Source organism: Podarcis filfolensis (assembly GCF_964270895.1).
Source record: "Podarcis filfolensis genome assembly, chromosome: 15".
In the NCBI taxonomy this organism is placed as follows: domain Eukaryota; kingdom Metazoa; phylum Chordata; class Lepidosauria; order Squamata; family Lacertidae; genus Podarcis; species Podarcis filfolensis.
The window spans coordinates 14135362-14409558 of NC_139618.1; the positions used below are offsets into that span (position 1 = coordinate 14135362).

Here is a 274197-nt window from a genome sequence, read left to right on the forward strand (position 1 = left end):
ATGATTTATTAAACCACAGTTTATCAAACCCATCCCCAAACTCAGAGCATTGCATATTGTAAATGAGAGCTGAGTTAAAAAGAGCGGGGAGGTAGGTTCTTTTCTTTTGTGTGTGTTTTCTTTGGAGGAGGGGCCAACTACGATGCAGTTAAATCTTATGTTTTTGCTGCTCTGCAATTTCAAGAACAACTCTCAGCACCCTTAACTAAAAACAGCTCCCAGAATTGTTGGGGGGGTGGGGTGGAGGGAGCCATGACTGTTTAAAAGGGATGCGGGTGGAGCTGTGGTCTAAACCACCAAGCCTCTTGGGCTAGCCAATCGGAAGGTCAGCGGTTCAGATCCCCACGAAAGAGTGAGCTCCCGTTGCTCTGCCCCAGCTCCTGCCAACCTAGCAGTTTGAAAGCACGCCAGTGCAAGTAGATCAATAGGTACCGCTGTGGCGGGAAGGTAAACGGTGTTTCAGTACGCTCTGGTTTCCATCACGGTGTTCCGTTGTGCCAGAAGCGGTTTAGTCATGCTGGCCACGCTGTCTGTGGACAAACGCCGGCTTCCTCAGCCTGAAAGTAAGATGAGCGCCGCAACCTCATAGTCACCTTACCTGGACTTAACCATCCAGGGGTCCTTTACCTTTTTTTTTTTTTTTACCTTTAAAAGGGTAGCATAGTGCTTGAAATGAATGGTGGTTATTGATTGCTTAAAGACCAGATAGGGTGGCTTATTTTATTATGTATACGTATGTTGTTGTTATATATTTGAAATAATTTAATGATAGGTAGATAGGTAGATGATAGATAGATAGAGATAGATAGATAGATAGATAGATAGATAGATAGATAGATAGATAGATAGATGATAGATAGATATAGATAGATAGATAAACAGAAATGTAGGATGTGAATGTGAGCCTAACACAGGTCCTGGAAGGTAGCTGAATTCTCCAAATGAAACTCAATAAATTTTGCAATATCCCATAGGTTGGGAGGCGAGCACTTAGCATTCACTTGGAAGCCTTCCCCTTCCAGGCTGGGAGGGGTGGGGGAACTTTGTCATGCTTCTGTTAATTTTGTCAAGAGGCTCCTAATGGGCTATTTCCCTGTTCAATGAATTGTTCTTGGGTTGCGTTTCCACCCTTAATTCCTTGACATTGAGCACTCGGTGTGAATCTTAAACGGAGAAACCTCCAAAACTGGGCTGGCGTGCTCGGAATGAGCTGTTTGCTTTCTTCCAATTGTTGCCATTAATAAAACATTACATTAAATCAAGGCTGGGGGAGGGGGAGGGGATCTATAATTGGGACCATCCATCAAACTTCTAATAGGGAAGCACTCCTGTTCATCAGCCAAATGGAACCATCAAAGTAACTCCGGGGAGGAGGGACAGAGGGATGGAGGAGGCTGGCCCACCGGGCATCCTGAGCTGGGATTGGCTGTTGAGCCTTCTATCTAGGGCTCCTGCGGCCATGTGATTATGTTTTGTGGATGCTGAGGTCACCAGGATGGGACAGAGGCCAGGTGTATCTTGGAAAGATGACAATCCTGCCGGGAGACTGGGAGCGGGGCTTAATGAGGGAAGGAGAGCCATGAACGAGCAGAGCACATTAATTAATTAATTGCTGAAGAGGACTGAGCATTCGAGGAGTAGATTTGCCATATGTTCCTCACTACATCTCAAGCTTAGTGGAGCTGGCTTCGACATAATGTTTTCCTCCAGAGAGACATCCCGGGGAAATAGGCTTAATTTCTAAAGTGGAAACTGCTGAGGTATGTGGTCTTGCATTTGACATGCTACCCCTCCTGAATCCCAACATAAGAACATAAGAAAATCTTGATGGGTCAGGCTAATGGTCTACCTGGCCCAGCATCCTGTTCTCACAGTGGCTGACCAGATGCCCTAAAGCAGCCTTTCTCAACCTGCGGGTCCCCAGATGTTGTTGAAGTACAACTCCTATCACCCCTAGCTAGCAAGGCCAGAGCTCAGGGATGATGGGAGTTGTAGTCCAACAACATCTGGAGACCCACAGGTTGAGAACCACTGCCCTAAAGGGAGACCCTAAAGCAGGCCCCAAACCCAAGAACTGCCTTCCAGTACTTTCCAGCAACTGCAGACCCTCCAAGTGTCCCTGTTTTCCAGGGACAGAAGTCTTCCCAGTTTCTGATTTGATCCGGAATGTCCTGTTTTTCCTTAGGACATCCCTATTTTCGTCAGAGAAATGTTGGAGGGTATGGAGTTATGCAACTCCTGAGCTAAGGCGATACAGTCATACCTTAGATCCCGAATGCCTTGGTACTCGGGCCTTTTGGCTCCCGAACGCCACATACCCAGAAGTGAGTATTCCGGTTTGCGAACGTTCTTTGGAACCCGAACGTCCGATGGGGCTTCCGTGTCTTCCGATTGGCTGCAGGAGCATCGTGCCAAAGCTTCCTATGCACCATACCTGTAAAGTGTTAGGAGCTTGTCCTACACTCGAGTAGGACCCTGGCAGAGACACATGCCCGACTGGCATGTTCTCTCCCTCCTGGTCAATCGTTTCTTCAGCCCGAACATCACAGCAACCAATGCCAGCAGACATCTGCACACTTAGGGATCCGCAGAGCCTTCGCAGCTTGCGTAACAGAACCCCAGCAACTCAGCATTTTGGCTAATCTACTTTATTTACATATAAATACACACGGAGCACTGCAACATGGCTCCCTCTCTCTCTAGCATCAGACAGCAAAAAGAATGAACAAAGGACAATAGTCCCACTTCACGGAACACAGTAACACAAACATCCTGTCTCCGTCACTTCCCACTCTGTGGAGTCAAAACATATACCGTCATGTGAAAGACAACAATCCCATGACTGCAATCATGGAGCAGGAATTCTAACATAAAGCACCTTCCCCAAAGAATCCTGGGAACCGTGGTTTGTCCCCCAGCAGAACTACAACTCCCAGCACCCTAAACAAACTACATTTCAGGGGATTATTTGCAGGGATGGGAGAAGTGCTTTAACAGTACAGAGCCCAGCACACACTGAAAATAGATGGATCCATCCCTCCATCCCTAGCTTGGGCGGCAATCAGCAGCCTCCCATTTCCCATGGAAAGAAGCACTAAACAACAAGCAAAGCAATGAATAATCTCCCATCGTGCCAAAGGATAATATTTCATTAAGAATAAAGAGGTTTGTATTATTTTGGTATCGTGTCTCTGGCATTAAGGAAAGCAAAGCAAAGGTAATTGGGTGCAGCCATCGCCAGCTGAACATAAATCAACGTCAGAGCAGAAAGAGGCGAAGAGGGTGTGATTGCTCTTCCGAATCTGGGCCTGCCGTCTCCGTGAAACAGAGGCAGGAGTAAATGACAGGGAAGGAACGTTCAAGCTTCTTAAAATATGAATCCATCGCTGTGTGATTGCAAGGGAGGGTATTGCCTTAATGATATAAGTAGCTGGTAATAAAGGACTCCCCTCTTCAACATGTCAGCGCATTCACTTAGTTACATTGCAGGAATCAAAAATGGAAAAAGGCCTATTAATAGCGGATGAGTCGGAAGAACGCTTTGCCGGTGGAGAGGATGGAGGAAAACAGACGCTTCCCAGCTCCTCAAAGCTTAGCCCGAGGTGACCATCTGACAGAGGGGACATCTCAGCATTCAGTTCCATAAATAACATTGGAAACAATCCTACATAGTAACACAGAGAACACAGCCTTGTCCTGAGTCAGATCGTTGGTCCGTCTAGTTCAGTGTTATCTACACTGACTGGCAGCAGCTCTCCAAGGTTTTAGACATGGAGTCTTTCCCAGCCATGCCCAGAGATCCTGGGGATTGAGCCTGCAAAGCAGATGCCCTACTGGTGACCTATGGCTATCACCCTGTGTCCTGTGTCCAGGGCAGCTGTCTACCAGCTCCACCTGGTACGCAGGCTGAGACCCTATCTGCCCGCAGACTGTCTCTCCAGAGTGGTGCATGATCTGATTATCTCTCACTTGGACTACTGCAATGCGCTCTATGTGGGGCTACCTTTGAAGGTGACCTGGAAACTACAACTAATCCAGAATGTGGCAGCTAGACTGGTGACTGGGAGCGGCCACCGAGACCATATAACACCAGTCCTGAAAGACCTACATTGGCTCCCAGTATGTTTCTGAGCACAATTTAAAGTGTTGGTGCTGACCTTTAAAGCCCTAAACAGCCTTGGTCAAGTATATCTGAAGGAGCTTCTCCATCCCCATTGTTCTACATGGACACTGAGGTCCAGTGCCGAGTGCCTTCTGGCAGTTCCATCACTGTGAGAAGCCAAATTACAGGGAACCAGGCAGAGGGCCTTCTCAGTAGTGGCACCCACCCTGTGGAACACCCTCCCACCAGATGTTTAAGAGAACAACAACTACCAGACTTTTAGAAGACATCTGAAGACAGCCCTGTTTAGGGAAGCTTTTAATGTTTGATGCGTTACTGCATTTTAATATTTTGTTGGAAGCTGCCTAGACTTCCTGGGGAAACCCATCCAGATGGGCGGAGTATAAATATGTTGTTGTTGTTGTTGTTATCACCACCACCAACTGTTCGTAGTCTTAGAGGGCAGCACTGATGTAGTTGCCACCATGTAAACCTGGTGGAATGGAGACAACTGGTGGAGCACAGCTTGTCAACTTGCTTGCCTTCTTCCAGGTGTGCTTCCATGAGCCTATGTCCTTCTTAAAATGTGGCACCCATTGTATGCATCCCAGACTTCTATCAGGATGCACATGTTCAGCCCCACTTTTTCACCCAGAATGCTTACCTACGTCAATTGACTCTACATTCATAAAAAAAGTTGTCTTGCACTGAATTGTCCCATTGACCCATCCTGCTCAGTCTCATAGAATATAAAATTGTAGAGTTGGAAAGGATCCCTGAGGATCATCTAGTCCAACTCCCTGCAATGCAGGAATCTCAATTAAAGCATCCATGACAGATGGCCGCCCAACCTTTGCTTAATAACCTCCAAGGAAGGAGAGTTAACTACCTCTCATGGGAGTCTGTTCCACCGTCAGAAAATTCTTCTGATGTATAGTCGAAATCTCCTTTCTTGTAACTTGAAGCCATTGGTACGCGTCCTAGCCTTGGGAGCAGGAGTGACTGGAAGAAATTCCTAGGAGTTTATCTCAGTGAAGACCTTACTTGGAAAATAAATACAACCCAGGTGGTTAAGAAAGCCCAACAGAGACTCCATCTCCTCAGAGTATTGCGGAAGACCGATGTCAATCAACATTTGATGATCTCCTTCTACCGGTCAACAATAGAAAGTGTCCTTTCATACTGCATCACGGTGTGGTATGCTGGTTTGACATCAACTGATAGGAAGTGCCTACAGAGGGTAGTGAATACAGCACAAGATATTATGGGCTGTCCTGTGAATCCGCTGGATGAAATAGTGCAAGAACATTGCCTCAGGAGAGTGAGGAAAATTTTCGGGGATGATTCACACTCTGGCCAGCACTTTCTTTTTTTTAAAAAAATTAATTTTTATTAATTTACAACAAAAACACACAATAATTTCACATCCGATTTTTCACAAAGTATTTCTTTTCTGGACTTCCTTCAGCTTTTCCGTAAATCATTCATAGTCATTATTTAAGTTACGCATTCCTTAGGTTTGTATTGTCATTATTTGAGCCTTTCTTTTTCTATTCCCTTTTAACAAGTGGCCAGCACTTTCTTGATCTCCTGCCCTCAGTCAGAAGATATAGAAGCATGATTAGTCGCACCAACAGGGTAAAGAACTGCTTCTATCCGTGGGCTGTTAGGCTGCTGAATGAAAAGATAACAACAGGGCAACTGACTTTCGGGTTTGGTGGGTGTGCGTCAGTAAACAAGGGGAATTAAGACAAAGAGAGCTGAGTGGTGGGTGCTCGTGTAATCTCACTGTATACAAGTTATAATAAAGTATTTCAATGTCAATTCAATTTCAGACAAGGTATTCTCCTAGCCCTAGAGGTGCCACAATGAATTGAACTTGGGCCCTTCAGCATGCAAAGCAGATGCTCTAACCACTGAGCTACAGCCCTTAAAACGCAAGAGCATTTATTTTAAACAATCTATTTACAAACACACATGAGCAGATGAAGCTGAGTCAAACTATTGGTCTATCTAACTCAATATTGCGTGTACTGATTGGCAGTGGCTCTCCAATATTTCGGGCAGGAGTCTCTCCCAGGCGCACCTGGAGACGCTGGGGATTGAACCTGGAATCTTCTGGGTCTCTACACTTCTATGTAGCTGGCAGTTAATTCCTGCTGACTCCTCACCTCAGTTCTGGCTCCCTAACCCTAACAAATGGCCCCTTTCCGCCACCCGAGCACTCCCGTTATCTAAGCTCCTAAGATTAATTACCTGCACTTAATCTCATCGGAGAGCACTTAGAAATGGCCACACAGTAGAAAGGTTTCCGCTGTGTGGATAATTAATGGGAGCCATTTGCTTCCCCCCAAAAGGTGATAATTTTGTCACTCACATGCTCTAGCAGGCAGTCAGCTCGCTCCAAAAATAGGGCAGGTGACAGGATGCGATTTCCAACACAGTCGGGGCTATTGACAGCACCATATAAAAGGTGAGCAGGTCTTTTCAGATGACCCAGAGCTACTCAGCATAGTTACCTAACAAATGCATTTATTTGCTCCATGCATAGTCTTCTGTGCATATTTAAAATGAAATAAAAAATGCAAAAAAAAAAAAATATTTCTCCTTCCTAATTCTCTCAAGCACCACTCTCTTGGCCTCCTGAAATATTTCCCAGCCCAGGCCAGGACAGTTGATCTCTGTGCTACTGGTGGTGGCAAAAGAGCAGGGTTCCTGTGTGTTTTGTGTGGCCTAGAAACATTGACATGATGGCAGTGGCAAGCCTGTCGCCCCTCATTGGGAATGTCTCACTCAGTGGTGACCTGATGCCATCTCCACTCCTCTGGGGTTGAGCTGCTGAGAGGAGGCAGCAGCTGAGACATCTAGTATGTAAGGATAGCTCAGTTGGTTAGAGTGTGGTGCTGATAATTCCAAAGCTGCAGGTTTGATCCCCATATGGGACTGCTGCATATTCCTACATTGCAGGGGGTTAGCCTAGATCGGGGGCCCCCAAATTAAGGCCCACAGGTCAGATAAGGCCCAAGGGACTTGTTTATCCTGCCTGCGGCACACCCTGCCGCCCGCTGCCGCCGCCCGCTCTGACCGGCGCTGTGCTGCTGCCCACTTCTGGGTCAGAGGAGCACCGGAAATAGCTTGTGTGCATACACAAGCATTATTTGTGCAGGCGCAAGTGTTATTTCCAGTGCACATCCGGGTCGGAGGAGGCCCGTGCACAAGCTATTTCCAGTGCTCCTCCAACCTGGAAATGCATCGGAAATAGCTTGTGCATACATGTATGGGCACACGCTCCCCCGCCCTCCGGCCCTCCACACGATTGGCACTGGAGACACCAGCCCAAGGCGCAGTAAGTTTGCTGACCCCTGGCCTCGATGATCCCCAGAGTCCCTTCCAGCTCTATACTTATATGATTCTGTAAGAACATAAGAAGAGCCTGCAGGATCAGGCCAGTGGCCCATCTCATCCAGCGTCCTGTCCTCACAGTGGCCAGCCAGATGCCTTTGGGAAACCCACAAGCAGGATTTGAGCATAAGAGCATTCTCCCCTCCTGTGGCTTCCAGCAACTGGTATTCAGAAGCATTGCACTGTATAGTCTTCTCCTCCATGAATTTGACTCATCCCTTCAAAGCCATCTAGGTTGGTAGCCATCACTGCCTCCTGTGGGAGGGAGTTCCATAGTTTAACTCTGCTCTGTGTGAAGAAGGACTTTCTTTTATCTGTCCTGAATCTTCCCACATTTGCATTATGGGATGTCCATGAGTTCTAATGTTATGAGAGAGGGAGGAAAACATTTCTCTATCCACTTTATCTCTTGAAATTTTAATCTGGCCCCTCTTATTAAATTATTTGTGACACCTGACCCATGATAGCTTTGGAGTTGAGTGGGGCAATCCATAAAGTGCAAGATTCATCTGTCCCTGTCACCTCTTTTCATTGCCTACATGTATGGACAATATTAACCAACAGACGCCCCAAATTCCACAGGAAGTCTAACGCCTAACCCTGATTGCTGTTGTCTGTCTGCTGTCAGATGTCAACCATCACTGCCTGTCGGTTGTCAAACATTGTCAAAAGCTGACGGATGCACGCCAGATTCAGATTGTTGCTGAAAAGTCTTCATATGTCAGATCCTGATGCTGAGGGCTACAGATTGGCTAAAATGGCAGATACCAAGAGAATACTGGAAACAGCCACAACTCAGTTGCTGGACGTAAAAAGTCAAAGTGATCAATTATTTCCAACTGTAAGTCTTATTGGGAAGGGTTGAGAGAGCTGGGTATGTTTAGCCTGGAGAAGAAAAGACTGAGAGGTGATATGAGAACTATCTTCAAAGATTTGAAGAGCTGCCACATGGAGGATGGAACAAGTTTGTTTTCTGCTGCTCCAGATGGGAGGATCTGAACCGATGGATTCAAATTACGGTACAAGAAATGAGATTTCAACTCAACAGTAGGAATAAAACTATCTTAGGGTCACAGCTGTTCAGTGGACTTCTTTGGAAGATGGTGGACTCTCAGTCACTGGAGATTTTTCAACAGAAGTTGGATAGCCATCTGCCAGGGATTCTTCAGTTGCACTTCCTGCATTGCATGTGATTGAACTAGATCATTGAAACAAACTTGGGTCTCCAGCTGTTTTTGGACTACAGTTCCCATCATCCCTGACCACTGGTCCTGCTAGCTTGGAATTGTAGGGTTGGAAGGGACCCTGAGGATCACCTAGTCCAAACCCCTGCAATTCAGGAATATGCAATTGCTTCATACGGGCATTCGACCTGCAACCCTGGCATTAACAGCACTACACTCTAACCAAACTGAGCTATCCAGTTCTCTGAAGGCTGACTCTCTTGCTCTCCTGCAGGGATGCCTCTTATGCAGCAGACAAAGCTTATTCCCAGGCTGTGGGCCACCCAGCCCTGAGACGCTCCTGGTGTTTCAAGCTGAGCTATAGGGATGACGACCCAATGAATAAAACATGTTCCTGAGAACCTCAATTTTCCAGTGACTGAGCCCAAGCCCTCGATAGCCATCTGCCATTCCTCTCTGGTGGCTTCAGCTAACTCCCCCAGAATGGAGACACTAAGCCACTCAAAAATGCTTTGGGGGGGGTGAGGGATGAGGGAGTGGGGAGGAATGAAGGAAAACAGGCACTCCTAAAAGACATCCCCACAAACCTCCAAGCAAGTATGAACTTTCTCCTATGCATTTATCTTTCTCCCAATGGTGGAACTAGCCTTCAAAGTCCTTTTCTCAGAAGCTGTCCCAGCGGCTTAGCAATGCAGAGCACAAAGGGAGAGAAATTGCTTTTGAAGTCCGGGGAGCTCTTTGTGGGTCTGTTTGCAAAGCTTTTGAAGTGAGCGGTATTTTTAGTGGCAGAGGAAGTGATGGAGCCAGGAGAAAGGGACCTGGAGATGGAGGTCTGCGATCAAATGTGAGATGGAGAATTCTGGAAGATGCAGCCCGGAGATGATCTGATTGTTGCTAGTGCTTTTGCCAAAGTTTGTATGTAGGCAATGCTTGGCTGAGTTACAAAAACGTCTCATTTCCCCCACCAAAATTATTTTTCAGCGTGGATTGTAAACTGGGGTTTACGCCTGCGTTTGAAGCAGAAACTGCTTTGGTTGCCCTGCATTACTGTTCTTATTTTTTATTATTAATTTTATTTATATCCTTTCCTCCCAGGAGCTCAAGGCGACTTACATGGTTCTCCCTCTCTTCATTCAGTCCTCACATCAACCCTGGGAGCGGCAGCTCGGCAGCAGTGGGAGGGCCCTTAAGCTAGAGTGGTACCTCAGGTTAAGAACAGTTTCAGGTTAAGAATGGACCTCCAGAACGAATTAAGTTCTTAACCCGAGGTACCACTGTAAAATAAAATCAGGATTAAAGGGTTTTCTCGATGTAGTGGAGGGCGTGTGTGGTGGCACTTGCCCTTCTTCTGAAAGGAAATGTTCTGTGTCAGAGACAGGGACAAAAATGTGCAGTCGAGGAGGGTGAGTTTGGGGAGGAGTGAGAAATGTCCCTGTTTTGGAGATGCAGTGAGACTGAGGGTACGTTCTATCATATGTGGTGGACTTGTAAAAGGGTAAAAGAGTATTGCGAAATAATTTATAATGAATTGGGGGGGGGAATGTTTTAAAGTACTCCCCCCCCCCCCAAAAAAAAAACAGAGTCCTTTTTGTTGGGGATAATTCAGATGGAAATTCCCAGGTGTCAAAAAAGGTTGTTTATGTATGCCACCACTGTGGCCCATGTTTTGTTAGCTCAAAAAGGGAAAACAAGCGAGGTCCCAACCAAAGAAGAATGGCAACTTAAACTGATGGAATATGCACAGTTTGCGGACTTAACAAATAGAATAAGAGAACAAGAAGAACATATGTTTAAAGAAGATTGGAAGAATGTTTATTGAATATATTGGGGGGGGACTGTGTACATATACAGTGGTACCTCTTAATTAAGTACTTAATTCATTCCGGAGGTCCGTTCTTAACCTGAAACTGTTCTTAACCTGAAGCACCACTTTAGCTAATGGGGCCTCCCACTGCCACCACGCGATTTCTGTTCTCATCCTGAAGCAAAGTTCTTAACCCGAGGTACTATTTCTAGGTTAGCGGAGTCTGTAACCTGAAGCGTATGTAACCTGAAGTGTATGTAACCCGAGGTACCGCTGTACTTGAAAACACTGGCAGCATTAAGATGAATTCAACAGTGTAAATAAGTTTTGATGGATGCAGCAATGGAATACTGAATGGCTTAGTTTATATAAAATATGCAGGGATTCATGTTATGGAAAACAAACCATGGAAAGAAAAGAAGGGAAATCATTGATATTTTAAGGTTGTTTAAATGAATATTCTAAAATGTAAAACAGAAAATTTAATAAAAATTATATATAAAAAAGAGAAATGTCCCTATTTTCATCTGAGGAACATTGGAGGGCATGCTTTCTATGTATGGTGTAAATGTGGCACAGATTTCTCCAGAGGTATTGGTGCCCTTAGTTACCCACTCTCGTTTCTGAAGAGTACTGATGCGTTCAGATTTCCCCATTGTTCTTTTCTTCCCATCGCCAAATGTTCTAGCGGAGCAACATATGCTCAGGTTGACACAGCTATCAGTTCCTTCCTATACCCCTCCCCCTACTTTCTGTTAACAATAGATGCTTGTGTACATTGATAGATGCTGCAAAAAGTGGTGGAGGGGGAGGGCGTGATAAGGAAAGCTATCTGCAGGGAATCATATGCATGAGATTGTACAAAGACTCAAATGAGCTGAAGGAACAGGATGCCTGCTCTGGCAAACAGCGCGTGCCCTAATTACAAAATCGGTTTTAGGAGTTCTCTCGTTGACTCTGAATTCAAGAGCAGTGGATCTCAGGGCAGAGCAAACCCAGAGGGAAATAAAGGAACAGGGTGATGGAAATTCATTCCATCCCTAACAGCACAGCTTAATTAACATGAGGAGGGTTTTTTTTTAAAAGATGCCTTGCTGGATCAAGCCAAAGGCCCATCTACTCCTGCAATGCTCTCTACATGAAACTGCCTTTGAAAAGTGTTCAGAAATGCCAACTGGCTCAAAGAATTGCAGCCAGACTGTTGACCAGGAATGCAGACCCTCCAAGTGTCCCGATTTTCCAGGGAGAGTCCCAGTTTCTGATTTGATCCTGAAATGTCCTACTCTGCCTTAAAGGTAAAGGTAAAGGGACCCCTGACCATTAGGTCCAGTCGTGGCCGACTCTAGGGTTGTGGCGCTCATCTTGTTTTATTGGCCGAGGGAGCCGGCATACAGCTTCTGGGTCACGTGGCCAGCATGACTAAGCCACTTCTGGCAAACCAAAACAGTGCACGGAAGCGCCATTTACCTTCCTGCCGGAGTGGTACCTATTTATCTACTTGCACTTTGATGTGCTTTCGAACTGAGAGGTTGGCAGGAGCAGGGGCTGAGCAACAGGAGTTCACCCCGTCATGGGGATTTGAACCACCGACCTTCTGATTGGCAAGTCCTAGGCTCTGTGGTTTAACCTACAGTGCCACCCGCATCCCTCTGCCTTAGGACGTCCTTATTTTCATTGGAGAAAAGTTGGAGGGTATGGAGTTATGTGACCCCTTAGCCAAGGAGGTATAAATTATAAAATTTTTATTATTATTATTAAATGAAAATAGGGACGCCCTCCAACATTTCTCCAATGAAAATAGGAACATCCTAAGGAAAAGCGGGACATTCCGAGATCAAATCAGAAACTTGGACAGCTTCTGTAAATTTGGGACTGTCTCTGGAAAATAGGGACACGTGTAGAATTTGTCATGGTGCTTTAAATGTGTGGACTAGCTTAAGGCTTATCTGCCCCTTACCTTTTGCCTCATGCTTTCCAGGCGCAGGGTCTGTGTCTGAGCACTGTTTCTTTTCCACCCCAGATCGTTCCCCATGAAAGCCCGCTCTTTAAAGCTGAAGCACAACAAACAGCAATTAGGGTTTTCCATGGACTGTTGTTTGCTCCGATTCAGTGGTGAAGAATGAGATTTTTTGCAGGGAAAGCTCCAGAGCAAAGACACGAGTAATCTGACATGGAGCTTTTAAGCACGGACGGTGCCTGGAAAGCACAAAGGAAAGGTATGTGTGGATAAACCCTAAGTTCCTTTATCTGCAGTGAAACATGCAGTCATGTTGGTCAGCACTGGAAACTTTCCAGGTCATTTAAAACATGGGAAGTGTTGTGTCCCTGATCTCACTGGGTGACATAACGCCCTGGCTGTGACACTTCCTTTTTTAACCAGCCAATTAAAAAGTCCAAAGCAGATTTTATTTATTTTATTTTATTTTTTGTCATTTGGCTAATATTGAAGGGTTCACCTGCAGAGAAACAGTTAGAAATAGAAAAAATAACCTGTGGAAGCACATTTGTTTTTATGATCAACACATTCCCTGTCCAAGAAAATTTTACCTTCTGCCATCTGTCGGGATCTATTTCAGTTTCTTGCTAAAGCTTATTAGGCTTAAAACTAAAAAAGGTTTGCCAATACTGGTGGTCTTGCCCACCTTTTACACTTTCCTCTAAATTCTCCAGATGTTTTGCAATGAGCAGGAACTTCCAAATCCCCATTTAAATTTTATACAAAAAAATAAAATGTCCCTAAAACTACACCCAGGCAGTGGTGCAATTGTTAAGTTTGCTGGACTCTAGGAGACTACAATCAAGTTGCCCTTTTCTGAACCTTTCTAATGGTTTCCCCTTAAAAATCTGCCGGGAAACAGGGTGGGATGGAACTGGGATGGGTCCAGGCAACTCCAGGCCACTTGCCAGTTCTCTGCCTGCCCTACCCAACAAGGTCCTTGTGATGTTAATAACGAGAGAGATGAGCTCCACATAGGCAACCTTGAGCTCCCCAGAGGAAAGGTGGGATATACATTTAAGAATAAGCAAATCAAAGCATTAAAATCCATGAAAACTCTCCTCTGTGAAATGCATGCGTATTAGTTAAACTACGGAACTCCCTCCCACAAGAGGCAGTGAGGGCCACCAACCTAGATGACTTTCAAGGCGGGTTGGAGAAAACCATGGAGTATTTGGCTATCAGTGTCTACCAGCCACAATGGCTGCGCTTTGACTTCACAGTCAGAGGCAGCGATGCCTCTGAATACCAGTTGCAGGAAACCACAAGAGGGGAGAGGGCTGATGGGCTCAGATCCTGCTTGTGGGTTTCCCCTTGGGCATCTGGCTGTGAGAAAAAGGATGCCGGACTCAGTGGGCCGCTGGCCTGATCCAGCAAGCTCTTCTTATGTCCTTATGTTAGAACTGCATTAGATTCATGGGATAGTAATAATAGTAATAATAATAATATTAATAATAATAATAATAATAATAATAATAATAATAATAATAATAATAATTATAGGTGAGCCTCCCCAGCCACTCTGGGTGGCTTTCAACAAAATATTGCACTACAGTAATGCATCAAACACTAAAAGCTTCCCTAAACATGGGAATGTTGCATTGGGTGAAGGTGCAAGCTTTTGGAAATCGGCGGGTGCCTTGCAATGCAGTCTTTGCTGCCTGCGCATCTTGGAGAGCCCTGGGTGGGTGGGAGCACAATTATTACGGGATCAAAACTTTTCTTTCTCGATAAGTTCCGAGGTAATCGACAATGAAGGAGGGAGGAAGCCGTGCCCAGGCGTCCGTGGATGACGGCATCCTCAGCTTGGCCGCCTTCTGCCAGGGAGAGAATGTCAAGCTCCGGTTATCACGTTAGCCTGTTGCCTGTTGTCAGTCAGCTTTGGGGAGGAGAGAATATATCTCCCCCTTCCAGGCAGATTTCTGACAAGCAGGAGCTAATGGAGGAGTTTTCTGCACACAGGGGTTACGCCAATTTAACAGCATCAATTTGCAGAGTGATTGAGGAGAAACCGGCTCACATTTTCCAATCAGAAGCTTCTGACACAGGAGGAGCCTGGCTTCACTTCGCTTTCCTCTCTGTCCACTCAGCTCATGTGTATGTCCTTCTCAATATAACAAGGGCTGCAAATTTTAATGGGTTTAATGTAATGCTTAATCAGCTAAAGTCAATGCCATCTTGTTCTGATGGGGCTATCTCTCTCTCTCTCTCTACACACACACACATTGTTACTGCCACCCCAGTCTCTAAGCAGCAAGAGACTCCAGGAGTTCCTGCTCTTATCCAGTGTTTGGTTCCTTTGGAATGAATGTCAACAGAGACAATGGTGTCTTTAGAATAAAGGGTTTCATTTGCATATACAGCACAATCACATCTTATGTGCATTTAAAAAAAATAATAATTATACTTTTCAAGTTTATACATTTCACTAATTTTATACATTTCATTGATTTTACAATCATTTTGACATTTCAAAACTTGACTTCCTTTCCCTCCTTCTTTGTTTAGTCATTTAGTCGTGTCCGACTCTTCGTGACCCCATGGACCAGAGCACGGCAGGCACTCCTGTCTTCCACTGCCTCCCACAGTTTTCCCTCCTTCTGCTGTTCCTTAAATTTATTTTTAATATCTTCTGCAAATCCAAATCAACCTAATTTGCTCATTTGTTCATCTTCTTTAAATATATACTCTTATGTGAAACTGCAGGTTGTTACAATAATCCTGCCGGTGTTCTTATCTGTTTACAATTTATATGTAAATAGTCCATAAACCATTTCCATTCTTTTATAAAAAGTTTGTTATCTTGATTTCTTATTCTTCCGGTAAGTTTCACCATTTCTGCATATTCCATAAGTTTTCGTATCCGTTCTTCCTTTGCTGGGACTTCTGTTTCTTTCCATTTTGGGGCAAGTAACATTCTTGCTGCTGTAGTCGCATACATGAATAAATTTTTATACAATTTAGGTAGTTCTTTCCCTATAAATTTCTATACAATTTAGGTAGTTCTTTCCCTATAATTCCCAAAACATCTTATGTGCATCTAACATTCACGATTTCAACCATACATGGTTGAAGGCCAGCTACTTGAAATTGTGTGTGTTAAATCCAAGCAAGGTGGAGAGTTTAAAAGTCTCTTTTTGCACTAGGTCCACTTGGGTTACCTAGTGTGAAAAGTGGCTTTAAGCTCTCCACCTTGCAAGGCCCATTTTGTGGGAATGTTCAGGGAGGCAAGAGAGGAAATATTGTTTAATAATATCCTTCCTAATTTGCACTAGCAAATTCTGCAACTTAGCAGAATTTTAACATTCCCCTTTTAAATGCACAGTGGTTAGCTTGTTGTAAGCTCGTTTGAGCTTCTCAATAAGAGATTCCTGGTAATTCCCTTTTCTCCCACTTATTAAAAGAATAGACATGACACAATCTTGTGTAAAAAGTATAGAAGTAGTTTACTCACATTCATTCATTTCACAGATGGATCCCTGAAGGCAGACTTAGGTTACAAAAGTATATACACGTGGAATCTATCCCATAAGGAGATAGTTCCTTTGTCCCTTGTTGGCTGATAGCCAACAGGGCACCTCTAGATGAAGAGCTTTTGCTTCTTCAAGGAATGGAGTCAAAGAAAAAGATAGGGCTTTGTTCCTGGTCCTTTTGTCACCTAGACAGGTAAGGTCACACCCATCTCTGGTCACATGTAGAGGAAGTTTGTCCCAGCCCAGGAGGAAACAGGAAGTTTTCTACTGGCTGGACCAAACATCCCTCCTCATGTCCACTCTAGGAATGTTGTACTTGACTGCTATGTGTTTCACATCCCACACATGTAGGCTCTGGGCGTGCTGGGGTCCAACAAGCTTATTTTCTCCTCCTCCGGAAGGAATGATCCAAACCAGAGGATTCCAATGGCAAGAAAGAAGATTATGACTAAAGCACAGGGAGAACTTTCTGAAAGTTAAGAGCTGTTTGGCAGTGGAACTGCCTACCTCAGAATGTGGTGGACTCTCCTTCACTGGAGGTTTTCCAACAGAGGTTGGATGGCCCCATCTGTCTTGGATTCTTCATCCATGCTTCCTGCATTGCAGCGAGTTGGACTAGGTCACCCTTGGGATCCCTTCTGACTCTACACTTCTATGATTCTATCAGTCTAGGTCTACTCTGTGTGTGAAAGAAGGAACAGGAAGCCACCCAGAGCCTCTCTGCTCATACACACACCACCCTGCCCCCCGGTCACATTCTTGATGCAAAGAAGCTATTAGTACTAGGACATTTGTTCCTTCTCCCCCTGTTTTTTTCTTTTATTTATTACCCATCGGCTATTGCAATTATACATCCATAACAGGCATTTAATATGCTGCCTAACTAATCTGGAAAGGGCTGTGCTGCAAATTCTAACATAAATTAAGCAGTCCCATAAATCACCCCCTACATAGCTTTGATGCAGTGCATGAAGGCTCTCAAAAGTTCTCTCTCTCTCAATGGCAAACATTTCCTTTGCAGCCTCTGAGAAGATCCTGCTCAGCAGTCACACAGAGGGTGAGCAGGGACAGAAGCAAAAAGAGGGCCACTTCAGCTGAGGTTTTCCCTCTTAGAAACCTTGGTGCCTTGGGAACAGCTTACCTGTAGGGTTGCTTTGTCCCTTATATCCCATATTGGACTTCTCAAATACAGATAGAAGAGAGACCTGCTGGATCAGGCCAATGGATCAAGCCAGCATCCTGTTCTCACAGGTGCCAACCAGATGCACCAAGGTGAAACCCCCAAGCCCAAGAGCATTCTCCCCTCTTGTGGTTTCCAGCAACTGGCATTCAGAAGCATTAATAACTCTGGCCAAGGAAACAGAGCATGGCAGTAAGGACTAACAGCCATTAAAAGCCTTATTCTCCATGCATTTTTCCAGAGTTGGGGGTTGGGGGGAGGCCAGGCCATCCAAGTTGGTTGCCATCACTGCCTCCTGAGGGTGCGAGTTCCATAATTTCAACTATCGCTGCATAAAGGCTCACTTTCTTCTGCCTGTCCCTAATTTTCCAACATCCAGCTTCATTGAATGCTCATGAATTCTAGTCTCACGAGAGAGGAAAAACTTGTCTCTATCTGCTTTCTCCATGCCACGCATAATTTTTATAAAATTCTATTATGTCACCTCTTAACTCGCCTTTTCTCTAATCTAAAAAGCCCCAAATGTGGCACCCTTTCCTTCGTCCCCAATTCACCACCTGGAATCTCCAGGAGTTTCTCCTCCTTAAAGACAAATGGTTGCAATTTTCCCAGCAGCCTCTGGGCCACAGAGAGGGAGGCAAAATTGTTAGTGAGAGAATGGGCAGCTGCTCCCATCTCTCTCTCTCTCTCTCTCTCTCTCTCTCTCTCTCTCTCTCTCTCCACAATAAAAAACTAATGTGACTGTAGATCATAGTGGCATTATGCAAAGTACCGTTTGCATAATCATTATGCAAATCAGGGCAGATAACCAGCTTAAGCCAGACTCAAGTTGCTTTTTCAAGTGCCTCTGTCTCTCCAAGGCAGTGCAGGATCCTTGCAGAACAATTGCTCCCAAAAAGGCTCATTAACCCACACACCCATCTGCTTGCACCTTGAGCTCGTCTTTCAGAGTTCCTCCTTGGGGGGAAGTTTGCACATAAGGCTGAGTGAAAGTGCCTCTCCTCAGATCCCTTTGGCAGAGATAGCATCTCTACAACCATCTCTTTCTTCCTGGCTGCATTGCCCCACCCCCAATCCCAAAAGTTAGGCCGCAATCACATCACACACTCCAAGCACTAGGGTACCACTCTAAACCGCCAAGGCTTCTCCCAAAGAATTCTGGGGTTCATTGAGGATGCTGAAAGCTGTTAGGAGAACCCTTGTTCCCATCCCAGATCTACAATTCCCAAAGCTCCCTGTGAAGAGGGATTGACTGTTAAACCACTATACTAGAGGTGGGAATCCCAGAAACCCAGATCAGGGCTGAACATCTTAGAGAAAGAAAGAAGGTGGTCAAGGGCAATGGAGGGGTGATGCCATAGAACCACATAGCTAAGGGGGACCGAGTTCCAGAGAGCTAAGATCATAAGAAGCGTCTGCTGGATCAGGCCAATGGCCCATTTAGTCCAGCATCCTGTTCTCACAGTGGCCAACCAGATGCCTGTGGGAAACCTGCAAACAGGATCTGAGCACAAGAGCCCTCTCCCCTCCTGTGGCTTCCAGTGACTGGCATTCAGGAGCATTGCTGCTTCCAACTGTGGAGGCAGAGCGTAGTGATTGTGGCTGGTAGCCATTGAGAACCAAGTGTCTCCATGCATTATGGTTTTTGGAGGGCTTGTTTATCTTTTGCAGGTGCATAGTGATGACCACAAGCCCTGGTCTACCTTGGCTGGCAGTGGCTCTCCAAGGTTTAATGCTGCTGGAGATCTTCTTTTGATGAATCAAACCCAGCCAGGGGGCATCTGTTCAACCAATGAGCTGCTGCATCTCTTCGTTTCATTTCTGAATCACATCGCATAAAGCATCCCAAAGCCATTTAGCAATAAGAAACATACAGAAAAACAATTCGGAGTCCAACACAGAGTCTAAGTAAAAGACCCTTGTGTCTTGTACGAAAGTGCATTTCAAGTGTCCAAATGCTTGGCAATTCTGTCTTTAATAGTGATTCCCACTATTTCTAAAAGGCACCTCTAAGACAGGAGAAGCTCACTGCACAGAATTGTGTATGGATTCTCATATAGAGTTTGTTTTTCGCAAGGGAAGCAAAAGAGGGGGAAAGGATTGGTATGAGACTTGAGGGGGTGAGAAATAGAGAGAAGCTGAAATTTACCGTTTTTTGTCCTTTTCTAATGCCAGGTATATTTTGGAGGGAAGAAAATGGAAGCATCATTCCCTTTTCCACATATCCACAATTCAAGATAGACTTGTGCCTTCCCCCTCCTACTGAGTGTCTTTTACTCACCTTTCAGAACGGAGTTGAAATATCTGGCATTAAAAGAAAATGATGCCTCATTATCTCCTCCTGACCTGGTTTATATTCACCAACAAAAAAATGTGCATTTTAATTGATTGAGTTTTTGATCGTGCAAAAACCATGATGAAAAATGAACCGACCCACTCCTGCAATAAACATTTTTCTCTGGAAGTCCATTGAGTCTTATTTTGTCTTATATGTGAACTTGGAAAGGGAGCAGTGAGAGTCAATAGGATTTAATAATGTGAAAGAGATGGATGGATTAAGAATTTGAGGGGGGGTAGAATGGTTGAGAGTTAGAAGAAGAAAGAATAACAGTTTTTTAACAAAACAAAAAAATCAGATTTCTCCTAGTGGGAAATGGATTTCTTCTGTTTTTTCCATCAATAATTTTTAGATGCAGTGGGTGATTGCCATCCCCCAGAAAACATGGGACTTCTTAAAGAGACATTATAAAGTTATTCCTAAAGTTTATCGGAATCTCGATCTTGTCATTTCAATCCATCGGTTCAGGTCCTATCCTTTGGAGCTGCAGAAAGCAAACTTGCTCATCTTCCACATGACAGCCATCCAGATATTTGAAGGTGGCAGTCATATCTCCTCTCGGTCTCCTCTTTTCCAGGCTAAACATACCCAGCTCCCTCAACCTTTGCCCGTAAGGCATGGTTTCCAGATCCTTGATCACCTTGGTCACCCTCCACTATCCATGTTCCAGCTGTCAATATCCTTCTTAATCTGTGGTACCCAGAACTGGACACCGTATTCCAGGTATGGTCTGTCCAAGGCAGAATAGAGTGGTACCATTAATTCCTTTCATCTGGACACTGTTATTCTGTTCATGTAGCCTAGAATATTTCCCACCATTTTAGGGGCAGGTGGCTTAGACACCTTGAAATGAAGGCACGGACTTTAGTCATGTTCATTCATTTCAATGGGTCTTTTCTGAGCAGGGCTGGCATGGGATACAACCCAACTCATTCCTGCGAGACTTGGCAAGGATGGCCATCAACCGAGATGGCTTTAAAAGAGGATTGGACAAATTCATGGAGGAAAGGACTATCAAAGGCCACTCATTGGCCATGACAGTTATTCTCTGCAGCAATGCTTCTGAAGGTCAGCTCCTGGAAACTGCAGGAGGGGAGAAGTCTCTTGGGCTCCGGTCCTGCTTGCTGGTTTCCTACAGGCATCTGGTTGGCCGCAGTGAGAAGAAGGTACTGTACTAGATGGGCCATCGGCCTGATTCAGCAGGATCTTCTTGCTTTCTGCCCATGACTCCTCCAGCACATTATGCAACATTACTAGGGCTGAAACAGATATACTTGAACCTAGAATTTTCAAGCATCTCATGTCATACCTGTATCTCTCTTTTGTGCATCTGAATCAGTTCAGCAGCCCCTTTTTGTGATATTCAACCTTCTGAATCTTTACCACCTCCGCCACCACCTCTCCCACCACATTCAGAGGCTGGGTTTTGTTATCTAATGTGTTCGCTGCCTACTTGAACATTTTAGCTTGTGTAACAAAAGAGGTTGCTTATGGAACAATCTGACGAATTGTCTGCTAGATCAGAGCTTCCAGCCTAGTGCAAATCCCTAATAGCCATGGATCCAGACGGCCCAGTTATCAGGTGTTTTGGACAACCATCGAGCAAATAATGGGCTTTCTGTCATAAGCTGATAACCATGGGGGTGGGTGGCGGGGGCACTTCTGTTTCCAGATTCAGGATCTTCATGAAACCAGAACTATTATTGCTCTGCAAAAAGAAATCCAATTAGCATTCGGCAGCCTAACTTCTGCTCATTACCACATGTGAGATAAGAGGCCAAGGAGCTGTTCCTCTAATGCATTTCGCAGCCGAAACTGCCCACACATACTGTATTTCAAAAATAAATATGTAGGTGAGAAAAGAGCCACGTGCTGATGAAAGGAATCTAAGGTCACGGTATTTCGACCAGGTTGAATGAGCAGTAGCTTGTGGGTAGCTGGCCTTGAGAGCTGGGAGGTCTGTAGGCTTATGGAGGACTCTTGGGGTCATGCAGATGGACCACAACTGCCATCACCTAGACGCTCATCAGGCCTGAACTGGCAGTGATGGACCAGCAATTTGACCTTGGGGTCATGGTGGATAGCTCAACGAAGTTGTTACCCCTGGCTGCAGAAGCTGGGGAAAAGGTAAATTCCATGTTGGGGTCATTAGGAAAGGAATTGAAATTAAAACTGCCAATATAATAAAAATCCATGGTGCAACTGCACTTGGAATACTGCAAACAGTTCTGGTGGCCCCACCTCAAAAAGAATATTTACAGTTGGAAAAGGTTCAAAAAAGGGGAACTGCAATGGTCAAGTAATGCCCCTATGAGGAAATGTTGCAGCATTTGGGTCTTTTTAGTTTAGAGAAAAGGCAAAGAAGGGTCTGTCCCCACTTCTCTTGTCCCATGCCTAGAAGGTGTGAGTCCAAGCAGTCATGCAGTCATGGAGCAGTCATGGAGGTCATGCAGGTCAATTCTGTGTCCAGGGCGGCTGTCTACCAGCTCCATCTGGTACGCAGGCTGAGATCCTACCGGCCCACAGACTGTCTTGCCAGAGTGGTGCATGTGCTAGTTATCTCCCGCTTGGACTACTGCAGTGCGCTCTACTTGGGGCTACTTTTGAAGCTGACTCAGAAACTACAACTAATCCAGAATGTGGCAGTCAGACTGGTGACTGGGAGTGGCCACCAAGACCATATAACACCAGTCCGGAAAGACCTACATTGGCTTCCAGTTTCCGAGCACAATTCAAAGTGTTGGTGATATCCTTTAAAGCCCTAAATGGCCTAGGCCCAGTATACCTGAAGGAGCGCCTCCACCCCCATCGTTCAGCCCGGACACTGAGGTCCAGCGCCAAGGGCCTTCTGGCAGTTCCCTCACTGCGATAAGTGAAGTTACAGGAAACCAGGCAGAGGGCCTTCTTGGTAGTGGTGCCTGCCCTGTAGAACACCCTCCCATCAGATGTCCAGGAAATAAACAACTATCTATCTTTTAGAAGACATCTGAAGACAGCCCTGTTTAGAGACGTTTTTAGTGTCTGATGTTTTATCATGTTTTTAATATTCTGTTGGGAGCCAGCCAGAGTGGCTGGGGAAACCCAGCTAGATGGGCGGGGTATAAATAACAAAATTGTTGTTGTTGTTGTTGTTTTCTGCTTGTTTCATGCTTTCTAGGCCAGGGTCGGAGTGATTTTCCACAGAAAACCCAGGTAAAAAGTGGGTTTTTCCAGCATGGAAAGCGGAAGTGTGGACAAGCCTTAAGAGGTGGCATGATAGATTTTTAATTTTTTTTAAGGGGGTGTGGAATAGAGGAAGTGGTTGGAGAAAAGGCTTTCTCCCTCTCTCATTAAACTAGACATCACGGACCTCCAATGAAGCGGAATGTTGGAAGATTCAGGACAGAGAAAAGATTTCTTCATGCAGCGCATAGTTAAACTATGGAACTCCCTCTGAAAGGAGTTAGTGATGGCCACGGATTTGGATGGTTTAAAAGAGGAATGGAGAAATTCGTGAAGGATAAGACTATCAATGACTACTTAGCCATGACGACTGTGCTCTGCTTCCATGGTCAGAGGCTGTAATTCCATGGAAACAGACCCTTAGTTAGCGCTTGGAAGCCCTGGAGTTTCTCCCCCAAGCCGTCCACCTGCCATCTAGAGGGGGTCATCAAGCGTAGAGGCTTTAGGTCAAACCTGGAGGCCTGGCAAGTTCACCCCATGTTTAATCATCAGACCAGGTTTGGGGGGGCTGCCTGCTATTGTGGGGCTACACCTGCTATGCTCCTCAACTGTCCCGTTTAAATTGGGTTATTCTGTTTCGGGTGCTGCAATCTCATGTGCATCATGTGACTCGCCCGGGAGCACGGCCCCGGAATATGTGTGTCCTGCTTTTCCCCGGCAACATGTTGAACGGTATGCATCCGCACCTGCCCCTTTGTCTCCCCATAATCCCTTTCTCGAATCCGTGAGCCTGCCCTTTACTGGGAGCAGAGACGCAGGAGGCTTTTGGAGGTCACCCCTTTGCACGGAGTGGCTCGATACAGCTGCATTCAGCAGAAACAAAGGCACCACCAGAAAGATCAGCCGGGTCTGCCTCTAACCCGGCCCTCCCTGATGCAGTAATTGTGAGCCCCCAGCTGGAGCCTGCCCAAAGATCAGCAGCCGGCAGAGACATGGAGGGGTGGGGTGGGGGACGGCTGTGAGGAAATGGGGAGGCAAAATCCTGATAATTGTGGGCGATCAAGGCCTTTTAACCAGGCCATAAATCAATGGCAGCTGCTGAGACAATGGGAGACAGCATTGATTTTCCATTTGCAGGCCTTGGGGATGGAGAGAGGCATTCTGGCGGGCAGACTCCTGTTTGCAGAGCGGGCTTGGCTGCCTGCTTGCTGGCATGAGGACCATCGGGGGAGAGGGGGAGAGGGTTCAGCACATCTCAGCGACAGCCCTGGAGGGACGCAGGCGGAGGCTGACCAGAGGCCTTGATCATTGGCCTTGAGCTTGCAGTGGTGCAGCTCAATATCTGGGTGGTCTCCAGCGGTGGTTCTATGCTGGCAGAAGGGCTGCCACAATATAAGAACCTAAGAAGTGCCTGCAGGAACTCAGTCCAGCATCCTGTGCTCACAGGGGCTGACCAGGTGCATGCGGGAAACCAGCAAGCAGGACCTGAGTGCAGGAGCCCACTCACCTCCTGCACTCTCCATCCACTAGTATTCAGAAACATTACTGCCTCTGACCACGGAGACAGAACATAGCCATCAGGACTAGTAGCCACTAGCGTTGCCCCATGTCCCTAGAAAAACAAGACCACCCTGTTTTGGGACAAAAGCTTCCTCTGTCACTTTTGGACTTCAAACAGGATGCATTTCCCCACGTATTCGATGTTGGCCAGCCCAAAATAGTTGCTGCATTGAATCATAGAATCATAGAGTTGGAAGAGACCACAAGGGCCATCGAGTCCAACCCCCTGCCAAGCAGGAAACACCATCAGAGCACTCCTGACATATGGTTGTCAAGCCTCTGCTTAAAGACCTCCAAAGAAGGAGACTCCACCACACTCCTTGGCAGCAAATTCCACTGTCGAACAGCTCTTACTGTCAGGAAGTTCTTCCTAATGTTTAGGTGGAATCTTCTTTCTTGTAGTTTGGATCCATTGCTCCGTGTCCGCTTCTCTGGAGCAGCAGAAAACAACCTTTCTCCCTCCTCTATGTGACATCCTTTTATATATTTGAACATGGCTATCATATCACCCCTTAACCTCCTCTTCTCCAGGCTAAACATGCCCAGCTCCCTTAGCCGTTCCTCATAAGGCATCGTTTCCAGGCCTTTGACCATTTTGGTTGCCCTCCTCTGGACACGTTCCAGTTTGTCAGTGTCCTTCTTGAACTGTGGTGCCCAGAACTGGACACAGTACTCCAGGTGAGGTCTGACCAGAGCAGAATACAGTGGCACTATTACTTCCCTTGATCTAGATGCTATACTCCTATTGATGCAGCCCAGAATTGCATTGGCTTTTTTAGCTGCCGCGTCACACTGTTCATGTCAAGTTTGTGGTCCACCAAGACTCCTAGATCCTTTTCACATGTACTGCTCTCAAGCCAGGTGTCACCCATCTTGTATTTGTGCCTCTCATTTTTTTTGCCCAAGTGCAGTACTTTACATTTCTCCCTGTTAAAATTCATCTTGTTTGTTTTGGCCCAGTTCTCTAATCTGTCAAGGTCGTTTTGAAGTGTGATCCTGTCCTCTGGGGTGTTAGCCACCCCTCCCAGTTTGGTGTCATCTGCAAATTTGATCAGGATGCCCTTGAGTCCATCATCCAAGTCGTTGATAAAGATGTTGAATAAGACCGGGCCCAAGACAGAACCCTGTGGCACCCCACTGGTCACTCTTCTAGCATTGCTGTCGGTGCAGCTGATGAGCCCGGCCCAGGACGAGCGACAATAGAGAGAAGGATGAAGGAGTGACTTCCTCTCCTTCCGTCACCCCCTCCTTCCTTCCCTCTCTCTGGTGCTCCTCCTCAGCCACCATCCACTGGTGTAGCATAGGTCCGCCGCAGCTTGCCCCCCTCCATCACCCCAACCGGACCTCTCCTTCTCCCTCCTCCCTCCTCCCTCCTCTACCTCCGTGTTTGAGTCTCTTCCACTGCCAGCATGGGTGAGAAGCTTGAGCTGTGGCTCAAGTTGCCCACGGGATCCAGCCATCTACCCCTGTCTCCTGCCCGTCTACGTGAGTCAAGGGGAACAGCTAGACTGGTGACTGGGAGCGGCCACCGAGACCATATAACGCCGGTCCTGAAAGACCTGCATTGGCTCCCAGTACGTTTCCGAGCACAATTCAAAGTGTTAGTGCTGACCTTGAAAGCCCTCGATGGCCTCAACCCAATATACCTGAAGGAGCATCTTCACCCCCATCATTCAGCTCCAAGGGTCTTCTGGAGGTTCCCTCGTAGCAAGAAGTGAAGTTACAGGGAACCAGGCAGAGGGCCTTCTCGGTAGTGGCACCCGCCCTGTGGAACGCCCTCCCATCAGATGTCAAGGAAATAAACAACTATCTGACTTTTAGAAGACATCTGAAGGCAACCCTGTTTAGGGAAGTTTTTAATGTTTGGTGTTTTATCATGTTTTTAATATTCTGTTGGGAGCTGCCCAGAGTGGCTGGGGAAAATGGCAGCCAAGTTTAAGAAACTGTGCTTCTCATGGTGAGCCTCTCACTGCCACCCAAGAAATGTTGGAGGGCAGTCTGGGGCTGATGGGAGTTGTGGTCCAATAGGCACTAGAGGGCAGCAGCTTTGCCAAGGCTGAGCTAGGCAATGGAGAAGACGGCATCTCTACCACCTCTTAGAGAGGCTAGCCATTTCCTTATGCATCCTTCGGCATTTTCTGGAACGCATCCATTCATCAAGGAAATGGACCGGCGTCCCTTCCTGGCTTGGCTGGAACTCAATATTTGAGCTGCTGAGTGAGGAACGGGCGCTGGGCACTCAAGATAATGATGTCAGGAAGTTCTGCAGAGGCAAAGGCTGTTCTGCAGAGGCAAAGGCTCCGGCTACACCTGTTTGAATTAAGCATCTCTAATGAGAGGGGGACAGAGCATGTTCCGCATGCATGCACAAATAATTCTGTTCTGCATACATGCATTCATAATCCGCTTCCTGCATTTTTCTGAGGATTTAGAACAGGGGTAGGCACGCGGTAGGATTTAGAACAAGGGACGCGGGTGGCGCTGTGGGTTAAACCACAGAGCCTAGGACTTGCAGATCAGAAGGTCGGAGGTTCGAATCCCTGCGACGGGGTGAGCTCCCGTTGCTCGGTCCCTGCTCCTGCCAACCTAGCAGTTCAAAAGCATGTCAAAGTGCAAGTAGATAAATAGGTACCACTCCGGCAGGAAGATAAATGGCGTTTCCGTGTGCTGCTCTGGTTCGCCAGAAGCGGCTTAGTCATGCTGGCCACATGACCCAGAAGCTGTACGCCGGCTCCCTTAGCCAATAAAGTGAGATGAGCACCGCAACCCCAGAGTCAGCCACGACTGGACCTAATGGTCAGGGGTTCCTTTACCTTTACTTTAGGCAACCTAAGGCCCAAGGGCCAGATGTGGCCCAATTGCCTTCTTGATTCCAGCCCGTGGACGGTCCGGGATTCAGCGCGTTTTTTAACGAGTAGAATGTGTCCTTTTATTTAAAATGCACCTCTGGGTTATTTGTGGGGCATAGGAATTCATTCATTTTTTTCCCCTTCAAAATATAGTCCATCCCACCACATGGTCTGAGGGATGGTGGACCAGCCCATGGCTGAAAAAGGTTGCTGACCCTTGATTTAGAATATGCACACACAAAAACAGCATTTACCTATGCACAGCAACCCATTTTTTAATGCATTTGGACACAAAATACATTTTTAAATACATTATCTCTTGCGGTGTGCATTTCTAAACCTATTTCATCCAAAAAAAATATTCATTTTGTGATGCATTTTGACACATCTTTTGAGCCAAGAACTCTCTTGCAAAGCGCGGCAGAGTTTACTCCATAGGACAACTGCACTTTGGTCTAGGAGAGATTTGCTTTATTCAGCTCATATTTGTCTGTAGCCAGTTAAGTCCTACTGAAAGTGCACCCATTGAAATTAATGGATATGGCTAACTGAGATTAACTGGGATCCATTAATTTCAATGGGTCTACACCAAGCAGGACTTGGTTGGCTACCACCCGTGAGGAATAAAATTCTAAGAATATTGTCATTTCATTGCGGGATCGAAAACTTCTCAGTTGCCAAGCCTTTTAATGGATTTGCATTCTTTCTGGAGTCTAGTTCCACTGTTTGCTTCTCTGCCAATTCCGTTGTCTCTATCTGTGGGGCCTGTGTTGGCTTTTCCCTTTTAAAACAAAGAACTGTCACCATCTCGCTGTGAGAACAGCAATCATGTAGGCGATGCAGGTTTCAGAATAGGTATTCAAACCCTTTAAGTATGGGTTTGGGTGACAATTTCCCAGGGTTATCCACAGACAAGAGGGGTTTATTTTTGGAAGTCGGAAAAGTAAATTCATGCTTAACTGAATTCTCTGAAGAATGCGATCGGAAGGAGCAATCTCCTAAACCCACGCCTTCTCACCCCACCCCACCCCAGCTTATCCCTCCAGCCCCCTATCTTACCCACTGTCAAAATTGAGAGGCAGTGTGGCATAGTAGTTAGAGTGCTGGATCAGGACCTGGGAAAGACCAGGGTTCAAATCTATACCTAGCCATAAAGCTCAATGGGTGACTTTGGGCCTATCATTGCCTTTCAGCCTAGCCTACCTCACAGGGTTGTTGTGAGGATAAAACAAGGATGGGGAGAAGAACTATTTACACTATGTTGGAGCTCCTTGGAGGAAAAGCTGTAATATAAATACAATGAATGAATGAATGAATTTTTCATCTCCCCAAGCTCTCTGTCCATGTGGTCTTTAACCCTTGTCATAGCATTCCAGATTTCATGCAATCTTCTCCCAGACTCTTCAAAAATAAACAAAGCATGTTATTTTATTGTCTGAGGGTTGGATCCAGACCAGGACCATTTTCAAGGGTTCAGAAGAATGTGTGATAGACTCGTCATGTCAAGAAAATGGAAATCAGATAAACCAGCTAACATTCTGCAAAGGTGTAAAAAATGTATGGTAGATGAGCATTGGGGGGGGGATTATGTATTATGAAAGAAATATTGACTGATATGCACCAGACATATGGATTGGAAAAAGCAGAATCTGTTAATTATCAGAATGTAACATTCTAGGACAATGAACAGCCTTGTCGCTTTTAAAATCTCATACCCTGCTTAAAGTATAATACCAACCAAGCAAAGCTAAGAATTGTCCACGACACTCTTCTAAAACCATAACTGCCTTTGTATGAATGCACATTATGAAATTATATTTCATGTTTACATATATCGATAATACATTGTGGGTCTTTTGCAATGATTTCATATTTGCATTTTTTAAAAAAACGAGAAAAGAATGCATGGAGCTTGTGCAGAGGAGGGCGACCAAGGTGATGAAGGGTCTGGAAACCAAGCCTGATGAGGAACAGTTGAGGGAAATGGGTATGTTTAGCCTGGAGAAGAGAAGACTGGTGATAAGATAGCCATCTTCAAATACCCAAAGGGTCATCACACACGGGAAATGAAGCCAGCTTGTTTTCTGAAGCTCCAGCAGGGAACATTCTGCTTTAACTCAGGGGCATGCTCTAATGGGTAGGCAAACTAAGGCCCGGGGGCCGGATCCAGCCCAATCGCCTTCTAAATCCGGCTGGGAATCAGCATGTTTTTACATGAGTAGAATGTGTCCTTTTATTTAAAATGCATCTCTGGGTTATTTGTGGGGCATAGGAATTCGTTCATTTTTTCCCTTCAAAATATGGTCTGGCCCCCCACAAGGTCTGAGGGACAGTGGACCAGCCCCCTGCTGAAAACGTTTGCTGACCCCTGCTCTAAACACAAGTAAGCTTGGACCCATCCTTGATTAGAATCAGAGAATTGTGGTGTTAGAAGGGACCCTGAAGACCATCTTGTCCAACCCTCTGCAATGCAGGAACCTGCAGCTTTCCCATATGGGGATCAAACCTGCAACCTTGGTGTTATCAGTACCATGCTCTAACCAACTGAGCTATCCGGTTGTCTTTAAACATGTCTGTGCATCACTTTTAAGGGGCAGAAAGTCCATGTATCCAAGATCAGGCTGCTCTATGGAGCAATTGCAAGAAGGATGTCTCCGACCCAATGAGCTTGCAATCTACAGTTTGCTCCTCTTCAGCTGCTCAGCATCCTCCAGAATGCTCTGACCCCTCAAGGATGGTTTCTCCGCCCACCTGCACATACACACTATTTCCTCGCACCACTGAGAGGCTCCAAGTGAGTCAAATCTCTGTCATGCGGCTGGCAAAGAGAACCGAGGTTTAGTACCTGAGCGGCATAAGGAAATTAGTAAATGGAAGGATTAAATGGATGTAAATTGGAGACACTTCCCAATATGAAGTATGATTTCTTTCTCCCCCTGCCCCGCTAAAAAGTACTTATTCCTCCCGCAATATAACTGTCAGAGAGAGCTTAATTCATTACCGTTTGAACAGCACGGAGGTTCTGTAAATTTGGAGTTCAATTTAATTTTCTCCTGGGAGGGGGACGACGTTCGCTAAAAAGGCCTGCTTTTTAAAAAGAGAGGTGTTGGGAGACATGTAGGCAGGGAGACAGCGGCACGCACAGATTGTGCAAAATTGCAAAGCACTTTCCTTCCTTCTGCGTGCTGCAGTTCTGTTTCCCTGTAAGAAAGGCACTTTGCAGGTGCTCAGGGAAAGAAACCCGGCTCTGTATGATTCTTGCACCTACAGACCCGTGAGTCTGAATTGGTACTGGGCTAAACTCCTGTTTGCTCAGCTTGGCCATTATGAATGTCGCTGGGGCGCACTTATGATATGATACGATACAATACAATATGATAATCTTTATTCTCAGGCGGCTAGTCCTAGTCTTTATAACCCTGTAGAAGCTGAAAGAGATCATTTCTGGGGTGTGCACTATCCTGCGCTATCTCTGCAGCTTTCTTATGGCACCTGGAAGCATAGATTTGATCCAAGATGGGAAGAGCGCACCCATTATTCCCTCTGCAGTCGTTACAACCCTGAACTTGGGGGAAAGTGAGGAATCTCCTGCTGCAGCAGAAGAGCAGAAGAGATGGAGAGACAGGCAAAAGCGTCGGTGGCTGTCAAAGGGTTCCATCACCACCACCACCATCGTCGTCGTCGTCATTTTTCCCCCATTGCATTTATACCCCAGCTTTTTCTCCCAAAAGCTGAAAGTGGCATACATTGTTCTCCTCTTCATCAAATCCCCATAACAACCCTGTGAGGTAGGTTAGGTTCAGAGACAGTGACTGGCCCAAGGTCACCCAGTGAGCTTCATGCACTTAGGCAGGAAAACCAGCCGCACAAATATAAGATGGAGGACACCTGGCTTGCCAGCAGTACATGTTTCACAAGTTTCACATGAGTCAACAGTGTGATGCAGCAGCAAAAAAAGCTAATGCTATTTTAAACTGCATCACTAGACACTAGACATATGGTGTCCAGATTTGATACATATAAAAGTAGGGCTGGCATATGTCCGCGATATCCCAGAATCAAGCTGACTATCAGTGCCTGGGCAGAAATCGAAAAAATGTCTGCTGTTTTTGCTCTTTTTTTGCAAAAAAAATTATTAAAAAGTAATTAAACCCTAATGGAGTTAAATAAATAAATAAAACATTTTAAATCTATTAAAACAAAGATAATAAAAACTATTAAAAACCCTTAAAAAAAATCCAGTCAGCTGCCAAAGGCCTGTCAGAATGAAACAGTCTTCATCTGCTGACAAAAGGGCAGCAAGGAGGGAGCCAGTCTGGCTTCTCTAGGGAGGGAGGTCCAAAGCCTGGGAGCAGCCACCGAGAAGGCCCTCTCCCAAACCCTACCAGACTGGCCTATGAGGGCAGAAGGACTGAGAGAGGAGCCTCCCCGGACAATCCCAGAGCCTGGGCAGGTTCATATAGGAGAATATGGTCCTTCAGATAGTCTGGGGCTAAGCCGTATAGGGCTTTATAGGTCATAACCAGCCATATATCTAAACTATCTTCCCACAATAGTCTCCTTCTTCCAGTTGTAGCTCATGAGAATTGCGCATACCACCACCACCTCCTCTCCAGAAGATCTCTCTCTCAAAGAATCCATACTTTTTTTGTATATTATGCCTTGGGTAGAATGTTCTAATTTTCATGACTAATTCCTTTTTCCCCCTTTTTCTTTTTCAGCTTGCTGGCCCTACACTTAAATTAGCCAGAGGTCAGGAGAGCTATTTCTTCAGCTGTGAAAAGCCTCGCTGGTAATTTTCTCTTATTTCTTTTCTTTCTTTCTTTTTTCAAATAAACTCTCTTAACGGGTGCTGTGGGCAATGCTTTGTAGGAAAACACATCCTAATAGGCGTAATTGAATGCACCACAGACAGCCTGAAACAAATGAGGAGGAGAACGAGGGAAGAAGATCTGCACACAAAACACACTCGCATGGACACAAGCGCATTTCGACAGAGGCCAGTCTTCAGTTGCAGCTACATTTGAGGTGGACAGAAATGTCTCAGTCATTTTTGTCAGCTTCCCAAAAAATGCTTTGGGATGTGTGTATGTATCCCCACCCCAACCAGCCTAGCTTGTGGTGTTGGTGGGAATGTATTTTTATTTATCGAGCAAATTTATATCCGATGTGTTAATGGAAGACCTCAAAGGGATCCTCAGTCTTTCCAAAATGCATGGATTATGTTCAAATACATCATATTGTATGTTAAAAAGGTAAAGGTAAAGGACCCCTGACAGTTAAGTCCAGTCACAAACGACTCTGGGGTTGCGGTGCTCATCTTGCTTTACAGGCTGACAGAGCTGGTTTTGTCGGCAGATAGTTTTTCAGGGTCATGTGGCCAGCATGACTGAGCCGCTTCTGGCGAAACCAGAGCAGCGCATGGAAACACCATTTACCTTCCCGCCAGAGGGTACCGATTTATCTACTTGCATTTTTGGCGTGCTTTCGAACAGCTTGGTTGGCAGGAGCAGGGACCGAGCAATGGGAGCTCATCCCGTCACAGGGATTCGAACTGCCGACCTTCTGATCGGCAAGCCCAAGATGCTCAGTAGTTTAGACCACAGTGCCACCCGCGTCCCTCATATTGTATGTTATCTACACCTATTTCCTTCTCTCTTCCATCTTCAGATGGAAGATGGCGCAAGCTTGTTTTTCCTCCTTCGCCAGAGTGCAGGACCCAAACCAACAAAGTCAAACGAGAAGATAGGAGATTCCGACTCAACATTAGGAAGAGCTTTCAGATGGTGAGAGCTGGCTGACAGAGGAAGAGACTTCCTTGGAAGGTGGTGGACTGGACTGCTGCATTTGAAGTTTGATGGCTGTCTGTCAGGGATTCTTTGACCACAATTCATTTATTGCAGGGGATTGTACTAGATGATCCTTGGGGTCCCTTCCAACTTTACAATTCTATGATGATAATGATGATGATGATGATGATGATGATGATTTATTTATACCCCACCCATCTGGCTGGGTTTCCCCAGCCACTCTGGGCGGCTTCCAACAAAAGATTTAAAATACATTAAAACATCAGTCATTAAAAACTTCCCTAAACTTCAGATGTCTTCTAAATATCATATAGTTGTTTATTTATTTGACCTCTGATGGGATGGTGTTCCACAGGGTGGGTGCCACCACCGAGAAGGCCTTCTGCCTGGTTCCCTGTAACCTCACTTCTCACAGTGAGGGAACCGCCAGAAGGCCCTCGAAGCTGGACCTCAGTGTCCCGGCTGAACGATGGGGGTGGAGACGCTCCTTCAGGTATACTCTGCTGATTTAGTGACTAATCCTTCCCCAAACCTACAACATACAGCTGAAGGATGCAGCTCTTTATCCTGTCTTTAGACATTGGAGGTGTCTGTTTTTAAGACTCACCTTGTTTCTGTGATTGATTTCTACTTTTCATATTGGGCTTTAATGTTGCAACCTGCAACTTAGAGTGAAGGTTGGGCAAATAATAATAAAGAATAATGCAATAAATATATTCTGTTTATAGCAAATATTCTATTTATATCTTAAGTCTTCTCCATGGCGGTGGGCAAACAGCCTGGATATCGTATCCTCTGCTGTTGATAGCTAGCTTGGAAGTGAGTGGCTATCGGTGTCAGAGGGGCTGGCGGAAATCCCACACTCCTCCGTCATTTGCTAGAATAGTTACACAGAGGGATAGCTTAGTTTCTAGAGCATTAGATTCTTGATCTCATGGCTGTTGGTTTGAGCCCCATCTTGGGCAAAAGATTCCTGCCTCCAGGGGGTTGGACTAGATGACCCTCGTGGTCCCTTCCAGCTCTATGAACCTGTGATTCTGAGAGTCCATGCAAGAGAAGCTATCATGCAACTGGAGCTACCGTTCCATCTTCCAGCAGTGCATGAGCGGTTTGAGCATTATCGGCTGCCTGAGGCAAAAGGCAATCCGTTGCCGTCAAAGCTCACTCAGAACTCCCAAATCCCATGCAGAAATCCATTAAAAACAGATCCCCGCTCCATCCCTATTCTTTGCATATGTGGGCACCGTCTAGGCAAAACGGTGGGCGGGAGGATGGGGGGAGAGATAGAGAAGCCCATGGACGCAAGAGCGAAAAATGAAATATACGTAGCATCTTATTAGCAAAGGACATCTGAGCCTCTAATTAAAATTTGCCTAATGACCCAGCTTCTTCGTCATTTTCACTATCGCAGACATTAATTTGCAGTGACAAGTACTTAGGCAAAGGCAAAATTAATTCCTCTTTTGGAAAAAAAAGGGGGAAGGAAGCATTAAAGGGGCTCCGCATCCATTTCACATTTGGCTGGGGGGGAGATTTGCAGCGAGAATGAGGAGTTTGATGTTGTGGAAAGGGGCCCCTGGCTTATCCTTGAAGTCCTGCTACACCCAGACCGTGAAAATCCTGCTATAGCAGCATGGCTAGGATGAGACGGGGACGAGGAAGGGCTTGAGGTCATTGGTAAGGAGGAGAGGGGAAGTGGATTCAGCTTGCAATTAAAAGTGAACTTTTGTGCGGCAGGAATATGCGCCTTTAACATGTACAATCTTGGGTGCAGCCACATTTGGAGTACGCATTTGGTTATCTCACCTCAAAAGGGATATTCTAGAATTTGGAAAGGTTCAGAAAAGGGCAACCAAATTGATCAAATGAGAGGAGCAACTCCCCTGCGAAGAATGGTTGCAGTGCTTGGGGCTTTAGAGAAAAGGTGAGTAAAGAGGCGACAGGATAGAAGTTTAAAAAACAATGCATGGCATAGAGCAGAGTTCAGCAAGGCTTTGTCAGGAGCTCGTCTTACACTCGAGTAGGACCCTGGCAGAGACACATGCCCAACTAGCATGTTCCCTCCTTCCTGGTCGATCGTTCGGGAGCTTCAAAAGCTTTCTTCAGCCCGAACATCACAGTGACCAATGCCAACAGACACCGGCACACTTAGGGATCCACAGAGTCTTTGCAGCTTGCGTAACAGACCTCAGCAACTCAGCATTTTGGCTAATCTACTTTATTTACATATAAACACACATGGAGCACTGCAACATAGCTCCCTCTCTCTCTAGCATCAGACAGCAAAGAGAAAGAGCAAAGGACAATAGTCCCACTTCACGGAACACAGTAACACAAACATCCTGTCTCCGTCAGTTCCCACTCTGTGGAATCAAAACATACACCATCATGTGATAGACAAAAATTCCATGACTGCAATCATGGAGCAGGAATTCTAACAGGCTTACTGGGCATGGGCCAGATCACCCCCGCAGAGATCCTCCGTGGGCTGAGCCGGCGCAGCGCGACGCCAGAAATCGCTTCTGCACAGGCGCGACTTCCAGCATCTGGGCATGCGCAGAAGCGATTTCCGGCACCACGGACTTGCACAGATGCAATTTCTGGCATCTGGGCATGCACAGAAGTGATTTCCGAAGCTGCAGAAGAGAGTCCCCATGCTGTGCTGTGCCGGTTTAGCACAACGTGCGGGGACTCACCGAGTGGGTGGCTTGGTTTGGGGGCAGCTCATGGGCCGGTTAAGCAACCCTCATGGGCTGCTTCCCGCCCATGGGCCTTAGGCTGCTGACCTCTGGCATAGAGAAAGTAGATAGAGGAAAGTTTTTCTCCCTCTCTCATAACTCTAGAAGTTGTGGACATCCAATGAAGCTGAATGTTGGGAGATTCAGGACAGGTGAAAGGAAGCCCTTCTTCATCCAGCACATAGTTAAACTATGGAACTCCCTCCCACAGGAAGCAGTGAGGGCCACCAACTTGGATGGCTTTAAAAAGAGGATTGGAGAAATTCATGGAGGAGAGGAGAACTATTTATGGTCCTGGTCCTGTTGGCTCTGCTCTGCCTCCACAATCAGAGGCAGCGATGCTTCTGAATACCAGTTGCTGGAAACCACAGGAAGGGAGAGGGCTCTTGTGCTTGGAAACTGTTTGAGGGTTTCCCACAGGCATCTGGTTGGCCACTGGGAGAACAGGATGCTGGACTAGATGAGCCAGGGGCCTGATGCAGGAGGCTCATCTTATGTTCTTAAGAAGAAATGCTTGGTCATATGGTCCCTACCGTTTATTCCAAGGCATGGATTTTGCGAAAGTATATTTAGGTAGTCAGATGGTCTTTCTGCATCGTCATTGTTTTTAATTTGGCATGTCTGTGTGTGCACTGAAATTTACAAATTTCTCCTGGAAAGCAGCAGGAGGCGTAACTTTCTCTTGTTTGTGCCTTTCATTCCTATCAAGTATCAAGAAGCGCTTTGAAGGAGCTGGTGGTGCCTGCCCTGCCCATTTTAAACCGGCCAGGATTTCGGCCATCGCTTCTGGGTCTCTCGCACAATCCTGGCTCATTAAAGGACTCTTTTGCTTGGGTCTGACGGCTGCTCCCTCTGACTCTTCCCTGAACCAGAAGCAAAAGTTAGCAACTTGAACCAGCTCAGTCAAGTAGAGATTGAGGTTCTGAATGTTGGGATTCTCAATCTCAGGGTTGTGGGTTCAAGACCCACATTAGGCAAAAGTTTGCTGCATTGCAGGGGGCTGGACTAGATGATCCTCGGGACCCCTTCCAACTCTACAATTCTATGATTCTATGAACCTCTCTCTGGGCAATGGCACAAGTCCCCAGAATGTCCCTGTCAACCTGTGCTAAGCCAGTAATCAGCGCCATCCTGCCAAAAGAAGTGGCTCAGATAATTCAATCACCCAAGGGTCCCAATTTCTTCCACCATGGCTGGAGGCAGCAGTGCTTCTGAACACCAGTCCCTGGAAGCCACAGAAGGGAAGAGGGCTCTTGCACTCAGATCCTGACTACCCAGTTGGCCACTGTGGGGATAGGATGCTAGACTAGATGGGTTGATTCAGCAGGTCCTTCTTAGGTTCTTACGAATATAATGGCTTTTGCTGGATTCAAGCAGGAATCTGAATTTGATGATGTAGCCTGTGCTTTTGTTCATGTTTACGGCTTATTGCAACAGCCTTCTTTGAACGCTCCGTGCATCATCCCCGAAAGCAGTGGCCAAGCCGGGGCTGGCGGAGAGAGATCAGTACATTATTAATGTTTATTTACAGAGGTCTTTGCAGGGAGCAGGCTGGGAGAAACTCATAATCATCTTGGATGCTTTCCCCTCTGAAATGGGAAGACACTCAAAACATCAATAAGTGAGCACACTGTACATACAGACGCACTCTCTTGCATTACACAGATCGACCCTCGCTGACTTCTGTCGCTGAGCACTAGCAGCGCATGGTAAACATCTTTGTCCTCGTTCAGCAAAGCACTGGCCTCTTATTAACACGTGTGAAAATGGGAATCTGGAAGGGGGAAATACCGTGAACCATCCCTCAGACCTGGGTAGGGGGTACGGCTCATTTGCTTGGCAAGAGATGTGGAGCTCCCTTACCTTGCTCAGACCGAGTCAATGAACAAGTTGCGTTAGAGATGGGGAAGAAATCCCCTCACGTCACATTTTAATAAACACCCTATGGAATCATAAGGTGGCAGGGATCCCAAGGGTCATTGAGAGAGACAGTGTGGTGTAGTGGTTAAGAGTGGTGGACTCGTAGTCTGGTGAACTGGGTTCGCTTCCCTGCTCCTCCACATGCAGCTGCTGGGTGACCTTGGGCCAGTCACACTTCTTTGAAGTCTCTCAGCCCCACTCACCTCACAGAGTGTTTTTTGTGGGGGAGGAAGGGAAAGGAGATTGTTAGCCGCTTTGGGACTCCTTTGGGTAGTGATAAAGCAGGATATCAAATCCAAGCTACTACTACTACTACTCTTCTTCTTCTTCTTCTTCTTCTTCTTCTTCTTCTTCTTCTTCTTCTTCTTCTTTCCAACCCCCTGCAGTGCAGGAATCACAGCTAAGGAATCCCTGGCGGATGGCCACCCAACCTCTGTTTTCAAGGAAGGAGAGTCCACCACCTTCTCAGGGAGTCCATTCCACGGTCAAACAGCTCTTACCATCGGAAAGTTCTTTCTAACATTTAGGCAGAATCTCTTTGCTTGTAACTTGAATCCATTGGTTCGGGTTCTCCCCTCCGGAGCCAGCAAAAAACAATCTTGCTCCATATTCCATGTGACAGCCCTTCAGGTGTTTGAAGATGGCTCTCACATCACCTCTCAGTCTTCTCTTCAGGATAAACATGGGCAGCTCCTTCAGTGATTCCTCCTAAGGCATGGGTAGGCAAACTAAGGCCCGGGGGCCAGATCTGCCCCAATCGCCTTCTAAATCTGGCCAAAGGACAGTCCGGGAATCAGCGTGTTTTGACATGAGTAGAATGTGTGCTTTTATTTAAAATGCATCTCTGGGTTATTTGTGGGGCATAGGAATTCATCCCCCCCCAAAAAAAAAATAGTCCGGCCCCCCACAAGGTCTGAGGGACAGTGGACCGGCCCCCTGCTGAAAAAGTTTGTTAACCCCTATCTAAGGCTTGGTTTCCTTTGTCTGCACACCTTCCAGCTTGTCAATATCCTTCTTAAACCATGGTGCCCAGAAATGGATAGTGTACTGGATTTATCTTTTACATTATATTGTAAGTCACTTTAAGGGGGGGGGGAGTGACTAATGTAAGTCCAATTAATTATAATAATCCTAATCCCCATTTGCACTTCCAAAATGTAAACACAGCTATCCTTCAAAATGCACACAAAAGCTCTACAAAAACCTGTATATTCTTAGAGAAGTTTGCACAAAAATGCATATTAGCAAAACCTGGCTCAGGTTCTCCCGCACTGGCTGGCAGAAGCTCTCTGGAGTTCTCAGCAGGCAGTCTTCCCCAGCCCCCTACCTGGAAATGCTATTGATGCGTGAACCAGGGTCCGCCAGCATTCAAAACAAATGCTCTACCATTGAGCTACCAACTATCCCCTAACATAGGAAGCTGCCATATTGCAGAGTTGGATCATTGGGGACATCTAGCTCACTGTTGTCCACACGGACTGGCAGTGGCTTGTCAGGGTTCCAGGCAGAGTCTTTCCCAACTCCCTACCTGTAGGTGCCAGGGATTGAACCTCAAACCTTCTGCATGCAAACCCAGATGCTCCACCACTGAGTTAGGTTAGCACCTTCCTTCATCATCTCTCTTGATTACCTGTGATTCCTGCATTGCAGGGGGTCAGACTAGATGACCCTTGGAACCCATTCTAGGTCTACAATTCTATTATTCTACAGTGGTACCTTGGTTTATGAACTTAGTCCGCTCCGGAATACCGTTCTTAAACCAAAACATTCCTAAACCAAGGCGTGCTTTTCCATAGCAGCGGGGGACTCAATTTACAAATGAAACACACTCAATAGGAAGCGAAACATGTTCTTATTCCAAAGCAAAGTTCACAAACCAAAGCACCTACTTCTAGGTTTGCAGCGTTCTTAATCCAAGTTGTTCATAAACTAAGCTGTCCTTAAACCAAGGTACCACTGTATGACTGTCCCCAATGTTTTCTTTTTGTCTTCCCTTCTTTCCTTTTTCTTCTGACCGTCCAATCCGCCAATGCCCTGGACTCAGCCTGGCTCACCTTTGGCCCAGGTGAACCCTCCTCAGGTCGTATCAGTATACCGTATCTGGGTGTATTTCACTGGTTGTCTGCCTGGAAAAGCACATAAATCCTACCAGCGATGAAAGAGGACCACAAAAAGATTGATAAAGATTATGCAAAATACGTCCTGGTTCCTTTCTCCCTCCCTCGTCTGCCTGTGCAAATTACCCCATTATTCTCTTCCCTTAGGATTCCTGATTGTCCTTATTTCTTCTTTTGAGCTAAAACCATCCATGCATTAAATTAGTTCTCGTCTTCAAAATAGCTTGATTGCCTCCTCCCAACTCCGGCTAATACAGGCTTCCCAGAGAGCATCAGGAAATAAAATTGGGGGATAAGGCAGGGGACCTGGGAGCAATGCAAGAGGGGGAAAGGGAATCCCACTGCGAGAAAAATCAGTTCTGAAGAACAAGCCTCGCTTGGGTGAGGGATGGGAAAGGAAGTTGATTCAGTTCGAATTTATCAATTTTCTGAAGCAATGCAGGAACTGAGATGGGCATGTGGTACCCAGAATGGGAACAGCACTCCCAGTTTCCCCTTTTCATAGAATCGCAGAATTGTAGAGTTGGAAGGGATCCCCAAGGATCATCTAGTCTGACCCCCTGCAGTGTGGGAATCACAGCTAAATAAGTCCTGGCAGATGGCCATCCAACCTCTGCTTTAAAACCTCCAGTGAAGGAGAGTCTGAAACCTTCTGAGGTGTTCCACTGCCAAACAGTGGCCTCTTGGAGGAACCCACTGAGAGGGGAGTCATTGTTTCAGCACCATGGAGAGCTCCCAGGGAGAAACTGTATGAGAGCCACTAAACAGTGTTTACCCCCCAGAAAATTCTTCCTAAGCTTTTTTTGGAGTCTCCTTTCCCTGTGGTTTTGTCTGGCCTGATTTGGCAACCCTGACAGGTGCTCAGCCCCACAGCTCCTAGCAAAGCCCCAACAGCCCCTTTCCCTCCTGAGCATTCGCTTGTGATGAAGAAATTATCAGTCAATCACTGCTAACTCTTTGAAAGCAATCCACTTGAAAGTCTGCCACGGTTCCCCATTTACTTTTGTAGCTCAATCGACTGTGGGGCCCCTTTACACAGAGCAAAATCACAGCTCCCCTGCTGCAAGTTGCTTGCAATCCAGATGCCAGCAGCGGCGGGTAACACAGCAGGGGGAGAAAGAAAGGAGAAGGCCATGGAAATGGAGGGCAAATGTGCACAAATGCATTTATCCCCATTTAGATATTTAATCGGTCATGAAAATATTTCCTCGCTTAATCACACCCATTTGATACACTGCGGCCCTGGGTGGTGTGCATATCCGAGAGCGTCCTCCCCACCCCAGGAATTCCTCTTTTTTAAACTGGACGGGAGCTTGTTTGCCGACTGCGACATAAGGAAATGTGTGGGTGTGTTCCTCGTGGGGGCAAGGGCAATCTGGTGGGGTGTTGTCGCTGTTCCGCCACCCCCAGAATAGGAGCAAGTCTGCAAGGTGGGCGGACGCACAGCACAGATGTGTTTTTGTGACAAGTCGGGTGCTTGCATTGACAGGATTTTGCTGATGATGGAGAGAGGCCAGAAAAACTCTCAAATAAGGGGTGGGGGTATTCATAATGCTAACCTCAAAAAAGATGCTGCCTCGCCTCAAAAATGATGTTGTCGAGTTGGAAAAGGTTCAGAAAAAGGCAAGCAAAATGATCAAGGATTAACGGCCCTGTGAAGTTGGGTTGCAGCATTTGAGGATTTTTAGTTTAGAGAAAAGGCAAGAGGAGAGATGATGATGATGATGATGATGATGATGATGATGATGATGATGATTACTACTACTACTACTACTACTACTACTAATCACCATAGCTGTCAACATTTCCCTTTTTTTAAGGGAAATTCCCTTATTCCAAATAGGATTCCTTGCAAGAAAAGGGAAAAGTTGACAGCTATGCTAATCACCCATCATCCGAAAGACACAGGGTGGTTTATAGTATAAAAATACATCACATAACAGCAACAACAAAAGACACATTGAAAAGGTCATAGGTTGTTTAATCAGTCCCAATTTTATAAAATTATGTGTGGCATGGAGAAGGTGGATGGAGGAAAGTTTTTCTCCCTCTCTCTTACCACCAGAACTCATAGAGACCCAATAGAGTCTCATAGTTCATAGTTCAGCTCATAGTCAGTCTGTGGAACTGACTTCCACATGAGGCACTGATGGCCACCACCTCAACTGGCTTTAAAAGAAGATGAGGCCGATTCATGGAAGAGAGGGCTACCAAGGGCTACTAGCCATAGTGGCTATGCTGTGCCACCAGAGGCATTAACCACAGGCCTGAGAGTTGATGGCGTTCTTCAGCTCATCAAGGGAGGAATGGACATCTAGCTCTTCTCGGTGTAGCAAGCATCTTTTTGCACGGCACATGCTTGCAATGAGCCTCGCTCTTTGCAGTGATAACAAGCTCCATGCCCTTTATGCCGGCCTCAGACCAGGCAGGGATCTGTTGCTCTCTTTTGCCAAAGGAAGACGTAGCTGTGTTGTAGATCGCCTCTTTGATATGGTTCCACCTAGCTTTGACGCTGTCTCTGGGGCAGCTCAGTAGAGCTTGTTCATCTGCAAAGCACTTCTTTTTAAGCAATCCACAAGTTGGTATAAACCTTTGGGACAGGTCTTTAGGGTTGCTGTTTTTAGAGAATTTGCAAATGCAGTAAAACTCCACCATTCTCTTGCAAAGGTGATTTGTTCCTCTTGCCAGTCTCAATTTGAGAGTTGGTCTTTTCATAAGGGAAATAAGTCACCCTGTCTTGAATCATTCACATTCATACTTTTTAAGTCCTTGTGGCTATAGCCATCCATACGGCCACTAAGAGAAATCCAATTAGTGGTTTATCCACCAATATGGATTTAAATACAGATTCATTATTGCAAGCTCTGCAGACTTCGTGGCATGCCAACGACTGGTCCTTCTTATCTCGTTAAATGCTTGCTCTCCCAAATTTGCCATTTTTAGGCATGTCCACCACAAGTGCCTATAGCTGCCTCTGTCCCCACACCCTTGCCAGCACAGAGGTCAAGTATGTTTATGCATAGATGAAAGTTTAACTGGGGCTAAATGCCATTTCTGCATTATCTTCAACCAATTTTTTTTGCTGTATATGCTGGAACCCTCTTTGTACCTGATATGAAGTTGTTTTCCACTTTAACAATCAGCCATTCATTTCACCTTTGACTGGTTCTTACCAGTTTTGTGGTCCCATGGCATTCTTGTGTACGTGACAATGGCCTCACTAATAGTGGACTTAACAGTACTTGCACCTCACCTTCAAGGCCTTCCAGCTGATGCTGTTGAGAGCAGCTGCAGACTGCAGTGAGAGGAAATGGGAGAGCTCTACCCCTCCCCCCCAAGGCATAGATAAAGGTAAAGGGACCCCTGACCATTAGGTCCAGTCATGGCTGACTCTGGGGTTGCAGCGCTCATCTCGCTTTATTGGCCGAGGGAGCCAGCGTACAGCTTCCGGGTCATGTGGCCAGCATGACTAAGCCACTTCTGGCGAACCAGCGCAGCGCATGGAAACGCCATTTACCTTCCCACCGGAGTGGTACCTATTTATCTACTTGCACTTTGAGGTGCTTTCGAACTGCTAGGTGGGCAGGAGCAGGGACCGAGCAACGGGAGCTCACCCCATCGTGGGGATTCAAACTGCAAGTCCTAGGCTCTGTGGTTTAACCCACAGCGCCACCCGCGTCCCTTTCATGAGGCATAGTGTGCTTCAAAGTTTTGGTCTCTTGGAGGAATCTGCTGAGCAGGTAGTCATTGTTTCAGCACCACGGAGAGCTCCCAGGGAGAAACTGTATGAAAGCCAATAAACCAGACAAGAATGAGGCACCGCTGACAGGTGGTTACCTAGAGCAGATCGGTGGAGGTGATCTGCTCTTAACTTTTTTTGTTCTATTTTTATTTCATAGAAATTATGCGCTGCTTGATTGTAAGAACAAAAGCATAAAAACCTCAAAGGGGTTTACAAAAGAGAGGAAACAATTATCACCAAGGAAAATGAACAACAATAATTTAAGACCTTCAAAAAGTTAAAATAACAATAGACTAAAAGCAGATTAAAACTTGCATCAACTTTCTAAACATCTGGGGAGACTTGTATAAACAAAAATGTTTTTAGTACTTGCCAAAAAGAGTAGAGTGAAGGCACCTGCCTGATATCAATAGGCAAGACGTTGCAAAGCATGGGTGATGCCACAGCCCCTCTAAAGGAGCAAGTACATACCTTGGGGGTACTCCTGGATCCATCACTGGCTTATGTGATCCTCGGTGGCACAGAGTGCCTTCCACCAGCTTGGCTTGGTGCCTAGCTGCACCCCTATCTGGACAGGGACGGCCTAACTTCTCTTGCCTGTGCTCTGATAACCTCTAGCTTAGATTACTGTGATGCATTAGATGTGGGGCTTCCCTCAAAGGGTGATCCAGAAACTGCAGCTGGTGCAGAATTCAACAGACAGGTTTCTCACCAGGGCAAGATGGTCTGACCGCACAACGCCCATCCTTGCCTGACTGTGCTGACTAGCAATTAGTTTTCGGGCACAATTCAAAGTGCCAACTGCTGACTTAATACCTTCCTGATGTTTCATTTCAACACAGCTGACCAAGCTGCAGTCACTGTCAGGTGTCCCCCAGCAGTCAGCAGCTTTTCCTGGGAGCTGGCTGCTAATTCCGAACCCATTGGAGCACATTTAGCTATTCCAGACATTACAGGGAGGGTTTTCCCCAACCCCCTTGTTTCATAACCCTCCGAAAGGTTCCACACGTCGGCAAGTTTTCCGGTTTGTTTTCTTTTATTTTGCTGGGGCTGCTGCTTTTACGAAGCTACTCTCAATAATTTAGCATCATCGAGCTTTCTTTCTTTCTTTCTTTCTTTTTGCTGAGGCTGTCGTCTGATCCTCCTTCCATGAGATTAATCCCAGCCAGGTATTAATCATTTGTTTATTATCCCACCTTTTTCTCCAAGGAGCTCAAGGTGGTATGGGTGGTTCTCTCCTCTCCTTATTTAATCCCCACAACAACCCTGTGAGGTAGGTTAGGCTGAGAGGCAGTAGGCTGGTACTGATAACACCAAGATTGCAGGTTCGATTCCTGTATTGGACATGCTGCATATTCCTGCATTTCAGATCCTCAGGGTCCCTTCCAGCTCTAAAATTCTATGATTCTATGACTTACCACCAAGTCACCCAGTGAGCTTCATTCATGGCTAAATGGTCATTCAAACCCTTCTCTCTCCCAGGCCATAGTTTGATACTCTAACCACTACACCAGACTGTCTGTCGACAGGTAAGGAACCCTGTGGGTGTGGCAAACACAGCTTCCATACAAGGGCAATGTAGTATCACTCAACTTTCTGGTTTCAGAAGCAGGTGTCTGGGCAGTAGTGAAGATGGGTTATTTTTAGACTGAGGGTCAGCAACCTACAGTCCACGGGCCTAATCAGTCCTCTTCATTTGGCCCATAAAACTGTCTTGGCCAACACACAACTGCCTATTCTACACCTGATATAATTCAATGTCTGAGCCAAAAGAGGGTTTGCTTACAGCACTGATGTCGGGCTCCTGTCCCAGTACACAAAGACAGCGACTTTTACGTGAAAGCAAGGAGGAGATATTTATTCAAGCTAATAGCACACTGCAGGCTCAACACAAGGCCCAGGAGCATAGTTAAACTATGGAACTCACTCCCACAGGAGACAGGGATGGCACCCAACTGGGTGTTGGACAAAGTCATGGAAGAGGAGGTGGCCATTGATGGCTACTAGCCACAATGGCTGTGCTCTGCCCCCATGATTGAACCTGGGACCTTCTGCATGCCAAGCAGGTGGTCTGTCCACTGAGTAATGGGCCTTCCCATAATTTAAGCATTTGTAATATAAGATGCTATGTTGTGCTGAGTCAGACTTACTGGTCTATTGAGCTCAGTAGTGTCCACACTGACTCAGCAACTTGCCAGGGTTTCAGGCAGAGAATGTTCCCAGCCTTAGCTGGAGATTGAAACTGGGACATTCTGCATGTAAGGCAGCTGTTCCATCACCGATCCTTCCCCCATATCATTTTGCTTACTTCCAAAATGTGTCAAGTCCTCCTTGCAGCATTTGGGCCAGAGCCCTTTTTTCCTCACTTAATGGCGCCCCTGTGTACAAACATCATCATCTACCCCTCCAATCCTAACCCATAAACCTTGAGTCCAGTGTGTATGTGCTTCACACAGCCATAGCAAGTCTTGCTAGTTTGCGGTGTGTTTTTTTTAAGTTCTGGATGGTCAGGAAGCCGAGACCAATTTAGGATCTTTTGGTCCAAATTCAGGTTCATGGTTAAATTCAGCTTTCGCAGTTGAAATTTTGCATTGGGGATCTTGGATGGTGAAACAGGGATATATCTGCCCAAGTCTCAAATGTTTTTGAACATTTGCTTTCAGCCCCTCTCTTTTGACAGATGGAGATATGGCTGCCCCACACCTTTCCTTTTCACTAGGGGGCAGCATCTTGGTCAGTCTGCTTGACAGGGCTTGGAAGCAAGGGTGGCCTCTCTGTGAGATAAAAAAGGGTGATTTTATTGCATGCGCCTTCTTTTAATTAAAAATAAAATGTATCCACTAAAATATCATTAATTACTAATGACACCATTAGAAACAGAGAATGAGAGGAGTTTGCCCTCTAGCAGTTTTAGGCGTTGTAAAGAGTGTCAGTGAAGAGAAACTGTGATGGTACAGGGCAGGGGGGTCATATCTTGAGTTAAGCTTTCATCCTTTTCCTCCACACCTTGCCAGTTTGGGGTGGCATGTAGTGGGGGGGGTATTAGCTACCAAAATGATTTTGGGAGGGAGGGCAGCTCAGTTTCACCATCCAGAGTCCGGAAGAAAATTGTGCAAGGCATGGACAAAGCGGACAGAGGAAGTTTTTCCTTCTCATAACACTAGAACTCCTGGGCATGCAGTGAAGCTGAATATTGGGCGATTCAGGACAGAGAAAACAATGGACTTCTTCTTCACACAAGGCACAGTGGCCACCAACCTGGATGACTTGAAAAGAGGAAAAGACAAATTCACAGAGGAGAGGGCTAGCAATGGCTATTTGCCACAATGGCTCTGCTCAGCATTCAGAGGCAGGAATACTTCTGAATTGCACTTTCTGGAAACCTCAGGAGGGGAGAGGTCTCTTGGGCTTGGGTCCTCCTTGTTGGTTTCCATTAAGGGCAACAGGATGCTAGATGATCCCTTCAAACTCGGGGCCCCTTCAAACTCTACAGTTCTATGATACTTTGAACCTCTTTCTGGGCCATGGCACCAAGTCCCCAGAATTTCCCTGCCAACCTGTGCTAAGAGCCAATGTGGTGTAGAGGTTAAGAGCGGTGGACTCATAATCTGGTGAGCTGGGTTCGGTTCCTCGCTCCTTCACATGCAGCTGCTGGGTGACCTTGGGCCAGTCACACTTCTCTGAAGTCTCTCAGCCCCACTCACCTCACAGAGTGTTTGTTGTGGGGGAGGAAGGGAAAGGAGAATGTTAGCCGCTTTGAGACTCCTTAGGGATAAAGCAGGATATCAAATCCAAACTCTTCTTCTTCTCTTCTTCTTCTTCTAAGCCGGTAATCAGCGCCATCCTGCCAAAAGAAGTGGCTCAGATAATTCAGTCACTCAAGGCTCCCAATTCCTTCCATCATGGCTGGAGGCAGCAATGCTTCTGAACACCAGTCCCTGGAAGCCACAGAAGGGAAGAGGGCTCTTGCGCTCAGATCCTGACTATCCAGTTGGCCACTGTGAGGATAGGATGCTAGACTAGATGGGCCTTTGGCCTGATCCAGCAGGCTCTTCTTAGGTTCTTATGCTCACATCCTCCTCGAAATTTTTCTTCCTGGCTGGGATGTGTCCCTGAATTCTGCTCGTGCTTCCTGCTTGCCTGTATGGAGGACAGAGTGCAGGGAGCTGGTATAGAAACTAGTCTACTGAGCAAAGGTAAAAGGAACATTCCTTGCTCTGCCCACTTTTGCCCTGCCCATCACTGCAGACCCTCCAGGTGTCCCTATTTTCCATGGACAGTCCCGGATTTACAGAAGCCATCCCAGTTTCTAATTTGATCCCAGAATGTCCCACTTAGGATGTCCCTGTTTTCATCGGAGAAATGCTAGAGGGTATGGAGTTAAGCAACACACACACACACACACACCCCAAGCCAAGGAGATAAGTACAGAAAACATCTGAAGGCAGCCCTGTATAAGGAACTTTAAAAAAAAATATTAATGCTTTATTATGTTTTTATATACCGTATTGGACTGAATATAAGCCTCACTTTTTCCAATTTCCAACTGTGAAAAGTTAAAGTGCGGCTTAAATTCGGAACCTTACAAAAATCGGCTTTTACAATATCGCTGCTGAAACAGACGCACGGTAAAACGGAATGGGTGTGCCTGCCTGCAGAATTTTAAGGGAGCGGCTTATATTCAAGTATTGTCTTCTTTTTTCCCCTTGAATTTTAAAGGTGCAGCTTATATTCGGGTGCGGCTTATATTCGGGTCAATATGGTATGTTGGGAGCCACCCAGAGTGGCTGGGGCAACCCAGTCAGATGGGTGGGGCACAAATAATTTTATTATTATTATTATTATTATTATTATTATTATTATTATTATTATTATTATTATTGCTTTTTCAGGGGGTACTCAAGGCTACATAAAACTGGCACCTCTATTTTTTTGTTAAAAAGCACTTACTGTAACTTACTGTAATGATGAGTACCGGGACATCCCTATTTTCATCAGGAAAATGTTGGAGGGTATGTCACTGTCATATGTCCCTTGGGAGGTTGCCCATGTGAGAATGTGGCCCCCGGTCCAAAAATGTCGCCTCCCATCTCTGCTCTGAAGACAGGGGTGTGCGCGGCAGAGCCCAAGGCCGCCAGTAGGTGGTGCTGTTTGCTTTGAGGCCCAGGAAGACCTCATGCCTTGAGCTGGATGCCAAATGGCAGCCAGTGCCCGTTTTCTGGAAGCGCCGTCACCCAGAGGCAGCTTCCCACTCCTGACCAGGCCAGTTGTGGTAATTAAGATCCTGTGTCACTGAATGCCACCATGCCTTGGCACCGATCCAGCCAGCGTAATTATTCCGGCCTGCCCCGCACGCCTTCCTCGCAGCTGCTATTCTTATTTATGAGTTTATATTTAGCCCAGTAATGAGTCTAACATACGGTACATAATGGGGAGGACATGGAAACAAGGAGGAGAGACGGAAAAACAAGAAGCAGGAAGCAGGAGCTCTCCTGGCTGGATGCTCGCTTCCCCCGGGGCCCCCGTCTTGAGGAGGAGGAGGGCGGACGAAGAACAAGCTGGAGCATCCTCCAGCAATTAAGGGGAAATTGCTAATCACCAGGTCAGAAAAACCCATTAATTAGCCCCTGCAGGTTGCAGAAAAGATGGGTTTGGGTTCCCCCTCCCAACAGCATTGGAGATGCACCTGCGGCAAGCTTTTCCGCATTAGTATGGGATGGAGAGGAGCTTTGGAGAGTTTGCCACCAGAAGTCCACGTTCTGCTAACTCCCAGATTGGATTGTCACAATGCTCTCTGTGTGGGGCTGCCCTCGAAGACGACTCGGAAAATTCAATTGACACCAAACGTAGCAGCCGTATTACTGGCTGGGTTCCTTTTAGTGGCAAAGGAGGGGGGAATCCCTCTGCAGTTTGGTGGTTCTCCTGGATTCAACACCCCCAGTGACTAGCAGTGCCTTTTTCCGGTCCACCTGGTTCTCCAGATACAGCCCTTTTGGACAGAGGTGGCTTGGCTACTGTACTCGATGCTCTAGTAACTTCTACACTGGACAACCATAACACGCTCTATGTAAGGCTGTCCTTTAAGATGGGTCAGAAACATCCAAAATACAGCAGCCCGGTTACTGGCTGGGATTCCTTTCAGATCTCACAACACCCCTGTTTTAAAACACCTGCTCTGGTTGCCTGTTCAATTCAAGGTGCTCACATTGGCATTTAAATCTTTAAATGACTCAGGCCTTCAGTACCTGAAAAGGCTATGCATGTCTGTTATGTACTAAGCTTGGATCTTAGAACAATAGGCAAGTAGGATCCGAGAATGCAACAACTGATTGGCTTGCAGGAAAAGACCAATCAGACTCCAGGAGGAAGTTAATCAGCCTATTAGGCTGGTAGGATCGTAGAATGCAACAACTGATTGGCTTGCAGGAAAAGACCAATCAGGCTCCAGGAGGGAAGAAGAATCAGCCAGTCAGACGGGACTCATTGTGTAAATAATGTATATAAAAGCCTGAGGTTTGGGGGACAATTCAATCACCGTTTTACAAGCTGCAATAAAGAGCATGAAATCACTACAGGACTCTATTTCAATGTTATTCCCTACAGACTTTCTTGGGAGCTGAGCCTGGTTCCTCCTCCTCTCTCAGATGAATTTGTCCCATCCTCTTTTAAAGCAATCCAGGTTGTTGGCCATCACTGCCTCCTGAGGAAGGGAGTTCCATAGTTTAACTAAGAGCTGTGTGAAGAAGTGAAATCCTTTTAACGCCTACCCTGTGGCCAGTCCCAGCTTGCCACTGGTCCGACGCATCTTGGACCAGCTGCGATTTCCAGACGGCCTCCAATGGCCGTGCACCCCCCGGGAAGCCTTAGCTCCTCTTCCTGATCTAACTTGCAAGGGTTAACCTTGGCAGGGCAGGTTCCCCTCTCAGCTGGGCAATTGCTGCTTCCACCAGCTGAGAATCTTACACTGCTCTTCCACAGTTTAAAAAAAGAACTAAATCACCCTAAATCTCCCCGAAAGAGCTTTAAGTCGTAATTCGCCGCTAAGCGGCCGTGATTGGGCTTAGGGTGGAAGCATTTGACGTTGGCGGCCGGGCAAGAGGATTGAGGATGCGCCGCTTGGGGAACGAGCTGGAGTCTGGGAGCACTATCACTTCCAGTCATCTAGACATCTCCTCCCACAAATCAATCGATTGAATCCATTTATATCTCCCACCTCTTTCCTCCTGGGAGCTGGTACATACTTCTCTTCCTCATTTTATTCTCACAACAACCCTGTGAGGCAGGTTAAGCTGGGAGGCGGCGCTTTTTGCTGCCGCATCGCAGTGTTGACTCATGCTGAGCTTGTGCCCTGCTGAGACCCCTAGAACCCTTTTCACATGTACTACTAGCAAGCCAGGTGCCTCCCCTACACTTGTGCATGTGCTTATTCTTGCTAAGTGAAGAAACCTTACATTTGATCCTACTGAAATGCATTCCGTGAGTTTGGGCTAGTTCTCCAATCTGTTAAGTTCCTCTCAAATCTGAATGTGTAGAAAACTCTCTACTCCCACCAAATCCTGCAATTTGGCTTTTGTGAACAGGATGCTGGCCTGGTCCAGCCAGTCTTCTTATGTTCTTCTATTCTTAGCTCAATGTAGGCTCTAACCAGAGTTGCCACCTGTCCCTAGAAAAACGTGATTGTCATCCTCCCCTTTTTTTTGAGAAAAAGCATCCCCTGTCCTGTTTGGACTTCAAATGGGACACCTTTCCCACCCGAATTTTAGCTCCTCCTCCTTGAAACTGAGGAGGCAGAGGGTGGGAGGAGGATGATGAGAGCCTGAGCAGGAGTTTGTGAGCGAGAGTTATTGCAGGGCGCAGGCAGAGGATGGAGTGAGCCCGGGAGAAGGCGTTTGAAGGTGTTTGAGGCAAGGGGGGTCGCGGAGAGAGGGGGATGTTGCAGTGCACGGGTCTGCTATGGTGGAGTCTCGGGTTTTGTGTGAGCAAGTGAGGGGGGTGTTGGGGAGTGAGAGGGTGAGTTTCAGGGGCCTGATCCGGTGCAGGAGAGAGAGATTTGCAGCGGCAGAGGGGGTGGAGATGGGTTGGACCTGGAGAGTGAGAGCGGAGGCGTTGCACGACCCTGGTGGAGAAGGGGAAGAAAGAGGGTTTTTGCTTGGGCAGAAGTGGGTTTGTGTCAAACCAATTAGCATTTCAAAGCCCAGCTAAACATGCAAAATGCAGTATTTTTCTTACGGTTGTAAATCATAGGGCTTTTGTTGTTTTCTTCATCAAATAAAACCACTGTAGACCCTAAGTGCCATTGTAATGGATTGCTTGGAAGTCATTTCTGCGCCGGGCAAAGTAATTTTTAGCCCCCCAATTCTCCCCCCCCAACGTGCCCCATATTTTCCCCGACCAAAGGCAGCACCCCTAGCTCTAACCGAATGGTGGGTAGGAAGTGAAGTGTTGGTGGGTTCCCATGAGGCAATACACAGTGATAACAGCATTGAACTAACAGAACTGGACAACAGGGACAAAGCAACTGCTTATATACATTTCTGAAGGCCTGGGCCACTCCCACTCCCAACGTGATTGGCTGTCTAAACTTCCAAGCTGTGAATCACGACTCAGAGTTTAAGGGCCAATGGCAGAGGCCCAAATCCTGAAATGTTCTGTGACTGGATATCATGTATTGAATCAGAACACAGGGGCTCAGAATCCTTAGTCCAGTCTCAAGCTCAGGCAAACACAGACCACTGAATACATAACACCAAGCGCCTGGGACAAGATGATGCCGAACCCTCTGTCCCCTCCCTCCTCTTGCAAGACCTCCCCTCACAAGAGCCCTGACAAGAAGGTGGCCCTCTGCCCTCCTCACCCCTCTCTGGGCCATGCACTGCTGGGCAATGTCGCCGCATACCCAGTGTGCCCAGAATGAGTCTCAGCCCAGAAGCACTTACAGCAGAAGCAACAGCAAAGGGAACGTGCCATTTTTAGTCGCCCAGACTTATCCTTAGCAATCAGAGGCTGATTGCTCTCCTTTCCTTGTGAACATCCCGCCAGGAGGCATTTATGTAACTTGCCGGCAATTATTAAGTTTTGTGAACCTGCTCCGGTGGGTGGCTGAGTGAAATCATTTAAGAAGCTGGTCGTTAGCCGCTGAATGTCACTGGGCCGCAGATCCCTCCGCATTACAATTCTCAAGCCTAGGAAAAAGGCAGTAAAATCCCCCAAAAGGTCAGGTGCTGGAGGAGGGAGGGGAGGGAGGGGAATAATTTCAGGCACAGCAGCCTGGGGAAGCCCCAGCCCAGCTGATTGCTCAAGGAAGCCCCTGATGAGTGCTATTACCCGATATCGGACTGTGTGCATAGTCAGTTGGGTCTAAATGGGGATCCCACAGCAGGGACCAAGAGAAACAAGTGCCAGTGGTTTTGCCCTCTGACAATGGCATACAGGGCACAGGCAAAATATGCATTTTCTTACTGAGACCTCCGGATATAGGGTGGTATATAAATTAAATACATGCATACATACATACATATTTAGCCACCCAGAGTGGCTGGGGCAACTCAGGCAGATGGGCGGAGTACAAAAAATAAATTATTATTATTATTATTATTATTATTATTATTATTATTATCATCTACCTGCAAATTTATAATCTGTAACTGTGGGGATGGGGGGTGAACGCAGCAAGGCAGAGTATGACAAATAAGGATAAAATCATCAAAGGACCCATAGAACATCATTAAAACATCAACATACCCTCCAACACTTTGAAGCCAAAATCTGGAACGCCATTTTCCCAGATGCCATCTTCCTGGTGTTTTGTTTTGTTTTTTATCATGAGAGCACAGTGGACATTTTGGCTGTCATGATCTCACTTGATTTCACTCTGAGGTCCCTCCCCCAAAAAGCGCTTTGGGGGGGCACTGTGTGAGATCATTTTTGAGGGGAAATAGCCCCAAACCCTTGTATGTGAGGCCTTTAAAAAGCCCCAGCTCCTCCTCAGTCACCCCACAAGATCATTCTGTCCCCTGAGAGTTCACAAGAGCCTGACAGGAACCACTCTCAGGCAAAATTGCCCTGTGCACAGTACCGTCAGCAAAAAGCAAAGAAATCTACGTGGGGCTTGCAGACTCTCTCTGCAGGGCAAAGTTTGTAGGTGAGAAGTGTGTGCCCATTCTGATGCCAACCTGGTTAGCTTTTCCTCCCTGAGTGCAAACTCTTTATCCCAAGCCTTCTCCTCGTGACGGCCTCTCTTTGCAAATGATTAAACAAAATAAGGCGTCTTTCTAATTAGATGTTTGCCTCGTACCTGTCGTAGCTCCTCGTTACCTTCTTCGCCATCTTATGTGTTACTTTGTGTCCTACATAATATTACTGGCACAGAAACACTTTTCCCTTCCCCGTGAGATAATTGCTGTCAGACCTCCTTAATATCATGTTTTTACAACCTGCCGGCTAGATCATTTGCTACACCGTTGCCTTGGTGGAATTCTCATTTACAGACCGCAGTTAGGTGGGCTGTTTGGAGATGGTTTATTACACCGGGATCACAGCGGTGCACTTTTGAGTTGAACTAGGACCCGGCTTCTGAGGGGAAAAGGAAAATTGCCTTGCTATTTGCTCGGTATTAATAAGGCCATAATATAAACAAAGGCTGCTGGATCAGGCCAATGGCCCGTCTAGTCCAGCATCCTGTTCTCACAGGGGTTGACCACATGCTTTTTCTGGGAAACCCAAAAGCAGGAGTTTACACTCCCCTTCTGTGGTATCCAGCAACTGGTGCAGTGGTACCTCGGGTTACATATGCTTCAGGTTACATACGCTTCAGGTTACAGGCTCCGCTAACCCAGAAATAGTGCTTCAGGTTAAGAACTTTGCTTCAGGATGAGAACAGAAATTGTGCTCCGGCGGCGCGGCAGCAGCAGGAGGCCCCATTAGCTAAAGTGGTGCTTCAGGTTATGAACAGTTTCAGGTTAAGTACGGACCTCCAGAATGAATTAAGTACTTAACCCGAGGTATCACTGTATTCAGAAGCATCACTACCTCTGACTGCGGAGGCAGAGATCCTAGCCTCCATCCTAGCTGTGCTAGCAGCCATTGATAGCCTTCCACAAACCTCTCCAATCCTCTTTTCAAGCCATCCAGGTTGGTGGCCCTCACTGCATCCTGTGGGAGGGAGTTCCACAGTTTAACCAAGTGTTTCCTTTTATGAGTCCTGAACCCAGTGTATGTGTTTTTTCAGCCAGAACGGACCAGAACACAGTTCCGGTACCTCTTGGATGGGCACCACTGTGGGTCAGTGCTACCCCCACCTGTTTCTTGCCTTTTCTGAGAAGCCCAAAATGAACATTTCAAGTCAAAACAGAAACTGATCAGCATGTGCAAATCTACCCTTTTTAAAAGATCTATGACTCCACCTAGCTCCTAGACGCTCCTAGCCACGATTGGTCAAGCTATGGGGCGGGGCCAATTTGTATTTTCTTTTCTTCCATCCATCTCCTGTGTAGTGAAGGCAGGTTTGCTTTCGAGCCAGGCCTCTAACCATTGTGCGCGCACACGCACACACACAGGTTTGTACAAGGGCCCTTCCAAGCTGCCCTAGCTATCCGCCTGAATCTAAGAGAATGAGGGAGATGGGGGCACATTTATTTGACTTGCACCAAAACCAGGGGTAACCCCCAAACCAGCTAGGGAAGCTGCCTGGTGTGGTTTTTACCACCTCCACAGGCAGTGAATGCAGTGTTGTTAAACCGGCATCTGTTCAGGACTGCCCAGCAATTTACAGTAACAACTTCCGGCACCTATTTTTCTTCGGGGAAAGCACTGCATGAACCTTCCTGCATTCAGTTTCATCGGATGTCCATGAGTTCTAGTCTTATGAGAGAGTGAGGAGAAAACATTTCCTCTACCCTCTCTCTCTACGCCATGTATCATTTTATAAACTTCTGTCATGTCGTTTCTTTCTCACTTTCCCCCTAACCTTTAAAGTCCCAAATGCTGCAGCATATTGTGGGTATGTGTTTGGTTTCCCTTTCCTTTCTTTTTTTTTAAAAAGAAACAAAAGCAATTTTTTAAACATAAGCTTTGACTAGCCCCCACTTAAGAGGCTTTGTGGTGAAAATTATTTATAGAGATTAATGGCTAATGTGTGCTCTGCCTCCGGGAATTGACTCACCATATGGCGGTGCTTCTTTCCAAATGTCTTCTCCCACCCTCTCTCCTTGGATTTCCTTGGCTTTTCCCCACCCACCGCTCTCCGGGAGCTGGCAACTCCAGCCATGCTCCTCCTGCACACAGTCAGCTGTGGCCAGTGTCCACTGAAGCTGGTAGGGTGGAAGGCAGGGAGCCCAGCAGTAGGTGGCGCCATTGCCAACGACAGATAGGGCCTGATCTCATGCAGGCAGAGCCAAGCAAATCCTGCTCCCTGTGGAGTTATCCTAGGGCAACAGTGAGTGTAGAGTCACCCACTGGCTGGATGTAAGGCAGATAGGGGGCTGGCTGAGGGCGGACTGTTGTGATGCGGCATTTGGACTAGTGATGCGGCAAAGCCTTATGGACTAGCACCTTTTGCTCACAATTTGCTGAGCTCGTTTTCTCTCTCTCACACACACACACATACACCTGCTCATCCAACCTCTGAAATCCACAGCATAAAAATAAAAGCTGGCAAAATGACTGAGCGGCTATTCCAGGTGCCGAAAAGGCAGACCAGGAAGGGAGGGCATGGGATGCGAGAGTTGCCATGGCGATTTCCAGTAACGAGCTATTTATGCTTTCAAGAGAGGGGCGTTTCGCTCCGTGCCTCTAAAGTGACGGAGGACTTAGACGCAGCAGCGCCAGAGCAGAGGGCGAACTCTCGCATTATGTTGATCTGAAGGGGATGGTGGTTTTATTCACAGTGAGAGGAAGTACAGAGAGGAGGGCGGACTGTTTTAAATGGATTTATATTCAGAATTTGATGGTTTTGATGCGACTGAGGTGCGCCTGCATCGGAGCACTTCTTGCATCAAGCAACCACCTATGTCCAAGCTGTTTGTGCACAGTCCTTATCTTTTTTATAAAAAAAAAGGGCTGACCAAATATATGTAGAAAATTATAATATTATGGTGATTATTATATCATAGAATTGTAGAGTTGCAAGGGTTCCAAAGGCGCCTCTGCAAAGATGCAGGAATCACAGCTAAATAATTCCTGAAATCCAACCTCTGCTTAAAACCCTCCAGCAAAGGAGAGTCCACAATCTTCTGAGGAAGTCCATTCCACGGACAACCAGCTCTGACCAGCCTAGATAGCTCCACTGGTTAGAGCGTGGTGCCGATAATAGCAAGATTGCAGGTTCGATGCCCATATGGGACAGCATCAGTTTCCTGCATTGCAGGGGGTTGGACTAAGATGACTGTTATGTACCGTATTTTTCGTCCTATAGGGTGCACCGGCCCATAGGACACACCTCGTTTTTTTGGGGGGGGAAATGAATAAAAAAAATATTTCCCCCTCCCAGCCGCGGCTGCCACCCCAAGCCTTGCGCACACCCGCCCGAAGCTCAGGGCACCCTCTGGAGGGCTCCCCGTGCTTCGGGCTGCAGGCTGCTGCCCGCAAGCCTTGTGAGCCCGCGGGAACTCCCACTGGGCTTGCAAGGCTTGCGGATAGCTTCCTGAAGCCTGGAGAGCGAGAGGGGTCGGTACGCACCGATGCCTCTCTCTCTCCAGGCTTCAGCGAAAGCCTGCATTCGCCCCATAGGACGCACACACATTTCCCCTTCATTTTTGGAGGGGAAAAAGTGTGTCCTATGGGGCGAAAAATACGGTACTAAGCTTGGATCCAATAGGCAAGTAGGATCCTAGAATGCAACAACTGATTGGCCTGCAGGAAAAGACCAATCAGGCTCCAGGAGGAAGTTAATCAGCCTATTAGGCTGGTAGGATCCTAGAATGCAACAACTGATTGGCCTGCAGGAAAAGACCAATCAGGCTCCAGGAGAGAAGCAGAATCAGCCAGTCAGATGGGACTCATTGTGTAAATAATGTATATAAAAGCCTGAGGTTTGGGGGGCAATTTAATCACTGTTTTACAAGCTGCAATCAAGAGCATGAAATCACTCTGAGTATATTTCAATGACCCACCACAGGATATCTTCCATCTCTACAGTTCTAGGATTCTATGACCATCGGAAAAATTTCCTGGTGTTTATCATCATCATTCTTTACCGCCCTCTCACCTTAAGGTCCCAGTGTTGGCTGCAACGCTCATCAGAAGCTGTATAATGAAAGTGCCAGATGTGCCTCTTTGTGGACGGAGCCCCACAGCATAGGAGCCTCCATAGAGAAGGTCCTCTCCTGGGCCACCCCAATAGTGAGCTTCTTGGTGGAGGAACAGCCAAGAGAGCACCCACCACCAACCTTAGCACCCAAGAGGAATGTAAGAATATTGGAAACTGCCATATAGAGAGTCTGATCTGTTGATCCATCTAGCCTAGTGATGTCTACACTGACTAACAGCTGCTCTCCAGAGTTCCAGGCAAAGAACATTCCCAGTCTTACCTGGAGATGCCATTGGGGGTTGAATCCTGGACCTTCTTTGTGCAGAGTAGGTGCTGCTCTACCGCTAAGCTATGGCTCTTCCTGATATGGATTATATGCATAGCATGTATAAAAGAGTCAATCGCTGTGCAATGCTATATTTCTGCAGATTGGTTTTAAACACATCCATGCATAAGGATTTTGGATACAGTTATATGCATTTATGCGCTGGTTACTTTAGGAAACCTGGAGTGTAAAGGCATGCAGTATTCATATATATGCGTGATCATGCGTAAAATAAGGTATAAAATATTGCATTACTTAGCGGGACCAAGGAAAAACCTCGCTTCTTGTTGAGATCAAGGAGTGAGGTAGGACTATTTTTAAAAAATATATGTGGGAATAAACTTGACATTGAGATTTCAGGGTGGTAGTGGACTCTCCTTCATTTTCAAGCTGAGGTTGGGTGGCCATCTGTCACGGATCCTTTGGCTGTGGTTCCTGCATTTGCACGGGGTTGGGATAGATGGCCTTTGGGGTACCTCCCAACTTGACAGTTCTGTGACTTTCAGAAAATTCTGTCCCAAATTGCTGTGACTGATGTGCCTATGTCACTGATTGGTACCCACAGCACAGGTGAAAGATGGGCACAGACAGGGGCTCCACTCAGCAACCAGGCCACAGCTTTCGAACCAATCTCAAGGGACGTCCCCCAGAGAGAGCATTACAGTAGTCCAGCTACTGAGGTTACCAATGCATGAATCATGGTGGCTGAGCTGTCCCTGTCAAGGAGAGGGTGTAGCTGGCACAGAAACCTAAGTTAGGAAGGGCTATTCTTCACCACAAAGAGGTTAGCTGGTGACAAAGATGGATCTAGTGTCGGATTTATGTATAAGCTAAACAAGCTATAGCTTAGGGCCCCACTCACTTGGGGGCCCCCAAAAACTGGATGTACATTTCCAAAATATAAAATAAAAAACAAATAAAATAAAACCTACATACAGCAACAGTGTTTGGTGTTGTGTAGGCTCCTATGATGTAAGTAATGGGCCCCGCCTTCTAGCCTGCTCCCTAAAATATCCCTGGTTTGCTCATTTCTATATATAGGGTGCCTACATTCTGCATGGACTGGTTGCATGGCAACATGTGCAAATGGCTTTAGATACCTATTTGGTCCAAAAATTACCATATAGCATATATTCAACACAAAAAACAGTGACAATTTGTTGTTGTCAAAGGACAGTTGGACATATAAAGGGCCCCATTACCTTCAGCAGCTTAGGGCCTCATCAAACCTAAATGCGGCCCTGAAGCACCCCCCAAAACAGCGTACCTGCTCCTCCAGAGGGAGCGTGACCCAGTGCAGAACTGGGAAACTTGCCAAGCCTTGGACCTGTTGTAAACCAGGAAGCAAACGGGAAAAACATGGGATATGATGGATCCGTGCTTTAATGGGATTCAGGAGCTGATTTGGATGGCAAACAAGGCCTTGATTCACCGCCTTCCACTCTGCATCTCAAAACAGCCCGCATCAAGTTGCTGACCAGAAATTAATCAAGAGACAAATCAGCCAATGGTCCCGCTGAATAACGGTAGGGACCAATTCTAATCAATAACGGCCAATTTTCATCAGCAGCATGGAGATTTAAAGTACATGCTTGTTTATCTTTGTGGCTCCTTTGATTTTTTGTGGTGAAACGTGGGTGATTCCTTCTCTCTCAATCAATGCTCAGTTCTCCCAGACCGCTTCTCTGGTATCTAAAAAAAGAAAAGAAAGAAAACGCCAAAATTGAAGATTCAGTTGTGTACCTGTTGGTTCCAGTGCAAACAACTAATTAACCAATTAGTCAGTTAAAGGTAGCTGATGGATCCATTAGAAACACTTTGCTCAGCTGAGAGACCAAGCACGTTTTTAACTCCCGACTGCATCGCTATTTTCTGTATGGTCAAGGGGTGGGTGAAGAAGGCATGCCTTCGGCCAGCAGAGGGCAGTGTTGAGACTAACAGGGGAAAATGCGTTTGGTGGTTTCCCACCAAACTCCCAAGCTTGGAAGAGGGATTGATGGCGAAACCACTCTGGGAATTGTAGATCTGGGAGGGGAATCAGGGTCTCTCTTGTTAAAACTCCCAGCACCCATAACAGACTACAGCTCCCAGGATTCTTTTGGGGTAGCCATGGTTGCTGAAAGTGGAATCATAGTGGTTTAACAGTTGAGACAGCTCAGTTAGTAGAGAGTGAGATTCTTAATCTCAGAGTTGTGTGTTGCAGGGGTTGGACTAGATGATCCTCATGGTCCCTTCCAACTCTGTGTTTCTATGAAATGTGTTGTGTGAACCTGGCTTCCGTCTTGCCAGGTTCCCCTTCCTATTGTTTTCAAATGTTGTATTATGGATTTGGGATGCGGGTGGCGCTGTGGGTTAAACCACAGAGCCTAGGACTTGCTGATCAGAAGGTCGGTGGTTCGAATCCCTGCGACGGGGTGAGCTCCCGTTGCTTGGTCCCTGCTCCTGCCAACCTAGCAGTTCGAAAGCATGTCATGTGCAAGTAGATAAATAAGGACCGCTCCGGCGGGAAGGTAAACGGCGTTTCTGTGCACTGCTCTGGTTCGCCAGAAGCGGCTTAGTCATGCTGGCCACATGACCCGTAAGCTGTACGCCAGCTCCCTCGGCCAATAAAGCGAGATGAGCTCCGCAACCCCAGAGTTGGCCATGACTGGACCTAATAGTCAGGGGTCCCCTTTACCTTTACCTTTATGATGGATTTAGAGATCTGAATTGCAGCCATGTTTTAGGTGGGTGTTTATCATTCCTCCTGTTTGGCTCCAAACCTTTTCAAATTTGAGTAGAAACATTAATTTGGAGCACATACATTTATAGTTCTTTTCGCTCTTGCGCTTCGGAGCAACTTCCAGCAAGTCTGTTCAAGCACCCTCCGTATGCGAGGGCATAATACACACTTATGACACCTTAAAGACTGACAGATTTATTGTGGCAAAACGCATTCGTGGATTGGATCCCACTTCATGAAATGGGCTCGGGTCCACAAAAGCATCAACCATAATAAATCTGTTACTCTCCTCGGCTCCACAAGTCTATTCATTGCCTTCAGAGCACAGCTGAGCCAATATTTCTCCAATAGGCATCTTCCCCCCACCCCCCAAAAACATTTATGAGATGTTTCCTTTTCTCACACGCCCCTGGGGGGGGAAAGGCCACTTTGCAGAATTCCCCCGAATATTCACTGATGATTTCGTGATGGCTTTTTCTCACTCACACGACTCCAGCATAACACTAGGTCAGCTCTGTCTATCTCATTTATATCCCAGCTTTTTCTCAAAGCAGCTCTGATGTGGCATAGCACATGGTTCTCCTCCTCCTCCTCATTCAGTTCCCACAACAACCCTGTGAAGTAGGCTAGACCGACTGGCCCAAGGTCACCCAGTGAACTTCATGGCCGAGTGGGGATTTGAACCCTGGTCTGCCAGATCCCAGTACAGCACTCTAACCACTACACTGCACTGACCCTCATTGAGAATGTAGGGATTTGCACCCCAATAAACATTTGGAGTTTTCCCAGTAGTGATGTATGGAAGTGAGAGCTGATCGCCGAAGAATTGATGCTTTTGAATTCTGGTGCTGGAGGAGACTCTTGAGAGTCCCATGGACTGCAAGAAGATCAAACCTATCCATTCTGAAGGAAATCAGCCCTGAGTGCTCACTGGAAGGACAGATCATGAAGCTGAGGCTCCAATACTTTGGCCACCTCATGAGAAGAGAAGACTCCCTGAAAAGACCCTGATGTTGGGAAAGATGGAGGGCACAAGGAGAAGGGGGCAACAGAGGACGAGATGGTTGGACAGTGTTCTCGAAGCTACCAGCATGAGTTTGACCAAACTGCGGGAGGCAGTGGAAGACAGGAGTGCCTGACGTGCTCTGGTCCATGGGGTCACAAAGAGTCGGACACGACTAAACGACTAAACAACAACAAAACATTTGGAGTATTTTCCCTCCTCCACGCCTGGAGACATTTGTTGAAAGTCCCCGGCCCAGCCCCAATTTCTCTGCATACAAGTAGCATGGAGAGTTCTGCGGACTTAACGGGGATATGGGGAAAATGGAACCAGTGATGGAGAAAATGAGAGAGGAGCTTCTCATTTCATGGAGGATAAGGCTAGCAATAGCTACTAACACCAGAACTCATAGACATTCAATAAAGCCGAATGTTGGAAGATTCAGGAACGGTGAACTCTTCATGCAACGCACTGTTAAACTATGGAACTCGCTTCCCCAGGAGGCAGGGATGGCCAGGGACCTGAATGACTCTAAAGGAGAGTTGCACAAATTAATGAAAAACAAAGCTATCAATGACTACGAGCCATGATGGCTAGGCTCTACCTCCACATTTGGTAGTAATAAGCCTCTGGGTGCCAGTTGCTGCTGTTGCACTCAGATCCTGCCTTCTAAGTTAAAATACTGCAATGAGTTATCCATAGGGCTGCCTCTGAAGACGGTTCAGAAACTTCAGCTGGTGCAGAATTCAGCTGACATGATACTGACTGGGGCTAGATGGTTTGAGCACGTCATGCCAGTCCTGGCCCGATTGCACTGGCTGCCAATTAGCTGGCCCAATTCAAAGTACTGGTTTTGACCTATAAAGTGTTCTGCCCAGACACTGAGGTCCAGCACCAAGGGCCTTCTAGCGGTTCCCTCCCTGCAAGAAGCCACGTTACAGGGAACCAGGCAGAGGGCGTTTTTGGTAGTGGCGCCCGCCCTGTGGAACGCCCTCCCATCAGATATCAAAGAGAAGAACAACTACCAGACTTTTAGAAGACATCTGAAGGCAGCTTTTAATGTTTGATGCATTACTGTATTTTAATATTTTGTTGGAAGCTGCCCAGTGTGACTGGGGGAACCCAGCCAGATGGGCGGGGTATAAATAATAAATAATAATAATAATTATTATTATTATTATTATTATTATTAGCAGGCTCAGGGCCACAACACCTCAAGGACCACCTCTTCCCCCGATGAACTGACCCGGACCCTGCGATCGTCATCTGACCCCCTTTTTTGTGTGCTTCCGCCATGAGAAGTCTGGAGGGCAGCGAAATGAGAACAGGCCTTTGCTGTGGTGGCTCCCTGCTTGTAGAATGCTCTCCCCAGGGAGGCTCGCCTTGTGCACTCATTACATGTGTTTAGGTGCCAGGCAAAAACATTCCTCTTCTCCCAGGCCTTTGGCTAATTAAACAAGCTATGGCATTTTAAACTGGGTGTACAGGTATTGTTTTCGTTTGTTACCAGGGCCGTCTTACCCATTAGGGTTAGCTGAGAACATCGCCCCCCGCCCCTTCCGTCAAGGAAAAAGGTGGAGGGGAGTTCATTCAGATTTGGGGCAGTGGAAGGGGAAAGCTGGGGGGGCACATTACCATTAGGACTCAGTTCGGAGATAAGGATGGACCCAAGAGCGTGCTCTCCATGCAGTTAGTGGTTAAAAACAAACAAACACCAACAAAAAGTCCTTTAAAGTGAGGAGATTTCACCCCTCCCATATCCAAGAATCTGCTGATGTTCTCTGCTGATTCTCCAGAGAGGAGGGGGTGGTTTCTGCTCTCTACTTATTCCGCTCAAGCCTCGCATCAAAGAGAGAGAGAGAGACTGAGTGTTAGAGAGAGATCGTGTGTATAGATAAGGTTGCTGCTAAGAGCAGCTGCAGACACTCAGTGCAGTTCAGCATTTTTGTTTAGACCTCATTTAGCTCTGTACATAGTTGTGTATTATAGTTGTAGAAAGAATAAAAGAAGATATTCTACAGAGCTGCTCTCCGAGTCGTTTATGCTCTGCTATACTCTGCTGTGCGACGACTGTCTACTTGTTGGAGTGAATCCGGTGCTCACAACTCTAAGCTGTGAGTCCACAGCACTTTGACCTGTTCCTGTGCAGAAGGTGGTCTCTGGAAGTGCTACCCAGCTCGCCTAGCCCAGTCGGGCTGAAGTGTATGAGTCCAGTTTGTGGCACTGGCTCAAGGGCGATGCTGACATAAAGACGGGGGTGGGTTTTAAGGTCCTATTAGATTAGGGCTTACTCTCAGGTAAGTGCAGTTAGGGCTGCAGCCTTTGTGACCCAAGTTTTGGGTCCTTTTTAGGTTCAGGATTTAATTGCTTTACACCCACCCCCACAATATTTGTAAACGTCAGCTTTGTACTTAAACACAAATTGGCCGGGAACGTCATTCTCTGTGTCTTTATCAATTTATTTAAATAACAAACAACTGGTGATTGCCTTAACTTTTTGACATGTGGTGATTTGAATCATGAGGATGAATTAGAAGAACCGCTGAGTCTTGAATGAGTCTTGCTTTGGAATCGAGGACTTCATTAGATTTTCTTCTGCCTTTTCATTTTATTTTGTTCTGGGAAATGGGGGGGCGGGCGTGCTGGAAGGATCTTTGCACCACAGCGCCGGATATACTTAAGACGGCCCTGTTTGTCACTATGGTGTGTATTTCTGTGTTTTTATATCATTAACTGCCCTGTGACCCTCGGATGAAGGGCTGTATAGAAATTTAATGAATAATAAATACACGGGTAGACAAACAGCTTGTCTTCGCCCTGTACCTGTTTGTCCAATTTCCCTGTGCTGTCAGATTAAAAGGTCTCAGCCAAGGTAATGCCCTGCAGATGCTAAGTTCCCCCAGCATCCCTGCATCTGTCCCTCTCTCATTTGTCTGAGAAATAAGCGGATTAACCTGGCGATTTTTTCTTTGTTGCAAAGATCTAATAGGGAACCTCTGATGATGAAACGGTGACCCCCAAGTCCCCTTATCGTGATGAAATTAGTTGAAGAGTATCAAAAGGTGTTATCCCACTGAATACCAGCTTTTGTGGACAAACACGGGCTGCATTTAGGCCTAAGAACCTAAAAAGAGCCTGCTGGGTCAGGCCGATGGCTCATCTTGTCCCACATCCTGTTGTCACAGTGGCCTTTGCTGGGAAGCCTGTTAGAATTCCTGCTCCATGATTGCAGTCATGGGATTTTTGTCTGTCACATGACGGTGTATGTTTTGACTCCGCAGAGTGGGAAGTGACGGAGACAGGATGTTTGTGTTACTGTGTTCCGTGAAGTGGGACTATTGTCCTTTGTTCTTTTTCTCTTTGCTGTCTGATGCTAGAAAGAGAGGGAGCCATGTTGCAGTGCTCCGTGTGTGTTTATATGTTAATAAAGTAGATTAGCCAAAATGCTGAGTTGCTGAGGTCTGTTACGCATGAACTGCGCAAACTCTGCGGATTCCTAAGTGTGCCAGTGTCGCTGTGATGTTCGGGCAGAAGAAAGCTTTTGAAGCTCCCGAACGAAAGACCGGGAGGGAGGGAACATGCCAGTCGGGCATGTGTCTCTGCCAGTGTCCTACTCGAGTGTAGGCTGAACTCCTGACAAAGCCCACATGCAGGACGTGAGTTCAAGAGCCCTCTCCCCTCCTGTGGTTTCCAGCAACTGGTATTCAGAACCATTGCTGCCTCTGACCATCAAGGCAAAGCAAGGCCATCGCGGCTAGTAGCCATTAAGAGACTTCATGAACTTGTCCAATCCTTGTTTACAGCCATCAAAATCAGCAACCATCGCTGCCTCCTGTGGGAAGAAATTCCATAATTTAACAATGCACAGCGTGAAGAAAGGGGATTGCCTTTGAAGATGGTTCAGGGACTTCAGCTGGCACAGAATTCAGTGGCTCCCCAGAACAAGATGGTCTGAGCAGTGTCGTGCAACAAATTTGTTTGGAGGGGGACAGTTAGGGCCAGAGGCACCAGCTTGTGAGGGTGATGGGGGAGCCAACATTGCATGTGTGATGTCTCGACATCCTGATGTCTCATGTGTGTGAGCATGTTGCCCTCTTCCCTAAGCCAGGCAGAAGCTTCCCAGGCTTTGGGAATGAGGCACCAGGGGGAGATTTCGGGGACTAGCCTAGTCCCCCTAGTCCACTGACCGCATGCCACTGGTCTGAGCACATAGATAGCACCAATCCTGGCCCGATTGCACTGAACATAAGAGGATGCTGGATCAGGCCACTGGCCCATCTAGTTTAATATCCTCTTCTCATGGCTGAGTGGGTCTCCCCAACTCCTAACCAAACACACTAACTACTACACCACGCTGTCTCTCTGTCGCGTTAAGACATACAGTGGTACCTTGGTTGTCGAACTTAATCCATACCAGGAGCCCGTTCGACTCCCAGAACCATTTGAAAACCAAGGCGCAGCTTCCGGTTGCCTGCAGAAGCTTCCTGCACTCAGTCGGAAGCCGTGTTGGACGTTCGGCTTCCAAAAAATGTTCGCAAACCGGAACACTGACTTCTGAGTTTGTGGCTTTTGAGAGCCGATTTGTTCAGGAGCCAAGTCGTTTGAGAAACAAGGTACGACTGTATAGAAGACACTTTCTGAGTCTGAGCTGAATGCCGCCCCGAATCATTCATCAGCCCTGGCATGAAGTCTGACGCCCCAGCTGCTTCAGAAGGTTAAAGCTGCTCCTTAGCATTCTGTGGCTACCGTTGCATCTCTTCTGTGAAGGGGTATTGATAAAGAAGATCAGGGATTTGCCTCTGGCTTTTGTGGGCATTTACGATGGGAGATTAACAGCCCCTGGTGCCTTCCAGCACCTGTTAAATGGGATATTGATGGTTGGCCCTAATTGTCTGGCTGGATGCAGGGCCCTCCAATGTCTCCTAAACATCAGACGGTATTCTCATCCCTTTGCCCGACAGCGGGTCATAACTCACTCCCAAGTTATTGCCACTTGCGCGATGCAATTGCCCATAAACAAGGAAGCCTTAAACCAATTCCATTAAGGAACAGCTCACCTTCAGGAGGCTGCCGCGGCTGCCCTTCCCGTTTGCTGCCCATTAATTGGGGGCCATCAGCCCAACAGCTGCCGGAAATGGTCTCCCGGGGCTCTCCGTTGCCAAAGCCCATCTGGTAGGGGAACGATTGGCCAGCAAGTTTGGGCTGCAGCCAATCAGGGGCTGGGGAAGCGAAGCATTCTGGGAAGACTCTTCCTTCTGCCTGCCATGTGATGAATGCTGATGGGATGCAGGTTGGCAGGTCCTTCTCTCTCACCCTCTCTCAATTACCTCTAATGCATTTTTTTTCAATCCTAATTTGCTTTCCGTTGGAACCTTTTCCTTTATGTGAACATTTAAGATTTTCAAGAGCAATCCATTTTTCATTCTTACTTTCAGCACATAACTGTACAGTGTGTGTGTGTGTGTGTGTGTGTGTGTGTGTGTGTGTAAGTGTAAGATAAAGGCAGAAGAATTTGCAGGTAGCTTGGGAATTTTGAGAGCAAAGGGGAAATGTGTCAGGATCCAACCCTGGCCTGACCACAAACCTGAGGTCTCCTCAGAGGATGAGCAAATGGAGCAGGACACACACACGCACACACACACACACACACACACACACACACACACCATGTCATAGAATTGTAGGGCTGGAAGGTACTGGTTGCCAGAAAATATATAGGTACAAAAGGAGAATTCCTGGATGCCAAGATCCAGGTTTGGGACAAGTAATCCTTGGTGAGACAACCCCAGCAGAGATTTAAAATCACAAAACATGCAGTGGAAATATAGGCTGTTAGACCTTTAAAATATGCCCCTTATATGAGTTCCAAATGTCCCCTTAAAAGGTTTCTTTCATAAATTTGCCACTTCCCCCAGAAAAGAAAAAGACCACACATTGGGTAAGTTCAAGTTTGTTTGTTTACTTACAAACTCTCCACAAAGTTTAGAGTCATATGCTTTTCCATACAACATTCAGAAATATTGCCCAGACAGTAAAACTTGGTGAAAATTCCTATTGGTATATGACACCGTTGCTACGTCCCATAGCTGCTCCCCCACCAGCAGTATAGGAACTCAAGAGTGGCTTGTGAGAGCCATGTGGTCTGAATTGGAGCAACCAGCTCAGACCTCCTCACAGACTGAGGGCTGAACAAAGTTCCTCCCAAGGTGAGGGGAAGTGGACGTACCAGCTAAGCATGCCATGACTATGGTCTTAACTCCTTATTGTATTGATTTGACTTAAGCATTTTGGTTATATGAGGCTGGTTATCCCACAGAAGGATCCTCAGTTGGTCATCTAGTACAACCCTCTGCATTGCAGGAATCACAGCTAAAGAATCATGGGAGGTGGCCATCTGTTCCATGTCTAAAAACCTGCAATGGAGGAGAGTCCACCACCTTCCAAGGGAGACTATTCCACTGTTGAATGGCTCTTGCCCTCAGAAAGTTATTTCTGATGTTTGGTTGGAATCCCCTTTCTTGACATGTAAATTTTTATCTCACATCCATCCACACACATCAATTAAAAAGAACAGAAGCTGCATTTGCAGGTTGTGGAAGCAGAAGGGGGTGAAATTTGACGAAATTCTCTGAAATGGGTTGAATGTGGGGGTCTATTTTGTGTGCTTACCTTACTTTTGAGGTGACCAATTAGTTTTGTGCCTTCCTTTCATCCACTGGTGATCTGTGAAGGATAGTGTCCAACTTTTACCTTCTAGTTAAGTACCTGATTTAGGCTAAATGGGGATTAACTGCCATGAGTGGACGAGCAGGCATTTCCACTGCATTCTGATTTTATCAGAATTGCCTTTGGTTACTTGCACACCGCTTAGAGGCGATTACAACCAAGGGGTATAGAAATTGTCAGACTATCAAGAAACAAACAGAAGGAAAATCTCCTGCACAAGCATGACAGCATAAAACACACTGTCATAGCAAAACACTGCTGAGGTTTCTATGTGTGATATATATAAATAATATTTCTTCATGTGTTTATATTTATTTAGACAGCTTCTGTCCTATGTTTGGGCTGAAGGATGTTCAAGGCAGTTTACACTAGATTGCTATTGCACACACAAGCCTCAAACCCACATGACCCATCAGTCCCAAGTCTCCAAGTAATCAATAGTAGATGCAGTCTGCATTCTTGCTTTCCCCTCCCCTCAGCTGCTATTTGCAAAGGAAGGGAAATGAAGGAACATCCATCTTACATCTGGAAGCTGCCTTGGACTTAGTGGGACCATTGGTCTGTCTAGCTCAGAGCTGCTGCCAGTCAGTGTGGACTGTATTGAGCTACATGGTTTGACTTGGTGCAAATTGCAGGATTAGATTGGATGGATCCACAAGGGCATTTCACAGAATTATAGAGTTGGAAGGTATCTCCAAGGGTCATTTAGTCCAACTTCCTGACTGGCAAGAATCACAGCTAATGGAGCCCTGACAGGTGGCCATCCAAACTCAGCTTAAAAACCTCCAATGCAGGTGAGTCCACCGCCTTCCGAGGGTGCCAGTTCCACTGTAGAATGACTCTTACCATCAGAAGGTTCTCCCAAACATTTAGTCAGAATCTCCTTCCTTGTCATTTGAATCCACTAGTTCAGGTCCTGCCCTGAAAACAAGCTTCCTCCATCTTCCAAGCCCTTCAGATCTTTGGAGATGGAAGCCATTTCTTGTGCTCTTTTCTCCAATCTGAAGGCCCTAACCAGATATTGATATTTTCCTTACCACTGTGCTCAGACCTTAAAATAGTTAGAGCTAGCCTAGACTGGTATTGGTCAGGAATGGGGACAGACACCACAGCTCGTTGCTACCCTGGGCTACTTTGGGACGAAAGCAGAGATATAAATGTAATCAATCTATTGACTGCCTTCAGGGCTGTCATCTTGAATGAAATATTGGGTGGGGAGAGGAGTAATATCTGCCCTGCCATGACACGGTGCGTGAACATCATTTGAATGGCAATGCCCAACAACTTGGGGGGCGCCCCCTCAAATATTTTATAGGGGGCCAAAGACCCCACAGCCCCTAGGAATTGGCTCCTATTATTGCCTTTCCTCTCCAAGCCTTGCACCTTTTACTCTTTTGTTACTTCCTAGCATCCACCAGTACCATCTGCCTGCAATAGTGAATCTCGCCACATGTTTTGGCAAGCAAATAGGTGAGCAATGGTTTTCACAACTGAGGGCTCCGTATCCCAGCCTTCACTTCCCCTGTCTCCCTTTTCTCCCATCTCAAATCTCCATGCAGTGGCAAATGCAACTCCCTTGTTTAAAACACACACACACACACACACAACAGAGACAGAAGGGATTCCTGGAGTTTCTTTATTGCAGCAAGACCAATTAAAAAGCAATTTGTCAACACATCATTCAGAATCGTGCAACAAAGAAGGGGGTTGGAGAGCACATGGTTTGATTTAAGATTAAATCATTCCTAATCCAGTGTGTTGTGGGGAGGCGGTTGCATCCTGGCTTCTTTCAGGCTCTTCTGTTTCAGTGTGTGACATGTTGGATCAGTGGCAAAGGGGATTCCTCGGGATCCCATGGGGTTGTTTGTGCCTTTTCCCTGCTTTATTGCAACACAGCCTGGGAAAGATCCTTCAGCACCTTGGACAGGGAAAAATGTGGTCAAAGGCAGTCCTTCCCTTTGAAATCAAACTGGGACCAAATTGTATGCCAGCCCTCGTTCCCTTTAACCAATTAATATTATGCTTAAAACACAGTTTGGTAGAACTTCACACACACCAAGGTAAGAATGAGTTCCTCAGGCTTGGGACTCATTCGATTTGTGGGTGGGGAAGAGACTTAGGCAGCAGGTTGCAAGGCAATAAATAGTTTTCTCACTTTTCACAGGAGACTTAGTTTATGGTTAACTAAAATTCAACAAAGCCTCTCTTACACCCTCATAAAAAATGCTGTTGCTGTTGTTAACATTCGTTTATTAATGGCAAGTGAGTGGTCCCCGGTCACCAGGTGAGCTTCCTGGCTGAGTGGGGACTTGAACCCTGGTCTCCCAGGTCCTAGTCAGGTGACTGAACCATTACACCAGAATTTGCATTTTGCATACAGTAGAAACCTTCCCTGAGGTGTAACCCAGCCATTGACAGAATACCAATTGCTTAACTGCAGAAATCACTTCATTATATTTTTGTTTTTTTAGGATTTGTAAAGACGGTTGAGATGATTTTATTGGTTTTCAGAACTTGCGTTTTCATGTTGGATCTTGTACTCCGCTTCAGTCTGTAAGTTTGTGGAATAATAATGATGGCAGGTAACTGGGAACTGTGATGCAGAGGACTTTGCTTAAGGGGTGGTGCAGAAACATTGTAAATAAAATCCAGGGAGAAGTGTTCGTGTGCAAAGAAATTCAGGAACCTTCCCAGTTATCACTCTGACCTTCCTTTCACCCCAACCCCCCAAATATATTGTTCCCCTGTTACATCTGTCATATACCCAAAAGAAGAACAAAAGCAGGGCCTGCTGCACCAGGCAGATGACCTGTCTAGTCCAGCATCCTGATCTCACAGTGGCCGACCAGATGCTCCAATGGGAGGTCCGTCTTGCTGTGAGTCCTGCTCCATGCCTCGCAAGCCCTTCCCACCTGGCCTGGGAGAGAATGAATGAATGAATGAATGAATCTATATTTGCGTCAGCCATCGGCCATAGGAACAAAACAGCATTGCAATATACAAAGAACAGAAATAAAAAGTCGATTATATAAAACACACTTTAGGGTCCTGAATCAGCAGTCAAATAGTGGACCTTATTCTGATTGCCCCAGCTAAAAACCTTGCAACCTTTGCTGTCATCTGCTCCTCCTGATCTGCCAGGAGAAAGGACTCTGTGGCAGTGGTTGGGAGACCCGGAATGGACGACAAGAGAGGGGTGATAATCTCTCTTTTTTTTTTTTTTTAAATATTTTTATTTTTCCATATAAACACAATACAACAAACATAAACATACAAAAACAAAAACAAAACAAAAAACATGTATCATTTCATATCCTAATTTCATATCCTATCTTCCCCGACTTCGAGAGGGGTGATAATCTCATTCCTGGGAGAGGAGTGCCTGCCTGACTCCAGCTCCAAAAGCTGAGCTTGCTGAACAGACACTTGGGTTGGGGTATTGTTTAGAGGGGGTTGTTGCTGCTATTGATATTAATTTTTGTACCTTGATTTATTTGTTTATTTTAATGATTTTTATTGAGTTTACATTTTATTGTAATCACAATCCATTACATAATTCCATAACCCAAGGCATTCCTCAGACTGAGCATCGACCTCCTCCAATCCTCTTCTTTAGCTTTCTTAGATATTCACTTACCAAAAAAAGATGTAAATTTGTTTATGTATGCCACAACGGCAGCAAGGATTCTTTTGGCTCAGAAATGGAAGCAGCAGGAACTTCCAGCATTGGAGGAATGGCAGACTAAGATGATCGAATACGCAGAATTGGCAAAGTTGACGGGGAAGATCCGAAATCAGCACGACAAACTGTTTCAAAAGGACTGGAGCAAATTTATACTTTATATGAAAGAATATTATTATTAATGTGGAAATTGAACAATTGGGTTCTGATGTTTTATTTGTTGTTCGTGACTACTTTTGTTACGTTGTACTTATGTATTTTATTCATGTTGTTAGCGGCTTGTGCATGGTTTGAATTGTGGGAAAGCAGCATACAAATAAGTGTATGTCCCAAGCAGGATTTGAGCACTGAGCCCTCTCCTCTCCTGTACTTTCCAGCAACTGGTATTCAGAAGCATTGCTGCCTCCAGCTGTGGAAGCAGAGCAGAGCCGTCATGGCTAGTCTCCAACAATAGCCATATTCTCCTCCATGAATTTGTCCAATCCTCTTTTAAAGCCGTCCAAGTTGGTGGCCATCACTGCCTCCTGTGGGAGAGAGTTCCAGAGTTTAACTCTGCGCTGCAGGAAGGAGTGCTTCCTTTTGTCTGCCCCAAATCTTCCAAGAAGCTGTCTGTGCTCCTCGACAATTCCTTTGGGGCCTTTGAGATTGTTCCGTGGGAAGCTTCGCGTTCTCTAGAATCTGCCCACCTGGCTTTACCCAGCGCAATTTCTGCGATCGCTTCGTAATTGTCTGACCCATTTCACTGCTGTCCTCCTTTGTCAGCTCCCGCCATCTCAGTCCATTTAGAAGCATTTCATCAGCATTGTCTAACAAATGGCCTACATTCTGCCGAGTAGCGCTGTGCTCCCGGGAGACCTCCATCAAAACTTCACTATTTCCTCTTAAGCTAATTTCCTCTATGCTGCTTAACTCTTTGAAGCTCTCCCTTCTCCTTTGATGACTGCTGCTTCCTCAACCACAGGTACTGCTTCTTTTATATGCCTGTTGTCTTTGTCCATGGAGTTTTCTTGGCGGCGATACTGGAGTGGCTTGCCGGTTCCTGCTCCACGTTTGGTCAAAACTCTCCACCATGACCTGTCCATCTTGGGTGCCTTGCTTGGCATAGTTCATAGCTTCTCTGAGTTATTCAAGCCCCTTCGCCACGGCAAGGCAGTGATCCATGAAGGGGAATAAAAGAAAGACAGATCCTGAAGCTGAGGCTCCAATACTTTGGCCACCTCATGAGAAGAGAAGACTCCCTGGAAAAGACCCTGATGTTGGGAAACTTGGAGGGCACAAGGAGAAGGGGACGACAGAGGACGAAATGGCTGGACAGAAGCTACCAGTTTGACCAAACTGCGGGAGGCAGTGGAAGACAGGAGTGCCTGGCGTGCTCTGATCCATGGGGTCATGAAGAGTCGGACATGACTAAACAACTAAACAACAACAACTGCTTCTTTACCACATTGCTCCAGACCCTCCAAGTGCCCCTATTTTCCAGGGACAGTCCTGGATTTACTGAAGCCATCCTGGTTTCTGATTTGATTTGATCCTGGAATGTCCCGCTTCTTCTTAGGACATCCCTGTTTTCATTGGAGAAATGTTGGAGTTATGTGACCCCAGGAAGCCCAGGAAATAAGTAACTATACAACCTTTAGAAGACATCTGAAGGCAGCCCTGTATAGGGAAGTTTTTTCAGATGGGTGGGGAATAATAATAATAATAATAATAATACACCCCTATTTTCAATGGAGAAATGTTGGGTGGTATGTTGCTCTCCTGTAGGCCAGCCGGAGTCCTCTGCAAGGCCTTGCCAGGGATGAGGTCAGTGCTTGCATTGTAACAGCACCGTTCCATCTTTAAGGGCTCTTGATCCAGGTGGGCTCTAATGGACAGGTGGCCAGTGAGCCACAGAAACCGCACATAGGCTGGGACATGGACATTGTGAAGAACAGCCTCGATCCGCCCCACCAGTTCTCCAAGCCAGTCTGTCACATGACTCCTGCCACCTCTTCAAATGCAAAAAAAAGATTACTTAAGATACCTACCTGAGAGGCATGAGGTACCTGAGCAACTGACTCTGGCCTCCCATTGGCCAGAAAGAGCCAGGGGTCACTCCTCCCAGGTGAGGGGAGAGATGCTTCGAAAACTGGGCTGCCCTTTCAGCACTGTTTGTTCTTCCCACCATCAGGGATCCTGACAAGACTTTCTATGAAGCTGACTAGACTTAAGTGTAGAATGGTTTTTTGTTGTTTTTTCCTGTAATACTGAATTTATTCCTTGTTTCCTGAATTGTTGGGTTTTTTGTCATTTTTGAATTTTGAATGTTCTCTACGTTGTATGTTTGGTATTTCCAATGCTGTGTATTAGGATGTTTTGAATGTGAGCTGTAAGGCGCTTTGGGTGCAGCTCATTGTGGGAAAGCAGCATATAAGTGAACTCAATCCATCAATCAGCCATGACACTGGAGTGGGGGAGGTGCTGTGGTCTAAACCACTGAGCCACTTGGGCTTGCCGATCAGGAGGTCGGCAGTTCGAATCCGCGTGACAGTGGCAAGCTCCCGCTGCTCTGTGCCAGCTCCTGCCAACTGTATGGAAAATGCATCAGGAAGACAAAATGTATCAAGGAGTTAAGTGGTCTGACACAGAGCCCTTCCTGCCTCTGTTCCTCTCCCTCTCCCTCGCTCTTGTTAAGTTTTTTGATGGTTTGAGAACAGTTTTTAATGTCCTGAGACTGTTGGGAGGAGGTGAAGCCCCACACACAGTTGTCTTAATCAGTTGTGGAGAATAATGCCGGGGACCTTCTTGGATGCTGGACATTGTTTTGAGAAAGTGAGGCATTGGGAGGGGGTGGCTAATGGATGATCTGCAAGACACACAGGCTATCTATAAAATCGGACTGTTTGGGCAGAGTTTCATTGAAGCTTGTGCATGGAGTGATCGGCCACAGGGCCGTGCAAACTGAGGCTACCTGGGGGCTTCCAAGTGGCAGATTGAAGTGCTTGCTTGGTATGTATACATTGCTTGCTATTTCAGAATAAAATCTTTAATCTTCTCACTCACTTGTGTATTTAGTATTGCTTCTGAACCTCATTTTAAAAGGACCACCTTGCCTTTGGCAAGACACCAACCTAGCAGTCTGAAAGCACACCAGCGCGAGTAGATAAATAGGTATCACTGCAGCGGGAAGGTAAGCGGCGTTTCCATGCGCTCTGGCACTCGTCACATTGTGCCAGAAGCAGTTTAGTCATGCCGGCCACACGACCCGGAATGCTGGCTGCAGATAAACGCCAACTCCCTCGGCCTGAAAAACAAGATGAGCGCTGCACCCCGTAATCACCTTTGCCTGGACTTAACCGTCCAGGGGTCCTTTACCTTTACCTTTTTGCTTTCATTCCTCAGCTTGTGCACTGAGACTTGGCAGAGGCCATATGGACTGTCCGCCTCTGAGGCATGGAGGCTGAGTGCCAGTTGTAAAAGAGACAGGCTGGGGCCAAGCCAGAATTGTGGCACAGTAGCAACCTCGTTCTCTTTCCCTGCTCCCCAAGGCATCTCAGGAAACACTGTGATGCTTCCTTAAGTGCAGATCTACGTTGCCATCGTAGAAGAACAGAGCAGCTGAATACTAGCAGGGCTCACGGAAGGCCTTTTAACTGACACTTCCACTTAGATCTCCGCCTCCTCCCCATCACTGCCAAGGGACAGATACTTTTACGATGTCTTCGGCCTCTGAATATCATTTATTAAACCTCCGACTGAGGCAGAATCTTCCGTCTAAGAAGAAATACTTAGAGCCCTAAAAGAAAAAGAAAAAAAACATAATGGAAATACTGATTAGAAACATTTGGAAGCTAACAGGGGGTAGATTCTCCTTCCCCCTCTCTCTGAAACTTTAATCTCTCTGGTGGTCTTTTTCTGCTTAAAGCAATTTGTCTTAGAGCGGAGAGATTGCCTCTCAGCTCTCCCCAAACTCTTAAGTCATGTCAAGTTAGCATTTCCAGCATGTTGTAACAGCATTTCAAAGGAGAGCCGGTGCGGTGCAATGGGTGGCATGTCAGACTAGGACCTGGGAGACCAGGGTTCGAATTCCCACTTGGCGATGAAGCTCACTGAGTGACCGTGGGGGCCAGTCCTTTCCTCTGGCCCTACCTACCTCACAGGGCTGTTGTGTGAATTAGGGGAGGAGGGGAGGACCAAGTACACCAGCTTGAGCCCCTTGGTAGGGGGAAAGGTGGGGTATAAATAAAATAAAAGCGAAAGGAGCTAATCCTCAGATCAGAATATGGTTCACCACTGTATGGTGACTGTGTTGTTAAATAAGCTGCAAAGGACCACCAGGCAGCCACAAAGCCCTATAGGCCCCACTTCCCCTCCGAGAACCCATAGTTGGTGGGTCAATTTCTCTAACGCAACTATAAATAAGGCTTTTTAAAACCAGTTCATAACAGAGAACATAGAAGGTCCTTCCAGTCTTGAGCCGCAACTAAACAGATAGTCAAGGTAAAGGGACCCCTGACCATTAGGTCCAGTCGTGACCGACTCTGGGGTTGCGGAGCTCATCTCGCTTTATTGGCTGAGGGAGTTGGCGTACAGCTTCTGGGTCATGTTGCCAGCTTGACTAAGCCACTTCTGGCGAACCAGAGCAGCACGCGGAAACGCCATTTACCTTCCCGCCGGAGTGGTACCTATTTATCTACTTGCACTTTGATGTGCTTTCAAACTGCGAGGTTGGCAGGAGCAGAGACTGAGCAATGGGAGCTCACCCCGTCGCGGGGATTGAAACCACCGACCTTCTGATCAGCAAGTCCTAGGCTCTGTGGTTTAACCCACAGCGCCACCCACATCCCTAACTAAACAGGTAGCTGATGGGAAATGAGTTATCAGTATCTTGTTCTGTTAATTGGAGTTACTTCCTACAAACATGGAAAATTAACACAACCTGTGTTCTTTGGCCTAGAAACAGTCCCCAAATTTGTTGACATGCACACAATCCTGCCACATATGGCCTTGAGATTATGTGGAGATTGGAAAAAAGAGGTTTCAGACTCCTTTAGGATAAGCAGAGAGGGTCCTGAAACTGAGCGCATTCATTCCACACCCCTATGTGTATACAATTTCAATATTGTCAAATCACCAGGTTCTCTGTCAAGCAACAGCCCTGTGAGATAGGATGGCTGTTGGTTTGTTTAAGGCCATACATTTCAGAGGTACGCCTGTTTCACTGAAAAGCAAACGATGCCTCTGTTCCCCCAAACAATGGGGAATCTGTCTTCAAGCCAACATTGAGTTCCCTTTGTTGGGCAGAAAGACAGGGAGTCAGTTTTCACGGCAACGAATGAAAACTGCTTCCCAACTTAAAAAACAAACAGGATAGAAACAAGCTCGTTCTGGCCATGGGGTGCAAGCCAGGGACTCCCAGGGGCCACGAGCGCAGACGGCTCCGTCTTGAATTTGCAATAAACCAGAATAAAAGATTGGACACTTTTTTCTGTTTTAGCTCCTCTCATGTCTTATTTATGATTCTATTGAAGGGGGGGAATACGTGGAGAGAATAATGCAGAGCTTGGCATGATAAAGAAAGAATTAAGCAGGAGAAGAAATTCTGGGAAGTAGAGAAAGGGAAATAGGAGACTTCAGGGGCTTGGGAAGAGAGAGAGCACCACACAGGTCTTCAACAATTGCTGGATCCGGTGTGAAGCCATGTGAGGTTCATAGGCAATCTCACTGCTGAAAGAGAAGCTGTGAGCATCAGAATGTTGACAAAGAGCACACGTTGGCTCTTTTTCAATGGCTCCATATACACCCAAATTATCGATGGAAACCAGAAGCTAAAAACAAGTTGACCTACAAATCTCAAAATATAAATAAAATCACCTGCTAAAAATTATGCATTATACAATTAAGCTGAATATTAAAATGCATGACAACTATACAAATCTGGGTAAGGTAAAGGTAAAGGGACCCCTGACCATTAGGTCCAGTCGTGGCTGACTCTGGGGTTGCGGCACTCATCTCGCTTTATTGGCCGAGTGAGCCGGCGTACAGCTTCCAGGTCATGTGGCCAGCATGACTAAGCCACTTCTGGTGAACCAGAGCAGCGCACGGAAACGCAGTTTACCTTCCCGTCAGAGCAGTAACTATTTATCTACTTGCACTTTGACGTGTTTTCGAACTGCTAGGTTGGCAGGAGCAGGGACCGAGCCACAGGAGCTCACCCCGTTGCGGGGATACAAACTGCTGACCTTCTGATCGACAAGTCCTGGGCCCTGTGGTTTAACCCACCATACAAATCTGGGTAGGCTTGGGCAAAATGGATCCCTCCATCCCTGATGAAACTGAGCACATTCATCGCACAGGGTTGGGCTAGATGACCCTTGGGTCCCCATTCAACTCTGCAGTGTTATGACTCTAAAAACTGTGTAACACTCTCTCCATTTGCATCTGGGGACAGGAAATGTTCCCTTTTTCCCTCACTCAAGGTTCAGGTGGCTCCACAGAAAATCATATGTGGGCCCGCTGCCAGAACTGCATTAGGGATTGCGTTCCAGTGGCACGTGGGACAAACCCCGACACTGATCATGGCTTGCACATCGACACTCATTTCATTTAGTCGGGGGGGGGGGCTGTGGGTGGGATTTGGCTCCCTGCTCCCTGAGATTCAGAGTCACTTAGATGCAAGAGGCAAGACTACCTAATTCAATTAGGGTCCTAATGATTTCAGAGCTACTGCCAAGGAAAGCTATCTGCACTGATGGGCTGTCAGGTATGCAGGATGATAAAAGGAGCATCATACGAGGAAGAGACGGTCTATTTGGAGGGATGGGACTTGGGCACAGCCTCCTTTTCATGGAGAGTTCAAGAACCAGTCTCCAGTGGCAAAGCTGAATCCAATACAGTGGTACCTCGGGTTACAGATGCTACAGGTTGCAGACTCCGCTAACCCAGAAATAGTACCTCGGGTTAAGAACTTTGCTTCAGGATGTGAACAGAAATCGTGCAGCTGCAGCGGGAGGCCACATTAGCTAAAGTGGTACCTCAGGTTAAGATCAGTTTCAGGTTAAGAACGGACCTCCGGAACGAATTAAGTTCTTAACCCAAGGTACCACTGTAATCCGTGAAGCAAGGAGGAAGTCCCACTGTGCAGAGGATCCTTGCTGGATCAGGGCACGGGTGGCACTGTAGTCTAAACCACTGAGCCTCTTGGGCTTGCCGATCAGAAGGTTGGCAGTTCAAATCCCCAAGATGGAATGAGCACCTGTTGCTCTGTCCCAGCTCCTGCCAATGTAGCAGTTCGAAAGCACGCCAGTGCAAGTAGATAAATAGGTACAGCTGTGGCGGGAAGGTAAACAGAGTTCCTGTGCACTCTGGTTTCTGTCACGGTGTTCTGTTGTGCCAGAAGCAGTTTGGTCATGTTGGCCAAATGACTCAGAAAGCTGTCTGTGGATAAATGCTGGCTCCCTCGGCCTGAAAGCGAGATGAGAGCCACAACCCCATAGACTCCTTTGACTGGACTTAATTGTCCAGGGGTCCTTTACCATTTACCTTTACCCAGGGGCATAGGAAGGAGGGGGGGTTGCCCCAGGTGTCATCCCTGAGGGGGTGACAAAACGGCACACCACGGGAGGCAGCACTTACCGCAGGGCCTAACCTGCAGTGTGCCCAAGCCACACGTCTCTCCTGGGAGTGATGCTGTGACTCAGCGCCCTGCGCTTCCCAAAACAGCAGCATGGGGCTTGTGTCCGCCAGGCAGACTCTGTGGGCAGCTCGCCCCTCCCCTGTGGGTGGATCACCCCACCACTCTGGGTGCCAGAGCAGCTAGCTACACCCCTGCCTTTCATAGCTGTCAATGTTTCCCTTTTTTTAAGGGAAATTCCCTTATTCCGAATAGGATTCCTCGCAAGAAAAGGGAAAAGTTGACAGCTATGCTGCCTTTACCTTGCTGGATCATAGACCTTTCAAGTGTCCCTATTTTCCAGGGACAGTCCTGGATTTACAGAAGCCCTCCCAGTTTAAAATTTGATCCCAGAAAGTCATGCTTTTCCTTAGAATGTCCCTATTTTCATCAGGGAATTGTTGGAGGATATGGAGCTATGAGACCCCCCTGAGCGAAGGAGATGAGTAACTATACAACCTTTAGAAGACATCTGAAAACAGCCTTGTATAGGGAAGTTTTTTTAAATGTTTAATGTTTTATTATATCTGTTGGAAGTTGCCCATAGTGGCTGGGGCCACCCAGTCAGATGGGTGGAGTATAAATGTTGTTGTTGTTGTTGAATAGGATGTCCCTGTTTTCATCAGAAAAATGTTGGAGGGCCTGGGATCAGACCAAGAGCCACCTAGTACAGCATCCTGTTCTCACAGTGGACAGCCAGGTGCTTGTGGCAAACCTTAAAGGAGGACTCAGGCCCAGTAGTCTTGTCCCCTCCTGTGGCTTCCAGCAAATAGCATTCAGGAGCATTGCTTCCTCTGACCACGAAGGCAAAGCACAGCTTTCATTGCTGGCAGCCATTGGTAGCCTTACCCTTAAGGCAAGGCACGAGGCCAGAAAAAACACAACACACACTGATATCTTAAGGGTGTAAAATGAGTATTTTAAATTGTAAAACAGAAAATCTAATGAAAATTATACATAATAATAAAAAAAAGAGTGAGGTCCCAACCAAAGAAGAATGGCAACTTAAGTTGACAGAATATGCACAACTCGCAGGCCTAACATATAGAATAAGAGAACAAGAAGAACATACTTTTAAAGAAGATTGGCAAACGTTTATTGAATATATGGGAAATAATTGTGCACAGCTGAAAATGCTGGCAGCATTAAGATAAATTCAACAGTGTAAATAAGTGTTGATGGATGCAATAATGGAATGCTGAATGGTATAGTTTTTGTAAAATATGCAGGGATTTATAATATGTAAAATGAACCATGGAAAGAGAAGAAGGGAAGTCATTGGTATCTTAAGGATGTAAAATGAGTATTTTAAATTGTAAAACAGAAAAAAGCGTGTGTGTGTGTGTGTGTGTGTGTGTGTGTGAATGAAAAAACAACAATCAGAAGCAGGGAAGGTATTCAGATGCACTTAGGCAGGTCTGGAGCAGATGGACTCTGGAAGGACGGAGAGCCCTGGGATGACTCAGCAGAAACCTTCAGAAGGGAAAGCTCCGTCAAGAAGCTCAAAGGTCGGCAATTCAGCTGGGATTTACCGCAATCAGCGTTGCAAGGGGGCAGTGAGCCAAGACAAGCTGCCACAGCCGGGGAGCAATGGAGCATCCCCTGTCTTGTACTGCTACGCTTGTCACTCAAGTGGCGGTCAGGTGGAGAGACGTTAACAGGGGGTCTCCTGCACCTGAGATTGTGCAGCGACACAGAAAAGAGAATTTCTGGGGTCTGCTGCCTTGCTCACCTCTGCAGCACAATTCTGCAGCCTGGAAAAGAATTCTCCTGCGGTTCCCGCCTGCTCCCAGTCAATGAACGGAAGAAGAGGTATAATATCAAAAGGGAGAGTAAATTTTGCTGGAAAATCCCATAGGTGGGTTGCAGGGGTTTTGCTATATGTCTATTATTTTTGTCTTGGATGGTGGGTTATGTACTTTTCCTTCATTTAACAAATCGTCTCCCATCACCATCTGTAGTGTGGAACAGTGGTTAGAGGGCCCGGCTAGGGCCTGGGAGGCCTGGGTTCAAATGCCTTACTTGGCCTTGAAGCTCACTAGATGATCTTGGGAGTCAGTCCCTGCCTCTTCTGCTTAACGTACCTCAGAGGGTTGATGCAAAGATGAAATTTGGAGGGCAAAGACCACACACACCACCTGGAGCTCCTTGGGGGAGAAAAGTGGGATAGGAATGTAATAATAAAATTAAAAATAAAACTCCCCTGTGGTGTGAACTATGCAGCCTACGCGGATTCTCACACTTCAGTTTAAACTTTGGAGAGGATTTAATAAGGTGTCTTTCCCCGTGAGGGTTTCACAGGTCAGGCAGCGTGGGCAGACGGGGATGCAGGCAAGCCATCCAAGTTAGAGGCCATTATTGTCTCCTGTGAGAGGGAGTTTCACAGTTTATCCTTGCGTGAAGGACTTTATTTTCTCTGTCCTGAATCTCCCAAAATTACGTTTTTACATTATTATTTCATAGCATTTATTGTAAAAAACTTCAAAGCGATTTTTAAAAAGACTAAAACAACAGGATTACTAGTACAGTCATACCTTGGATATCAAACACCTTGGCTCCTGAACAAATCAGCTCCCGAATGATTGAAACCTGGAAGTGAGTGTTCCGGTTTTCAAATGATTTTCGGAAGTTGAATGGCCGGCACGGCTTCCACAGCTGTGCCTTGGTTTTCGAACAGTTCCGGGAGTCAAACGGACTCCCAGAACACATTCTGTTCAAGAACCAAGGTACGACTGTAAAATAAAAACAATTTAAAAGAGTTCAAAAATTTAAGAGCAGCAATGAACTAAGAATACATCGGTATTCTAAATACCTGCCTTGTTAAACAATAATGTTTTTCACAAGTGCCGAAAGAGAACAGCGAAGGCTGCTGCCTGGTGTCAATATGCAGGGAGTTCCAAAGTGCAGGTGCTGCCACACTAAAAGATCGATTTCTTATAAATACGGAATGGGTATGATGTGGCACCCATAACAGTGCGAGTTCTGTAGATCAAAGGGGTGGAGTGGGCATATATGGGGTAAGACAATCTTCCAGCATCCCATCCTGGATAGCTCAGTTGGTTAGACTGTGGTGCTGATAACACCAAGGTTGCAAGTTTGATCCCCGTACGGGACAGCTGCATATTCCTGCATTGCAGGGGGTTGGACTAGATGATCCTCAGCGTCCCTTCCAACGCTACAATTCTATGACGTTCAGCTTCATAGGATGTCCATGAGTTCTAGCATCATGAAGCTTCTTGCCTTTATGCTATACTTATGGGTGTCCCAATTTGCGGCTTTTGGAGTTCAATGGCCAGGTCTAGAGGCGGATGTTCTTCTGTGCCATCCAGGGAATATCCTTGTGCTAAGCAGAGTTTGCAGCAAGATAACGGCAGGTTTAACTCTGAGCCGTTTTGAAGCGAGAGAGAAAGTAGCTCTCCTTTCTCCAGGACTATCTAATTGCAACTCAACCGCCATTACCTTCTGCCCCCGGTGGAATATAGTCTTTCAGATTCCTTTTGATGCAAACTCAGCTCTTCCAGCCACTTAGTGGAAAATTGCAGGCAGGCCGTAGTCACTGGCTGGTAATTTCCATGCTGAAAGGAGGGTCCAGAGAACAAAGTGTCCCCTGGGAATACAGCTGTTGGCTGTTCCCGCTGGCCACGGCTGGGCATTGCTGCCTCATATTGAATCCAGCCATTGTTCTATCAAGTCCCTGCTGTCTCTTCAGATTATAAATAGCTTCAAAGCTTTTGCAAACTTGTTGCTCAAAGAGAGGGCAGGGGATGGGGCCTGGGACCATCTTCATCCCATGAAGAAGACGAAGAAGAGTTTGGATTTGATATCCCGCTTTATCACTACCCGAAGGAGTCTCAAAGCGGCTCACAATCTCCTTTCCCTTCCTCCCCCACAACAAACACCCTGTGAGGTGAGTGGGGCTGAGAGACTTCAGAGAAGTGTGACTGGCCCAAGGTCACCCAGCAGCTGCATGTGGAGGAGCGGGGAAGCGAACCCAGTTCACCAGATTACGAGTCCACTGCTCTTAACCACTACACCACACTGGCTCTTGTTTCCAGGTAGGGTGAGAAGGTGCGCCCCCTGCTGACTGCTCAAGAGTGCCCAGGTAAGTGGCATTACCTGATATCAGGCCGTGTGCAAAGTCAATTGGCTATAAATACGGACCCCTCAGCAAGGACCGAGAGAAACAAATCCTGGTGGTTTTGCCCTTTATCAACAGAAGGCAAAGCACAGCAAAATCTGCAGTTTTTCCCCTATTACATAGAGTTGTCGAGTTGGAAGATACCCTAAGAGTCATCTAGTCCAACCCCCTGTAATGCAGGAATCTCAACTAAAGCATCCATGACAGGTGACCATCCAACCTCTGCTTATAAACCTCCAAGGAAGGAGAGTCCACCACCTTCTTAGAGAGTCCATTCCACTGTCGAATGGCTCTTACGATCAGAAAGTTATTGTCAGGAACTGGGCAGATGAGGAAGAATGGAATGAGATGCTTTCCCTGGGGAGTATCCCAGAACCTGTACCCTCCCCCCCAAACCAGGTGTCTGCTGGGTATAGCAGAACAGAGAGCTCAGAGGCAGCTGTCACGTACTAGCCACCATCGGAGGCAGGAGGAGGAGGAGGCGGCAGATAAATAGGGAAGTAACGGCAAAGGGGGTGGAGCTTCTCTCGGGTCAACGTTAGGCATTACGGTGCATCTTGACTTTGTCTTTGTAAATTGTATTAATACAGTGGTACCTTGGGTTAAGTACTTAATTCATTCTGGAGGTACGTTCTTAACCTGAAACCGTTCTTAACCTGAGGTACCACTTTAGCTAATGAGGCCTCCCACTGCCACCATACCGCCACCACACGATATCTGTTCTCATCCTGAAGCAAAGTTCTTAACCCGAGGTACTATTTCTGGGTTAGCAGAGTCTGTAACCTGAAGTGTCTGTAACCCGAGGTACTACTGTAAACAGAACTGAAAAAGCTTGCTGTTTCTCTGTCTCACTGCCTGCCTGAGAATCAGCCAGCAGCTGCCGACAACACCCTGACAGTTATTCCTGACGTTTAGTCGGAATCGCCTTTCTTGTAAATTGAAGCTGTTGGCTCAGGTCCTACCCTCCACAGCAGGAGAAAACAATCTAGTTCCAACTTCCATGTAACAGCCCTTTAGTTATTTGAAAATGGCTATCATATCTCAGTCTCTTCTTTTCCAGGCTAAACATACCCAACTCCCTCAAACGTTCCTCATCAGGCTTGGTTTCCATGAACATCTTGGTTGCCCTCCTCTACAAGCGGTCCAGCTTGTCAATATCATTCTTAAATTGTGGTGCCCAGAACAGGCCTGAACAATGCAGAATAGAGCAGTACTGCATCACACTGTTGATTCGTGTTAAGCTTGTGGCCCCTTAGATCCTTTTCACATGTACTACTGGCAAGCCAGGTGTCCCCCATCTTATATTTGTGCAGTAAGTGTAAAATCTTACATTTGTCCCCGTTGAAATTCATTTTGTTTTGGCCCAGTTCTCCAGTCTGTTAAAGTCATATTGAATCCCAGTTCTGCCTTCTGTGGAATTAGCTACCCCTCCCACTTTGGTGTCATCTGCAAATTTGATAAATTTCCCCTCAATTTCTTCATTCCAACATTCATAGAATCATAGCACCAGGCCTGTAGGTAGACTCTGAGCAAGGACTCTCATAGGCCCTTCGTCTGAGGAGGCTAACGCCTTCAACAGTGCACTGGGCACAGCAGGCAGGAGACCACGGAACATAGGAAAGGGGTCTGACTTCAGGTTGGACAACTGACCCAGTTTGGACAACTCTCCTCAAGGAAGTATATCCTAGGGATGTATCCTCTGGGCAGAGGCTTAGAGAGGCCAAGTTTGCTTTCAACCCCTCTCTGAACAAATTACTCTCTTGGAGCTGTCCGTGGTCCTGCAGCTCATAACCTCCCTTGCACTGTAGGTTATGGGCTGCAGAACCACGGAGAGCTCCAGCCGCACAACAATAAAATTTGTGGACATCCAGTGACGCTGAATGTTGGAAGACTTGGGGCAGATAAAAGAAAGTACTTCTTTATGCAGCACATGGTTGAACTATGGAACTCACTCCCACAGGAGGCAATGATGGCCACCAACGTAGGTGGCTTTAAAAGAAGATTGAGCAAATTCATAGAGGAGACGGCTATCGTTGGCTACTAACCATGAGTATGGCTATGCTCTGCCTCCATTGTTGGAGGCAGCAATTGAAACGACAGGAGGGGAGAGGGCTCTTGTGCTCGAATCCTGCTTGCAGGTTCCACACAGGCAACTTCCTGGCTACTGTGAAACCAGGATGCTGGACTAGATGGGCCACTGGCCTGATCCAGTAGGCTTCTGTTACGTTATATTCTTAGGAACTGGAACCAGGACCAGATCTAACTGATTCTTTAGTTGTGCTCCCTCCATTGCAGGATGCTGGGCTAGATGACAACTGGGATCCCTTGCAACTCAACAATTCTGTGATTCTATAGCAAGGTTGTGCTCTCTGTGCAGGTGTCTGAGAAACTGCTACAGATGCCCATCAGGCCAAGTGAGCCTGCCGTTTTATTGCCCAGGGATGGGAAGTCAAATGGAGGCTGATCAGCAAAATGTCAATGTCGTGAATGTTCATAACAAAGCAGGGCATAATGATTCCTGATTGAAATTACTTCTAGTCTTCTTTCTCCCTCACTCAGCAAATCCATTGTAGGGACGTCTCAGCTGAACTTTCCCTGTTAGAAGTAAAGAGCTGTCTTGCTCTTCCCTGGCAAGGAACAGAAACCTGCCCTCCAGAAATTGAACAAGCAAAGTCTTTTTCCTAGCATAGAGAGAAAACGAGGAGGGAAAGTGGATTTTATTTCATTGCAATGTCTGAATTTTGATGAATGCGGTTCTGTGCAAAATGGTTTTAGGGAGTGACTGTGGTTAAAACTACCCCTCCCTTTTCATTATCCCCTTGCTTAATTTTTTATAAGGTTTTTCACCCTTGCTTTAACTCTCCGTCCACTGCAGACAGAGAAGCAAAGTATAAGGGTAATCAATAACAGCATCAACTGCAATAGGAATAATGTTTCATCTGCTAAAAGTCTTTGCAGGGTTTTTTCAGGGGTTCAAAATAAAAAACACACATTTGAAGAGGGTGTAGGAACAGAAAGGACAATGTGTCCCAACCTCCAAGTAGCAGAAGCTGATGTGACTAAGGTCAGTCATTTTCCCACCAAAGGGTTTTAGATTCATCAATTTGGCTCTCCACTCCTGTCCTGCTGTGATCCAGCGTGGGATAACAGCCTAAATCTCTCTAAATTGCTTATCAAAGACTCGGAGGTAAATCAATGGATTTAAATGGGGTTGCTGAGTAGAAGTTCCAGGCAAGATGACAGCAAGGAGAATGAAGAAGCTTGAGAAACTATCACCATCCAGCCCCCAAAGTGGACTCTTCTCCCCGCCCCCACTCAACTGCCACCATATTGCCCTGAGAGGAAGGGAGAAGAAACAGGAATAGGTTTTGCTAAACAAACACTTGTCTTTTCTTTTTTTTAAGTGATGCTTGTAATAATCTTCTGTAAAATGCTTTGGGAGGTCTGCCTTAAAAGTAGCATATAAATACGGCAAGTCAGTAATAAATAAACAGGGCTAAAGAAAAACATGAGGGCTAAAGAAAATTAAAACATGAGGGCTAAAGATATGAGTGGTGCTATGGTCTAAACCACCGAGCCTCTTGGGCTTGCCGATCGGAAGGTCGGCGGTTCGAATCTCCACAATGGGGTGAGCTCCCGTGGCTCAGTCCCTGCTCCTGCCAACCCAGCAGTTTGAAAGCACGTCAGAGTGCAAGTACGGTAGATAAATAGGTACCGCTCCGGTGGGAAGGTAAACGGCGTTTCCGTACGCTGCTCTGGTTCGCCAGAAGCGGCTTAGTCATGCTGGCCACATGACCTGGAAGCTGTCTGTGGACGAACGCCGGCTCCCTCAGCCAGTAAAGCGAGATGAGCGCCGCAACCCCAGAGTCGGCCACGACTGGACTTAATGGTCAGGGGTCCCTTTACCTTTACCTTTAAAGAAAAACTTGGTTCAAGAGGAAACTGACTGCATGCACAAATGTGATCTGTTGCACCCTGGTTTGGCATAAGCACCCAGGAAGCTGCCTTATTTAGAGTCCACAGGAAGGGAGAGGGCTCTTGTGCTCGAATCCTGCTTGTAGGTTTTCCACAGGCATCTGGCTGGCCACTGTGAGAAGAGGATGCTGGACTAGATGGGCCATTGGCCTGATCCAGCAGGCTCTTCTTATGTTCTTAAAAATAGCTTGCTGGATCAGGCCAATGGCCCATCTAGTCCAGCAGTCTTGTCTCAGATGCCTGTGGGAAACCTGTAAGCAGGAGCCAAGCACCAGTGCAGTGGAACATGGCTGCCACTATCTCAATGTGTGCATTAAATGTGTGCCTGCTGTCTGTCACTCCCAACCTTCTAGCTTTAAGCATCAAGACACTAGCCACAAACCCACATTTTTTTGCTTTATATCACACACACACAGAGAGAGAGAGAGAGAGAGAGAGAGAGAGAGAGAGAGAGAGAGAGAGAGCCTGGCAATTGGCCCAGAGCCCCCCAAAGTCAGCCAGGGCAGTATTCTGTTCTGGTTGGCTGGCAACTTGTGTCTTCTTGCCCCCATTCCTGCTGCAAATCAATGCGCCCCTGTCTTATCGATTCTACAGGCCAACAGGCTCAGGCAACCTCCCGAGCCAGAAGTACGAACTTCCTTCCTTCCCTTTTAATTTGTTCATTACACTGAGAGATTATGATTGCTGATTAGCTCATCTTCAATCAGACTCACTGCCAGGCTGTGACCATGGAAATGCTAACGCCATTAAGTGAAGATGTCCGATGGGCAGCCAAGCCCTCCTTCCTCTGCCATATATCCCTGGGTCCTGAGAGCAAGACCATTATTAGGCAGCAAAGTCTCAGGCGGACCTTTCAGTCCAAACCTACCAGTCTCCTTGGAGCCAGGGTTGGAGGAATGAGAGATGACTCTGTCTGGGCTGAGGAAATTACCACCCCAGAGAGAGATCTCGGGCAGAGTGATCTCCACACCAGAGGAAAACAACAAGTTTCAAGTCTGCAGCAAGGAAAGCTGGACTCTGCAGAGTTTTGCATTGGGGAGGGAAGGGTCATTTGGCACCAGTTTCTGTCCCATTCCCTACTTGACCACAGCAATCTCTCCAGCTGTGACAAGGGTGCGGAACCTCTATCCCAAAGGCCAAATGTGACCCACTCACTAGGCCTCCCCATTTGGCTCACAAGGCTTTTTTCAAGAAGCCCCACCGATCCACCCCACACCTGGTGACACGCAGTCCAGCTTCATTCCTTGACTGAGGAACTATCGAGGCTGTCAGTGGCTACCAGTCATGATGGCTCTGCTCTGCACCCACAGTTGGAGGCAGCCATGCTTCTGAATGGAAAAACACAGGAGGGGAGAGGGCTGCTCTTGCACTCGGGTCCTCTTGCGGTTTCCCACAGGCATCTGGTTGGCCACTGTGAGAACAGGAAGCTGGAATAGATGGTCCTCCTTTGGCCTGATCCAGCAGGCTCTTCTGGTGGTCCTCTGTGATGGCCACAGGAGGTCATGACAGAAATAGTGTGGTATAGTGGTTAGAGTGTTGGACTATGACCTGGGAGAGACCAGGGTTCAAATCCCTGCTCAGCCATGAAGCTCACTGCTGAAATGGCTAAAATGGCCAGAAGAGTCAGAAATCAGGAAGACCAAAATTTTAATAAGGAATGGGGGGAATTGATAACTTATCTTAAAGACCATTGTAAACAGTTAAAATCCTTAGTAGGATTGCAATATCACTTGTAGTTTAAGGTTGAATTCTGGACATAACAGAAGAGGTAAAGGATTTGGAGTATCATAAAAGACGCGGAAGGAAATGATTAATAATAGGACCCACAAAGGGGAGGGTGGAAGTCCAGGAGATTCCTTGGAATCTTGCTTTTATGATTTATGTTTGATATACCTCTGTAAAATTTTAATTTGAAAAAACAAATAAATAAATTTGTAAAAAAAAGAAAGAAGCAGCATCTCTCTGGGTGGCCTTGGGCTCCTCTGTGTGTAGAATAAGGGTTGCAATATAACTGTGATAGACAGCCCTTTATTATCTTCCTCCTCCTCCTCCTCCTCCTCCTCCTCCTTCATTTTCTTCCTCTTGCTTTGTTTTCTTTCTTCTTCTCTAGATTAGCTGGGCTTTTTTGTATTTTATGTTGAAAACTTTTAATGAAATGGATTATAAGAGAGGTGGGTCTAAATTAGGGTCACCAGAGGTCCCCAGTTCCCGGGGACAGTCCCTGGATTTGCAAATCTCTCCCTGGGAAATGTGGCAGCGGCAGCCTCAGCAGCCTGGAGCCAGCCTGGTAGCACAGTTGGCTCTGGCTGACTTCAGGAGCTGCTCACTGCTCACTGCTCACTGCCGCCACCACTGCTGAGGGGGAACCAGGGACGTCCGGCGGTACAGATCTCCTGCCCCCTTCTCCCTTTGTTTTGACAGATGGGGGGGCTCAGGAGTCACGGGCGGGCGGCCATTACCCAGGAGAGGCTCAAAGCATGTGGTTTCTCTGCCAGGCAAGGTGCAAAGCCCTTCTTTCGCACCCTGTGAAACATAAATGCGCAGAGTTTTTTAAAAACTGGGCAACAGCCGCCCACCCGTGAGTCCCAAGCCTCCCCTGATCAGTCAAAACAAAGGGGGAAGGGGGCAAGAGATCGGGGGAGGCTCGGGAGTTATGCTTCACAGGGTGTGAAAGAAGGGCTTTGCACCTTTATACAATATGCATGTGTGTTTGGGCCCAGGGTCTTTTGCCTCACCGTTCCCACTACTAACTCCCTGTTGCTACTCAGCTTCAAAAAAAAAAGTGTCCCCAGATTCATTGAAAAAAAATATGATAACCATAATCTAAATGCAATAATTGGAATGCATCAAAACAGAAAGGATCTTGCAGAAACCCAAACAAAGGGGGGAGCGTGGCCAGTGTTGTCCCACCGGTTGCAGAGCTTCAGGGACGCTGCAGCAAGTGCCACAACTATAAAGTCCAACAGAAGGCATGAGGTGGGGGGTGCGCGTCGGATTTTGGCACCGCACAGGGCACCACTGAAATGTGAGATGCCAAGGTCCACCACTGACCTGAGGCTCAGAGTAACAATTTCCCTAGTTCCACGTCCCTCACCAAGCTGTTCCCTTTTTATGCAATTTAGGACCGGATGTTGGGAAAGAAGACTGATTGTGTCTCTCAAATCCGCTGAAAGTGCAGACCTCAAAACGAAGACCCTCGACGAGATCGCCTGACTGCTCCGCCGGCTCAGGGCTCCTTTCACCCGCGACGAGGGGAGAGTGTGGCTGCCTCTCTAATTGGTCCTTGCCTGCTGCGTCAGTCTCCATTTCCTCTCCACCTCATCTCCTTCCATCTCCGGAGACCGGACGCTAACGAGACGGGACAAGCCTGACGAAACGGTTTCGATGCAAATTAACCAACGAGCCTGCTGGCGTGGAACATCTCTGGACGGGGCCTGATCCACCTCGGAAGCTGCCTTACAAAGCCGCTGCTCCGTCTTGCTCCGTGTCGTCCACACTGGCCAGCAACAGTTCTCCAGGATTTCGAGCCCTACTTGGAAATACCACTGGGAATTAGAAGACTGGGGCCTCCTGAATGGAAAGCAGGTGCCATTCAGGTTGGCAGCCATCACTGCCTCTTGTGGGAGGGAGTTCCATAGTTTAATAACATGCTGCATGAAAAAGGTCCTTCCTTTCATCTGCCCTGAATCTTCCAACATTCAGCTCCATGAGACGTCCCAGAGTTCTAGTGCTAGGAGAGAGGGGAGTTAAAATTTCCATTTTCCGCATGCATGCCATGCATAATTTTATAAACTTCTACCATATATACCATATATTCTATCCTATATATACCAGCTGCACTGGCTCCCGGTGGAGTACAGGATCAGGTTTAAGGTGCTGGTTTTAACATTTAAAGCCCTTTACAGCCTAGGACCCTCGTACCTACGGGACCGCCTCTCCTGGTATGTCCCACAGAGGACCTTACGGTCTTCAAATAAAAACATCTTGGAGGTCCCGGGCCACAGGGAGGTTAGGCTGGTCTCAACCAGAGCCAGGACTTTTTTGGCTGTGGCCCCGATCTGGTGGAACGCTCTTTTGCAAGAGACCAGGGCCCTGCAGGACTTGACATCTTTCCGCAGGGCCTGCAAGACAGAGCTGTTCCACCAGGCCTTTGGCCAAGGCACAGTCTGACCCCCTCCTTTGGTAATCCTCATAGAACTCTAGCCCAATGGTTGCCATTAATTTGATTCTGAATTGATTTTAGAATGAATTGATTTTTGAATGTATTTCAATTAATTGATTGTGATTTTATGTAAACTGTGTTACTTTTACTGTTGTTAGCCGCTCTGAGCCCGGCTTCAGCTGGGGAGGGCGGGATATAAATAAAATTTTGTTATTATTATGTCTCTCCTTGTCACCTTTCCTCTATAAGCTAAAAAGCTCCAAATGCTGCAAGCTCTCTTCAAAGAGGAACTGCTCCATCACTTTGATCATTTCATGGAATCAAAGAGCTGGAAGAGACCCTGAGGATCATCTAGTCCAACCCCCTGCAATGCAGGAATATGCAGCTGTCCCATATGGGGATTGAACCTGCAACCTTGGTATTATTAGCACCATGCTCGAACCAACTGAGCTACCCAGGCATGCTATATTTTGCTTGCCCTTTTCTGATCTACCCTGAGCTATAACTCCACTCCACAGGTCTTGTCCATTATGGGATACATTTCCCCCCCCCCCATTTTTTTTCAACTCTTTCCCAGGCTTATTCATATACACTTACAGTAGTGCCATAAAATAAAATAATAAATGTGTGTGGGAGTCTTTTAGCAACCTGAGAATTTCAAATTGGATTGCCTGATATATTCTTAAAGGTGGGCATCTCTTTTATGCTTTGTTATGGCCGACGACTGGAAGAAATCAAGCACACTGAAGTTAATAAGCATTTTAATAAAAGATGTTACCTTAATAAATGTGGTTTATTTCACTGTGATAAACATGGTACAATGCTCTCACAAGCATGCAGGGGGAGAGAGAGAGAGAGAGAGAGAGAGAGAGAGAAGCATATTAAATTTAAATACAATATTCTTATCAAATGCTAGCTGAGTCAGATGCTATAACTGCATGTTCCAGAGATCAACAGAAGGAAAAGTTTGCAATAAACAGAATGGCTTGATCCCACCTGGAAATCTTTGCTATAGTTACTGGAATATAAAGGAGAGGCGTATTTGTTTTTAATTCAATAGGCAAGTGGTGCACAATACTGTATTTGCTTTGGTTTTTTTGGGAAACATTAAGAAGCTGCTGCAGACTGAGTCAGACCATTGATCCATCATTGTTGACTGGCAGAGGCTCTTCAGGCCAGTGGCATAGCGTCGGTTGCTGGAGCCCGGGGCAGGCACACACACACATACACCAGGTGGGGGGATTGACAGCCCAGCCCTTGCCTCCAGAGTGACCCCACCCCCACCAGAGCAGAGCAGGGTCATGCTGAGCCGCCTGCCCACCCATGCAAGCAGGAGCCCTGCTGGCCGAGGTAGCCCTTGGTGGGCAGAGAGAGGGGAGCACCAGGCCATGCCATGCTGGAGGTGCCTGTGGGGGGGGGGCACCTGGTTAGTGCATGCTCAAAAATTGTGCATCCGAGACCATAGCACCCCTGCTCCAGGCTTCCGCATGCAAAGCAGAGGCTCTGCTGCTAAACTAAGATTCTAGTCCTCATGCACCCAACTCAAGGGCTGAAATAGGGCTGGCCTTAAACTGAGCCAGCCCTACCTGGAAGAAAAAGAAGAATTGATATCCCACCTTTCACTCCCCTTAAGGAGTCTCAAAGCAGCTAACAGTCTCCTTTCCCTTCCTCCCCCACAACAAACACTCTGTGAGGTGAGTGGGGCTGAGAGACTTCAGAGAAGTGTGACTGGCCAAAGGTCACCCAGCAGCTGCATGTGGAGGAGCGGAGACACGAACCCAGTTCACCAGATTATGAGACTACCGCTCTTAACCACTACACCACGCTGGCTCTCCCACCTGGAGAGGCCAGTGGGAACTGAACATGAGACCTTCTGTGTGAAAAGCAGATGCTCTATCACTGAGCTACAGCCCTTCCCAAAGGGCCTTTGCTTCTGATTTGCTATTTGACCTTTATTAATTGCAAACGACATGCCTCTCGGCAGGGCCAGCCCAAGACATTTTGCTGCCTCGGGCAAAGGAAAGGATGGCGCTCCCTTTCTCATTCCGAATACAGAAGCCGGCTGTACCCACAACTGACTGTGGCTTCAACATTTCTGAAGGGAAAGGGATCGCTGGTCCACCTGAGAACATCAGGCCAGAGCAGGTTATGTAACAGATACAGCTTTGTCCTCCAACAGAGGAAGACCCAGGATGCGTAGAAGAAACACACACACACACAGAGAGAGAGAGAGAGAGAGAGAGAGAGAGAGAGAGAGAGAGGCATCTTGTCATGCCTCAGTCAAGGGATTCCTCTTCATAGGAGGAATGGGAGGCCCTGGTCTTACACCAGGTCCTGGGGCAGGTTCTGGGAATGAGGAGCAAGGGGCCAGGATCCTGCAATGAAGGCCAAGGACTCTGTCTGCATCCAGAGTGAGTTCAGACTCCGACGGCTGTGTTTTGGTTCTCCATTTTGGACAGAGCAAATTTTGCATATTCATCTTTAAAGACTCAGCCCCCAAATACACAAGAGGTTGCCTTCTTTCCAACAGACCCTCTGAGGTGCTGAGATCAGCAGAGGGGGCTCTCTTGGCAGTTCCTTCACCCTCAGAGACTTGGGAGCTGGCAGCCCAGGAGGGAGAGGGCCTTCTCTGTGGCAGCCCCTAAACTGTGGGAAATTGTTTCCACAGCGGTGTATCTGGCTTCATTATGCTTCTGCCAGAGGGTGATGAACACACATTCTCTTTAGCCCTGGCTTTTGACCCTTGAGGTGTGTATTTTAAGTATCCACTTGATTTCTTTGTGGTTGGAAGTTGTTTTAAACGGTTTTTAATATTGCAATTTAATGTTGTCACCAGTCCTGGGACCTTAGGGTGAAAAGTGGGTAATTTATGAATTAACCAATTGTTGCTATTACTATTTTTACATATTAGGGTTGTGCCAGAAATTCATGCCATGTCCTTCCACCTCCATCAATTGACAAGACAGGAAGTTGCATTAGCACATTTCAGGAACCACCTAATTTTTGTGATCGTAAGTTGTTCTAAACTGTTTTCGATATTGTCTTTTAATGTTGTGATCCACCCTATAACCTGCCCTGGGACCTTATTAGGGTGAAGGGCATGTGATTATTATTAATAATAAATAAATACATGCAAACTATATCAGATTTCTCCCCCACCTCTAGCGGATTCACCCAGTCAGGCTGTGCTCCGAAAAACCCTAATTCTGGGTGGGAGTTAGTAAGCAAAGACTTCTGTGGTATTTTAAAGAGGAGTTTTCAGGATTCTACCCTGCACTCCAAAGGGAGGTTCTAGATTTAGCTGTGAATCCTGCATTGGGGGGTTGGGCCAGATGACCCTTGGGATCCTATGGTTTTATGAGTCTGTGTGTTCATCCACTGTATTCCCCCCCCCCCCTTCCCAAGCCTCCCAAGGATGCTGGCTTTTAAGAGCACCATCAGAAGACAAAACCGGGAAGCATCCTCAGGCTTGCGAGCAGCTAGTTAAAATCCAAGGCTGTTAAGATCTACAACGGCACTCCAGAACCTCTCCTTGCCTCTCCCTCCACTCGTCCTCAGGCAAAATTCGCCATCAGCTTGACATTACAGTGAAGTCTACTTACCCAATTAGACGCAGAGCACTTCCCCTCTGAGCAGGGCTGAGCCGGCATGAGTTTTTCAGGCTTATTTTTTAACAGATGCTGCATTTATCTGGAAGCATCGAGAGCAAAGGAGAGCAGGTCAGGAAAGGGGATGTTTGTAGAGAAATACAAAGGAAAGCTATTAAAGCCCGTCTTCGGGACAGGGAGGCCGGCTGCTAGTCATCAACCGCTTCTTCTTCGCTCCAATTCATACGTGACCAATTTGGCACAACTGGCCAAGCTACCCCCAGATCCCTGCTCTGTGGACTCTGGCTCCACAATGCATGTGGCAAGTTGTGAAAGGGCTACTGGCCTTGGATTGCCTATTTTTGTCTTTACTGTCGGAGCCAATCGGCCTCTGAAAACCAGTTTCTGGGGATGGTGAATGAGGAGAGAGCCCTGTTGCACTCAGGTCCTGCTTGCAGAGGCATCTGGTTGCCCACACTGAGAAGAGGATGATAGACTTGATGGTCTGCTTTGTGCCTGATCTTTGTTGTTGTTGTTGTTTAGTCGTTTAGTCGTGTCCGACTCTTGTTACCCCATGGACCAGAGCACGCCAGGCCCTCCTGTCTTCCACTGCCTCTTGCAGTTTGGTCAAACTCATGCTGGTAGCTTCGAGAACACTGTCCAGCCATCTCGTCCTCTGTCGTCCCCTTCTCCTTGTGCCCTCCATCTTTCCCAACATCAGGGTCTTTTCCAGGGAGTCTTCTCTTCTCATGAGGTGGCCAAAGTATTGGAGCCTCAGCTTCAGGATCTGTCCTTCCAGTGACCACTCAGGGCTGATTTCCTTAAGAATTGATAGGTTTGATCTTCTTGCAGTCCATGAGACTCTCAAGAGTCTCCTCCAGCACCATAATTCAAAAGCATCAATTCTTTGGCGATCAGCCTTCTTTATGGTCCAGCTCTCACTTCCGTGCCTGATCTAGCAGGGCTTTAAAAAAACTTTATTGTATTCAACCTCTCTGGGGAGAAATTTGATTCTGTTCACATCTAAAGGCGAACTTGCCTAATTCGTGATTTCTGAAACGAGATGCAAACTGAAACAGCACCACTCTCTAAAATTCGCACTGAATTCTGCATTGCGGTTCTCCAGCCAAGCGCGAAAATGCATCTGCTGTTGCAAACTGTGAAATCAGGTGTGCAGAAATGCTTTGCAATTGGGAACTTGCTGTGCAAAAATGTGTATCTTGGACAACATGGCCTAGGGGAGAAAAAAGTGTGTGAGAGAAGAAATCCAAACTAAACCGCGGGTGGATTTTCACGAGGACCAATTTCTTCAAAACGAACAGAAACAAATTGCAAGCTGATTTGGGCATGTGGAGAATCAGACTGTAGAAAAGAGAAAGTGAGCAACACCCAAATTGACATTTTTCTCCATCCCTGCTTTCCTGCCCCTCTAGCCAATTCCTTCCTGGAGCCAATCGCAGGATAAGGAGGGAACATGCAAGCATGGAGGAGATGGGTCTGCATGGTCATGCGCTTGATTGACAAGGAAAAATCGATCCAGCCAAGGGACACTAAATCAATGGTGGCGTTGTTTGTGGAAGAGGTAGCAATAGACAGCTGAGCGAGTGGATTAATAGAAAGCAGGTTTGTTTACCAGACAGCTATGCCATCACCTGCGATGCCCTCAGGGAAGGAAGGAGCTGCAGAGATGTTTGTTGTTGTTCCTAAAACGATTGTCACAAATTTCTGCTGGGAAAGGGTTCCTCAGCCATTCCACCGAGCGATGGCTCCTGCATTCCTGTGTGAGCCTCCTGCTCTCCAGTTAACAGCAGTACATGGGGAACGGATCTAGGGGTCCAAGCGAACCACAAGCTGAACATGAGCCAACAGGGTGATGCAGCAGCAAAAAAAGCTAATGCTATTTTAGGCAACATCCACAGAAGTATATTGCCCAGATCAAGGGAAGTCATAGTACCCCTCTATTCTGTCTTGGTGATTCCTATAATAATTAATAATAATAATTTATTATTTATAATTTATTATTATTATTATTATTATTATTATTATTATTATTATTATTATATAAATATAATAATATATTATAATAATAATAATAATAATAATAATAATAATAATAATAATAATAATATAATATTCCCCACCCATCTGGCTGGGCTTCCCCAGCCATTCTGGGCAGCTTCCAACAAAATATTAAAATACAGTAATGCATCAAACATTAAAAGCTTCCCTAAACAGGGCTGCCTTCAGATGTCTTCTAAAAGTCTGGTAGTTGTTGTTCTCTTTGACATCTGGTGGGAGGGCATTCCACAGGGTGGGTGCCACTACTGAGAAGGCCCTCTGCCTGGTTCCCTGTAACTTGGCTTCTCGCAGTGAGGGAACTGCCAGAAGGCCCTCGGTGCTGGACCTCAGTGTCCAGGTAGAACAATGGAGGTGGAGATGCTCCTTCAGATATACTGGACCGAGGCCAGTTCTGGGCTCCACAGTTGAAAAAGGATATTGACAAACGGGAGGAAGTGTAGAGAAAGATGATTATGAGGAATGGTTGAGGGAATTGGGCGCATTTAGCCCGGAGAAGGGAAGACTGAGATACCCATCTTCAAATATCTGAAGGGGTGTTGTCACATGGAAAACGTAGCCAGATTGTTTTCTGCTTCTCTGAGGGGCAGGACCTGAACCAATGTGTGCAAATGACGAGAAAGAATTCTGACTGAACCTTAGGAAGAACTTTCGGACAGTAAGAGCCATTCAAAAGCAGGACGGACTGCCTCTGAAGGTGGTGAACTGTCCTTTGTTTTTTAAACTGAGATCGGGTGGTCATCTGTCAGGGCTTCTTCAGCCGTGATTCCTGCATTGTATTTTTTTAAAAAAAATATTTTTTATTAACTGGCCAATCACATCAAATTAAATCACATCACATAAATTCCAAATTACAAACCCAAATTTTTAAATTTTGTTGGGGGAACCCATACTTCAAGATCCAAAGGATTGTAGAACGAGGTGACCCTTGAGGTCCCTTCCAGCTCAACAATTTTATGATGTTATATCAGTAGAAGGAAAGGATGGAAACTGAGTTTCTGAAACAGCAGTACAGCAAGATCGAAATTAGGCACTTTTTGTCATTTAACTGCTACGTTACAGTAAATATATCTAAGCTCTCCAGTACGGCTGAATCAATACTTGTGGCTGATAAATGGGGGGGGTGCTCTGAAGTAGGGAGGCAGTTTGCCCCCAGCAGCCCCTCCCTGGAGCTGACCCTTCCACCCTTCTTCCTCCAGCATCATGACCCCTTTCCGTTTGCTGTCAGTCCTGAGCCACCCAGATCCTTTTGCCCATCTCTGAGCTCCGCCCCAGGCTAGGACCAGGAGATCCAACGCATGCCTGATGCTCCCTGGAGGATGCTGGGTCCATAAACCGATGATTGGATTGCACCTCGACCCACAACGTTGCCTTTTCATCTGCGACAGTCACTGCGGCTGTAATATTCTTCATTTGCTAAGTAACTCTGGGTCCTTTTCAAGACTTGCGGGGGGGGGGATGACTTCAGTGTGAGGGACAATTACTCTTGCTCCCGTGTAATGGCTTCGACATGACAGAGGCCAGGTGGGTCGGCCTTTTGCATTGAGGCCTGCCATATTAGATGGATGTCTCCTTCAGAACAGAAAAGAGAAGAGATCCATAAGAGCTAATATTATTTACCTCGAATCAATGGGCAATCCAGCAGCTGCTTGTTCAGCAGCTCAAACTGGCCTGTTCCGACTACAGAGTGCTTAACCCTGCTCTAATTGGATTTATGGCAGTCATCTCGAGTCCTCTAAGCTTGTTATTGTTGTTTCTAGGAGGTCAGAGGGCAGGAGGGAGAACCCAATAGGGATTTTAAAAAAAAAATCATAGAATTGTAGAGTTGGAAGGTACCCTGAGGGTCATCTAGTCCAACCCCCTACAATGCAGGAGGGGAATATACGAGGATCGAACCTGCAACTGTGGCATTATCAGCACCATGTACAGTCATACCTCATGTTACGTCCGCTTCATGTTACATTCTTTCAGGTTATGTCCCATGGCGAGCTGGAAGTACCAGAAAGGGTTACTTCCGGGTTTCGCTGCTTGCGCATGCGCAGAAGCGCAAAATGACATCACACGCATGTGCAGAGGCAGCGAATTGCAACCCACACGTGCACAGACGCACCACTGTGAGTTGCACTCTTTTCATGTTGTGAACGGGCCTCCAGAACGGATCCCGTTCGCAACCAGAGGTACCACTGTATATAAATATACATTTCTACACCGCTATTCATGAAAAGGCTATCAGAGCAGTCTGCAACAATTGTACATTCAAAAAAACATACCATAAAAACCATATTTTAAAAAGTTAAAATCAGAAAGCACCTGACTACTGTGGAAGGGCATATCCTCAATTGCCTGTTCTCAGGGGCTGGACTGAGGAGGAATGGTAGGGACCACCCCCTCCCCCTTCTCCTGAACCTTTACGAGAACAGGAGCACAGGATAGATTTAGAACAATGGTTTGCAGAAGGGCATAGTTCAGAGGCTGCAGAGGGCAGAAGCTGGGAAATATTGGAAGAGGAGCAGGAGGAGGAAGAAGAAGCGCAAGGGTGCAGACTCAGTGTCTTTGGAAAGCATTCCTGATCCCACCCCCCTCTCCCAGGACCTGGCAGGCGTTGTGGGTTGTAGAACAGAGAGCTCAGAAGCAGAAAGTTCAGATTAGCCGGTGCAGGGGTGATGTAGAATAGGAACAACGTAGGGGGGTGGGACTTTACTTGGAGCAACGCCATTATATAGAGACTGCATTCCTTTGTCTCTCGCTGCGATTATTGAATGAACTAATTAGTAAGAACCCTTCTTTGTTTTTCTCTGCTTCTTTGCTGCCACCGTGGGAGGGAAGCCTGACACCTGCATAAGTAGGGTGGCCATATTCGAAAGAGCAAAAACCCATCCTGCATCTCTGTTGTTCACCCCCTCCCTGCCACTGACCCCTTCCTCATCTGCCTGCTTGCTCCTTCCCTTCCCTCCCCTCTCTTGCCCTGGCTGTCTTTGGCTCAGAAGATGCAGCGTCTGCAGACGATGGAAGGCTGAACAGCCCCAGGAAGTCCATGTAAGGCCTGGCAGGTGCCGGAAACATACAAGGCCAAGCGCAGGCCCCACCCCACACCCAATTTATTTATTTTTTTAAACCCCAAACTCAGACACTTTATGTAAAATGCAGAAATCTGCTCCTATGGGCACGCTGGCCCCCCAAAAGAGGATATGTCCGGGAAATCCCAAACATATGGCTACCCCATGCATAAGCCTGGTGGAATAGAAAAGTTTTCTGCAGGCATTTAAAAGCTGAGGAGGAAGGTCCCTGCTGAATCTCTAGTGTCAGAGAGTTCCACAGGTCTGGGTCAATGACACCAAAGACTTGGTTACTTCTTGTTGTCCAATGAGCTTCTAAGACTGTGACTAACCAAGAAGCCAGATCTGTTGGGGGCATCAGTGCTGTGAGCCCCTCCATCCTATGCTCAATTGTACATATGTGATATGGGAGAGGCAGGAGGAATAAGCTCTTAAGGGACTGGGAGAGGAAATGCAACCTCCCAGGTGAGATCTAGGCGGGATTGCCATTTTCTGTGGATTAAAAACTACCATTGGACAGAAAGATTTGTATCTGTGCACTGCTTTTGTTTTTCCCCTGTAGCTGAATTTCTTTTTATTTTTATGTCGTTGTTGTTGTAACAATCTGTTTTTTATTATGTATTTTATTATGTGTTGCATATATTTTTTCTTATTATAATTTTATGCATATAACTGTTTTGGTTCTTACCTTGTGTAGAGTTTTGTGTACTGATATTATGTCTCGATATTAATGGATTGCAAATCCTTGCCAGCCACTTTATCGCAATAAGCTGTGTCCACAGCGGCTTACATTAAACATTCAAAACATCAAAATCCAGAACATTGGAAATACAAATATACAAAATACAGAACGTGCCAGTAAATTCAAAAGTGACAAAAATAAACCATTTGGCAATATTGGTATACTTGCCTGCCATCTTTTGATGAGGGGCATGAGGGATCCCACCTTCGTCGCCTGTGAAATATACTCGGAGTCGAGAGTGGATTTCATGTTCTTTATTCAGCTCATAGTGATGAGGAGGAATGGAAGTTCCCCCAGAATGTCTGCTTTATATACATTATTTACAGAATGGGCCCCACGTGATTGGCTAATTCCGGGATTCTCCTGTAGGCCAATCAGGTTGCGGATTCACTTCCACCTGGAGCTGGATTGAGTGGCTCCTGTGGACCAATCAGACTGCTGCATTCTGGGTCCTATTGTTCTAGGACCAATCAGACTGCTGCATTCTGAATCCTATTGTTCTAGGACCAATCAGACTGCTGCATTCTGAATCCTATTGTTCTAGGACCAATCAGTCTGCTGCATTTTGGATCCTATTCAACTCAGTACATAACAGGGCAGTGTATAAATTACATAAACGAAGCGGAAAAGGATGCATGTATAAAGAAAGGCACAGATCCTAATGGCACCACAGTCTCTGCTGGCCTTCATTCCACCGAAATAAAACTCTGAGTTTCTGCCTGGAACCCCTGGCGTCTCCCTAGCACTCTGGAGACTGGGGTGGGGTGCGAAAGCACTGTCGGCGGGGGGCGGGGGAGGCCTGTGCGCTCAACATATGCTGGAGAAGTGGAGACTGTGGTCCTCATTCTCCCACTCTGAAACAACACCCGCTGAGTCTGTATGTCTGAAGCGCAGACATTAAACAGCCCCTGCATCCAATCGATGGATTGCTAATTAGCGTCTGGAAATAGCTCCGCGCAGCAGGAGGCTCTCGCCAAACAGAAGGGTATGAAAAGACTCCGTTTAGGCATGAGGAATAGCAACCTGCCTTGGAAATGGTGCCAAGGAGCTCACTGCAGTGGAGACAGAGGCTGGGCCAGAGTGGCCCACCAATCGCCACTGGTGCCAGGCAAGGTGCTCAGCTACAGCAGAGCCATCCCTTATGTTTAAAGCACCTCCAAAGTCCTGGTCACCTTCATTCAAAAAGGAAATTGTAGAGTTCAAGAAGGTCCAGAAAACGGCAGCTGAAATAATCAAGGAGATGGAGGAGTAGTAGTATTAACAACAACCACCACCACCATAGTACCCCGCCCATCTGACTAGGTTGCCCCAGCCATTCTGGAGAGCTTCCAGGATACACAAAAACTTAATACAGTGGTACCTCGGGTTACATACGCTTCAGGTTACATACGCTTCAGGTTACACACTCCGCTAACCCAGAAATATTACCTCAGTTTAAGAACTTTGCTTCAGGATAAGAACAGAAATTGTGCTCCGGCGGAGCGGCAGCAACAGGAGGCCCCATTAGCTAAAGTGGTGCTTCAGGTTAAGAACAGTTTCAGGTTAAGAATGGACCTCCGGAACGAATTAAGTACTTAACCCGAGGTACCACTGTAAAGCATTAAACATTAAAAACTTCCCTATACAGGACTGCCTTCATCCCTGACTACCCTATGAGGGAAAGTTGTAGAGTCTAGGACTTTTTAACTTAATAAATCACTTCCTAATTCTTTATTATGTGAATCCATATTACTGTGTTGAAATGTATTTAATTAAACTAATTCTGGCTTGTCTTCCAATTGTTGTTTTGTTGCTTTATTAATTTCTCAGAATACTGAATTCTAGAAAGGCTGGTTTTTTGTATATTCCCACCACATGTGGAGATGTTTACCAGGTGTGAGGCAGCCCCTCTAGCAATGTGGTGAGGCACCAGGTTAGATCAGGGCCAGCTTCCTAGGGGTCAGGTACCACTTATACAGTGGTACCTCAGGTTAAGAACTTAATTCGTTCTGGAGGTCCATTCTTAACCTGAAACTGTTCTTAACCTGAGGTAACACTTTAATTAATGGGGCCTCCTGCTGCCGCCGCACAATTTCTGCTCTCATCCTGAAGCAAAGTTCTTAACCCGAGGTACTATTTCTGGGTTAGCGGAGTCTGTAACCTGAAGCATCTGTAACCTGAAGCGCCTGTAACCTGAGGTACCACTGTATATGAGTTTTAGGGTTGATTCTCTATACACAGGTGGCTGAATTTTATGTCCAGCTAGAATTGCAGAAATAAAAAATAAAATTCAGCAGGCCTCTGAAACACCGCCACTGTCAGAAATGGTATGCCTATGAATGTCAGTTGCCATGAATCTTCGGTGGAGAGAATGTTCTTATGTTTACATCCTCCTCAAGAGGCCTCTGGTTGGCTGCTGTGAGAGCAGGAACTGGGCTTAGAATCTTTTAAAGCCTATGCAGACTCCTAGAAGTTGCATTCCTCTCTGCAGGAATCCTTCCACCAGGCCAGGCACCATCTCTGCTGTCTGTCTGGACCTCATTACAAGCAGTCTCACGAAGCAAAGGCAGGAACAAGGTGCCTATGCTTAGATTGTAACAGCTTAAGGATAGCAGTAGACAAGACAGCCAATTTCCGTTTCCCTCAGGTCCTAATCTGTCCAGCCTTAAATACACTTTGCCGTATTTCTGCATCAGTTTGCGATGTTTATTATTTAAAGGCCTCATGGAAACCAGTCAGCATTTTGCTGTAGATTTTGTGTCCAGTCGCACATTTTTCTATGCAGATATGCACATTTTCCCACGAATTTTCCCTAACAGTGCATTTCTGCAAGTTATTTTCACTATTGCATGCATTTTTTATGCTGCCTTTGTTGGAAGTTTGGGGGCAGCTCAGCTTGCAGAAAGAGGTTTAAACAGACAGAGTAAGGGACCTCCAGATTCTCAGACTCATCTTTAACCTCTACGCTGACCTCTCTTTATCCTTTGAAATTTGCAACATCAAAACACAAAAATGCATAACATAATAGCAAACGAAATAACGACACCCCTCTGACACACACTGTTTAAAAGGTCATAGCTTATTTAATTAGCCAGAGGCCTAGGAGGACTGTTTTCCCATGGTGCATTCCAATTCCTGGATCCAACAGGGAGTGGCCAAAGTTCTTGGTAATGGCCCTCTAAGTATGGGCCATTAAGGAAGCAAAGGAAGTGGCTCTGTGCCAGAAGACAAATGGGTAGCTTCTCTCCCTCAACTCCCTGGTAGTTAGAAAGACAAAAGCCAGAGTGGTATGCATGGAAGCTGGAAGCAAAGCAGCAGGCTGGGAAGGCAGAGAGTCAGAGCCATGCCTGATTTCTGCTGGAATCCAAGGCTGTGGCTATGGGAGAAGCAAGACCCTCTTGGGGTGTTAATGCTGTGAGCCCCTCCATCATAGGCTCAGTTTGCATATATGTGTAAATAAACATCATAAAGACACCACAGTCTCCACTGTGCCTTATTCCGAGGAAACCAAACCCTGGGCAAGTACCCAGAGCACCTAGAATCTCACACTGCTCAGACATTGGACTAGCATGCAACAACACACATTCCACATTTGTAAGAAATAGTGTGGCACTTTGGAATTCCCTGCCTATTGACATCAGGCAGGTGCCTTCACTGTACAGTTTTTGGCACCTGCTAAGAGCATTTTTGTTTAGACAAGCCTACCCTGATGTTCATAAAGTTGATGCAAGTTTAAATCTGTTTTATTGTGGCAGAAGCGGTTCTCATATATATAATATATAAAATTTAAATTAAATTTCTAATTTACATTTCAAAATATTCATTTAAACAACCTTAAATCAATGACTTCCCTTCTTCTCTTTCTATGGTTAATTTTGCACACCATACATTCCTGCATATTTTACATAAACCCAAACCATTCAGTATTCCATTGTTACATCCATCAAAACTTATTTACACTGTTGAATTTATCTTAATGCTACCAGTGATTTCAAATGTACACAATTTTATTTTTTTGAATGTTTTAAAGAGTTGTTTTTTGCCGATAATTTTATTGTATTGTTTTCTTTGAGGGTTTGTTTGGTTTTTAATAATCAAGAAGTGTATACATTTCATGAGATCAATAATAAAATAAACAAATCCCGAAGGACGCTTGGTACGCCTCTTGTTTTGGGGTGTGCAAATTGGGTCTAGGTTCTCGGTGGAAAACCAACCCAATGCTTCTCTCAGCTCCCCTTTCTCTACATTAAACCGCACCCACACACACACACACACTATTGATCCCAGCTAAGAGCCGCACTCCCTATTACTCAGACCAATTTGGCTGGATAAATCTCCTCTCCTCCAGCTCGTCAGGGCCCTGCTGAGTTGAAGAAATGTGCAAGTATTAGCGAGGCGGAAACCTGACGGGACGCCGAGGCGACCAGGATCGCCTAAGGCGAAGCCGAGAGTGGAATTTGCTGACGTGAGGCCTTTCTCTCCTTTTTTTTAAGGTGTGTGTAAGCAGGGGGGTGCCAGGATTTGCTCGAGATGAGATGGGGCGGCTCATTTCTTGAAGCGCTGGTGGCTATTTTTTCCCCTCGGATTACACAGGCTCATTTCCGCGCTGCCTTTGATGTGCCGTTTGCTCTTCGCTCCGCTGAGCGCAGCTTGGAAGAACTGGGGAAGGACCTTGTCTTTTTCTCCCTCCTCCTCTCTCCGCGGCCACCAGCTCGTCCATCGCATCCGATTAACTGTCTTCCATCAGGGCCTGCCTTTGTCCCGGCTTCTCGAGGGGGGGGAGGGCTGCGTTTTAAACCAGCATGGCTGTCGAAAACCGGCCCCGTAGACCGGGATGTCACACTGGCGCAGAGATTTACGCAAAGCACTTAATCAATGGCTCGCGATTGAATGGAGGGGGACTCCGCGGGGGGACGTCATCGGATGCGATTTGCGGGGGGAATAATAGCACGCTGGTTGCCCGGAAAATCTTTGCTCCTTTTCTGCATCCTGCCATTTCCTGCAGACCTGTCTCTCACGCCTGCCTTACGCCTGGCAAGAGCAGCCGCGGCAGAGTCTCCTGCAGCACTTGGCGAGGGGTTTGTGTGCGCGCAAGGGAGCGGGGTAGAAAAGTCCAGTCTCCTCCTCCCCGCCCACAACTGGGTTCAGTCCGGCAGTGCAGTCTAGTGGTCAGAGTGTCAGACTAGGACGTGGGAGAGACCAGGGTTCGAATCTCCCACTCTGCCATGAAGGTTTCGCCGGATGTGGCCTTCGGTCAGTCACTGCCTCTCAATCTTAATAATAATAATAATAATAATAATAATAATAATAATACAGAGCAAATATGCTCTTGAATTATATACCCAGCACATGGAACCTTACAAAAGGACAACACGAGTGGAGTCTCTGTGCCCTTACCACAGCAAAAAGACTGATACTGATGAATTGGAAAAATAAAATTACGGTAAATAAAAATGCGGCTCCCTTCTATGATTGGATTGAAGACTTATACAGTGGTACCTTGGGTTACATATGCTTCAGGTTACATACGCTTCAGGTTACAGACTCCACTAACCTAGATATAGTACCTCGGGTTAAGAACTTCGCTTCAGGATGAGAACAGAAATCATGCTCCAGTGGTGCGGCAGCAGCAGGAGGCCCCATTAGCTAAAGTGGTGCTTCAGGTTAAGAACAGTTTCAGGTTAAGGACGGACCTCCGGAACAAATTAAGTACTTAACCCGAGGTACCACTGTACAAACTCGCAACATTTCGAGTACGTTTCCAAGCACAATTCAAAGTGTTGGTGCTGACCTTTAAAGCCCTAAATGGCCTCAGTCCAGTATACCTGAAAGAGTGTCTCCACCTCTATCATTCTGCCAGGACACTGAGGTCCAGTGCCGAGGGCCTTCTGGCGGTTCCCTCACTGTGAGAAGCCAAGTTACAGGGAACCAGGCAGAGCTTTTAATGTTTAATAGGTTATTGTATTTTAGTGTTTTGTTGGAAACCGCCCAGAGTGGCTAGGGAAACCCAGCCAGATGGGCGGGGTATAAATAATAAATATTGTTGTTATTATTATTATTATTATTATTATTAACAACTTGCATATAAACGCAGAATTGCTGTGGACAGATTCAATGATATTTCAAATCCATGCTTACAAATACTGTAATCGGTTAAGATCTGGTGAAGTACAATAACAACCTTTTAAAGTATACAGTTTGGTTTTCCCTCCCCGCCTTATTTTCCCTTCTACGTGGGTGCTGTTTCTCTTTTTCTCTCTCTTTTCTTTACATCTCATCATGTTTAGTGCACATATAGTTATGTACTTTTTGAACTTTCAATAAAGATGTTAAATAATAATAATGTATATATTGTCGTTCATCGTAAGATCTCAGGGCGGTTCACAGAATAAAATACAAGATAAAAACACAAATAAATACAGTACTTAAAACAAAACAGCAAAACAATACCCTCCCCCAGTTTCCCGCGGACACATTTAAAAGGCTGTCGAATATTCATCAGTCAAAAGCCTGGTTGAAGAGGAACGGTTTCACCTGGCACTTGAAGATGCATAATGAGAGCACCAGGTGAACCTTCCTGGGGAGAGCATTTCACAGGCGGTGAACTGCTACAGAGAAGACCCCTTCTCGTGTTGCCACCCTGCAGACACAACAAAGGGCCTCAGATTATGAATGCAGAGTCTGGGTTGGTTTATATGGGGAGAGCCTAACCTACCTCACAGGGCTGTTGTGGGGATTAATTGGGGGGGGAGAACCATGTATGCCTCATTGGGCTTCCCGGTGGGTTTCCTGGTGTATTGAAGGATATGAACCTGGGTCCTAGTCGAACACTCTAACCACTACACTACCACTGCCTTTCCTCCCAAAGAGCTCATAGTGGCATACCTGGTTCTCTCATAAGGTCCTAAATTGAGCTCCATAGCTGGATCAGGCCACTGACCCATCTAATCCAGCATCTCGTTCTCACAGTGGCCAACCAGATGCTGCCTTGGGCAAGCAGGACCTAAGCCTAAATTTCTCTCCCATCCTGGTTCCGAATTATTTGTTGAATTTATATCCTGCCTTTTCCTCCAAGGAGCTCACAGTAGTGTGCATGGTTCTCCACCTCCACAACAATCCTGTGAGGTAGGAGAGGCTGAGAGGCAGTGACTGGGCAAGGCCACAGCCAGGGAAAGCTTCATGGCAGAATGAGGGGTTTGAACCCTGGTCTCTCTCACACACACATGCTAGACTGACCTCTAACCCAGGCCTGGCCAAACTTGGCCCTCCAGCTGTTTTGGGACTACAGTTCCCAAAGCCAAGGAAGAGGCGACCTTTGCACAGTGAAGCAGTGTATCCCAAACTTGGGACTACAATTCCCATCATCCCTGACCACTGCTCCTGTTAGCTAGGGATGATGGGAGTTGTAGTCCCCAAACAGCTGGAGGGCCAAGTTCGGCCATGGCTGCTCTAACCACTACTCCGCTCTCTCTCTCAATCCCAGTTGGCCTTCGAGAAACCCCCTGAAAGCCCTGCTTCTCTCCCCGCCCCCCGCAAAATAAAACCCCTCTGGCTTTGTTTATTTTCAGCCTCTGCAGCAAGAGAAAACACTTCCAATCTCATTTAAAAAGGCGCCGAGGAAAATAATTAAAAAGTGCCCCATGCTCCGTCGCGGGCCTGCCTGCCTCTCTTGCGAAAGAGAAGCCTCCTGCCTCTTTAGCGTTTTACTATCTGCTCCCAGCAGGCAGAGAGAAATTTGCATTTTAATGCAGTCTCCGCAAGCAGCGCAAAGTACCTGCCGCCATCCACGAGGGCCGTCTGGGCGCTCTTCCCCGGCCCTCCCCATCTTAGGAGTCCACCAGGCTTGCTTTTTTTTTCTTTTTGGAGGTGATGCTTTCTTCTCCCCCATCACGATCTTAATACCGGAGCTCATAAAACATTCAAAGCCTCCATCTAATAAAGAGAGAAAACAATATTTGCTGGCCAAATAAATTTGTCTGTCTCACTTGCCCTGTTAGATGGAGATGGAGAGACGGAGATCTAACACGCTGCTCGAGGGGGCTTGGGGGGAAGAGACGCGAGGGGAGCACCTCCAAGTTAGCAAGCTTATTTTGTCTGCAATCCTCCGGGGAGGCCGAGTCTAACATCCTGCAGCCTGTTCGGCCTTATCTGTCAGTTGTATCCAAATCAAATACTCAGAGATCCCTCTGTGGAGAGAGGCAGCAGTTACCTGCGGGTGGAGATGCGCGGAAATCTGCCTTCCTACTGCTGCTTGGGGAAGGCCGACATCCAAGGGCTCTGCTGGATGGTCCCTTTGGTGTGCGCAAAAAACTGCAATAATAGGTCCTCTTCCCTAAGGACTAGTGGAGTCGCCAACTTGGTGCCCATGAGCACCAGTGTGCCCACCAGAATTGCCTGTGGCATCAGTGAGGCAGTGTGGCCAGCATGACTAAGCCGCTTCTGGCAAACCAGAGCAGTGCACGGAAACGCCGTTTACCTTCCCGCTGGAGCAGTACCTATTTATCTACTTGCACTTTGTGCTTTGGAACTGCTAGGTTGGCAGGAGCAGGGACTGAACAACGGGAGCTCACCCCATCACAGGGATTCGAACCTTAAGCAGAGGCTTGACAACCATATGTCAGGAGTGCTTGGCAGGGGGTTGGACTCGATGGCCCTTGTGGTCTCTTCCAACTCTATGATTCTATGATTCTATTCTATGAACCGCCAACCTTCTGATCAGCACGCCCTAGGCTCTGTGGTTTAACCCACAGCGCCACCTGAGTCCCAGTGTACCAGCACCTTATTTACTAAAAATAAAAGCGCTGGTTAGAATGTTGGACCAGGACCTAGGAGAGACCAGAGTTCAAATCCCCACTTGGCCATGAAAACATGGCAGTTTCAACCTGGGGCTCCCAGCACTCAAACTCATCTCCTTCGCTGCCACTGCCCTTTTCCCCGCCTGCAGACGCAGCCCCTGCTGCCAGGGGGCCATCTAGGCTGCACTACCATGCTTCCCTGGCACCCGGTCAGCTGGTCTCCCAGCAGCCAGTCCCCTGCCCACCAACCCCTAGGAAAGCCTACCTGCAGGGTTCTTTGTGACATCACAGCCTGAATCGCCTTTTTTGATTGCTGTCTTGGATCTGGACCTCTGCCCAGTTTTAAGTACACATCTGCTTCTGTTCCCGATTCGCTCCTCTTGAGCTTCACCTCTGTTTTTTTCAAGAGGTTATCTGCTTCTGGTCCCTTGGGACACGACAGCTGGCCTGGAGCATGACCTTTGCTAAGGATTGGCTCTAAATGGAACCAGGTGCTATTGGCAAGGGAGAGCAGGCAGCAGTGCAGTACAAGGAGGCTGTTTTCAGCTGTAATCCTGAATATGATGTGACATGTAGTTACAGATGATCTATCATCATCATCATCATCATCATCATCATCATCATTATTATTATTAGCAGCAGCAGCAGCAGCAGTAGTAGTAGTATATTTGTTTATATCCTGCGGCTGTCAGGAGCCAGTCAGGTGAAAGTCAGCAGCAGCAATAATAACAATAATAATAATAATAATTTATACCCCACCCATCTGGCTGGGTTTCCCCAGCTGTTTGGCAGCTCCCAACAGAATATTAATATTAATAATAAAAAGTGATAAAACATCAAACATTAAAAACTTCCCTAAACAGGGCTGCCTTCAGATGTCTTCTAAAAGTCAGATAGTTTTTTATTTCCTTGACATCTGGTGGAAGGGTGCTCCACAGGGTGGGTGCCACTCCTGAGAAGGCCCTCTGCCTGGTGTCAGTGAAGTTAACTCTTTATTTAAAGAAACCAAAACAGTAATCACAGCAACTCTTACCAGTCAGCCTTGCCCCAATGAGGCAGTTGCAGGGACTGAAAGTCACCACCTTCCCGAGACTTCCGGGTTGGCGCCTCCGGACAATGGCGGAATTCCTCTGATCGGGAGGAATTTACTTCGTGGAAATTAGGGTCTGGCTGCCACGGCGAAGGCGGGGACCCACGAAAAATCACAGGCAGGAGAAGCCTGTGAACGTGGCATTCGGCTGGCACCTTCTGCGCCTCCCCTACTCGCGGGGAAACCCGGTTTCGGGGATCCGGAGCCACGTGGGGTGAATGGCGTGGTGCTTCGAATTGACTGCTTCTTTCATGGAGTGAAGCTGCATTGCTGTTGCCGGAGAGCACTGACTTTTTCCTGTGGACAATTTGATTTTAAAACAACTACCCGTGAGTAGAACGGAAAATTGGATTTTTAAACGTCTTAATTTGGCACCGAAACGGGGAGGTTTCAAACAGGAAGTCCGCCTTCCCCTTTTGTAAATAGACTGAAGCAAAGAGGCTGCAAGCTAAAGTCTTGGAAAGCCTTCTGTAAAGGATTAAACTTCCATCGGCTAAAATTATTAAACCCCCCTTGGAAGCAGGAGAAGAGGGGGGAAATTTTGGATCGTGTAAGCCTGCAGGAGAGAGTGAAGAAAGTTAAATTACCACCGCTCTGAACCTGGAAACGGGCTGCTAGTAAGACTGACGTTTTGGAAATGCTTATTGACTGTGAATAGATCGTTCGTTGACAGCTAGTTAAATAAGAGAAATACATTGTTTCCATTGTCTCCTTCTGCGTTTAAAAAGGAGTAAAAGTAACTGAAAATTGAAACTAACTTTATTGCTTGAACTGTGCTTAAAAGGATTGATACAAATAGAAATTGTTTCCCCCTAGAGGAAGCCTTTGAAATTGTTACATGAGCTGAGCTGGGGGAATTTCCAGCTGCAAGATAAAATACTGTGAGAATCTGGGACTGACCTTGGAGCGCTAAGAATGTTGACAGAAGAAGCCTTAGTGGTTGCATTATGTAAGATAAATGATTCACTGGAACAGCTCCATAAGAAGACAGATGTGATGACTATAAAAATTGATAACTTGGGACAAAAAGTGACTAATTTGGAACAAAAAGTGAACATTATTTCAGAAACTATTCAGGAATTGATACAGGGATCTACTTTGACAGGACAAATTGTGGAGAAGGCAGGGGAGAAAGTTGCTGTTGTTGAACCTAAAGTAGCACAAGTGGAGAGGGAGAGAGCCCCAGCCTTACAGATGCAATTTGATGACTATAAGTTGATGCTATTTATGAGTGAATTTAGAGAAAGTCAGATTTTGAGGATTGGAGCCCCGTTTGGACTGGAGAAGGAAAGTTGGATAGATCCCTTCATGCAGGGTTTTACTGACCTTTGGGACCTGGACTTGGGTCAGGAGGAGACTGGAGTTGTGGGGACCTCCAGATTTGGAGGAACTTTGAAATACGTCCTGAAATATCTTTTGAATCTTAGTTTTAATTATGGAGATTTGGCTGACCTGTCGAGAAGGAATAAAAACATTGCTAGGTGGGGAATTTCCCCGAGATCTACTCTTCAGCATCAAAGGAAGGAAAATAAGAACAAGATCAGGAGAAGACAAAGTAAAGTGCATGTATAAATATAAAGAAGACTTGCAGAAGGGACTTGGAAAAGAGTTAAGAGCCTCGGACAGAAGATCACCAGGTTGATGGACTATAGGGAATTGACGGAAAAGACTGGCAGAATCCGAGACCAGGGAGAAGAGACGGTGGAAGAATACTGGAAAAAGTTTAAAGTTTATATATAGAAATAATGTAAAATTAAAGAGTGTTAGAAAAATGATGGAATGGAATTATATGGCTTTAGTAGAAATGTTATAATGAATTAAGTATAAATAAGTACTATAGTATTAATGGAAAATAAGGTTAAAATATGCTAAGATAACCATATGACAGAAAATAGAGAAAGATGGAAAGGATTTGCTGAAATAATTAATAGAAATGGAATACAAAAAGGGAGGTGAGAGGAGGTCGATGAAACAAGGGAATGAAAGAGAGGGTATTGAGATGGTATGATGTGTGTTGTTGTTTTTTGAATTGTTTTGGCTTTCGTTTTGTTTAATGTGTTAATGTTATGTTGTGTATTGTTTATATATTGTATTGTATTGTTTTTTCTTTCTTTTTCTTTTTCATTTTTTCTTTTCCTTTCTTTTTGTAAGGTTTAAAAGTAATAAATATTATTTTTTTAAAAAAATGAAAGTCACCACCTTCCCATGGCTGCATAAGTCCCCTCTCCATAGGCCGTGTCTGCGTACAACCAATCTCTGCTCTGCTCTTTTCCTATCTCTGCAACTTCTAGGAGACCAGTAGGGAAGGGAGCTGGTCACAGCAGGAGGGGGAGCCTCCCTGGATTCGTCTACAACCTGTCTCATCCCTCTTCTGGCCTTCCTCCTCTCCTGCCTCCAGGTCTGAACTGCTCTCTGTCACAGTCTCTTCTTGCTCACTTAATCCCGTTGCCTCTTCAGCTTCTGACAGCTCTTCCTCCCAGTCTGCTCCTTCTTCTCCCTCTGACTATTCATTGCCATCTCACCACCAGTCCTCTGGCTCTGAGCCTTCTTCCCTGGGGGTTCCCTTGGTGGTTCTCCAGCTGGTGCCTCACACCACTCCTCTGTATCCTGCCAGTCCATGGCACAGCCTTTCCAAAATTAAAACACAAGTGAAATATGAAAACTTAAAAATATATGAAAGATTCAAAGGTAAATAAACTCAAATATAATTAAAGCAATAAATTAAAACAACAGACAAATCTGTCCATATACAAATGATAAAACAGCACAGCATTATTAAAAGCCCTTTCCTTAAAAACCAGTCAGTTCTACCTGCTGGCCAAAAAACAAGGTGGGAGCCAATCTGGTTTCTCAAGAAAGGGAGTTCCAATGTCTGGAAGCAGCCACCAAGAAGGCTCCCTGATTTACAGTGTAGTTGTTAAGAGTGTAAGGATAGGACCTGGGTTCAAACCCTCACTCAGACATGAAGCTCGCAAGGTGACCTTGGGCCGGTCACTGCCTCTCAGCATGACCTACCTCACAGGGCTGTTGTGATGATGGAAACACCGTTCACCTTCCCTCCGGAGCAGTACCTATTTATCTACTTGCACTTTGACATGCTTTTGAACTGCTAGGTTGGCAGGAGCTGGGACAGAGCAACAGGAGCTCACACCGTCATGGGGATTCAAACCCCTGACCTTCTGATAGGCAAGTCCTAGGCTCTGTGGTTTAACCCACAGTGCCACCCGTGTCCCCCCCTCCAAAATGACTCGGCTACTGGCAAGCATCCTTTCATAATAAGCATGCAAGTTTCAAAGCAGCAACTGGTGTTTTTCCAGAAGTGGGAGAACATGGTTTCTTTCTTCTGGGTTCTCTCTCTCTCTCTCTCAGCTTGCTGGGTCTCTTTGCTGCCTTCCCACACTGTTTTTAGAAGTCATTCAGTGCCTCGGATTTTCACCCCAGGAAAGCTCTTGTTGGGCGCCAAAGAGCCACCAACTTTCTAATCTTTTGATCCGCTGAACAGATTGACAACCCTTAAGCCCCCCTCGTTTGGAACTTGGTGTCCCAGCTGTTGCTGGAGACTGTCCCATCTCCTAGGCAGCGTCCCTGGGAGACTGGGGAAATCTCTCTGCATCAGGCGGCTGCCAAGCGGGGAACCTGCAGAGGCGCAAACAGCACATCACGATGGTGTCCTTTTCCATTATTATGTTCGAAGCAGGGCCGGCCCTGTCATTTGGCATGGCACATCGTGTTTTGCCGCTCGAGGCAAATTGGGAAGTCCCGTCCTACCCTGCTGCTGCCTCCACGGCCCCCAACAAAACCCCAATACCTGCCGCTACCGCTGCCTGTGCCACTTGCACTGCCATCTCCAGCGCTGGCAGAGAAGCGGTGCCAGCATGGGCACAATTTTCAGGTGAGATCTCGACCCAAATCGGTGCTGTCAGGCCTGATTCTCTGCCACAAGTAAAGGTGGCAGGACTTGTAGGGTTGCCACATCAGGGATTTTCACTGCCTCACCCTGCCTAATGGCTGGGTCAGCCCTGCATTTGAATATCATAGAGTAGGAGAAGGTTGCCTTATGATGAAAGTTTGCAGAGTCTGGGAGTTTCTTTTAGAATCATAGAGTTGAAAGGGACCCCAAGCATCATCTAGTCCAACCCCTGCAATTTAGTTTAGAGAAAAGGCAAGGCAGAGGAGACATGATAGAAGCTTATAAAATCATGCATGGCATGGAGACAATGGGTAGAGAAAAAATCAAGCACTAGAACTCACAGACATCCCATGAATGTTGGAGGGAAACTACCATACCTGCATTAGGTCAGAGGAGCATGTTGTAGGTTGGGGTTGCTATGTCTTCAAACCGAAAGGGACCACGTTTTTAAAATAAATAAATAGATCTGGAACTGACTCCAATGCAAATGAATTCTGGGAGATCTGACCCCCAGCTGAAAATTGTTCAAAGCATAGAGAGGCTAAACACAGATTTTTGTTGTTGCTATGACAAACCAAATTTGCCCCTTTCTGTGCTTGTGAAGAGAGAAATATGTGACCGTGCAAAGAGGCCTTTTCCAGCTGAGAATCAGAATTGCAGAGTTGACCCATAAGGGTCATCCAGTCCCACCCCCTCCAATGCAGGAATCACAGCTAAAAAATAAACAAATCCCTAACCAATGGCCATCCAAGTTCCCAACCTCTGTTTCTGTTTTTTTTAATGTATTTTTATTAAAGATTTCTTAGTGTACAAAAACACACGTGTTGTCTCTTTTTTCAAGTTGTGTTTTCTACAATTCGGTTTCATTTGTTGTGAGACATTAGTGTTACATACAGTGTTAGGTTAGGAAGAGGGGGAGAGGGGGGAAGGTGGGGGTGGGGTGGTTATGTTTCTATTCTTCAAAATAATAATAATAATAATAATAATAATAATAATAATAATAATAATAATAATATATTTATACCCCACCCTCCCCAGCCAAAACCGGGCTCAGAATGACTAACATCAATTATATAACACATCAAGATAAAATCAAGGTGTACTCAGTGTACGTGTGTTTTGTATCAGTGTTACTCATATGGGTTCTCTTACTATTCTCTCGTTGTGTTTCCTTGGTGGTGAGAGAGGTTGGGGGTGGTTGGTTTTCTTTAGTTGGCTGTAGTGAGATTTGTTTTTGCACCTCCGCAGGTACATACTTCCACATGTGGTGGGAATGTCCCAAAATCCAACCTCTGTTTAAAAACTTCCAACAAGAGAGTCTACCACCTTCCAAAACAATCCCTTCCACTGCCAAACAGCTCTTGTAGTCAGAAAGTTCTTCTTAAAATAGAATCATAATCTCCTTGTCACTCAGCTCCATTGGTTTGAGTCCTACCCTCTGGAACAGCAGAAAACTTTATTAAGAAACTTCCCTTCCCTTGTGTAAGAGTCACATGTCAGTGGTGGATGGGGCCAGAGTCAAGAGGGGTGGAACAATGAATAATTTCCCCCATTCCTTTAGTAGGACACATCTCTAGCCTCTCAGTCCTCCATCCAGGTAGGGGATGGGCTGGGGACTGAAGGAGGGTGAGGGCGTGGCCTGGGAAGGGGCGTGGCCTGTGGAGCACTTCATAGGCCACTGTGGTTTCACGTCACCCAGGTTATACATGTTTATTGAGAAGGAAGCTTCATGTGTTCAGGGGGTCTTACTCCCAGGCAAGGGAGTTTAGGATTGCAGCCACATCCCTAAATCCTTTCATCAGACTGATCATCTGAATTAAAATATGGAAGGAATAATGGGCATAGACAGGAGGGGGGGGGAAGGCAGCTGCCCCCCATCAGGTAAATAAATAAAAATACTTAACTAAAAGTAGAAATTGTAGGCAGATTTTGGCATATTTTTCTGAGCACTTGGGAGTCAAAAGGAAATAATCCAAAACAACTGTTGTTGAGACACTTCATTCTGAATCTGCTAGACAGCCAGAGGATGATCTGCTAGACAGAGCCAGAGGGGGTGTCATGCCCCCTTAATATAAATCCCGGCTACCTGCCCTCCCCAACATAAATCCTGGGTACACCCATGGGAGGAATTTAACACAGTGTCTGTTTGTGGTCTGCTTTCAGCTCTCCAAAAAAAGAATTGACAGTTCCAAAGAAAATATTGTCCCAAGGTTTGCCCTCCCCACATTCAGGAGCAGCCAGCTGCTTTGTGGAAAGGGTGTTTGGTGATGCCGCCGATATTGTCTGCACAGGGCATAGAATCATAGAATCATTCATAGAATCATTGGAAGGGAACCCCAGGTCATCTAGTCCAACCCCCTGCAAGGCAGGAATCTCTGCTAAAGCATCCATGACAGATGGCCATTCAGCCTCTGTTTAGAAACCTCCAAGGAAGGAGAGTCAACCACCTCTCATGGGAGTCTGTCCACTTCCGAACAGCTCTTAGTGTCAGAAAACATTTCCGAATGTTTAGTTGGAATCTCCTTTCTTGCAACTTGAAGCCATTGGTTCGAGTCCTACCGTCCAGAGCAGGAGAAAACAAGCATGCTCCCTCCTGTGTGACAGCCCTTAAGATATTTGAAGATGGCTATCGTATTTCCTCCCAGTCTCCTCTTTTCCAGGCTAAACATACCAAACTCCTTCAACCGTTCCTCATAAGGCTTCATTTCCAGGCCCTTGATCATCTTGGCCACCCTCCTCTGCACACCTTCCAGCTTGTCAACATCCTTCTTCAATTGTGGTGCCCAGAATTGGACACAGTATTCCAACTGTGGCCTGACTAAGGCAGAATAGAGCGGTACTATTACTTCCCCTGATCTGGACACTATACTTCTGTCAGGCCAGCGGCTCTTTCAATTATCCGGCAGCGAAGGTGGCATGTTTTCGCAGCAGGCATGGAATCTGAAGCCATTCTGGTGTCGATCTGAGCCAGATTGTCCCCCCCAGCCCCCATGCCTTGGGAAGACGGATGTAATTACAGCAATCGTGCACCAGGAGGGAACCGGGGGAGACTTTTAAGTGATGCGCACGGCCGTCTCGAAACATGAGGCCTATTTCAAAACCGAGTTCTAAAATAAAGATATATTCCACACATTAGAAATCAGGCACCCGGGGGAAATCTCCAGGCAGTGCCGTGGAAACGCCAGTCGTTTGCAGAAGTTACAGGAAGCAGAAGCTGTGAGATTGGGGAAAACCTCACGGGATCTGGTCACTTTTCCGCATTAAGCCTGTCCAAGAGAATTTTTTTTTTGGGGGGGGGGGGATGCATTCCTTTTGCAAGCAGCCAAGTCTCCAGATGGCTTCCAGATTTGGGAACTGCCCAAATTCCAGGGTACACCACTTGGCTTGCACGCCTGTGGGAAATCCAATCTATTTATTGATCTATCCTTGCATAAGAAGAGCCTGCTGGTTCAGAATCAATGGCCCATCTAGTCCAGCATGCTGTTCTCACAGAGGACAACCAGATGCCCCATCTGGGAAACCTGCAAGCAGGACCAAAGGTTCCCAGCAATTGATACTCAAAACTATTCCAGCAATTGATACTCCAACAATGAAGGCAGACAGGCAAGCCGAGTTGCTCCCAACATTGTGGGGGCCCGATGCATGCGTATGATGTCACACGTGCGCCACTGCCCAAAATCCAGCCAGGCTGACTTGGCCCACCACCTCCCCACTGCGAGCCGCCTTACCTTTGCTGCATCCCTGGTGGAGGAGGCACCAGTGCAAACATGCTTTCTGCTGATGCGTCCTTTTGAGGATTGCAGTGGATTTTTAGGAGGCCCAGGACCCACCTTGGAAATACTGGGCATGGCCCCCACAGCCCCCTATAGATGGCACCAGTGGAAGCAAAGCATAACCATCGTGATTAGAAATCATTGATAGTTCTCTCTCCTCCATGAATTTGTCCAGTCCTCCTTGAAAGCCATCCAGGTTGGTGGCCATCTCTGGCTCCTGTGGGAGAGAGTTCCATAGTTTCACTACGTGCTGCATGAATGAGGGCGTTCTTTTATCTGTCCTGAATCTTCCAACACTCGGCTTAATTGGATGTCCATGCATCCAAAGTTTGCAGTTCCGGGGACTGCCCAGCTTCCAGGATGCACCGCTTGGCTAGCATTTATGTAGGGAATCCAAATTATCTATTCATTATTATTCATTTATCTATCCTCGCAAGCATGGCATAAAAAAACATTTGTAACCTTGCAATTTTAGAAGCAAATTACCCACAACCTACATTTCCTGCAGGGTAAAGAACAGCCAGTGTCTTCTGGTGTGCTACGGTTGGTCTTTATCTTCTATACCTCTGAATCACACAGATAAGAACATCTGTCAGAAACTGCCAGGACAATTGAGGCATGCCTGATGTTCTCCTGATCTTCTGCCAAGGTCCAGTTCCTATTATTGAATTTGCACCTGCTTTTGCTTCTCACTGATGTATTCTTTCCTTATATACGCTGATAATGCTTCTGCTCTCGTTTTGTCACAGGAGGGGCATAGGAGCCAACTCCTAGGGGCTGAGTGGGCCACCACCCCCAAAGCGGATGGGCATTACCATTCAAATGGTGTGTGCACCATGTCATGTGATCGATTATGTGGATCAGGGCTTACCTACCCCCCCCCCAGTATTATATTCAAGTTGGCACCTGGGGGAGGTGTTTTATGTCAACTTTAAAATTTCTGTTTGTTCTCTATACAACCGAAAACCCCATATTTATCCCACCTTTTTCTCCAAGGAGCTCAATGTGGGGTACATGGTTCTACCCCTCCTCAAATTAATCCCCACAACAACCTTGTGAGGTAGGCAAGGCTGAGAGGCAGTGACTGTCCCCAAGGTCAACTAGGGGGATTTGAACCTTGGTCTACTTCCAGCTGCTAGTCTGACACTCTCGCAACTGGCTCTCAAGAAACTGGACTTTGGGCAATGCGATACCTGTCTTTCTTGCCCTGGAGAACTGCTGCAATTCAACTGTTGGCTGAATATTCAGCGGCAGCGGCAGCAGACCAACAATGGGGATTTCAGAACACTTCGCTGTTCCTCACACTTTCTGGAGGAAAACTACAGCCTTAGACCACATTCAGTGAACAGGAAGAAATGTGATAGGCGAGCTCCATTATCTCATTCCACACAGTGGGATTTACAGAGCTCAAACTGTTTAATACAATCACCGAGACCATCCAGAGAAAGCTGCTGATTCCCCCCCGCGCTTCAAAACTGCCTGGCCGACTTCAGCTGGAAGTCAGGCATTCTGCGCCGCTGGACCCACGCTGTGGAGCAGAGTTAACGGCTGGCATCCCTGCTGCTAACCTGCAGGCATCTCTAGAAAGCCAATTCGGTCTAGCGGGTAGAGTGCTGGACCAAGGCCTCCGAGACACCAGGGTTCGAATCCCCACTCAGCCATGAGCTTAGGCCGGAGCTTCATCTTAAGAGAGCCAGCGGTTAGAGCGTCAGACTAGGGCCTGGGAAACAATGGTTTGAATGATGCTCACTGGGTGACTCTGGGCCAGTTGCTGCCTCTCGGCCTAACCTACCTCACAGGGTTGTTGTGGGGATTACCATATTTTTGCTCTATAAGATGCACCAGACCACAAGACGCACCTAATTTTTGGAGGAGGAAAACAAGAAAAAAATTATTCTGAATCTCAGAAGCCAGAACAGCATGAGGGATTGCTGCGCAGTGAAAGCAGCAATCCCTCTTGCTGTTCTGGCTTCTGGGATAGCTGCGCAGCCTGCATTTGCTCCATAAGACACACACACATTTCCCCTTACATTTCAGGAGGGGAAAAGTGAGTCTTATAGAGCAAAAAATATGGTAATTGATGGAGTGGAAGAACAATGCACAGCTCCTTGAGCTCCTGGGGGGAAAGGGTGGGAAATAAATGCAATAACCCAAGTAGTATGGTAGTTTGATATTTCATCACGTGCAAACTTAGGCCGGAGCTTCATCTTAAGAGAGCCAGCGGTTAGAGCGTCAGACTAGGGCCTGGGAAACAATGGTTTGAATGATGCTCACTGGGTGACCTTGGGCCAATCCCTGCCTCTATGCCTAACCTACCTCACAGGGTTGCTGCAAGGATAAAATGGGGAGGAGAACCATGTACGCCACCTTGAGCTCTGTGGAGGAAGGGTGGATTGTGTAAATGGGACTAAATCAAGAAAATAAATAGGAGCTTTTTTGTGCTAACAGGACAATTCAGTGATTTACATTTTCTTAAGGCGAGCCAATCGTTGTTGCTGTTTTGTTTTGTTTTTTAAATCAGTGTCTTACATTTGATTGTATTGGCATATATTGCTATACACCACTTTGGAAATGTCATATGAGCAGTTGGTTTATAAATATTTATATAAATAAAAAGCAACAATACAAGGGTGGGCAACTTCACGCCCAGTGGCCAAATGGGCCCTCTAGACTGGCTGCCAGGACTCGTTTCAGACCACTTCCCTCTCCAAATGATTTTGCCTGGCTGGAAACCTTCCTTGAACTCTGAGGCTGATTTTACCTCTCCTGGATGAAGGATAGAGAAATGTCTGTGCGAACACTTCTCTGAGTGGCTGAAATGTAGCTGGTTATAACCTAGAAGGCCCTATATGGCTTAGGCCCAGGCTAGCTGAAAGACCATATTCTCCCCTACAAACCTGCCTGGGCTCTGGGATCTTCAAGGGAGGTCCTTTTCTCAGTCCTATCCCCCTCACAGGCATGCTTGGTGTGGGGCAGGGCCTTCTCAGTGGCTGCTCCCAGACTTTGCAACTCCCTCCCTTGAGAAGCCAGACTGGCTCCCTCCTTGCCAGGGGTGCCAACTTGAATAAAACGGGGGGAGGGGGAGGCAGGTAAACCCTGTCCTGCATAATCAATCACATGACGGGGGACACCCACACTATTTGAATGGCAATCTCTATCAACTTGGGGGGGCAGCCCCCTGAAATATTTTATTGGGGGCCCAAAGGGACCTTGGCCTTAGGAGTTGGCTTCTATGCTCCTTGCTGTCCTTCCACACGGCCTTTGGGAGCTCTTTTTTAAATAGGGAGGGCTTTTAATTATGCTGTGCTCTTTTTACTAGCTAAATTTTAATATATTTATTTTACATTGCTGTAATTGAGAGGATGGGTGGGGGATCTGTGTGGGGGGGGGGAATATCCAAGGCCATGAGACTCCCCTTCCCTCCCCCTTCAGTGGTACAGTCCAGGACAAGTGACATCATAGAGTTCTACTCCATGGACTGCCACCATTGGCTATAGTCCACCATTAGGCTTCAGTTCCCAGTTTTTCTTTCAAACATGTGATGGCAATGAAGTCCCAATGGGGAGGGTAGGTGTCATGTTTTTTTTTCATTCTGAGATTCCACCCCCACCCCTTGCAACCTGGGTCCACCTAGGAACCATACCATGTGATTCTCCTGCATGGGTAGACTGGTTCTGATCCAAAAGAAAGGGGACCTTTTGGAATGACTGACCCTGGAAGGGCAGTTATCCAAGGCCCACTCCGAACAAGATATCCCCCTAGTGCCTAAACCCCCTCTGAGTCTCGGAGGGTCAATCAGCCTTGTGATGTGCGCTGCCACAGACTCAGATTTCATCGAAAGGCGCCACCCCTGTCAGCAACTCTTGAGTTCCAAATCTTTTTTTGGAGTCTCGTCCAAATGAATGTTTTCACCTGCAGGGACCAACATCCCGGCCTCCCCAACCCCACCCCAAACCAAGTAAAGAAGGAGCGCATCAACCCAAGGAGAAATAAAGAGAGACCCATGAAGGGGGAAATGAGAATCCTGCATCCAAGAGGAGCTTGTTTCTTTTTAACCAAGATGTGAAATCCAGCCCTCCTCCCACACTGACCCACTGGACCATAGGAAGCTGCCCTATAACACTGGTCCATGTTGCTCAGTATTGTCTACACTAACTGGCAGCTGCTTCCCAGGGTATCAGGCAGGGGAGATTCCCAGCCCGACCCAAAGATGCTGTTGGGGATGAAACATGGGACTTTATGTGTGCAAAGAGATGACCTTGCCCCAAACAGCACAGCCACGGCTATCCCGATGCCCTAAGCCTTGCTTCCTAGCCTGCCTCCCCCTTGTGCAAGCCCCCCTTCCTTGGGGCACACAGAGGAGCTCCCTTCCCAGAAGAGGAATGGAAGAGAGTTTACAGGAAAGGGAGAGCATGTCCACCACCCCCCTCTCTGGAAGGTGGGTTGCATTGCCTCACTAGGGACTAGAAGCACTGTGGAGCAGAAGGGAAGGAACACTGCAACCATCATTATGGCTGCTGGTTGGGCTGCAAGGCCCACCCAGTCGGCCCACCAAGCAAGTAAACACTGGGAGGCTGTCCCAGAATGGGAACCTGACAGTCTCTTCCTGGGACTTATTCCACTGATATTTGGTGCAGGGATGTGCATGCCCCCGAGGCTCCTGGCTTCCAACTTTGTTCCACAACGCACCCACCCCCTCACTGGGAAAACCGGATTGCGTATCAGGTAAACAAATGCAGCCAGGTGCATGGGCAGGGCAATGCAGGAATCAGATTACGGCTTGGGCAGGCAGCACTGCTCCACACGGGTCCCACCCGATCAGACAGAATCCCTGAATATTATCTTTTTTATTTTATTTTTCATATATATAAAAAAAACAGTCAACATTTATTGTGCAAAAAAAAAAAAAATGAAGAAGAAAAGCCGAGGGGAGGATTGCCTTTCAGAGACGGGCGGCAGCAAAGGCAGCAGTGGTCGTTTTGGGGAGGCCAAGAGCAAGCTTCCCCTCTCCCCCGGCCAAACCGAAATCAGGTGCAAGGACTTATCCCCTCTGTGGGGCAATTCCATACGGTGGCTCCTGAGCTCTCCACTCCTTCGGCCTGCTTGGCGGCGCCACCCACCCCACCCCCCTTTAAATACTTGGCTATGGGCAGAAGCACCAGCTGGCCGCAGCTGGCCCAGTCTCCCCCACCCAATCCCAGCGCGTCGCCTGGCACTTCCACAGTTGCGGCAGAAGCTGATTTCCGCACATCCGGCTCCCCCTCTGAGCAAAAGGATCCATCCCCCTCCTAGGGGGTCACCCTCCTTCTCTCTCTGAACATAGTGGGGCCAGCGGCGGGCTGGTCCACTTAGAGGAGGGCCGCAGGGGAGCCCAGTGAACGCCGGAGGGCGATACGGCTGATCCATTCTGATTCTCCAAAGGGAGCCCCCTCCGCCTCCGGTAAGCGTGGGGCCCAAGCCTGCTATGCAATCTCCTTGATCCTGTGGATGTAGTTGTGCAGTTCCTCGGGTCCCTGCAGACCCATGTCCTGGCAGACCCACTCCAAGTCCTCCTCGTCGGCGATGGGGATGGAGTTGTACGCCAGCTCCTCGGAGGGCATGGTGGCAAAGGTGGTGAACTTGACCCGCTTCCGCTTGGAGGTGGGCGAGTTGAGCGGGTCCTCGCTCTGGTCCCTGGTGGAGCCCCCCGAGGAGCCGTCCCCCCGCCCGTGCACTTGGCTCTGCACGCTGGTCTGCGAGGAGCCGCTGCTGTGGTGGTCAGCGTGGCAGCAGGTCTGGACGTTCTCCAGAGGGTTGCCCAAGCTCTCGGGCTGGGGCGAGAGGTCGTTCTGGGCCCGCAAGGGCTGCCCGTTGCCCAGGAAAACCCAGTGGTGAGAGTGGTCCATGTTGGTCTGGCCTTCCGGCGGGATCCGCTTGTGACGGTACTTGAGGACGAAGACGATGCAGTTGATGAGGAAGACGAGGATGGCGAGGCAGAAGACGCCCAGTAGGGCGTACATGCCGATCTCGAGGTCCGTCAGCCCCCGCGTCACCTGCACATAACCTGTGGGGATGGTGGGGAAGTCCTCGGTCGGGAGGGCAGCGCTGGGCGGCCGGCTCTCCGGGCTGGGCGGCAAGTGCCAGTCGCCTTCCACCCGGGGCGTGGTGCCAGGGCTCCCCTTCTCCCGCCCGGGCCTGCTGGGCGTTTGGACAGGCTCGTAGTCGTAGGTGGGCTCCTCCTCGGAGCTGAAATGCACTCGGACGCTAGCCAGGGCGGTGGCTAGCACGCTCTTCCTCTTGGTCTTCTGACAGCTCTCGCAGATCATGAGCTCGGCCCTGACCAGTTCGCCAGCCCCCTCGCCTTCGGCCATCACCAGCGGAAAGGCTCTCTCAGGCATCACCGACACCACCGCCCGGTCCTGGCTGGTCACCACCAGTGTGTAGTCCTTGGGGTCGTACAAGGAAAGCGGAGCGGTCGTGCCGTCGCTGTACGACACCCAGAGGCTCAGCAAGGCCTCCTGCGGAAGAAGGAGAAATGAAAGGTGGGAAACAAACTGTGTGGAAACCCCCCGTCCCTTTTCACATCAGGAGCAGGAAACCTCGAGACTGTGGACTGAATGTGGCCCCCATGGGTTTCTTTGTCTGGCCCTTCAAACTTTCCCCAGGCAATGTCTCTTGGTCAGGCCACACGCCCTCTTTGGAAGCCACGCACCCTTCTGAGGCCACACCCTTTCGCTGGCCCAGATCGCCATTCTCTTACATAAGATGAGCCTACTGGATCAGGGCAGTGGCCCACCCAATACAGGATCCCGTTCTCACAGTCGCCAACCTGATGTCTCTGCAAGGACATCACATCTGCAAGGAAGATCACAAGAGCCCTCTCCCCTCCTGTGGCATTCAGAAGCATTGCTGCCTCCAACTGTGGAGGCAAAGCACAGCTGTCATGGCTGGCAGCCATCAATAGCCCTCCATGAATTTGTCCAATCCTGTTTTAAACCCATCAGGGTTGGCGGCCTTCACTGCCTCCTGTGGGAGTGATTTCCACAGTTCCACGTTTATCTTTCGCTTATCTGTCCTGAATCTGCCAACGTTCAGCTTTGTTGGATGTCCACAAGTTCTAGTGAGAGAGGAAAACTTCTCACTATCTTCTTTCTCCGTGCCATGCCTAACTGTATAAAGTTCTGTCATGCTCCCTCTTCCTTGCCTTTTCTCTAAACTAGTACACCCCAAATGTGGCAATCTTTCCTCATAAGGGAGCAGCTCCATCAGGAAGAACTTCCTGACAGTAAGAGCTGTCTGACAGTGGAATGGGCTCCCTTGAGAAGTTGTGGACTCTCCTTCCATGGAGCCTGGATGACAATCTTTCATGATGCTTTAGTTGAGGGTCCTGCATTGCAAGGGGTTGGACTAGATGATCCTCAGGAGTCCCTCCCAACTCTACGATTTTATAATTCTATTATTCCATCCCCTGAATCATTTTAGGTGCCCTTTGCTGGACAGTTTATGTAAACAGAAGAGCCAGACACGAATTGTTGCCCTCTGCAGTTGTTGCCCTTTCCTTTTTCTAAAATGTATTGAATTGTTAGCAGTCCTAATAAGATCAACAGAAGATGCAACAGGGATGAAGGTTCAGTCTACGAGTTCCAAAATCTGTTTGTACATTGATGATGTAATGCTTTTCTTAACTCATCCCTTAAAATCTGCACCAGAAATTCCTTGAAATAATAGGGAGGTTTGGCGATGTCGTTTGGCTACAAAAATGAGCTCATCCAAACCTGAAATAAATGTGTTGCAATCAATTAAAGCAAATTTGATGAAAGGGAGAGCAATTAATTGGGCAGTTACGCTGATAACGTATCTAGGAACCGGGTTGTCTTCAACCATATATTTTAAATTAAATGAAAGTTATGAAGGTTGAAAAGAGTTTTTAAAATGGACTCAGGCAGGACTCACATGGTTATGTAACGTTGCGGCATTAGAAATTCCTAGGCTACTTTATCTATTTGAAAACGTAATGGCCAAGAGTGACAAAAGGGTATGATTGAACCAGCAAAAACTACTTACAAACTTTGTGTGGCAAAAAAGAAAAAGAGCTAGCGTTCCCAAGGCAACCTTGGAGACAAGCTACAACAAAGGAGGAATAAAATGTCTCGATATAGTAGATTAATATAAAGCTACACATCTAAAAGTAATAGCCCAATGGCTGAATGTCTCAAAGGTAATTCCATGGTGTAAGTGAAAGCAGAGATCACAGTTATTCCATGGTTACTATAGAGAGGGGAAAGGACTCTTCAATGGAGATTTTGAAGCAGAGGCTGGGTGGACCCTCTGTCATGGATGCTTTAGCTGAGATTCCTGCATTGCAGGGGGTTGGACTGAATGACCCCTGGGTGTCCCTTCAAACTCTACGGTTCTAGGATCCTGTGACAACCGATTTTTATTCAAATACAAAATCCTTGTACAGATGCAGCCTGAGATGTTTGGAATAGCTTAAATACAATGTCAACACCTAAATATATCCTTGCTCACATCTTTTCTTTTCTTTTAAACAAAGAGACCTTCTGGTGAAAGCTTTTCTATTCTGTCAGGCCTATGCAGGCAACTGAGCACACACCTTTCCTCAGTGCTTAATTGACGTCTGTTTAAAACCTTTTAAAAACATGTTTTTATGTATTTTTGTTGCAAACCACTTTGAATTTTTTAAAAAATGAGATAGCAGTCTATAAACATTTTTTAATATATAAAATAAATAAGTAAGTAAGGTAGCAGGAGGCCAAACGGCTAACTGGGTAAATCACAATGGAATTGTAAATAATGGCAATTTCAAAACGATGGTGGGAAGGCCTCAAATGGACCTAGTTCCGCGATGCTTTCAGTGCAGACAATGGATAAGTTATATAGAATAAAATATAACGGATGAATAAGATGGTGTGAGTTTTGTGGTAAAATGTCAAGTCCTGAGGTAATAATTTATAAGAAGGGAAACTTGAGCAGTTGTTCTATTCAAAATATATCTTTTTTTGCCTTAATACTTTGAAATCGCATCTGCGTACAAGCTTTAAAAGGAAATAATAGGGGTTCTAATTTCTCATCCGGCAGGACCTGTTTGTGTTAACGTTACAGAAAAACATTACAAGCTGCTCTCTCAATGGTCTATGACTCCACAAAGTAAAATTTATCCTCTCTGCAATGGGAAGTTTTGGACACATTCGTTAGATTGGTCCAATGACTGAAATCTTTTGGGTTATGTATGTTCACCAATCTACACGTTGCTATACCTCATTTTCATATCTGTAATAATTGCAATAATTTGGGTATGTGCACTTCCGACACAACTTTGCTAATATATTCAGAAAACGATTATCTGAGTGTTTATTGTTGGGTTACTTTTAATTTTATGTAATTGTTGCATGCCATATGCTCTAATGTAAACAGAGATATATCTCTGTGCAGGCATGCTAAACAGTTTGAAGATGAAAATGAATACAGTGAATAAAAACTAATATATCTATCATCTATCTATCTATCTATGTATCTATCTATCTATCTATCATCTTTTAGGGCAAGACAGTACAGATTATATCGCCACAGACATCGTACGAGTTGCCATTGGATGCTCTGATAATTTTCTCAGAAGGGATTTGGACCCTTGAGAAAAACATATAAACTTAATATGGAATTTGATAGCAGCTGATCAGACACTCGTTTTGTGACAAATGGGGGGGGAGGGAAATAGGTCACCACCCACAGCGCAGGAACGGTTAGCAAAAATATTGGGCAGCAGCAATGACATGTAAACTTAAGGAAATGATTAGAGTGAGAGAAGGCAAGCAAGAGGCAGTGTGGTGTAGTGGTTAGAGCATGGGTAGGCAAACTAAGGATGGGGCCGGATGCGGCCCAATCGCCTTCTAAATCTGGCCAGCGGATGGTCCGGGAATCAGCGTGTTTTTACATGAGTAGAATGTGTCCTTTTATTTAAAATGCATCTCTGGGTTATTTGTGGGGAACAGGAATTTGTTCATTTTTTATTTTTTTCCCAAAATATAGTCCAGCCCACCACATGGTCTGAGGGACAGTGGACCGGCCCCTTGCTGAAAAAGTTTGCTGACCCCTGGGTTAGAGTGTTGGGCTAGGACCACCCGCCGGGTGACCTGGGGCCTGTCACTACTGCTCCGCCAAACCTACCTCACAGGGTTGTTGTGAGGATAAAACAGGGAGGGGGGAAAGTGCGGGCGGCCCCTAGAGTTCCTTGGAGAAAAAGTGGGTTCTAAATGAAAGAATGAGACAATTAATTAATTAAATCTACCCCCTCCCCCGCCCCCAATCCATGAGGGCTGCCCCAGAAGAAGTACCTGCTTGGAGAAGTTCAGAGTCTGCTGGGCTGTCGTCTTGGCCACAATGGTGTGGCTGTTCCCAGGGCTGGGGTGGAGGGAGAGGGAGAGGTTTGAGATGACCTGGGCCTTCAGTTCGGTGATGCTGACCTTCTCGTCCGCCACCGTCACCAGGGTCTCCCCAAGGACTGCCTCCATGAGCGGAGAGACCACCTACGGGAAGAGAAGTGGGCCGTAAGGAACATCTCCCCTGGTTGGGATTAGGAGGAACGCCCAGTCACATTCCTCATCACCACCAGCGCCAGGTGTATTTTGCACTTGGCTATTGGCCAACATGCGTTCTAGTGAAGATGCCCGGGTGCCAGGATGGGGCCTGACGTCTCCACCACCTGGAGGTGTATGCCTGGGGATCTGTGGATCTGGACTGTTTTCAATAACAACAATAACAATTTATTATCTATACCCCAACCATCTGGCTGGGCCTCCCCAGCCACTCTGGGCGGCTTCCAACCGATATTAAAAACACAATAAAACATCAAAAATTAAAAACTTCCCTGAGCACACCAGCAACACATCCTGCAGAATTATATCAGTTATATTTTATCTGCACAATCAGAACGAGTTTCAGGAGCCCAAAAGTCGTCTTGTCCCCAAAGGGCAACCAGGCCTTCTGCTTTGGTGACTGTAACCCTCATTTAATGAGCCATTTGGCGCCTAGCTTATATATCTGAGTTTCTAATACTGCGCATCATCCTTGTGGATTGCTGTAGTGCGCTCTCTGCAGGGCTGCCCTTGACCGGCGCCTAGAAACTAAGCTCAAAAAGGAAGTCCTGTGTGCTGTGTGTAAAAAAACGATATATATTAAAGGGATGAATGCCATGGAATGGAAAAGTGTCATCCCACACCCCAAGCTGGGAGATCCTTTTAAAAAGCCAGAGGATAGCTCAATCAGTAGAGCATGAGACTCTTAATCTTGGGGTTGTGGGTTCAAGTCCCACGCTGGGCGAAAGATGATCCACGTGGACCCTTCCAATTCTGTGATTCTTGATGGAGAAATTGCCTGCTGAGGTCTCTAGCTAAGCATTGCTTCTCTCTTTCCATCCCAGGCCTGCGATGCTAATGAGCCAAGCCGGAGAACAGCACCACTCCATGGCCTTCCCTTCATGCACTCGCCCTGCAAACACACGCACACACAATTCTCCGAAGTACATTTCACCGGAGGGAAGACACTCCGACCTTGAACTGCTCGAATCTTTGAAGGCAGCATCTGGGAGCCTGGGAATTTCTGCTTAGGAAGGCAATACAGTGCCCAGGCTTGGAACTAATTGTAGTTAAGAGATGCTTGGCACAGGCTCAAGAGGAGCTGGTTCAGGGAGAAAACGCGAGAGAGGGAGAGAGAAAGGGAGGAAGGAAGAAGGGGTGTAGGGGTGTGCAGCCAAGGAGGAAGGGGAATATAGAGGCAGGAAAATGCAGATGAGCCCCCCTTCCCCCTTCCCACCAAGGAAAACAGATCTGTTTTCTTAGCCCTGGGATGTGTGAAGTGAGAATGTTGAGGGACTTGGGTATACTTAGCCTGGAGGAGACTGAGCGGTGAGATAACAGCCACCTTCAAAAATCTGAAGAGCTGTCACATGGAAGACGGGGGGGGGGGGGGGGGAGCTTGCTTTCTGCTGCTTCAGAGCGGAGGACCCGAAATGATGACTTTCAATGGCAAGAAAGGGGATTCTGACGAAACTTTAGGAGGAACTTAGCCATTCGGCCATGGAATGGATTCCGGTGGAAGGTGGTTGACTCTCCTTTACGTGAGGCTGGATGACCTTTGGGGGTCCGCTTCAACGCTACAATTCTATGAATGTGTGAGAAAGGGGTCTCCGATATGAGCAGTGGCTAGTGCCAGGGGAGGGGAGGGGAGCTGCAAATCTAAAGGTGCTCAGATTGTTGGGGAAACTGATGTTTACAGCTGCACCTCCTTTGCCTCCCCTAACAGAGGCATATAACCCCTGCTCCTTAATATAGGATGTTGCCTTATATAGAACAAGGCAATTGTGTCTATCTATCTAACTGGTGGAAGCTCTCCAGGTCTTTTCCCCAACCTTACCTATAGCTGCCATTGCGGATTAAGCCTGGAACCTTTTCTCCATCACTGAATTTTTACTTAAAAGCAAGCCAAGATTCTAGTCCTCACTATTCCAAATAAAGGGCTAATTTTAAGAGGAACATAGGAAGATTCATTATACTGACGACTGGCTCGTCCATCTCAGTATTGTCTACATGGAATGGAATTGGCTTTCCAGGAGATTCTAGGAATGGAACTTTAAGACATTCTGCCTGCAAAGCAGAGGCTCCGCCACTAAGCTCAGATTCCAGTCCTCGTGGTTCCCAATCAAGGGCTTATTTAAATAGGAGCCACTGGTCCATTTAGCTCTGTACAGTCTACACTGACTGGCAGCAGCTCTCCAGGGTTTCAGGCAAGGAGTCTCTCTAATGCCTTACCTGGAGATGCCACTAGGGATTGAACCTGGAACCTTCTGCACGAAAAGCATGTGATCTAGAACAGAGCTATGGTCCTTTCCTTGTTGGGTACCTGTTACGCTCTTACCTTGAAGAGGGTGGTGCCAGGCTCCCGGCCAGCGAGGGTGTTGGTGTCCACCATGTGAGCAACCCGAGGGTCGTCGACCTTCATAAAGTCGCTGACCAGGTCTGTGACCTCAACCATCCACTCCGGGCCCAGCATGGTGACCACCTGGTCCGTGCCCTCCGAGGAGGTGGTGTGGAACTGGGTGAAGACCTGCAGGGTGGCATGCTGGTACTGGAGGGTGCAGCCCCGGCTCTGCCGCCGCTCTTCCTCTTCTTCGTCATCCTCGCTCTCCCGGACAGACCTGTGGGAGCCAAAGCAGTTGGGTCAGCCAGCAGCTGCTCTGGCGCTTCCCCACTTTTTTTCCTAAAAAGGAGTTTCCACTAACCAGCCAATCCAGCCAATCAGGGATCGTGCATCTGGCGTAATGACACCACGTAGCCAATCGGATTTCACGTGACATAACATTGCAAAGTCAAATCAGAGCGATGGCTGTGCTGCCTTCCCTCACTCTAAATGGGTGGATATTTCCACCCCATTTTTATTATTTTCATCATTATTATTATTATTATTATTATTATTATTATTATTATTATTATCTCTTCACCATGAGGGCCTATGGTAGGCCACAACAATTAAAAAACATGCTATTAAAATTAGTTAATGTCTGAAAAAGGATGGTGCTTTTTGTAGCAGGTAGGTTTCTCAAATAAGAGAGTTGCATGTCCCTGCGTGTTCTAAGGAGGTGAGCACAACTAGAGGAGAATTCTGGCATGAGCTGAAGCTTCTGGGCAATGGGATCGAGAATGGCCTAGTCTTCGCTGTGCATGCCTAGAGGCTCTCAAACACAATCCCCGAGAGGATTTCCAACCACCCCACTCCTTCCCCAACTCCTGGCTTACCTCCTATCGGGTAAGATTGGAACTCGCCACCCTTTCACCTGGCTGAGCCGGGAGTCAGAGAGCTCGATGTGCAGCGGGAGTTTGGGGACCCAGACGGTCATCTCCAGGAGGGCGGTGAGGTGCTCGTAGCTGAAGGACACCCCAGCATTCATGGAGCCCCTCGATTCTTTGCCACTCACGAAGACATAGTCGCAGCTGCTGGAAACCTGAAGACAAAACTGGTGAGTTAGGGTACCGAGGAAGAGGCTGCTTTGGCCATGACAAAGCTGAATTCCCATGCTAGAGGTCACGAACTGCCTCTCACAAACTACTGGTGGTTTGTGGACCACTGTTTGGGAAAACGTTTCCTCTCATCTATGAAGCTGGCTGGTTGTTCTGGCGTCAGGGATACGTGGGGTGTGTGTGTGTGTGTGTGTGTGTGTTAGACATTAGCTGGGGTCTATTTCTTCTTATTCCCCCGGGGCTACTTAAGCTTGCCTTCAACATCCAAGAGACACCAGCTCAGCATGTCTGCAAAGGCAATCTCAGCTCGGCATCGGAATAAAAATGAGCCCTGAAATGCATCTCTGGATATTGTGTCGTTCATCAAAATAAAGACGACGCCACAGCGCTCGCCTCCTCTGCGCTAATAAACACACCCAGCAACAGAGTCCGGAGCAGGCTCGCTCCCAGCCCTTCCAGGGACGACAAATAATAGCATCTGTCTTGAAACGCTGCTGGAGAAAAACTCCCCAATGCCTCGTGCTGTACGCTAGCTACACTTTGGGTAACATCCATCCCTGGATGGGGAAGAAAATCAGGTTCGGGAGAGAGAAAAGAAAACCCTTCGTCTTCTTTTTAAATCTAATTTTTGCATTTTTACAAACAGAAAACAACAACAACGTAAACATATAATCCCCTTTGACTTCCCTCCCCTCCCACCGTGGCTCTTCATATAATGATTTCCCCCTCTGCATCTCTTCCGTAGCTCTATTTTTATAAATCCTTTATCACTCCATAGATTTCCATCCATCCTACCAATGTGTGTAATTGTTTACAGTAATCTTTAAAAAGTAAATGATAAACTTTCCCCATTCTTTATTAAAGTCAGTGTCTTCCTGGTTTCTAATTCTTCCTGTAAGTTTCACCATCTTGGCATAGTTTATCCGTTTTCTTCGTGCAGCCCATAGTTCAACTGCGGAACTCCCTCCCACAGGAGGCAAGCTATGGCCAGCAATTTGGATGGCTTTAAAAGAGGATTGAACAAGTACATGGAGGGGAAGGCAATCAATTACTGTCTGCTGTGATGACTGTAGTTGGAGGCAGCAATGCTTCTGAAAACCAGTTGCTGGAAGGTGCAAGAGGGGAGAGGGCTCTTGTGCTCGAATCCTGCTTGTAGGCTTTCCAGCAGAGGCATCTGGTTGGCCACTGTGAGTACAGGATGCTGGACTAGCTGGGCCACTGGCCTGATCCAGCAGGCTCTCAGGTCCCAGGTTTGATCCCTGGCATTGCCAGATCAGCATCTTAAAAAGCAGAGACATCACCTTGCCAACAAAGGTCCGTATAGTTAAAGCTATGGTTTTCCCAGTAGTGATGTATGGAAGTGAGAGCTGGACCATAAAGAAGGCTGATCGCCGAAGAATGGATGCTTTTGAATTATGGTGTTGGAGAAGACTCTTGAGAGTCCCATGGACAGCAAGAAGATCAAATGCATCCATTCTTAAGGAAATCAGCCCTGAGTGCTCACTGGAAGGACAGATCCTGAAGCTGCGACTCCAATACTTTGGCCACCTCATGAGAAGAGAAGACTCCCTGCAAAAGACCATGATGTTGGGAAAGATGGAGGGCACAAGGAGAAGGGGACGACAGAGGACGAGATGGCTGGACAGTGTTCTCGAAGCTACCAGCATGAGTTTGACCAAACTGCGGGAGGCAGTGGAAGACCGGAGTGCCTGACGTGCTCTGGTCCATGGGGTCACAAAGAGTCGGACACGACTAAATGACTAAACAACAACAACATTGTCAGAACGCAGGATCAGGGAGGAAGCCGGCTGGGCTGGGCTGCTGGTGGTCCGCATTTGAGCCATCCCTAGATGGATCAAATAGTCACGTCTCAAGATAAGGCAGCCTAACACCACTCTGTGGGAGCTCCATGGCTCTGTGTCATGGACTGGTTGGACACAGGAATGGTGGGAGGAACCAGCTGGGGAACCTCCAGGGGAAGAAGTCTCAGAGCTCAGGGAATGTTGGTAGAATGACGATGAGCGGTCAGAGGGAGAAGACTGTGGGGAGGAGGTGTCAGAAGCTGAAGGAGCAACAGGGCTTAGTGAGCTGGGAGAGTCCGTGTCAGAGAGAAGTCCAGAATCAGAGGCAGAAGCTGAAGCAGGGGAGGAGGGAGGCCAAGAGGCAGAGAGATCTGGCTGGTGAAGAGGCACGGATGTCTCCCCTTCCTGCTGCAACCAGCTCCCCTCCTCTCTGATCTCCCAGAACAAGAAGAGGCATGAAGAGGGCAGAGACTGGCTCCATGCAGACACAGTCTCTGATTGCCTGGGGGTTGCTTCAGTCTCAGCAACTGCTTCATGCGGGCAACACCTACCAGAGACAAGTTGCTGTGCTTATTAGGCCTGGCATTCCTGCTGCTGATCATATTTTCGCTAATAAGGAGTTAACTGCGACTTGTACTAGGTGATTTACGGCTGGCTAGCTCCTGTTCACTGGATGCCCGCGAGTTCTCGTGTTCTCCTGAGCGCAAGGCGCTTGCTCCGCAAGGCATCCGCGTCGCTCTGAGCCAGACGGGGCCGCGGCATCCGTCAGCCTCTCACTGCACAGATAACCGGAGGCTTGTTCCTCCGCGCTCCTCGAGCCCGGAGATCGATAGAGCTACTCCTGTTGTTTATGCCCCCTCTTTGCAATACACACCCAGGGAGTGGAGCCACCGACGACGCCACGGCTCTCCTTAATGCTGAATTATTTACAGTAACAGATAGCAGGTTGCCTGATGGATGGTGCAGGTTTATAGTCCTGACAGAGCAATCGCCCTCCCTCCAGTCTCTCCAGGTACGCAAGAGTTCCTGCCAAGCATACCTCGTTCGGAGCAATGTCAACATAACTCAGTAGGTTTGGGGGGGGGCAGAGAAGGAATAGAGGAAGGTAAGTCAGAAGAGGAGGCAAAGGGGCAGTGACTTGATCAATTATTCAACCCGGCTTGCAGGCTCGGTCCCGTCCCCGGATTCGAGGGCCGGCAACCGGAGAGATTTACGAGCAGGGAAGGAGCACATTAGCCCCATCAGAGTGTCTCGCAGCCTGTCCAGGAACGCAGGGTTGCTAGCGTGCTCGCTCAGGCTGAAAGGGAACCATTAAAACCTGGCAATGGTAAATCAAACTTGATTGTTTTCAGTCCAGGCAGTGGGCGAGGGGTGTAAGAATAGAAGAAGAGCCTGCCGGATCAGGCCAGTGGCTCTGTCTAGTCCAGCATCCTGTTCTCACTTTGGCCAGCCAGATGCCTCTGGGAAACACACAAGCAGGATTCGAGCGCAAGAGCCCTCTCCCCTCCTGTAGCTTCCAGCAACTGGTATTCAGAAGCATCTCTGCCTCTGAATAGAAACAGAAAACAGCCATCATGGCTAGTAGCCATTGAGAGCCTTCTCCTCTTTTAAAGCCATCCAAGTTGGTGGCCATCATTGCCTCCAGTGGGAGGGAGTTCCATATGCACAGTGACGAATTTGGCAGGGAGTGGGCTGGCTGCTGCCGCCTCTGGAGCAGGGATTATGTGAAAGTGGTGGGAGGGTGTATCATGGGGTGGAGAAGCTGCAGAAAGGTCAGAGCACCTTTCATACAAGGAATTGGGACTTTTGGGTTAGAACAAAATAATACTAATAATACTAATAATAATTACTGTCATTTTCCCAGACTGGGACTCAAAGTGGCTTACAGAAATCAAAACAACACAGATAAAATACCAAAAGCTAGCCAGAAGCGGACCTAACTTATAGAATAAGAGAACAAGAAGAACATATGTTTAAAGAAGGCTGGAAAATGTTTGTTGAATATATGGGGGGAAAGTGTGTACACTTGAAAACATTGGGAGCGCTAAGACAAATTCAACAGTGTAAATAAGTGTTGATGGATGTCATAATGGAATACTGAATGGTTTAGTTTATATAAAATATGCAGGGATTTGTGTTATGCAAAATGAACATGGAAAGGGAAGAAGGGAAGTCATTGAAATTTTAAGGTTGTTTAAATGAATATTTTAAATTGTAAAACAGATAAACACACACACACACACACATATACACATCGTTAAAAAGTAATTAAAATAATACAAAAAACAAATGTAATAAAATGCAGATACCTCCGCTTAGCCGTGTTGGGACTGATCTTACAAATGCAGTTAGTGCCTCTCATACACCCACACAGCCTGGTTCCCCATCACCCACCTTGATGATGTCCTCATTAGTGGACTTGCATTCTGCGTCAGTCGAGATGTCCACGATGACGCCCGTCATCTCAATGGCAATGACCTTGACTGGGATGGCCACCGTCCGACCTGTTAGGATGGCTGTATTGATGATCTCCGTATCCTTGAGGGGACAAAGGAGGCTGTGGTAGTTATAGTGCCCGGATCCTACACTGCAGGGAGGGCGGGGGCCTTTCTGGCCTTCCTCACCCTCTGCCTCCTGTGAACCAGTTTTGACACGTGGACTGGCCAGCTGGCCTGCAAAGGCCCCTTGTGCTGCTGGCTCCAGTTTTTGTGAGGGGATAGAAAAAGGTAAAAAGGTAAAAGACCCCTGGACGGTTAAGTCCAGTCAAAGGCAACTATGGGGTTAAGGCGCTCATCTCGCTTTCAGGCTGAGGGAGCCGGTGTTTGTCCACAGACAGCTTTCCAGGTCATGTGGCCAACATGACTAAATCGCTTCTGAACACCGTGACGGAAACCAGAGCGCACTGAAATGCTGTTTGCCTTCCCGCCGCAGCGATATCTATTTATCTACTTGCACTGGTCTGCTTTTGAACAGCTAATTTGGCAAGAGCTGGGACAGAGCAACAGGAACTCACTCCTTTGCGAGGATTCGAACCACAGACCTTCTGATCAGCAAGCACAAGATGCTCAGTGGTTTAAACCACAGCGCCACCTGTGTCTGTGATAGAACTACGCTTCCCAGAAGTGTGGGAAACACAGGCTTCTTTACTTGATTCGGGGGAATGAGATCATGCAATGGGTCCGGTGGGCCAGTTTTGGGATACAGGCAGGTCAGGAAACAGAAGGGGTAGCACACAAGGCTTTTTCTCAGCCAGAACTCACTGGAACTCAGTGCCGGCACCTCTCAGGTGGGCACCACTGCCGTTCTTAGAGAAGATGGGAGGTATTCATGGTGAGTTCCAGAACTCTTTTTCTAGAAAAATAGCACTGGTAGCACAGACACAAACCAACTTCCAGCCTGACTACTGGGAACCTCACCATGGCCAGTGGCAGGATGGCACGAATGTCCCTCTGGATGACCGCCAGCTCCGTCACAGCCTTCTCTAGGTCGGGCGGAGGGTTTCGGCCTCGGTAGTCTATATGCCACATGATGCGCCGGGTCACCGATTGGCTGGTGAAGTTCTCCATTTCAAAGTCCAGCTGCATGACCTCATATGGGGAATCCTCAGCCCTGCAGAGAGAGAGAGAGAGGAAGAGAGAGAGGAAGAGAGAGAAAGGTGGATGCCAGCAGTGGAAGAACACAGAAATGGTTTCTTTATACAGATCTGAAGACTCCAAGCTGGTCATTTCCACATCCAGATCTCCGAAAAGATTTAACTTACTTATTTGACGACACTTAAATGCCACTTGACCGTAACAACACCTCTGAGCATGTTAGGAAACCTCTATGTAAGAAGGCGGATGTCATCAGTGTGGTGGTTACAGAGTGTTGGGACCTGGGAGACCCGGGTTCGAATCCCCGCCCAGTCAAGAAACTCACTGGATGACCTTGAACCAAGAACTCCATCTCAGTCTAATATACTAATTATAGCTCAGTAGGTTAAAGCACAGTGCTGATAGCACCAGGGCTGCAGGTTCGCTCCCCTTAGGAGACAGCGGCGTACCCCTGCATTGCAGGGGGTTGAACTAGATAATCCTCAGGGTCCCTTCCAACTCTATGGTTCTTTGATACTTTGCAGGGTTCTTGTGAGGATAAAATGTGGAGAAGGAGAACTATGTAGGCCACCATGAGCTCCTTGGAGGAAGGGTAGGATAGAAATAGTAATAAAATAAGTATATAAATGGAGGTGGAAAGTGAGGTGGTTTCTTTACACAGATTAGAAGATTCCAAGGTGGCCATTTTTATCCCTTGTATCTAAGTCTTTAAAGAGTTTTACTTGTTTGTTTGACAACATTTATATTCTGCTTGATCATAATAAAACCTCTAAGCGTTTTACCAAAGAAACAAAAAAACTCACATTAAATTGATCGATGTAAAACATTTATTTATTTCGCAAATTTTATATACTATGGGATCGTAAGAAAGAAACCTCAAAGCGATTTACAAAAAGAATAAAAATTATTGGTAAATACCAGTTTGAAAGCTATTTAAAACATTCACACGAAAATAAAATCAACGATAAGCTAAAAAGCAGATTAAAGGGCACCTCCGAGTTCTCCGTTTCAGCATAGCCTTGCCTAACCACAAATGCCTGCCCTATGTCAATAGGCAGGGAGTTCCAAAGTGCAGGAGCTGCCGCACTATAATAGATCGACTTCTTACAAATTACCTTGAGTTTGGCTTCCCTTACTTAAATGAGGTGCTGAAGATCTGAAAGTGGGGAGGGGGGGAGTCAGAGAGAGAGAGAGACAGACAAGACAGACTCTCTGCGCCTCTTTTATGTAACGTAAGCTAAACCCTCCCTTCTCCCTCCAAAAGAGTTCACTGAAATTTTCCCAGCCATCTTCACAGGCTTTTGAATTTCCACCTCCCACGAATGGACAAAAAAGCAGTCTGGGTACCACATTTATTACATGCAGGAGCATCTTAGTGTGTGAGGCCCCACCTGCCGTCTGAAGTGTTGCCTCTTCAATGGGAACGAGGCCTCACTTAGAGACTTCTGTGTGGGTGGAGATGAGCATTAAGAGGTTTAAGGCACAAGCTTAATGAGAAATAGGGGCTCTTTAGAAGATAGATTTTAAGGAGGGGCGGGGAGGGAGGGAGGGAGGGAGGGAGGGAGAGAGAGAGAGAGAGAGAGAGAGAGAGAGAGAGAGAGAAAGAAGGGAGAGTTATTTACTAGGAGGCTATTGGGGAATGGCATGTCTGGTCATCAGAATAAGTGTCTTGGCAGTGCTATTTTTCTAGAAAAAGAGTTGCTCACCACGAACACCACCCTTGTTTTATTATAATGGCAGCAGCACCCACCTGAGAGATGCCAGGATTGAGTTCCATCTTTTAAAAAAATAATCCCTGCGTCTTGGAACCGAGAGAATGGATAAGAGAAATGTCACCCTCCTTCTCTCCAAAACTCCAAAACTCATAGGCTGAATGTAAAGCTGAATGTTGGTAGATTCCGGGGAGATGAAAATAAGGACTTGTTCGCACAGTTAACATTTGGAACTCCCTCCCCCAGGAGGCAGCAATGGCCACCAGCTTGGATGGCCTTTAGAAGAGGATTGGGCAAATTCCTCGGGGATAATAAGGAATATCCCTGGCTACTAGCCATGGTTCCTATGTCCCGCTTCCGTTACTGGAGGCAGTATGCCTCTGAATCAAAAGTAACACTGTTCACCTGCTATCCCATTTAAAAACCACTTATCCTTGATGCAGGTCCATAAAGAGTAAGGAATCTAGAATATGAATTGTCTCACTGTGGTTAGTGTAGGATTGTGTTTCTGTTTTGGGCACTGCCTTCTTATACATATCAAAGTGCCGTTTATTTGTATTACTTTTACAGTCATACCTCGGGTTACAGCCGCTTCAGGTTGCATTTTTTTGGGTTACGGACCGCCGAAACCTGGAAGTACTGGAACGGGTTACTTCCAGGTTTCGGCAGTCGTGCATGTGCAGAAGCGCTAAATCATGCTTTGTGCATGCGCAGAAGCGCCAAATCGCAACATGTGTATGCGCAGACGCGGGTTGCAAACGCTGCGGGTTGCAAACGTGCATCCCGCACGGATCACGTTCGCAAGCCGAGCATCCACCGTATTTTTAAACCAAAATCAAGTAATAATATGGGTGTCTCCTCCATCAGCACCATGATGAGCAAATGGATTGGAACCCGCAACTCCACAGCACGCCCTACAGCCCATCCGCTCTCGTCACGCCAGAGCCCCAAAGCTCCCTCCCAACCCTTCTGCACCCTCTCCCCCTGGAAAACTCTCACCCACGGACTCTGCGGAGGCCTCGGACGTCAAGGAGTCAAAATGCCAAGGCAAATGAAAGCCTTTGATGTCCAAATCCCCGAGAGCGGTGAGGACTGAGACGCGTTTCACTCCCCAGCTGCAGTATTTGATCCAGGGGCATGTTTTTTTTTCTTCTTAAAAGGTGACTGTAATCACTTTGAATTCATCACCCGCCTCCAATCTTCCAAGGCTGAGTTTAATCTGCAGCCCGGGAAGGAGCCAGTCAGCCAGTCCCCCTCTGGTGCCTTGTCCAGCCCCTTCATCACGTTACAGCTAAAAATATATAAATTGAGCAGCGTGGTAGATTGGCCTCTCTGCAAAACTGCAGACCTCCCCGGGCGCGGCATGTTGCAGGAGCGGAGAGTTATTTGGAAGTCATCTCCAGGAAACCTAAGATGGGGTAGTTGGCAAAGCCCCCCTGAAACGGCCCACCAACAAAACCCAATTGCCACCATTTTGTACAAGCCACTGGAATGGGAATGTAAGTTTAGAAAAGTGCCCGGGATCAGAACCCGCAACCCTCCCTGAAGACACAGTGAGAACAGGATGCTGGACTAGGAGGGTCACAGGTCTGATCCAGCAAGGTTGTTCATATGCTTTTATGAACGGTGGGGGGCAGAGGTTCTGGGTTGCTCCCAAGATTAGGGGGGCTGGTGTACATTGTGAGTGTGTGATGTCACACGCGTGATATTACACATGTCTCCCAATGCTGTGCAGGGCAGCCTTCTGCTAGGCTGCCCCAGGCCCCCTCAATACTGTTGGGGAGGGGGCTGAAGACACCTCCAGTGGCTAGAGTTGGCGCACCTGGGTGGGGGCCAGCAACGTTGACCAGAATGTCTGCTTTGGTTCTGCTTTTGCATAAACCACTAAACCGGATTAATGAGATTCAGGTGCGATCATCTCTGCAGTTCAAGATCATCCCATGAAAGCAGCACTCCCACAGACCAACAGACCCCCCCTGTGACAGCGCTGTCCCCAAACCTGAGAGCCAGCCTGCTGTTTGATGCTCGCCAGCTTCCGATTCTGGGCTGGGCGCTTTTGATGTTTGCCTTGCTCGCTGCTGGAGCCTCCCGACCAGCCTCCCCCGCCTGCTCCTCCGCTTTCTTCCCAATTTATCTTGGAGTCTAAGAAATCTCAGCCAAGCATCTGAGCCGTTCCCTTCCTCGAGGAGCTCGGTTTAAAACAAGCCCACTACAAAGGCTTATCAGGAGCTCTGCAGGAAGCCTCCGCGGGGCAGCCAAGCCCGGCCTTTGATCCCTGCCTTTGGTTTCCGAGATGGCTGTATTATTTTTGTAATGCTCCGCTCTCCGTGCATTTTTCAACCTTCCCTTAATGGCAGAGCCGGGTCTTGTGGGTGTTCAATTCGAAGCCCCTCCTCACCGCACGGCAGGGACCTCCTTGCCCCCTGCATAGGTGGGCTTTACCTTGAGGAGAGGAGAGGAACTGGGAGGTCGAAGGAGCTACACAGATCTGACTCACTGTATCCTGGCCCACACTGCCAGGGTAGAATCATAGAAATGTAGAGTTAGAAGGGAATCCAAGAGTACAAACCCCTGCAATGCAGGAATCGCAGCTAGAGAATGCTTGGCAGAGGAACATCCAACCTCTGCTTAAGTACCTCCAATGAAGGAGAATCCACCATCTTCTAAGAAGAACTTTCTGACAGTCAACAATGTTCAACAGTGGAATAGACTTCCTCGGGAGGTGGTGGACTTTCCTTCACTGGAGGTATTTAAGCAGAAGCTAGATGGCCATCTGTCATGGATCCTTTAGTACTTCCTGTATCACCTGGGAAGTCAGGCGAACGAATGCCAGTGTACAGGAAGAAGCAAAGATCACCAGTGTTGAAGCAATGTCTCTTCAACATCAACTTTGTTGGACTGGTCATGTTGTTCAGATGCCTGATTATCATCTACTCTATTCCAAACTTAAAAATGGAAAGCGTAATGCTGGTGGTCAACAAGAGGTTTAAAGACTCTCTCAAGGCAAATCTTTAAAAATGTAGTATAAACACCAACACCTGGGAAACACCGGCCTGCAAGTGCTCCAATTGGAGAACAGCTTTTACCAAAGGTGCCATGGGCTTTGAAGACGCTCAAACTCAGGATGAAAGGGAGAAATGTCCGAAGAGGAAGGCATGCTTGGCAAACCCTCACTGTGATCAACTCCTGTCCAGAAACCTATGTCCCACTGTGGAAGGACATGTGGGTCCAGAATTGGCCTCCACAGTCACTTACGGAAGACAATCTTACTTGGCTACGAGTGATGGAAGAAAAAGAAGAAGAAGAAGAAGAAGAAGAAGAAGAAGAAGAAGAGGAGGAGGAGGAGTACTTTCTGTGTCAACTTTTAAACACCTGCTGAAAACTCTTCTATTCTGCCAGGACTATGAAAACAATTAAGAATACATCCTTCCACAGTCATTAATTGACATCAGTTTTTAACTTTTTATGGTTTTATGTTTGTTGCAACTTGCTTTGATTGATTTTTTATATTACAGCACACCAATTTTTTTAAACATAAATAAATATTTCTATTACACCCATTTTACAGGTCAAGGCATCAAGGCCAGGAGGGAGCTCATCACACAATGACTCCGTGTCCAGTTCTCTGTACATGGATGCTGGAAAAAAGAGCCAGTGGGCCAAGCGTGTGGCCTGTAAGGTTGGGTTGCCAACTTGTTCTCCTGGAAAGATTCCTTTGCATTTAATAATTGCATGGTGAGCAGGAATGCAAACGAGGCAAACCCTCTCCCCTTGAGCATCTGTTACGCAGGTGTTACAGGCATAAAGAGCCCTACCAGAGGATGGGGATAGGAGGGAGTTGGGTAGAAAGATCTTTATCTTCCCCTTGCTTCACCCCCACCTCCTTAATCATTTCCCTGAACTCAGGTGCATTCCCAAATCTGGAGACTCTGGCAGGGGTGTGTTTCGGTGCCACCTCCGAAGCCACAAGCCTCAAGGAAGAGAGATCTCTGGGCTTCCGGATGAAAAAGAAGTCTGTCTGGTGGAGATAACCATATTCCCTGCTGGGGGTGAGCAATCGGCTCAGGATGGGGGACAAGAGTTATCAGTTGCAGCCAGAACATCTGGCCGATCAGAGGCTCTGCCAGGCTGTGGCGTCGTCGGAAGATCTCGAGGAAGGGAGCCAAAATCAAGGTGGAACAGGATGAAAGGAGGAAGGGTGGATTTGTGAGGGGCTTCAGAAAGCTGAGCAGAAGTTGAATGCAGCAATCAAACAAAGATAAAGGGATAGGTGTGCAAAGGGTGAGATGAAGAATGAGGAAGAACCCATCTGACTGCAAATGTGAGTGCAGGGCATGGTCCAAAGATGTATGATGCAGCCACTTTGCTGAAGGAAAGCAGCTCAGAGTGAGTCAGGTAGGGGAGAAACTGGATTCAGTTCACACGTATAGGCGAACCAGCCTCATCTGCAGTTTCCGTAACAATATGCAAACTGAAACACAGAAACACCCTTCAGATGTACCCTTCCCAGTATGTTTCCGAGCACAATTCAAAGTGTTGGTGCTGACCTTTAAAGCCCTAAACGGCCTCGGCCCAGTATACCTGAAGGAGCATCGCCACCCCCATTGTTCTGCCCGGACACTGAGGTCCAGCTCCGAGGTCCTTCTGGTGGTTCCCTCACTGCGAGAAGTGAGGTTACAGGGAACCAGGCAGAGGGCCTTCTCGGCAGTGGCACCCGCCCTGTGGAACGCCCTCCCATCAGATGTCAAGGAAATAAACAACTATCTGACTTTTAGAAAACATCTGAAGGCAGTCCTGTTTAGGGAAGTTTTTAATGTTTGATGATTATTGTGCTTTTAATTCTGTTGGGAGCCATCCAGAGTGGCTGGGGAGGCCCAGGCAGATGGATGGGATATAAACAATAAATTATTATTATTATTATTATTATTATTATTATTATTATTATTATTATTACTACTACTACTACTACTACATGCCTCTCCTAATTTTGCAGCACTATGCTCCAATCAAGGAATGTGAATGAGAACATTCTGAAATCAAGTGTGCATGTAAATGCCCATGTTAGTGAAAATAAATGTGCAAAGATGCTTTGCAAAATGCATATGAGGCGAAATTGCATGCAAGGATGAGTGTATCAGGAGAAATTTGCACTAAAATGCTGGAGAGTTTTCATGAGGACTTAAAAAAGGAAAAAAGCGTACTGGACTCTGGAAAAATGAGAAGCTGAAATTTAATCCATCCGTAGCTGAGTCTGCTCAGTTTGTGCATGGGAGACCACTTGGGAACTATTCAGATTCCTCCTTCCTTGAGTTATACCGGGACAGAAATGCAGGATCGAAATGTAACAAATAAATAAGAGAAGTAGGAGAAGCCCAAAATAATATCGAAAAGCGCTGTATTAATATCATCATCATCTTCATCAATAATATTTATACACTTAATATGCAAAACTGCTAAGCGGTTTACATAAAACACAGTAAGATAATTTTAAAAGGGGAAAGGAAAATGTGTACACAACATTTGGAACCCAAAACACAAAGAAATACATCAGTGAAAACAGAGAGGCCATCCATAGAACATTCAGTTACGTATCGATAAATAATCAAACAGAATAATGGGATGAATCTCATGCAGCCCTCCAGAGCTTTTGATACAATGCCTTCTTGCAATCCCTACAGCCATCATCTGAGGGAGGCGGGTATTATGATTATTTTCCCCATTTTGCAGACAGTGTAAGGAGCTAAGGCTGAGTGAAAGAGGCTTGTCGGAGGCCACATGTCGGAGGCAAGAACTGAAGCAGGGCTGCTATCAGACCTGGGCAGCAGTGCCAACACTCAGGCATTATGAAGGACATTATTCTTCTTCTTCTTCTTCTTCTTCTTCTTCTTCTTCTTCTTCTTCTTCTTCTTCTTCTTCTTCTTCTTCTAATCACAATTCCAAAGCGCTGTTGTAGCTATCTTTTAAATGATCTCCAATCAAATAGCATTCAAACAACTTCACAGAAAGGCACAAATGTCAAGAGACCAAATCTACCAAACCATTTAATCATCTGTTTTGCCTGGCTGGTAAATCCCAACCTTAATTTTGATGTGATTTCACCTTTTCTACCAACCAAATAATAGGAACAGGGAAGGGGGAGCTTGAACAAATTAATTAATATTTCTTTTTTCTTCTTTCCCCCTTTTGGGATGTTTTTCTTACTTTCCCCTTCTTCCTTGAGTTTCGGGCAAGAGTTAAGCAACTTGAGAGTTTACGTTTGAGTTAATTTTGCCGATAGAATTGACGCACAAAAACCGTGTACATGCCAACCTAATGCTTAGTAAATAAACAAATAAGTAAGTCACCAACTTGGATGTCTTTAAAGAGGATTAAGCAAATTCGTGGAGGAAAGGGATATCGATGGCTACCATCCCTGATGGCTATTATTTGCCTCCCTGGTCAGAGGCAGCAATGCTTCTGAATTCCAGTTGCTGGAAACCACAGGAGGGGAGTGCGTTCTTGTTGGTGGCCATCTTGTGGGAGGGAGTTCCATGGTTTAATTATGCGCTGTGCACAGAAATACTTTCATTTATCCTTAATCTGCCACATTGCATCTGGCAGTGGAGGCAGAACACATCCATCGTGGCTAGAAGCTGCTGGTACCCTCCTTGTCCTCCATGAATTTGCCTCATCCAAATGAGCGGCTCTCACCATAATCATGTGGGAGCGAGTTCCACGGTTTAATTCTGCAGAATCGCATGAAGAAGGGTTTTCTATGCCCTGCCTTTACAGACCAAGACCCCCACCCACCCAGGCGAGGCCTTCTAATGCCCAAAGCGATTGGTTTGCCGAGCAGGTAAAACACCTTTCCTCCCTGCTCAGGAAAGTCTTTTGATTTCTGTACATTCTCGTCTCTAGCTTTCTTTCATGTTTCCTCTTGGATTGTAAGCCTGCAGGCAGAGTCCTTTGTCTGCCTCACCTACTTTGTACAGTAGTGAGTGGTTTTAGGTGCTGGATGAATAATCGACGAGAGCCCTGCAGCCAAAAAGACCTTACAAAGGGTGAGTTCGGGTCGCCAGTTACCATTCAGGTCGGTGGAGATCAGTTGCCAAAAACCGCAGGAGGGGAAACGGCTCTTGTGCTTGAATTCTGCTTACTGCTACTGTTCAGCCCCTTTGAGAACAGGATGCTCGACTAGACTGGTCCTCCTCAGGTGTCCATCAATCTTGCTCCAGCCCCCCTCTGCTCCTAACTTCCTTACCTCTTCCTAGGCCTCTCTGCCTCCTCCCAAAAAGTTACTCCTGGCCCCCATAGGAAATTGCCTTACGCCAAGGCAGACCTTTGCTACCTCTAGTTCAGGCTTGCCAACACTGACTGGCAGCATCTCTCCAGGGTTTTAGGCAAGGGGTATTCTCTGTCCTACCTGGAGACTGGACTTGGGACCTTCGCAAAGCAAAATTCCTACCATTGACCAACAACCCTTCTCTCCTAACAGCAGAAGCTGTCCAAGACCCTTGGTCCCTTTAGCCCAGCACTGCCTGCACTGACTGGCAGCAGCCGTTCTCCAGGGTTTTGTATGGGGAACGTTCCCTGTCCTATCTGGAGACTGAACAGAGATCTTGCTCTGCCACTGAGCTATGAACCTCCTTTTCTTTTTAGGATTATAGACCTTATGGTTCTGAATAAAGAATTACTTTGGAATAAAATGCTCTGGGATAGCTCAGTCGGTAGAGCACGAGGCCCTTAATCGCAGGGTTGTGGGTTTAAGCTCCACACTGGGTGGAAAGATTTCTGCATTTGCAGGGAGGTGGACTTGATGACTCTTCTGGTCCCTTCCAACTCTACAGTTCTATGAAAAGAAGCTGCCTTGTGCAACTCTCTAGCTCAATATTGTCTCCACTAACTGAGTCTGATTTCAAACAGGGCTCTTTCCCAGTATACCTGAAGGAGCGTCTCCACCCCCATCATTCTGCCCAGACACTGAGGTCCAGCGCTGAGGGCCTTCTGGCAGTTCCCTCATTGCGAGAAGCAAAGCTACAGGAAACCAGGCAGAGGGCCTTCTCGGTAGTGGCGCTCACCCTGTGGAACGCCCTCCCATCAGATGTCAAAGAGATAAACAACTACCTGACATTTAGAAGACATCTGAAGGTAGCCCTATTCAGGGAAGTTTTTAATGTGTGACATTTTAATGTATTTTTAATCTTTGTTGGAAGCTGCCCAGAGTGGCTGGAGAAACCCAGCCAGATGGGCGGGGTACAAATAATATATTATTATTATTATTCCACCCCCCCCAGCTCTACCTGCAGATACAGTGATTGAACCCAGGACTTCCTGCAAGAAAAAGCTGGTGCTCTCCCACTGAGCTATGAATGCACTTGATGAAAACAGGAAGATACCTTCTACTGAGTCAGAATACTGGTTCATCTAGCTCAGAATACTCAACAGTGGCTGAGAATGGCTCTCCAAAAGTTTCAGGCAGGGGTGCCTCCTAGCTCTCACCGAAGATCCTGGGGAAAGGACCTGGTACAGTCTTACCTCGGGTTAAGTACTTAATTCGTTCCGGAGGTCCGTTCTTAACCTGAAACTGTTCTTAAGCTGAAGCACCACTTTAGCTAATGGGGCCTCCCACTGCTGCCGCGCCGCCAGAGCACGATTTCTGTTCTCATCTTGAAGCAAAGTTCTTAACCTGAAGCACTATTTCTGGGTTAGTGGAGTCTGTAACCTGAAGCATATGTAACCTGAAGCATATGTAACCTGAGGTACCGCTGTACTTTCTACATGTGTAAGGCGGTTGTGGCGTTTGCCCATTCTTTGGGGATACATTTGTACCGGGGGAGAGAAAGGGTGAATAGGTGGACCAATAAGAAAGCCCAGGGCGGAGCCTACCTGATTTTGAGGCTCACCCCAGAGGTTTTGACAGTTCGGTTGGTTCTTTTTTTGGGGGGGGGGGAGAGATAGAGGAGTCAGAGTGAGCTAGAGACAGGGATAAGACTGAGAGGGAACAGAGTGACAGTGTTTCAAATATATTTTAAAACTTGTTCATGTTTAAAATAAACTTTAATCTTCATTGTTAACTCTACCTGACTGAGACTCAATACTTCACCAGGGAATCCTGGGTTTTTCCCAACAAAATTGGTGGCAGCGGAAGAATAAAGTAGTGGTGTACAGGTCAATAGTATGTGAAACGACCGGGGGCTCTGTACAAACACCACAGTGGTAAATCCAAAGTTGCCCATAACCTCCATTCTAGGCTGGCTCAGCCATGTTCACAGATTGGAAGAGGGCAGGATCCCCAAAGAATAATAAATAATAATAATAAATTTTGATTTATACCCCACCCTTCCCAGTTCAAAAACCAGGCTCAGGGTGGCTAACAACAAGTTTAAAACACTTTGAAACACTTAAATTATAAAAGCAGCATAAAATACGGTATAAAAACATGAATAACAATAAAGTTCAAAAATAAAACAATCAATCAGTTAATCCCCAGGGCTAGCTGGCTGAATTGGTCCTACTTGGGCCAGCGAGGAGGCCCAAGAGGTCTCAGAGCAGGTGATCTTCATAAAAATGGGGAGGGGAAGGGAAGAGAAGGGAAATAAAAGATCAGGGTGAATTCAAATTAAAGGCCAGGCAGAATAGCTCTGTTTTACAGGCCCGATGGAAGGAGGTTAAATCCTGAAGGGCCCTAGTCTCATGGGACAAGAGCATTCCACCAGGTCGGAGGACGTGCTGTATGGGGGAACTGGCTTCAGGCACCAGGACTGCTGGCAGACCAAGTCGGCGTTACAAAGATGTCTGCAAACATGGCATGAAGGCTGGCAAACGTCAATCCACGCCATGTGGGAATCCCTTGCAGACGACCGCAGCGCCTGGAGACAGGCAGTCAGGTCGTGTATCCACAGAAGTGGCCAGAGGAGGAGCGCAGAGAGAAGGAACGCTGTGGTGCATCTGCAGCAGCACAAGCAGACACTTTCGTCTGCCCCAGCTGCAACAAAACATGTCTCTCCCATGTCGGTCTCTACAGACACGGCAGGCGCAGCAACCGCCCAGCGGTTTGACTTCACCCCCAAAGGCACACTCCTCCATTGTCTCCTGAGACTGACAGATGCCAACCCATGGAGCGGTTGACAATGATGGGGCTGAAAGCATTTCTTGGGGAGTGAAAACGGGCTCCCAGCCCCCCCCCCCCCCCGCCAAGATAAAGGGCAAGATACAAGGTCTGCGAATAAACGCTAGCTAACATACTTCTTTCTAGGTTCAGGCAAGCCTCTTCAGAAATGTAATTTTAAAAACAACTACCACCAGTCTGCAAGACTCCAAAGAGGCGCAGCTGTAAACAATCAGAGATTAAAAGAACAAAGACAGAATGAATCCGTTCTAAGAAAATCTCATTAACATTAATCACTAGCATACAGACCAGTTCACAGGAGTTCATCCACACTAAACCATTATGCCTGTATCTTAAGCCACTTTTTAATTACTGCTGGATACGACAAGTTTATTTAAAACGTTGCAAAACTGTAGCTCACAGAATCATAGAGAAAAAGAGCTAAAAGGGACCCTGAGGGTCATCTGGTCCAACCCCCTGAAATTCAGGAATCTCAACCAAAGCATCCATGACAGACGCCCATCCAACCTCCGCTTAAAAACCTCCAAGGAAGGAGAGTCCACAACCTCCAGAGGGAGACCGTTCCACTGTCAAACAGCTCTGACTGTCAGAAAGTTCTTCCTGATGTTTAGACAGAATCTCCTTTCCTGTTATTTGATGCATTGGTTTGAGTCCTGTCCTCCAGAGCAGGTGAAAACAAGCTTGCTCCAACTTCCATGTGGCAGCCCTTTAGATACTAGAAGATGGCTCTCCTATCTCCTCTCAGTCTCCTCTTTTCCAGACTAAACATACCCAACTCCCTCAACTGTCCCAAATAAATCCTGCCAATTTATCAATCTCCACTTCCCTTCTCAACATTTCATTCGGTATACATGTTTTTAAAACCACTGATTTTATCTATAGTCACTTGATTGCATTATGTCTGCTGTTCTGAAAGTGCTTTTGCTGCAGTTTTGAATGAATGCTTTTATGTAAACTGCTTAGAGGTTTTTTCTTTTTCTTTTTAATTAAGCAGAATATAAATCTTGCTAAATACAATAAGGACACAAGCACAAACCACTTAGGAACAGGAAAAGAAAAGGTTTGAATCAATTCAACAAGAATACAGGGCAATCAACTATACAGTACGACTGCACCTTACATGGGGGTTCAGATACATGAGTTCTGTGCATACATGAAAGTCAGGTACACCCAAATCTTTAGAACTGCCCCACATCTAGAAGGTAAAGAGGAGAAAAAGTTTCCCCAATGCTCCTAGAAACAAGGCAGAGAGCTTAAAAGTTCTTTCTGCACTGGGAAACCCCAAATGGACACTGAGCAAAAAGGTCTTTTAAGCTCTTCGCCTTGCTTGGATTGAACCCGAGCTACCTAAAGACAAAAAACACCTGTTTATGTATGCTACAACTGCAGCCTGAATAATTCATGCTCAGAGATGGAAAGAAGACCCTGTCCCAAACAAGAAGGAGTGGCAGATTAAATTAATGCACTATGCCGAAATGGCAAAACTTACTGGAACAATAAGAAACCAAGAAGAAAGAAACTTTATTAAAGGACAGGGGAAATTCATGGAATATCTGAAAAGTTTTTGTACACATATAATAAGTTCATTAGCAACATTGACCTAAAACAAGCAGCTAAATGTAATGTTAAAGAAAAATTAGGGAGTAATTAATAATTGGAATAAGGTGGGGAATGCAGTGTTAAGAATTAAAAATATAAGAAACTGCAAAAGGGGTGGGGTGGGGAATCAAAATATATATTTTTACTGGGAAATCATTGGATTTGTATGTTTGTAAAAAATGTAAAACTGAAAAATAAAATTTATTTAAAAATGACTGCAAAACAAACAAACAAATACATGCAATACTACTGTGCAATAAGACAGTTCCCTGCAATCCAGTCATCTCTCTGCACCCCCCCCCCCCAAAAAAAAAAAATCTGCTGAAAAGGAAAGTCTTCAGCTGGTATCCAATGCTAACCAATCTTGGTGCCAGTAAGTGGGACAGTCTACCTGACAAGCACACGGTAGCCTCACGAGGACATCACGTGAAACACAGCCATAGTGTCTAGTAACCGCTGCATTAAAAAATTTAAAAGCGCATGGGCAATGCTGGCCAAAAATCTCAGAAGCGCATCCTACCTGGGTTGAGCACCGCCGATCCAGGCCACGTCGACGGTTGAGGTGGAGTGTTTGCTGCCAGTCTGGAACTCCGAATTCACAAGCCACTTGGGGTGCCTGGGTCTGGTCGTGAGGAGATTCACCCCTTTCTTGGCCTTCACTCTGCCAAGCAGGAAGAGACAGAGGAGAGCAACACCCGTTTCTGAAGGACCCTCAAGTTCGGCTGCCACCCCCTCCTCCTCATGCGCCCTCGGGCAAGTCGCTTAAACCTTCCCAAATTTGTTCGAATGAACTGAAATGGCAAGCTCAGCCTTTACGGAGGGGGGCAGCCATAACAGTGGGTTAGAATCAGAATGGTGACGTCGGAAGGGATCCCCAGAGGTCCTCTATCCCAACCCCCTTGGCAGTGCGGGAATCATAGCTAAAGAATCCCTGACAGATGGCCACCCAACCTCTCTTTTAAAAAATATATCCAATGAAGGAGAGCCCACTACTTTCTGAAATAGCCATTTCACAGTCGAACAGCTCTTACCCTCAGAAAGTTTTTCCTAATCTTTAATCTCCTTTCTCGCCATTTGAATCGTCGTTTGAGTCCTACCTTCTGGAGCAGCAGAAAACAAGCAACTGGTATTCAGAAGCATTACTGCCTCCAAACAAGGAGGCAGAGAATGGTGACCAGAAATAGCAGCCATGGATTGCCTTATCTTCCATGAATCTGTCCAATTCTTCTTCTTTTTTAAATAGTTTTTATCAAAGTTTTTGTGTTACAAACCAAACAAACAAACAAACAAACAGGGGAAAGGGTGTCTATCATCTCCACTTTCAATTCACAGTCTTTATCATATTTTTCACATTTCACATTTTTCAAAGTGAGAGACACTTTTGTCGTAGACATCTTGCGGATGGGGGGAAAGAGAGGGAGGAAGAATGTTGTTGTTTTGGCCCTGTTGCATAGTGTTAGCGCAGGGGTTTGTGTCAGCATCAGTTGGGCAGGTCCATTGCTATATATATATATATATATATATATATATATATATATATATATTCATTTATCGTTACTGACATTGCGAGAGATCAGGGGGCCCACAGCTTGGTTGGCTGCATTCAGTTGATTGCAGTGGGGCATGTTTGTTTTATATCGGGGTCAGAGCAGGCAGGTTAGCCATATTGTGTACAATCCTCTTTTGAAGTCATTTGAGTTGGGAGACCAACACTGCATCCTGTGGCAGTGACTTCCATAGTTTCATTATGCTTCACATGGATTTCATGTCACCTGTCTCTCATCTTTTTCCCTTGCAGAACTTGCGGGGTGGGGAGGATAGGGGCAGAGTGAGAATGAGTTGACTCTGCTTCCTAATGGCTCCAGCTCCCATTACAGTGGTACCTCGGGTTACATACGCTTCAGGTTACAGATGCTTCAGGTTATAGACTCCGCTAACCCAGAAATAGTAACTCAGGTTAAGAACTTTACCTCAGGATGAGAACAGAAATTGTGTGGCGGCGGCACAGCAGCAGCGGGAGGCCCCATTAGCTAAAGTGGTACCTCAGGTTAAGAACAGTTTCAGGTTAAGAACAGACCTCCAGAACAAATTAAGTTCTTAACCCGAGGTACCACTGTACTGTTTGGGCTACCTGCCTTCTCCCCACTAGCCCCAAAGAGCACCAGCAACCACTGGCTGGAATGTAGCCTACTGTACAATAAATGTGAAAATGAACAGTCTCCTTTGGGAAGTTTCCAAGCAGAGCTTGGATGGCCATCTGTCATGGATGCTTTAGCTGAGATTCAGCAGGGGGTTGGACTAAATGACCCTTGAGTGGGTCCCTTCCAATTCTACAATTCTATGATATATTTTGCCACCCGCTTTTGGCCTCAGGCCCGGCCTACCAGCAGTATGTGGCTCTCAAGGAGTTGTCCACAAGGGATTGTTGTGCTTGACCTGACAAGGGTTTCCCTTCCATGTTCCAAATGCTGCTGCAATGCTAGCTTTCTGCCAATTCTAGAAGCTCACATTGTCTTGTTTTTGATTCGTGAGGCAAGTCGAACTTTCATCTTCAGGGTGGGTGGGAGGAATAAATAAATAACATACGGACTGAATAGATGGAAAGAAAGGCAGAGGGCCCAACAGGGGCTCTGGATCCCTGGGAGCTGGAAAACCTTGCTGCTCGAATTTGGATCCCAGGGAAAACATCCAACTCTGCGATGAGAACAATGATGAATAAATAATACAACCTATTTGCATTTATTTGCAATGCGGGGTTGCTTTTTAGCGCAGGTCATGTGCTGAGTGAATGATGCTGTTTCACAAAAGTCAAGAACCTTCCAGCTCCATAGTTCTACAATTCTGTGATTCATGGGAGGTTTTCAAAACATCTGTAAGGGATTCTTTATCTCTGATTCTTGCATTGCAGGGGGGTTGGTCTAGATGACCCTAGGTGTCCTTTCCAACTCTACAATTCTATGAATGTTTGCCAGCTTGGATAGCTCCCTGAGCCAACGAGCAAAAAAAACCAGAAGTGATGTGAACAGTTGATCCGAGGAGATGATGCAAAATGAAATAAATTATGCAAATGTCCCCCACTTTGCCTAATTGACATAAGGCGCCGAAATCAGCTGTTCCTGGCGCCGAACACAGATTTCCAGGGTGTGTAGAACGTGGCTGCTTTCTAACACCACCCGGCATAAATCCATGAATATTGAGAGGGTCTCATTGAAAGGAGAACCCAGAAGGGTTGTTGCTGGGTCTCCAGATACAAACAAGACACAGAGGTGGATTTTACACTCACAGCTCAAGGGTGATAAGGAAAAAAATCAAGTCTCCAGGCAACTACGCTAGAAAGCTGCCTTGCGTGGAGACAGACCAGAGCTCCAGGGTAGGTCATCTCCAGGCAAGGCTCTGGCAGAGACTCGCTCCTGAAACCCTGGCGATCTGCTGCCATTCAGTGCTGACAATATTGAGGTAGGTGGACCAATGGCCAGATTCAGTACAAATATGTTCCTATTTAAATCAGTCTTTTTCCCCCCCGACCCATGAGGACTGCAATCTTGCTTTAATCTTGGGAGAAGGACAACAGAACAGGGGCAGAACATCTGACTTGCAAGCAAAAGGTCGCAGGTTTGATCCCCTAGGTTCTCCAAAGACAGCGCTGAGAGAGATTCATGTGTAATGCCCAGGAAAGCCACTGGCAATCAGTGTAGACAAAGCTGTGCTGGATGGGCCAATAGACTTGGCATGAAGAGGCTTGCTAGACTGCATCAGCAGAAAAATACTGTCCTGATCAAGGGAAGTCATAGGGCCACTCTATTCTGCCTTGGTCAGACCCCACCTGGAATACTGTGTCCAGTTCTGGGTACCACAATTTAAGATGGATATTGACAAGTTGGAATGTGTGCAGAGGAGGGAAACCAAGATGATCAAGGGTCTGGAAACTAAGCCTTATGAGGAGCGCTTGAAGGAACTGGGCATGTTTAGCCTGGAAAAGAGAAGACTGAGAGGAGATATGAGAGCCATCTTCGAATATCTAAAGGGCTGGCACATGGAAGTTGGAGCAAGCTTGTTTTCTCCTGCTCTGGAGGACAGGACTCGAACTAAAGGCTTCCAGTGACAAGAAAGGAGATTCGGTCTAAACATCAGGAAGAACTTTCTGACGGTCAGAGCTGTTTGACAGTGGAACGGTCTCCCTTGGGAGCTTGTGGACTCTCCTTCCTTAGAGGTTTTAAAGCAGAAGTTGGATGGCCACCTGTCATGGATGCTTTAGTTGAGATTCCTGCATTGGAGGGGGTTGGACTAGATGACCCTTGGGGTGCCTTCCAACTCTACGATTCTATGATTCTTGATTCAGTCCTTTATTCAGAACCATGAGGACTAGAACCTTGCTTTCAGAGACCTCCTTGAAAGCCAGCTTCCTGCGGGTAAAGACGTTTCCCTCTCCTTCCCTCATGCATTACTGCCAGTGAGTCCTAGCCAAGCAACACTCCCACCTAGAGAGCGACACACGTGATTTGGACGCTGCAGCAACCATCCCGTCTGACCCTCTGCCCGAGGCGCTGCTTACCTGAGGGTGAAGTGCTCGACCGTTGAGTTGTTCATCAGGTAGAGGACGATGCTCAGCACCTCCCCAGGCTTGAGAGGTTTCTCTGGCAGCTGAATGAAGACGTTGTCGTCTAGCCGCTGCTCCTGGAAGACTGGGGCGGGGGGCGGCTGCACCAGCCTCAGGCTGCCAATGCGGAGCAGCGGGTGCTGCGTGGGACCCTCTGCCCGCGCCCCTCCGCTCCCCCTCCGCCCGGCCCCCTCTCCCCCACAGTCCCCCGCCCCGTCGGGTGCGTGGAGGGTGTAGTACAGCTCCACCTGCTGGGTGTCCCCGGAAAGGTCCATCCCCTCCGGCGCTTTCCTCCGCCCCAGGGGCACGGCCGAGGGTCCGAACCAGGCCTGGGGCAGCTCAGCCTGGGCCAGGCAGGAGGCCAGGACCCCCCGCAGGCGGCAGGAGGTGCGCAGCTCGCGGGCCTCGCGGAAAGCGTGAAGCCTCACGCAGGGTAGCCGCTCGGTGGCGCCGAAGTCGTCCCAGTCCCTGCCGGCGACGTAGAAAAGAACCTGCGCCGTGGGCTGGGTGGCCGGCACCCGCGTTCGGACGATGAAGGCGCGCACCTTCCAGTTGACCGTCAGCCGCTCGGGGATCTCCAGGGTGCTGGAAGGCTGGAGGAGTTCTTTGGGCAAGGCCAGGCTGGCACCAAAAGGCCCCAGGGAGACGTTCAAGACGGGCAACTCCTTGGTCTGGAAGACGACAAAGGGCTCCGAGCGTGTCAGGCTGGCGTTCCAGCCTGGAGGCCGCGTCTCCCGCAGGAAGAAGGCCAGTCGGGTGTTGGACAGGCGGTAGCTCACCGGGAGAGTGGCAGGAGCAGAGGGAGGTTGGGAGGTCTCTGGGGGCTCCGAGCTGGTGGGGAGGACCTTGGCGTGAGCTGCAGAAAAGGAGAGAGAGAAAGAGGGAGTCAAAGGAGGTCAGGCCGGTCACCCTGCAACGCACCTCCCAGACACTAGGGGGTGCCACTGCAGTAACGTCGGCTTTCCCAGAAACAGGATTGTCCACTTCATGAAATCTATATCCCACTTGGTTGCAAAAACGAAAAACCTCAAAGCGGTTTGCAAAAAAGATAAAGCAATATAATTACGTATCAATAAGAAGAACGGGCCACAATAATTCAAGGCTTTCAAAAATTACTCCTGCGTTCTCTCCCCCACCCCGTTATACCTTATTAAATGTTCAAACGTTCCAATACATAATAATTTTTTTCATCTGTTTTGCTGACTTCTCACCCCATTTTCCATTGTGTTTCTTATTTCTCCTCCCTTCTATTTCTTATACCACAACACATAGCTGTCAACGTTTCCTTTTTTTAAGGGAAATTCCCTTATTCCAAATAGGATTGCTCACAAGAAAAGGGAAAAGTTGACAGCTATGCAACAATAATACAATAATCTCTAATTTCTTCTGTTGTTCATTGTTCAAATCCTGAGTTCATCATACTATAGTATTTCTTTAAGTATTGTGAAAAGGCTTCCATTCTTCCACAAAACAATTGTCATGAGTTTCTCTTATTTTGGCTGCTAACTGCCAATTCCACATCGTCCATCACCTTACTTATCCATTCTTCTTTGATAGGATCTACTTCTTTTTTCTTCCATTTTTGTGCATAGAGAATTCTAGCTGCTGTCACTACATACATAAACAGCTTAATTATCTTCTCTCTTTTTTCTTTTTCTTTTTTGAACTTCTGTCCCTAAAACCCCTGAGAGAAAAGCTATCATTTCCCCAAATACCTTCACTTTCTTACAAGTCCAACACACATGAAAAAAAATACTCCTGCATTCTCTACCAGTTAACAGAAAGAACATTTGAAACAGGGGAGAGGACATCTCTGTGAAATCCTCTCAGGCAGAATGCAGGGATTCCCCTTGGCAGTTCCTTACTTTCGAGGAAGCCAAGAGTTTTTCAAAAGTCCTTTCTTTCATAAGAACATTAAAAAGAGGCTGGTGGATCAGGCCCATGGCCCATCTAGTCCATTTATATTCAACACCTCCAAGGAGCTCAAGGTGGTTCACACAGTTTTTTCCCTGTCCCCATTTTATCCCCTCAACAACCCTGTGAGGTAGGTAAGGCCGAGGGACAGTGATTGGTCCCTGGTCACCCAAGGAGCCTTATGCCTGAGTACGGATTTGAACCCACGCCTCCCACTTCCTAACATAGAACGCTAACCGCTATATTACACTGCCTGTCTGTTTTAGGGGAAAGCAAGTGCAGAGGTGCATACTTTTTTGCAACCAGGGCTTAATATGGAATGCATGTGAAACTAGCATGGAAACTGAGATGCACTCTTACTGATCAGGAAAAGGATTTTGTGGTGGTGGGGAGTTCCACAAAATGTCAACCCAGCTGACCAAACAGGTGCCCTCCATGCTAGGAAAGCAGTTAAAGACAACGAAAAAAGAACAACGAAATAAGAGTGCATAGACATTTCTTTTATCCTCCCTTTTTGTATTGTTGCCAGCTCTGGTTCGCACCCTTTGGAACCGGGTACCAAAATATTATGACTCGTTTCTACGGATTGCGTCCCTTCCAAATGCTTCCGCCTGGGGTTAAGACACACTGACACCACCCCCTCCTCGCCCCCTTTTCTGACACAAGCAACACCTCCCCCCTTTCCATCCCCATCTCCCTGACAGACATTTTGGCTGTGAACCATAAATACTTTGTGGAGGCATCTCTGCTCTGCCAAGAGCTGCTGATTGAAGGACACAATCTGCATGCAATTAAGTGGGTTAATGAAGGTGATTGCTTATTAATAACTCTGACTCTGTCTCGCAGCTCAGGAGATCAGAGGGCAGCTGGGACCCACCCACTCCCGGCTGCTGCTGCTCGGAGGTGCAATGCAGAGGTCCCGATGTGCTGGTCAAATGGCAGAACGCCTGCCAGTCCAAGGAAAGACCTGACCCGTCCCACTGAAATACCATAAGCTGCAATTCAGGACATAACAAATAACAGTCGCTATGGTACTTGGGAAGGAATGGAGAACCGCAAGCCCAGCAGCAAGGAACCCCAACATTAAAGAACCATCAGGAGAGAGATACACCCAGCCCCAATGCAGAACTGGCAAAATTAACAGCAAAATTAAGAGGATGTATCAATGAATGTTTTTTGGAAGAACGGGTGCCTTTTTCGGACCACTTGAAAAAATATTATAGTACAATGACCTCGCGAGCAGGATTTGAGCTATGAGCAACAGAAGTAATTAGATTATAATATTGCAGTTGTGCTTTAATAGACAGATGATAGAGTGAAGAAACAACTCCATGGGAAACAGGGTGGAAAGTCGACAAAAATGTCGAGACTTAATAAAATACAATTGAAAAGAAAAGGCATTGGGAGAGAGACATGAGCAACCCCGTTAATGTTAACGGCTGGAATCGTGTTTGGGACAAGAGTCCTTTCCGATCATCCTCTGCAAGAACAAAGGGGGAAATGTGCCCCAAATAATGCACAGGTGGTAATCTACATGCTTCTTTGGTTAATAAATTTCACAAAGGAAGATAAGAAGAGTCTGCTGAGTCCGGCCAATGGCCCATGCAGCCCAGCATCCTGTTCTCACAGTGGCCAACCAGATTCCCCTTATGGGGAGCCCACAAGCAGGATTCGAACACAGGAGAGCTCTCCCCTCCTGTGGTTTCCAGCAACTGTGGAGGCACAGCACAGCTTCCATCAGCAGCCCTCTCAAACTCCATGAATTTGTCCAAGCCTCTTTTAAAGCCACCCAAGGGGGTGGCCATCACTGCCTCCTGTGGGAGGGAGTTCTGTAGGTTAACTCTGCACTGAGTGGAGAAAGACTTTTTCTTTTGTCTGTCCTGAATCTTCCAACATTCAGCTTCATTGGACGCCCACGAGTTTTATTGTTATGATTCAGATCCACAGAGATGGCTATATGTGTACAGTATGAAGCCCTCCTCTATCCAGCCCTGCTGCCCAGTCACTGCCAGCTCAGAAGACAGCTCCCTTCCCCCTCGGCTATTCAGATAGGCTGCTTCTGAACATGAAGGTTCTACTTCGGTAGCAAAGCTAATAGTCATGGACACACTTTGGGCACAGCCGCACAATACACTTAAAGCATTTTCAGCACACATAATTTAATGCACAGGACTTCCCCACAAAACTCCTGGCACCTGCGGTTTCCCCCTCAAAGAGATATCACTCAGCTCACAAGTTACACTATCCGTTTAAAAACTGTACTGTTTACTGGTTTCAAAAATGTCCTGGGCAGTTCTGAGCACACCCCGCTAGTAAAATACAAAGAACAAATGGTTTGTGCATTGCCCTGGGAGACCTTTCAGTTGAAGAGCAGAATCATTATCCTCATCTTTTAATCTGATGATGGTAAAACTGTGCAAATTCAAGAGGACCCATTTTAATTCTGCAGGATCCAATTTTTACGTGGACCCCATGGAAAAAGCAAACTATTGTCGGGTTGTATCTTTGCTTTCTGTCTCTCTCTGTCTGAGGAGTGTGACCTGGGGGAAGGCAGGGCAAGAGAAGCAACCTGTGTCAATCTCCCCAAATTCCAAATTTGTGCATGGACAGCCCCTCCCCAATAAAAAAATTAGTGCCCCCTGCTGGCTCTCTTCGGCAGTTTTGGCACCAAGCAAAGACATGCTTAATTTTCTCAGGCCTTTTAATTCAATTTGCTCTGTTTTATCTTGGCTGGGATTGTATGGGGGTATTTTTTATGCTACTGCTATTGCTTTTTTATTGCTTCTTTTGTATGTTTTCAATTTGTTTTATTGTGCCCTGAAATTTTGTAAGCCATCCTGGGGATTTTATTGGACGGGGTATAAATCCCGAAAACAAAACAAGCAAACAAACGAATGAATCATTTTCTTTTCTTTTCATTCTCCTGTTACGCCACGCAAGCCAACATCATACAGAAATCAGAGATCAGGCGAGACATCCCACCTATCGGCTTGCAATAGATGCCGCAACAATTAGGGTGTCACCCAAACCATGGTTGATGGACACAGATGAATTACATTCTTTGGGGGAAAGCAAGAGAAATGAATCATTTTTAATGCAATGCTAGTCTTGATCTCCCTCTGTGAACTTTTCAAATCAGCAGTCGCCAACGCAGCGCTCACGGGCAGCAGAGTGCACATCAGTACCTTGTATGGTACCTGCGAAAATCTCAATAAATATATCTTCAAAAATCCAGGATGCATGAGGGTCTTCCTTCTTGGTACACTAACCCCTATCCTCATTTAATTCCCACAACAACCCGGTGAGGTAGGTTAAGCTGGCCCAAGGTCACCCAATGAGCTTCTTCGGCCAAGTGAGGTGTGAAACGCTGGTCTCCCAGCTCCTAGTCCGACACTCTAACCACTGCACCAGGCTGCCTCACCACCTACATTTCATTGGAGATGAGGATGGGACACTCTGCCACTTTCTGAACAGAGGACAAAGGCAAAGAGCTGTTTCTCCCTGTGAGGAAGCACAGCAGTGGCTGGTGCAGGTGTCTTTCCCCAATAAACTGGGGCATTTCCACACTTCTTGGCGAGCCTCTCTCTTTTTATGCTCTTTTAGAAGAAGCAGCCATCTTGTGTTACGCCCTACCTCAGGCAGCCATTTTGCATTATGCTCCACTCACATGGCAGCCATTTTGGAGGAAGTGGCGCCCACAGGCCCCAAAACATTGGCAGCCACTGCTGCAAAGCAGATTTTCAACCATCTTTTCCCTCTACATACGAGAATGTTCAGGCAGTTCTTACTGCCTATCACCGTCTTCACCAACCTAGTTCTGTCCAGAGGTTGTCGGACTACAACTGCCGTCAATCCTAGACCATGGCCAATTGTCAGGGATGAGGGGACCTTTAGTCCAACAGTGTCTGAAGGCCGCCACTAAAGTGAGATCCGCAGATCTCAGGGCAGTATATCCTGCTACCGTATCTTTTCCAGGATTTCTGGTATCTCTTTGTAGGTTTTCTTAGTTGTCCATTGTAGGCTGTTATCTGTGGGATTTAGAGTTCCCTACTCTCTCTTTTTTTTTAAAGAAGGTAACACATGACCCATTTTACTCCACATAAAACTACGACCATGCACCCCAATTTTGTGACACTCTGCACAGAGTCTGGGTGGGAAGAGCTGTCGGGTGGCCAAATTTTAAAACGTTCAGGTGGGAAAAGGCTGAGATACAGAGGTTTAAAGCCCAGCGGGGGTGTCTTTTCCAGCCTGAGGGCCACATTTGCTTTTGGAGAGCCTTCTGGGGGCCATGTGCGAATAGTGGCCAGGGCCAGAGGCAGAAGAAAGTGAAGCAACCCTTTGAAAAAGTCAGATCGATAACTCAGTCAATAGAGCATGAGGCTCTTAATCCCAGGGTGGAGGGTTCGAGCCCTACGCTGGTCAAAAAATTCCTGCATTGCAGGGGGTTGGACCAGATGATCTTATGGTCCCTTCCAACTCTATGATGCACACCCCTATTGGGTTCTGGAATGATAGTGGGGGTTGCAAATTGTCTCACTGACTATCCAGGGGACAAGCTTGCTGGGACTCTGTGGATCAACACGTGAGAAACCAGGACTTCACCAGCTCCTTGCAGCAATGTCCAACTACGGGCTGCAGGTCAGATCCTCCAGAGACACCCCCTTAAATAACATGAGATAAAGCAGAAATGGTGTGATCTCGCTGCTGCTGCCGCCCTCCCCTCCACAAGCAATCTGTGCATTGCCCCCACATGATCCAAAGCGCCCTGCAAAACTGCTTGCAATCTGTCTCGCAATTAGCATCTGGAAATTAAGGCACAGAGATTCCCAGCTTAGCCTGGTGTTAATAGGTAGACAGCTTTGCTGAGGGGGTGGGGGTGGGGGGAGGCAGGTGCAAGAGTTAAATCCGCAGAGAGTTGCCTGCCAGCCAGCTACAGAACAGTAGCTTTCAAAGCCCAGCGATTGCTCCCCTAAAGGAAGCCTGCTACGGGCTTGGGTAGAGGAAACAGAACCGAATTCTCCCATGGATCCTTACAGAAAAGATCCTACGAATTTCACAGAGACAGGATGGCTGCATCTCTCCATTTGGGTTAGAATCGCGGAATTAAAAGCCCCCCCCCCCCGTGGGTTATCCAGTTCAAGCCCCTGCAATGCAGGGACCGCCGCTCCAGAATCCCTGGCAGGTGGCCATCCAAGCTCTGTTTCAAAACCATGCAGGTCAGTCGCAGCATCTCAGACTAACCTACCTCACAGGGTTGTTGTGAGGATAAAATGGGGAGGAAGAGACTGGTGTGTGTCACCTTGAGCTCCTTGGAGGGAAAGGTGGGATGCAAAGGCAATAAACAAAGATGTGGTACAGTCCATTCTGCCTCTCCAGGACTCTACCATCTCCTTCGGCTGTGTGCATCAATCCAGCATGTTCTCACAACCCCCCACCCCAAACCTCCCTTCTTCTCCCCCACCCCAATCTTTCCCTTCTCCTCTGTGCGGTTTTATCTGACCCATGCCAGCTCCGCTCTGCCTTCAGAGCCTGGCTGCAGCTCCTATCAATTTGTCTCAGCCTAATATCTCAGCGGAGAGTCGTAGCTAATGTCCAGATATTCTTGGCTCTTGTTGGAGCGACCGCAAAAGGCCTCCCCGTTGCCACCACAGTCTAAGCAGCATACTGAAGCCAGGAGTTATTTTGCGTCGTGCAGAGCAACAGAGCTATGAAGCAGGCTAGAGATGGCTGGCGCCCTGCCCAGTATGTGTGGGAGAAGCCCAGGGTCTCTCTCTCTCTTTTCTGTGTGTGTGGCAAGAGGTCGTAATGAAAACGGGACACATAGTAAGCTCTGGGGTGGACTAGGGGTGCACTGTTCATGTAGCCAACAATCAGAAGAAGAGAATTTCTTGGAAGTACCGTATTTACTCATTCGCACCTCCTTTTGGCCAAATTAGGGTGCACGTTAGATTTGATGGCACATTTACATTCGCCAGCAAATACTTTTTGGGTTTTTAAGGTTTTGAAAAATTGAGGTGTGCATTAGATTCGAAGGCGCATTAAATTCACGTAGATACAGTAATCGAATTATAGAGTGGATTTGCGTAAGTGGGGAGTTGCCTGTACTTACGTTATGTTGCATTTATGTGTTTTTTATGCTGTAATTGTTTATTTTTAATTTCATAAGCCACCTTGAGCATGTTTTCAACTGTGGAACTGCAGCATACAAATGAAACAACAACAACATTTATACCCCGCCCATCTGGCTGGGTTTCCTCAGCCACTCTGGGTGGCTTCCAGCACATACAAAAACATAATATGTATGTATGTATGTATGCAAAACCCCAGGACCAACTGTTCTCTTACAGTATATCCCTGCCTGATCACTGAGCTCTTAAGGGGAGTCCCTGTTACTGGTCCCCCATAACTCAGACCCATGCCTCAGTTCCGCCAGAAGCCATGCTGCATTGAGTACTGTGGCCCAAATTTTGCAGAACTCCCTTGCAGTTGAGGTGAGGCAGGCCCCCTCCCTGTTGAACTTCCACCACCTACTGAAGACTGTTTCACTCAAGAGGGTATTTTATTTTCACTTTGATTATACAGATATAACAGATTCTTATTTTTCCTGTGTGTTGTATCTTTGTAAACTGCTCAGAGGCCCTTGTAGTTAAGCGGTATATATATTGTTTTAATGGTAATAATAAATGTTCTGTCACTAAGCACCCCATAACACGAGCAAAACAAAAACACACAGCATCATATCAAGTCCTTTGTGTTTCATTTCTTATTTTTTGCTTTTATGTAGAGGGTGTTCTATATTTATGCATGCTTTCTATACATGCTTTTGAATTCTTATCAAACATGCATAATTCAGGCAATGGATTTGATGGTGTTTACGCAAGAAGCTGTTAATGGCATTCCAATATTTAGATTATTTATGCACTTCAATATTATTATTTTGGAAGGTATATATAGCACTATAGTGAGATGTGATAATTATTTACACCCACTCTTCAAACTGGCCTGTTTATACCTGTTTTTCAAATACTCGAAGCTTTCCTTCTTTTTGACTACTATAGTGGAACGCCATAAAGCATGATGAAAGAAAGACGGAAATACTTTTAAAGGGGTTTAACGCATAATCAATAGAAGCAGCCCATCCTCTCATAGGAACATAGCAAGGTGCCTTATTGGTTTGTCTAGCTCAGTACTGTCTACACTGACTGGCAGCAGCTCTCCAAGGTTTCAGGCAAGGGAAGTCCAAGCCCTACCTGGGATCTTCTGCTCTAACCACTGATCACTACCACCATTAACTGCTACTATGGGATATAAATACAACAAATAAGCTCTTCTGTTTGCCTGCATAAGAAAGCTGGAGGAGCCAGCCAGGCGCAGAGGTCAACCTGGCATCCAGAGATCTCCACAGGGTCACAATTGGACCCACACCAGTCACAAAACACACCTGGTGTCTGGGGAATTCCAAAAACTGCTGTCAAGGGCAGTTGTCTCCAGAATTTTGCCATATATTAAACTTCCTGTGGCAGCCATTTAATGTGATGCCATGCCCACTCGTGGCAGTCATTTTATACTGTACCAGGCCCAACCATGGCCAGCAATTTTGTCAGATGCCATGCCTACCCAGGGCAGCCATCTTGCGACTGGCACTCACAGCTCTCTTCCTAAAACTCGAAGTGTGGCCCCTGGTTCAAAAGACGCTGTCTCAGCCCCAATCACTTTCTGTCAGGGCTGAATTTTAAGACTGCAGGCTCCTCCGCGGCAGGGATCTTTGGTTGGAGACAGGAATGGGATACCCCTTGTCCATAATAGGCCTAACCTTGCCTTGCATTAACATGTGTGATTGTGTGTGTCAGGTCTCTTGTGGCTCGGGGATCAAATCTCACCACACACACACTGGGGCCGAATGCAGCCTTTCGGAGCTATCTTTCTGGCCCTTGGGATTTCTCTAGGTCACACCTCTCTCCCTAAGCCACATATCATGTCTTCCTTGAGTGTTTTTGCCCAGCTAGAAGGTCTCCTTCAACTCTGCCACTTCCCTGAATGGTGGAAAGAGAATGGAGGGGTGTACAGAGAAACCAGACCACGGTATCAAAGGTGAAATTCACATTCATTGTTCCGCCTGTTTTTGCCTCTGACCCCGAAAGTATTGCCCCCAAAGGGAGCGAGTCCCTTGGGCTGGAAGGGGCGCCTCTACCCCCAAGGCAGAGGCAGAAATCCGGCGCCAGCCTTCCATCAATCCTGTGGAATACCCAGTAGCATGATAGCGTGTTTTCATTATTCCCGAGAGCCTGCTAGTAATTCAATTAAAAGCTTCAGAAGAAAGCAGCCCTCGACGCTACCTGTTTATATCGCAGCAAGCAGCCGGGAATTCTCAATAAACCATCTGAATACACTTGAAATTTATAGCCGTGATATACAGCTCCAGAGAAGAGACGGGAAAGCAACAATGGCAACAGGAAACTTTTGCTCAGATTTAAATAGATGAACTGGCCAGCAGTGAGTCAAGGCCATTTGTCCATCTGACCTCGTGATGACTGCTCCCAAGGAGACGGCCACTGTGGTGCCCTCCAAATGCGGTGGACTACAACTCCCATCATGCCCAGCCATTGCAGTGGATGATGGGAGTTGGAGTCCCCCCAAAAAATCTATTTATTGTATTTATATCCCACTTTTTTCTCTGAGAAACTCAAGGTGGCATACATCGTTCTCCCCCTCCTCATTCAGTTCCCACAACAACCCTGTGAGGTAGGTTAGGCTGAGAGGCAGGGACTGGCCCAAGGTCACAATCAGTGAGCTTCCTGGCCAAGTGGGGATTCAAACCCTGGCCTACCAGGTCCCAGTCCAACCATTATGCCACACTAGCTCTATATGGAAGTCATCAAACTGGCTATCCCTGGTCTGCCGCTGTCCAGAGTCTCAGTAGGGAGGGGTGACTCTCTCTCAGAAAGATGCACACAGGGCATGGAGAAGGTGGACGGAGGGAAGGTTTTCTCCTTAACGCTAGAACTCATGGACATCCAATAAAGCTGAGAGAATCGAGACAGTTCTTCTTCATGCATAGTTAAACTATGGAACTCCCTGCCACAGGAGGCAGTGAGGCACCAGCTTGAACGACTTTAAAAGGGGATTAGCAAATTCATGGAGGAGGAGAAACTATCACTGGCTACTAGCCATGAGAGTTCTGCTGTGCCTTCACAGTCAAAGGTTGTATGCTTATGGATACCAGTTGCTGGAAACCACAGGAGGGTCGGGGGCTGTTCTTATGCTAAGATCCTGCTTGCTGGTTTCCCAGAAGAGGCATCTGGCTGGCCACTGTGAGAACAGGATGCTGGACTCGATGGGCCATCGGCCTGATCTGGCAGACTATCCTCGCGTCCTTAGATGCCAGGGACTGAACTTGGAACTTCTGCGGGCAACACGATGCTCTGCAGCCGAGCTGCGGCGGCCCATTCACCGAGGCCACCGGATTGCGCCGGCTCTATGAATTATTCATCTCCATTACGCCCAGACTCGGGGACGTTTTCCTCCGGCGCCCGTGAGATTAAAGAGCCCTCAGCTATCTCTGATCTCCTCCCCGCGACAGAGAGAGAACGTCGCCTCCGCGTCCCTGCTAAGCTTTCCGTTCGATTAGCTGAATCAATGGAATCCCCTCGGTGGTTTGTAAGTAAAGGCGCGGGGCCTCCTCCGCAGGGTCGTGGGAAACCAAGAAAAGGAGAGGGAGAGGCGCCCTGCTGATCTTGCAGCTGCTGGAAAGCAGAACAGAAGTCAAAGCCGGTAGCTGTCTCTCCCCTCTCTGTACCGGCTCATCTCCAGCCAAGCAGAGCCAAAGAGCCAATTTGGGGGGGGGGAGCAATAACTGGCCGAGGGTTCCCCCCTCCCTGCTTGCATTTATATGGATGGATGGAGCCACTCCGGCTGAGTGTTTAAGGTTGAGCGATAAGCCCATTATGAGCAGGGCTAATGGCAGCGTGTGGGAAACCTTTGCGACATGGGCAAAGCGGTGTGATAATCAGATGCTCCACTCCGGCGCATGCCAGGGCCCATCCATCACAGGGAGGCTGCCACGCGGCCTCATCCCGCCCCCTAAGTGAAGACACACACACACACCCTTAACGTGTCAGCAACCCTCGGGCACTATCCACAAGAAGGTCTGAGATGGGAGAAAGGAGCTCTGCCACATACACAGAGTTGAAAGCAGCTTGGAGGTCCCCGATGGTCATTAACCTGGATGGCTTTAAATGAGGACTGGATAAAATCACAGAGGGCTATTGATTGGACTAAATGGGCCAGTGGTCTGAACCAGAAGACTCTCCTGATTTCCTTATGGTGTGTTCGCTGGACGGAGCAGTGTTCAAAATTAGCCAGGCGCCAGACATGTTTTGCGACTGGCGCAGGTCCAATTGCGACCACCTGGAGATCTCCGGATGCCAAGGTAGCGACTGGGAAAAGCAAAATGTCACTTAACAGAAGGATCTGAGATATTGCCCTTGAAGCTTGAAGGTGTTTTATTCTGGATTGCTTTATCTGACGTTTTATAAAAACAAACAAAAATGGGGCCTAGACATCGAATTGTGGCGACCATAACCCAGGTTTAAGGCACCATTTGGTGATTAGATTATACGGTGGAACTTCGCTTTTTGAACATCTTGGCTGCCGAATGTTTCAGAAGCCAAACGCCAAAAACCCGGAAGTGAATGCTTCCACTTTTGAACACACCTCGGAAGTCAAACGGCTTTTGTGGTGCATTTTTCCATTGTCACCATTCACTCTTTGATTTTCGGTTTTCGAACATTTCAGAAGTCAAACAGACTTATGTTCGAAAGCGGAGGTTCCACTGTATAGGAGTTTTTAAGACTGGTCCAGAGGTAGACAGCTGAGATGGTGAAGGAAAACCTTATTGGCCTCTTCTTACATCGTTTCATTATAATTTTATTACTGATCATACACTGCCCTGGGAGCCTAGGAATTATCTTTAGAAGTAAACTGGGCTCAGCTGGATTTTTGTCGCTGGTGTAAAGTGGAACTCCTCAGGGGTCAATACGGTTTTTCTTCACCCCACCTCCAAAGTCAATTCCAGCTGGAAAACTGCTGCTAAGCATGTGAATACACACACACAAACACACATACACCAGCCACTTGCTTCAGACCCTGCAGGTGACTCGGCCACTCAGAAAAAATGTCCACCGCCGTTATAGATAATTCATTTCCTTTCTGTGTCAAACCCACCCCTAATCCCTATCCGAAGCCACTCTGGGCAAAACTGTGAGCAACAGACGCACTCTCCGTAATTGGATAGCAAAATTGCAACGTAATACATTTCAAGCGTACATGCTCTGCATCCATTTATTCCTACTTGAACTCATTCTTCGGAAGAAGCCGAGCTGGGTAACTGGGAGGTTTATTTGCCTGCGCTGCTGCCTTTCGAGATTTCCGTCAGGCACGGCTTATGATGCATTTGCAAAAACTGTCCACCCAGCCAAGAGGACTGGAAACTTAATTCACGAGAAACAAAGCCAAGATTCTTAGGGCGGTGTCCATCACATGGAGTATCAAAGTGCGCAGAACTCTAGAATGCACAGTCATATGGTTGCTAGTGAATGGAAAGGTGCTCTGCACATCCTCAGAGGAAGGTGGACCCTGCATTATTGCTTCAAATGCTTCAGAGTCCTGGTACCGAAAGCATGAATGCCATCTTCTAAGTGTGATTTCTATTTGAAAATTCATTAATTGCATACCATTTCTTTCCCACCCACCTCCCCTCAGATAAGTAAACAAATAAATCCCTGCAGGTGATCCACTTCCAACGATGCTCATATTGCAATTTAGGTGAAAATAGTTGGCAATTATAGAGATGTACAACGCACCAAGTCCTTCACACACTTGAGAAATGCTGCTAATCTGCTCTCGCCAATGTTCTTTTAAGACCCTTCAAAAGCTCTTGGAGACAGACTCTCAAGATCAGCCTTTGATTTTGTTTCTTAGGCGAATGTCTGTTGAAATCCTATGCATTCAACATAATGGGACTTGCTTCCAGGACACTGGGAAATGTAGTTTTCCCTCCGTACCCAAATCCTCAGAAGGACATGGGCCCCTTGGGAACTATACTTCTTTGTTTTTAAATATTTTGCCACACTCTAGCTGAAAAGGTGCTCAGGGCAGCTTACACAGCTCAGTAGTGAGAGAGACCCTGCCTTCCATGCCCACCCCCCACCCCTGTTTCAATTCTAAAAGGCACATCACACAAGGAGAAAGCAATGGGGAGGAGGAGGAAAACAGGCTCAGGCACCCATTTTTAAAATCACAGTCCTTATGACAATCCGCTGGGTTTTATTTCCCATGGTTCCCGGAACTTGAGGCCAACATTTGGTGCAACATTTGTGGATCCATGGAAGGAACCAGGTTGAGACGAAAGATCACTTGATTCAAAGATGAGCTTCTAGGGCAAATAATACTCAATTCAAAATGCAGCCCAACATTGCAGGCAAGACAAACCTGTATTCAGAAGCAAGTCGTTTCATCATCATTCATTTGTTTATCTATTTCATAAGATTTGCATACTGCTTGAGTCTTAAAAAAAACAAAAAAATCTCAAAGCTGTTTTTGAAAAAAGTTAAAGAACATTATCAATAAGAAGAATTAATAGCAAATTGAAACTTTCAAAAAGTTATAGTAACAATGGACTAAAAACAGAATTAAAACTCGCACCAACTTTTAAGCATCTGGGTATTCTTGCCTAAACAAAAATGTTTTTAACAGGCACCAAAAAGAGTACCGTGATGGCGCCTGCCTGAGGTCAAGAGGCAGGGAGTTCCACAGAGTGGGTGCTGCCACACTTACAATGTGGCACCTGTAACAGGGCCAGTTCTGCAAATTGAGGCAGTGGGGTATATGGGGGTAAGGCAATCTCACAGGTCACCTTCAAAAGGAGGAGAGGAGAGACCATCCTGGGCTCTGATTGGGTGATTCAGCTCCCCTCCCCACCCCCATGGCCAATATGTCTACAAGCAGCCAAGCAGATAGAGAAGAAGCTGTAGAAGGCAGAAGGGGGGGGAGGGAGGGAGAGACTCATTCATTTGCATATTCATTTAGCCATTAATTTGAAGTTGGAGCCTGCCCTGACTTGAAAGCAAACGGTGGGGAACGATAGATGGAGAGGCGCAGATAACGTTATCTCGTTAAATTTCTACTCAAATCCAATTAAAATGGCTAAATGCATAACCGTTATGGAAAATCGTGGCCTCTCCGCTTAAGTGCCTCTGCCTCTACCCCTCCTCCTGCTCAAAGAGGATTCCTGGGCAATTATTCAAAGGGAACCCTAAATCAGGTGCTCTACCACTGATGTATGCTCTACCTCCTTTCGCTAAAAAAATAAAAGTTAAGACTCTAGTCCTCAGGATTCTAAATGTCAGGATGGTTTAAATAGAAAGGTAAGAAGCTGCCTCATGCAAAGGCCTCAGACTATCGGTCCACATAGCTTAGTATTGTCTACACTGACTGGCTGCAGCTCTACCTGGAGATGCCACTGGGGGTTGAACCCGGGACCTTCTCCATGCAAATCAGCCACTCAGCCACTGAGCTATGGCCTTTCCTCCAAGCTCCTATGAACCACATACTGCCATTAGGGGCACAAGACCATTTGTATCCCCAGTCAGTTGGCAACGCTAGCTTTGAATTGCGCAGTAGCCTCCCCGGGGGGGGGGGGGGGACAAGATGGCAACTGTAGACTTCGGCCCCCACCCCTCACGCAGGGCCACCTTCCCAGGAGCAGAGGGAGGCTGGGCAGGCCTGCAGTCTATTTACGATCCAGTCCATTACGCGGCTTGTGAATAAACATGGCTCATTGGCACCACTGTGAAGTCAGCATTTAAGGGAGCGTGAGGAAAATGGCTGCCCTGGGAGACGGCATAAATCAGGGGCCTTAATTGGAGGCCTCTGCATTTCTTCCTTCCGGTGGGATGTGGTCGTGACTGATGGGAACTCGTGGATGGGAGGGTCCTTAATTTCTTGCCAACTGTCCCTGTGAATCTCTTCCCCCACCCAGCCACCACTACCTCGTCTCCCTCTAAGCCAGCCTTTCTCAACCAGATGTTGTTGAACTACAACTCCCATCACCCCTAGCTAGCAAGGCCAGAGCTCAGGGATGATGGGAGTTGTAGTCCAACAACATCTGGGGACCCATAGGTTGAGAACCATGGGGTGCTGCAGAAGAGAGATTAGGGAATTCGACGCCAAGGTTTAAGGAACCTCAGAAGATGGCGGACTCTCCTCCCTTGGAGGTTTTTAAGCAGCAGTTGGATGGCCCATCTATCAGGGGTTCTTGAGCTGCGATTCCTACATCGCAGGGGGGTTGGACTTGATGACCCTTGGTGAACCCTACAATTCTATGATTCCCCTGGGCTCCTGCACCATAGATCTGTCCAACACTGACTGGCAGCAGCTCTTCAGGGTTCCAGGCAGGGATCTTTCTTCCCCCAAATACTCCTTGAGGATGTTGGGGTTGAACCTAGTGTTTCTTGCATGGAAATCAGATGCTGTATCACTTGAGCTACGGCCCTTAAGACACAAGAAGCTGCCTTATGTTGAATCAGAGCATTCGTCCAGCTACCAGGCATGTCCCGCCCCCCCCCCCTCAAAAAATGATTGCCTCCCAGGGAATACTGGAGGGTTAGGTGCTGTACCCATGCCCAAAAAGCTGGCTAACAATTTGATTTGGTTCCACAATATTGAAAGAAAGGCATGGTTTTTTAATTGTGGGTTTTTTTAATTGCAATTTTTTTAATCAAAACAAAAAATGGGGGGGCCGAATCCCAGTTGAGGATGCTGTTGAAGAAATATGCTCTTGATGCAGCAGCAGGCATATATGGTGTCCAGATCAAGGGAAGTACAGTGGTACCTCGGGTTACAAACGCTTCAGGTTACATACGCTTCAGGTTACAGACTCCGCTAACCCAGAAATAGTGCTTCAGGTTAAGAACTTTGCTTCAGGATGAGAACAGAAATCGTGCTCCGGCAGCACAGCAACAGCAGGAGGCCCCATTAACTAAAGTGGTGCTTCAGGTTAAGAACAGTTTCAGGTTAAGAACAGACCTCTGGAATGAATTAAGTACTTAACCTGAGGTACCACTGTACAGCTCCACTGTGCCTTAGTTAGGCCCCCACCTGGAGTTCTGTGACCAGTTCTGGGCATCTCAGTTTTAGAAGGATATTGAACAGCTGGAAGGTGTGCAAAGGAGAGCTACCAAGATGATCAAGGGCCTGGAAACCAAGCTTTAGGAGGAAAAGTTGAGGGAGTGGAGTATGTTTAGCCTGGAGAAGAGAAGATGCCATCTTCAAATATCTGATGGAGGATAGAGCAACATTCTTTTCTGCTGCTCCAGAGACAAGGACTTGAACCAATGGATTCAAATGACCAGAAATGTCAGGAAGAACTTTTTGACAGAAAGAGCTGTTTGACAGTACAATGGACTCCATCAGAAGGTGGTGGACTCTCTTCACTGGATGTTTTTAAACAAAGGGTGGATGGTTCCCTGTGATGAATTCTTTAGCTGTGGTTCTTTTTAAAATGTAGATAGATTTTTTTTTCACAAAAAAGAACCCTTTAGCTGAGATTCCTGCATTTCAGGGGGTTGAACTAGATGACCCTTGGGTACATTCCAACTCAACAATCCTTTGATTCTTTGATTCTGCTCATTGACACCCTCTTCATTACAGCCCAGGATTCAGGGCTGGATCCTGCCCACAAAAATAGGTTTAAAAGACTAATAAGCGTTGGGGAATCCTAACTCAGAGTTAAACTCTCTTTATTCCACTCACAGATTCACTGAACATCTTTTTGGAAAATGTGTTTCACCCCCTTGTTTTGAAAGCAGTAGCTTAATCCAAATCTATGTGATTACTAGCCTAGGAAAAAGACCAAGATCCAAGGATTCAGGGTCTCACCCAAATGGGATGCCTTTCTCTCCCCCTTCTGCTGCTGTTCCTGATCTCATCCTGCACATCAGATGGTCCCGGATTCCCTGGCAACCAACACAGCAGGGGGGGCCTAGATTATGGATCTGGCCAAGATTAGTTGAGCAAAATCTGGATCACAGCACCAAACGGGCTTGATTTCCTCTTAAGAAGAAAATGCATTTAAAGCGCCCTCGTAATCTCTCGCCCAAAAGAGGGCAGCTGGCCAGGGGGAGGGGGGGAAAGGTGGAGGAAGAGCACAAAGGGGACACCATGCTAATCCTGCAGGGAAAGCTATCTAATCTTCCCACACAGAGCAGTGGATGGTGCACAGACAGAGGCTGAATGTCGGCATGTAATGGGATGTGTGGCAGGAATCTTGTTTAGCCCTGTTTTGTTGCACAATGTGATTTCCACCAGAAACAGAGCAGGCTTTTGAGTTTAGGAGAGAGAAATCATGAATGGAAGAACCTATGAAGAGCCTGCAGGATCAGGTCAATAGCCCACCTAATCCATCATCTTTTTTTTCTCACAGTGTCCAATCAGGTGTCCATTTTGGGAAGTGCAAAAGCAGGACCTGAGCACCAGAGGACTCTCCCTGCCTCACCACTGTAGTTTCCAGCAACTGGCGCTCAAAAGCATTGCTGCCTCCAATCTTGGGGCTTTTTAAAGAAAAATGCTGAGCAACAGGGGAACACAACAGTTGCAAAAGATGATGCACAGCGCAGAGAAAGCAGACAGGGACTTTTTCTCCCTCTCTCCTAACACTACAACTCGTGGACATCCAAGGAAGCTGAATATTGGAAGATCTGGGGGTGCGGTCAAATTGTTGGACAGTTGCAGCACCTGCTGTGGCTGAGGAGACCAATACAGGAGAGACAAGTTTTGTTACAGCTGGGGAAGATGAAGGCATCCAGTTGTGCTGTTGCAGATGCACCACGCCATTTCTTCTCTCTGCACACGGCCCAGCGGTCATTCCTCCTCTGGTCCCTGCTATGGATGCAAAACCTGACTGCCTGTCTCCAGGCACTGCGGTCGTCTGCAAGGGATTCCCACACAGCAGAGTTGACATTTTCAGCCTTCATGTCCCATTTGCAGACGTCTTTGTAACGCCGAGTTGGTCTGCCAACGGGCCTGGAGCATGAAGCCTGAAGCCAGCTGCCCGTAGAGCACCTCCTTGGGGAACCTGTCCTCTTCCATTCTGCGGACATGACTGAGCCAGCGTAGAAGTTGCCGAGACAGGAGTGAGAAACATGCTGCAGACGTGGGCTTGGGAAGATCCAGGGCAGGCAAAATGAAGACCTCCTTCGTGCGATGCAATGCAAAATTGTGGACTTCGTAACCACAAGAAGCCGCGATGGCCACCAACTTGGGTGGCTTCAACAGAGGGTTAGATGCAGTCACAAAGGATAACACTACCCAACAGCTACCAGCCAATATGTCAGAGGCCAGAATGCTCCTGAATGCCAATGGCTGGGAATTCCAATGGGGAGAGTGTTGCTCTTGAACATGGGTCCTGCATGCAGGTTTCCTACAGGCATCTGGTTGGACAAGGTGAGAGCAGGATGCTGCCCTAGATGCCTGCCCCCTCCATGGCCTGATCCAGCTGCAGGGCTCTTCTGATTTTCTTAAGGGACTCACTTGTTGTTTTTTAGTCGTGTCTGACTCTTCGTGACTCCGTGAACCAGAGCACGTCAGGCACCCCTGTCCTCCACTGCCTCCCGCAATTTGGTCAAACTCATGCTGGTAGCCTCGAGAACACCATCCAACCATCTCGTCCTCTTGTTGTCCCCTTCTCCTTGTGCCCTCCATCTTTCCCAACATCAGGGTCTTTTCCAGGGAGTCTTCTCTTCTCATGAGGTGGCCAAAGTATTGGAGTCTCAGCTTCACGATCTGTCCTTCCAGTGAGCACTCAGGGCTGATTTCCTTAAGAATGGAGAGGTTTGATCTTCTTGCAGTCCATGGGACTCTCAAGAGTCACTAGACCAGAGATTTTCAACCTTTTTGAGTCCATGGTTCCCTTGACCAACTACATTCTGTCTACGACAGAAGCCCAGTTATGCCACCCCTTGCCTGCAGAGCTGGCAGCCTCTCACCCTTTTCCAAACACCCTCCCTTGGGGAGTGGTCCCTCAGCCTCCTCTCCTCTCCCCACTCCTTGGGAGTCCTCTGGGCAGCAGCTGCTGCTGCCACCCCTTGTCTCTGAGATACCCCCTGCCCCAAAGAGAGGTGCCACCTCCCACTGCCCCACAGGGTACTGGGAAACACCTCTTGGCCAGCCCCAGAGGTGCCATTTGCCTGTGGAGCTTGTAGCCAGGGCTGCTGCAACAAACAGCTGTGCAAGCCTTTGGGAGGCAAAGACGTGCGAGGGCATCTGAGGTGGGAGGGAAGGAAAAAGGAGCAGAGGCCAGTGTTGTCCACGGCACCCCTGACCATCATTCAAGGCACCCCAGGGTGCCACGGCACACTGGTTGAAAACCACTGCACTAGACCACTGGCCATGCTGGCAAGGGGTGGAAGGGAATTGTCACCCAAAGCATTTTGAATGCACCAAGCTGGAGAAAGGCATGCTCAAAAGGGGAAAGATTAAGCAGTAAACATTTCAGCTTGCCACTTAGCCTTTTTACCTTAAAAAATGATCTACCCAAAGGGTGATAAACTCAAACTGAGCAAGTAAAGGTAAAGGGTAAAGGGGCCCCTGACCATTAGGTCCAGTGGTGACCGACTCTGGGGTTGCGGCGCTCATCTCACTTTATTGGCCGAGGGAGCCGGCATACAGCTTCCGGGTCATGTGGCCAGCATGACTAAGCCGCTTCTGGAGAACCAGAGCAGTGCATGGAAATGCCGTTTACCTTCCCGCCGGAGCGGTACCTATTTATCTACTTGCACTTTGACGTGCTTTCAAACTGCTAGGTTGGCAGGAGCTGGGACCGAGCAATAGGACCTCACCCTGTCGCGGGGATTCGAACTGCCAACCTTCTGATTGGCAAGTGCAAGAGGCTCTGTGGTTTAACCCACAGCGCCACCCGTGTCCTAGAAAGCAGCTGTTTCAGACTCCAGCTTCCATCAGCCTCATCAGCCAGCAGGACCAATGGTCAGAGACAGTGGGAGCTATATAGAATGAAAGGAAAGAATGTAATAAAGCTTCTAGGTTGAAAGGGAGCAGAGCACCGCCTTCCCAAGTTGTATCTTACACAGGAAGCTGCCTTATACTGAGCCAGACCTTTGGTCCATCGGGCTCAGTATTGTCTACACTGGCTGGCAGCCGCTCTCTGGGATTCAGGCAAGCTAGTCTCTCCCAACCCTACCTGGGGATTGAACCCAGGACCTTCTGCTTGCAAGATGGATGTTCTATCACGGAGGCATGAGTCAGTTAGGCGTGACTGCCCTCCTTTTGACAAACCTATCTGGCCTGACTCCTTTGGGGCTCAAGCCATAGGCTTGGTTCCTTCCCAGCGCACAGCTTCCATGTCGGGCAGCCTTTTGCTGCTCCGCTGCGAACTGAGCCACCCTCCTCTCTCCTCGCCCCCTCCCCGTTCCAGCCTGCCCGCGTCCCACAATGCCAGCCTGCCCCAGAATGTACGCAATGTACCAGCTGCCTTCCAAACAGCTCTTTAAAGCCACTTGGCTGTCTGAGTGGCGGACACAGCAGACCCGGCCTGAATGCTAATGACAGCAAGGCACTCCCAGGCACAGCGAGCCTGCCAGCTCCAAGCAACGGAGCAGCCTCGTTGGCCGGGCCTCTTTCCTGCCTGCCATTCACATCTGGCTGTGGAATTGCTATCCCCAACCCCATAAGAGGAGGCACCCTCATTTGCCAGGGAGAGGCACTCTATGGTTAGAGTATCGGACCGGGACCTGGGAAGGGGAAAGAGCTGAAAATTTCAAAAGATAACATCTTAAATCAGGGGTCAGCAAACTTTTTCAGCAGGGGGCCAGTCCCTCAGACCTTGTGGGGGGGCCGGACTATATATTTGGGGGGGGGGGGAGAATGAACGAATTCCTATGCCCCACAAATAACCCAGAGATGCATTTTAAATAAAAGGACACATTCTACTCATGTAAAAACACGCTGATTCCCAGACCGTCTGCAGGCCGGATTTAGAAGGCGATTGGGCCAGATCAAGCCCCCGGGCCTTAGTTTGCCTACCCATGTTTAAACCATATACCCGATACTGGTATTGCTGCAAAAAGATTGTTAATTGATACATCAGAAGAACAAAAAATATCCCCCCCGCCATTGATCAATGGACAGATGACAAGTCTTGCAACCCATGAACAGATCCCCTTCAGACGAAGATTATGGATGGACAAATTTAATGATATTTGGAATGTATTTGTCAAAAGGATGGTGACACATGGATTGACATATACTTGAGGGAAACAGTAAGTTTATCCATCTACACATATATTTTATAGTTATTTTGTTATTGCTGCTTTCCTCTGCTTTTTAGTTTATGTATTCTATCTCCCTGCCCCCTTTTCTATTCTTTCTTTTTCCTTCTTTCTTCTTTAGCTTAACTTACAGTATTATAATAAGCTCAATAAAATTTTAAATAAAAAAGACCAGAAACTAGAAGGGACCAGGGTTCAAATCCCGACTCAGCCATGATACTCACTGGTGTGACCTTGAGGCAGTCACCACTTCTCAGCCTAACCTACCTCACAGGGTTGTTGTGGGGATTAAATGAGGGGGGGGAACCATGAGGAGTGTGGAGCTCCTTAGAGAAAAAGGTGGGATATAAATGAAGTAAGATAGATAGATGATAGATAGATAGATGATAGATAGATAGATAGATAGATAGATAGATAGATAGATAGATGATAGATAGATAGATGATATAGATAGATAGATAGATATAGATAGATAGATAGATAGATAGATAGATAGATAGATAGATAGATGATAGATAGATAGATAGATAGATATAGATAGATGATAGATAGATAGATAGATGATAGATAGATGATAGATAGATAGATGATAGATAGATGATAGGTGATAGATAGATGATGATAGATAGATAGATAGATAGATAGATAGATGATAGATAGATAGATAGATAGATAGATAGATAGATAGATATAGATAGATAGATAGATAGATTGATAGATAGATAGATAGATATAGATAGATAGATAGATAGATAGATAGATAGATAGATAGATAGGGCTGAGGTGTCCCGAAAAGCTCCCAATCCCACATTCACCCCAAAGCACTTGCTTTTTCCCCCAACAGTCATTTTTAGCAATCTTTTGGTGGGTGCTTGGAAAGCGTCCGTCCGTTCAGAAATGCTGCCCTCAATCTGAACCGACTTCGTTTGCTGTCAGCATCATCACCCCATAGCCAAGCCTGATTGGCTAGAGAGCCCAGCCCAGTGTCACCCCTGGCAATCAGCTGCGACTCCTGCACCGCAGGAGGGTTGGACTAGATGGCCCCTGGCATCCCTTCCAACCCTTCAGTTCTATGATTGCAGAAATGATTCCCACCCACCACCACCCGGGCAAACCTCCAACTTTGCCACTTGCAAACGAAGTGGAAAAATTGTTTTGGGTTGGGGGGTTGGAGTGTAGAGGGCTGGGGAGCCCCATATATGATAAGGGCCATAGCTCAGGGGCAAAGCACCTGGTTTGGTCCTTAACAACATCTCCAGGTAGCCTCCAGACTAGCAGTCCATTCCAGATGTTCAATCTTGGGTGCTGCAACCATCCCTCTCCCTCAATCCAACACTCTCGGGAAGAGGGGATAAAAAGACATCAGCGTTCCGACAGACTGAATTCCCACCAGCACCTCGGAGAGACGACCCCTTCCCTGCTGCACCTGCCAGCCAGTCCCCCAGCCAGTCAGCCAGCCCTCTCCATTACACCCCGCGGGAAATCCGCTTAGCTTGCTTACCCCCATATGATCGGCATCGGATGATCCGATTACAGGCGCTAATGCCTTGAAAGCACCCCCTGCCTCCCCCAGCAGATATTTCCTATCATAACACCCACCCACCCCGACCCCAGCATTTGACAATACCACACAGGGTATCTGAGCTGGTTTAAGAGCACCCTCCAGAGATCACTGAACTACAACGCCCATCAACCTCGACCACTGGACATGCTGGCTGGGGCATCCAGCAACATCTGGAGGTCACGACATTGGCCATGCGTGTGCTTGCCAAACTAACACATATCTTGGGGTCACTGTGGCCTGCTAAGGCAATGAGGGGTATTTTATAAGGTTTTGTGACAGCATATTTGACTCTTAATCTTATTTTGATTTTGTTTTCGCAGCGGCCCAATTCACCTTTGTGCATATGTGGAGTTTTAAAGGTTGTTTTGCTTGCTTTCCTTCTTTCCTTCTTTCTTTCTTGTCCATCCCACCTTTTCCTTCAAGGAGCTCAAGATGGAATGAGAATGGCTCTCCCCACTCCTTTAATCCCTACAACAACCTTGTACAGTAGGCTGTGGCTTGATAGCTAAGTGAGGATTTGAACCCAGGTCCAAGTCTGACATCCTAACCATTACGCCACACTGGCTCTCTGTGGACTAATCTAATCAAGTCTATTCTGCATTTCTCTTCTATGCCCCCACCCCATGCTTTCTGGGCAAGTACAGAAGCTGAGGATAAAAAGGGACCTCACTCCTTGGCCCTACTGCCAGCCAAAAAGAACACTCCAACGAGGCCGTAGCTAACACCTTGAGAATCATTTGAAAGAATGGCAAATGTAAATCTGCAGAGGAAAGAGGAGTAACTGCAGTCAAGAGCATGCAAGACTGGGAAGTTGTCTTGAGAGACATCCAAATTGCTGCAGGTAATTAGAAGTGCAATGCCAAATAGGGTGGCAAAATCTTCAGAACCATCCAAATTGCTGCAGGTTGAGCCCATCACACCAAATTGGGTGATGTTCTGCCAAACGGGGGCAGCTGATACCTTCAAAAGTATCCAGATTGGCACAGCCAAAAATTGGGTAAAAGTCATGTAAAAGTCACATTTTTGGTCTGCCATTTTGATTCAGAATTGTGCCCGGCATTCAAATATCAACAAAGACCACCACCTTCACACAAGGAACCCCCATGGTAACTTTGGCAACCATGAGACGCAGCTGAAAAACAGATGAAGTCACATCGAAGTTGCATTTTGGGCAGCCATCTTGATTCAAAATGGCACCTGGAATCCAAGCATCAATGAAGAGCCCCGGGGAACCCTTTTGCCAAGTTTGGCAATATCTCAAGAGGCGTCTGAACGTGTAGAGAACAAACAAATGGATGGACAAACCAAAGTATATAGCAGATTAATTCATTCTGATTTGTTTGCAGGGAAGCAAAATGATGTTGCGGAGAATTGAGATGATGTTGCATTGAGACAACGTCCTGCCCCAAACCTACAAGTGCATTTACCTATGACTCTTCCTTATTGCAAGAAATATTTGGGGTATTATTTTTTTTACACAAGATCTCCCAATAAAATATCATTGCAATACCTGAACTTGCTGGTAGGTGGTTGAATTGCACCCCAAAACAGTGGCAATCTGGAACAGGCAAAGAGAGCGGAATCAGGGGACTTTGTGGTCCAAAACAGAGTAGGTCTGGGGCTCAGACCCCCCCCTTTCCAGACTATCCTTTCTTAGATGGTCTGGGGGGGAAGGGGGGAAATTCTAAGAAGAGGAAAAATCAGACACACACACACACACACACACACACACACACACACTCCCAGCAGACACTAGACAAACAGATGAGACAAGATGGCATCCCTTTGATCCCTCTCAGGGGGGATAACGTCCCCCTCCTCAAATTCAGTGGGGATAGAGAATCCTTGCAGGGGAAAACATCTGGGTGAGGGATAAAACTTTAGCTCTTGATTATGGTGGTCTTATAATGGGGGTGGGGGCTTAAATCCTCAGGTCCTCATGGCCTTAATCAAGTTCCTATGGGGAGGGAGTGTTTAAGGGGAGAAAACAGGGGCTTGTGGGGCAGGGAAGACGTGGACTGGCTCTGGTTAAGCAAGATGTGGTCCTCAAAAGGGATACTGTAGAGTAGGAAAAGGTTCAAGAAAATGGCAACCAAAATTATCCAGGGGAGAGTGTGACTCCCCAATTGAGAAAGGATGAAGTATTTCAGGCTTCCCGGTTTAGAGAAAAAGCGAATAAGAGGGGGCATGATGGAAGTTCATACCCTCGTGCATGGATTGTGTCACAGCACCAGAACTCGTAGGCATTACTTGAAGCCGACTGGCGGAAGATGATGGGAGGAAAGAGCGGAGCTAAACTATGGAACTCCCCGCCACAGGAGGCAGTAACGGCTACCATCTTGGATGGCTTTAAAAGAACACTGGATGAATACATGGAGAAGAGTGTTACCTATGGCTACTAGACAGGATGGCTATGCTCTACCTCCACAGTTAGAGGCAGCAATACCAGTTTTTGGCTCGGAGTCTCCTACAGGCAGCTGGGACAATATTCAGCAGGCTCTTCTTATGTTAATAGCAGAATGCTGGGCTTGATGGACCATTGGTCTGATCCAGCACTCTCTTCTTACATTCGTGTGTTGTGAACCTGTGGAGTGCTCAGCTCTCTCACATGGTCTGAGGATGGTCTGTTGATGGTCTGATGAGGACCAGGGCAATAAATGGAGACGGCCGACCAAGGGGGTCAGAGGGGCTGAGAAGGGATAGGAAGCCTAATGTCTGCACATTTTACTCATTCGTTCATTCAGTTATTCACAAAAGTATTTATATACCACCCTCCCACAAAAGGTCAGTGCGATGTACATCAGCATCGAAACATTTCAAAGCAATACAAAGCTGAGACTGAGAGGAGACAGGAAAGCCACCCTCAAATATCTCAAGGGCTGCCACATGGAAGATGGAGTAAGCTTGTTTTCTGCTGCTCCAGAGGGTCAGGACTCGAACCAATGGCTTCAAGTTACAAGAAAGAAGATTCCGTCAAAACGTCGGGAAGAACTTTCTAGCAGTAAGAGCTGTTTGATAGTGGAACTGTGTCCCTTGGGGGGTTGTGGACTCTCCTTTTTGGAGGTTTTTAAGCAGAAGTTGAAGGGTCATCTGTCATGAATGCTTTAGCAGAGATTCCTGCGTGGCAGGGGGGTGGACTGGATGACCCTCAGGGCACCCTTCCGAATTCTACCATTCTATATTACAAACAGTAGCAACCATTTCACAAGGAAATTCAAACTGGGTGGGATCGGGGAGGAATCTGTGTCAGCCAAATGCATCCCCATGTTAACTTTGAGTCTCCCAGACAGCATTCACCTCCTTTCTGCACTCGAGGAATGGAGAGGGACGCCTGCCCCATATATCTTAGTCCGCAGCTGGAAAGAACATCTGCTCCCCTAATGCAGCTCCCAGACTATTGCCTGGCGGGTGGGGGGAAATCCACAGGATCATTCCCTGGCAATCCCCGTGAATCAGATTGGAGCAATAATCCCCTTGTTGACGCAGCCCAAATCATTAATCCTCACCCCTCCAGGCTCTCCCACTGGGTGGGAAATGTCAGCCCCGGAGCCTGTGAAATAATGGGAATCCTAGAGTCCCCAGGGAAGAGGGATTGGCTGGTAAACCACTCTGGGCACGAGGGCACAGGGCCACCCTAGTGAACAGAACTCTCCCCACTTGTGATTCCCAGTAACCAGGGGCCAGTAGCCTTCAATAGCCTTGCCCTGAGAGCTGGACCGCAAAGAAGGCTGATCGCCGAAGAATTGATGCTTTTGAATTATGATGCTGGAGGAGACTCTTGAGAGTCCCGTGGACTGCAAGAAGATCAAACCTCTCCATTCTTAAGGAAATCAGCCCTGAGTGCTCACTGGAAGGACAGATCCTGAAGCTGAGACTCCAATACTTTGGCCACCTCATGAGAAGAGAAGACTCCCTGGAAAAGACCCTGATGTTGGGAAAGATGGAGGGCACAAGGAGAAGGGGACAACAGAGGACGAGATGGTTGGACAGTGTTCTTGAAGCTACCAGCATGAGTTTGACCAAACTGTGGGAGCCAGTGGAAGACAGGAGTGCCTGGCGTGCTCTGGTCTATGGGGTCACAAAGAGTCGGACACGACTAAACAACAACAACAGAAGTCTAGGCCAAACACAATTTCCTGATGAGCTAAGCTTTCTGCATGCAAGGGGTTTGTCATAATCAAAGATGCCTCCTAAATCCTTCCACACAGGGAGAGCTGGTATCAATGTTGTACGCTGCAGCAGAAAGGGTTTGACTGTATTCTTGGGGATGTGGTTGCCTTAGGCCAGGGCCAGGGAATTATCAGTCTCAGGGAGTCAAGGCTGGTTGGTTGATTTTTACATTTATAAGGCAAGGAGCTGAAAGTGGCATACAGAGTTCTCCTCCCTCTCTATTTTATCCTCTTGACAACCCTGCAAGGTAGGTTAGGCTGAGAGGCAGTGACTGGCCCAAGGTCACCGTGGCCCCCATCACAGGAACTGCGGCCTGTGATGGATTGCGGCCCTCACGCTGGAACATTCTCCCCTCTCTGAGGGAAGCCATTGCGCTAGAAAGAAAGAGCGAAGTGAAATACAGCGAGAATATGTTCCATGATGCACCTTAACTGTGCTGAGCCACCACCGCAGGGAGGGAATAAGTTATGTGCCTTTAAAAAGTTTTATTTGCCTTTTTATACCCTGGCACCATTCTAGCGGCGCAGAAGTAACCAAGGACAATTTCCTGGAGTTTTATTAAGAGGCTTAAATCAGGGTCTTCCCGGCGTTCCGAACCAACACCTGGCTTTACGGCACACAGGTTTACAGCCTGCGTTACTTTATCTGCGTATGGCTCCAGTAAGGAAAAAGAAGGGTCTCTCGGGTCCTTTCCTGGGGGGGTCAGAAGCAGAGGAACACGCCCAAGTCTTGAACAGAGATGAGCTGTTTAAGAGCTGGAGTTTCTGACCACCAATAAGAGTTGTTAGACAGTGAATTGGACTCCTTCAGAAGGTGGTAGACTCTCCTTCCTCTGAGGTTTTTAAGCAGAGGTTAAGCGGACAAGGACGCGGGTGGCGCTGTGGGTTAAACCACTGAGCCTAGGGCTTGCTGATCAGAAGGTCGGCGGTTCGAATCCCCGCGACGGGGTGAGCTCCTATTGCTCGGTCCCTGCTTCTGCCAACCTAGCAGTTTGAAAGCACGTCAAACTGCAAGTAGATAAATAGGTACAGCTCCGGCGGGAAGGTAAACGGCACTTCTGTGAGCTGTTCTGGTTCGCCAGAAGCAGCTTAGTCATGCTGGCCACATGACCCGGAAGCTGTACGTTGGCTCCCTCAGCCAATAAAGTGAGATGAGCGCCGTATCCCCAGAGTCGGCCATGACTGGACCTAATGGTCAGGGGTCCCTTTACCTTTAAGCGGACCAATGTGTCAGGGATTCTTTAGTTGCACTGCACGGGGTTGGTCTTGATGAACACCAGAGTCCCTTCCAACTCTTCAGTTCTATGATAAATCTCACTGCCGCGCTGGGCTGCAGCTGGGCACGGAGGAGATTCAGTTTGCGATAAGACAAACCAACTTAATCTCCACTTTCCCAAACGAAACGTGGGCATGCTTTAAAATCCACCCTCCTCCGAATTTTGCAATGCGATTCTCCAGCCAAGTAATGTGTACAAAATTGGATATTGCAGGGAACAGTGTGCATGGAAATGCATATATCAGTGAAAGTGGCAAACCAAAACGCATTATTTCAGAGAACATTGCTTTGCAAAAAGTGTACATCGGGAAAGATGTCATACAAACAGTTTACGCGCGAGATAGTCTTAGCCCATCTATGACCTTCAGCACTGTTACAAGAACCACGTTATACCTGTTCCTTGTTTAAACCAAGCCTACTCAGATATTTAGAAATCTGATGCACTGTCCAATCTACTTTTAGCTTACTGCTTTTTTAACTTTTCAACTGTCTTAAATTTTTGGGTTGATCGTTTTTATTATTGATTTGTATTTTTTTGTAAACCACCTTTTAAAGATAATAAAAAGGTAAATGTAAAGGACCCCTGACAGTTAGGTCCAGTTGCAGACGACTCTGGGGTTGCAGCGCTCATCTCACTTTACTGGCTGAAGGAGCCAACATTTGTCTGCAGACAGTTTTTCCGGGTCATGTGGCCAGCATGACTAAGCCGCTTCTGGCAAACCAGAGCAGCACACGGAAACGCCGTTTACCTTCCCGCCGGAGTGGTACCTATTTATCTACTTGAACTTTGACGTGCTTTCGAACTGCTAGGTTGGCAGGAGCTGGGACTGAGCAACGGGAGCTCACCCCGTCGTGGGGATTCGAACCGCCGACCTTCCAATCGGCAAGCCCAAGAGGCTCAGTGGTTTAGACCACAGCGCCACCCGTGTGTATAAAGCAGTGTATAAATGTTATGAAATAATAAACGAATGAATGAATAAAAGTGGGTAGAGCAGCAAATGTAACCTTAAACTCTGCACTGCGCACACTCAAATGCTCTCGCACAGCCTTCTCTATCTCCCATCCAGACAATCAAGAGGCATGGATGGCTCAATCAGTAGAGCATGAGACTCTTAATCTCAGGGTTGTGGGTTCCAGTCCCACACTGGGCAGAAGATTCCTGCAGTGCAGGGGGTTGGACTGGATGACCCTTGTGGTCCTTTTCGAAGTCTACAATTCTATGATCAGAGTTCAATGACAAATCCGAGCCAGGCAAAGGCAGTTTGCAAGGAGTTTGCAGAGCAGGTCTGGTGAAGGCCATGCCTCACTACAAAGAACTTTTGGCTCAGATGTGCTCCTACCTGAAATCCACAGCAAAGCTCATCTACTCAATTGTGTTCATCACAATATGCCTAAATTGCCTTTCCTCCAATAGATTCCTGGGCGGTGCACACACAATGAACATGAAAACGAAACAAAAAAATATGCAAGATTCCAATATAATCAAACCACATTCTTCATGTCCGAGAGGAAGCAAAAGCTTTTTTTTTCCAAATAAAAAAAAGACATAAAAGCAGACTAAGGCAGCATAAGTCTTTCAAATGACTGGGACGCTGCTGAGCAGACTGTGAGGAAAAGGGCAAACGTTCACTGGCACAGCATCTGTTTTGCAAAGGGAGCGACCTCTCCGAAGTGCGCAAACGGGCAGCAAAATGGCAAATGTAAACAAGTGTACTGTGGCCAAAAAAAGTCTTCCGCTGTGCAGCGATCCCTCTTGCTGTTCTGGCTTCTGGGATTCAGAATATTTTTTTTCTTGTTTTCCTCCTCCCAAAACTAGGTGTGTCTTGTGGTCTGGTGCGTCTTATAGAGTGAAAAATACGGTAATTGAAAATAAAACTGCCGATATTCATAATGCCGTTCTACAAATCTATGGTGCAACCACATATGGAATATGGTGTAGAGTTCTGGGCACCTCTCCTCTAAAAGGTTATTATACACTTGGAGAAGGTTCAGAAAAGGGAAACCAAAATGAAGGAGAGGGTGGAGGGCCTCTCCTACAAGGAAGGGTTGCAGCATCTGGGATTTTTAGTTGAGAGAAAAGCTAAGTAAGTAGTGATACAGTAGAAGTTTATAAAGGTATGCCTGGCATCGAGAAAGCTTTCCTCCTTCTCTCTCATAATGCAAGAACTCCTTCACATCCAATGAAGCTGAGCGATGGACGATTCAAGACAGATAAAAGAAAGGACTTCATCATGCAGTGCAGACTGTGGAACTCCCTGCCACAGGAGGCAGTGATGGCCCCAACTTCCACGGCTTTAAAAGATGATTAGATAAATTCATGGAGTATAAGGCCTCCATGACCACCAGCCAAAATAGCTATGTCCCGCCTCCATGGTTGGAGGCAGCAATGCTTCTGAATACCAGTTGCTGGAATGCAAAGGAAAGGAGCAGGCTCTTGTGCTCAGCTCCTTCTTGCAGATTTCCCACAGGCATCTGGTTGGCTGCTGTGAGAACAGGATGCCGGACTATACAGGCCATGGGCATAAACTGAATTTCTGAATGCACAGGGTAGGGGATGGTTAGGTTTCCGTTCATTATGCCCCCCCCCCGAAAAAGAGCTATGAGAACTTAGAAAAGCCACTCAATCCAGGAACAGTCAACATACGGTATATACTGACCTATCCCTGCCTCTTTTTCTTAACGGTGACTGCTCCTGCTCAGGCTGCACAGAGTATGTAATTTGGTTCCAGAAATTCATTCCAATTGTGCAGAGAACATATAATTGATGTAATTCAACAGGATGGGACATTAGTGTGTGAAAGGAGTCCGTTTTGGTCGCAAAATGAGCCTGGCGCCTGGATAATTTCGAACACCGAGTCTCCAATGACTACGGTGGATATGGGGAAGAGCATCTGCCTTGCAACATCTGGAATGCACAAATAACATTTGGCATGTCCAAGCTAAAGATGACTCTGCTCCCCCCCACCAAAAATTTTTTTTTATAAGGTTGGCTTCAAGAGGCCTATTGGAAGGTCCACAAAGGGTCTGATTGACCCTTTGATTCCAACCCTTTGTGGATCTAAAGTCTTGAGGCTATCAGATGGGAGATAGGTCTCTTTTTTTTCTCCACGCTCCCCTTGACTTAAGAGCATTAAGTGTCTGGGGAGATTTCTGAGATAAAAACTTTGCTGCCTATAAATTCCCAGGGCTGTGAAGGAGAAATGGAACTGGCACTGGCAAGGCAACCCTAGCTGATGGATGGCTTCAATTTCTTCTTTCCTCCAAAGTAAATGAGCTTGATGGATCTGTCCCGGGTCCCGCCAAGACACTTTGCTGTGATAAGTATTGTTTTCTCTGCACTGCTATGCCGGTCGCTCACAGACAACCTTCAAGTGATGCTTTTATCAGCTTGTCAACATCGAAGCCGCTCACCTGTCGATTTCTGCTTCCCTCTCCCAAGGTTCCCCCCCCTCCCCAAAATATAAAACCCTGCCATCTCAAAACAGGCTGTTATTTTTCCTTTACCTGAAAAATACTGGGGGACAGGTCCCATCCCTATTAGAACAGCCTTCTAACATTTCATCTCTAACGCAACAATTTCCTGTCTATCACTCCTCCTACCACCAGAAAATTGGAACAGCGGGGGGGGGGGGATCAGCCTTCTTTGCGACAAGGGCATTGTGGACAACCTCAACAAGACAACTGTAAAGGCCACTACCCAGCCTCCCCAAAACTCTGACAAGCCTGTCAGCTTTCACCTGTGCAAAATAATAATAATAATAATTCAGTGGCACTTGTGAATTTGAAAAAGAAAATGCCAAAGGGACATGCTTCTCAGAGAGACTTTTTTTTCTTTTCTTTTACAAATGTATGGTGGGAAAAATCCAGCCATGTTAGAGTCCTATGGCCCATCTAGTCCAGGAACCTGTTATCAGAATCACCAAAAAGGTGCCCCAAATGGAAACACGCAAGCAAGACTGGAGGGCAAAAGAGCTCGCCCTCTCTCTCTCTCTCTCTCTCTCTCTCTCTCTCTCTCTCTCTCAACAATAACTTGTATTCAAAGGCTGACCACCTCTAATATTGGAGGTGGCACACAGCCTCATGGCTTGTAGCCATTGTTCGCCTTCTCCTGCTCAACAAATTTGTCTGTTCCCTTTCAAAGTCAGCAGTGGATCTTGTGGGGTTGGACTAGATGACCTTTGGGTGCCCTCCCGCTCGACCAATTCTACAAAGTACATATGCAACTTCCAAGAGCACCCCAAAAAAAGACGTGGGAGAACATAGCCCCCCCACAGGTAAAATAAAAAAATTAAGGTCTTATATATAAAATAAATGTTCATAAATGTACCAAGCAAACACGTACATAAATATATAAACCACATGCCTGAAGCAGCACAGGAAAACAGCCCTGGAACCATTTTGACTCCCAAACTGACCAAATGTTTTTTCTGCAAAGTCAAAAGAAAATGGAAAAGCCTCCCCATTGTCTTTTCCTTCACAAATCCTGTCTTAAGGGTATGTCTGTGTATGAATAGGTGAGCCTGTGACCTGGCTCAGGAACTAAGTATTTATCATTACAAAAGACTGGCCAGGCTCCCCAGGTAATCTAATAAAGTAAGCATTAACAGGTAACTTGCCAGACAGGAGGTAAACAACCCGCTCAGATTTCTGCTTTAGCCCGCCCTTTCTGTGATGTAGGTATGATGTTTCTGGGGGTGGTCTTGGACTCCAAGGCAGGCAATTTAAAATGTCTATATAAGGGCAGGCACACCTTTGTTCGGGGTCCTCCTCCTTTCCTGCGGGTGAGGGGAGAACCCTGTTGCAACAGTTCAATAAAGATCAGGCTTACAAGCTGCTTTGCTTCTCAATATTCTCTGGTTGGCCTCTGTTCTTATCTCCGACCTATGGAGAACCTGCAAAGGACTCTAAAAGGGCTCTTGTGTCCCCCATAAGGGCAGATTTTCCTTTATTACACAGGGATTCCCCTTTCTCTGCTCCCCACCCTCAGATGATAATTACAACGGGCTTTCCCTACCTAACAGGACTGTGGTTGGAAGTGCTCCGCTTCCCAGAGAAACTGGCATGTGTGACAGCGCCAATCAATTCCTCCAGGCTTCCTCTTTGATGCCTGGCTCCTGCCACATCAAATCCAGAGAGCCGCCTGTAGCGAGAGTGTGACGTCTCGTCAAATGCCAACCTGCGCTTGATTCATGCTAATTGTGCCATGTGGGAAGAAGGGCTCCTTTGGTTCATCCATCACCACTCAATGTTGTTTGTTCTGCTGCTGGAGCGGGAAAGGGAAAGGCCATGGGGTCAACCCTACACAAATCCAGAGAGGAGAGCCTCAGATGGTTGGATGGGGTCTTGTATGCCTCCTTCTGGCAACTCCCACAGCCAGGATGGTGCAGGATGTATTGCTCTGCTTTCCTTTGGACCACATCCATGAGGCCCAAAGGGAGATCTTGTTGTCTGGGAAGCACAGGACCTCCATATACACTGCCCAGCCTTGCACCCTGGAAAAGAAGCACGCTCCATTATCTCTCGAGACAGATGAATGCCAACCACTGTCGCAGAGACCTTCCATCTGCCTCTTGGCTTCACATCATTCACTGTTTGATGAACCTCACTTAGAATCATAGCTAGAAGGGACCCTGAGGGTCATCAAGTCCAACCCCCGGCAATGCAGGAATCTTTTGCCCGACATGGGGCTTGAACCCGCAACCCTGAGGTTAAGGAGTCTATGCTCTTTACTGCCCGAGCTATCCCAGCATTACTCTCTCTCCTGCCGTTGCCCTACAAGGACGTGAAGCTGAACGTTGAAAGATTCAGGGCAGAGAAAGCAAACTACTTCCAATCACACACTATGTATTTAAACTATGGAACTCCCTGCCACAGGAGGCACTGATGGCCATCAACTTGGATAGCTTTTAAAGAGGATTCGATAGATTCATGGAGGAGGAGGAAGGCTGTCAAAGGCTGCTAGCCAGGATGGCTATGCTCCGCCTCCATGTACAGAGGCAGCAAAGCTTCTGAATGCTATTTGCTGTAAGCTGCAGGATGAGATAATGCTGCTCTCATTATTTATTACTGTTGTTAATATTATCATTTCTGAAGGTGTGTGTTTGGGCCACTGAGAGTAGAGGATGCTGGACCAGATGGGCCTCTGGCCTGAACCAGCAGGGGTGCACTCGTCTCCCTCTCTTCCCCCAGGCAAGTCCAGCCTCCCCCCAGCCCCGCAAATCCTGAGCTCCAGCAGGCAATAAGAGAGTCCCAGGCACTGGGGCTCTAAATCAGTCAGGAGCCAGCTGTTTGCAGGTGACGGATAATAAAGTAACTCCCTCCCGACGCACACAACGCGGCTCTCTCTCCCAGCGGCCCCTTCCTGATGAATTTATTGGGGATTTTCATCATCGTGTCAGCTCCAGTAATTGCTTTACAGACAACTTTCCCAAGCTGGGCCAGCTGTTGCCTGAGGGAGGAAGAAGAGGGAGAGGGAGAGGGAAGGCCACTGTCCTTCAGGAATCACTGGAGGGTCTCAGGCAGAGGCCCCCAAACCAGCACCCACAGGCGTCATGGCCCCTGACCTTCTTTTTTTGAGGGGGTGGCAATTCTCTAGCTCTCCTAGAAAGAAAAAGTAAAGGGGAAATCATCAAAGGTCAGAGATTCCTGTACCCTCTTGAACCCCTTTAACTCAAGAATGTTGCTCCTTGATTCACCCAAGGTTGTCTCCAGCTATGTTTTACAGGGCATAAACCAACTGACGTTAATGGACCCAAATATTTATTTATTTAGTTCATCATATCTGTACTCCATTTAATTGTGAAAAAAAGAAAACCAACAACAGCAACAGCTTCAAAGCAGTTTACAAAGAGAATAAGTTTATCTGCAAAAACAGTCAAGACAGCTTCTTAAAATCAGCATTGAGCTAGAAAGAGATTAAAACGTACATCGATATTCCACATGTCTGGGTAGACTTGCCTAAACTAACATGTTTTAGCAGGTGCTGAAAAGAGGACAGGGGAGGTGGCTGGCTGATCTCAAGAGGCAGGGAGTTCCAAAGTGTCGGTGCTGCCATACTAAAAGATTGCTTTCTTGCAGACACAGAACGGGTATTTTGTGGCACCTGCAGCAGTGCCGATTCCACAAACCAAAGTGGTAGAGTGGGCTTATGTAAGGTTCATTAATGTCAACAGGTCTGCTCTGAGTAAGGCTAAGGCTGAGTGCAACTCACTGTTCCAGCAGATGACCTGGGGTGTGGAATCTCAGGCCTGCAGGCAAAACTTCGGCCCTCCAAGCCTCTCAATTTGGTCCTCGGTAGTCAGTCCAGGCCGTACCCATCCTCAGGCCACACGCCCTCTGAACACCCCTATTCTGCACCTTCCATGTGTCCTTTGGACTGTCTGGAAATATCCTTGAAGTGTGATAATGTCTCTTGCTAGCCTGGGTGGTGAAAGATGTCTGTGAGTCACAGGGTCTTAAGACCCCTGACTTTTTCTCTTAGGTTCCACCTATCTGCTATAAGCCCTGAGCTTTATGGGGACAAATCGTGATAAATATCACTAAACTATTGTCCGTTGTCTGGACTTAACGTTACTGAATTTTTTTATATAATATATACACTCTTGGCAGCTCAAATAGTAATTACAGCTCAAGTGGAAAGCAGCCCAAAATCTTACACTGGGTGCTTGGTTCCACTCACTCTGGAATATAGCTACGATGGAGAAAATTGCACATCATTTGAGATTTTGACAAGGACCGGAAACCTCCAGACACATTTTATATGATTTGGCATTCCTTGGTGACATATACAGCGAAACCATCCATTCTCAAGGCAGTCCTTGTCACCAGCCTGGAAAATCTGGAACTAGGCTTGATGATCTGATAACTTTGATAGCCTTTTACTTGGTTATTTTGATCCATGTGCAACTGTACTCAGTCTACATGCCTATTTTACGGCATTGTATTCCGTCTTTTAATTTGCATCTGTTGTTATAACTGTTCTCTCTTAGATGCATTACAAAACATTTTTTAATATTTTTTTACAAAAGGCTGTGTTGCCCTTTGGCCAACACCCCCAAAGATTTACACACACACACACACACACACACACACCACTTTTACACCAGGCTGTGGGCTGGCCCTGCAGTTGCCAGAGAGAGAGATTCCATCTCACTTCGGCTGCCGGTAAATGATTTAATTCCTCGGGTGGAGGAAGCAGCTGAAGTGGAATTGAGGGATGGTGTTGCCTCGCTAACAGATATTAAGTGCACCCTTGTCTACCCCTTGAGTGAAGCAATGTTCTATGAAATCAAAGAATCGCTACATCGAAATGTTAACAATCTCTTGTGGCAAAAGGAGGAAGACATCCTTTCTAACCCCCCCCCCAACCACAAACCAATCGCAGGCTTTCCATCTTGTCAAAAAATAAAATACGTCTCATGTCTCATAGGCTGCCCACATCTTTCATACAGAAATAATTTGCTTCCTTTCCCCCGTCTTTTTGTGGTTCATAATCAAGGAATAACTTTGCATTTTTCACGGGCAGGAACAGCAGTGTTTCCTTTGCCGGGTTCTTGGATCCCAGAGACAGCTTCATCACTGATCGCCTGAGGGCAGCAGGAAAGTCGAGGCCCAGATCCATGAGGAAGATCAGGCTTCTGGTCTCATCGCACCCTGCCGACCTCAGGCTCATGACCCCAGAGTCCAGTGGTGATCAGCAGGCCAAGCCAAAGGCTACAGGGTCAAAAATCCAGACCCAATTGCAGACTCTAAGGCTGGTGAAGAGGGGGCCATTGGATCTGAGGCAGGAGCCCACAAAGCCAGATCACACAGCATGGGGGTCCCATGGAAGGAGAGCCAGGACGCTCCGGCGCATTTGACCCTGGACTTTAGGAACTGAATGCCACCCACAATGCCCTGCAATACAGCAATGAGGAGTGCACATAGGAACAAAGCAAGCTGCCTTATGAGTCAGCCCAGTATTGTCTACACTGAACAACAGCAGCACTCTGGGGTCTGAGCAGTGTTAGAAACTCGGATATATAATCTAAAAGAACAAATCTCAAATTAGTTTACAACACCCCCATCATTCAGCCCAGACACTGAGGTCCAACTCCAAGGGCCTTCTGGCGGTTCCCTCACTGCGAAAAGTGAGGTTACAGGGAACCAGGCAGGCCATCTCGGTAGTGGCACGTGCCGTGTGGAACGCCCTCCCATCAGATATCAAGGAAATAAACAACTATCTGACTTTTAGAAGACATCTGAAGGCAGCCCTGTTTAGGGAATTTTTTAATGTTTGATGTTTTATTGTGCTTTTAATATCCTGTTGGGAGACGCCACGAGTTGCTGGGGAAACCTAGCCAGCTGGGTGGGGTATAAATAAATTTTTTATTATTATTATTATTATTATTATTATTATTATTATTATTATTATTATCATTAAATCCAGAATTTTAAAAAATCAAGCTTCAAGGAAAATATTTCAGATCCTTCTCTGTGTGACATTTTGCCTTCCCAAACACCAACTTGGCATCCAGAGATCTCCAAGTGGTCAAAATTGGACCCGAGCCAGTCGCAAGACGTGCCTAGTGCCCAACTAATTTCTAAAACTGGGTTTGAGACAGGGGACAATCCAAGCCCTACCTGGAAATGCCACTGGGGATTATACCTGCGACCTTCTGCATGAGATCTACCGCCATTAATGGCTACTGCCCTTACCACATTTGAAAGAAAGGCAAAGGCTAGAAGGGTCATCATAACCAGTATTAAAAACAAAATCCTCAGATCAGGTGCCAGTCAATGGGATCACAGCACTCTCTCGGCCCCCAGACACTAAACCTGTGACCTTCTGTGTGCAAGGCATGGGCTCTACCACTAAGTTGTGGCCCTGAACCCCTGGCCCATGAGAAATAGCAGGCCATGGAGTGCAGGAGACATGCTCACTTCCAGGCCAGAGGGTTGGGCCCCGAATAGACTCGAATAGACTCCAGTTCTCCAGCAGCCTGGGAAAGGCAGGCTGAAGACAGAGGCTCGAAAGAGCTCCCCATCCAGCTCTGGTCAGAAAACACTGCTTACCAGGAGCTCTCCATGGTGCTGAAGCGACCATCTCTGCCTGTCTTGCTGGCCTGGGTCCCTCCATAGGAACAAAAGAAGAGCTTGCTGCGTCTGCGTCAGGTCAATGGCCCATCTAGTCCAGCATCCTGTTCTCACGAAGGTCAGCCAGATGCCTGTGGGGAACTCTCAAGCCTTATCTTCCACCACTAGCATGGAGAGCTGCCCACAAGCCAATAGATAGCTCAGCTGGTTAGAGCACGGTGCTGATAACACCAAGGTTGCAGGTTCAATCCAGATATGGGACAGCCACATATTCCTGCATTGCAGGGGGTTAGACTAAATCAGCCATCCCCAAACTCAGCCCTCCAGATATTTTGGAACTACAATTCCCATCATCCCTGACCACTGGTCCTGTTAGCTAGGGATGATGGGAGTTGTAGTCCCAAAACATCTGGAGGGCTGAGTTTGGGGGTGCCTGGACTAAATGGTCCTTGGGGTCCCTTCTGGTTCTACAATTTTATGATGCTATATGTGGGCCTAACATACAGTTATCAGAGATGCTTAGGTAAAGCAAAAAGCGGCCAGCTTTCATGTTCTGCTTGAGGGCTTCTCAGTGGCCTCTGACTGATCACAGCAGAGGAACAGGGCCTTTGCTCTGATCCAGCAAACAGGTTTTATCAGGCATGGTATCTCAGGGGAACCTTCATGTTCAGGGGCACTATACAGTGGTACCTCAGGTTAAGTACTTAATTCGTTCCGGAGGTCCATACTTAACCTGAAACTGTTCTTAACCTGAAGCACCACTTTAGCTAATGGGGCCTCCTGCTGCCACCGTGCCGCAGGAGCCCGATTTCTGTTCTTATCCTGAAACAAAGTTCTTAACCTGAAGCACTATTTCTGGGTTAGCAGAGTCTGTAACCTGAAGCTATGTAACCTGAAGTGTATGTAACCTGAGGTACCACTGTATCACCAAATACCAGTTGGTGCTGTTCCATTCTTGCCCCACATGAGGGGCTACCAGAAGAGGCATCCGTTTGGCCACCGTGAGAAACTGGATGCTGGACTAGAGGGGCCTGATCTGGCACTGATGCTTTCTGATGTCTTTCAATCATCCAATCGCTGAGAGAGTTGTGGATGTTTAGCCTGGAGAAGAGAGGGCTTGGAGGTGACTTGATCGCCATCTTCAAAGAGCTGCAGAGCTTTTCACATGGAAGTAGGAGACAGTTTGTTTTCTGCTGCTCTAGAAAGCAGGGCCCAAACCAATGGTTTCAAATGACAAGGGTAGAGGCTCTGACCGAAACTTAGGAAGAGCTGTCTGACAGTGAGACTCCCTCAGAAAGTGGTGAACTCTCTTTCACAGGAGGTTTCAAAGCAGAGGCTGGACAGCCATCTGTCAGGGATTCTTCAGCTGTGATTCCTGCATTTACAAGGGATTGTAAATGACCGGGGGGGGCACCCTAAAACTCTACAGTTCTATGGTTCTATGATAATTCATTCCAGTCCCAACAGTGCAAGCCATGCCAGCAAGAAGAGGTCCCTCTCAGGCTGCCTTCTAGAACAATCATAGATGTAGAACTGTGAAGTTGGAAGGTACCCAGGGGTCATCTAGCCCAACCCACAGCAATCACAGGTAAAGAATCCCTGACAGATGGCTATCCAACATCTGGTTAAAAATTCCAAAGAAGCAGAAGCCACCACCTTCCGTGTACAGTGACACCTCGGGTTAAGAACTTAATTCATTCTGGAGGTCCGTTCTTAACCTGAAACTGTTTTTAAACTGAGGTACCACTTTAGCTAATGGGGCCTCCCGCTGCCACTGCGCCGCCGGAGCACGATTTCTGTTCTCATCCTGAAGCAAAGTTCTTAACCCAAGGTACTATTTCTGGGTTAGCGGAGTCTGTAACCTGAAGCGTATGTAACCCGAGGTCCCACTGTAGCCTGTTCCACTGTCGAACCGTTTTCACTGTCAGAGTTCTTCCTAATGTTTAGATGGACTCTCCTTTCCCTCTTGCGTCTTGCGTTGGGGGTGATGCAGAAAGAGCCGCGGGAACACCCTTGGCAACTTCGTCGCCTTCCTCTTTCTCGCTCGCTAGCTTATTTTAGCCAGTGTGACCCGGCATCTGCCCTCGAGGCTGCTTGGCGCAGTTCAGCGGTAGCAGCCCCCGCTGCAGGGGACAGCTGACATCACACCTCTCCGTCAAGCTTGGAGAAAACTGCCAGCAGTTAGCATGTCAGCGCAGCTCGCTAATGCACTGTACATGAGGAGAATGGACTTCGCACAAAGCAGGCGTGAAGATACAGCACAGTCTCTCTTCAGAGGCGAAATAAGCATTCGGAAGACCCCCAGGTGGTGGGATTCGGAAGGCGGAACTCCTTGCAACGTTACGTGGTTGGTGGGTAGGCATACGGATCTAAGAGCAGCCTGCTGGACCAGATCAATGGCCCATCCAGTCCAGCATCCTTTTCTCACAGTGGCCAACCAGATGCCTCTGGGAAACCAGGATCCGACCACAACAGCCCTCTTCCCTTCCTGTGGTTTCCAACAATTCTGAAGCTTCCAACCATGGAGGCAGAACATAACCATCACGGCTATTGGGCTTTGATAGCCTTCTTCTCCTGGAATGTGTCTAATCGTCTTTTAAAGTCATCCAGGTTGGTGTTCATCACTGCTTCCCATAGGCATCGGGTTCTGCCCAACTTTTGGGGGGGCCATCGCGAGTGCGTGACATCATGCGCACGACATGCATGTGTGACGACACACGGCGGGAGGAGGACACGAGGCCCACTGCAGCCACCAGGAGGCCCAATGAGACCCAGCCCCTTAAGACTGCTGGGGGCTCAGCCTTGTCCCAATATATTTGGGAGGGGCCAACGCTGCCTCCTGTGGGAGCAAGTTCCACAGTTTAGCAAGGTGGTGCATGAAAGGCTCCCTTTCATCTGCCCCAAATCGTCCGACATTCAGCTTCATTTTACAAATATTACATTCCTTTTAGCACACACAGACACATCCAACCCCTGCCGATGCCTCAGCCAGCTCTAATCCTCCTGGCAACATGTCTGTTGGGTTTTCCTCTCTCTCTCTCTCTCTCTCTCTCTCTCTCTCTCTCTGCAAAGCGCTTCAATGGAGCTCAAACAGTTGATTAACTCCAGGCAGGAGTCCTTTGGTGACTCAGCTGCTGCTCACATCGGCCTCATTCATCCATCCCGGCCCTAAACCCCCAGAGACCCTTCGCCAGTCAGCAGGATCAACTCCGGTGTTCGCCTGGCTGGGTCCAGAGCAGAGTGGCAACATCTGGAAGGCGGCCTGCTCACTGAGGTACCTAAGTGGAACGGGGCAGCCAAGGTGCCACGTGGAGGGCAGCTGAATCCATCACTCCGCATTTAGCAGGGGCAGGAAGGCCTTCTGGATATTCTCCAGGCTGGGGGGGGGAGGCCCGTTTCAAAATAAGGGGGGGGATGAGAGATGGTTGCCAAGTGACAGGGAAAACGCAATCTGTCCCTGCTCATAGATGAAAGAAGCAATCTGCTCGCTGGACACAATTACCGCGCTGCCTCGACGGAGAAAGATAACACAAGAATTCAGCACACGGGATCAAACAAATTGACGCCTAGCCCATAGAATCATGGAATCGTAGCGTTGGAAGGGACCCCCAAAGGTCATCTATTGCAACACCCAACAATGCAGGAATCGCAGCGCAAGAATCTCTGCAAGATGGCCAGCCAGCTTGTTTAAAAATCTCCACTGAAGGAGGGACCTCCATCTTCTGAGGAAGAACTGTCACAGCCCACAAGAATCCCCTTTCTTGTCATTGGAGCCCATTGGTTTGGGTCTTCCCTTCTGGAGCAGCAGGGATCATGCTTGCTCCATCTTCCACGTGACAACCCTTCAGGTATTTATAGATTTGCTCTCAGGCTCCACTTTTCAAGGCTAAACATACCCAAATCCCTTGACCGTTCTTCCTAAGACTTCGTTTCCAGACCCTCGGTCACCTTGGTCCCCCTCCTCTGCGTTCGTTCCAGCTTGTCAATATCCTTCTTAGACTGTGGTGCTCAGAACGGGACATAGGACTCGAGGTGGAGTCTGACCAAGTCAGAATAGAATGGAATAACTGACACATGGCAAGCAAGGGGGAGCTTTTCCAGACCAGAGGCCACATTCCCTGCTCTTCACCCAAACATCACAGGGCAGCTCAACAGGCATATTGTCCAGCAATACAGTGGTACCTCGGGTTAAGTACTTAATTTGTTCCGGAGGTCCATTCTTAACCTGAAAATGTTCTTAACCTGAAGCACCACTTTAGCTAATGGGGCCTCCCGCTGCCGCCGGAGCACGATTTCTGTTCTCATCCTGAAGCAAAGTTCTTAACCCGAGGTACTATTTCTGGGTTAGCGGAATCTGTAACCTGAAGCGTATGTAACCCGAAGTATCACTGTACAATAAGTATAGTCCACCCACAGTCCCCTTTCACTCTATCAATGGTTCCCTATGACACTTCCTTCTAGTTTCTTGAAGGCGTAAAAGCATAACAAGGGCCAATGGCCCATTTAGTCCTGCATGCTGTTCTCACCATGGCCAACCAGATGCCCTTTATGGGAAACCAGCAAGCAGGATCCAAGCACAAGAGCCCTCTCCCCTCCTCTGGTCTCCAGCAACTGGTATTCAGAAGCATTGTTGCCTCTGACTATAAAGGCAGGGCCTAGCCACCATGACTAGTAACCATTGATAGCCCTCTCCTCCATGAATTTGTCCAATCCTCTTTCAAAGCCATCCAAGTTGGCCATCGCTGCCTCCTGTGGCAGTGAGTTCCACAGTTTAACAAAGAACTGTGTGGTGAGCGCTTTTTTTTTTTTTATCATCTTACCTGAATCTTCCGACATTGGATGTCCACAATTTATCCTGATTTGGAGAATATGAGCACATATTCCAGGAACTTGGCAGAGGGCCTTCTCGCTAGTGGTGCCTTCCCTGTGGAACACCCTCCCTTCAGATGTCAAGGAGATAAAAGAATTACACTACTTTTAGGAGACATCTGAAGGCAGCCCTGTATCGGGATATTTTTAATGCTTGATGTTTTTATTATATTTTTAGATGTGCTGTAAGCCGCCCAGAAGGCAGGAGTATAAATAATAAAATTATTATTATCATTATTATTATTATTATTGATTAATCAGTTAAGAGGCAGATGAACAACCAGCCAATAATTCTTATCTCATTTGGCGGCTTTTGCATTCTCCTTGTTTTGGTGCAAAACAGTCAGGAAATGTGACTATCTCATAGTTCCTCACAAGTCTTTGCTTTAATGGTCTTCAGGACTAATTGGGAGGCTGGATGTCTGCCATGTGTTATGATTAAGTTGCATGAACTGCACCAGCAGACTCAGAATTAAGGGTTCTGGTCAGGTGGGGAGAAAGGTTTGTCCACAACACATTTGAATGCAAACCCATCAAATTCACCCTTTCCAAAATGATACATGAAGTGAAAAAGCAGCTGTACTTCAAAATTCATATATCTCTGAATTTTGCAGTGTGGTTGGTTCTCCAAATAGCACATGTGTCAAAAGATGCACTCAAAAATGTATGTTTCTGCCAATAATGTACAAAAAATGTATCATATCAGGGGAAATTGCTTGGGGGAATATACACATTAGGGGAAAGAATGTGCGAGAATGTGTATATATTGGGGAAAATGGACATGAAAATTAAAACCAATTTTCATAGGGACCTTAAAAAAAAGATAAAGATATGGAGCAAACTGCATTGCAGGGGATTGGACTAAATGACTCTATAATTATATGATTCTATGAGTTTAAAGCTGGCAAAATGAAAAACAGAGAGAAATTGACAGTATCGGAGAATTTAGCTCTCTGAGGGCCTGCTTTTGTTTTTAAACGAGCAATGTTCCTGATTATTTTATTATTATGCTGTCTGTTACTATGCTTTTTATGATGTTTTAATTACTGGTCCTCTGCAAAACGTATTCTTTATGTGGTACACCGCCCTGGGATCTTTTGATAAAGGGCGGTATATAAATTGAACAAGTAATAATAATAAAAAATAGTCTTCATGGCAGCAAATCTAAGCCTGGAAGTGTATGAGGGAAACTTGCAAAATAAAATCATCATCATCCAGAAGTCAGAGAGCTGGTAACCCTAGCTGTTCAATGGACAAATCTTATACTCCATGGCACCTATGTGGTTCAGTGGTTAGAGTAAAAAAACTAAAAAAAACTGTCCAGTACCACCTTAGAGACCAACTAAGTTAGTTCTTGGTATGAGCTTTCATGTGCATGCACACTTCTTCAGATACACTGAAACAGAAGTCACCAGATCCTAATACATAGTGGGAGGGGATTTTCTCAGACGGGTAGTGGGAGATGGGTGATTGACTCAATGGGTATGCTAATCCTGTTGACGACTGTTAACAACTGCAATTAAGTCCTTTAGGAAAAAGCAAGGGATAGTATGCAGATGACTAAAATTAGCTTTAGCATATGTAATGAGACAAGAATCCAATATCTCTATTCAGACCAGGTCTCTCCATAGTTTAGTAATAAGTTGTAATTCAGCAAGTGGTTAGAGTGTTAGACTGGGGCCTGGGAGACCACAGTTTGAATCCCCCCTTAGCTATAAAGCTCACTGGGTGGCCTTGGGCCAGTCACTGCCCCTCAGCCTAACCTACCTCACAGGGTTGTTGTAGGGGGAGAACTGTGTGTGCCACGTTGACTTCCTTGGAGGAAAGGTTTGTAGGGAGCACCATATTCATAGCCCAATCAATGATGTCACCTCAGCAGGAGTTCAGGGCAGACGTCCAGGTCCCCCACGCAGCAGAATGAGCAGTGGCAGGGGTCAAATCCAGCAGAGCTAGCTCCCCATTATTTGAAGTAAGTGAAGTCGTACGCATTGCCCTCTCAAGAGCCCCACCTCCACCCGCTCTGAAGTCCAGACTCAAACTCCCTAAATGCACCATGGGTGGCAACTTGCCAGTTTTAAAATCTGAAGAAAAAGGAAGCATTGCCCTGACCTCTCCCATTTCGCTGGTGGCGCCATGAGGCTGGACCTCATCCAAGCGGCCTTTGCGAAAGGTACAACTGATCTCTCTCCGTTTTGCTTGGCTTGCAGTCCAGATCCTCTTTAGATCTCTGACCCTCTGGGCTGCCGTCTCCCCTCATCATCTCAGTGGGGAAAGCATTCGCCTTGCACGCAGGAAGCCCCAGATTCAATGCCCAGTGTCTCCAGGATGAGTCATTGCCCAGAGAGTCATTGCTGCCAGCCAGTTTAGCTTTTACTTTGAGCTCACTGGCGAAAAAGGTGGGATGATAATAATATAAAGTTCAGCTGTGTGTGTGAAGAAAGGTGAAAGCAGCACATTAAATATTCTCACTGATTTTTTATTGTCATTACAAATGTTCCTAATATTTTTAAAATATTGTGTTTCGTTATTTATCATTGTGTATCGGTCGGCCATAAATGCATTAAATAAGTAAATAAAGCCTCAGTGTTGCCAGAGTGACTGCACCCTCATCAACCCCGCTGAAAATTGGAGCTCACAATTTACCTAACCAGAAATTTATTTATGTACACTACTGCAGCAGGAAGAGTGTTACTTGCCCCAAAAGTGGAAAGAAGCATAAGTGCCAGAAAAAGAAGAATGCATACAATAACTTATCAAGATAGCAAACTTTTTATAAAAGAATGGAAATGGTTTGTTGAATATTTAGAGATAAATTGTAAACAGATAAAAACATTAGCAGGATTAATGTAACAACCTTCAGTCTTGCAAGAGTATACAGTGGTACCTCAGGTTAAGTACTTAATTCGTTCTGGAGGTCCGTTCTTAACCTGAAACTGTTCTTAACCTGAAGCACCACTTTAGCTAATGGGGCCTCCTGCTGCTGCCGCGCCACCGGAGCACAATTTCTGTTCTTATCCTGAAGCAAAGTTCTTAACCTGAAGCACTATTTCTGGGTTAGCGGAGTGTGTAACCTGAAGCGTATGTAACCTGAGGTACCACTGTATAGTTAAAGGAGATGAATAAATGAGCAAATTAGGTTAATTTGGATATGTAGAAGAGATTTAAAAAATAATAATTTTAGGAACCGCAGAAAGAGGGGGGAGGAAGTCAAAATCTGGAAATGTTAGATTTATTGCAAAACTTATGAAATGTATAAATTTGGAAAATATAAAAAACTTTTAAAAATGGAGCTCACATTTTTGCCTCTCCCACTATGGAAGCCATGGATCAAGGGCCACTCCCTGAGGACTGGACTACTGGGTCCCTCAAGGAAGAAGGCAGAAATGTAACACCAACTTTGTTTTCTGCCAATCTGCCCACTGATGAGTCAGGCAACACAAAAAGGGAGTTTCGCTCGCCAGCCACTTTCCCTTTCCGCTTTGTCTGCTCCCTCTATTCAAGCTGGAGCAAATTTGAATATCAATGACAGGCTCTGCTTTGAAGACAGTAATTCACAAGCCTGCTGCTGTGCGTGGCTTTCCCTCTCCCCTTCCCCATGCAAATGTATTAACTTTCAAGAACCCTCCCTTGCTTCCAGAAGGAAACAGGGATTCTTGGATGAGGCTGTGCAAAAGAGTTTCTGCTCTGAAACTAGCAAAGAGGGGAATGGGAAGCAGGAATTATCTGCATCAGGATGGGAAGTGAGGCACAAGTCAGGCCTTGAGAGGCGGATCCATGCTTCTGTAACTTCGGGGCTTGGCTACTGCAATATGCTGGGCATGGGGCTGCCCTTGAACAGAACTCCAACACTGATTTACCTGTGCATCTCCTATCAGGGAAGGGGAGCTGCGTTCAAGTTCAAGCTAATTTGCACCTCTTGGTAACTAATTGGCTGCGGAGTTCAGTTCAAGGTGCTGGCTTCAACCTTTAAAGTCCTCTAGGGCAGGGGTGGGGAACAATTTGGGGGCCGGGGGCAGTTTATATTTTCATTTCTGCCCGGACACTGAGGCCCAGCGCCGAGGGCCTTCTGGCAGTTCCCTCGCTGTGAGAAGCCAAGTTACAGGGAAGCAGGGCCTTCTCGGTAGTGGCACCTGCCCTGTGGAGCGCCCTCCCACCAGATGTCAAAGAGGAAAATACCAAACTTTTAGAAGACATCTGAAGGCAGCCCTGTTTAGGGAAGCTTTTAATGTTTAATAGGTTATTGTATTTTGGTGTTTTGTTGGAAGCCGCCCAGAATGGCTGAGGGGGCCCAGCCAGATGGGCGGGGTATAAATAAATTATTATTATTATTATTATTATTATTATTATTATTATTATTATTTCATAAAATTGTATATACTGCTTGACCATAAAGAAGAAGAAAACTCAAAGTGGTTTACAAAAAGAATTACACAATAAAATTATCAGTAAAAACAGCTACTGAAAACATTTTTTTAAAAAATGAAATCAACCATAAGCTAAGACCCGATTGAAACACACATCAATATTCTAGATATTTGAGTAGGCTTCTCTAAACAAAAACGTTTTCATCAGGTGCCGGAAAGAATACAGTGAAGGTGCCTGCCTGGTCTCAAGTGGCAGGGAGTTCCAAAGTGTAGGTGCCGCCACACTATAAGATGGATTTCTTACAGATGTGGAATGCGTATCACGTGGCCTCTGTAACAGCGCTAGTTCCACAGATTGGAGCATTTGAGTGGGCATTTATGGGGTAAGGCAATCTCACAGTTTTAGCCCAGTGGAAACGAGCAGGGGCTTTACTTACAAAGACTGCAATAATAATGATAACAATAACGACCACAATAAAGGAGAAGGAGAAGATTCTCCAATACTCTCACAGTGCAAAAGGTAAAACCTCAGCTGGGAATTGCAAATGAGGTCAATGTGCAGCTGAACTGCAAGACCTACACTGCAGCCACTTGAAACTAAAAAAAGAAAATAAAAGCTTTCTGAAAATCACAGGCATGCAATTGCAAAATGCATGGACTACACTTTGAGTAAGGAGCAGGGGTCAGCAACCTTTTTTCAGCTGTGGGCCAGTCCATTGTCCCTCAGACCATGTGGTAGGCCAGACTATATTTGGGGGGGGGGGCGGGGAATGAACGAAACTACTGTGCCCCACAAATACCCGGTGGAGTACAGGGTCAGATTTAAGGTGCTGGTTTTGACTTTTAAAGCTCTTCACGGCCTAGGACCCTCGTACCTACGGGACCGCCTCTCCTGGTATGCCCCACAGAGGACCTTAAGGTCCATATATAGCAACACCCTAGAGGTCCCAGGCCCTAAGGAAGTTAGATTAGCCTCAACCAGAGCCAGGGCCTTCTCAACACTGGCTCCAGCCTGGTGGAACACTCTGTCTCTTGAGACCAGGGCCCTGCGGGATCTGATCTCTTTCCACAGGGCCTGTAAGACAGAGTTGTTCCACCTGGCCTTTGGCTCAGAATCAGTTTGATCCCCTCCCCCTCTTTCTTTTTCCTTTCTCCTCCTATGAAGAGATTGCTCCCTAATTGTTTTAATGTTGTATCTTAATCTTTTAAATTGTAATCAACTTGTTTTTATTATTGGTTGTTAGCGGCCCTGAGCCCGGTCTTGGCTGGGGAGGGCGGGGTATAAATAAAAATTTATTATTTTTATTATTATTATAAATAACCCAGAGATGCATTTTAAATAAAAGGACGCATTCTACTCATGTAAAAACACACTGATTCCCGGACCATCCACGGGCCAGACTGAGAAGGCGATTGGGCCGGATCCGGCCCCCGGGCCTTAGTTTGCCTACCTCTGAGCTAGAGTCTACCTCTCTTCCAATATATTCTCCCCTCTGCTTGGAAATTCTTGCAGCAGATCTTCCTGCAGAGGACGGGAGCTGCAGTGACACCCTTTGCTCAGTGTCAGAGCCTTTCCTCTCTCACCTGCTGCCCACTGAAAACTGGCAGAGGGAGGAGACCCAGAGGACAGGGCAAAATCCAGCTGTGAGCCACATCTGGCCCGCAGGCCGGAGGGGCAGGTTCATTGCCGACTGACATCGCTGACAAACACCCTTTTCCTAGAGGAGTCCACTTGTGAGCTGAGATGTGATCAGCTGCTACATATCTTCTCTGGGTGGCTGAAAAAATTAAACTACACCCCCCACACTGTTGTGACTCCTGGACCCAGCAGTGGTCCAGGCCCTCAGATGCTAACGAAACTTCATAAGCATCTTTTATCCATTGTTGTTGTTGTTGTTTTAATCATGAAGTGATGTGGAAAGGTACTGAACTGAACTTCGGATTAGAAAAATAAATAAATAGAGAAACTGAGAGAAATTGACAGATTTGTTCATACCCGACAATCACACTATACAGAACACATAGACAACACGGAAGTGGGTTTCGACGACTGAATTCCCAAGAGGGGAAACAAGGCAAAAATGTGGTATTTTTTCCCTCTGTGAGTTTCCCCAGGCCAGGAAACATATTCCATCTGCAAAGGAATATGCTGCGCTACAGCACCTCCTTTGAAGGCTGAAGGTCTCAGGTTGACTCTATGGCACAGGCTTCCTCAAACTCAGCCCTCCAGATATTTTGAGACTACAATTCCCAACATCCCTGACCACTGGTCCTGCTAGCTAGGGATCATGGGAGTTGTAGTCCCAAAACATCTGGAAGGCCGAGTTTGAGGAAGCCTGCTCTGGCATCTCCAGACAGGTCAGGACCATGCCTGAAATCCTGGAGAGATGCTGCCAGTCAGTGTGGGCAATACTGAGCTATATGGACCAGCGGCTTCACTGAGCAGAGCAAAGGGGTGTCGCTCAGTAGCAGAGGCTCTGCTTTGCATGCAGAGGTCTCCATGTCACTCCCTGGTGTCTTCAGGCAGGACTGGGAGAGGGCCACGCCTGAAATCCTAGAGGGCACTGCCGGTCAGAGTCGACAGCACTGATCTAGATGGACTCTGCCTTCCTATGTTCCTAAGCACATGGGAAGGGCCTCAGTTCAGCGGCAGAACATCTGCTGGGCATGCAGAAGGCTCCAATCCACTGTGTTTGCAGGTAGGGCCCCTGCCTAAGACCCTGCCAGCCAGTGTAGAAAACACTGAGATCCACAGATTCAGTATAAGGCAGCTCCTATCCAAACTTACCTCACCAGTGCTAGGTTCTGCCTCTGCATTGACATCAGCAAAGAGGATCTCGAGGAGAGGAGGAAAGAAAGAGAGTGGTTCGGACATGAACAAACACCTCTGATTATCGAGAAGTGTGTCTGGGGGATTCCTTTCAACCCATGTCATCTCCTGCTCCCTTCTAAGGCCCCAAGACAAGCGTTCCCCCTGGAGCGAGTTCAAAAGGCGCCTCTGCCGCTACCCCAAACATCAGAAAAGCCTCTTCGTTACACCGGGAAGGAGATTGGAGGAGGCGAGGAGTCTTCAGGGCCCGGTGTCACGTGGCATGAATGATGGACTTTGCCAGGGGTGGGCAAGCCTTTTGTGGTGGCTGGTGCTGCGGGGGCAAAGGAGCACAGGAAGGTGCCTCACACAGAGTCGGACCATGCAAGCAGTCCAGGTTGCGATCCCTGGTATATATGGTATGGTTGGGAATGTCCCCGGTCGGAAACCCTGCAGATCTGCTGTCAGTCATTGTAGACAATACTGAGCTAATGGATCAAAGGTCTGACTCAACAAAGATCAGTTTCCTGGGTTACTAATACTTGAAGAGCCATAGCTTAGTGGTAGAGCTCTTGCATTTCACTCAGTGGGTCCCAGGTTCGATCCCCTGCAGCTCTGGTTGGGAAATTTTGTTTTCCCTTTTCCCCCCTTTTAATTCATATACTGCTTTCTATCTTGCTAGTAAAGGTAAAGGGACCCCTGACCATTAGCTCCAGTCATGACCGACTCTGGGGTTGCGGCGCTCATCTCCCTTTATTGGCCGAGGGAGCCGGCGTACAGCTTCCGGGTCATGTGGCCAGCATGACTAAGCCGCTTCTGGCGAACCAGAGCAGCGCACGGAAATGCCGTTTACCTTCCCACCAGAGTGGTACCTATTTATCTACTTGCTCTTTGACGTGCTTTCAAACTGCTAGGTTGGCAGGAGCAGGGACCGAGCAACGGGAGCTCACCCCGTCGCGGGGATTCGAACTGCCAACCTTCTGATCAGCGAGTCCTAGGCTCTGTGGTTTAACCCACAGCGCTACCCGTGTCCCTCTATATTGGCTTAAAAGTTGTGGTGGGGCAACAAAATATACAACGAAGACCACACTCCTTATAACAATCCGATCCAATACAAAAAAGTCATAATAAAAGCATAAACTTAAAATAATCAAACCTCCTTCCTGAACCCCAGGAAGGCCACTGCTAGTCAGGGAAGGGAATACTGAGCTAGAAAGACCCCCCAATGGTCTGACCCTGTATAAGAACATAAGGAGAGCTTGCTGGATCAGGCCAATAGCCCATCTGGTCCAGCATTCTGTTCTCACAGGGGTCAACCAGATGCCCTAATGGGAAACCAATAAGCAGAATTCGAGCATTTGATGTCTGTGAACATTCCGTGACCATGCTGAAATCTAGCCAATGGCTAGCATGGCTCAGGATATGGGAGGGGCTTGCAGGGATCACGGGGCAATCCCCAGCTGAGATTTCAGAAGCCAGAGATCTGAATGGGATTTGCTGTGATTAGACAGCAGGGTGTCAAGGTCCTCTGTTATTTCATTCATCCATTCAAAGGTTTCCACCCCGCTTTTCAGCGGAAAAAGTTCCCAGGACGGCTTACATAAATCACTTGCTGCTCTCCATGGGGGGGCCAAGCCACACAGAAAGAATGACAGAAGAGAACGTAGAAACTAGAATAACAAGAGTAAATGCAGAACAAATTCAGCTAAATACAAAAAAAAACCCCACCGCTATATCATCAAATGCACACCATTTCATAGAGTCACAAAATCCAGCTATTGTTTCCACAGGTTTCAGATTACTTTGCACTACGAAGTACACGCACACAGCTTTCCAAGATTCAGTCTAGCTTAATTCAACTTTTCCTCTCCTATCAAAATCAAAGAGCAGCTTACAGATGTGTAAAAAAAAGTTTCTTTGCTTTATTTTTTAAAAAGTCAGTAATTAAAAACTGTTAAGACAAAGCACAAAGGAGACTCAGAGCCTTATGTATGTAGCAGAAACACATTATAAAGGTCACCTTTTTTTCAGAAGAAGCAGGCTGCTAGACCAAAATTAGTTGTATTCCAGCAACACCTGGAAGGCACTGCATTGGTCTAGCCCAGGGTTTCCCAAACTTGGTTCTCCAGCTGTTTCCGGACTACAATTTCCAACATCCCTTACCACAGGTCTTACTAGCTAGGGATGATGGGAGTTGTAGTCCAACAGCAGCTGGAGACCCAAGTTTGGGGAAACCCTGGTCTGGACACTGGAAGAACCAGAGGCAAACGTGGGAGCTTTTCCCTTTGTAGGAGTAGGCCAGTTTCTACACACATCTCTCTATCCATCATTCAGAAAATCAAAGAGACAAGATAAGGGTTCGAGGACAAATCCCAGTCAGGCAAAAACAAGCAAGGAGGGTATGAAGTAGTGATGGTGAGGGGTGTGGCCTGGGGACGGGGTGTGGCTTAGGTAGAGCCTCAGGGACCACATAGAGAGGCCTGGAGGACTGCATTTGGGCTGCAAACCTGAACTCCCTCACCCCTCTCTTCCAGGACCAGTGGGAACCCAATGAACGTCTGCAAGGTCACCTAACCCATATATCCCACTCAACCACTTGAGGAACTGGCACTGTTCCAGGTGCTACATCATAATACCTGTTCCGCATTTGCAAGAAAATGGTCTTTTAGAGTGGCAACTCTGGAACTCCCTGCCTATTGACACCAGGCAAGCATGTCAGCCATACTCTTTTAGGCACCTACTAAAAACATAATAGTTTAGGCAAGGCTACCAAACCATGCAGAATGCTGATGTGTGTTCTAACTACTTTTTATTTGATTGCTGATTTTATCTTTTGAATGTTTGGAAAAGTGGTTTCTACTGGTAAATTTTATTGTTTGTAAACTGTTTTGAATGGTGTGTGGGTTTTTTTTCCAATCAAGTGGTGTAAATAAATAAACACAGGCTGCTCGCTTTTGGCCCACGGTTGGTCTTTTCCTTGGCACAGAATGTAGTGCAGAGGAAGATGGCCGAGATGATAAAAGGTCTGGACACGATGCCTTCTGAGGAACAGTCTAGGGATTTGGGTATCTTTAGCCTGGGGAAGAGAAGACTAAGAAGTGATATGACAGCCATCTTCAAATACCTGAAGGGCTGTCACATGGAAGATGCAGCTCTGCTGCTCTGGAGGGGAGGACCGGAACTTCAAATGATGAGAAAGGAGATTTCAACTAAACATCAAGGAAGAACTCTCTAAGGAAGTTAGATTAGCCTCAACCAGAGCCAGGGCCTTTTCAACTCTGGCTCCGGCCTGGTGGAACGCTCTGCCTCATGAGACCAGGTCCCTGCAGGATCTGATTTCTTTCCGCAGGGCCTGTAAGACAGAGTTGTTCCACCTGGCCTTTGGCTTGGAATCAATTTGATTCCCTTCCCCTCTTTCTTTTTTTCCTTTCTCCTCCTGTGATGGAACTCCTAAATGGGGACTTCCCTGGCTTTTTTCTGGCCCATGTAGGACCAGTCAGGATAGTTAGCCTTGGTGAAGACTTGATGTCTTCATCCCCCCAAAAACATTTTTGAATTGAGTTTCCATTGAAATGAGGCTGCATTTTAAAATTTTAATGTTTTAATTCTGTATTTTAATCTTGTTTTTTAAGTTGCATTTCAATCAATTTGTTTTTATATTGGTTGTTAGCCACCCTGGGCCCGGTCTTGGCTGGGGAGGGTGGGGTATAATTAAAATTTATTATTATTATTATTATTATTATTATTATTATTATTACTACTACAGTGGTACCTCAGGTTACATACGCTTCAGGTTACAGACTCCGCTAACCCAGAAATAGTGCTTCAGGTTAAGTACTTTGCTTCAGGATGAGAACAGAAATCGTGCTCTGGCGATTATTATGGTAAGAGCAGTTTGACAGCAGAATGGACTCCCTTGGAAGGTGGTGGGCTCCCCTTCATTGGAGTTGAATGTTGGGTGGCCATCTGCCGGAGAATCTTCAGCTGTGATTCCTGCATTGCCGAGGGCTGGACGGATGGCCCTCGGGGGTCCTTTCCAACTCCACAATTCCATGAAGAGGTCAGTCCCTTCCAAACCAGCCATGTCGCAGGAAAGCACGTCTGAGCGAGAGAAGTCTCTCTCGGCTGCCAAGACCAGAGACCTCCCTGCCCTGTGATAAGGCCACTGCTCCTGCCCGGGGACCCTCAGGGGACACATCACTCGCAGCCGACTGAGCAGCCAATACGAACGGCCTGATCCGGTCTGATGGGATGAGCTTTCAAGGCCTTGAGGAGTCTGCAGCCGCTCACATCCCCCAAGGCTGCAGGGTCAGCTCAGGGCGCTCAAGAGGCAAGAGGGGTCTAAGGGGGAGAGGGGTGGGCCGCACACTGGCGTCGAGTCAGGCCAATGCTCCACCTGCCCCAGAGTGGCCGATTCCTGCTGACAGCCACCCTCCGGCTGTGATCTGCCGAGGCCCTTACATCAGAGGAAACCCCCCCAAGGGAGTGCCAGGCGCCTCTGCGTGCGAAACAGGCCGCTCTGAACTGGCCTAGCAAAAGGAAAGGAAAAAAGGCAGCATCCTGCACCCGGGGGGAAAGGCCATGTTCCGCAAGCTGCAGAAATCTCTTCATGTCTGCTCCAGAAACTCCTTGGGGGAATGGATGGAGCCCTGGGGATTTCCACAGCCGGAAATCCAGTTGGAAATGTCATTTGGCAAAAGAACTTTAAAAACGTAAGAAGAGCCTGCTGGATCAGCATCCTAATCTCACAGTGGCCAAGCAGATCGTAGAATTGTAGAGTTGGAAGAGACCCAGTCCAACCCCCTGCAATGCAGGAAATGATGCCCCTCGCACAAGATGCAAGTGCGAAAACACTCTCCCCTCCTGCAGTTTCCAGCATTCAGAAGCATTAATGCCTCCAACCAAGGAGGGAAGGCATACAAATCATGGCCAGTAGTCACCAATATCTCTCTCTTACATAGATTTGCACAGCCCTCTTATAAAGCTTTCTAGATTGATGCCCATCACTGCCTCCTGTGGGCACGAGTTCCACAGTTTAACAGTGCACTATGTAAAGAAGGACTTCCTTTTTCTCTGTTCTGAATTTTCCCACATTCAGCTTCACTAGGTTCTTGTGTTCTGAGAGAGAGGTAGGGGAAAAAAATTCTCTATTTGCTGTCTCCATGCCATGCATAATTTCACTCCTATCCAGTTGATTCTTACTCTCCTTTTCTCTAAACGACCCATGTCCCAAACGTTGAAACCTTTCTTCATAAGGGTGTTGCTCCATCGCCTTGATCATTTTGCTTTCCTTTTTGAAACCTTTTCCAACTTGACAATATCCATTTTGAGGGGAGGAAACCAGAACTGTATATAGTGTTCCAAATGTAGTTGCAACCTAGTGGGAAGGCCCATAGCTCAGTGGGTAGGGCATCTGCCTTGCATGCAGAAGGTCCCTGGTTCAGTCCCCGGCCTCTCCAGGTAGGGCTGAGAGAGACCCCTGCCAGAAATCCCAGGCAGCCTCTGCCAGTCAGTGCAGACAATACTGAGAATAATGGACCAGTGCCCTGACTGAGCATAAGCTCCTATTTTTGTAACGGTATTGGGTAGACCTGGCACACCTCACCCAGCTTCAAGGACAGGCTGCCTCCGGGAAGGGATAAAAAGAACCAGCCCTGGGACCCTTCCAAGGCACTCTGAGATGCCCTTTAAACAAGAAAGAGCAAATTACAGTGACAAATTAGATAAAAGGGACAACAAGGCAAAGAGCTCCCTTTGACGTGCAGAAAAACTCCTCTTTAATTGGAACTCAATTAAGTGAATAATTGTTACAAATGTAATAATTACCTTCCACCCTGGCACAGAGGAGAACCGGTGCCTCTGAATTCCAGATGACTCAGAACTGGGGGAGGGCTGGGGGGGGTGTATTGTGTCCCGCGACACCTCCCACCCCCACTGGCGAACTCTGGCAGGGAAAGGGAAAAGGTGACTTCCTGGAGCGGGTTCACCAATTACCTCGACTTCACAGCTTCTGAGCAGGTGAGCAATAGCCAAGAGGGAAGAGAAATCTCGTTTGGTGTTTAAAATATGGCACTTTTGAAACTCAAGTGCAGGGATCTGCTTTATACTGAATCGGACCTTTGATCCACCCAGCTCCATATTGTCTACGCTGACCGGCAGCAACTATTGGGGGTTTCTTAAAGGGGAGATTCCCAGATCTACCTGCAGAAGCTACAGGGATTGAACCTAGAATCATAGAATCATAGAATCATAGAGTTGGAAGAGACCACAAGGGCCATCGAGTCCAACCCCCTGCCAAGCAGGAAACACCATCAGAGCACTCCTGACATATGGTTGTCAAGCCTCTGCTTAAAGACCTCCAAAGAAGGAGACTCCACCACACTCCTTGGCATCAAATTCCACTGTCGAACAGCTCTTACTGTCAGGAAGTTCTTCCTAATGTTTAGGTGGAATCTTCTTTCTTGTAGTTTGGATCCATTGCTCCGTGGATGCACCTGGAACCTTCTGCATGCAAAGAGACTCCCCTTTTCCCAAATTTCCTGTAGACCACATCCTATTTTGGAAGGGGGGGGCAAGTTGTTCTCTCTCTGGCTGGGGATTGAACCTAGGATCTTAAGAACGTAAGAGCCAAATGGATCAGGCCAACGGCCCCTTTAAGTCAGCATCCTGTTCTCACAGTGGCCACCCAGATGCCTGTGGGAAACCCACAAGCAAGACCTGAGCACAAGAGCATCTTCCCTCTTGTGGTTTCCAACAACTGGTATCCATAAGCATCGCCACCTCCAACTGTGGAAGCAGAACATAACCACTGTGGCTAATAGACATTAATAATACATAATAAAAAAGTAAAGGGACCCCTGACCATTAGGTCCAGTCGTGGCCGACTCTGGGGTTGCAGCCCTCATCTCGCTTTATTGGCCGAGGGAGCCGGCGTACAGCTTCCAGGTCATGTGGCCAGCATGACTAAGCCGCTTCTGGCAAACCAGAGCAGCACACAGAAATGCTGTTTACCTTCCTGCCGGAGTGGTACCTATTTATCTACTTGCACTTTGATGTGCTTTTGAACTGCCAGGTGGACAGGAGCAGAGACCGAGCAACAGGAGCTCACCCCGTCATGGGGATTCGAACCACCGACCTTCTGATCGGCAAGTCCTAGGCTCTGTGGTTTAACCTACAGTGCCACCCGCGTCCCAATAATACGTAATAAAAGACAGCATAATAATAAAATAATCATAATGACAGTCCCCTGCCCCCCCAAGCTTTAACAGGTCATAGATTATTTAATGGCCAAAGGGTAAAGAGGAATATTTTTGCCAGGCACCTAAAGACTTGTAATGATGGCACCAGGCAAGCATCTATGGGGAGAGCATTCCACAGCAGGGGAGCCACCACAGGAAATTCCTGCTCTCATGTTGCCACCCTCCGAACCTCTAGAGGAGGGGAAACACAGAGAAGGGCTTCAGGTGACAAGTGCAGGATCAGGCAGTTCGCATGGGGAAAGGCAGTCCTTAAGGTATTGAAGTCCTGAGCCATGTAAGGCTTTATAGGTCAACACCTGCTAGTTATAGGAAGCACATGATTCACTTGCAGACCCACCAGTTCCTGGGGGCCGAGACTTTTGGGGGGCCCTGAATATTTCTGGGGTGGGGGGTCAAAGCAGCCTCCTGCCAGTGATGGTGCCAGGAGGAGGAGGAGCCGACAGCCATTGAAGCTGCACAGCCGCCACATGTGACTCCGCCTCTGGCTCCTCCCAACGACATGATGTCATGCATATGACATTGGTCCCCACAATCGCCCTTGGAAGCTGGAGCCTCCGCTCCCTTGCGACAACAGCTCCACCAGCTACAAGTCTCTTTCCAGGAACAATTCCAAGTGCTGGTTATGACCTGCAAAGCCCTATACAGTGGTATCTCAGGTTAAGAACTTAATTCGTTCCTGGTTGTCCGTTCTTAACCTGAAACTGTTCTTAACCTGAAGCACCACTTTAGCTAATGGAGCCTCCCGCTGCCGCCGTGCCACCATCACGCAACCTCTGTTCTCATCCTGAAGCAAAGTTCTTAACCCTGGGTACTATTTCTGGGTTAGCGGAGTCTGTAACCTGAAGCATCTGTAACCCGAGGTACCACTGTACAGCTTTGGACCAGGCTATCTGAAAGACTGTCTTCTGCCACACAAACCTGTCTGGGCTCTCAGGGGAGGAGCTTCTCTCTGTTCTGCCCCCCTCACAGGCCGGCGGGGACGCAGGGCAGGGCCTTCTCGGCGGCTGCTCCCAGGCTTTGCAACTCCCTCCCTAGAGTAGCCAGACTGGCTCCCTCCTCGCTGTCCTTCCACTTCTTCCAACAGGCTTTTGGGAACTGACTGTTTTGTTTTGTTTTAATGGAAAGGGCTTTTAAGTAGTGCTGTGCTACTCTCACCATCTGTATTTTAACAGATTTGGGGGTTTTTGTTGTTGTAATTCTGTTAGAGCTTAATTACTTTATAGCAATTATCTTTAATATGTTTTTTAGCCTTTTGTATATTATCTCTGTTGTTTTAATTTGTGAGTCACCTTGAGTCCCAGTCTGGAGGAAAGGCAGGATATTAATAAAAATATAAATAGAAAATCACCACAGCAGTTTTGCTGAAATTCACACACACATTACGTATCACGCTTCAGGGCCCTGCCCATTCTCAGGAAAGCCTCTTTTATTACAAATTACTAAGAACGTCAAAGTGGGTGGGGAGAAAAAAGAGATGGTGCATTTAAAAAATAAACTCCTGCAAAAATACATATGTACGTATATATAAATATAAATACCATTCACCAGCAAGGCTTTTATTTCAACGCTACTCAGGGCAATTTACACAAATCATTTCAAGGGCAGGGGAGGGAGTGAAAGAGAGAGAGGCACATTTTTTATAGAAATCAAAAGAGAGTCTGGGCTCTCTTTAAACCGAATTGGCTGGTAAATGAGATGATGTGCTAGCTGGGAAATCGGGGAATAGAAAAGCCCCATGAGGAGGCAGAAAGAGACAAACAGGTTGATGCCCTTTCCTTTCAAAACAGAAAAGCAAACAATAGAGACTTAGAGAGATGAGCCTCCCTTCGCCCGAAGTTACAGCCGACCTCGGAGACCCCTGCACACTCTCAAACACGAAGAAGGATGAATCGGGCTGGATCCTCTGCGGTTCCCCAGGATTGCTGGCTGCCGGAATGCCAACCCAGAACAGCGCTGGCACAGCGGAGCCTGGGGAGCGACAGCAGTTTCACAGCAGCAAGAACAGCGATGCCACCTCCCCGGATGAGCTTTGCCAACCCCCTGAGCTGGCAGAGAAATACGCTTTGGTCAGAGAGGAAGCCCACCAACTAAGCAAAGCAGGGGAAGAGGCAGAGTATGCTCTCCTTGGTGGGAGCCTTCCAAGCAGAGGCTGGCTGTCCATCTGCCAGGGATTCTCTCCCTGTGGTTCCTCAACTGCAGGGGTTGCTTCCCAGTTTGTTTGTTTGTTTTTTGTTGTTGCAGCGCATCTCTCTCACAAAACAATGCATTAAGAGACACCCAGAATAAGCAATCCAGGAGTACTTCTATGGAACAGCTCTATAAATTAAGTAGGCAAATAAATATGGGGGGAAGCAAAATGTCAATTAGAGAAGGATCTGAAATATTTTCTCCTTGAAGCTTGAATTTGTTTTATTCTGGATCGTTTTATTTAATGTGCTGCGAACCACTTTGAGAATTTTTCTTTAAAATACAAAGCAGTACAGAAGAAATAATAATAATAATAATAATAATAATAATAATAATAATAATAATAATAATTACTACTACTACTACTACTACAAATTCTTCTGTAAAAAAAAGGCGCCTAGATATTCTGAGGTGGCGACCATAACCTAGTTTAAGGTGCCATTTGGCGATTAGCTTATATATCTGAGTTTCTAACACTGAGACAGACTCCTGCCTGAAATCCTGGCAAACCACTGCCAATCAGTGTAGGTGATAGTGGGTTCAATGGGCCAGTGGTCTGACTCAATATAAGGCAGCTTCCTATGTTCCTACTGGCCAGCTCTCATTAATGAGAGGGGATGCCAGTGGGATTTTCCATCCAAAGCGGCAAAGAGTTTCTTGGAGCAGGCTTCCCATCCATCCTACATCTAGTGCCAAGAACACCCTTCTCCTCCTCTCTGTCCTCAGATCTCCTGAGAGAGACATGACTCCTGCTGGAAGCGGTAACACCCTTGCGGAAGTCGACCCAGGAAGCTCCGCTAACGAGGCCCCAGATCAAATGCCCAGCCGACAAAGAGGCGGCTTTGCGCTGGCACTGGGGACTTGAAAAAGAAGCAGGCGAGGCCCAAACGCCGTCTCCTCCGGAGAAATGGAGCGTTGTCTCAGCAAACCATCTTCAGATCCTCTCATTTGGAATGCAGAAGAGAAAGCCAGAAAGAGGCTCTCTCTCTCCAGGAGGGGAACGCCGTGAGGACTGCCTTGGGAACAGTTAACTCAAAGCGTCGGCAAACACACCTCAATTTCTTTACAAAGTCAAGTGCGGGGAGGCTCAGCACAGCCCACAAGGCTGGCCCTCTCATTTCTGCCTCTTTGGTGGCCTGGTCTCAAGAAGGATATTGCAGAGCTGGGAAAAGGTTCAGAAATGGGCAAGCGAAATGATCAAGGGGACAGAGTGACTCCCATTAACCACTGTGGAACCATGTGTTCTTAATAAAAACTGCTGAAATGCACAAAAAAAGTGCAGTCATAACTCGAAAGTCAAATGGAATCCATTCCGGAACTCTGTACGACTTCCAAAACGTCCAGAAACCAAAGCAAAGCTTCTGATTGCCTGCAGGAAGCTCCTGTAGCCAACCGGAAGCCTCAGAAGCCCCATCGGACATTCGGCTTCCAAAAATAGTTCACAAACCAAAACAGTCACTTCCGAGTTTGTGGCATTCGGGAGCCAAAACGTTCGGGTACTAAGCTGTTCAAAAACCAAGGTACGGCTGTATACATTTCCTACCAAGGAGACACAAAACCTTTGATTCCCGAGGATGCTAAAGTTATCCCATAATAGAAGCACTGGCGAAGGCTGCAGTGGACCTGGAGGAACAGGAAAGTTTTCAGCAGGCATTCAAAGGTTGGCCTAGAAGGCTCCCGCTGAATCTCCAGTGGGAGAATGTTCCACAGGACCGGGCCAATGATACTGAAGGCTCGATTCCTTGCTGTTGTCAAATGAGCCTCACCAACTCGAGGAACAGCCAGCAGATCTCAGGGATCAAGAAAGGGAAGAAGTGCTCAGGCGATCCCTGGGCCTAAGTTGTTCAGGGCTTTGTAAATCAATGCAAGAATCTTGAACCCAGCTCAGTAGCAAGTGGGGAGAACTGATGGATGATCTCTAGGGTCCCCTTCCAACTCTAAAACTGTGTTTCGTGTGTATTTCATATGGACTTCCCCCCGCCCTGCTATGCTCCTCCCCAGAACTAGCTGCATTTCCACCCTTGACAGATCGCAGTGGACTCGTCTCCAACTACAAGCCCAGATCATAGAAGCAAATTATTTTCTCCGACACCCGTCACTGCTAAAGGATTTGATATTTCCGCCACATATCCGCTCGCGTGGCAACCGAGGCAGGGGGAGAAGCAGGCGCTTTGTAATAGCTCCCCCCCCCCATCTTTCCAATTTCATGCTTTTTTTGGTGATGCGATTACCAACGCCGAAATCGAGTTATGCCATGTAAACATTCCAAGAGCCAAAGCATCCCCCCCAACCATTCATCTTCTGACGCAGCCGCACGGGGAGGGGTGGTGGCCCCCTGACTGTGTGCTCATCTAATCCTATTTCAGGTGTCAGAACTATAATCCTGGGAGACAGAACTGGCCTTTCAAGAGAGGAGATGCTAACAGGGCTATTGTGACAAGTTGAAGGCAAAGCGGTTCAAGGCCCAAGCTTGGTTTGCACAGCCCCCTAAAACAAACAAACAAAAAACAACAACCACCTCTGTCTTGCACCAACTTCCCCGGTCCTCCACCTTACATCCGAATCCTGTCACTGGGTGGATGGGAAGCTAATGCTATTCTAGGCATTCTAAAAATATAGTAGGGACGCCGGTGGCGCTGTGGGTTAAACCACAGAGCCTAGGACTTGCCGATCAGAAGGTCGGCGGTTCGAATCCCCATGACAGGGTGAGCTCCCGTTGCTCGGTCCCTGCTCCTGCCCACCTAGCAGTTCAAAAGCACGTCAAAGTGCAAGTAGATAAATAGGTACCGCTCTGGTGGGAAGGTAAACAGAGCAGCGTTTCCGTGGGCTGCTCTGGTTCGCCAGAAGCGGCTTAGTCATGCTGGCCACATGACTCGGAAGCTGTATGCTGGCTCCCTCGGCCAATAAAGTGAGATGAGCGCCGCAACCCCAGAGTCGGCCACGACTGGACCTAATGGCCAGGGATCCCTTTACTTTACCTTTAAAAATATAGTGTCCAGGTCAAGAGAAGTAATAGTCCCACTCTATTCTGCCTTGGTCAAAACACACCTGGTGCTCTGTGTCCATTTCTGGGCACCACAATTTAAGAAGGGTCTGGAATGTGGGCAGAGGAGGCCGACCAAGATGGTCAAGGGTCTGGAAACCAAGCCTGATGAGGAACGGTTGAAGGAGTTGGGTGTGTTTGATCTGGGGAAGAGACTACTGAGAGATATGATAGCCAACTTCTGATTTCTGAAGATGTTCTGACTAAACATTAGGAAGAACTTTCTGATGGTAAGAGGTGTCAACAGTGAAACGGACTCCCTCAGAAGGTGGTGAGCTCTCCTTCCTTGGAGGCTTTCAAAGAGAGGTCATACGGCCATCTGTGAGAGATTTGTTAGCTGTGCTTCCTGGCATTGCAAGGGATTGGACGAGAAGAGCCTTGGGGTCCCTTCCAACTCTACAGTTCTGTCATTAGCAACCCATCCTCACACATCCTCCTAACCTTTTTTAAAAAAAGAGATTCAGTGGGTCCCTCTTGGACCTCCAAAGATAACAGTCTGTCCCAAACGAAAGAGCATCAATCACATTCCTGGGTGAGATCCCCCTTCCTGAGACATCAGGCTGAGGGGATTGGGACTCCTTGTTGGGGAGAAGAGGGATTCCCACCCCCACCAATCCTTTGGGGGTAAGTCACACACAAACACACACACACACACACACACCATTCCCCACAGAGGAAATCAAGGGGCCTGCCAGAGCTTTTTATAAAGAATTGCTGGAAAACAAATGGCTTACTTGATGTCCCTTTTCTCCTTCAAAAGAGAACAACTTGTTGCTAGGAGGCAGAAAGGAACCTTCACATCAGGCAGCTGCTCAGGAAAGGATTTAAGCCTGCATTAAAATTCAAACCTCTCTCTCTCTCTCTCTCTCTCTCTCTCTCTCTCTCTCTCTCACACACACACACACACACACACATACATACACACACAAACTCCCCTCCAGCGCCATGTTTCTATAAAAAAAAAAGAGGTACTGGAACTCATCATGAACTTTTCTCTTGTTCTCTTAGAATGGCAATGGCGCCCACCTGAGAGGGGGCAGCGAGCTCTGCCAAAAAAATGCCCTGCTCTCTTTCTTTCTCACTCACGTACACACCCCACCCTCTCTCTTGCATACCCACACCCCTTCCCTCTCTCACAAACACACTCCCCTCTCCCTCAAACGCACACAACAATTATTGCTGTGTTTCAACCAACCACCTGAACCAGCTGGGAATCTCCCTGTACCAGACACATATTCCCACACCTTATTTTCCATTAGTTTCCCACTTATTGTAATGCCGGTGCTTCTGTCCCATCTTCTAACGTTCCTTCCACACTGCAGTACCTGTTGAATTACAAAACCACCTCTGTGCCAGGATGTCATGCGAAATTTCATTCACACCGTTGGGTGGGGGGGGGGGACACAGTGACAAACGCAATTGGACAACATTGTGCCTCCTCCCGCCCTTTCTATACATGTCTGCTTCTGTTCCCCACCCCCATGATTCTTCCATGGAGACGGCAAGGAAGGTTTGCAAACCACCCCAAATTTTATCACTTTGCTCCCGCAATTTTCTGAGCTAATGGGTCTGCAGACAGATTTTTTTTTTCTGGAAGCAATTAATGCCGACACAAGCGCTAAACTTTTCCAGGAGCGCCAATTTAAATAAATATCTAAAATAATTCAATCGCCTGTTCAGGCCTCCCCGAGATTGCCGTGTTACTGCATGTGTGGACTGGCAATACTGCTGAAGAACCTATGACCTGGGTTTCAGGGGCAGCTAGGATTTCAACAGCCCAGCAATGGAAAACGTTGGGGGAAATCTGCACTTGTCATTTGTGTTCTAAGAACATGTGGACCTTGGTTGTTGTTGTTGTTGTTGCTGCTGTTGTTGTTTAGTCGTTTAGTCATGTCTGACTCTTCGTGACCCCATGGACAAGAGCACACCAGGCACTCCTGTCTTCCGCTGCCTCCTGCAGTTTGGTCAAACTCATGCTGGTAGCTTCAAGAACACTGTCCAACCATCTTGTCCTCTGTCATCCCCTTCTCCTTGTGCCCTCCATCTTTCCCAACATCAGGGTCTTTTCCAGGGAGTCTTCTCTTCTCATGAGGTGGCCAAAGTATTGGAGCCTCAGCTTCAGGATCTGTCCTTCCAGTGAGCACTCAGGGCTGATTTCCTTCAGAATGGAGAGGTTTGATCTTCTTGCAGTCCATGGGACTCTCAAGAGTCTCCTCCAGCATCATAATTCAAAAGCATCAATTCTTCGGCGGTCAGCCTTCTTTATGATGCAATATCTTGCTACTGCACTTTTGGGTTGTTAGCAATGGTATATAATAATATAATATAATATAATATAATATAATATAATATAATATAATATAATATAATATAAACGTGGAAGTTAACAGTAAGGGAAATGTCAGAGAAACAGACAGCTGTGTGACTGCAGTCTATGTTAATTTGCTCTGAAATGTGCCCAGAATGACACTCTCCTCCATTCCTAGGAATGAATTTCATATCTTCTGTCAGGGCAGCATCACTATGTTACTTATTTTCTTGTTTATTGATTGTATTTGTATCCCACCTTTTCCTCCAAGGAGCACAAGGTGGCAATACATGGCTATCCCCTCCCTCATTTCACCTCCACACAACCCTGCGAGGTGGGCTAGGCTGAAGGGCAGAGACTGTCCCAAGATCACCCAGCTAGCTTCATGGCTGAGTGGGGATTTGAACCCTGGTCTCCCAGGCTCCAAGGGTTGCCGTGGCGATTAAATGAGGAAGGGGGAGACCTATGTACACCCCCTTCAGCTCCTTGGAGGAAAAGGCAGGATATAAATCATAGGATTATAGAGTTGCAAGGGACCCCGAGGGTCATCCAGTCCAACCCCAATGTAATGCAGGGATCCTGCCCACAGCTATCCCTGGGTGGACTCAAACCACCAACCTTTTGCTTGGAGAAAAGTCAGGTGTGCAACAGGGTGGGCGGTGGGGGGGGGACAACTGTCAGGCAGACCTGCTCCAATGTTATGATATTTTGGGGAGATCATTGTACCCCAAGAGAGCCCCTATGTGTACTGCACATGTATATCATAAAATACATCCCTGATTCCTCTGCCTCAGGACTAGCAGATGCTCAGTGTCCCCTCTGTAGACAAATCCGGTTGGAAGGGATTCCCCAAAGACAAGAAAGTTGGAGAAACTACTGAGTTCCTCAATTAAACAGAAACAAAAAATAAATAAATGTGAATACCCGTCTGCGAAAAGCACTACACACACACACACACACACACACACACACACACACACCCTGGAGCCTGCTATATCAACAAACTGTAGAGATGGACAAAAATAGCAGCTCCAAAGCCCCCACAAAAGTTCCATTTTTGGAGAGCTTCAGGGAGGTGTGAGGGAATGTGTGACTGAAGGAATCCAAGCTGCCACACGTCAGAAGGAAAGGACAGCTTGCGCAATTTCAGCTCTCCTTAAGAATATATGAGGAGCCCTGACGGGGCAGGTCAATGGCTCATCTTGTCCAGCGTCCCGTTCTCTCGGGAGGCGCAACGGCACAGGCCCGTCTCCTTGCCCGCCAACCAGTGTTCGAAATTAGCCAGACGCTAAGTGCATTTTGTGTGGGACGCAGGTGGCGCTGTGGGTTAAACCACAGAGCCTAGGGCTTGTCAATCAGAAGGTAGGCGGTTCAAATCCCGTTGCTCGGTCCCTGCTCCTGCCAACCTAGCAGTTTGAAAGGACATCAAAGTGCAAGTAGATAAATAGGTACCGCTCTGGCGGGAAGGTAAACGGCGTTTCCGTGCGCTGCTCTGGTTCGCCAGAAACAGCTTAAGTCATGCTGGCCACATGGCCTGGAAGCTGTACGCCAGCTCCCTTGGCCAATAAAGCGAGATGAGTGCCGCAACCCCCGAGTCGGTCACGACTGTACCTAACGGTCGGGGTCCCTTTACCTTGTAAGTGCATTTTGCACCTGACAATCAGTCCCTTGCTACCAAGTGAAGATGCCCAAGGGCCAGAATGGCACCTGACATCTCCACCATCTGGAGATGCATGCCGGGGGGGGGGGGGTGTCATTGGATCTAGACTGTTTTCGCACACCAAGACCACGCCCTGCAGAATTCCATCAGGTATATTTTATCTACACTGTCAGATCGAATTCCAGGAAGCAAAAACGCTTTTTCCTTGCAGCCTGTGCAGGAGCAGCGAACAATGTTCTAGTTAATTGTTGTTGCTTGTCTTCAGGTACCCCACCCCACTGCCCTGCTCAGAGTTGTGAAGAATATCCCTACATTCTGAATGGTGGGCGTCACCATTAAGAGGTAGGAACAGACCATTTTATATATCTGGACTGTCCCTGGATCAAGCGACTTTACTTCTTTTAAGTTCTAAAGCTCTTAACCTAGCTCAAGATTGTCATCTGAAATAGCCAAATGTTGAACTGAGAATCAATCGCAGTCAGTCCATCGTTTGAAAAATAAGACTTTAGGGCCATCTTGCCCCCAAATATGGGATGCGGGTGGCACTGTGGGTTAAACTACAGAGCCTAGGACTTGCCGATCAGAAGGTCGGCGGTTCGAATCTCCACGACAGAGTGAGTTCCCGTTGCTCGGTCCCTGCTCCTGCCAACCTAGCACTTCGAAAACACGTCAAAGTGCAAGTAGATAAATAGGTACTGCTCTGGCGGGAAGGTAAACGGCGTTTCCGTGCGCTGCTCTGGTTCGCCAGAAGCGGCTTAGTCATGCTGGCCACATGGCCTGGAAGCTGTACGCCGGCTCCCTAGGTCAATAAAGTGAGATGAGCGCCGCAACCCCAGAGTCGGCCACGACTGGACCTAAGGGTCAGGGGTCCCTTTACCTATACCTGCCCCCAAATGGCAACCAGATGTTCTGTTTTGGTGACTGTAACCTTGGTTTAAAGAACCATTTGGCGCCTGGCTTAAATACCTGAGTTTCTAACACTGCCACCAACGTCCCTCCCCCAGAAGAGGCTGCGGTTCTGCCAGGCAGCTCAACCTTCCAGGCAGCCAAGGGCATCGCTGCAGTGCTTTGCCATCTGGATAACTGCCCAGCGTGGCAATCCCTGCTGGAATGGAAAAGCTGTGGCTACTCTGCCAAGCAGCTCCGGGGGGCGGGGGGGCTTTCCTTCCCTGTGCCAAGCTTCGGGAACTGAAGCTGCATTCCTCCTTTCCCCTTCCAATTCAAGGGGAGCTGCCACTGTGGGGGTCGCTGAAGGGCACGAAAAAGGTGCCAGAGCCTTTTCCATCCTTCCGCTCAGGAGTTTATTCGGGTACCGCTTCTCCACGCCAGAAGCACCCTCAAAGCCACTCCCCACGACACACAAAATATAAGGCGTAACAACATGCCAAGATAATGCAGGAACAGGTGCAAAGCAGAGCACCATGTAAACAAGAAGAATTCACACTAATATCAGGAAGGCAAGCAAGCATCTCATGTTACTAAACACTGAAACAATGCCTAACAACAAAACAGCGTTAGAAACTCTTGAAATATAGGGTAATGGTAGGGTTACCAGATGTCCCCGGTTGCCGGGGACAGTCCCCAGATTTGCAAATCTGTCCCTGGACAAATTCCGTCCCCGGAATTTGCAAATCTGTCCCCGGGAAACGTGGCAGGGGCATCCTCAGCAGCCCAGAGCCAGCCTGGTAGCGCGGTTGGCTCTGGCTGGCTTCAGGAGCTGCTCGCTGCTGCCGTCACTGCCAAATGGGAACCGGGGATGTCCGGCAGTACAGATCTCCTGCCCCCTTCCCCCTTTGTTTTGACAGATTGGGGGAGGTTCGGGAGTCGCGAGTGGGTGGCCGTTGCCCAGGAGGGACACAAGGCGCGAAAGTTTCTCTGCCAGGCAAGGTGCAAAGCCCTTCTTTCGCACCCTGTGAAATATAAATGGACAGAGTTTTTTAAAAACTGGGCAACGGCTGCCCGCCTGCGACTCCCGAGCCTCCCCCAATCAGTCAAAACAAAGAGGGAGGGGGGACGATATCAGGGGAGGCTCAGAAGTCACAGGTGGGTGGCACGCCATTGCCATTTTAAAAAAACATTTATGTTTCACAGGGTGCGAAAGAAGGGCTTTGCACCTTTATACAATATGCATGTGTGTTTGGGCCCAGGGTCTTTTGCCTCTGCGTCCGCACTACTGACTCCCTGTTGCTACTCAGCTTCAAAAAAAAAAAAAAAAGTGTCCCCGGATTCATTGAAAAAAATCTGGTAACCATAGGTAATGGCCAAATGGCACCTTAAACCTAGGTGTCGTCACCACAACAAGAATGTCTAGGCATCATTTCCCCTCCCCCCCCATGATTTTTTTTTATTAGTATTATTATCTTTCATTTCATTTCTGTAAAACTTCATATTTTAAAGGAAAAAATCTCAAAGCGGTTTACAGCACATCAGAACATAAAATAAAACAATCCAGAACAGAACAAATTCAAGCTTCAAGGGAAATATTTCAGATCCTTCTCGAAGTGACATTTTGCTCTCCCCATATTTATTTATTTGCTTGCTTAATTTATATAGCTTCCCCACAGCAGACGTACTCTAGGAAGCCAGTGTAGTGTAGTGGTTAGAGTGTCGGACTAGTATCCGGGAGATCAGGGTTCAAATCCCCACTCAGTCAGGAAGCTCACTGGGTGACCTTGGAGTCAGTCACAGCCTCCTAACCTACCTCACAGGGTCATTGTAGGGATTAACTGAAGAGAGGGGTGAACCATGCACTCCTTGGAGGAAAAGGTGGGATATAAATGCAAGGAATAAGCTCTTCTGCTGACCTGCTTAAGAAAGCTGGAGGGGCCAACCAGATGGAGATGTATCTCGTCAACCTGGGATCCAGGGATCTCCACAGTTGCAATTGGACCCACGCCAGTTGCAAAACGCTCCTGGCCCCTGGGGGATTTCTAATGCTGCAACAAAATGCTAAGCATCCAAAGACCGGCAAAATAAATAACACCACCCAAGCAGCAAGTGGGGCAAGGCAGGTGGAAAAGCTTCCCCATGATGGTTCCAGCAGACTCTCCCATGCCAGGAGGCAAACTCCCCCACTGAACAGCTATTGAGCTACTCAAGGGCTGTAGCTCAGTGGCAGAGCAACTGCTTTGAATGCAGAACGTCCCAGGTCCCCAGCAGCCTCTTACAGCTAGAGCTGGGGGAAGAACCCTGCACTGCTAGACTACAACTCCCATCATCCCAGGCCACTGGCCATGCTGGTGGGGGCTGATGGGTGTCGTAGTCCAACAACACCTTGAGAGAGCACCACATTGGCTACGTCTGGCTTATATGTTGGTTGGTAAAAGCTCAGCGGCCGTGCCTGCGTATTCCTCAATCTCGATTAAGGCATCAGCTGGGGAAGAATCCTACATGCAGCTTCTAAACTCTTTGCTGCAATAGAAAAATAGGCCCATCTCCTTTGCTCTCTCACTTTGGCACATTCCCACATCATTTAGCCACTGTTTTTAATTAAAAAAAGAAAGGCTTCGCAGATATTCATCAGCCGTTAGCAAGCATTCCTCCTGACTGAAGACATTCTTGTATGCGGTTTCACCTAATAGGATGCATTTTGGGGTATAGAATCATAGAATTGTAGAGTTGCAAGGGATTACAAGGGTCATCTAGCACAATGCAGGAATCTTTTGCCCAAGGTGGGGCTCAAACCCAAGACCCTGAGATTAAGAGTTTCGTGCTCTACCAACTGAGCTATCCCAGCTATCACTCGCTGGCGCAATTTGGAGCACAAGTTTTTTTTCTTCCACACACACAATGTTCAGAAAGATAGCTATGCTTTCGGTCCATGGCCTATTTCAAGAAGTGTAAATAAGCACCCTTACCTGGATTTAAGATCGTAAGACAAGCCTGCTGGATCAGGCCAGTGGCCCATCTAGATGAGCATCACAATGGCCGCTCAGTTGCCTGTGGGAACCCCATAAGCAGGATTCGTGCACAAGACCCCTCTCCTTTCCTGTGTGTTCTAGCAACCTCCAACCTCATTGCTGCCTCCAACTGTGGTGGCAGAGCAGAACCATTGACAGCCCTCTCCTCCATTCATTTGTCCAATCCTCTTTTAAAGCCATCCAAGTTGGTGGCCATCCCTGCCTCCAGTGGGAGAGAGTTCCACAGTTTAACTCTGTACCATGTGAAGAAGAACTCTCTTCTATCGCTGCTGAATCTTCCTGCATTCTGCTTCCTACATTCTGTCCACAATGTTCTAATGCTCCCCCGCCATTGTTAACGGCAATTAAGGAAGTGCCAGTGTTTCTGTCTCTGGCTGATTTTAATGAGGAGTGGGCTGCAAATGGTAGAAATTGAAATTAAAAGGCTTGACTCGTGAGCCTGGGCTGGCTGGCTGCAGAGTGATGTCTGCAACCGAGATCTGGAATTGTTGCTGCTGGTGCTAACAAGCAGAAACTCATCTAGACTTCCCCTAAATATTATCACACGCCACCCCAATTTCCAAGCGAGGAGAGATTCTGGGGGTTCTGGGCATATGCCCAGGTCTGGTTTCCTTGGATGAAGGTCAGTGGAGACTGTGGTGTCTTTAGGATATATGGTTTTATTTACACATATATATACACACACATTTATATACACCAGCGTCAAAGCAATGATTCTTCAACATCAACTTCGCTGGACTGGTCTTGTTGCTCAGCCGCCTGATTATTGTCTTCCAAAGCAACTACTCTACTCTGAACTTAAAAATGGAAAGCGTAATGCTGGTGGTCAACAAAAGAGGTTTAAAGACTCTCTCAAGGCAAATCTAAAAAAAAGGTAGTATAAACACCAACAACTGGGAAACACTGGCCTGCGAGCACTCCAATTGGAGAACAGCCTTTACCAAAGATGTCATGGGCTCTGAAGACGCTCGAACTCAGGATGAAAGAGAAAAACGTGCTAAGAGGAAGGCATGCTTAGCAAACCATCACTGTGATCAACTCTTGTCTAGAAACCTATGTCCCCACTGTGGAAGGACATGTGGATCCAGAATTAGCCTCCACAGTCACTTATAGACTCACTGTTAAAACTGTGTTCATGGAAGACCATCTTCCTCGGCTATGAGGGATCGCCGAAGAAGAAGAAGAAGATGTTGATGATGTACAACATCAGCAAAAGATGGAGGGGCTCGCAACATCAGCACCCCAACAGATCTTGCTATTCCATTAGTCACAGTTTTAGATCCAGCACAGAGCAAGCAGGTCTCTGTCTCTTGAGCTTCCAGATTGTTTCTAACTCAGTTCACACACCCCACGCCAACACTTGGTCTCCTACCTAGCAGTTAGGTGAGGAGGGTGAAAGGAAATGGCCTCCTTAGCCTGAGGGGCACCACCACTTAGGTGCAACTCTTGCAGATGAGCTCATTCTTTTGTGATGCTGAAGAGGACACTGAAGTGGCCAGCCGCCATCTTACAAAGAAACTTGCCTGAACATTTCAGCAACAGAATCCTCTGTCACAGTCTAACCCTCACCAGGTACAGGGCCCCAAGGACAGGAGGGGGCTCAGGGCACCATCCAGACTGACCCTCCCCAAAAACCCAGAATAATATCCTCTGCGGATGACCATTAGTGACAACATAGGAAGAGGCGTGGGGGGGGGGAGAGAGAATATGCAGAGACCATCATCTGGCCACCAAATTTAATACACACCCCCATCTACTGGCCTTCTCAAACAGATGCTGGTTTTCTCTGAGGCTGAAATCAGGCCCAGTTCCCAGCATGCATACGGCCTGCGGTGGTGGTGGGGGTGGTGGAAACTAGCAAAAGGCAGCGGGCTGGGGAGGGGGGGTGGGAAACAACACAATTTTTCCTGACCGATTGCTCCAACAAATAACATCCCTGCAATTACCTCTCCCCATGTTCTATATCTGTGCCTCTTCCTCGCCTCTCCTCCCTCCTTCTCAGCCCCCCAGGTGCAGAAAGAGCTGCAGGGCTGACAGGAAATAAAAGTGGGCATCTGGAATATTTTAGCATCATGCTCTCTCGGAGGGGGAGGGGGAGGTGATATATGGCCCTGGCGATCTCATCAGAGGAGAGCGGGAGCTGGCAAGGCGCCTGTGCTTTATGATGCTCCCGCTTGATAAAGATGGCAGGTCAGTCCATTTCCCCAGCAGCCAGCGAGTGCCATATTCTCACCTACGCAGTAGGGAGGGAGGGAGGGAGGGATGGAGAGAGGAGGAGAAGGAAGAGAAGGGAGGGCTGTTGTTCTTACCAACCACTACAAGGCTAGATTTACCCACCATTTTGGCCTCCAGCAATGCCCAGCCCGTGTCTCTATAGAGATGCAGCGGCAAATCGAGGCACGAAGGTGTCCTCGTTTTGCCTTCTTGTCCGCTCCTCGCGGCTATACACTCCTTGACTGTGGAGGCTCCACCAGGCAGAGCGCAGCTCCGCGAAAGGAACTGTGTTTTGGTTTTTGAGCTCCCTTTGTTTTTCATGTGGCTCTTATCCGAAGGGCTATTCTGCAGCATATGTGCAACAGCAGGCTTGCTCCCGGTCAGAGCAGAGGGAACAGAAGCAAATATGGGCAGAGCGTTGGGAGAAATGTCCTAACAGCAAACACTGTTTGACCGTGACACGGGATGCCCTGAGAGGCTGCAGGGTTTCCTCCGCAGGAGCAAGGACTTGATGGCCGTTTGCTGGAGCTGCATCTTGCATTGACTAGGAGGGCTGCATTAGATGACCTGCAGTGTGTCTTCAAACTACAAGGCCTCTACGTTTCAGATGTTTGTGCAATATAAATGCACCCAAATCCCTGCGATCTGAAACAGTACATTCCAGGATCCCACCACTCCATTCGAAACCGTGTGCAGAAGGACACAAACTTAACTAGTGTCCACCACCACGTCTTGTGGCAGTGAGTTCCATAAGTTTGCCTTTGTATGGTATGAGGGAGTACCCAGTACTCCCTCCCTTTCTGTGAGTTCTGAACATAAGGCCCACATTTCATCAGCTTCCCCTCAAGCTTTAGTATTATGAGGAACGGGCGGGGGGAGGGAGTCCCACTTTCCATATGATTCATAAGAACTTAAGAGCCGCTGGGTCAGGCCAATGGCCCATCTAGTCCAGCACCCTGCTCTGACAGAGACCAATCAGATGCCCCCCTGGGGAGCCCAGCAGCAGGATCGGGGCCCAAGAGTGCTCTCTCCTCCTGCGGCTTCCAGCAACCAGCATTCAGAGGCATCACTGCAGCCGACTGCGGAAGCAAGAGCAAAGCCGTTCAGAATTTTATGACCAGCTATCATGTCCTTCCTTGGGCCCAAGACACATGTATATTTTAATACGCTTTAATGAGCATTCAGGAGCCTTCACCCATTCAGTTAACGTCCATTGTCACTGTTTATAGGTTTTGATTTTGCTTCGTTAAAGATCACCAAGCTCCCTCTCCAGGTGGCACAAAATGGGATATTTCCTCACCTGCCCAGATACCAGCCAGCACAGCTAAATTCAGATACAACTCCCCCCCCCCCCAATGACACAGCTGGCAATACTATGGCGGTGTGAAAACTCCTTCCGGCACCCCCTCAACTCTCTGCATTATCTTTTTTTTTATTAGTTTTCCATACATTTATACCACATTAACAATTTGCATTAAACTTTTCGGTTTTTTGACTTCCTTCGGCTTCTCTGCCAATCATTCAAATTCTAATTTTTTTAAATACACATTTCCAAATTTTAGTATTGCCTTTATACCTACCCCCCTCTTATATTTTGCTTTTTTACAATATTTCTTATTCTGTTACAGAGCTTCTTTAAATGCCACTAACGTTATTCCGTTATCACTTATACATTCCCAGTATTCTGCTAATTTTCTCCAGTCCTCGATGAATTTTTGATCTCGTTGATATCTAATCTTCCCAGTCAGTTTATCAAGTTCTGCATAGTCCATCAGCTTCGTTCTCCATTCCTCCAACGTTGGTATTTGTTCTTGTTTCCATTTCTGGGCCAGTAGTATTCTTGCCGCTGTCACTGCATATTGGAAAATTTTGTGGTCCTTTCTATTTATTTCATTACCAACAATTCCTAAGAGAAAAGCCTCTGGTTTCTTAACAAATGTATATTTCAACATTTTTTTCAGCTCATTATATATCAACTCCCATAAGCTTTTCACTTTCTTGCATTCCCACCACATATGAAAAAATGTACCATCTTTTTCTTTACATTTCCAACACTTCTTACATGTTTTGTACATTTTTGCAAGTTTTACTGGTGTAATATACCATCTATATATCATTTTCATAACATTTTCCTTTAATGCAGTACATGCAGTAAATTTAATACTTTCATTCCATAGTTTTATCCAATCGTTAAATTGTATATTATGTCCAATATCTCTGGCCCATTTTATCATAACTGATTTAACTTCTTCATCCTTTGTATGCCATTCCAACAATATCTTATACATTTTGGATAGGATTTTATATTCATTATTTATTATTTCTATTTGAAATTTAGAATCCTTCTCTGCATATCCATATTCTTTAAGATCTTTCTTAAACATTTCATTTATTTGGAGATAATGTAGCCAATCATACACAAACTCTTTCACTTCTTCATAGGGTTTCATTTTCCATTTCCCCCCTTCTTTAGTAATCAAATTTCCATATGTAATCCAATTCTTTCTCATATTAATTTTTTTAACAGTCATAACCTCTAACGGAGACAACCAGTGTGGAATTTTTGCTTCCAGTAGGTTTTTATACCTCTCCCATATTTCTATTAATGGTCCTCGGAAAATGTGGTTTCCAAAACCTCTATGGATTTTCTTCTTTCCAGCCCATAAATACGCGTGCCATCCAAATCTATTATCAAATCCTTCCAAATCCAGCAACTCTGTATTTTCTAATTTTATCCATTCCTTTAACCAACAGAGACATGAGGCTTCATAATACAATTTCAAGTCTGGCAAGGCGAAGCCTCCTCTTTCTTTTGCATCAGTTAATAACTTAAATTGAATTCTTGGCTTCTTTCCCTGCATTATTTCTCTGCATTATCTTCCTCCTCCTGCTCCCCTCAAACACACACACCCCACACCATAATTTCCATCCCCTTCCCCCATCTCTGCGCTCCGGTGAAACTGAAAGAGATCAACATGCCAGTGTTCTTAACCAGGTAAGCAGAAGAGCTTATTTATTGCATCTATATTCCACTTTTTTCTCCAAGGAGTACGTACATGGTTCACCCCCCTCCTCAGTTAATCCCAGCAACGACCCTGTGAGGGAGGTTCAGAGGCTGTGAGTGACTCCAAGGTCACCCAGTGAGCTTCATGGCTGAGTGGGGATTTGAACCCTGATCTCCCAGGTCTTAGTCTGATACTCTAACCACCACACCACACTGGCCTCCTAGAGTACCTCTGCTACGTGGCAGCTCTATAAATTAAGTAGGTAAATAAATATGGGGGGAGCCAAATGTCCCTTAGAGAAGGATCTGACATATTTTCCTTGAAACTTAAATTCCTTTTATTCTGGATGGCTTGGATGTTTCAATGTGTCGTCAACCACTTTGTGATTTTTTCCTTTAAAATATAAAGCAATATAGAAATGAAAATGATAATCATCTTGATAAATGGCACCTAGACAGTCTGTGGCGATGACCATAACGGAGGTTTAAGGCAGCATTTGGAAATTAGCTTATTCTGTATATCTGAGTTTCTAACTCTGGCTAGCAGCCATCAACAACCCTCTCCTCCCTGAATGCAAGAACATTTTAAACTAGTTTGTGTTTCTATTACTTGCCATTTCATAATGCTGCAAGCCACCTTGAATCTCAAGTTGGGACAATGGCAGGATATACTGTATTTTTCGCTCTATAAGACGCACCAGACCACAAGACACACCTAGTTATTGGAGGAGGAAAACAAGAAAAAAAATATTCTGAATCTCAGAAGCCAGAACACCAAGAGGGATTGCTGCGCAGTGAAAGCAGCAATCCCTCTTGCTGTTCTGGCTTCTGGGATAGCTGCGCAGCCTGCATTCGCTCCATAAGACGCACACACATTTCCCCTTACTTTTTAGGAGGGAAAAAGTGAGTCTTATAGAGCAAAAAATACGGTAAATACATATAATGATAACAACCTTTATCAGCTTCACCATAGATGGGAGGGGAGACAGTGAACTCAGATGGGAATCATAGACTTGTAGAGTCAGAAGGGACCACGAGGCTCATCTAGCTTCAACCCCTTGCAATGCAGGAATCTTTTGCCCAAGGCGGGGCTCGAACCCAGGACTCTGAGATTAAGAGTCTCATGCTCTACTCAACGACAACTAAGGCAGGGAGGGAGGAGTCCGTGGCCTTCCTCCAGACGCTGCTGCAGGACTCAAACTCGCAGCCCTACAACACCCAAAGGGTGCCAAGTTAGGGGAGTGAAAGAAAGCCATTTCCAAATGAGGACGACTCTTTGGAAGATGAGGAACAGACTTCAGATCAAGCGCATCTGATCGCTTATGACACGCAACACGAGGAAGCTGGCGGGGGTTGCACTTACAACTCTATTTTTCCTGGAGGGCCATCAATTGATTTTAAGAACCTGCTACAAATGCATTTGAAGACCTGAGCCTTCGCCTTTCGCAAAGGTGCACCGCTAACAGGATGGAGCCCAAAAAAGCTCTCTGAGGCAAATTTCACACAGGCCATCAAGCTGTCAGTCAGAAACCCAAAATATCTCAGAAGCAGACTGCTGGGAACCACAGGAGGAGCAAGAGCTCCTGTGTTCAAATCCTGCTCGGAGGTTTCCCACTGTGAGAATGGGGTGCTGGACTAGATGGGCCATTGGCCTGATCCAGCAGGACCCTTCTTAAGTTCTGAGGTTCTTAAGAGTGAAGGACAATGTCAACAGGGAATCTGCTAGCTCACTTTGGAAGCAACTTCACTCTAGCACTTGTATGGGAAAGATCTGTGCGCTTCCGAATATTGTGGGACTCCAACTCCCATCAGTCCCCAGCCGACATACCCAATGGTCCAGGGATGATGGGATTTGGATGCCAAAAACATCTGGAGGTCTGCGGGTGTTTCCCCATCCCTGCTGTAGGGACCAAAACCTTCCCCAAACCCTCTTAGAGGTTTGTTTGCTTATTTCTGTACCCTTGCAGCCACTGCAGCAGTGGTGAGTTCTATAAAACAGAGTGCGTCAGTTGAAATTTTAATGGCTAGGGAAGTCAGCATAGAGGTAAAGGGTAGAGTCTGGGCATCTGGAGGTCAATTGCTTTATCTGTTTAAACCTCATGGAAACCCATTTCTGCACCTAAACAGCAACCAATATCACATTACGTTCCCTCTTAGACCCGCAGTATGCCCATTTCCATGGATGACTTCATCTTTATCATTCATGCCATAGGTTGACACAAACCTATCCATTCTTAAGGAAATCAGCCCTGAGTGCTCACTGGAAGGACAGATCGTGAAGCTGAGACTCCAATACTTTGGCCACCTCATGAGAAGAGAAGACTCCCTGGAAAAGACCCTGATGTTGGGAAAGATGGAGGGCACAAGGAGAAGGGGACGACAGAGGATGAGATGGCTGGACAGTGTTCTCAAAGCTACCAGCATGAGTTTAACCAAACTGCGGGAGGCAGTGGAAGACAGGAGGGCCTGGCGTGCTCTGGTCCAGGGGGCCACGAAGCGTCGGACACAACTAAACAACTAAACAACAAGTCATGATGGCTTGGCTGGGCTTCCACAGTGGGAGGCAGCAACGCTTCTGAATACTAGTTGCTGGAAACCACAGGAGGGGAGAATGCTCTTGTGTTGGGGTCCTGCTTGGGGGGGGGGGGTTAGAAAGAGGCCCCGGTGAGAACAGGATGCTGGACAGTATGGGCCACTGGCCTGATCCAGCAGGCTCTTCTTATGTTCTTCTGCACTTAAACCAGCTTCACATTTTATTTTTGCCTTGAGGGAAGGCCACATCTGCAAGAGTTTGGACTGGGGGGGGCAGGATTATAGCTTCATTTTATCTGACTTCACCCCTGCTCCCTACCAGCCCCTTTCTGAATCCTGACAAATGGGAGCAGGTTCACAGGTTGTCAACCCAGCCTAAAGGAATGTGTAAACAGGATGTTGCAGTGATTCAGCTTAAGCCCCAAGGCAAATTCTTTGGAGATGCATAAGAGAGGAGAAAATTGTTTCCAGGAATCTGAGGCAAGTCTCCTCTCTCTCTCTTTCCCTCTCCTTCAAGCCCCCACCCCGCCAGCCCCCCCCCCATACCCCATGGGAAAAGAAAGCCCTCCAGCAATAAAGAGGGTGGGGAGTACAGACTCCCCCCCATGAAAGTTGCCCCAACACAGCTTGAACTTATGCCTCTTGCCACTAAATTCTAGGTCCTTCGTTCACAGATATAGAATCACAGAATCGTTAAGTTGGAAGGGGGCACAAGGGTCATCTAGCCCAACCCCGCTGCCGCCACCATGCAGGAATCACAGCTAAGGAATCCCTGGCAGGTGGTCCATCCAACCTCTGTTGAAAAACCTCCAGTAAAGGAGAGTCCATCTTCCCAGGTAATCTGTGCCACTGTCAAACAGCTCTTACTGCCAGAAAGCACCTTCTAATGCTTAGTCAGAATCTCCTTTCTTGTCATTTGGAACAGCAGAAAACAAGCTTGCTCCATCTTCCACGGGACAGCCCTTCAGGTCGTTGGCTACCACGTCACCTCTCTGTCTTCTCTTATCTGGGCTAAACACAGCCAACTCCATCAATCATTCCTCATAAGGCTTGGTTCTCAAGCCCTTTCATCATCTTGCTCGCCCTCCTCTGCACACCATCCAGCTTGTCAACATCCTTCTTAATTTGAGGTGCCCAGAACTGGACACAGCACTCCAGGCAGGAGAACAGAGTGGTGCTGTACTCTATATATATCCCGTTCCCTGTCATTTACAAGATGGTTGCCATGCCACGAGCCACAAATTTGTACTGGATATTAATATAATACTCGAAATTGCTATTTTGGTCCCAAAACTGAGGCCTCCCATCAAGGGACTAGAGAGAGAGAGAGAATATTTGTGCTTCACTAAAGCTAATATAATTGCTAATGTGGACGACCATCTGCATCAATAGACACAAGATGCTGGTCCTTTCATCTGATGAAGTGGACGAGAGTCTGCAAAATCTGATGCCGTAATTAAAGGGTCAACGTTCAAGGCTCTACAGCAGGGCTGGGGATCTTCTGTGGGTCCAAGAAGGGCTACATCCCCTTCTGGGAAGGCCAAATGCCAGCGGTGAGCATGGCCGGGGAAGGGAAAGGGGAGCAGCAACAAATCCAGATGTTACCCAAGCGAGTTTCTACACACCGCTCTTGATCCTCCAGCCAGACAAGTGAGAGGCGTTGTCAAGAGTTCGAGGACACAGTCCAGCCAAGCAAAAACACTGGGGCCAGTGAGAGGCGTGGCTGGGAAGAGGGTGTGCGGCTGGGGTGCATTTGGCCCCTTGGCTCCAGGTTCCCCACCTGGGTCTTAGGATTCTGCTGCTGATTCTTCTGCAACACATAGCCACTGAAAGTCTGGAACAGGAAGCAAACGAGGAGGGTGCAGCTGCAGAGGCAGATTTAGAGGAGTGCAACCAGTTCCCTGGGCACCAAGCCGAGAGGGCATCGCAGGAGGTACCACGACAACGCTGAACTATGGAAGGCAGAAGGCGGTGGGGTGCTGAATTTTGGCAGTACACAGGGCGCCGCTGAAACTTTAAAGCCCAAAGTCCGCCACTGGCAGCTGGTTCACAGGGGGCCCGGAACACATCTGCAAGTTCCCTACCCTTATATAGCTACTCCAGTGGACCAAACTGAAACCCTCTTTGGCATTCCAGCAGGTTTCATGCCAAAGGACTCTTCTTGGCAGCCTTGTTTGTCCCCACAAATATCTGGTATACTGCATCTGGACAGGGGGGTTCCATTGAGCCTCCACGGTCGCTGGATAAGGAGTCACATTCTGGCCAATTGCTGTGGCTGGGTTGGTCCTCCACGAATTTGTCAAACTCATCTTTTTCAAAGCTGTCTGTTCTTTCGGCCACCCTCACATTCTTGGGCTGGCAGATTCCACCCGTCAGTTAACCATTTTTTCATGCAGCACATGGCTAAACTATGGAACTCACTCCCACAGGAGGCAGTGACAGCCACCAACTTGGATGGCTTTAAAAGAGGATCGGAAACCACAGTAGGCAAGAGGGCTCTTGTGCTTGAATCCTGCTTGCTGGTTTCACAGAAGAGGCATGTGGTTCACTGCTGCCAGAACTGCTGTCCCTTGGCCTGATCCAGCACACTCTTCCGTTTTTATCAGTGGCCACCACCAAGGACCAGTTGCAGCTCAGAAAACAGCCTTCCTTTTCAGCGCTCTCAATTTTCAAGGGCTGAGATTCGGAGTGGGGGGTGGGGGGAAGATATGGATGATTCATATGAAAGCATACAAGGCGAGAGAAGACGAGCGGGAGCATTTATTTGTGGGGTGGGTCCCCAAGCACACATACACACCGATTTCGACCTCAAGCAATCACAGCTCGAAAACATTAAATATAGCAACCCTCTCCAATGAACACACATCACCGCGGCCAAGAAGGAGAGTCCGCTGCAATTTGCAGCCAGCTCCTGTCCCCACCATCATCCCCAGACTCATCTGCCATCTGCTCGCCGAGGGAGGGGGGAAGGAGGCCCCCACCAATGAGCTCCCAGCCTACTTGTAAACTTAAGCGCGTAGAAAGCGACGCAGGCAGTAAAGCCCCGCGCTCCGACCCAGAGCTTTTGAACGCTGCGCCGTGATATATTATTAATCGTTTTTATAATGCGATGCCATAGATTGCTGTCGCTCGGGGCTCCGTTCCCATTCCTGGGGTTTGGCTGGGTGGGGGGGGGAGAGGGAGGAAAGGGGGGCAGCAAGCTGATTCCCCCCCCCCACTCACACACACAAACACACACCCTTCCACAGTGCAAGGAGAAGAGGCAGCTGCTGGAATAGCTAACTGTACGTACATAGCAGACACACTACAGGGCTTGCACAGGAGGGGTGATGCGGGAGCAGCAGGAAAACTGGAAGGCAGCAGAGCAAAAAGGGGAAAGTTGCCACCCCCACCAAGACTGGGGCGCAGGTTCGGTTCGGGTCTGCAGGGACAAAACACCGGGTCCTCTCCAACGTTAGAGAAATGGGCAGACGAGAGACCAAATCAGTTCCCTCATTCCTCTGGCTGGATGTAACCCATCGCCAGCCTCTTCTGGCAAAGCGATGTGTTTGACTGATGAGCAGTTTCCCCCCAGACCTGTGATAAATCCAGATTCCCTTGAAATGCACAGGTCGGGGAGGAGGGGGGGATAGAAGCTCAGCCCCACTGACAACTTCACCAGCACGTGTCCCCCCCCCCACAAGTAAAGCCCTCTCCCCACCTCAGATCTCTCCCCTTCCCTCCTGCAAAAAGGATGAGTAAAAAAGAAGGCAGGCAGTCTCGTCTTTCTCGATTGCTGTGTACAAGACCAGACTTTCCCAACGGAGAGGTGCAAAGATTTGTATAGGGAGCCACTGTTACGCGACAGGAAATGTCTTCATGTGTTTGTGTTGGGGGGGGATCATTGCTTCCAAGAAGTCCCACACGCACCACCCGCCACGAACACCACCACCCCGACGTGCCTTCCGGAGAGCCCTTTGCACACACACAAAAACCAATTGGGGGGGAGGAAATGGGGTGCCATGCACCTGCCCCAGATCTGCCAGAAACACACAGCAATATTAAACACACAGCGATATTTCTGTTTTCCTTTGCTCCATACATAGGTCCTGAATTGCACCCAGTATTATAAGCACCACAGAGAAAGAAGTGTTTCTCATGCAATCCAACCTGCCTCTGACTGACACACACACACCTAGCACAGCGAACCCCAAAAAGCCAGTTTGCAAAGAGGAAAAGTGAGGGGGGGGTGCTGAATACATAGCATTGTCCGTGGTCCACTGCAGACAGATCAGGGAATCCACTCCCTGGGCAGAATGATGGTGCCAAAATCCCTAGCGGCTACTAGCCGTTTTGCAGTTCTAGAGGGAAGGGGTGATTCAGGTGCAAGGTTGCAAGAGACACCCACAAACTCTCTATGGTCATTGTCGTCCCCCCACACAAAAAAAAAAACCCACACACAAATGAAGCTGGGGTCTCAGTGTAAACGCATTCAAGCCCAGGGTGGAGTAGTGCTTAAGAGTGTCAGAGAAGGCCTGGGCAGATCCTGGTTGAAATCCCTCCCAGGAGCGCACGGTTGCTGTCCTCAGCCTACCTCACAGGGTTGGCGTGAGGGTAGGGGCAGCTTGAGCACTTTAGGGGTGGAAAGAGGGGAAACACAAAGGAAGTGGGTAAGAGAAGGTGCCAGTCTAAGCAGCCAGATGCAAGTGTACACTCCGAATGACACACCGCCATGTACCGATTCCTTCCCCTGAAAGGGCTTAAAACCCCACAACACAACCTCTAGGCATGTGCAGAGTGCCTTGTCCTCAGCAATGCACCTCCACACACAAACATCCTGGGCAGGGATTCCAGACAGCTGAACCCCTGGACCTATCTGCTTGGAACTTCTCTGCCCATGAACCATGTTGAGGACCCTGCCACACCATGAAGGGGCTGTTTAAATGGGATGGGGGGTCCTTTTTGGTACCACAGGAAGTCAGGAGGAGGTTCAGAACTACTCTAGCAATTATCACAGAGAAGCCAGGAGAGGAAGCTTGTTTCACAGCCATTAATCTTTGAGCGGGAGGGTGTGATCTCAGATTCAACCATGTCTACATGGTCTCTCCCCCCCCCCCCGCCCCACGCCCAGCACTGACATTCTTCCCTTCCCTCTTCCAATCAGAGGGACAAATAACCTGCCATTATATTAAGCTTTTTTATTATTATTTTAAAAATGCACATATTCACAAACCTCTTCCATTGAGACAGGACGTGATAGCAAAAGTTATGTCAGCGAAGACTAAGAGGCAAGCCCCTATTTCTCCTAATGATCAGGGAGAATCCCACTCCCAAGAATGAAATAGCCCCTGCTGCAAAGAAGGGAGGGAAGTGGGGGGGTTGATAAAGAAGGTATGTAGAACCTTCAGGTCCACAAGTAGTCTACCTGTAAAGATAAGCTGCTCCAGGGACCAGCAGCAAGGGGAGAGCTGTGTTGCTTTTTGTACCCCCCCCCATGGGTGAAGTGCTTCAAAAGGGGCATCTGCTGGGCACAAAAACCTTTGGGGGGTTTTCACACCTGCTAAGAAGCCAGCCAGTCAAGAGTTAATTTCGACAGCAGGATGGTTGGAGTGAGGGAAAGCCCTCTGCTTACGCTCAGAGGCTCCGCTTCATGGGACGAGGCTGAGACCCAACATTAAAATCAAGGGGTTGATATAGGCCTCGGCTTGCTCTCAACCTTGATGCGAGGAGAGGAAGGCACTCTGTACATGCTCCGTGCTCCTTTCCTTGTTAGCCTCAAACCACTCCACGTTTTCAGAGCCGCCTTTTTGAAGTTGTGTCGCTGCGTCCCAGATCTGAGCCCCACTCCTTCAGAACAAGTCTGGAGTTCCAGCTTCAATGAAAGGGAGGGAGGAGAGAGGGAGACAAATGCCTGAATTAGGGGTTCATGGATGCCACCCCACTCCTCTCAGAGAGACTCACCTCAAGTCCAGCAGTTACACCAACTGACCCAAGAAGTCCATTCATCAGCTTCACATTTCTGCACGCAGCAGTAATCGAAAAGCACTCTGCAAATGCTCAGATGCCCAGGGGAAATCGAAATACTTCTCTGGTTCCCCAGACAACATCCAACACGACACTTGGTCTGCTCAAGGGGGGGGGGGTCCACGGATGCTTGTTGGGCTGGCTCCAAAACGCACTCTGCACATACCCCGAGGTATAAACACCCCGGACCACGAAAGAACAGATCGCTTGTCTGCTAACGCCTAGCCCCCCAAAAAAGCAATCCAAGTTGGGCCGGGGTGCTCTCTGCACAGGCCCAGAGACACTCTCGTCTTTCCAAATTGTTTCTGGTTTCCAAAGCATGCTCCGGAGCCAAGGGACGAAACCCGCCCCGTCCTCCCTCCGCATCCGGCATAGGGGGGAAACTCACCATGGCTGATCAGAGCCCCGATGCAGCAGAAAAGGGCGGCGGGTCCGGAGCGAGCCCTCCCCGCCGAGGCGGCCATGGCGGAATCCGGGTCGAGGCGTGGAGCGGGCAGAAGCGAAATCCAAGCACGTGCGAACGGAAAGACGAGCCCAAGCCGAGACGTGGGAACGGGGGGGCGAGGTAAGGGGCGGGGCCACCCCGGAGACAAAGGTGGGGGGTCCAGAGGGAGATGGGCCAAGGAGGGGGGGTCCCACCTGCTCCTTCCTCGAGCCACCCCAGATTTCCACCCAAGGGGGGAGGGTCCCCCCTTTTTGTCTACCCCCACCAAAAAAATAATAATCAAGAAGCTTGGGGCGAGAGGGAAGGGGAGCGAATCCCACGTGCAAACCCGGGCGAAACTGGTTCGAAAGAATCAGGGGGGAGGCGATTGGGGGGGTGTTAGGCAGTAATAATGGCAGGAGGGGAATCTGGGCGGGGGGAGATACAAACGGATGGATAGGGGGAGAGAACAGGGCAGCCGGCGAAGTCTTGATGCAAAGCCCCTTTTTAAAAAAAATCTCAGAGCCCCCCCCAAATAAAAATGGCAAAGCCCCCAATAGAAAAAAATCAAATCCCCCTCAATTAAAAATGGGGGGAGCAGAGAAAAAAGTAGATAGAGAGGATAGAAAACAAGAGAGCCCCACCACACCAAAAAGTGTTGGGGGCGATTTGGGGGGTGGCGCTGCTATAATCCAAAGCGCTCCTGCTTCTCCGCCGGGGCGTCCGAGGAGGCGATCCGAAGGCCCGGCCTGCGAAGGGGCGTCCGAGGCAGGAGCCGGCCCGGGCGAGCGCCGAGCCGAGCCCGGGGAGAAGCGCCGCTCCGGCTGGCTCCTGCCTCGCCTCCCGGGTCCTCCTCCGCGGCGAGGCTGCGCCGATCTGAGCTCTCTGCCGGGAACGGCGAGCGCCGGAGAAACTCCCTCCGCCCCCCGCCAGCCGCCCACCCCCTCCTCCTCCTCCTCCTCCGGGCCCCCGCTTTTCCTCCCATCACGTGTTTTCCCCAGAGTTTCTGCCGCCGTGTGCACGCCCCCCCCCATTCCAGGGTCAGGATGCGTTTGCACACTCGCGTACACATTTCGGAGCGGGGGGGGGGTGAGGTATAAGGCTGTGTATACGGTCTCCGGGGGAGGGTTTGCGCTCGGTGGCAGAGCGCGCGTGCTTTGAATGCAGAAGGACCCGCTTGCAATCCCCGCCGTCTCCAGGCAGGGATCCAGAAAACACCCCTGCCTCGGAAAGCCTGGGGAGCAGCTGCCGGCCCGTGTTCGGGGCTGGAGGCGATAATGCTCTGGGTCTTAATGGGAAAGGGCGGTAACTCAGAGGTAAGGAACACCTGCTTGGCACGCAGAAAGCCCCTGGCAGCATCTCTGGGTAGGGTGCCCTGTCCGAAACCCTGGCAAGCCTCTGCCAGTCAGAGTAGACCGCGCCAGCATGGCGTAGTGCATGGGTTGGCAAACTAAGGCCCGGGGGCCGGATCCGGCCCCATCGCCTTCTAAATCGGAATCAGCGTGTTTTTACATGAGTAGAATGTGTGCTTTTATTTAAAATGCATATCTGGGCTATTTGTGGAGCATAGGAATTCGTTCATTTATTTTTTTCAAAATATAGTCCGGCCCTCCCCAAGGTCTGAAGGACAGTGGACCCGCCCCCTGCTGAAAAAGTTTGCTGAACCCTGGCATAGTGGCTAGAGTGTTGGGGGAGGGAGACCAGGGGGGAGCAACTGGAACCCTGGAGAGCTGCAACCATAGAATCATAGAACTGTAGAGTTGGAAGGGACCCTGAGGGTCATCTAGTCCAACCCCCTGCAATGCAGGAATCTTTTGCTCAACGTGAGACTCGAACCCATGACCCAGAGAGTAAGTCTCACGCTCTACCAACCAAGCTAAAGCTCAGTGTCTAGTCAGTGTGAGAGGGTAAAGGTAAAGGGACCCTTGACCATTAGGTCCAGTCGTGGATGACTCTGGGGTTGCAGCGCTCATCTCACTTTATTAGCCGAGGGAGCTGGTGTACAGCTTCCAGGTCATGTGGCCAGCATGACTAAGCCGCTTCTGGCGAACCAGAGCAGCACACGGAAACGCTGTTTACCTTCCCGCCAGAGCGGTGCCTATTTATCTACTTGCACTTTGACGTGCTTTCGAACTGCTAGGTTGGCAGGAGCAGGGACCGAGCAACGGGAGCTCACCCCGTGGCGGGGATTCGAACTGCCGACCTTCTGATTGGCAAGCCCTGTGGTTTAACCCACAGCACCACCCGCGTCCCTTGTAAGAGAGTACACAATGCTAACAAAGGTCTGACTCAGCACCTTTTCCTATCTTCCCATTTATTTCATCCCATTATGCAGAGCAATGAGGACTAGAATCTTTGCATTATTTCTCAGGGGATGGGGCCTAAGCTTGACGGGCAGAGCAACTGCTTTGCATGCAGAAGGTCCCCAGGTCAATCCAGGCAGCACCTCCAGGTAGGCCTGGGAGCATCCCCTGCCTGAAATCCCGGAGCTGTTGCCAGTCCATGTAGACAACACTGAGGCAGATGGACTGATGTTATAAGGTCTTAGGTTTGATCTCCAGGGGCACATTCAGTTTGGGCTGTGAATGCCACACACACACACACACACACACACGCACACACACACTAGACTTTATTTAACAAGATGTAAATCTTGCTTGATGCCAAAATATGATATAACATATGATGTAGAATATTCACTTTAAAATTGCTATAAAAATAGACTTTAAGAATGTAAGTGTAATTAATTCATTAAAATGTAGGGCGGAAATCAATAGATTTATTATGTGCTTGCTGGGGAGGAGGAGTTTTTAACAGAAATTGAAAGCTGTACAGCAGAGGTGCCCGTCTAATCTCAAGAGGCAGACAGTTCCAGGGGTTAGATGCTGCCGCACTAAAAGATCAATTTCTCCCATGTGCGGAAAGATCAGTAGTACACATTATTTCCTTTTAAAGGGGAGGGAATAAAGATATTAAACTCCAGGGTAAAAAATGACAACTGCTCCAGTACTGAATAGTATCTTTATTAGTTGTATTAGCAGTAGCATTAATATTTCTTCATCTGAGATCTTAGGGTGGGTGACACCAATCTAAAAATACAATATTAAAATAAACTGCAGGGTATAAATGTTATAATAATGATAGCCCTGTTGCACAAAGGTAACGTTCTCACTTTTTTTCTCTCTCTGCCCATTTTTGCTTCTGGCCCTGCTCACTGCCTGCATGTGGCCCCCGGAAAATTTCCCAGAAGCGAATGCTTCCCTTTCAGAGAGAGAGAGAGAGAGAGAGAGAGAGAGAGAGAGAGATCTTGATCAGACTTACAAGGCTGGCTGGACAGTGTGGCCTTTTCTGACCCACTCATCAGTTTGAGAGATGGCCATGGGGGGGCCCTCAGGTGGCAGCATGGACTGCATCATTTCACAGGGGGCAGAACTGCAGTTTTGAATGCTCCCTTGTGGAAAAATTCTCCCTGTTAAGTATGAAACAAAGCCTGGTGGCCTAAACAGAACCCTTTTCTCCCTTGTGCTGTTCCCCTCCCCTCCATCTGCAAGGATTAATTGCAGGGAGGTGCTTTTTACAAAATGACATCACCCACCTGCAGTCCGAAATGGTATGGTCCATTCTATCACCTCATTCATGCCTCCTGCTAAGGTTTCAATCCTTCACTATAACAGGTTTTTTTGCTAAATTGCTGCACTGTGGGGAGGGCTGTGCATGACCTCTTTGGACTCCCCGTTCTGCTCTTAACTCTTTTGTTGTTGCTGGGTTTGATGATAAATTGCAGTTTTATTACAGTTCAATCCATCACATCCCAGGCCACAGCTATTCTGAACGAGGTGCAAGATGGGGAATCTTCTAAATAAAGAGAAATAAAGATGAGTGATTCAAACTTATTGACGTGTGTGTGTGTGTGTGTGTGATTATGATCCAGCTGCAGGCAGATTTATCTTGATGTGCAAATGGCTTTCACTGACAGGTAAGTGTCGTGTGAATGATCCAGAGATCCTGTCCTCTGGGCTGACAGTTTTGCACATTTATTATTTTTTATCTTCAGAAGCATTTCTGAACCGCCTGTTTTGTTTTGTTTGGTTTTTTAAAAACTCTTAAGTGGTGCAGGAAAATGCTTGCACGAAAATAGTGAAACAATAGTCATTGAAAAAACAAAAACAAAACCCAGAAATCTGGCAAGAACAGAGTCCAACCTCATGGGTCAGGGAAAGCATGACCAAAGAAATATATGCATGCCTTTAAAAATGTTTGAAGCAACTGATGGATGATGCTTTATATATGGCAGAAGAAAGGGTGCTCCATAGAACAGGCCCTCCATAGAACTGGATCCCCACCTTGTGATGTTTTGTAGGGTGCAGAGCTATGAGTAACATTCCCCCAGATGTTCCACTAAGATGATTAGGGAAGGTCATTCAGTGGGAGAGCATCTGCTTTGCATCCAGAAGCTCCTGGGTTCAGTCTTCATACAGCGCATAATCAGACTGTGGAACTCCTTCCCACAAGGGACGGTGATGGACACCAACTTAGTTGGTGTTAGAAGAAGATTAGGATTTTGATGGCTACTAGCCACAATGGGACGTGGGTGGCGCTGTGGGTTAAACCACAGAGCCTAGAACTTGCTGATCAGAAGGTCGGCGGTTCGAATCCCCGCGGCGGAGTGAGCTCCTGTTGCTCGGTCCCTGCTCCTGCCAACCTAGCAGTTCGAAAGTACGTCAAAGTGCAAGTAGATAAATAGGTACCACTCCGGCGGGAAGGTAAACGGCGTTTCCGTGCACTGCTCTGGTTTGCCAGAAGCGGCTTAGTTATGCTGGCCACATGACCCGGAAGCTGTACCCAATAAAGCGAGATGAGCGCCGCAACCCCAGAGTCGTCCGTGACTGGACCTAATAGTCAGGGGTCCCTTTACCTTTAGCCACAATGACTGTGCTCTGCCTCCATGGTTGGAGGCAGTGATGCTTATGAATACCAGTTGCTGGAAGCCACAGGAGGGGATCTTGTGTTTGGGTCCTCCTTAGGTTTACCTCAAGCATCTGGTTGGCCTCTGTGAGAACAGGATTCTGGACTAGGCCCACTGGCCCATTTTGAAAATGGGAGCCATGGTTGAACTGAGGTGTGTACATTTCAGACAGCCATTGAGCATGCTCAGATGACATCTTCACTGAACTGGAGAACGGTGTGTGTGTGTGTGTGTGTAGGTGTGAAGAAATAAACCAGGTAATTCTAATCAAATGAAGCCATCCCCACCCTCACTCTGGTCTGTACAACAATATGCAAATAATTTTCAATTCCCTGGGGCTCAGAAATGTCCCCAAACAACTGAGCAGACTAAGGTGTGTCAGGAAGTCTATCACAATTCTTTTTTGGGGGAGAACCAACCAGGAAGGAAAAGCCCCAGCCATCAGACTCATCAGATTTCTCTCATTATCCTGAAATTTGGAACCATGAACTAGACAGATGATACCTGCTCCCTTCTCAGTAGCGAGCAAGCGAGAAGCAAACACTGAATCTACGAACAGGGAATTTCAATAAGCATCCCGAGTATAATTCTGTAAATGTCAGGACTTGTGAAAACTCTCTTATGTGTTAAGAGCATGGCACAGATGCGTTCAGCAGAAATGTCCCCTGGCAAGGAATGAGTTCGGTCTCAGAAACTGTTTTTAGGGACAAGGAGAGAGTCTATGAATCTGCAATGAAAACAGAGGGCTTTCTCGGTAGTGGCGCCCTCCCTGCGGAACACCCTCCCACCAGATGTCAAGGAGATAAAGAACTACGCAACTTTTAGAAGACATCTGAAGCCAGCCCTGTGCTGAGCAGCTTTTAATGTTTGACATCTTACTATGTTTTTATATGTGCTGAAAGATGCCCAGGTGTAAATTATTAACTTTTTATCCTATCAATAATCTAAGGAACTCGGGATGACTTCTCTGAACGATGTTCAGACAAACAGCTTTTGTATTTCTTTAGATTTAAGTTTCTGGCAACTGCAGAACCTGAGATTGGGGATAAAATCTACACTGACCATATTCTTCTCCTTTTCTGTGAGAGACCAGCCTGCTCACCACTTTCAGTGTTGTGCTTGAGCCCCACCCTCATTGAAAAATTCCTGAGGACAGTCATATCTCCTTTGGGCTGAGAGATAGTGACTGGTGCAGGATCAATCTGGCTGAGTGAAGATTCATACCTGGGTCTTCTCAGCCCCAGCCTGATATCCTAACCACAATAGCATATTCAATGCACACAGTTCCTGCTGCTCTCCTGTGTGGTTTTCTGCCTGTTGAAGGGATGTTGGTTGCTAGACATGCAGATAGGGCTGAGAGGAGGGTACTGGTGCAACGGCTTAAATAATTTTTATTGCAAGGCGAGTATGACGCCACTGGCATTGGAAATTGACCTTAGTTGCGTTGTTGTTCTTTTCATAAAAGTTCCGTCATTTATCTTCGATGCAATTCCCACTGTGGCCTTATAATCTGAAGCCCCACTGGCAGATCTCACTCAATACGCCAGTGAGCCCTGGCTCTACCTTTTTGGTCTCGGGACAGCTCCAGGACTTGTCGAAACAGGAGCCATAAATAACGACTGAATCTGGGGACGGTGTATACGTGTGTGTGTGAAATGGTAGTTTATCAGAGGGATAGAAAAATAATCAAGCTACCCTTTAGGCATTGCCAGGATCCGCAGAAGATAAACGTCCAGGAAAGGGAAGGAGAATTGGAACCCCACAGCAGAATTTAAAACTTCCAATTGAGTATAATTCCAGTCACTGCCCAGGCTGGTAAATCAAATCCTCTGGTGGGAGGGGGAAGGGGCAGAAAATCAATGCTGGACACTGAGGACCACTGTGCTGAATTGGATAGAGAGATTTTACGAGGGAGGCGCTGAGTTCAAATCCCTGAAGAGCTCTGAAGGACACCGGGTGACCTTGGAAAAGTCCCATTTTACTTTGTTTGTTAATTGCAATAATATCCCACATTTCTTTGCACCAAAATGAGTTCCATGCAGAGTGCCAGGGCTCTCCCTCTCATTTTATCCTAACAGCAGCCCTGCCATGTAAGGCTTGTCATCACTTCTTGTAAGGGTGACTGCATGTCTCCTGTGGGAACCAGGAAGTATTGTTTTTTGGTTAAGGGAAAATAGGTATGGTAAATAAAAAGGAGAATTTCCTGGATGCCTAGATCCAGGTTTGGGGCAAATACTCTTTGGTGAGACAAAGAGCCCTGGCAGAGATTTAAAATCACAAAATATGCAGCAAAGTAAAGAGTGAGGCGGAGTGACCTAGCTAAGCCTGGCAGGACAGCTTACTCTATGGTCTTAACCTCTTCATGCATTGATTAGACTTAAGCATGTTGTTTATATGAGGCTGGTTATCCTACAGGAAGGAATTTAACAATGTGCTGCATGAAGAAGGACATTTAGAAATCTGTCCTGAGTCTTCCAACGTTCAGCTTCATGGGAAAGGTAGAAAAACTTTCCTTTGTCCACTTTCTCCATGCAATGAGGAATTGTGTGAATTTTATAGTGCTCCTTTGACTGGTGGAATCCAACACAGTGGCAACAGCTTTGCTGGGAGCTCACTTGCCATGGCTTCAGGAACCACCTTTAGGTCCTGACCTACTGGTTGAAAACCTATGCTGTAGCATATCAGGAAAAGTCAAGCAATTGCTGCCCCACACTTCCCGGTGCATCTCCCTGCCATTCTCCTTTCTGCAAAAATTTCCGTGGGATTGGGTTGAATCTCTTGTGCATAGTTCAACTAAGGGAGAGAGTGTGTCCAAAAAGATGCCAAGTTTTTATTTAAGCGATACATATAATTATTCAGCTAATACAGAAATGATCTTTCCCCATGCATTATGCTGTCCAAAGGCGGACTAATTTTGCTAAAGGTGCATATAAGAATTCCAGGGGAGGGAAATCCAGACTTGATTGCTGAACTACAAACTGGAAAACAATAACAATAATAAAAGTATTTGACTTGTACAAAAAAAACCAACACCCTTATGGAACTCCCTGCCACAAGAGGCAGTGATGGCCACCAGCTTGGGTGGCTTTAAAAGAGAATTGGACAAATATATGGAAGAGAGGAAAGCAGAGACATCACCTTGCCAACAAAGGTCCGTATAGTTAAAGCCATGGTTTTCCCAGTAGTGTTGTATGGAAGTGAGAGCTGGACCATAAAGAAGGCTGATCGCCGAAGAATTGATGCTTTTGAATTATGTTGCTGGAGGAGACTCTTGAGAGTCCCATGGACTGCAAGAAGATCAAACCTATCCATTCTTCAGGAAATCAGCCCTGAGTGCTCACTGGAAGGACAGATCCTGAAGCTGAGGCTCCAATACTTTGGCCACCTTATGAGAAGAGAAGACTTCCTGGGAAAGACCCTGATGTTGGGAAAGATGGAGGGCACAAGGAGAAGGGGACGACAGAGGATGAGATGGCTGGACAGTGTTCTTGAAGCTACCAGCATGAGTTTGACCAAACTGCGGGAGGCAGTGGAAGACAGGAGTGCCTGGCGTGCTCTGGTCCAGGGGGTCACAAGCAGTTGGACACGACTAAATGACTAAACAACAACAGCAATATGGAAGAGAGGGCTCTTGATGGCTTCTAGCCAGGATGGCTCTGATCTGCCTCTGCAGTCAGAGGCAGCAATGCTTCTGAATAGCACTTACAGGAAACCACAGGATGGGAGAGGGCTCGTGTGCTCAAATCCTGCTTGCTGCTTTCCTACTGTGAGAGCAGGAAGCTGGACTAGACGGGTCATTGGCCTGATCCAGCAGGCTCTTCCTATGTCCTTAGGAGCACCAGATCAAATGCAATTGCACAGCTTGAATTCGCTGAGCAGTGCCCAGAAACTAGCACCGCAAGCATAGAAGAAAATGATCCCTAGCAGTTCTACCAAGCCGCAGTCCCCCTTCAAGCGAAGAGCCCTGACTGAGGCTTGCTGCTAATCTGTGCGAGAGGCGGGTCCCTCCTGCCACTTCCCCACCGCACCCCCAGGCATGCCCTCTATCTGGCTCATGGCTTAATTGCTACCTCCAGCGCCTCGCTAGACAACTGTTTGCAAATTTCACCCAGACACTTCTCCCAAGCAGAGCAGAAGCACGGCACCCTCTGGCTCCCGCTGGAAGCACTGCAAGGGAACGACTCCTCTCGCTTTGCTGGGTGCTCTGCCTCTTGGAAAAGCTTGGAAGCTCACCAGAAGGGCACGGAAGCAGTGAAAAACGTAAAAACATCCCAAATCCTTTCCAGTTCTAAATCTTTCCCAAGTCTTGGTGAAATGATAGGGCTGAATACTACGTCTTCCCTTTCAACCTATTCTCAACGGGGTTCTGAATAGCTTCCTTCTGCACGCCACCCTGATCTCCTGCGAGATTCCAGGGATTTGATTGTTTTATTGTATTTCTGTGACGATTTCAATTCAAATGAATCCCAAAGTGGTTTACAAGCAATAAATAGCACAATAGGTAAAGGTAAAGGGACCCCTGACCATTAGCTCCAGTCGTGGCCGACTCTGGGGTTGCGGCTCTTATTTTGCTTTATTGGCTGAGGGAGCCGGCGTACAGCTTCCGGGTCATGTGGCCAGCATGACTAAGCCGCTTCTGGCGAACCAGAGCAGCGCACGGAAATGCCGTTTACCTTCCCACCGGAGCGGTACCTATTTATCTACTTACACTGGTGTGCTTTCGAACTGTTAGGTTGGCAGGAGCAGGGGCCGAGCAACGGGAGCTCACCCCGTCACAGGGATTCAAACCACCGACCTTCTGATCGGCAAACCCTAGGCTCTGTGGTTTAACCCACAGCGCCACCCACCTCCCTTCAAAAATAGCACAATAGAACATCCCAAATGCAGCACCAATGCTATAAAATTATTAACAAATCATCAATAGAACTATTATAAGCTATAAGCTATAGACCTGCCTGCTGGAGCAACCTTCCCAAATGTGGTGCCCTCCAAATATTTTCAGCTATTACTCCCAGTGCCCCTTGTTGATTGGCTATGCCTATGAGAGGGCACCAGCTTAGAGAAGGTGGTTATGGAGCTACAGAGAATGTCCACTCAGTTCCTGCATGAGCGTCGTTCAGATATTTGAAGACCACTATCACGTCTCCCAGATAAAGTTCCTCATAGAGCTTGGTTTCCTGATCCCAGGGTCTGTGTTTCCTTTTGGAAATGAGGGACAGCAGAGACTGTGGTGGTTTTGTGATATATGGTTTATATACATATATGCAACCCGAGCCTACGATGGATGGGCTCACAGCATCGACATCCCAAAAGGGTCTTGCTTCTCTCGTAGCTCTAGCCCTGGATTCAAGCAGAAATCAGCCATGGCTCTCTCTGCCTTTGCAGCCCACAGTTCCCACCGCCCGCCTGCCCCCCAGCAAATTCTGCCCTCAATCTCTCTGTCCATCATTGAGGGCACTTTAAAGGAGACGAGTGGAGTCCTCAATTCATGAGAAGGATTGGAGTACACCTGGTGCTTAACTTCTGCCTTTTATGCCATCAGAGGGAGGGGGAGATGTCCATCCCAATCCTTTTGGACAAACATGGCCAGTCATACACCCAAGGTGCAGTCAGGTCTTTCCACCATGCTGTCTGACTGAGGGCTCACATAGGTAGCCCATGTTTTGTGAATTCCCAGAATTTCACATGCTTTCTGAAGCACTCTTGGCTCAAACTCCCTGCCTTGATCAGAGTGTAATCCCCCAGGCACCCCAAATTTGCAGAAGGTGGGGAGAGAGAGTTGTCAACCAAGGCGTTTGCCACTGTCACAGCTTCCTGGGGTTTTTTTTATAGCATAAGCCTCTGGCCACCGTGCGAAATAATCCATGGCAACCAAGACGTAGCGGTTGTCAGCTCCTGTTTCTGGCAAGGGCCCCAGCAGAGTTTGCTGCGATGTGACCTAGAAGGGAAAAGCTGCAGGGTGGAAAGGCAGAGAGAGAAAGCGCCATGGATGTTTTCTGCCTGGAATCCAAGGCTGCGGCAATGAGAGAAGCAAGGCCCTCTTGGGGTGTCGATTCTGTGAACCCTTGCATCGTAGGCTCAGGTTGTATATACGTGTAAATAAACCATATAAAGCCAGCACAGTCTCCACTGTGCCTCATTTCCAAAAGTAAACACAAATCCCACTTCTTACACCAGTGTTGCACGCCACCCCAATCTCCAAGTGGCATGAGGTTCCAGGGGTTTCAGGCACAGCAGAGACCATGGTGTCTTTATGACATATGGTTTATTTACACACATATACAACCTGAGCCTATCAGAGCATTGTAGGGTTGCAAGGTATCTCCAAAGGCCAGCTAGTCCAATTCCCTGCAATGCAGGAATCACAACTGAAGAATCGCTGTAAGAGGGCCATCCAACCTCTGTTAAAAAACTCCCAAGGAAAGAGAGCCCATCACCTCTTGTGGGAGTCTGCTCCACTGCTGAACAGCTCTTTCTTTTTTCTTTCTCCTCCTGTGATGAGGCTGCATTTTAATATTTTAATGTTTCAATATTTTAATGTTGTATTTTAATCTTGTTTTTAAGTTGTATTCATTCAACTTGTTTTTATTATTGCTTGCTAGCCGCCCTGAGCCTGGCCTTGGCTGGGGAGGGCGGGGTATAAATAAAAATTATTCTTATTATTATTACCCTCAGAAAGTTCTTCCTGATGTTTAGTTGGAATGTCTTTTCTTGTAACTTTGGAGCAGCAGAAATCAAGCTTGCTCCATTTTCCATGGGGCAGGCATTCCTTGACACCCCCCAACACACAAAAAAACAATTATGAGGCAACTCTAATATATCTGAAACACATGATGATATGGAAGGGTTTATTTGAGCTTTTCTTTAAAAAGTGGGGGTGGGGTGACATCAAAAAAGTCCTGCAGCCGGATCAGGCCAGTGACCCATTAATCTAGCATCCTGTTCTCACAGTGGCCAACCAGATGCCTCTTATGAGAAGCCCACAAGCAAGACCCAAGCACAATTCCAATTCCCAGCAAACGCTATTCCAAAGGCCTGACTCAGGATAAGGCAGCTTCCTGTTTTCATAGAACCACAGAACTGTAGAGTTGGAAGAGACCACCAGGGTCATCTAGTCCCACCCCCTGCAATACAGAAATCCTTTGCCCAATGTAGGGCTCGAACCCACAACCCTGAGATTAAGAGTCTCATGCTCTACCGACTGAGCTGTTCCAGTTTTCATCATGTGCATTCATAGCTCAGTGGCAGAGTATCTGCTTTGCATTCAGAATGTCCCAGGTTCAAATCCCCAGCATCTCCAGGTAGGGCTGAGAGTATCTGAAGCCCAGAAAGTCACTGCCAGTCAGTGTAGACAATACTGAGCTAGATAGACCAAGGCCCTGGCTGCTTCCTGTGGCCCCAACATCTGGAGGGCCACAGATTCCCCATCTGTGTCAAGGGCTATGTCCTGGGGTGCCCCACTACAACGGAGGCAGGTGTCTCCAGGCTGCCTGTCTTTCGCAAAAGAAACCCAAATCGCAAAGATGCTTCCAGCAAAACAGGTTTCCTTCCAGACGGGGGTTTCCGATGCCATTCGGCAAACCCCAAAGAGCCCTCGAGGAGCAGATGGCTGGCTGCGTCTTGGCTTTGCCAGAGCCACCCCACGTCCTTCCACCTGCTGCTTAGACAGAGGTCCCAGCCAAGTTTGGGTTGGAATCATCACGTCGTCTGCTTGCCTGGAAAAGGGGGGACGGTTTTCTTTTCTTCTCCCGAGCTCCTCACAATTGCACATTTGGAAGCGGAGCCGGAGCCGAAGGCAACGTTCCCAACGCAGCTGCCACTTCTGCTGGAAGCGGCAAAGAAATTTCAGCAGAAAAGGCAAAGCAAAACTATTCAGGGGTTGGAGCGACTCTCCTATGGAGACAGGTTGCAGCGTCTGGGGCTTTTCGGTTTGGAGGAAAGGAGAGCAAGAAGTGACTTGGAGGGAAATGATGCAGTGCATGGAGAAAGTGGGGAGGGAAAAGTTTGCCACCCTCCTAACACTAGAACTTGTGGACATCCCAGGAAGCCAAACGCTAGAAGATTCAGGACAGAGAAAATGAAGCCCTTCTTTGTGCAGCACATAGTTAACCTGTGTAACTCCCTCCTGAGGACCACTAACCTAGACGGCTTTACAAGAGTGGAGGGAATCAAGTGCATTCTCCAATTGTCACTCTTGCTCCCACTCCAAAAGGAAACCATCTGTGGCACAAAAACAAAGTGCTTAAATTAATGTAACACATTTGCTCCTCTTGTCTGAAAGGTGTGCCCTGGCAAACAGTTTGAGAATTATGGATCTATGCTTTGTTTGTTTGCTTGTTTGTTTGTTTGCAGTATTTATAGCTCATTCTTCATGGAATGTTTTCATTCTGAAAGGAACAAAAAGAAAGAAAGAAAAACCATTACATTTGACTCGCATCTGCGCTGGGGTTACGTTTCGGTCGATGGCACGTATACGCAAAAAAGGCATAAATTCAAAACGCTGCCTTGGAACCACCTCTGCACAAGCTATCTTACTTTCCACTGGATGGGTCTTAACCTACACACAAACACAGGCTGGATCTAGATGCATTAAAAAAAAACGTTTAAGGAAAATGCGTTGTCAACCTCATGATGGGAAATCACATTGCCAAAAGATGGCACTCTACAGTGCCATCTGGTGCCACACATCTAAAACATTTAAATAAATAAATAAATAAAACTCATGTTGCTGAGTCTGCACACACCCCAGTAGCAAGGCAGAACAATTCTAAGCTCTCTGCCTTGCTTACTGGGGTCTGTGAGGCTCTTGTGAGATGTTACGGGCCGTCTGATTTTCCATGACATCTCGCCAGAGCCCAGTAAGCATAGGACTTGCCGATCAGAAGGTCGGCGGTTCGAATCCCCATGACGGGGTGAGCTCCCGTTGCTCGGTCCCTGCTCCTGCCAACCTAGCAGTTCGAAAGCACGTCAAAGTGCAAGTAGATAAATAGGCACCGCTCCGGCGGGAAGGTAAACGGCGTTTCTGTGCGCTGCTCTGGTTCACCTGAAGCGGCTTAGTCATGCTGGCCACATGACCCGGAAGCTGTACGCCGGCTCCCTCTGCCAATAAAGCGAGATGAGCACCGCAACCCCAGAGTCAGTCACGACTGGATCTAATGGTCAGGGGTCCCTTTACCTTTACCTTTATGCCAGGAGAACCCAGCACAGAAAGAGCTTTTAAGCTCTCGGACATGCGTGCAATTAATTTGAGCAATTTCAACTGGCCAGCCGCACAAAGTTGAAATTGCACAAGTTAAACGCGCATGATGCAAGTCGACTTTATACAAAAATTGCAAAATCATGTAAAGAGGACCGATAAACAATGGAACAATTCTATGATAAGCAAAATTACAACAACATAAATTAATATTTCCAATTTAACCAAGTACGAGCTCAGCCGGGCTAACGCTACCAGGTAGTGATGTTCAGATAGATTTACTGGCTTCCTGCATCTCCCTGGACAGACCAGACATTGTTGTTGTTGTTTTTCTGCTGCAATGTCTCATGTGGACTTGCACGATTTCGTAGGAGGGGCATCCCAGGTACATAATCAGGGTCACCCCCAATAGCCTCTGGCACAGCCTTCGGTGACAGATTCACACTCGATAGACCTCCACCAAGCAAAGTGTCCCTTCCCTGAAAACACGAAGTGCCTTAAAAGCTTCAAAACACAATCCTAATTCACACTCGATGGGATTCCCAGCGGCTCACAGATCAAGGCTCTGGGCAGAGACTGGCTGGTCCTTTCTGGAAGAGGGGGACACATCCAAGAGGCCTGTCAAATGGGCATGAAGCAATTGTGGGGAAAGCATTCAGTGCTGGGAGAGTCTGGAGGTTAGTTTTAGTGGGGAAATTAATAATAATAATAATATACTTTATTTATACCCCTGCCATCTGGCTGGGTTTCCCTAGCCACTCTGAGCAGCTTCCAACAAAATATTAAAAATACAAGGAAACATCAAACATTAAAAACTTCCCTGTCTTCAGATGTCTTCTAAAAGTCAGATAGTTGTTTATTTCCTTGACATCTGATGGGAGGGCGTTCCACAGGGCGGGCGCCACTACCGATAAGGCCATCTGCCTGGTTCCCTGTAGCTTCGCTTCTCGCAGTGAGGGAACCACCAGAAGGCCCTCAGAGCTGGACCTCAGTGTCCGGGCAGAATGATGGGGATCGAGACACTCGCTAAACTGGGCCGAGGCCATTTAGGGCTTTAAAGGTCAGCACCAACACTTCGAATTGTGCTTGGAAACATACTGGGAGCCAATGTAGGTCTTTCAGGACCAGTGTTACAGCATGTGGTCTCAGCAGCCACTCCCAGTCACCAGTCTAGCTGCCGCATTCTGGATTAGTTGTAGTTTCCAGGTCACCTTCAAAAGTAGCCCCACGTAGAGCGCATTGCAGTAGTCCAAGCGGGAGATAACTAGAGCATGCACCACGAAAACTGTAGGAGGAAAACTGACATCAAGACAAGCTAAAGGAGGTCCAAGCAGAATTGTGGAGGTTTCTGTATGGCACCGATTGCATCTCCAGCCTTGATTCTGCAACTCCATGGATGAGCCCCAGATTCTGATCCCCTGCCTTCTTTTGCTGGAGACCCTCTACCAAAACAGGCTGCTCTGAGAGCTGATGGGTGGCCCATGGCAGATCTGAGCCATGCACACACCATGCATTTAAAGTGCATGCCCCTCCTCCCAGGAATCCTGGGAAATGTAGTTTACCCTTCGCAGAGCTACTATTTCCCAAAAGCTTAACAAACTATAGTTCCCGGGATTTTTCAGCAGGCTTGCTTTAAATGTACAATGTGTGCACAGCCTTGGAGATGTCTGTTCTGCAAAATTGGAAACAGAACTGTTAGACCCCAAAACTAAGATACTTTCAAGAATGTACAACTTGCTACTGAAATGGAACACCCAGGATGAAACGGTTAAATCTGCTATGATTAAATGGGCACAAGATGTCGGACATAACATTATGTTTGCTGACTGGGAACAGTTGTGGACCACAGGTATGAAATTTACGGCATGTAATGCCCTAAGAGAGAATATTATGAAAATGATATACAGGTGGTACATGACACCAGTCAAGCTTGCAAAAATCTATCATTTGCCCGATAATAAATGTTGGAAATGTAAAGAAAACGAAGGTACATTCTTTCACCTTTGGTGGACGTGCCCAAAGATCAAGGCTTTCTGGGAGATGATCTATAATGAAATGAAAAAGGTATTTAAATATACCTTCCTGAAGAAACCAGAGGCCTTTCTCCTGGGCATAGTCGGCCAATTGGTGCCAAAGAAGGATAGAACTTTCTTTATGTATGCTACAACAGCAGCAAGAATACTTATTGCAAAGTATTGGAAGACACAAGATTTACCCACCCTGGAAGAGTGGCAGATGAAGGTGATGGACTATATGGAACTGGCGGAAATGACTGGCAGAATCCAAGACCAGGGAGAAGAGTCGGTGGAAGAAGATTGGAAGAAATTTAAAGACTATTTGCAGAAATATTGTGAAATGAATGAATGTTAAAATGATGCTGGATTGAAATTAAGTGGAATTAGCAACAAGGCCAATAAGAATATGTGTCAGAGCTACCCTAGGTCCCAGCTCACAAAGGACCAACGCTGCTTCGTTGTTAAGCATAAAAGTCTTTATTGAAGTTCAGTTTCCCTTCCAGAGCCGCAGCACGCAGCTCTACGTCTCAACTGTCAGACCGCTGATGCTCCGTCTGAGTCTCCTCCCCCTTGACACCAATTTAAGATTCTAGCCTTGCTCCACCTTCTCCGCTGCTCCTTCCTCCTCTGGGTCCGCCTGCCCGCCGGGGTTCCGCCCTTTCTAGCCTCTTCTCCCGTTGATTCCCCTGAGCCTTCTCCCTCCCTCCGGCGGGCTTTAGGAGCTGGTTCCCCATCCGGGTCTCCTGCTGTTCCGCGCGCCTGCACATTTGAACTTGGCGCGCACGCCCAGCCAACAGCTTTCCTCCTGACCGTTTCACTGCTGCTGTCACTGCTTCCCCCTTCGGGGGGGGGGGGCTAGCTGCAACTGACCTCCCTTCCGTTCCCCCACTCTCCGATGGAGGCGTGGTCAGCCCTGACTCACTCACTCTCCCCGCTGGAGGAGACGCTGGCCCTGACACATGTGACTCTTCCCCCCCACTACGCTCTGGTGGGGAAACTGGTCCCGATCCTCCACTGCTGCTTTGGGGTTCCCCTCTGGCTCCTTGTTTCTGGTGCGTCCCCCCTGGGACCCCCCTTGCCCTGACCATCGGCGCCCCCTTCTGGGAATCTTCTGATTCGCTGGAGAAGCTCATGGAATCTCTCGGGCCACTGTCATACTCCCCTACGCTGCCCTTGGATTCTTCCCCTTCGCTCTCCAATTCCTCTCTCCCCAGTGCTCCTGCTCCTGATTCCCTGACATCCATCCCCCCCTCGAAGCCCCCCCTTCCCCCTCTCCCTCTTCGGGTGTGGGTTCCGGGTGCTCCAGTCCTGTGGGTGTGAGTGCGGGATACCATTCTTCCCCCCTGGTGTGTAGCCGGTCCACTGGATCCGGCCCAACCGCAACGGGCTCGTCGACGTCGATTTCCTCTGCTTCCATCTCTCTGCTGATGTGCTCGAATCCAGGATCCTCCCCCAACACGTCCATGTCCTCCCCTCCCCCGGGTACCTCTGGTGAGACTGCTTGCAAAGGTCCCCGCAGCAGCTCCCTGCGCCACCCCACCTCCGGTTGAGTGTCCCACCAATAGGAGCGGTCTGTGGCAAACCCCGAGAGAGACCCCTCCGAGGAGCTAGTGTCCGGCGTCGTCTCTTCAGCTGATGAAAAACCCTGGAACGTACTGGCTGACAGTGTGGGTGTGAAGAGCCAGTCGTCGAAAAACTCTGCCGGCATAGGTCTGTGTGGGAAGAATGCATGGAACTCGTCTTTAAGATAGTGCTCCTCCACGGCATAGCACGGTACCCACCTGTTGGCACTGGCTAGGGTACCTTCCCTGGCGAGGAGGTATTCCACCCCCTCTTCCCCCCACCTCGAGTCCAAAATCTCCGTGACCTCGTTGAGTGGCGTCGCCCTCTGTGACCCCTCCCTCTTCAGAGATTCGTTAAGTGGGTCTGGCGCGTTCCCTGTCGCCTGAAACCTGTGGGGTTCCCTGTAGGGTGTGAGCACTGACCTATGAAAGACTGGGTGCATTCTGGAGCCCTCCGGGAGTGTCAACCGGAAGGCCACTGGACTGATTTGCGCCGCGACCTGGTAAGGTCCCAGCTGCTTGTGCTTGAGCTTCCTCTTAGCTAGCGTCCTGGCCGGCACTGCCTGGGCTGCTAACCAGACCCAGTCCCCCACCTGGATGTCCTCCCCGACCCTCCTGTGCTTGTCTGCCTGCATTTTGTAGGCGTGTTTCGCCAGTTCCAATTGCCTTCGGAGTTGCTCGTGGACCTCCTGTAACTCTGCTGCTAAGTGCTCTGCTCCCCTTGGCTCCCCCTCCCCCTTCGTCTCTAACCCCGGGAAAGTTCTGGGATGCCGCCCATTATTGACGAAGAACGGTGTCACTCCTGTAGACCCGTGCTTCGTGTTGTTGTAGGCAAACTCGGCCAGCGGTAGGTAGTCCACCCAGGTCGAGGGTTGTTGATTGGCGTAGCATCGCAGGTACTGCTGCATGATGGCGTTGACCCTCTCCGCTTGTCCGTTGGTCTGCGGGTGTCGTGCCGACGCTAAGTTGATCTTGACGTTCAGGATGCCCAGCAGCTTCTGCCAGAAGCTCGAGACGAATTGGCGACCCCGGTCAGACAGGATGGACCGCGGTAAGCCGTGAGCTTTGAACACGTGGTCTATGAATAGCTTAGCGGTCTATTCCGCTGTGGCCACCTTCGCGCACGGAATAAAGTGCGCCATCTTGGTGAACATGTCTACGACCATGAGCACCGCTGTTTTGCCTCGCGAGCTGGGCAGATCTGTGACAATATGTAAAAATGGATTGACAATGGATGAAAGTATATAGTCATAATATGTTAAGATATAGACTTAAGATAAATGAAAGAGGGTAAGGATTTGCTGAACTGACTATCTGAACGGGAATACAAAAAAGGGAGGTGTGAGGAGGTCAAGGAAACAAGCAAACGAGTTTAAAGATATGAAAAAAATGGATTTGTTTTTAATTTTTTCCACTTACTTTTTTCTTTTTTCTTTTTTTGTTTTTCTTTTTTGTATTTTGTATTTTCTTTTTTTTCTATGTATTTCTGTATTTTTTGTATTTTTCTTTCTTCTCTTGTTTTCTTTTTATTCTGTAAATTTCTGCTTTTTGTAAAACCCTAATAAATATTTTATATATATAAAAAAAAGGAGATGTCTGTTCTGGGTGTGGGGCTGGCTGGTGCACCCTTCTCTTTGCACAGGTGTCCAGTGCCCCCCCAACCCACCCACCCACATATTCCAGGCCCCTGACTCCTCCCAGGCACAGACATTTTAGGTGTTGAGAGATGGGAGGCTCACAGAGGCCCCTGGAGGCCCGTGATTTTATTTATTTATTTACTGCATTCTCAGGCCTCCTCTCCTCTAAGAAACTGAAGGTGGTATACCTAGTTCTCTTCCTATTTAATCCTCACAACAACCCTGTGAGGTAGGTGAGACTGAGAGACAGTGACTGGCCCAAAGTCTCACCCAGTGAGCTTCATATGGCCCAGTGGGCATTCAAACCACGGTTTCCTATGTCCTAGTTCAACGCTCACACCACCAAACCACACTTCCTTTTTTTTTTTTTGCTCAGTGCCACTCTGTTTTCAGCTGACAAGAGCCTGAGCTGTAGAAATCCTCTGCATCGCAGGCTTTCCCTGGGATTTCATTTCCTTTGCGTATTCTAAGTGGATCCTGTTTGCAAATCCTTCTTTGATACTCGGAGGCTTTATCCCTTGTTACTCGGAGAGGGAAGAGAGAGCGAGAGAATTGTCGCCTGGAGCAATCGATTGTTCTTTTTGCAGAGTTGTCTCCTTTGATAGGAAAACCCGAAGGATTTGCGGTTTCCCCTTTCCTTGTGATTGTTGTGGGGGGTGGAGGGAATGGGAGGAGGGTGCTTAATTCCTAAAATAATGGGCACTGGAGTCCAAAGACTTTGGGATTTGTGCTCTGTGGTGTGAAAGTTGCTTTCTCTAAGTTGTGCAGAGTCTGGTTGCAGCTTGCACCACAAGGACAGGAAGCCACTCTGCTTATGCTCAGAGGTACCATGCTTTGTCGTTCCTTTGCAGATATCAGCTTTCAGTCCTGTATGCATTCAGTGTGGCAAGGTGCCGCTGCACGGGGTTCCCAGCATCAAATGCAAAAATATTGAAACCCCAAGACACGGAAATCACAAAAGCTCTGTTCTCCAGGAGGTGTCTAGGCTATGCCCCTTTAGATGGAAGCTTGCCAGACTGAATTCTCCTCCCAAAGATTAGCCCCTGCCTATAGAAAACAAGCCTTTTTCATGGGAAAGAGTTCTGTCCTAGCTGTTTCCTTGCCAGACCAGCTTTCCATGTGCAAGGATTAATTCCCACAAAGGAGCAGTCTATGCCCCCACCTGCATCCTGAAGCATACCCTCCAATATTTCTCCAATGAAAATAGGGATGTCCTATTCCATTAGTAGTAGTAGTATTACCACGCCCATCTGACTGGGTTGCCCCAGCCACCTTGGGCGGCTTCCAACATATATAATAACATAATAAAACATTTAAAAACTTCCCTGTTCAGGGCTGCCTTCAGATGTCTTCTAAAGGATGTATAGTTACTTATTTCCTTGGCTCAGGGGTTGCATAACTCCATACCCTCCAACATTTCTCCAATGAAAATAGGGATGTCCTAAGGTAAAGAGAGACATTCCAAGATTAAATTAGGAACTGGTACGGCTTCTGTAAATCTGGGACTGTCCCTGGAAAATAGGGACATTTGGGAGGTCTGCTGAAGGTCTCCATACATGGAGGGGACTTATACTGAGTCAGAACATTGGTCAAACAGATTATGGAAATTAACAGTTAAGGAAATGCCAGGGAAACAGAATAAATTGCTGTGAGGACATAGCTTCCATCTTGCCAGATCGCAGAGAGCAAGGTTTGGTTTAACCTGTGTCTCGGCAGCCCATTTTGAAAGCCAGGCCACAGCCCTGGAAGAGTAATGGGCAATGTGCTTGAGCATGTGCAGAAGGCCTTTCCCTTGGCCATGGTTGGCACATCTGAGACAAGGCACCAGAGCATGGAGTTATTCTCTTGCTTCAGTAGCATTGACAACTGACAAGCCGACCGCCCCCAGGACACTCATACAGAACCCAGGCGTTTTGTGTACAAATGTATCCCGTCTGTCCCTCCTGAGCAATATCTGAGGAGGCAAAATTTTGCAAAATGTTTGCCGCTGTGCCCTGGTGAAAAACGGGGCGCCATTTGCAACCCACAGCGGGATGCATTGGCAGCACGAACCCCCTTGCCCCTGTGATAAATGCCGGGTCTTTTGCAATTCGCCTTCAGAGATGGTGTTTACAGGCATCTCTGATACAAACGACACGCAGAGAGAGCGACGGGTCTCTGAAGACCAGCCTGTACTCGCGACGGTGCTAAAAGGCAGTAAATAAAAGATCATGGCTGAGCTGGGAGCTCCAGAATTAAGGAGCATCAAAAGCCAAGCATGAGGAATGAGCCTGGATCCCAGACTGCTTTAAGCAAAATATGCCACTTGACTTTTCTTTTCTTTTTTTAAAGGAAAGCAAATCCAGGTTCAATCCATTCCATAAATGTACCACGCTTTTAAATATGAAACTCCACCCCCCTCATTGGACTGATCTGTATTCTTCTGAGTTTCTGACCATTTCCTCACTCGTGTTATTTTAAACCTCCCTTGCCAAGGCATCTTTCAAAACATCCATCCATAAGAAGGGCCTGCTGGATCAGACCAAGGACCCATCTCACAGTGGCCAAAGTCCACCACTGCAGTGTGGGGAGTTGAACCCTGGTCCAGCCCTCGAACCACTAGCTCACACTGGTGGCAGCAGAGGATAGGGCAGAAGAAGAATACTCTTGGGAGGAAATATCTCCACTGCTCAGAAGCAGGGAGGTCGCTATTTAATTTAAATCCTGCCACTTCCCCAAATATCTGAATTTTTTCTATAACTCTAGGGAGAGAATTTTTTAGATCTTCCACTGTAATCACCAAATCATCGGCGCATGCTTTCAGTTTAAACTCATTTCCCCCAGTTTTTATCCCAGTGATCTCTTTATCTGCAGCAGAGGACAGGAGCCGAAGAAGGATACTCTTGGGAGGAAATATCTCCACTGCTCAGAAGGAAGGAGGTCACATTCTTCCGGAGTTTTCTCCATTTATGCCTGGTTGAAACAGAGCCACCAGGTCCCCCTCAGATAAGCCGCACTGAGGGAGGAACCACAGGGCATTCCGGAACATTCTGCTCTGTATCGAGTGCCAACTCCTGGCAAGGGGAAAGCCTTGCTCACCCAAGAGAAGGCTCTCCTTGGGGGCATGGACAAAAGCCAGGAGAAAGCGCCGTGGTTTCCCTGGATGCCATCATCAGTCACAGCCTGATATCCACTCAGCATGTGGCCTCAAGCAGGCTGCCTCAGCGCCTTCCAGACGCCTGCTTGTTTGTTTAAAGTATGTCTCTCCCACCTTCCTCCCAAATTAGGATTCGCAGCGTTCAGAAACGCCACTGTAAAATACAAAGCGATAAAAACAAGCTCGTTGGAGACAATAATTAAAAGACATAGTGAGAACCAGAAACTAAAGTGCCGTTTGCTCTGACAGCAGCCCAGCGGCCAGCATTGCCTGCACTTTAGCTTCCAAAGGCCTGGAATTATTATTGTTATTATCATTTAAGGCAGCATGATGATGTTCATAAAATTATGCAAGACATGGAGGAAGTGAATGCCAGTTGCTGGGAACCACAGGAGGAGAGCGTGATCTTATGCCTGTCCAGTTGTCCATGAGAGTGTTGAACATCCTTGCTCAAGGAATGCAGCCAATCTCAGGCCTTGTTCTTTATGAGATGTTCCAACTGCATCACTTCAGTATTGTGTACCTCTGTAGACTATAGACAGGGTTCTGTATCTGTAACATCTCGAGAAGGACAGCCTTCCTCCTGACACGCTAGTTTTCTGAGTGCAGGGATGTTTTTGTTCAAGTGGAAACATTTGGGTCTATGAAGCACTCATCCCAGCCCCAGAATGAGGTGGTACAGTCCTGGCTTCCTATTGGGACTGCCACTGAGATCTGTACCACGCAGGCCCCAAAGAGCCACAAGATCTAAAAGGGTTCCATCAGGGGTGTTGCATACCCTGAAACGCCCGTCATGGTTCGCAGAGCCGCTTCAAAACCATCTTCACTTCCAGCTAATATTATCCTATTTGTTCAAGCCTTCAAACAATCTTGAAGCCAGTTTTCCCCACTGGGTATTTAATTGGGATTTATTGCCGGCTGTTATTGTATGTTAAATAAATTCCCGGCGATTATTAAACATGGAATTGTTGAGGTTTATTGCCGTCGATAAGCCATCGCTGGAGGAACGCCATGGGAGTCTCTGCCGAAGGCCACAGATCTGCCTGACACCCTCAGCTGTCTTGCTGAAATAATTGGGAGGTCTTTAATGAAATTCAAGCACTGCACCTACTGACCACCACCACCTTTAGCCAAATCACAACCCTGCTGTAGCCTTCTAAAAATGAAGAGGAGCTCAGGGGGTGGTGAATCCTAGAACTGTGGAGTTGGAAGGGACGCCAAGGGTCATCTAGCCAAACCCCCCACAATGCAGGAATCTCAACACGTGGTCCCCCATCCAATTTGAAACCAGACCAGACCCTGCTTAGCTTTGCAAATGTGCTAGTGGCTTCATTGCTGCAAATGGTAGGAACTGTCACCACCCCCTTTGCACAGTGGCATTCAGAAGCATTACTGCCTCCAGTTGTGGTCCAAGAATTTGCCCAATCATCTTTTAGAGTTCCATCCCCTTGAACATTTCGGTGGCTCCTTTCTGAAACTTTCCCAGCTCTACAATATCCTTTTTGAGGTGAGGCGACCAGAACACAGTATTCCAATTGTAGATCTTCTTACAGTCTTACATGCCTCTCAAGGGCACCCAGTGTCTTTGAATCAGGGTCTTAGCAGTCTTTCCTGCTCTGCTGGGGTTTGAGATGATGATGATGATGATACCCTTTATCAAAAGATCCCAGGGTGGGATTAAGAACACATTTTATGGAGCATGATAATAAAAACATAATAAGAAGCATAGGAGCCAACTCCTAGGGACCGAGGTCCCTTCAGCCCCGCCCCCCCGATATTGTCATGTGGGGCTGTCCACGCCACCAGTTGATGGACATTGCCATTCAAATGGTGTGCATGTGCAAATTAGGTGGGGCGGGACTTACCTGCCCCACCCATATTTTGTTCAAGTTGGCACAATTGATAGACAGTGTAATAATAAAATGATCTTAATAACAGCCCCGCCCTCAGTTTTAACAAGCAATAGATTATTTAATGGCCAAAGGCCCTGGTGAAGAGGAATGATTTTGCCTAGACTAGTGATGGTCAGAGGCTCTTCCAGAGTCTGGTCAAACTCAGCAGGTTCTGTTCCAAGCCAAGTGAAGACAGATCAGGACCCTGGACAGATCTCAGGGAGCCATGCTATGGATGAAGCTGGAAGGAAGATGGTTTAGATTAGAACATGGGTAGACAAACTAAGGCTCGGGGGGCCGGATCTCGCCCAATTGCCTTCTAAATCCGGCCCGTGGATGGTCCGGGAATCAGCATGTTTTTACATGACTAGAATGTGTGCTTTTATTTAAAATGCATCTCTGGGTTATTTGCGGGGCATAGGAATTCGTTCTTCCTCCCCCCCCCAAAAAAATAGTCTGGCCCCCCACATGATCTGAGGGACAGTGGACCAGCCCCCTGCTGAAAAAGTTTGCTGACCCCTGGTTTAGAAAAAGGAAAGGGGCAGAATCTGGAGAGGAAGGTGAACAAAACAGATGTCTCAATGGAACAGTAGCCAGAGGAGAGTCCTCTGCAAAGGATTGCTTTAGCTCTCCAATGGATCCAAATGACAAGAAACAAGATTCCGACTGAACATTAGGAAGAACTTTCTGGTGATGAAAGCTGTTTGACAGTGGAACAGACTTCCTGTTCCACTGGCAGCAGCCTCTCCTTCACTGGAGGGTTTTCAACAGAGGTTGGATGACCACCTGTCATCGATGCTTTAGCTGCGATTCTTACATTGCAGGGGGTTGGACTAGATGTCCCTCGGGGTCCCTTCCAACTCCCTGATTCTATGATTGGCAGCTGGGGGCAGGGAGAAGATGCTGAATTAGATGGGCCCTTGCCCTGACCAGGCGGGGCTGCACCTGGGCTCGCTTCCTATTGCTGTTCCCCAACCGAGTCCTTTTAAGCCTTTTCGTATGCGTGTGCTGAAAAGCACAATAAATGAGAAAATCAAAAGCCTTCCAGCTCCAGAATTGGCCTGGCAGTTTGTCCAAGAGCATCGATCATTTCCTGATTCAATCAGGGGGATTCCCAGCAGGGCAGGAGAAGGCCAGAGCTTCCTGGGGGAACCACCTAATGATCCAGGTGCGGGGATTACGTTAACTCAGGGCTCTGAGGAGATGCGGGTCTTGGGCCTGCCAGCGAGCCAGGCACTTGCCAAGCTGTCTCCGTCGGAGCCACAGTGAGGAGGTCAACAAAGAGATGGCAGGGTTCCAAAATGGGCAGTGGGGGGCACAGCTGGTGGGCAAAGATGCTATTGGCAGCAGAGACAAATCACGAGGCAGCCTGGGAGTGGAGAAGGAACTCTGTTCAAAGATAATGGAACTGAAACAGTCCAAATTCCCTGCCGTGGGGTGGGAGAGAGAGAGATTGATGCGCGATCTAGAGCCATATTTGCTTTGGACCACTTCTATAAATATTGTTCAACCAGGTGATTTTTCCAATAAAATGCATTGCCATGGGATTGCAGGGTTGAGCTGGATGACCTCAAGGTTCATTCCAAGGCAGTGATCCTATGATTGACCAGTTGGTTTATTGCAAGTGTTGTGTTCCAGAGAGTGGAAGGACTACTTTAAGTGTTCAAGCCTAGCTGAGCAGTCTGGCTTTGTTATGTGAAGGAGTTGGGCACGTACAGGTGATTTGTTGCCATAGGAGCTAATCATTGGGCAGCCTTCTTGGATAGTGGGATTACTGTCTCCCAGCTGTGGAATAGACCGATTCTGTGTCCATGTTAAAGAGAAGCACGCAGAGAAGAGACCAGCTGCTAGATAGCCAAAATCAGCTGCCTGAGGCGGCTGCCTCACCCCATCTAAGGATAGGGCTGGCACCACCACCGGGGAGCAAAGGGAGTGTAGAAATGCAAGATGTTCCTGGAGCTCGGATTGGTCAGCATCTTCCAAAACAGCCCAATGAGGACTGAGCATTCTCAAATGGCGTAGAATGCTGACTGACTCTTTCAGAAACTTCAGATGGGGTAGGAAGGGGAATGCAATGGAGTGTGTGGAACCATGAAGAGGAGGACTGGATGAGACCAGTGGCCCATCTAGTCCAGCATCATAAGAACCTAAAAAGAGCTTCCTGGATCAGGCCAGTCACTCATCTAGTCCAGCATCCTGTTCTCATACTGACCACCTAGAGGCCTGTTATGGGAAACATAAAGGTAAAGGGACCCCTGACCATTAGGTCCAGTCGTGGCCGACTCTGGGGTTGCAGCGCTCATCTCACTTTATTGGCCAAGGGAGCCGGCGTACAGCTTCCGGGTCATGTGGCCAGCATGACTAAGCCGCTTCTGGCGAACCAGAGCAGTGCACGGAAACGCTGTTTACGTTCCCGCCAGAGCGGTACCTATTTATCTACTTGCACTTTGACGTGCTTTCGAATTGCTAGGTTGGCAGGAGCAGGGACCGAGCAACGGGAGCTCACCCCATCGTGGGGATTCGAACCACCGACCTTCTGATCAGCAAGTCTAGGCTCTGTGGTTTAACCCACAGTGCCACCCGTGTCCTATGGGAAACATAGAAGCACGTAATACCTTTCAGTGCAGCTGTGTGGTTGGGGAGGGTAGCAATTATCCAGCTGACCCACCTGGGTGGATGGGGACCATTCTCCCTCACTCGCTCTGAGTCCCCTTTCGGGAGCAGCTACAACCAGCAAGCTCAAAATGCATCAGATAGGAATGTTGATCCGTTCTGAAATGGCTCCTTCTGGAAGGACTAAAATGCCGGTGCAATTGGATTACCGCCTTAATGGCTTTTCAACGTCTGCATCAGATTCCCTGGCTCAGTTCCAGATGGTGGAAACTCAAGAGAGGATGGCTGGAGCAACAAGAAGCCCCTTCTCTTCTCTTCCTCCCCCTCCCAAGCCCATTCGTTTCATCTCTTCTTTCTGGAGGAATCAAAAGCTGTCAAACATAGAATCACAGAACTGTAGAGTTGGTAGGGACCCCTAGAGTCATCTAGTCCAGCCCTTTGCAATGCGAGAATCACAGCTAAAGACTCATTGACAGATGGCCATTCTGTTTAGAAACCTCCAACCAGGGAGAGTCCACCACCTTCCGAGGGAATCCGTTCCACTGTCAGGCGGCTCTTGCTCTCACAAAGTTCTTCCTAAGGTTCCATTGGAAGAACGGGATTTTGCTTTCTGTGACATGCAGGGAGATTTAAGAACAGAAGAGGCCCCTTGCTGGATCAGACCAAAGGCCCACTGAGTCCAGCATCCTTCTCTGCAAAGTTAGCCTGCCAGATGGCTCCGGAAACTAGGGTTGCCAGGTTGCCATCATGGGCATAGCCAGGATTTTTGCTAGGGGGGGTGCAGGCCTTTTGTTAGGGGGGCAGAATCTCCATTAGCTATGTATTTTTATTTATTTTTATTGATTGGGGGGGAGCTGCCCCTCCCTGCCCCCCCCCAGCTATGCCCATGGTGGCCATATTTCAAACACAGAAAATCCGGACAGAAAAGTTGTTGAGGGTTTTGTTTTGTTTTTTGCAAACTTGTTGAACAAAACGGCATTGCCGACATGGGCTGCCATACATCTGGACATTTGCCCAATTTCTGCCCGGACACTGCTGCTGACCACAGTATTCCTGATATGTGAAAATCTGGACGTATGGCTACCCTACTGGAAACAAGTCCCTAAAAATATCTATCAATTCACTGAACCACTCAGCAGACCTCGCACTGAGACCTATACTTCCATCAGCATGGAAGTATAGGAATGAAGATGGATGGGCTCGCATCTTCATTCCTCTTTGTGGGGGTTTAGCTACAGTTTCCATCATAGAGTTGTAGAGCTGGAAAGGATCCAGTGTCATCTAGTCCAACCCCCTGCAATGCAGGAATCACAACTATAATATAATCTGATTTGTATCAGAGAGAAAAAGAAGGAGGAGGAGGAGGAGGAGGAGGAGGAGGAGGCGAAGGAGCAGGAGGGAAGGGGGCAGGTAAATCTAGGACATGCTGGCATTTCCCAACCACTGCTCCCCAGAGAGGAGAATTTGGAGGTACAGTGCCCCTGATGAGGGATGCTCTACTTAGTCCTTTTCTTTTGTACCACTGCGGCACCTCCTCTAACAGATCAACCAGCTTTTGGGGGAAAGGCTGCCAAAACTGATCTGTGAACAAATGTTTAATGAGATAAGTAAAACTACTCATCAGCATATCGTGAAATCTCCAGAGCTTTCATGAACGCATCTGTATTTAAATGGATAAACGATTAATTGGATTTCTTGCAGTGGCAGCATGTGTGGTTGTAGTCACATTCTGGAAGGACTTAGAAGGTACAGACTTGAACTCTTGGCACAGGAGAGGATGGCGTGTTGCCCTTAGGGAAAAACTGACTCTCAACTTCAGACTGGCAAGAAAGCACAAAGACACCTTTGCAGGATGATGTTGGAGCTCTATTTCATTTACAAATTCTCCCCCCAAAAAACAACACCACCAAAGACCAGTCCCAAAGGTTTATACTGGATCAGGCCTGCTGGATCAGGCCAGTGACCCATCTAGTCCAGCATCCTGTTCCCACAGTGGCCAACCAGATGCCTTTAGGAAGCCAGAAAGCAGGATTCGGGCCTAAGAGCCCTCTCCCTTTCTGCGGTTCCCAGCAACTGGTATTCAGAAGCATTGCTGCCTCTGATCATAGAGGCAGAGGCACAGCCATCATGGCTAGCAGCCTTTGATAGCCCTCTCCTCCATGAGAATCACATAATAAGAACATGTTTCACATGGTGTGATTTGGAATGCTTAGTGCTCCTATCTCCGCTCTTAGCTCATCTGCCTTACTCAAAGAATTTACGGGTGTCAACCTAATTCATTTACATCCTGTTTTAATAAGATATCGCAATCCCATCTACGTATTCCCTTTGTCTTCCATGGAAGATAACAGTATTTGCTAAAGTAATTTTTTTTCTCTCATGGTACACTGCTTTTGGATGGCTAGTAAAGGGTTCTTTAATTCTGCTGGGGGAAGAGATAAATGGTTTTATTGTTTAAATCCATTTTATTTTTATTTGCAACATCATACTGGCTGGATTTACAGCAAGTCCTATTGAATCGAACATGACAAATAACGTGCCTACAGTTTTGTTGCTTTATATCCATTTGGTACATTTTAATTATTTTTTTAAAAAATAAATTATAATAATAATAAAAAGTTGTGGTGTGTGTGGATGGGAATACAGGTTTTCATAAGGCGTTTCAGGGGGTGTCCGGGGATAATATAAATTAATTGTTAGAAAAGCTGATGAAGTGACTTCTGCTCACGGCAACCACCTTAAACAGACTGCAGTAACTGGGTTTCTTTGCAGCATCAGTGCGTGGAATAAGCCCCGTCTGATGCCCACACAGGCCTTTCTCCATCCCGAATCCCTCTGGCACAGCTTCCACCCCATCCGCAGATGCTGCGACTGAATAATTTATCAGCTAATGAGCTTTTAGTGCCACTTAATAGCGCCCCCTCCTATCTCCCGCTCCCCCTTCTCTCTCCCCGCAGTGCCTGGCACCCAGGACCCTTTCTCAATTATGCAGGAGCCATCTCTCCAGCATTAGCAGAAGCAGACAGCCATCGACTCGCGTTTCCAGCCGCGCCAAAACCCGTCTGCTCATCTGGGCCCTCTCTGGCCCCAGATGGCAACCATTTAGCAAGACCGGGCACACTCTCGCCTGCGATCCCAGGAGGGACAGAGGGGGCCAAGAGCCCAGACCCGGCACCCACTGCCTCGCCACATTCGGGAGAACCTTTCAACTAATTGTCAGGATGTGTTTTTGTTTTGTTTTGAGTTGCCTTCTGCCAAAATAATTTGCCCATCTATACCGACTGGCAGTGACTCTCAGGTCAATGTCTGAGGTGCTGGGGACTGAATCGGGAGACCTGCAGCTGGAACAGGCCAAGGGATCCAGAATGCGGCAGCTAGACTGGAGATTGGGGGCGGCCGCCGAGACCACATAACACCACTCTTGAAAGACCTACATTGGCTCCCAGTACGTTTCCGAGCACAATTCAAAGTGTTGGTGCTGACCTTTAAAGCCCTAAACGGCCTCGGCCCAGTATACCTGAAGGAGCATCTCCACCCCCATCGTTCTGCCCAGACGCTGAGGTCCAGCTCCAAGGGCATTCTGGCGGTTCCCTCCCTGCAAAAAGCAAAGCTACAAGGAACCAGGAGGAGGGCCTTCTCGGTAGTGGCGCCCGCCCTGTGGAACACCCTCCCATCAGATGTCAAAGAGATAAAAAACTACCTCACGTTCAGAAGACATCTGAAGGCAGCTCTTTTCAGGGAAGTTTTTAATGTGTGACATTTTAGTGTATTTTTGGTCTTTGTTGGAAGCCGCCCAGAGTGGCTGGGGAAACCCAGCCAGATGGGAGGGGTACAAATAAATTATTATTATTATTATTATTATTATTATTATTATTATTATTATTATTAAAGGGATTCTTCTGCTGTTATTCGTGCATTGCAGGGGGTAGGAACAGATGACCCTATGGGCCGCTTCCAACTCTACAATTTGATGGTTGTGTGCCCCATCTGTAGTCCAGGACTCTAATCTCACAGTGGCCAACCTGACTTCCCAACTGGAAGCCACCAACCTCTTTACTAGCCACCACTGTGAATGGCTTTAAAAGAGGATTGAGCAAAGTCATTGGGGAGGAGGAGGAGGCTATCAATGGCTACTAGCCATCATGGCTATGCTCTGCCTCCAGAGCAATGCTTCTGAAAGCCAGTTGCTGGAAACCGCAGGAGGAGAAAGGGCTCTTGTGCTCAGGTCCTGCTGACTGGCCACTGTGAGAACAGCATGCTGGACTAGATGAGCCATTGGCCTGATCCAATAGGCTCTTCTCAGGTTCTTATGCTCTTAGGAACCAAAATCTTGCCAGGGAGCACACACAGCCTATTTGTAAGGAAATATTGATGTCGATGACAAAACACCTGGAGCAGGCATAGGCCAACTTGGCCCTCCAGGTGTTTTGGGACTACAACTCCCATCATCCCTAGCTAACAGGACCAGTGGTCAAGGATGATGGGAGTTGTAGTCCCAAAACAGCTGGAGGGCCGAGTTGGCCTATGCCTGACCTGGAGAGTATGGAATCTTGCACAAAGGTCAGGAACAGCGCGCGAGAGAGAGGAATCTTCTCCAGCAGAGGCCTACACCAGGGCTCATTCACTCTGACATCCCTTATGACCCATTGTTGTCCATGTGTCTCAGCTGCTCGGTAGCTGGGCAGAATCAGGACTGGGACCCAGCAGCTAAACATGCTCCACCATGTTCAGCTGCACTGTGCAGGGCTAGTGAGAAATTGTAAAGAGAGCAGGGAAAGCTGCAATCTGATAGCTCACTGACCACCCTGAAAGCA

At 47.4% G+C, this 274197-nt stretch overlaps 1 protein-coding gene and 2 long non-coding RNA genes across 4 annotated transcripts; all 3 read right to left on the bottom strand.

Annotated features, from left to right (window-relative positions):
- Positions 1–92957: 92957 nt before the first annotated feature.
- LOC310750290 lies at positions 92958–119071 on the bottom strand. Its single transcript, XR_014542042.1, has 3 exons — positions 118970–119071; positions 95609–95696; positions 92958–93024 (listed from the first exon to the last, which is right to left on the bottom strand). It is a non-coding gene; the product is annotated as an uncharacterized lncRNA (long non-coding RNA).
- LOC310750858 lies at positions 108982–110761 on the bottom strand. The gene is made up of 2 exons (XR_014542342.1): positions 110507–110761; positions 108982–109378 (listed from the first exon to the last, which is right to left on the bottom strand). It is a non-coding gene; the product is annotated as an uncharacterized lncRNA (long non-coding RNA).
- A 4775-nt stretch (positions 119072–123846) lies between the features above and the next one.
- On the bottom strand, positions 123847–243229 carry TMEM132E (transmembrane protein 132E). Of its 2 annotated transcripts, none has more exons than XM_083588098.1 (9): positions 242331–243229; positions 156390–157290; positions 152358–152498; positions 138242–138434; positions 137220–137363; positions 132802–133007; positions 131924–132203; positions 129346–129537; positions 123847–125511 (listed from the first exon to the last, which is right to left on the bottom strand). In XM_083588098.1, the coding sequence occupies exons 1-9, from the start codon at positions 242404–242406 to the stop codon at positions 124477–124479; spliced, it is 3168 nt and encodes a 1055-aa protein (XP_083444224.1). In that variant the 5' UTR covers positions 242407–243229; the 3' UTR covers positions 123847–124476. The 2 variants fall into 2 exon arrangements, with proteins under 2 accessions (XP_083444224.1, XP_083444225.1); XM_083588099.1 differs by lacking the exon at positions 242331–243229 and adding an exon at positions 161777–161947.
- Between the last annotated feature and the right edge of the window lie 30968 nt (positions 243230–274197).

Excerpts from the sequence above, each read along its gene's own strand:
- TMEM132E (XM_083588098.1), bottom strand. The coding sequence starts at position 242,406 with ATGGCCGCCTCGGCGGGGAGGGCTCGCTCCGGACCCGCCGCCCTTTTC. Across the intron at positions 152,499-156,389 it reads GTCGAGCACTTCACCCTCAG|AGTGAAGGCCAAGAAAGGGG; the intron begins GTAAGCAGCGCC and ends CCTGCTTGGCAG. Across the intron at positions 133,008-137,219 it reads CTAATGAGGACATCATCAAG|GTTTCCAGCAGCTGCGACTA; the intron begins GTGGGTGATGGG and ends TTTTGTCTTCAG.